Source organism: Equus asinus, chromosome 8, assembly GCF_041296235.1.
Source record: "Equus asinus isolate D_3611 breed Donkey chromosome 8, EquAss-T2T_v2, whole genome shotgun sequence".
In the NCBI taxonomy this organism is placed as follows: Eukaryota; Metazoa; Chordata; class Mammalia; order Perissodactyla; family Equidae; genus Equus; species Equus asinus.
Window position 1 is genome coordinate 84029908 of NC_091797.1, and position 279266 is coordinate 84309173.

Sequence of the window (279266 nt, forward strand, 5' to 3'; positions counted from 1 at the left end):
ATATTTGCACTTTAAATAAATGCAATGATTTTGAATGAGAAATGTTTTTCAAATGGGAGGCTATATCATAAAATTTTTAAAAATTGTATGGAGAGAGAAAAACATATATATTTATATTATAAAAATATATATGGAGAGGGAGAAAAGAAGGTGGACAGGACAAAGTGTCCAGACTTGTCCGAATATACCTTTTTGGAAGTTTTGACTTTAGAACTATGTAAATATTTTACGTAATTAAAAAATAAAGCTATATTAAAAAACAATCCCTAAAAACCAAAGTAAAAGTTAAAGAAATAAACTTCTATGTGATTCTATTACAATTGATTTTCATACACAGTAATTGGAATACACACCCAAGTGAGAGGTTAAAAAAAATTAAACTGATTTCAGTAATCACATTATAGGTGGTAGTATAAGAATGCTTGCTCTGAAAGGGGTGTGTGTGTATATTTTGGGATAAAGAGAATGAGTAATTATGTTAATGTCACTAAACTTGGATTTTTGATATGTCAGAAAGGACATATAAATGTAACATTTAGGATTTATGAGAAAAAAACCCTGCAGGCCTTATTTGAGTTAGAGGAACCAGTAGGAACTCATGATATATTTTTTGTCTTAAAATAAAATTTCTTGGGTCTGTATGCTAAAAAGTCCTAGAAACAATGTCTAACTAACACCGGAGGGATGAGCCACCTTGCACCCACTAAAAGGAACCAGTGTCGTTTGCAGAAATGGCTGATTCCAGGTCAGGGGCAAGAAATTTATAGGTTGAACTTGGAACATCTTGACCTATCAGAAAGCAAGAAAGCCGTCAAAGGCTTCTAGGATCAGATCAAAGGATTCAGGAAGCATTGAATGGGCTCTCCTGGCCAAAAGTGGGGCAATTTTTGTGGTATTAAGGATAATAACAGCAATTAATTGAAGTACATCAAATATATTTAAATCTATGAGTCTATCATAAAGATAAAAAAACCACACTCAATAGTACCTTATAAGGATGTTAGTATGCCAACTCATTATTTTTTCAACTAGTAAATGAAGGGAAAGGATGAAGTATTTATTTTGCCTTTTCTATACTAATGGTACCCTGAGTTACCCAAATAGTTGATGAGGGGATATTTCTCTAAAGAAGTATTCCAGCTGACACATGAAAAATAAATGATAGATTAGAACATCACCATTTTTCAACCTCTAATAAATGAATAAATTAGGCAAAGATCTTCAATGTCAGCTAGCATCACAAGGAAAGAAAAAATCATACATTATTAACCTCCTAGTGGAATTTCTTTTGAACTTAAATTTGATTAAACTTCTAGATCTTACCATCATTTAACAGGAAATAGAGGGCACAGAGAAGCACATTTTCAAGCCACAGGTATGCAATCAGGAAAATACAGATTATGGGAAACTCTACTAGCCAAACAACCAAGTTTCTTATCAAAAATAAAGAAGAAAGAGAGATGGAATGTGGCGGGGGGTGGGAGGGGGCAACCTCACAGATTAAAGGATATTTAAGGAGACACGTCAACAACCACATGAAGGAGCCTTATTTGAATCCCAGTTCAAGAAAACCAACCATCAACAAGAGACAAACACTTAAAAGACAATTGGGGAAAAGTGGACTGAATATCTGATGATATTAAGGAATTATTGTTAATTTTGCCCAGTGTGGTAATGATATTGCAGTTATGCTAAAAAACAAAAAGCAGTTCCCATCTTTTATAAATACATACTGCAGTATTTACAACTGGAATAATACAATGTCTTAAATTTGCTTCAAAATAATTTAGGAGTGTGAAAAGTGGGTCAGAGTAAGATTAAAAAAAAATCAACTATGTATTGACTATTGTTGAAATTAGAAGTGGATATAAAGGGGCTCATTATGCTAGTCTCTTTACTTTTGTGTATGTTTGAAATTTTCTACAACAAAAAGTATTTTAAAAAAATGACACACCTCTTAAAAAATTTACTTAGAGGGCATGTTAGAATTGAAAGATAGTGTTACATGCCAATAATGGCAGATCGCTATAAAAATAAATTCAATGAAGCAGAGCAATGTTATTAAACCCTAGTTCTCTAACCCTCTGAATCTGAAGTCACTTTCCCATTGTTGTAAGTGCTAAGAAATGTGTTTAAGACATTTCAAGAAAATCGAGGTGTGGAAATTTACTTCTAGAGGTAACCTAATGGCTAGGAAGACAATTGACGAAAGGAATACTTTCTCACCATATACAACCACGGGCTCCAATGTTATTTCGTGCTCTGTCTGCCTGGGTACCACCCAAAACCTTCTGGGGGAGTACTGCCAGGGTTCCAAGGAACCTCACTTTGAGAAATAGTGATATAATATCATTGGCTTTTGACACTGGGCAGGATAATGGCAGTTCTTTCATTGCATTGCGTGGAGCACATTCTTTCATCACCAACTCTTCCATTTCTCCATTTCCATCACTAACTATGTTCTCTGGTCTTCAGCCTCTTCCTTGAGTATACCCAACTCTTTTCCAATACACATGACACAGACTGAATCCTCTTACCGCTCTGAGACTCAGTTTCCAAATCTGCAAGATTCAGACAATGATAGCTCCTTTCTCATAGAGTTGTTGCAAGGATTAGAGGTGATAATTTTTATCAAGGTTTTAGCACAAGTGGTGACTAGAACATGGAACGTAGTAACAAATACTTGATACGTGTAGCTATTACTATTACCTGTGACAGCAATGAATCTATTTGTCTTGTAGACTCTTGGGAACCACACAACCAGGGAAGGAGGATTCCTCGCTTATCTTTGTTAGTCCAGGGCCATTTGAGGCAGTTTATATCTATATTCTAGGAGAGAAATGGACAATAAACAGCAAAAGTGGGATTCAGATTAGATACAAGGTAGTACTTTCAAGAAGTGAGGATTAGTAAACCCTGAATAGTACAATCATTGTTTTCTCCCCGAAAGTCTCTATGAAGAAATACAGAATCTTGTAATTTGAATAGTCTAGCATGATCCTGTTTAAAGGCACAAAGACAGATGAATTGGTCTCATTATCGTATTTCCCATTATCTCAGTAATTATTGGGATCATTCACTGTTCACTGGACTTTTGGAAATGGGTACGGACTGTCAAGTACCCTGATGTCCCTTGATGCTGGTGGATAATGATTAGCCATATTGCACTCAGAGAAGCCTTGGACACAGAGAGAGTAAGGGGTTTACCTAGGGTAACGCAGCAATGTCAGTGAGGTGGAATTTGAACTGCCTCAGGAAGAGGGGTAGCTGTTTTTCTGAGGAGGAGGTCCTGCCTCTTCGGATCATTAGGGAAAAGGATACATAAGAATCTCTTTAGCTCCTGCTCTTGAGTGCCTGCATTTGCAAATCCTAGAATCACTTCTCCCTCGTCTCCCATTTTACTAATGAAAGAACAATACCAGTCAAGTAAAGAAGCACCCTCTAGATGTGGATGGCAAATTGGTTTTATGTGGAATACCAACTGCCACCAATTAGTGGTGGCTATCTAAAGAATGTGTTGAGAAGGATTCTGAGGTCATGTCCCAGAAAGAGTGCTGTGATGGACTAGCGATGTCTGCCACTGGCATAGCACAGAGGACAAGCAGCAATTGTGCCACATGTTTGTATCACTAACCAGCATATTGATAGGTCTCAGTTTATGAGGTGGGCTGCTTGCACCTGAGAAGACAGAGAGCAATACCCAGAGGGAATTAGAACAAGATGGTTATATTCTGATAAACTGATGGAAGAACTGGAGTTTGGGTCATATTAGAGAAGCCAGACCTAAAGACTAAGTCACATGTGGTACAATTGCTGCCTACCTCTGTACTTTGCTGGTGGCAGACATCACTAATCCATCACAGCACTCTTTGTGGGAAAAGACCTCAGAATCCTCCTCAACACACGTTCTTTATTTTATTATTACTATTTTTTTTTTTTTTGAGGAAGATTAGCCCTGACCTAACATCTGCTGCTAATCCTCCTCTTTTTGCTGAGGAAGACTGGCGTTGAGCTAACATCCGTGCCCATCTTCCTCTGCTTTCTATGTGGGACGCCTACCACAGCATGGCTTGCCAAATGGTGCCATGTCCGCACCCGGGATCCAAACCGGCAAACCCGGTCTGCCGAAGCAGAACGTGTGAACTTAACCGCTGTGCCACTGGGCCGGCCCTCAACACACTATCTTTAGATAGCCGCTACTAATTGGTTGGAGTTGGCCTTCTAGACTTGATGAGGTGGAAAGAAGACAAATGTTAGGCAATGGGGATCCAGAAGGTGAATTAGAGTGACAATTCCAACAACATCAGCAATAATAGCTACCATTTAATGGGCGTTTGCTATGAACTGGACACTGTGCTGAGTCCTTTACAGGTAATATTTCATTTAATCCTCACAACCACCATATGAAGGGTGCACTAATATCTCCATTTTGCAGATGGGGAAACTGAGGCAGAGGTTAGTGACTAGCCCAAGGTCATCCAGCTAAAAAGTGGCAGAGCTGGGCTTCATACCCTAGTTCTGTCTGACTCCAGAGGCTGTGCTCTTAACCATGCAAATAATAACTATTTTTTAGCAAACTATGTTCCAAACACTGTCCTATGACCTGTACATGCATTAATTCCTCTCATCCTTACAGCTAGTCCATTTGAACACATGATGTTTAATCTTTATAGAATCTTCATATTACTGATGGAGAAACTGAGGCCCAGACAAGTGAAGCCATTCCTCCAGGATCACACAGTTAGGAAGTGGCAGAGCTGGAATTCGAACCCAGGCAGTCTGGCTTTGAGGCCCTGAATTTATCACCCAAGGCTCCTGATTTAGAAGTCTCAACACCTGTGCTTCTCAGTGGGCGACTCACGGGTATCGAACAGTTTTCACACAGCCCCGCCCTGGAATGCCGCGTGTCCCAAGGACCCCTTCCTCCAAGCTAAAACAGAAACTGTATTTTTCACAGACTTCTTTGCTCCCTACAGATCACCTTGGGGAGTCGCTTGACCATTCTACACCTCAACTTCCTCACCTTTAAAAGGGAGTAAGAGCTTCCCCTCCAGCCTCACCTGGCTGCTGGCTACCGTTCTGGGATCAAAAGAGGCAGTGCTATGCAAGTAGAAACTTTATCAACATTCTAGAAACTTAGAACAGGAACAGGCTGGGTGGGTAGGATTGCCTCTTGGGGGGGGGATAGGATCCCAGCTACCTCTCCCCTTCAGGTGACTCAGTTCAGACCCCAAATGTCATAACTAAGGGTGGTTTTAACTATCCCAGGCTCTGCTGGCCTGGTAGGGAAGTGGTTAAACTCACGTGCTGAGCTTCGGCAGCCCAGGTTCGTGTCCTGGGCGCGAACTTACACACCGCTCATGCTGAGATGTGTCCACAAAGAAAAACTAGAAGGGCCTACAACTATGCACTGGGGCTTTGGGGAGAAAAATAAATAAATAAATATTCCAGGCTACTTAAGGAGCCAGCTCTCAATGAATTTAAAATGACATTGATTTCAGGGTTGGAAATAGAGCCTAAGAGTGATAGCAGAGTGGTGCATTTCTGGCGGGCGGGAGGGAAGTGGGCAGAGAAGTCTAGTCTCCACTTTCCTCCACCTCCTGGCAGGGGCAACCGGCTTTAAGAAGCCCGCAAATGCATCTCTAGTTGTCGACCAGAAGGGGTCACTACAGAGCGAGCGGCATTCTCAGACACTCGCAGAAGCAAGCTCGCAGGTATCCAAACGCGTAGACACGTGTCCAAACGTACACAGGCTTCTGGACCCGATACTTGGTCACTCCATGGTTCTTCCTTCCTTCTCCTTCTCCTCCCCCATCTTGTTCTCTCTGCCTTCCTCCTCCCCTTTCGCTCTCATTCCCCTCCTGTTCCCTTTCAAAGAATTTCTTAAGTTCACATTGGTGCCCCGTCCCTTGGTCCCCATCGCTATCAGCATTAGCGAGAAGCATGGGTTTATTCCCGCTGTGGCCGAGGCCCGGTGCCAGGCGCTTGGAGGCCCTTAAGACTTGGCGAGGGCTCCTTCCGGGAATTTGCAGCTTGGGGAGTGGGAGTAGCAACTCTGCTGAGATTAAAGGGCTCCAAGGGAGCGACGGGCTGAGGGTCCTGCAACTAACTCTTTTTCTTAATGAAAACCCTGGGGATGAAACTAGAGAAATTGTGCCCAGACCCTCTGCGTCTAGGGCTTATTGGTGATTCTAAACTTTCACTTTCTGGGATTAGGGTTGAACTGGGAGGGCGTAGAAAATGGGAAGAGAGACCAAAAAGTATCTATCCTGTAATCCTCAGAATCCCCTGCAAATCCCTCCGGCGAAGCGCTTTTCTTTTCCAAAACGGACTCCTCTCCCGAGACGAGCTGCGTTAAGAAAAGTGGTTGCGGTCAAATTCCCCAGGAGTGGATGGGGTGGGGTGAGATGGGGGAGTGGGGGGTCTCTTTCCTTTGGACGGGTTTGGCAGCGAGGACCCGGGGCTGGCTGGCTGTGAGGCACAAAAGAAATACCTCTTACAGCGCCGCGTGCACAGATGTAGTGCTGCGCCCCTCTGCGGGCGAGGGCCCGGCTCGGCAGATGGCGAGAAGCCGAAATGGTGATGGATTGTCCATCAAATGGCACTTTCTGGGTGGTGGGGATCTCTCGGAGCCCAGGCACAAAGAGGAATGCAGGGGACCCCCTTTGCTGGTGTAGGCAGTCCCTCCCAGAAGTGGGGGGGTGCGGGGTGGGGGGGGGGCAGATTGGCGTGGGCGGATAGGTTAAGTTTTTTACTTTCCCCCCTCAGTAGAAGATCTGTTACAAGACTTGCATAGCGGCTGGGCGGGGGGAGTCGGCCGGGTCCAGAGGGCAAGCAGGGAGGGGTGGAAGAAGGCCGGCGATGGTGGGGGAGGAGAGCGGACTAAGAAGCAGGATCTCCTGCCTGGTTCCGTTCGGGGTGCGGGGATTGCTTCTCTAAGGGGTCAGCGCTGCAACTCCGTCGCCGCGGGGCCCTGGTGACAGGCGCACGCCCCGCCCTTTCTCCTCCCAAGACCTGCGGGCTTTTGTTATGCAGATGGCGGCAGGAGGCAGAGCCGGAGGAGGAGGGAGTTGGTGGCGAGGAGGAGAGACGGAGAGGGGGGAGGAAAGTGCAGCTCGCGCGACCAGCCTCCTCTTCCAACGTCACATTGTGCGAGAGACAAAACCCGGGCGCGCCTGAGCTCACACGCGCACGCACACACAGACGACCCCGTCGCCTCTTCTCTCCCGGCGCTGCCGTGAAAGCCAGCCCTGCCTTCCTTTCCTGGGGCGCGGAGGCTCAGCAAGCTCAGAGCGCAGACCAGAACCAACCCAGAGGGCGAAGAAAGCCGGCGGACAAGCCTTCTTTCTCCCCTGCCTGCCCCTGGCTGAGGCGCCCCATCCCCCGCCCTGAACCCCGATCTCTCGCACCGTACCCCTCTGGGTGTGACACGGACAGAGCCCGGAGCCGGGTGTGCCCCCGGTTGGAATCCGCGTTTCAGCACTTCGGACAGCGCCCAAGCGCCCTGGCCCCTTCGGGTTGGCTATGGCGAGCGTTCAGCAAGGCGAGAAGCAGCTTTTTGAGAAGTTCTGGCGAGGAACCTTTAAAGCTGTGGCCACCCCGCGTCCCGAGAGCATCATTGTCGCCAGCATCACGGCCCGCAAGCCGCTGCCAAGGTAATGACCTCCTTCTTAAGAGGGGACACCCTGATGGTTCCCCTTTCTGGCCTGTGCCCCAGAGCCCTCAGGATTGGATGCAGGCAGCTGGGCCAGGGCGCCTGTCTTTTCTCGTCACTACTCGGTATCTCCCGCTGGAACATGGGAACTAATTGCTTATAGGAGGTGGAAGCTGGTGAGAAGGGCCAGGGAGTCCTTAGGAGGAGCAACACTCAGTGGTCTGCTGACCTGGCAGCTTCCATTCAAGAGGTTTTTTACTTTCTTAGAGTGGGCGGTGTAGGTGGGATACAACTTGATGGAGAAACTTTTCTTGGTATCACAGAGCTCAGAGGACAGGGGCAAGAAGGAATGGTGGATTTGAGGTGGTTAGGAGTGTCATGAAAGAAGAGAAGAGATTTGAACCAGCTCAAGCAGTATTTAGAGATAGTGGCACATTCTATACTCAGCTCAGAAACTAGCGAGCTCTGAACATTTTCACAAAAGCCCATATGCTGTTCCCTCAAATACAGCCTAAACAGCACCCTCCTCCACGCCTTTCTGGCTGCTGCTGCCGCTGCTGCTGAATTCTCTCCTCTCCAGCCTCCAAAGCCTGGACTCCGAGCTCAAAAGTCAGGGAGGAGCCTTCCAAGATCTTGAAGATGGTCTTGGAAGAGTTTTATTTGGCTTTTCAAAAAGGACTTGATGGCTTTGAACTCAGGGATGACAACAGATCCTTAGATGGTGGAAATAGTGTGATAGGCGAGAATAAGGAAAGAAGTGAAAGAAAGGCAGAAAGAGGGAGAAGAGGATGTGGGCTGAGACAGAGAGGAGGTTGGGGAAAACAGAAGCATTCCAAGACAGAGAAAACCCAATTCTCTTTATAAATCATCCAATTTAGAGGAGTTTGAGAATGAAAAGAACAAGGCTGTGCCCTCTGTCAGGGAAAATCAAGGCAGTATGAAAACTCATCTTTTGCTGGTGTTGGATGAGTGGTTCCGTGAGAGAAAAAGAAAGAAGTGGACCAGGGGAGACGACGTGGAGGATTTATTAATCCTGGCAGGCTATGTTAGGGAGTAGATTGAAAACATGTCTGGGAAAGTGCTTCGGACAGGATGCCTGTTCTGGCACAACTGAATCTGAACTTTCCAGAGGGTGTGGGGTGGACGACAGGGCATCATATCTAAAGAATCCAACTCAGACTGGAGAACTTTTCGCAGTCTGATAGGGACTTCGCTCATACAGTTCTTTAGAAAAATGGGTGCCCCATGCTGGGAATGGGTGGACTAGAAACATGATGGGCACAAGCGTCAGCAGCAACCAGTATTTGTTGGGGGGGGGGGCAACCTTCTGACATAGGCTGGAGAAGAAGAACAATAACACCAAATGCTGTCAAAAGCTGAGGTTTCTGTGCTTTGTAGAGAGTTTTGACATCAGCAGTTTTATCTTCCTGGGTTTCTGCCATCCATTCCACCTCCGGAGTGCACCTACTGTTGGCAAAGCATGTGTTGGCCAAAGAATGTGCCCTTGTGGAAGAGACCAAAGGGAATTTCACTGGAAACCAGAAGTGTGGCATTTGGTCCAGAGTCTTCCATGTATTTCAGGGGTACAGGGAAAGGAGAGAAGATTCCTGGTAGTATTTTAATTCAGAAAATGCCTAATGGCCACCTAGCTTGGTATCTTCACCCTTTGCCTGTCACTCTGTTACTGCTGTGCCCTTTTCTTGGTCATATTCTCAATCATATGAATTGCCCACAGTGTCTCCCAACTCTCATGCTTTCTGTAGCATTATAAAAATCCTAATTTAATCCATCTGAGACCCATAATAACAAACCCTTCCTACCCAGGTGTCATTTCACTCTCGGTGCCTTTTAATGTCCTGGGTCTCCTTTGCCCTGGAAACCACTCCTGAGGTGAAAGTCTGAGCCATAAACCCCTAATTTATGTCATGCTGGAAGGATTCTCTTCAGTACTTCTCTACAGTGGCTTCTCTGTAGAACAGATTCCAGTTTTATAGCTGTTACTCCTGGTTTGGGGTGGAGAGTGAGCAGGGAGTATTTGTATTCAACTCTTCAGGAAAGGCTGGGATTGAGTTGTCTTTTAACAGGCTGTCTATAAAACTCAAATCATCCTCATTCTCATCCATGCCAGCCACATCCAGTAATGGTCAATTTCCACCTCCTTTTTAACGTTCAATACTTACTAAAGGGTGAAATTACCACGTTTCTAAAGCAGAGTTCTTAAGAAGGAAAGAGATAGAGACACTGGCATAGCATGAGCTGGGCCCCAGTGGCTTCCTCTGGAGGCAATCTGGGGACTTGGTCTCATCAGAAATGTTGTTTAGTTCCATGAGTCAAGCCCAGCTCCCAGATCTGCAGGGAAATGGGGGAGGGGGTGGAAAAACCACGAGCCAGTCCTATTGGTTACACACTTAATATTTGTTTATAGATGAGGGCTACCCCCTGAATGAACTTCTCTAGGATATTTTAAGTCTATCTTTGAAGATAATTTAGTGCCAGGATGGAAACTTACATTCAATTTGTTGATTTCACAGCAATACGCATACATCATCCATCTGCACTCCAAGCCAGACCTCCCCTGGTCCCCCCTTCCTCTCCCCCTCTGTGAGGCATACTTGATGAGGCAATAGCTTTATAATGTATCAAATTGCAGGCAGATGTCTGACTCAAATGTCAGAACACTATAGCAGAGTGGGAGGCAGTATATCATAGTGGTTAAGAGCTCAGACCTGAGTTTCAGACAAGCCTGTATTCCTGTCCTGGCTCTACCATTTAGCTGAGAGTCCTAGATGAGTGGCTTTACCTTGCTGAGCCTGTTTTGTCAGCTTGAAAATAGAAGTAATAATAGCAGCTGTCTCAGCGCGTTAGGAGGTTTGGATCAGGTAAAGCACTGCCCACAGTGTGTGGCGCATAGTGACTGTTTGATACACGTTGCCTGTAAAACAAACAGTTCAGAGCTTATAATGGCCAAAGGAAATCAACAATTCCTTCCGGTATTGTGTTTTTCATGCCTACCCACTTCTCTCCCAGATAATGCTGACAATAAAAACTGTGGGATTCAACTCCAGATGGACAACTACATTGAGATGGAATTAACACACAGGAGGTAGAGTGGGAGTGGTCCCATAATTGACTTCCCTGAGGGAAGGTTAGCTGCTTTCTATCTTTCAGTTAGGGGGTGGGAGGCTGGTGAAGAATTACCTGGATTCAGAATTGATTGGCACAGCATCTTTACAGAGCATTCTTTTGGTTTGTTTAGAGATGACCAGGTATTGCCAGTCTAGAGAAGGCTCAAACTCCTTGAAAAGGACAGTTTTAATCCCTAGTTCCATCAAATGTAGAGTGACTATGTAATTTATCATTCATTTCAAGCGTGAAAGGGGTTGCTGTGAATAGTTATTTCGGGATGAAAGATCTAACAGGGACCATCCCAGGCAAGCCAGGATGAGGATTGCCATAGTCAAACCTCGTCCTATACCAGCTGGAAGAGAGCCAGCACGAATCAATAAGATACTTGGAGGGTAAGAGACCCCCTCTTTTGTCCCCACCGAAGAAGTATAGTCATTTTGCGTGGCATTAATTAATTCTCTGTTAATTTCTTAGTCCACAAAAGTTTGTACCCAAGAAGTTTAGGCTCAAAGTGGAAAACCTAGTGTTTGAGGCCAGCTCAAATGGTAATAATCATATCGACGAGCAGTCGTTGACGACTTCATGAACATGTAGAAATCACTGGAAATTAGCCTATCAATTGTTTATGGGTCCATGAGTGTTTGTAAAGGGCTAGAAAGGCAGCCCTCTTAAATGAAAACAGCGTTCCCTTTAAAATACTTTTGGCAAGCTATTAATTTTCTTTGAGAATCTTTTCTATGCAGAATAGTCCAGAAGCAGACTTCAGCCTAGTCCCTGTCCAAAGGGTCATACATTCCAAACTATTGGAGATTTTACTGCATAAAGGGAAAGATGGCCAAATTGTGAGGCAGGAAAAATGCCTTTGAACCATTTAATTCAAGACTTCCCTTTGTGCCAAGGGATCAGTTAGCACATTGGTGCTGACTCTGTGCCCGGGAGCAGAGTGAGGGGCTGTTGGGAGGTGATTTCCTGACATCCTGTGGCTGAGAACCAGTGTCCTGAGGGTCATGGAGAATGCTTACTCGATGAATGAGTATGTTTCTCTGGGAAGCGAGTATTATTGTTCTGGTCAAACCTTTCTCCTTCTGAAAGGTGAAATTTGTTGAATGGTGTACAGGAGTCAGTGGAGGAGGAGGTGTCATTTCTGACACTGCTCTTTTCATTTGGCAACTGTCCTATCTTAGAGACCTGGGCTGCAGTAGATGTTGGATACATTCATCGAATGAGTACACATCGTGCAAATCCAGCATCAGACTAGTTCTCTCCCGGCCTCACCCCCAGTCCTGACATGGAGATTCTGATCAATGCAACCCAGGAGACACACATACTGCAAATAGATTTGACTCTCGCTGGTCTCACAGTAAAGCTCTCTAGATATAGACGTCTGTCTGGCTGGGTGAGTAGACATGTTGGCAGGAAGTGTGGGGCAGGAAGTCAGACTAAATGCCACCTGGAAGTGCTTTCAGGCCTATGTGAGTCTCCATTGACTCCACCCTGACTCTAGGCCACCAAAAAGGGGGAACCTCCCTAAAAGCCAACTCTTATAATGAGGAAAGAGGCCAGGGTCGTGTGCCTTCTGCTCCATGAGCACCTCAGGCATGCCGCCCGGCCGCAATCAATTTTAAAAACATCCTTTCTTCCAGAGTGGCTGGATTTGCCTTCCTGTGAGGTGGAGGAATGGGCAGGGGTTTCACAAAACCAGATTTCTTTGTTAGTTGTAAGACTTTCTCTGAGGTGTGAGAGAAGATTTCTGAGGTAGAGGAAGTAGAATGGTTAACAGCCTGGGCTCTGAAGTCAGATCTAGCCAGGCTGAAATCCTGCTGGGCGGCTTCCTAGCTTTGGAATCTTCCAGTCGCTTCACCTCTCGGTGCCTCAGTTTCCCCACCTGTGAAATACTCATCTCACAGGTCTGTAGTGAGGAATGAATGGGACAGTTCATATAAAGGACACAGCACAGCGCCTGGCACAGGCCAAGACTCCCTAAATGGTGCTCTTGTTGCCACGACAGGAGCTACCTGGTGAATGGAGTGGGAGGCGGTGCTGAGCCCCCCACCGCCTGGGCTGGGGTTGCTTGGTGATGATGGTGGGGGTTCCTTGGCCTTGCCACTTGACCTCCCCAGTGCTCTCTATTCATTTTTAGATATGGTTTTGGCATTCCCTAAAGAGCCACTGGAGATGTGCAGAGCTGTTTAAAAAAATTGGACAGGCCGGATAGCAAACTAATCAAAAGAAATGTTTCCTTTTACTGTTTGCAAACACTTCATGGCTACGTGACTTTTGGCAAGCAGCTTGACCTTCTCAGTCTTGGTTTCCTCATCCATAAAATGGGACTAATAATAGCAGCCACCTCCAAGTGCTGTTGAGAAGACCGAATGGGCTAATTTATGGAAAGTGCTGCTTGGCACACAGTAAGGGCTCCATTAACGTTAGCTCTTACTATTAATAATTATAATAAATTATAATTATTATAGTTTTTATTATGACTACATGCCAGGCTTATCGGGGAGGAAAAGATGAATGAAATGCAGTTTCTCTCTTTGAGGACCTCGGAGCTGAGCAGCAAAGGTAGACACCAACACGAGATATGAGACATGGGCAGACGGTGTTCAGTACTATAATGTAAGTAGGAACAATGGAAGGGACTGTGGAAAACCAGAGGACAGAGAGACCCTGAAGGAGGAATAGAGACTCTTGCTTATCGTCACAGAGTTACCCTTGGTTATCTGACCTGTAAAATGGGAATGATTCTTTTATTTCATCAATTTTACCTGTAAACGCAAGGGATGACCAGAATGAATAAAGCCTTTATGCACAATAGACTCTCAAGAAAGACCTTTCCTTTTCCCAGGAGGAAAAGCAGGTTCAACTCTCTGGAGGGGACGTTATCTGCTGGGAGAGTGTAGGTAGTGCTAATGAAAGGGGGCTGTGGACTGGAACTGCCTCTATAATATGTGTTCCAACTCCCCTGCCGTTGGCTCAAGGATGCAAATTCTGGTGTGGGCCATTAGGCTTCTTGTCCTTCATGGTCTAGCTCTGGCTAATATGAAAGCCGGTCTGCATTCCCTGAGCAACCAGTGATGGTGGGGGGATTGGAGTGAGCCCACACATGTTGAAGATAAAATAAACCACAGGGGAATGAATGTGCAAAGTGGAGGAAGCCGCCTGTGTGTGGCTGAAAAACAAAGTTGTACTTTCATTCATTCAACAGTTTTATTGAGCTCCTATTCGATGTAGCAATGAATAACATGAAGTCCTTGCTTTCATGGGGGAGAAAGACAACAAAGGAAGAAAGAAATAATATAAGACGAGGTGGCAATAGGGGTTTAAAGAAGCATAAAGCAGGGGAAAGGGACAGAGGGTGAGGGAAGGGGCTGCTTTGTTGGATGGAGTGGTTGGGGACCTGAATGAAGGGAGGGAGCAAACCATGAGGATAACTGGGGGAAGGTGTTTGAGACAGAGGGACCGGCAAGTGCAAAGGCCCTGGGGTGAAAGCATGCTTGGTGTATTTGAGGAGTAGCAAGGAAGTCAATGTGGCTGGAGAAGAGTGAGTGAGGGGGAGACAGACAGGAGATGACTCTCTAGATGCGGGCAGGAAGCAGATCAAGCAGTTAATCTTCTAAGCCAGTTAAGGACTTCCCAGTCCTCAGCTCCTAAGCTGGGGGCCAGGAGGGCACCCCGGAGGGGCTCCTGCCCTCTCAGTCAGGGTCCTGGGTCTGATCTACTTCTCTCGGCTCCTCTCTGCCAACTCTAACGCCACCAGCGATGACTTTGAATAGCAATGTCAGAAGCTTAGCTGGGCCCATTCATGTGTTATGGACAAGCATGAAATTTACAATCTCTCTGATTGTGATCAATCAGATTAGGAAATTGAAAAAGACACTCTATAGACTTCCAAACAGCAGTGGCAAATCTCGTTCCCATGACAGTGAGGGTTTGGTCTATCTGATCCGTGTGCGCAAATCTCGACCATCCCTTGCGCCCAGTGGCCCCCTTAACTGCACACCCTTGAAGCCACAGTCGGCTTGCTCTCTCTCTCGCTCTCTCTCTCTCCCCCTCCCCCACCCCCACTTGAGATTTCGCTGAGGGAGCTCCCATATGCCACAGCCTGTGTGCGGAGCTCCGTGAAATAAAACACGGAATTAAGATGTCATAGAGACAAAGCCAAACCAAATACAGGAACAATGGCGAACCCTAAAACAGTCATTAAGCGATTCATGTCTACATGTGTCTGTTCAAAACAAATATTAAGATCCTCTGGACGCAAATGTTTCTCATCAGGAGAGTCCCCAAGTTGCCGGATTCCCAGGGCTTCCATCCTGCCGACAGCTTTGCTGAGCAGAAACCCCTACAGATCACTGTTCTGTGGCTTCATTAAAAGTTAAGCTCAGGCGGGTGAGCTGGAATTTTACAAGATAGTCACCACTCCTACAGGAAGAGAGGTGCCATCTGGGCCTGATGTGTGTGTATTCATGGAGTGTGTGCACACGCTCACGCACGGCGGGAATGTGTGTGCCGAGCTTCTTATGCTCTTCTGTGCCCAGCCTGTGCTGAGCATGTTTCATCTGTTATCTATTCCATCCTCACAATAACTCCAGGAGAGAAGCATTTTTAAGACCCTATTGTACAGATGAGGAAACTGAGGCTCAGCGAGTGGCAGTGACCTGCTCAAGGACACAGGGCTGGTGAGAGTCAGAATTGGGACAAGAGCCCAGAACTCTTAACTGATGTGTTTACGGTCGAGTACACTTTGCAAAGGAAGAAAAACAGACCGGGGAGGTGAGGTGTGGCTTGTCCAAGGTCACATGGTTTGTAAGTGATGAAGCCAGGATGTGAATCAGGTCTGCCCGATTATAACTATGTTCTTCCCAACCTGCTGCACTTCCTGTCTCTGTGGCTTGGGCGTTAAGATTGTACGTGTTTTTGTTGTGTTTTGCTCATCGTGTTTTATGTCCAATCAGCTTAGGCATTTGTCATTGTTATAATCTCATCTCATTACAGTCCATCCTTACCCCCTTATCCATTCTCCACATTGGGCCAGAAGGACCGCTTTGAAAAGCAAGTCAGACCATATGCCCTCTCCCTCCCCCCATCTAAAGCCCTCCATCGCTATCACTTGGTTTGTAGAATACAGAGCTGACTCTCTGCCAAGGCCTGAAGTCTCTTTATGGTCCAGCTCCTGCCTGCCTCCCCAAGATCATTTCTAAAATGCTGCCCCTCACTTCATCTGCTCTGGCTGCACCCCACTCCTTTTAGTTACTCAAATTTTTTATGCCCTTCCTGCCGCAGGGCCTTTGCACATACTGCCAGGAAAGTTCTCCCTCTTCCCTCATGCCTATTTACACCTACTCTACTTTGAGATCTCAGCTCCAGTGCTTTTTCCTTAGGGAATCTTTCCACAATGTTCCAGACTAGGTCACACCCCACATTACAGACTTTCTTATCACTGTAGCACCTCTTTGGTTCTCAATGCTTTTGTAATTTTATGTTGATTTGTGGGATGATTGGTTAAAGTGTTAATACACTGAGAGCATCAGGAGGATGGAGATTGTGTCTATTTTCTCATTGGTGTATCTCTTTCACCTGATACATAGCAGGGATGCACACAAATATTGATTGAATGCATGAATTATAACACTTTCCCCTCATCAAATCATTTTCATGCCTAATAGTCTGAACCATATGGGATTGCCAATATTCAAAACCAGAAATGCTATTTCCTTTGATTCTCAGGAGAACTGTTTGAACTATTGAGGATGGGGACCATGTCTGTTTCCTTCCTTGCTGTATCTCAGCACCTAGGACAGTGGCACATGGTTGGGGATCTTTAAATGTTTGTTGAATGAATAATTAACGAGGGCATGCAGGTATAAGGTCGTGGTACAGATGCAGAAACTCAGAGACCTGCAGAGGTACAGCATCTGAATTTTAGAGCTAAAGGACCTTAGAGATCATCCAATCTCCTCATTTTACATGTGGAGCACAGAGGGTTAATGTTTTATAATATTCATAATGTATTGGAACAACAGCGTGCATGCATAATTTATAAATAAATACACATATATGGGGGTTTCATTCTCAAAATTTCTTACCGAGAGAGATATGAGATCAAAAGATCTTTAGGGGCCTTTGATCTGACTCAGCTCCTCATTTTGCAGATGGGGAGACTGATTCCCACAAAGGCGGAGGCTTTGCCCCAGGTCCGTAGCCTGAGTCAGCCTGGGTGAGCTCTGGGATCAGTGGAGTGTTTGCTCAACAGCAAGGTTTGTGTTTGAACTTCCCTGCTGAGATCAGGTGACCAGACACCGCTCTCTCTTGCCACCTGCCGTCCCCCCTGTGAGATCTGGCATCCTGCCCCATAAAGGCCTCCTGTGGCATATGCTGCTCAGAGCCTAGTCTGGGGACCCTGATGAGAGGTCCATCTGTACCCAGCCTGTGCCTAGCAGAGCAGGTGAGCAGCCCTGGCTGTTTCTGGGATCATATTTCAGAGCTTCCAGCTGATAAGGAGGCTTTTGTTTGCTCACGCTCCCTGCCCCAGCCTCCCTTTCATGGCCAGGTGGCAGGTGATTCTGGGGCCCAGCCCACTCCCGGAGCGGGTAGATATCTTGGCCCAGGACACCTATGTACCATGTGGACAGTTGTTTCTAGCAGGAAGTCATCATCAAAATAACACGTCCCGATGGTCAGCTCCTTATCAAGCAGGGTCCCCTCACTGTGGCATTTAGTCCACAGACAGGATGGGAGGAGGACCAGAGGGGGCATTTGAGAAACTCAGATACAGCCTCTTTATAGCTGGGGAGACTAAGGTACACGGCATTCCATGGAGCATCAGAAGGTTAACGCCAGAGCTGTAGCTGAAATATGGGCCACCTGACACTCAGTTCTAGGACAGCACACTGCTCAGAGTCTCTTGGAGAAGAAGGCAGGAAAATTAATTTATTCCCATTTTACAAAGAGGATGAGTGAGGCTCAGAGATACGAAGTGATTTGCCTAAAGTCACACCATGAAATAATGATATATTGTTATTATTGGTGCTGTCGTGGTTAAAAAAATGACTATTGATCTCATTTGATCCTCACAACAGTAAGGACCATTTTTATGTCCATTTTGCAGATGAAGAAACCGAGGCTCAAAGTCTTATAAAGACCCAGAATAAACCCTGGGTCTCTTGACTCCAAGTTCAGCGTCTCCATCCCACTGTGGGTCAGAATCTCTGATGCCAAGAGCATGGGGGGAATGACATGACCATCTGTGGTCATTGGCCAGCCTGCACTGCCAGTGTGGCCCCCATTAACCCCTCCCCCTTTACCTCCACCTTATCACTGAGAGTACTAGCCTCATCTCCTTTTCAACCGCCCCAGTATATCCTACAGCTTTTTCCAAAGTGAGGAATCTCTTAGAGTAGCAGGGATTGGAGTGGGACCCCAAAACTGCAAAAGGGGACCCAGTGCTCAGGAGCCTTAGGAAGAAGCATCATTGTACCCTATCACTGCAGGGCTTAAACGGAGTGGAAATGGTCCCCAAGCTGCAGTGGGAGAAGCGTGAGTCTGGGAGTCTTTCCATGGGGAAGGTTACGTACGACTCCAAAAGAAAGATCATCTTGGCAACTAAAAGAGTTATGGGTGGCCTGAAGAGTCTTCTAGTCCCGCCCTGCCTAACTCTTCATTTTATGGAAGGAATCCAACAACCCAGAGTAGTTAAGTAACTTGCCTAAGGTCTCACAGGCAACTAATGCCATAGACAGTGGGCTCATTTTAGAGCACCTGTGGGTTCCAGGAAAGAGAAAAAGAGCTAATATGATTGTCATCTGTTGCCTGCACCCATCTGCCCCAGAACAGTGGCTGTTCCACCCCAGACCTACAGCATTTATGGCCCTTTAGCAAATTAACTCTCAAACTGTCCCCACCGGTGGTTTGAATGCAGGAGCTAGAGACTGATCTAAGTGCTCCTAGATGCTTTTGATGTTTTCCATCAGAAAGACAAGGACTTCCGTCTTGTGGCTTGGGCAAGATGCCATCGAAGCCACCCTGATGTCTATTTGCTACCTCCAACTCTGGTCCAAAAGAGCCTCTTGCCTTCCCTCTCCCTGGGAAATTTTGGTGCCCTGCATCCCTGCTCTCAGCCTCTGCCCAACCATCCCGAAGGAAGGCATCACCTCCTCTTCACCCAGAAGACGTTACCTTGACACATGCCAACGGAAGGGGATGCATAGCTGCATGCGTTCAGGCTCTGTGGTTCATGAGCTTGGTTTGAATTCTACTCCACCATCGATTAGCTATGTGACCTTGGGCAAGTCACTTCACTACCCTCAGTGACCTCATCTAGAACATGGAGACAAAAATCTCTAACTTGGGTGATTGCGGACTCCTGGTATGACTATTTGGAATGGTTGCCTGTGGACATCAGGCTCATGTTCAAAAGAGAATCAGTTTGCTGGAGGGCGAGGGCAAAAAGACACTAAGATTATACACCTAGTCAAGAACCCTAAATATCAGAGCTCATGGGTTCCATTCCCTTTTAGATATATGGAAGAAGTAAGGCTCAGAGAGAGAGATGCACTTGCCCAAAGTCACACAGTGAATCAGAACCCAGGTCTCCTGCCTCCCAGGGTTCATTTCTCTGCCTCAGTGACCTCATGAATGTCAATTTTTCAACTTCTTCATCTGTCAAAGTTTTAATAATAGCTACTAATAATAGTTTCTGCTACTGTATGCCCATAGTTACTGTAATAGTTACTATACATAATTGTTACTATAGGCCCGTCACTGAGCAAAATGCTTTATCTGCAATATATCATTTAATCCACTCGACCATCCTTTGAGGTAGCTAGATACTATGACTATTCCATTTTGTAGATGAGGAAATTAAGCATCTGAGAGGTAAGTAACTTGCCTAAACTCACACAGCTAGGTAATGTCAGAGATGTGATTTGAATCTTGTGCTGGTAATTCTTATTAACTCCTGTTGGGAATACTTGCCCTGTCAACCTCCTGGCACAGGAAGGAAAGATCAGAAAAATTAGAAGCACCATATAGATATGAGGAAGTTCTTTTCTTTTTCTTTTTGTTCAGGAAGATTAGCCCTGAGCTAACATTTGCTGCCAATTCTCCTTTTTTGCTGAGGAAGATTGGCCCTGAGCTAACATCCAAACCCATCTTCCTCTATTTTATGTGTGGGATGCTTGCCACAGTATGGCTTGATGAGCAGTGCATAGGTCCACATCCGGGATCCGGGCCGGCAAACCCCAGGCCACAAAGCAGAATGTGCAAAGTTAACCACTGTGCCACTGGGTTGGTCTCTAGAAACAAGGAAGTTCTTGACAAGCTGTTCACATTTCTCAATATGTGACTCCATTCTGCTCCATCCCAGTGCCATAGAGATGCACAAGAGAACATGGCTCAGGATGTGTGTCCACTGGTACTGCACAGTCTTTATTTATTTATTTATTTATGCATTTATTTATTGAGGAAGATCAGCCCTGAGTTATCATCCACCACCAATCCTCCTCTTTTTGCTGAGGAAGACTGGCCCTGAGCTAACATCCATGCCCATCTTCCTCTACTTTATATGTGGGACGCCTGCCACAGCATGGCTTGATAAGCGGTGCATAGGTCTGCTCTCGGGATCTGAACCAGCAAACCCTGGGCCTCCGAAGTGGAACGTGCGAACTTAACCACTGCGCCACCAGGCTGGCCCTTCAGTTTTATTTTTGAGTGAGCAAACTCACTGAGGGAGTTTGATGCTACGTTAGTATAGCAGCCTTCCTAGAAGAAGGTTTTCCCAGGGAAGGGAGAGAGCAACCAGGAGAATAAGCTCTTTTTTTGAGTGGGAAATGTGAGGCTTCTAATTGCAATGCCTACCTCAGTCTGACCCATTTAGGCGCAACCATTATGCAATCATGGTCATTCTTCACAGGCACAATACTTTAAACTCGCTGAGAACTTGCATCATACATCCACCCACCCATCATCCATTCATCATATATTCCCTCATCATCTATTCCTCTATGCAGTTATTTCTCCATCCACCACCTAGGCTCCATCCATCCATCCATCCCTTCATCCATTGATCAAGAAACCATTCATTCATTCACTATTTCATCCATACATTAATCTATTCTCCAGCTATTTGTCCATTCATTCATTTCCCAATTCTTTTCTTCTCCCATCCACCCATCCATTTATTCATCCAACCAACCAACCAACCAACCAACCAAGCAACTAACCAACATTTATTGAGTATTTATTTCATGCCTTTCTTCACCATTTCTCTATATTTATGATAAAGTAAGGCTATTCATTTCCTTTAACAGATGATAAGGAATATCAGCTCAGAGAATTTATTTTTCAAGAACTTACAGGCATGAAGCCTGGTTGAACCTGGTCTCCCAGTCTTAGTTCTTTCCGTGACACGTAAAACTTCCGGTGGTTCATTGACGCCTTCATCCAGCGCTGAGCTCCTACTAGAGGCAGAGCATAATAATGAATAAAATTTTCTCTACTCTCAAGTTGCTTACCTTCTAGCAGGGGAGACATGTCTATAAATAACTAGCAATTAGCAGGCAGCGCAGGAGTTAATATTGTCAAAAAGACAGTTAAAGTCTGAACAGGTAAAGTGATTTGCCCAAGGTCATACATGTGAGTTGTAATGCCATGCAATTTTAGATAGCTCCTATTCATAAACTAAGCTCTATGCTAAGTAGTTTGTAGATAGTATTTCACTGTATCCTTACCCCAACTCTATGCGGTAGATGCCATTGTCCCCATTTTGTAGGTGGTGGAAGTGAGGCTCAGAGGGTTTAAGCAAGTGGGCCAAGGTTATCACCTTGTAAGGCTCAGAGTTAGGATTCTAGGCCAGATGTGCTTGCTGCTGCAGCCTTTTCTCTTACCCAACACTTTCTTCCCGAGAGGCAAGATATGGAGCGCAAAATTTCACTGGTGGGGCCTGGCTCTTGTCCTGCTTTCAAGTTTCTAGATGATCACTTGAGTGGAAGCTTACCCCAAGACTGGGCTCAGGCAGAGGGGGAAGGGACTGCCAAGCAGTGAAGCTGATGTCATGGGGCTGGGTGAGGTGTTGCCCAAGGTATTGATGGTCCCCTCCCACACTGGGAAATCACTCAGAAGGAGAATCGGCCAGCGGGAAGTGCCTTTCATGCTAGAAGTGCTCTTCCCAGCAAGACGATTATTGAACCATCCATGAAGAGGGATAAGCCTTCAAGACAAGGAGACGAGATATGGATAGTTAACCATGTGTTTTCGTGACCAGAGTTAAATTCAAAGATGGCAACGCAGAGGACCACAAGCTGAATCATTGGTGTTGAGGAGGGTGGGAGAATAGATACTTGTTGAGCACCAGGATTTCCCACTTCCTTGCACTGACTTGTAGGGCGATTCAAAATAGTTTTACATTGTCAGTGAGAACACAGGCCCTGAGAGGTTATTTTACTTGCCCAAGGTTGCCCAGCTCGGCAGAGCTCTGGCCACTGGCCATCAGTTCACACATGTTACCATGGAGACGTCCGTCATTCCTGACCACGTGGCACCTGTCTGGTCTTTGGGTCTCTCTCCTTCTCTCTCCTCTCCCCAGCCCAGAGGCAATCTCTTTCTACTCTAGAGAAATCTTTATTCTTTTGTGTTTCTTTAAAATTCTCTCCTAAGTCCATAAATCCCATTCTAAAGGCTTTAACTTTCCCAAAAAGCAAAGGCTAAAGGCACTCTCATATTCTTCCTGTTTTCAGCCCTGACACATCTTCCCATTAGGCAGTGAGGGTAGAAGCCACGATCAGCTTAAATGGTAAAAAAGAAAAGGGGAAATATGGGGAGGAAAAAACCCCCACATAGATCAGTATCTCAACATATTACCCCATTTCACATGCAATATCCCTTTTAAGCCCCTTAAGCTTCTGAGACAGGTACTATTATTCTCTCCACTTAACAGATGAGAAAGCTGAAGTTCAGGAAGGTCGTGTAATGTGACTTCTTCAAGGTAACACAGCTAGGAAGCGGATCCACGATTCAAACCCAAGCTTGTGAGGCTCCAATAGTCAAGATTTTAACCACCGTGTCCTTCTAACTTACTACCTGTGGGGGAAAAACATCAAAATTGCCCAGAGGGGAGAAGTGACTTGCCCCAGATCATTCAGCAAGTGAGCAGAATAGGAGCCAAGTTCGCTGATCAGAGGCACATCGATCGGTACCTACATTTAATGGGCACCACCTGCATGCGTCTGAGCCTATGCCATGCAGTTCGGTCTCTAAGGAGGTTATGCTCATCACCTAAGAAAAAAATTCAAGAGGTAAGAGAGATTCCTTAGAGTGTCAGCCAAACTACAGACCTATGCAAATGAGCGTGTAGAGAGAGAATGGCAAAAGTTCCATAAAAGTTCCATATCAGAGTGTCAATAGCTTCCATCAATTAGTAGTGGTTGCCTGGAGCACTGTGTTAAGATGGCTCCTGGGGCTGCATCTGAGAAGAGTAGTGAGGAGCCCTTAATGGATTTGATGGATTAGTGATTTCTGCCATCGGTGCAGGAAAGGGAGGTGGTAGTATGCGTGCGATTTATTTAGTCCTGGGAAGGGAATGCTACAGCTCTGGGAAGAATCAGATCAAGCACCAGCCATCGAACACTTACTATGCTGTTGGTGCCGTGCTCTTTGCGTTCATTATTTCAATTAATGTCCGTCACAGGACACCCTTCCCACATTTTACAGATGAGAAAACAGAACCTCGGAAAGGTGAAATCACTTGCCCAAGGCTAAAGAAGCTAGTCAGTGGCTAACCAGCTCAGATAATTACTGTTAAACATATAAACCATTAGGTTGATGAATAGAAATGTCAATAAATGAGCAATCTCAGAGCCTGTTAATTAGTGTGTGAATGTATATATTTGGCCAGAGGGCTTTATCTTGTTTATCTCCATACACCCAGCAACTAGCACAGGGCCCAGGACACAACTGATGCCCAAGACATACTTACTTAGAACCATGAACAGACATTGTGCTAGACACCCCAGGAGGGGTGGTCTAGAGCGTAGAGAGATTTGGCTATGCATACAGTGGTGTCTGGCTGCATATCTGGTTGTGTGAGCAGTGCGGAATAGGGTGCAGAGGCCAAAGAAAAGACCCCGAGACAGCGTACAGACATATAGGTTTATTAGGACTTACGTACAGGGAATGTCCAGGGACGGCTGGCTGGCTGCAGTTATGTGCCTGCTACTGCAAGCAGAGAAGGGGTTGCTACTATAGGCAGGGGAATAAAGACTCTATATGTGCCAAGGACTGTCCTTGGTACCACCGGCACTCCGGGAAACAGCAGCTCGCATGGAAGGGCTTTGTATTCTTTCAACATGTGATGTTCTTTGAGTGGGATAAGTTAAGATCCAGGTTGGCCTGGCTCTGGATCATTACACATCTCAGAGGGTTGGTGTCCTGCCCAGACGGGGGCCAGGAGGACACATGGTCACAATAGGGCACATAGGCTAGTGCCGCTACAAATGGGAACACGTCTGCTTCAGTGCTTGGCACATGATAAATATCTGTTGAATATTTGTTGGCTATTGGGTGGGCTTTGCACGACAAGGGAGACAGTCCTGGTAGAGACAGGGCTCAAGGACCAGCCTGCCCACCGCTGATCCCAAGATGGCAAGCCAGGCGGACGTTTCATGGTCTCCTCAGGCAAGTCAGGGAGCTGAAGCAGGACAGGAGGAAGAAGCGGGGATCCTGCACCAAGGGAGCTATTTCTGGCTTTGTGTTCCGCCAGCAGGATGGGGAGGCTGCAGGGGCCGGATCCGCTGCCAGGGCTCTGGAACTTGGAGTCAGGACAATGCCAGCTTCCTCTTGCCCAGAGCACCTGAATGCCATGCAAGAGGGAGGGCAGCGGCGAGGTGGTCTCAGGGAGCCCGGTCTTCCCCCACCATATCTTTTCCCAGCTGTGTCAAGCCTGTGTTAAATTTGGGGGTGATTTATCTTATCTGAGGAGTTGGCATATTGCATTTTTAAAGAGCTTTATATTATGAAAGCACTGTGAGATGGGTAGAATTATCTTTTTTTCCATTTCACAGATGAGAAAACTAAGACTAATAGAGTTATTTCTAATAATAACAATAACGGCTACAACAACAGTGTGAATCAGACGTTGTCCTAAGCCTTTCATATAAACTAACTTGTTAAAGCTTCACGATGCCCTGTAAGACAGGGAACATTCTTATCTCCATTTTGCAGATGAGGAAACTGAGGTTCAGAGAGGTCAAAACTTGCTCAAACCCAGTCCTATCTGACTCCAGAGCCCAAACACTTAACCTTCCTGCTATTCTGCCTCCTTGTCAATCAACTCATTAACTTCTTAATTAATAATTTGCATTTATGTGGTTTTATATTTTGCAAATACTTTATGCGTATTTGTGCCTCTGAGCTGTGCTCTAATACTGTAAGGTGAGTGGAACAGGTATTGTTTCTTTCTTCACACCCTTTGACACATCCAACGTGGTCCCTGAGTTGGGAAAACACTTTCTGCCCTGCTCTGTCCTACACATTGCAGAGTACGTGGGACATATAATACTTGGAACAGCAGCAAAGTCCCCCCTGCACTGTACCATATCGCACTTCCCCAAGCCTCAATTTTATCATCTCTAAAATGAGGAGATAACTTTCTTCCAAGGTTACTGTGAGCTTTGGAGATGATAAATTGGAAAAGCGCCTAACACACCTGGTACATGAAAGAAGGAGCCAGTTGCACCCCTCAGAGCCTGATGTTTTAGAGAAGTGAGCAAATACTTCTCCTGCTGGTTCACTTTAAGGATAGGAATGAACAACTCTGAGCTGACTGTCTGGAGTTAGCCTGGTCATCTGTCACTGAGGACTAGCACCAAGTTCATTCTTAGCATCCTCTTCTCACTCCTTGCGCAGCTCGTCACTGGAAAGGAAGGGACTTGGACCCGGGAGCCTGAAATCCCCAATATGTTTAACCCCAGTGGACCCTGGGTTTCCAGTGACCGGTCCTGTATTAAAGACCTTGGTCATATTGGTCTCCAATTGGGCAAAGCCAGACCAGAGCCTTAGCCAGGATCGTGTTAAAATGCAAGAGGCACCTCTAGGAAAATAGAGGCAAAAAGAAGAACACAGAAAATGTATAAATGTATTTACCATTGGAACATAGACTGACCTTGTGATTACGAGTCATCTAGCCATGCACAGCCCTATCCTTGGCCTGTAATTTTGCTTGTTCTGGGTTTTCTCAAGAAACAGCTAGAGATGGAGACATTTCCCCAGAGCCTAACCTAAGTGCAGGCTCAGCACTGTCCATGGTCACAGGGTTGCTTGACCAATAGGGGAACCTGGGAGGCAGGCCACTGGAGGAATGAGGACTTCCTTTCACCTCCCATCTTCTTTCTTATGATTCCATCAGAAACCACTGGAATTGATACCCAGCACTCTTTTTCTCCAAGGAACTCTGACCATGAGAGAGTGTGAGCCGGCTGCTTATACCATTTAGACTCAATATGCAGAATAGGTGTCACCTGGGACATCCCAAGAAGGTCATTAATGAGAATAGTGTAGTTAGGGTTAGGCAAGACTAGCGGCTATAACAGATAAACCCTGGGGTCTCAGTTGCTTAATATGATCCAATCATTTCTTGCTCCTATCTTACTCCTATGTGGGTTGAAGGAGGGCTTTGCTCCGTGGAGCCATACAGGGACCCACCTCCAGAACATAGCTTCAAGGTTACGGGGCGCGATTCAGCTGGGAGAGGAGGAAAGTGAACCAAGGTGGAGAGGTCCCACTTGCTATTAACTGCCTCAGCCTGGAAGTGACTTCTCTTTACATTCCATTGGCAGAAGCTAGTCACAAGGTCCCACCTAGGTGCTAAGAGAACTGGAAAGTGTAATCTGGTAGCAATGTCTGGGTGAAAAGGGAAGGAAGTCTGGTGCAGCCTCTCTCATATATAGGAATTGCCTTTCATCCCTGGAATCACAAACTAGGTGAGCATCTGAGGCCTCTCTGCTAAGTTCTTTCTCCGTATGAGTGGAAGAGGGCAGGAAAAGTAAGTTACTATTTATGAAGCATTTACAGTGGTCCAGGCACTGTGTTAAACTCTTCACACGCATGAGTGTGTTTAATATATTAACTCTGCCAAGCAGATACTGTAGACAAGCAAAACCCTGAAGAGAGGAAGTAATTGATCAAGATCACATGGCTAGAAACTGCTGGAACTGGGATATGACTATAGGTCTAATTCTAAAGCCTGCGCTCTTAACCATCAGACCACACTGCCTATGTGAAGTGCACCTTCCAAAATGTTGGGAGGATTAAACGTGATGATAGAGTGATTAGCCCAGTGCCTGGCCCGCCATTAATGCTTATTAAACATTGGTTACAAAAAAGAAAACAAGAACAAAACTTGACTGTCAGAAAGTTTCTCTTGGATCTTTGGGAAGTAATCTCTCCTGATTGGTTTTTCCTCTGCAAATGGGTATCTCATTTATTGACTTGCTCCTTCAGTGACGCATTTATTGGGCGTGTTTAACGTGCCAGAACTGATGCCGTGCACTTGGGATGTGACAATGAACTAGATACAGACTCTCCCCTCAAGGAGCAGAGTTGGGATGTGGGATGGATTCATCCTCCCAAAACTCTTGGAGATTCTAAAAAAGGACACTAGGTTCTCAGAAACTTGGGGTCTCATTGGCCAGTTGAGATGGGACGGAAACCCAATTGATTGGAAGGGTCTGTTTCCTGTTTATGGGGCAAACCAAGTCAGTAGGCGGGTATAAGGGACTGTAATATTTTTATTTAGGTCTTTCCCAAAAGTTTTTCCTTTTCCTTACAGTGACCGAGCCTTACTTCCATACCAGTTCAGCTGCAATAGACGTGATTATATTTCTCGATTACCCCAGACACTCTCAGTGGTGTGGGGCTAGCACATGATCCTAGGAGAGTCAGTCTCAGCCCTTCTCTGGGATCAAGTGTGAGGGAGGGGACTCTCTTTGGGCTCTGGGCGTGAGAAAGGCCAAGCTGGGCAGGATTAGTAATAGCAACACTCAGCACTCGTGGAGCGTTTCCCCCAATGCTGGGCACTGTGCTAAGCATTGTATATGATTATATGCGTAATCCTCACAACCACCCTATAAGCTGGGTACGTTTTCATCAGCCTCATTTTCCTGTTGAGAAACCTGGTGCTCAGAGAAGCGACAGCACTCGTTCAAGGTCACAGAACTAGTAAGGAATGAAGCAAAGATTTGAATCCCAGGCCCTGTGGTCAAGCCCAGCACACCACATTGCCACCCATCAGCTCTGTATAGCTATATCTGGGTCTCGGGAGGAAGGGTGTGTGGGAGAGCTTTGTTAGGCTTGGGCTACAGCCTGTGGGCAAGGCCCAGGGGTAAGTGGATTGGACCTGTCCACTTGGGCTGCCCTGCCCTGCCTCCCCTTTTCCGCTCAACAATAGTATCGCCCAATCAAAGTGCCCAAACGGCATAGCTATGTACCCTCATGGTCTCCAGCATGTCCCGAGCCTCCGTCCCCAGGGTTCTGTGGCGTCGTTGATTCTTGATTCTCTCAGGGACATGCTGCAAAAGATTGAAGTCAGCAATTGCGTAGATCGCTGACTATCAAAAATGAGGGCAATTTGATATCTATTTTTGGTTCCTATCTCCCATACTTGCTATCTCCCAAGGGTTTGAGATTGTTAAGGAGGTGAGCTGGTAGAGGTTAAGCTGCCAGCCCCACGAGCCTGGTTATGGCCCTGGTTCTAAGATTCTGAGACCGTAGAGTCTACGGTTTTTATATTCCACGGATCCAAGGTGCATCGTTAGCTGAGCCCTGTGGGGTCACTCCCGCTTCCTGGGGGACATTGTTCATTAGGACATTTGATTCCTAGACTTCACAATCCTAGAACGGCTCCCTTTGTGCCCAAGATATTTGTGGGCAGGACTGTGAGTTCTGAGGAGTTCAGCTAAGCCTTGAGGCTTCCGATGGCAGCTGCTCCTGATGGCGGTGGGGGAGGGGCGAGGGGCGCAGACTGTTCTGCTCGCAGGAGGCCTGGTTTTCTTTGGATTTCTACGTTCATTTGGGTTTCTCTATTTTCCATCCTGCAGCTGCAGATCTGATGAGAGAACTAGGTAGGTCAGGGTCAGGCGGGGCTCCAGCCTCCTTATTTACAGGCAAAGAGAGGAGCCAGAGTATGGCAGCCCGCACCCAACTGGTCCAAGCTCACCTAACAAGTCAGCCAACAGCCAGGATCAAACCCGGGGAAGAGACAACCTTTCCTCTACGTGGTGCTCCCCAAACTCAGAAAGGAGAGCCAGCACAGAAAAGGCCCCTTGCTTCCTGCTGAGGAAGAAGTGGGGGATGATTTCAAAGGCAGAAGTAGAGATGATTTCCAGAGCCTGAAAAATAAAAACGTCCCAGTTCCCACCAAGCCACAGCCTCTTCTTCTAGGATCTACTTTCCTTTGTTCCGTTGGCAGCACCCCAGCCTCCCCACTCCATTATGATTTCACTGTATTTCAGGGGCACCCAACTGGTTCACCCAGAGAAGATGAAAAACGCTGCCAGCAGCATCAGAGTCTCTGTGGCTGCAGATTCCAGTGTTTGCAGTCGCAAAAAAGCCTAATTTGAAATAAACATAATAAAAGTTTTACGACAGGCTTGGTCAGCAGTGGTGTGGGCTCCCCAAACTCCAGCTGACTCTGGGGGAGAGGGGAGGGGACAGCTGGGAGCAGACTGCCTTCTGGAGGCCTCAGCTCAAAGCTCTGGGGAGTTAACGCTTTCCTGTCCTGAGCCTGGAGAGGATGGATGCTAGTGTGTCAGAGCTGAAGGGGCTTCATTTGACAGAGGAGGAAACGGAGAGAAACCCAGCTGTCACAGCTCTTCTGAGATAAGTGGACTAGTTGCTGGGGAGGCTGTAGGGCAGTGGTTCCCAAACTTCGCTGCACAGTGGGATCACCTGGAGGTATTTTAGAAATACTGATGCTGGGCCAGCCCGGTGGCACAGTGGTTAAGTTTGCATGTTCCACTTCAGAGGCCCAGGGTTTGCCGGTTCAGATCCCAGGTGTGGACCTACATACCGCTTGGCAAGCCATGCTATGGCAGGCGTCCCACATATAAAGTAGAGGAAGATGGGCACGGATGTTAGCTCAGGACCAGTCTTCTTCAGCAAAAAGAGGAGGGTTGGTGGCGGATGCTGGCTCAGGGCTAATCTTCCTCAAAAAACAAAAATACTGATGCCTGGGCCTGATGTCCAGATCTTCTAATTTAATTGATTCGAGGTGATATGGGGCATCAGGACTTTTTTTTTTTAAAGATTGGCACCTGAGCTAACAACTGTTGCCCATCTTTTTCTTTTTTGCTTTTTCTCCCCAAATCCCCCCAGTGCATAGTTGTATATTTTAGTTGCGGGTCCTTCTAGTTGTGACCCATGGGATGCTGCCTCAAGATGGCCTGGCAAGCTGTACCATGTTGGTGCCCAGGATCCAAACCAGCGAAACCCTGGGCCCCGAGCAGAGCGCGGGAACTCAACCACTTGGCCACGGGGCCAGCCCCAGGATTTTTTAAATACTCCTTAGGTGACTCTAATGTCAGCAATGATTGGGAACTGCCGGTGTGGTGATGAAGAGGCAGACAGATCTATGTTTGAATCTTAGCTCCACTGTCTTATAACTGTGTCCTTGAGCAAGAGATTTCATACATGTGAGCCTGTCTCCTTCATTGGAGCTAACAGTAATATCTACTTCACGTAGAGTCAAAGTGGGGATTAAATGAGATAATATACATGAAGTGCTTAAAGCCGTGTCTATCATGTTATGTGATCAATACATGTTGGTTTTATTATTATTATTGCTATTTTATTACTAATATATCATCATTCCAAGCACCCATGTTGGGAAATGGAGGATCGAGTCACAAGTCCATTGGTGGATGAATTAGGATTCAGGAGATCTGATTCTCTTTTTGACTGTTCTGACAGCAAACGAGCTGTGTGACCTTGGGCAAACCTCTTAACCTCTCTGAGTTCAGTTGCCTCATCTTTGCCAGATGGGTCCAACAGCCCCTGGCCATCTACTGTCAAGAGAAGTTGTGAGATTCCAATAAGATAATGGATTTGAATGAGCTTTGAAAATGCGAATGCACCAGAGGAATTTGAGATATTGTGATTATGACGGCCATTTCATCCCCTCGTGCCCTGGCTGGCCCATCTGTTCTGGGAGCTTTTAGGTCTCTCTCTGCCTCCTTTGGCCGCCAGTCCTGAGCTGCTCCGTCTGACATTTGGGCAGGTTCCAGGCAGGATTCTGTTCCTCCTCCATCTGCCCCTCACGTTAACTCTTTACTCTCCCCTCTTCTGGTCCACAAGGACCAAGGTCTGGCGCCAGAGCGTGTGGTGATGGTGTGTGAGAAGGGATGCTCATCTTACTCTTTTCCTGGGGTCAGGAAGTAGCCCAAGATCTTGGATTTCCCACAATGGAAGAGCTGGAAGGTCCCTGCGACCTTCTAGATAGACCAACAGATGAGGCAGAGTAGCCGGGAACAGCCAGGATTCGAAGCCATCTTCCTGGACCCCCCTCTGGTGTTCTTCTGCCCCACCTCCATCCCCGCCCTCCTGCCTTGAGCGCTTGGTGATGGGTCTGGAATAGGGGCGTCATCTAGCCCCTCAGCTTCTCTTGGAGGGGTTATTGCCTGTGGGAGGATACAGAGCATGGGGGGTGGGCTGTTTCCCCCAGAGCCTGGGCTGTGTCCCAATGAGAGTTGGTGTCCTTGGCCCAGTCATTTAGCTCCTCTAAGACTCGATTTCTTCCGCTATACAGTAGGAAAACATCATCTCATCGTCTATTGATCATATGCGACCATAAGTGAGAAGGTCTGTAACCTGGGTGCCCACGCTGCTGCTGGGGATGCGGCAGGTGCGGCGCTTCCGCCAGGCCAGATCCCCTGGCTGCAGACACAGGCCAGGCGAGGCATCTGGGCCGCTCTGAGCTGTGTGGGCTGGGAGGAGCCTGGAGAAGGCAGGGCCTGCCTGGGATTGGCAGCTGCGGGCCTGCTGGCAGATGGTCCCCTAAGTGGGCCACCCCAGGGTCAGCTTTATGGATTTGCACATTAACCCTTCCCTCCCCAGCAGCCCTCAGATGCTGGTTCTTTATAGCTTTGACCTGACCCACAGAAGTTACTGGGTCTCCAACTGAGCTACAGGTTAGATCCTGGCCTGCATCTTATCACTCCCCTCCCCGCCCCAAGAGACATCATCCTTTGTGCCTGGGGGTCACTTTACAGCATGCACAGCCAGACTCTCTGGGTCCCCACAACACTCAGGGCTGGGCAAGCTGAAGATAGGACCCTTTTAACATTTGTCACTTGTGTTAATGCTGATTTTTGTGCACAAAAGGAAAGAAAATATCACCGCACAGGGTAACCACTGTGAACATTTTGGAGTTTATCTTCCTGGACTCACTAATTGATTTTCACTCTCTCTCTCTTTCTCTCTCATTTTCTCATCTCACTCTTTCTCTCTTAATCAACATGGGATATTGGGCTGGTTTTTTAATTTCAGACTTTTTTTTCCTAAACAATACAATGTTTTATCCTAAACATTTTTTTCTTAACAATACAGTCTGAGTATCTTCCCGTGTCAGTAAATATCCATCTACCTCATCATTTTTCTCTTTTTTTTTTTTTGAGGAAGATTAGCCCTGAGCTAACTACTGCCACTCCTCCTCTTTTTGCTGAGGAAGGCTGGCCCTGAGCTAAATTCCATGCCCGTCTTCCTCCACTTTATATGTGGGACGCCTGCCACAGTGTGGCTTGCCAAGTGGTGCCATGTCCACACCCAGGATTCGAACTGGTGAACCCCAGGCCGCCTAGAAGTGAAACGTACACACTTAACCGCTGCGCCACTAGGCCGGCCCCCTCTCTTTTTTTTTTTTAAGATTTTATTTTTTCTTTTTCTCCCCAAAGCCCCCCAGTACATAGTTGTGTATTTTTAGTTGTGGGTCCTTCTAGTTGTGGCATGTGGGACGCCGCCTCAGCATGGCCTGATGAGTGGTGCCATGTCTGCGCCAGGGATTCGAACCGGAGAAACCCTGGGCTGCTGAAGCAGTGAGCATGAACTTAACCACTCAGCCACTGGGACGGCCCCCACCTCATCATTTTTAATGCCTGCATACTATTTCATTTAGGTATAAAACAAAAGCAATTTACTCATCCCCCGTTGTTGGATGACATCATAGGCTAGAGGAGGAAACAAATTCAGAGAGGCTAAGTGACTTGCCCAAGGTCACACAGCTTATAAATAAGAGCTTGAACTCGAATTTTGGTCTTGGGACTTGAAATTCAGTTCTCTTTTTTAGAGTAAAAGAAGGGAGTAAAGGTTTAAGAGTCCTGCTGCTAGAAACCAATATGGACCAAACTTCACTCCAAGGGGGAGTCCAGACAAGCCTTGCTTGTTGATTGTTTGGTTGGCTCAGTCCTGGGTTAGAATCACACTCCCATCTTTATTGGCTGTGTGACTTTGGGCAGCCTCACTCCCCTCTCTGAGCCTCAATTTCTTCATCCACAAAACAAGGCTATTAAGATCTAGCTTATCAGGCCATTGGGGGCATTAGATTAGATAAGAAATTGTCCACCAAGTATGTGGCACATAGTGGGTGCTCAGCCCCGAGGCTCATACCATTCCATTCCTGCTAGAATTTTTCGTATTACTACTTACAGGAATATTATTAACAACATTATTATCGAATATCTATTAGCATTATCTAATATCTAGTATTATCTAACATCTGATAATGTTAGAGCTCTAATAGTAGTTTTAGCCCAGTCCAGGAGCTGTAAGACTGCCAGCCAGTTCCTTCTCCTCCTGGGTCCTCAGTTTACCCATCTGAAAGCAGGAGCCTGCCTTTGATGATTTCTGAGGTGATTCTCTTCCTCGCACCCAGCTCCCTGTGAGGATGCATGTTAACCCCTTGGGGGCTGCGGGCTGGTCTGGCCCCCTCCGTCAGTGCTCCCTCCCTTCTCCCCCCAGCCAGAGCCAACTGGCCGTCCCTCCCCACCCCCAGCTCCCTGGGCTTTTGACACTAATTGATACGGAGTTCCCCCCTCTAATCCTGCCTCTGCCTCGGGGCCCTTGTTCCGAGGGCATCTGCTTGGTGAGAGGAGGAGCAGGCAGGGCCCTCCGCCACCCGCCTGTCTGCCATCTGGTCCCATTCCCCTCCCTCCTCGCAGCGCCACCAAGAAAAATCTGTAATGAATCCGCCCAAGGAGGTGGGGTGAGACCAGACGCAGGCTGGCCTTGTACACGCGTGCGCACGAGCACACACACACACACACACGCAGCTTGTAGACACAATATTAGCCAAGCTTTTGTGCGGCTCTCCCAGACGCGCTCCAGCTGAACAGCTGCTGGGAGAGCTCAGGAGCGAGATGCGCACAGAGGGAACTTTAATTATCCCACCGAATGGCATCTTTGGCAGCCCCAGGGGACTGGACGAGATGAAGAAGAGGGAGGTGGGCCGGGGAGAGAAAGACAATTAAATAAGAGAATCTGGGGCAAGAAAGGGATGGGAGCACTAGCTAATGGAGGGGAATGACAGGAGATTCACGCACTTCCAGCGTCCAAGAGCCAGACCGTCTCAAGTCCAGAGGGTGAAGAAGAGATCTGGAAAAGTCGCAGTTTTCTTCTCCTTTCCTGAATCCGTCTGCCCTGCCTGACTTTCTCTCCCTAAGCCATCAGGGCTGCCTTCTAAAGCCTGGTGCCAAGAGCAGGACTTCAGACTCTGGACATCTGGCTTCTAATTTGCCTCTGCTGCTTGCTGGCTGTGTGACCTTGAGCCAAGTACTTCACTTCTCTGAGCCTTGAGCTTCTTCTACATAAAATGGAGGTAACAGTAATACCTCCTCACAGGGTTGTTGAATCATATAAGATCATTCATTCACAGAGCAAATGTTTATTGAGTGCTTGCTGTATACCAAGCACCATATTAGGAGTAAGAGATACAGATTGGGGTTGGCGGAGGTACAGACAATAAATAAGGAAACCAACTAATAAAAAAATAAGTTGTGAATAGGTCCCAAATACCAATTGTTTCATGTCCATCAGAACCACTTTTCCCTTTCTTTCTTACTTCCTGAGCTGGGGGGTGTCACTGCCATAACTCTATGCTCCACTGTTTCATGACTGTTTGCCAGGGGAGCATATTTTCTCTGTATCAGAACAGCGTCAGGCTCCGCGCCTGGCACACAGTAGGTGCTCAGAAAATGTCTCCTGAGACGGATCGCTCAGACACCCTGCGCGTATTAACTGGTTGGGGGTGAAAAGTACCAGCCCTTACGTGGGAGGCCAAAGAGGGGCTTATCCTCTTCAAAAAGGATAGGTGGAGGACACAAGGAGCACTGTGGGATGCTGAGCAGCACCCCTGGCCTCTACCCACCAGATGCCAGTAGAATCTCTCTGTCCTCCGCCCTCCCCATTGTGCCATTGTGACAACAAAAATGTCTCCAGAGATTGCCAAATGTCCCCTGGGGCGCAAAATCGCCACTGATTGAGGCCCACTGATCCAGCCAGAAAAATCCAAAATGGCTGGAAAATCAGGACTGTTAAGAGAACTTTTACAAATCAAGAGACGTCTGAAGGCTTTGGAGATTAAAAATAAAAAAGCCACATCAAGTCACCTCTCTTGCCCTCCCCTGGGATTGGGGAGGAGCAGAGTTGCACAGTGGAAGGAGCACGTGGCTGGAGTCTGAGTCCGAACTTCATCGCCGGGTCTCAGTCTTCTCATCTAGAAAATGGGGAGACTGGCTCCCCCTCCACGTGGGCTGTTGTCAGTCTTGGGCATCTTTGTGCAAATGGATCGGGCTTTGTATTGACAGATCTGGCTTCAAATCCCGACAGGGTGAACTCGGGCAGCCCACTTCCCCTTCCTAAGCTCTTTCTTCTCTGTAAAAGGGGATGATGACACCCAGCCCATAGGGTGGATTTGAGGATTACCTAAGATAATGTCCATAGGAACCTAGCTGTGTCCTGATAAAGTTAAGTGCTCAGTAAATGGTAGCTACGATGCTTTTGGTGGCAAAATTTGTAAATTGTACAGTAGCCAATGTCCTGATATAAGCCGATTGTATGTACCTGGGAAAAGAGGTCAGAGTTTTCCTTTTTCGCCTCCCTGGGAGGCCAGATGTCTGCCCTAAAGGGACTGAGCACCGTCATTTATTTGCGCAGCAAGCATTGACCATGTGCTCACCCTGGACCACCTCCTCTGGGTAGAGATGAATCAGAGGCCGCCCCTGGGGAGCTCCAACCCTCCATCATAAGCCGGCATCTGAGCCGGGACTCACCCGGGTGTCTCTCTAATCGAGGTTCCCATGACATAATTCCCAGGAGGATATCCCCTGACTTAGCAACACTCCTCGGAGACAAAGCTTTCCGTGAACTGTTCTCTACTACTCATCTTCTCAGCCTCCACATTCGGCCTTTTCCACCTGTCTTCCTTTTTCCACTTTGGAAAAGTAGGGCAAACTGATAACAGTCTTAAGAACACAGGTTTCTCGTATTCTTGTTCTCCGACTTGTCTGCCCTCTTTTATTTTATCCACCGGCAAACTCCTCCAAGATGATCTTTCTCTGTTCCGGTGGACTCCCTCTTTTTTCAACCGCACTCCTGGCTTGGCGACCAGCTTCTCCCTTCAGCCCCTCTGTGGCCGGCGTCTTGGCTCTTCAGCTGGCGGTTCTTGCTATTTCTCTGCAAAGACCCTACAAAGTTCCTTCCTTGCTTTCTGTCAGTTATCTCTCACCTAAGCATTTCTAGTTTTCTTGTCCCTGTTGACAATACCTCCCCTGCCTAGTGATGTCCTCTGCTGACATTTACTATGTCTTTATTTACTCAGACAGAGACTGACCGAGTTACCTCCTAAACTTGAGGAGAGGCACAATAGGAAAATCTCACCAAGTGTTTTCCATCAACCTGCGAGGTCATGCTATTTACCCCCAGCATGCACTAGGCCACAGGTGGAATTAACAGAAGGATGGGTGAAAACTGGATCACCGGCTAACTTCTCCAGATATGCCTTCACGGGAGGGAAGCATCATTATTATTTCTCTTTTTCTTTTTTTTTTTTTTTTGAGGAAGATTAGCCCTGAGCCAGCATCTGCCACCAACCCTCCTCTTTTTGCTGAGGAAGACTGGCCCTGAGCTAACATCCGTGCCCATCTTCCTCTACTTTATATGTGGGACGCCTACCACAGCCTGGCTTGCCAAGCGGTGCCATGTCTGCACCTGGGATCTGAATTGGCGAACCCTGGGCTGCTGAGAAGCAGAACATGTGAACTCAACCGCTGTGCCACTGGGCTGGCCCCTCATTATTATTTCTTTAAGTAAGTGACATGATCTCCAAAGATATCAGATCCACGTTTGCACATGAGTAACAAACAAAACAAACTTTGGAGTCAAACAATTAAGCAGCTTACTTGTCTGTAGCAGTTCTCCCCTCCAGCAGCATGAAGAACATCAACAACAATGTTCATAGCATCTCTAGTTCAGTGATGAGAAAGTCAGGCCCAGAGAGGTTGAGCAATTAACCCAATGTAACACAGGTGTAAATAGAACATGAACTGAGGTTAGGACACAAGTGTTCCGATTTCCAGATTTTAAATCCAGGACTGAATCATCTGCTTTCTGCTAAATATTCATTAAACAAGTTTCTATCATAAAGGTAACACAGGGTAATAGTTCATAAAAAGCACTGAAGAAGTACACAGAAGGGAAAGTCTCTTCATCTTAATTTTCTGCTTCTACCAACTAGAGGCAATGACTCTTGTGCTCTCTTAGACATCCTTCCAGTAACGTTTCATATGAACAGACATACACAAAGTGGGAAATTTGTCTTTCCTTCTTAACTTCGTATCCGGGGTTTTGAAATATATTGCTACATTTAGAGCTGCCCTGTTCTTTTTCAATAGCTGCAGAATTTTTGCTGTAACAGACAACACTACCATAAGCATTTTGGTATATCTCTGCCCACTTTGCAAGTGTGTGGGTATATATATACAGGTATGTATATAGATATATAATAAAGTCATAGAAATGGAATTGTTAGCAATTCCTAGAAGCTATTGCCCACTTTCCCTCCCCAAAGTTTGCACCCTCCCCTTCCAAGGATGGGAGAATCTTTTTCTCTGACCTTTGCAAGATAGGGGGTCCTCAAGCTCTTTGATCTATGTCATTCTGAGAGTTAGGAAGCAGCGTGTGCTTGTTTTAATTTCCCTTACTTTACTAATGAGTGAGGGCACATATCTTTGCATATTTGGTGGCTGTTTTGTGTTTTTCTGTGATTGCTTTACCTCTTCGTGTCCTTTGTTTAATAGAATAGGGTCGATCTTTTTTCATTTGTAAGAGCTCTTTGCATATTAAGGAAATTATTCTATCTGTCATGTGTGTTGTGTCTTAAATTTATTTTGTTTCTGATGAGGATAGAGATTCAGAGCAGAAAAAAAATCATAGATAGCGTTTGGAGAAGATGGAAAGTGAAGCTAGATTCTATCCCCCGCCTCAGTCCTCTCTCTCCATCAAGGATGATTTGCTGTAACAGATGGAGAGCTGTGAGTCAGAGCGGGTATGGGCATCTGATCTCCTCACCTCTTGCTGGACCTGGGTTCAAATGAGGGCATGCATTAGAAGAAAGAAAAACCGTTGGCAAGGAGGATCCGGCTATTTCCCAGATCCAAGCTATAGTTGGCAGCCAGGTCCCCATTCCCAAAATGCCACTCCATGTTGTTAAAGACCAGACATAAGGTAGCATATGGCCCATGGGAACCCTGCGATTTTTAAATTTAGGAAGGCACAGGAAGTGAGGAGGTGGCGGCTCTTCTGAGGCTGTTCAGCTTCAAAAGGTGGGGAAGGGATGGGCTTTCTCTGCTTGGTGAGGGACCAGCACGTTTGTGGACACTGAACCCACGGGAATATATTTTGGCAAAAAGCTACAATCTCATTAGAATGAGGGAAGCCTACAACCCAGCTACATCCATTCTAGCCTGGAGAAACCCTCAGACATGTGTCCAAATTCTGTTCAAGAAATTTGTTGAAGGAATGAGCAATTGGATTAATGTTTATTGCAGCATTGATGTAACTGTGAGAAATTAGAAACAACCTAAGTGTCCAACAATGGGGGAATTTATAAATAATAAATTGTGATCTCTCCAAAATGCAATGAAGCAGTTAGAAGGAATGAGGCTGAATTCATATGTTTGGGCATGGAAAGAGGCCCAAGGTGTTTGTTGAGTGAAAAATGCCAGCTGCCGGTGGATCTATGTGTAGTAAAATACTTAGGACTGCAGGATAATTCTTTGCTTCCCCGACGTATAATTGATCTATCAGCGGGTCCATCAGTTATAAATATAGCGTGAATCCCTTCTTCACCATTCCCCCAGCTACTGAACTCGTCACTGTCTCACACCTGGACTCACAGGGACCGTCTCCCAAGTCCCCCTCTGCTGTTTACACTATTTACCCTCCTCGAAGCCATGCTGCATGTGGCCGCCCGCGTGATTATTTAAAAACCAAACCAGTTCTTGTCACTCTTCTGCTCAAAACCTGCACTGCTCCACTCCGAACAAAATTCCAAGCTCCTGGCAATGGTCCCAGCCTCTTTCTACCCCTCCTCTCCCCCTACTTGCTCCCCACTCTCTCTCCCTCCCATGCCACTCCAGCCACAGGGGTCTTCTGGCTGGCCCTGCTCCACACCATGCTCATCCCAGACATAGGGCCTTCACACTTCACCCTGAGATTTGCTCATGGCCAGGTCCTCTGAATTCTTCAGACCTCAGCAAAAATGTCACCTCCTCAGAGAAGCCCTCTCTGACCACTTGTAGTGGGTTGAATAATGTCCCCCCCAAAAATTCATGCTCATCTGCAACCTCTGAACGTGACATTATTTGGAAATAGGGTCATTGCAGATGTAATTTAAGACGAGGTCACACTGGAGTAGGGAGTGCCTTTAATCCCATAGGACTGGTGTCCTTATAAGAAAAAAGAGACACAGACACGGAGGGAAGATATGCTATGATACTAGACAAGCCATTCTCCCTTTCTGGCCCTTGCTCTCCTCATCTTGAAACTGACATAACTTTAGGTTCTTCCGGTTCTAAATTTCCCTGAAATGCCCATTAGCACCCCATTTCCTTGGTGCCCATCTTCTGCATACTTTCTTCTGGAGCTTTTCCCTCCAGACTGTGGACTCCAGGGTCTGGGTTGAGGGCTCCGCTTATGCTCAGTGAGCAGGCAGCCGCTGCACCCCCTGAGCTGGGGGAGACCGGAGGGAGGCAGGAGGAGGTGGGGTGGCAGGGGTGGAAAGGTTCTGGGAAGCAGGGGCGGAGACCTGCGAGGATGGGTGTGGCCATGCAAATAAACCGGGGAGACCAGACTCTTGGGGACCTGGAGATTCTTAAAAGCAACAAAGAGTGGAGTCCACTGAAGGGGGAGAGAGAGTGAAGGATGGATTACTGTTTCTTGCAGCATTGATGTAACTGAGAGAAATTATTAACAACCTGAGTGTTCCGTTCCCACCCTCAATAAGTCAGTCAATTCACTAGAGACTCTTTAAGCTTTAGTCCTCCCAGCCCTTCTGCTCCCAACTACCAGCAGAACTGTAGCTCCGCTCCGTCCCATCTTCTAGACTCAGACTGACCTGGATTCAGATCTCAGCTCTGTCACTCAGTTATGTGACTTTAGGCCAAATTACTTAACCCATCTGAACTCCAATTTCCTCTGTCATTAATACGGGGGAGAATATTAAGCGATATAATATCAATAAAGGCTTAGCACAGCCTTAAGACATTGTATGAGCTCAAAACATGACAGCCATTGTAATTATCATGAGCAAAAGAGAGGCATAGAAAGAGGGAGGGAGGGAGGGAGGGAGGGAGGGAGAAATGCATGCGTTTGGGCACCTAAAGAATGAGAACTGGAATGAATGGGTTTAATTGAAAGTACTGGGTGGCCACAAGTATTGCAAAAGAATTCTGTGACCAATACTCTCAAGGAATGGACAGAATTCTTCTAATTTGCTTTGTTGTAAATTGGAATTTTCGACCTGGACTTATTTAAAGTGGGGCATCCCTGCGTTCGAGCGCCCCAGGAGTCGTGAGGATCCCCCTGAAGATTCCGGGGCATCTATCTTGCCATCACGCACCCCCAGCAGTGGCTGAAGTCTGTGTGTCTCCTTTAGGATGGTCTGACTGCAAGAATCTGAAACTTAATCTATGAAGCTCAGATAGAAAGGGGTTTATCACAGGGAAATCTCCCAGAACCCAACAGCTCCAAATTGCCAAATTCAGCCCCAAATTTCCCATAATCTTCCAGGTCAGCACCCCATAACTGCTGAACTGAATCTCCTTGCCCGGATTCCACATCCCCTCCAGAGGGGACCTGATGGGCAAAGGTGATGTGTAAATCAATTTGACATAAATCAAATTTGAATTTAAATGCTCTAGGAGCCAGCTCCTTAAATATTTAATGGAAGCTTAAAAAAAAAAAATGAGCACAAAATCCTTTGTGCAGTGGGATGGTCAAGCCCCATCAAAGACACATTGGCCACCCAGGGTGGAAATGATGGCCTTCTGCAGGTGGGGGCTGCCTGCAAATCCCAGCCTGCTGTCTCCTTTCCTCCATTCAGCGTGGGGAAAAGGGGATTCAAGTGACCCCTGACGTTTGTCAGGATTTGAATTCCCTCAAGTATTTCCCCACCGCCCACCCACCTCAGGGGGTTTATTTTCATTATTCACTCTCAACCCAAAACCCCAAACAACAGCGGCGTCCTGCCTTCTCCGGCAGCAGCTGCCTTGTCACCCCGTTACCTCTCCAAATAAGACGTTTTATTCATTTTTCACCCCACCCTTCATAAGAGCTTCTTCCTCTGCCCATGGACATTCGGCCTTGGTCTCCCTGGGGTCGAACTGCTTCACTGAGAAATGAAGCGATTGCCCCAGCCAGACATCCCTTCTCCAGCTGCTTTATTTGAGGAGGAGTCTGTGATTACGGATCGTTTCAGAGCTAGGAGGGAGGAATTTGAAGGTGAAAGGAAATCCCAGCAAAGTCACAGAATGGCAGGGAAGTGGGGGGCAGGAGAGACCACATGAATTAATGGTTTGAATCCTTCCGGGGGACGAGACGCTTTGAGAAGTTGGAAAGCCATGAACCACTTTTCCCAAAAAACTCATGCACATACAATAGCGTAAGGGCTGCTGCTTAACCGCGAGGCACCTTGAATTCAGGAAGGGAGCCCCTTTCTATGGGTGCACTTCAGCCCCCATTTGGCCCCTCAACAGGGTGCCCCTGTGCAGGTAGCAACTTAAACAATTGAGGGAGGTGGCTTTTCATGGACTCCCTGCCAGGTCACCCCTTCTCCAACTTCATGCACACTCCCTTTGTTTTACTGATGAAACATTGAGGCTCAGAGTGGGAAGTGACATTCTCAAGGTCACACAGTGAGTCAGTAACCTGGGATGAGAGTCTTGACTCTCAGTCTTTCTTATTCTATCCCCTGCACCCCACATACACAGACTCTCTCCCCTACCTCTTGATTAAATAGCCAATTGATTATCCTCACTCTACCCAGACACAAAGCGACCAGTGCGGCAGATAAAAATCTGTTGTCTAAATATCTACAGTAAATCCTTGAAGAAGATGCTTACATTGAAACGTTGGTAAAGCCAGTGGCCCCAGGCAGGAAAGAGCTCTTCCTCTTATCAGCACAGTCTGGGTTGAACGATCTGTTTCCAACAGTGCAAGGAATGAAATCATGAAAAGGATACGAGTCGGGATGCACAGGGCGTGAGTCCGGGCTAGTGGCATTGAAAAGGGGCGGCTCAGAGAGGGTAGGCTGTCCTGAAGAGGATCATTCAGGTGTGTTGAAGACAGGCCCGGTGTGAGAGCACAAATGAGTCGCCCAAAATAGATGAGCTTTCTCCCCTTGGTAATTGCAAGTGGAGCTGGTGAAAAGTTTTATTTCGAGAGCTCAGGAAGGAAAGAGCTGGGGAAATAGGATTTTATTTTGGAACCAAGAATGAGGAAGGGCTTTTGTTGTTAAGAGCGAAGGTAGTCTTTTCCAAAGAGAAAGTGGTCCCATTGGGTGGGCAGGAAGAGGGGATGCTGATGTCCCCAGCTAGGGGCACTGCTGTGACAGCAAGAAAGTGACTCGTGGGGACAATGGAGAGGGGCCGTGAGTTCCGTCGGTTGTCTGGGTGACCTTGCTTGTGGTTCCTCTTCCTCAGCCTCCGTGTCCTCATCTGTACAATGGGAATGAGCGGACTTGTCCTGTATGCCACACTCGTGATGGATCTTACAAACTTAGTGTTGAACCGAAGAAACGGGTACAGAGGAGCACCTGCTGCGTGCTTCCGTTTATGTTCAGCACAAGCGCAGGCAAAACTCATCCAGAAGTCAGAAAAGTCAGGGAAGGGACATGACTGGCTGGACGTGAGTGTGGGAGGGGCCCTTTTCCGGGTGTCAGGAATTGTCTGTCTCTTAATCTGGTGGAAATTCATTCAGCTCTACTTGATGATATGGGGACTCTTCTGTAAGTCTGTTAAATCTTACTTAAAAGTTTGCTAAGAAAAAGAACTGACCCTGTGCTCATAGTCTCTCAGAGAAGATGGACCCAGTAGAGAAATGACTACCCATAACGCAATGCAGGAAGAAGTTATGGAGGAGGCAGAATGACAGCCAGGAGCGGTCAGCCGATTTGTAGCTGGGGGAGGGGTACGCTTGTATTACCGTGTGGGTTCAGAGAATCAGGACTCCTGGACCCCTGGGGTCAGCTGGGCAGGCAGGAGCCTGGGCGGGCTAGAACCTCCCAAGGACCCCCAGACATGTGAGGAAGCGCGCACACCACTGCCCCCCAGTGGTCGTGATGCCAGAATCTGGCTCCTGCAGGACTGAGAATTCTGCCTTTTGTCCTATCCCACGAGGGTCCCTATACCTGAACTGAAGTTCGTAGACGGGGGTGTGTTTGTGACTCCATCAAAAAAAAGAGGATGCTTCCTTTCTTTCTCTTAGAGAGAAGCTTCCGCCTGACCCTCTGATGAAGACTTCATGTTTATTTGCTCATTCAAAAAGCCCCTTTCAGGATCCACTCTGTGCCAGGCACTGGGCTAGATGCTAGAGATCCAGCTACAACCAGGTTTTCGCTCCATGGGGCCAAGATTCTCGGTGGGTGTTTAAGGCACAGAAATGATCTCCACAGGACTTCCTTCAGAGGGAGAGAGTCTCTCAAGCAGCAGTAGAAATGTAAGGTAGATGTCAAGCAGAACTTCCTGACTGCAGCATTAGTTGAATGTCTACCCGATAGGAAGGAGGGAAGCTTTACTGGACACAGATTTCATATATCATGGAGCCAAGTTGCTAGCCATAGCCCATCTAGTACTGGCAGAGGGATTGTGAACTTTATAAAGCGTTGTTATATATATTTCAAACTGAGGCTCAGAGAACTCGGCCCAATTGAAGTGTTTCAGTGGCAGGTGGCAGGAAACTCAACAGAAAATGGCTTAAATAATAAGGGAAATATATTCTCCCACTTAACAGAAGTTCTGAGGGGAGAGTTGGTTAATTCAGCGACTCAACTGGACCTCAGGTTTGGCTCTGCCATTCTCAGAGCGTTAAAGACATTTCCCTTCACCACTACAAAAGGGCTGCAGCATATCCAGCCATTGCACACAGACACAATGAGCCAGAGCATCCTTTCTCGTGTCCTCTTTTAGGAAGAAAGAGAGCCTTCCCTCTGGCCTCCCAGGATTCTATCACATGCTTGTACCTGAGCCGGTCACTGGTGAGGAGAGTGGACATTCTATGATTGCCTGAAGAGAATCTGGATTCTGGTTAACAAGGGTGCATCCAGGGATCACAAAATGGAGGGCAACTGGATGCCTTGGCGAAGGGATGCGCACTGCGAACAGCTTAGCACTTGAGTGGTAGATTTACCTCCACTCCTCCTTCACTCTTCCTAGACTGTCGGTTCCCCTAGGTGCGGGGAAGTATGAGGGCTGAGATCCCAAAAGGCATAGCAACTCCTCTGGTCCTTGTTGAGAGCCAAATGATAAAGAAAGAGGTCACTGGTGTCAGGTCCCATGGCCAAGGGCCTCTTGCTGTGTCTTGAGGAGCAGAGCTAGATTGGTTCCTAGCATCATCCCAACAGCAGCCCACGGACACTGGGCCCTTGGCGCACACCAGGCTCTGGACTCCCGAGAGCAGCCAGTGTGATCTCAACACGCAAATCAGATCGTGTCACAGCAGCTTACAACCTTCCAACATCTTCCCATTGGTCCCAGAAGAGAACTCCACCTCCTCACCTTGCCCTCCAAGGTCCTGAATGATGCGGCCCCTGCCTCCCCCTTCCACATAAACTCATTCCAGTTTCTCTGTCTTCCCCTTCTTCCTACCTCACTCGACTTCTTTTCCTTTCTTCATTGCCTCAGACCTAACACATGAAAGGTAGTCGATAAATATTGGTTGTATGGATAAATGCCGCTCCCCAGCCAAAAATCTCACTTACCCCTTTTCCCCCACATTCTAGTGAACTCCCGCTTATGATCCCTCCTTAACGATTCTTTCTCTTCCTGCAGATGAAACCCTCCCTGTAATTCTCTCTCACAGAACTCGAGACTTTTTTCCATGTACTTATCATGGTTGTTTTGATGTATTTCTGTGACGGTTTCTTTAATGCCTGTTTTCTCCATCTCTTTGTGCATTTCAAGAGGACTGTTTGTCTTTCCATCTTTCCTCAGCTGTTTTCCCATCATGGGGCTCGAAAATAGTACCTGAACCCCTGAAAAGGAAGAGGTCTGCCTAGTGTCATCCAGCATGTTGGGGGCTGACAAGCGCCCGAAGCCACTCTGCTGGTTCCCAGCCCCGAGTTCCTTCCCCGTCTTTCTCCTCCTCGTTCAGGGCTGCTGCTGGCTCATGGCGCATCTCTGTGCGGTTACCAAAGGTGCCCTCTCTGGCTGGTTGAATTCTGGCTGGTGCAGCCTGACAGCAGGGCACTCAGGTTGGAGGAGGGAATGTGGGCTGGGTTTCAGCCCCTACAAGCCCCTTAGGCTGGGCGCCTCTGTGCAGTTCATCAATTGCACACACACACACAGGAGCCCTGCTCCTCACAAGCCCCTGCTTTGTGTAGATTCGCCTCCAAGCATCTCCTGTATGTCTTGGCTGGACCCTTCTCCAACAGGCAGCGTGTCAGCTTTGATCTTTTAATCCAGGATTTGCCGGGGCATGGTGGACATGCATTTAAACTGAGCCTCCCTGGGGCTGCTGTCAAAGCGCAGGGATGGACGGACTGGCCAGGTCTCTAAGCTGGATCTTGGGGCCATAGCATCTTTTCTGATCCCTCGACATCCAAACTAGGCTGATGTTGGGGGGTGTAACATGCATGCTTTTCAGGGCTTTATCAGAGACTCTCTGTGTCTCCCCAGCTGCGTATTGGGGCCATAGGAGGAGAAGGGGGCCATCAATTGATAAGCACTTTCTGTGTGTCAAGGCCTGTTGTGGGTACCAGACAAATTGGAAAATGAGACAACATGGTCCTGCCCCACACAGAGCTTGCATTCTATGTGGGGAGGCACCCAAGTGAAACATTACAACACAGACTGGGGAGTGCTTTGATGGGGGTCTGGGAAAAGTATTTGGGACGTCCAGAGCAAAGGCATGTTGTAACCCTGGTGTGTGTGTGTGTGTGTGTGTGTGTGTGTTTAAGAGGATAGAGGATAAAGATTTCCAGAAGAAGTGACACTCACACTGTGACTTCAGCCACACAGGCTGTGTAGGGATGGGGTGGCGTTGGGGCAGAGGGGCAGCGTGTGCAGAGACCAGAGAGAGGGTGCTGTGTGTATTTCATGGTGGTTGCAGTATCTAGTGCGAGGGGAAAGCAGTGAGAAATGAGGCTGGGCAGGTAGGCAGAGTCTAGATGGCAGAGGTGTTAACTCCGTGAGTCCAGGTTCTTCTAGAAGCAGATGCCAAGACAGGGTTCCATATATACGGATTTACCAGGGGAAGTGCCTGAGAGATAAATGGTGGGCCTGGGGCAGCCAGGGGAGGCTGGGAAAGCATCAGACCTTGAACAAAGGGGACAGGGGAGGAAGAAAGGTTGAGTGGAGGGATCCTAGCCCACCATGCAGTCTAAGGAAGGTTCAGCAAGGCTCTTGGGGAGCCCTCAAGCGAAAGTTGGCCATCAGAGGAGTTCTGTGTGTCCCTGCCCTTGTATCTCAGCCATTTACTGGAAGCAGCTCATGGGAGATATGACCTTCCACAAAGGTCAGAGCTTGGCATTGGTGGCCTTCGGTCAATTGTGCTCCCTGTGGTTGAAGATCCGGGAGGTACATTCTCATGACCACCACATCTGGGTTTGATTTTATTCTAGGGAGAATGGGAAGCCACAGAAGGTTTTAAGCAATTTATGTTATTAAAAAAGTCACTCTAGTGGAGAGAATGAGTAGGAAGAGATCGATAATATTATTTTTTTAAAAAAAAACAGTTGTGGAGCAGAGCTGTTGCAGAGGTTCAGGAAAGAGATGATGTTGACATGAACTTGATGGGTGATGGGCTGTATGGAGAAATGGACAAACTGAAGTTATATTAAAGAGGCAGAATGCTTAGGACTTGGTGGTTGTATGTGGGAGGTAAGAGAAAGGACTCAAAGAGGAAGAGGTGGGGGATGAGGGGAGCATCTATCAGGTGTCATTTGTGTGCTTGATGCAGAGTATGGTACAATGATCTCATTTCATTGCTTCATCAACTGTAAATTTGGTTCTAGGTAGTGGCATTGGTAAACCCCCAATCCAGCCACACCCAGGTGACAGGCCTAAGCCAGTCATGGTGATCCCGTCCTCTCAGCTGCAGTTGTTTTAGGAATGGGTGTGTGATCCCATCTATGCCACTAAGACATTAAGAGAAGTGTGCGCGGGGGCGTTTTGGAAAGATTTCTCCTTAAGAAAGAGTCACATCTAGAGAGGGTCTTATTCTTTCTCTGGACATTCTGGCATCTGGGTAGGATGTTTGGAACAGTCAGCCAAGTTGAAATCATGACAGGGCAGCCTGAGACCACGGCCCTCACATCAAAGATGGGAGAGCAAAAAGATGGAGAGAACCTGGGCTCTGAATGATGTCATCGAGTGGGAATAAACCCAACCCTGGAGCCCACCAGACCACTGAACTTCTTGGAATTAAGATCGTATATTTCCTTATGATTTGCACCAATTTGAGTCAGTATGTTCTGTTTCTAAACTCATATAAAGCATAATCCCTATTTTATAGATAAAGAAATGGGATCTTAAAGTCACGTGGCTGATAGATGGCAGAGAAAGGACACAATCCCAGGTGTCCGTACAAGATCACTTCCCTTTGTCAGTGACAATTTTCCTCTTTGATGTCACCTCAAATCCCCTGACAGTGGTAAACCTAGAGCTCTTACCCTGAGTGATATTAACATACAGGGCAATGAGAGTCAGATCTACAAGCATTCATTGTGCCCTTGCTGTATACTCTGCTTGGTGCAAATCTTTGTGGAGGACATAAATGACCTAGGTATTAGCCCTGCTTTTGAAGAGTTTCTGATATAACTGAGGATAATTGAACATAACTAGAGACTGAAATAATAGATCACTTTTAGGGGGCACTTATTACATGCCACACAGCGGGATAAGTATTCAACAGCTCTTATCACATTTATTCCTCACAACAGACAACAGAGTATTTATTATTACTATCATCACACCATATTACAGATATGGGGGCACAGAGAGGTTGCTGACTCACCCAAGATCACAAAGCTGGTAAACATGGAATTTAGGGCAGTCTGACCCCAGGGCCTATACTCCTAACCACTATGCTATACTGCCTCCTCTAACAGATACTGATTAATGCAAGACAGCATCAAGCCGAGTGGTATACGTACAGGATGACAATAGCTGAGATTTGTAAACACATATGTGCAGGTGCATCGCACGTGTTGTTGCTGATCATTAGTGGTCCTCAAGCTTGAGCATGCATTGGAATCACCTGGAGGGCTTGTTAAGGCACAGATGGCTGGGACCCACCCCCAGTTTCTGATTCAGCAGATTTGTAGGGACAGGTTTTAGGATTTGCGCTTTTAACAGGTTCCCAGGTGATACTGAATGTCTGGGGACCACACTGTGAATTCTGCCTTAGAATAACTCCGTAAAGGAGGGATTGTTATCCCCATTTTACAGATGATAGCACTGGCTTAGAGCTGGCAATGCGTCTGCCCCACCTTCCGGTGGGTGAGTGCCAGAGCCAGCAGTTGAACCTGCTTCCCCCTGGCTCCAAGGTCCATGTTCTGTCTATTGCAGGATGCTGTCTCGAGTAGAAATGCATGACAACTAGGAAAGAAGACGGTGGGAATGCTTAGGGAAGGATTCCTGGAGAGGGAGGAGACATTGAAGGAAAATGAATTTAAATCGGCTATCCCAGGTTACGGACACGACCAAAGGAACTCTGACTTGCCACACTATAGTTGTGCAAACACCCTTGCTTTAGCTTTCTACATAGCGGGAGGGCTTGTGGTGAGAACACAGTCAGGGTTGCTCCGTAACAGGGAGGTCTGGGCAGAGTACATTTCCTGGAGGAGGAAGACAGCAGGGATCTCAGAGGCAGGAAGGGACTGATTAAGGGGACCGCTCCTGGAAAAGGTAAACACAGGTGGGGAAATACTATGCCCCATGCCCCAAAGTGAAGGTCGACTTACAGTATCTCCTTTCATGAGAGGGGAGGGGTAGGCATTACACCATCCCCGTTCATTCCCTCAAGAGAGAGTGAAGAACGTGGCTTGGATATTCTTCTACCAGAACCTGCTCCCTTATTCCCATTCTAATTTCCTTAATCAAAGCAAAGGACAAGGACAGTGATTTCTCCTTTGTCACTGAGTGAAAAATGATAATATTCTAAGAGTGATTGAAGGCACTGGGATTGTTAAGCGTCAAGGAAACAGTCAATAAAAACGTGAAGATACAAGCGTTGTGAGCAAACACTTCAAAAACTGTATGCAAAAGAGAGAAGGTTTATTCCGCGTGGTTGCCAAGATTAGAAATTGGACCAATAGGTTAAAATCCAAACTGAGAAAGAATTCTTGATTTTGTCCATTAATCCAGTCATTGAGTCATTTGACAACCATCCATTAGGAGCGCCTTCTATGCTGGGGACGATCCTAAGAGCTTGGTGAATCAAACAGAAGTGGTTCTTGTCTGCATGGTGGGCCTAAATCCATCTTGTAACAATTTAGCCTTGGTTTTGAAGCTGAAGTATTTTAAGTCCTTTGTCAGTGAGAGAAAACGTGGATAGTCACCAACTAACCCTTCTCCTACAACCCCGTTTCTTCCTGCAGTGATAACATATGCTTTGATTGTAATGAAACTTGCCCAATATGCCAAAATCACATCACTCAGAGCCCCTCCTCCTCCAGGGAGTGGGGGCCTTGGATTAAATGCAGACACGACATGGTCAGGGACACAGTAAGCAGCTGTACCAGGTACACGTGGCAGGAACACATTCTGATGGAGGGGAACTGGTTTCTGTGAAAATGACCTCCCAGCTAATGGCCCATCCCTCAGGGACCCACACAGCTGTCCCAAGGCATTTCTGGGGTCTGAGAAAATCTATCAGACGTTCACAACAAAGCTGGGGAGCATTTCAGCTCTCTAATAGGGTCATTAGCTGGGTAACAGTTGAAACTCAACAGCAACAGAAGGGCAGAGGTAACTGAAACACGAAAGAAAAATACATAGTGAGTTTCCATGTTCTTTCAGAACACATTTTCCTCAACATTTCCTCTACTGCTCAGCATCATGAAATGTCAGAAACCAAAGGATTTGTAAAGAGCAACTCAAAGAACCTAGGGTATGCCACAGGATGGGAAAGAAACTATCCACAAGGGAGGAATGACAGATTTCCAGAAAACAGCAAGCTAATCCAGTAGAGCTGTTGATGGTATCACAGGGCACTTATAAATGCTCTCTCAGTAATTCTTTAAGCCCAGAAAATCAGGCAGAATGATTTGTAAGAAACATGGGACGGTGTTCTAAGCAGAAAGTTTAGTTCTGGCTTAGGAATTTATTCCATTGTTGACTTGTATTGATTAACCTTGCTTTCTGAGTATTAAAAATAATATATGTCTGTTGCAGAAAGTACAGAAAAAAGAAAATAAAAATCACTCCAAATCTCACAATTTAAAGATAAATACTAACTTTTTATTGATATCCTTCTCTTTTTTATGCATATGTGCACATCTCTTCTGCAAAATTAAAATCATATTTTCATCGTATTATAAACTGTCTCACTTAACAATGTATCAAGAAATTTTTGTGATTTTCCCCATATGGAAAACTGTTTTTCATGAATACGATTTTAAAGTCTATGTTGTACAAATACATTAGGTTGAAGCAGAAAATTAGTGATATTCCACCTTTTTTAGCCTACAAAAATGGCAATTTCATATGGTTCAGTGGTATAATTGATTACGCCAGCCTGATATTCATTGACATTTAGACTGTTCCCAAATGTTCTCAGTTATAAAAATTTTTCAGTGAACTTCTTTGTGTCCAGATCTTTGAACTCATTCATGATTATTGGCTCATGGGAAATCCTTATGCACTAGTTATGTATTGCTGTGTAACAAATTAACTCAGTGCAAACTTTGCAGCTTCAACAACACGCATTTTTAGCTCACAGTTTCTGTGAGTCAGTTTAGCTGGGTCTTCTGCTTCAGGATCTCTCACAAGGCTGCCATCTAGGTATAGGCCAGAAATGGGTCTCATCTGAAGGCTCGAGTCTGGCAGGATCTCCTTCCAAGTTCATTTCGGTGGTTGTGGGCAGGATTTAGTTCCTTGTTGGCTGTTGACTTGAGACCTCCCTCAGTTTCTTGCCAGGTGAGCTTCTCCACAGAACAGCTCACAACATGGCAGCTACCTTCATGAAAACCAGCAAGGAAAAGAGTCTCCAGCAAGATGGAAGTTGCAATCTTATGTAATTTAATCATAGCCATGACAGCCCCTATTCTCGCTGGGAGAATGTACTCTTCCTTGGTGAAGGTGAATCTGGACAGGACATCCCAGCCTCCACCAGTAGAGAATTCCTAAGTTTGAGGATTTATTATTTTTTTAATAAATGATCCACCTGTGTTCAAGAACCATGTTTATTCTTCAGAAGGCTAAATATCTAATACATATTTATTACTCAAACTTCCTAATTTTTACCTACTTAGTTTGTTGAGGAGTGTTAAAGCATTCCAACAAAATTATGATTTGGCCATTTCTCCTTGTATTTTTTATTTTTAGTTTTTGTAGTTTTTACTTCACGCCTTTTGAAGCTGTACCATTTAATACATAATTATCCACAATATTGTGTCTTCATTACAATATTGTGGATAATTCATTGTATCTTCATGACAATATTGTGGATAATTCATTACAATATTGCGGATAATTCATTACAATATTGAATCTCCTGCCCGTGCAAAACCCTCTTGAATCCTGTGTTCATTGGTATTCTCGCCCCTGGTTTCCTTTGGTTTGTCTGATCTATCTTTGGCCATACCTTTATTTTCAACCATTTTGTGTCGTTTTTCAAGCTGTGTCGCCTGTAAAGCGCATATCGTAAATTTGGATTTTAATTTTTGACCCACAACTGAGAATATTGGTGTTTCAGTAGTAGAATTTAACCCCTTTACAATTATAACCAATGTAACAACTGATTTTATGTCTTATTTTAATATTTACTTCATTTCCTATTTTTTACTGTATGAACTATATAACTTATTATTTTGATTAATTTCTTACTTGGCCATAGTATATTTTTGACTAATTTTTTCCAAGTATATAAATTATCAAATTTAACCCTTGCATTTTTAAAATGTGGACTTTTTTCTGTTCAGTTGGAATATTAGCTTCATTGAGTGTGTAATTCTTGGATCATGAGATTTTCTCCTCAAAATTGCGCAGTTCCTTCTATTTCATGTTGTAGAGGAGAAGTTTGAGGCACGCCTGGTTTTCCATTTCTTAGTATTAACCTTTCTCCCCTGTTTTGCTTGTGGAATTGCTTCATTATCACTGAAATTGAAAAAAATGTCACCAATATATCTAGGTATTTGTCTCTTCTCCTTTTTTCTTGGAAATTGCTAAGTCTGTTTGATTTGCAGATGGAAGTAATTATTCAGCTCAAAAAAGTTGTCTTCATTATTTTTTGGTGTCCTTGCTTCTCTTCTCATTCTACGATATTGTACGCTGAGGCTCCATTCTCTGTGTATTTTACTTTTCCCTTTTTTCTTTACGTGTTTCTGAATTAGGGGAGATTTCTTGAGCTTATCTTGACATTTTTCATTTGATCCTCCATCATATGCAATCTACTGTTTCAATGCCTCTATTGCGATTTTATTTTTAATTTGGCCAAAGTGTTTTTCATTTCCATGGCATTTTACAGACTTTATAGATCCCTCTCTGATCATCTCTTCTAGTTACATAGAGGCAATGTTCTCTTCCATCTTATCAAGAAAATTTCTAAACTTTTCTCCTTGTAGTAATAGTATTGTGTTGAGTCTTCGTTATCCCCTTCTTCAGAACTTTGAGTCTTTCTATGTGGCCAAACATCGTCCTCTGTTTGCTCGTGCTTGCAGAGTGAGGTCCGTGCTTATCATAAATTGGAAACCTGTCCGGGTTCTTTCTGAGAGGGATTTAGTAGATCTTTGATTGGATATTTCAAGCCAGATGAAGAGAAAAGAAAAACACTTAGATTTATTGTAATTTTCCTTTTCATACATTCAGCTGCTTGGAGAGATAAGAGAGGTAGCCACAGCCAAAGACATCTTTGGCGAGGAGCTCTGCATGTGTGAAAGATTTTCTTGTTTGCGAGGAAGCCAGAAGTGGCCCCAGTCTCTGGTCAGCAAGATCCCAGCCGTGCTCCGACTTTTTTCACGCTCCAAGTATGAATCAGTGCCACAATGGGGTCCACCTGGTGTGGCCGTTGGCTCCACTTCAATTTCCAAAGATACTGGTGGGTTCCAAAATTGTCCCTTGATGGCTTTGTGGCCCACCCTGGCTTCCAGCCAGGTGTTTGTAAGGTCCAGCCAGGGTGTCTTCCATTTGCCTCCGGGCCTGTTGTTCTGAGCACACCATGACTTGCAGCTGAACCTGGGCCATCTTCCATGCTCACCCTGGCAACTCCATATGTGGCTGGTATTCTTCAGTGTTCCTCAGCTTGTGAGCACTGCCCTTCCTGAGCTTCTATCATCAGCCAAGTGACTTGTGGTTGAATGAAGGAAAAACACAGTTTTCTCTCTGTTTTTGTAGTCTGTGGGTCATCTCAGTGGCAGTTTGGGGACCAGAGGGGGGGAGGTGGATGACACCCTTGGGAAGTTCTTGATTGTACCTTATATTGAGAGAAGTGCCCAAGGGAATAATAGTCCAAGTTTCAGGGACAAGGAAAGGGGAAAAGAAGCAGTCAAGGGCAGAAAGGCAAGGAAGAGAGGGGGAAAGAAAGAAAACACAGGACAGGAAGGAGAATGAGCCTACAAAATGGTCTGTGATGCCTACTTGTGCCTTACAGTACCTCCCACTGCTCTAGTCCAATGTGTCCAGGGTTGTGAGGATGGTACCAGATCCTCCAGTGGTGTTTGAGGAACATGATGCTAAGGGGGCCATTCTGAGTGAATTCCTTGCCAGTGCTCCTCACTTCTGCCACCTGCTCTTCTGGGGAGAGTGGGCACCCAAAGAATTTTTTTGGTCTCCTTCCTGAAAGGTCTTTAGAAATGGGTTGTGATGGCAGCAACAGGGGCTATCAAAGGCAAAGCAGATACCTATGCCCCCTGATGGTGAAAACTAGAAGTAACTCCACCTCTCTCCCCAGTTCTTGGGTGGGTCACTGGTTTGGCCTCTCTCGCCCAAAAGCGGGTGAGAGGATGGGGCGGAAAGGGACAGGGAGAGAGGGGAGGAGAGAGAGGGAGACAGAGAAAGATAGAGATCCCAGAATGAACGCCACCCTGACTGCAAAATGCCACGCCGGGTGGAGAGAAAAATACTCCGGGAGTTAAGGACCATTATCAGAAAATAGATTTTCCTGTCCAGAATGCAAAGCAGATAGTGGAGCCTTGTGAGTGGGGCCGGAGGGGAGACCGGAAGACAGGGAGAGAGACAGGGCACCACTAACCCTTCAGAATGAGGATTGGATTTCTGTTGAATTTTTTATAGATGTCTGTGTGCCTTCCCATCCCATTACAGTCTGGGTGAAAAATTATCCCGGGCCCACCAAGGAAAATAGATCTGCGTGAACCAAGATTTCATTGCCAAGGGCCTTGTTATCACATGGAATTTCTTTATGGGTCAACACGACTGATTTATTTACATGTGTACCCTGTGGGTGTCTATTAGACCTCCCACGCTGTGATCACCATGAGGACAGCTGGCTTATATATGTGTTGCTTAGGCACATGGTGAAACTCTGTAGCACATTCACTAAAGAAAGGAGAAGGAAGGCATAAAAAATCTGGGCTGCTTCTGAATACTCAAGACCTGAGTCCAGGGCTGGCAACTAAGACACCTGGGTTCTCATTCCAGCTCCATCGATTGCCAGATACATAAACTTGGGCAATAGCATTGACTGGCTGAGTCTCAGTTCCCTCAACCGTAAAACGAAGGTAGTCATTCCCTGCTGGTCCAGCAGGTCAATGAGGTATGACTGTGGCTGAAATACTTTAGGAGTAACTAATTTGGGCAGGAATTAATAATACTGTTCTATCTATTTGTTTACTCATTCAACAAACATTGATTGAGTAGGTACTGGGGGTCATGCACTTTTTCAGGTGCTAGGGACACAGCTGTAATCAAGGTGGGCACCATCACTGTCTTTGCTACGCTCAAAGTCCAGTGGCTGGACAGACAACTAAGCTTTCTCCCCTGTGTGGATTATAGACTTGCTTCTTTATCCTTGAAATTGAAAACACTTACCAAGATTTCAGATGTTTGTCTTTTCTCATTATTTGTTCCCAGAACTTGCTAAGTCTATTTGCTTTGCCAACAGATGTCTTCTTCAACTCAGTAAAGTCTTCTTCATTATTTCTGCCTGCTCTCTTATCTCCTTCTTGTTAGACAATATCAGTGTCCCGGATTCATTCTCCATGAATCCTCTTCTCTCATCCATTTCATTTTCCTGTCTTCGTGGAATGCTCCAAGGGGGTGGTGTCCCCAGGAATTTGCCGATGGGTACTCCCACTGCCCAGTTAGACCCCGTTTAATATCAGCTGTCCCTGGAAAGCTGTTGCAATTCTCCCTCACTGCCCCTCACCTCCCATGAAGACGGGAGCCAAGAGAGTGCAAACGAGGAGCTCCATTGACTTTTTGATGTCCAGCTGTTTTCTTGATAACTAGCACCATTGACTGTTGACTGAGAGCACATCTCATCCACTTCCGTCCATCCCCTTTCTAAACACGAGAGCACTGAACGGGAAGCCAAAGAAATGAAGGAAGTCAGGGATGGGACTTGGCTGAAACACAGCGGGCAGCATCTCAGCCTTTCCTTTTCAGAACGCTCTCACAGTTCAATCACATCTGTTCCCATCGCCAACCGGCACCATCAACACCCCCTGTTCTGCCACAGAGCTTTCCCCTGCTCCCCTCAGAGCACAGGAGAAAAGGCTGCTGAGCAAGATCAGTGATGCTGTGTCAACACACTGCATGGCGCCAAGACGGCACTGTTTATGTTGTAGTCTACGTGAAGGCCATGCCTTGAGCACACACAAGTGTCTGCTTGTGGGCCCGGCTGGGATAGTCCCTAAGTGATGGGATTATGGGTGACTTCAATTTTCTTCTCTGTTTTGTTTTGCGTGTTTCAAATGTCCTATAATTTTCATGTTTTCCCACTAGTATGGCTATTATTATTACTTGTTTAAGGAGTTTAGTGTATCCCTCATGAGTTCAAAGTTTGAACCGATATGCAGGGTGACCAGCTGCTTCCAGTTTGCTTGGGACTTTCCCAGTTTCCCAGCACTGAAAGTTCCGTGTTCCAGGAGCCCTTGGACAAGCCGAGATGCTTGGACATCCTACCAATGTGGCAGGTGAATAGTCAATATGGTAATACAATAAAAACTTTGCATGAATATGCAAAGCTATTCATGAAAATAGCTGGGAATGCTGCAACAAAAAATGTGACCTGGGTCTGAGGCTGACTGAGGACATTCACCTTTCATACCCAAAGTAAGTCCTGGAAGTTGAGATCCGTATTTTCAGATGTGGCTGGAGAGCAAGAGAGCTTCCCTCACCCACCCAGACATGGGGGGAGGAGACAGTGTGTAGAACACACACGTTGCCTTTGTACGCAGTGACCCCACGATCAATAAACTGTGACCTGGCTATTTCCATGCCCTGACTAATTGGACTGACAACTTTCATGGGACGGAGTGAACATGGAGGTGGAGAGGAGGCCAGAAAGTCTCCTTGTAACCTTCCCAGAATGGAAAGAGAGTAGATGGAAGTCACTTCTCCTAAGAGGCAAGGTATAAATGTGAGGAAAGGAGGGAAAAGGCCCCTGTCCTGATATCAATAACAGTATGAACAGTAGTAATAGCGGTCTCCCTTTACTGATTGCTTATTGTGATCCAGATGTCCTGTTCTGTTTCTTACATGTATTAGCTTATTTCATCTTCATAATAATCCTTACTCTGTGAGAGGCACTCATATTACCTCCATCATTCAAATGAGGAAACTGAGGCACAGAGAATTGAACCTGTTTGCCTGAGACATCCAGCTAATAATTGCATAGGTGGGATTCAAATCCAGTTCTGTCTGGGTCTAGTTAGGTGAGCTGGGTTCTGGTCACAAATCTAAATCTGTCCATATGACTTTGGTTGAGCCCCTTAACTTGTCTCTGCCTCAGTTTCCTCATCTGTCAAGTGAGGATGATATCCCCTGACTAGTCTTACAGAGATAATATGAAGATCCAGTGACATGGTAGATGGGAAAGTACTTAAATAAGCTAACTCATATAAATTATTTTTATATAATTTCTATAATATCAATGGCATTTCGATTCAAGAATAAAACAGTGAACCATACGGGTTCAAAAGACAGCCCTGTGACATGGAGCCAGTGGACATCTGCAGGTTGCACTCTTGGATAAGTAGAGTAAGGCGCTAGGGTGAGGCCCCCGCAGACTCAGATCTCTGTTTCCTTTGGCTTTTGTAGGATGCCTTCTGTTTATAGAGGGATCTAAGGTGCAATGTGCACAAATGGAGCCCGACCAATGCCTCATTTGGTTCTTGATTGAAAATCGTCTAATGTTGAGATTCCATCTGTAAAATGGGAATAATGGGACAGGGGCAGTTAGATGTTCTGGAGGGTGGTTGGAGGGTGAATGGCATTCTCTGTGAAAGGAAAAAGGGTGAATAACGTCTCCCCAAACAAGCTGAACTCTGTCTGCTCAGCATGGCTTGGCCTGACTGGGGGCCTTGCCTTAAAGCAGGGGAGGGGCCAATAGTCCCTCTAGGAATCTTTGATGTCGTCTGCCAGCACTGCTCATGAAACCATAGACTTCAGGAGCTGGCAATGACCTTGGAAAACACCTGGTCCAATGCCTTCCTTTGACAGGTAACAAGTCTTAGAAAGACTCCAGGCCTCTCCCAAGAACACAGAGCCAGTTAGTGGCAGAGCCAAAAACTAGACATCAGACCTCCTCATTCCCACTTCAGTGCTCGTTCCATCTGACCAACTGCCTATAGTGTAGTTTGAATCCCAGGTTGGGGAAGCAGGTTGTGCTGGGGCCGGGTGGGGGCAGTGGTGAAAGAGAGTCATAGGCTTGCGTTGTGCAAGAGGGAAGGAGAAAGCATCTGAAGGTGGAGCAGAAAGTGAGAGAGAAGAGTGAAAGGGGAGAGAAAGAGGATTGATGGGGGTGGGGAACAAGAGAAGGCAGCATGAGAGAGAAACAAGATTTGCAATAAATATGAGGGATGCTATGGAAATTACTTTTTGAATGGCATTTAATTGGTTTATTAGTGTAATTCAGTTGCAGTTTGATTTGATTCAAATCTCTGATGTGTGTGATCCACCGCCCACCAAGGACACTGCCAGCCTTTACAAACAGCCACAAATGGCAGACCTGAGAGGAAGAGGGGGTGGTGGGTGATAGAAGATGAGAGAGAGAGAGAAGGAATGGAGGGGAGATCAAGAGAGAAGATGGATGGAGGTGAGGGAAAGGGGGAGAGAGAGAGGAGAAAGGAGAAGAGAGAGAGAGGTAGAGAAGACAGAGATGGAGGAGAGAGATAAAAGCTGAAGAAAGAGAAGAGATGGAGAGAAAAGAGATAAAGAACAAGAAAGAAGGCTGGAGATGGAGGGGTTTGATGACGTGATTGTGAAAGGAGTGGGAGAGAAAGCAAGGGGCAGTGAGATACTGAACAGAGAAGAGAGAGAGATGAGGAAAAACATAAATACAGCAAATGGGAAGTTAGGAACACCTGGGACACCAAGGGAGTCAGAAGGCGACAAAGTATTGATGCTCAGAGACAAGGAGAGGCAAACGAGAGAGAGGACAGGACGAGAGAGAGAAGAAAAACAGGGAACAATGAGTTGCAAACATACCCATACACAGCTATGTTGCCAGCATCTCCCGATGCCTCTGAGAACCCATTGGCTGGACATTCTCTGGACTTGCTGACGCTAGGGACGGGACCGAGGCCTTCCACCCTCTAGGTTATTTTCCAGTTCCCTGAAAAGGAGGCCCTTCTAGGTCATTGGTGCTACCCCCATCCCTATCTGGATGCCAGGAGTCAGAGCGTAGATGAGCACAGTTCCTTGTGGTACCTTGGGAGACGAGGAGAGTGGGGCTGCAGAGGCACAGACAGGCAGCATCTCAGAGCTGCAAAGACCTGGAGTCTTTCACAGATGGAGAGATGGGGGCCCGGAGAGGAGAACAGGGTCAGAGGTGAAGCTTACAAAGCTGTTTGCCCTAACTCCCAGATCAAGACTGGAGCCCCAGCAGGCGGCTGTCAGAATAATGTCATGCAATGGTTGTGGACACAGGCTTTGGACCCAAATAGTCCCAGCTGTGAAACCTTGGCCAAGTCCATTCACCTTTCTGATCTGCACTTGCTGCAAAATGTAGATCAAGGTAGTCCCTGCCTCATAAGGTTGCTGTGAGACAACAAGGAGATAAAAATGGGAGGTATCCAGAAAAAGCCTGGGACATGAGAAATGCCTGATATGTTATGATTTTTATTATTAATAAAAGAGAGCGCTGAGACATCCAGCAGAATGGCGTGGAGGTTCTCCTTAGCTAGGATCTGAGAAGAGCAGTATGGCATTGTGGTTATGAATATGAACCCTAGAAACCGCAATGCCTGGGTTTAGAGCCCAGTTCTGCCATTGAATGGCTGGGCTCAGCTATATGGATGCGAGGACAGAGGACCAAAAGGTGGACACGCCCACAGTCACACGCAGTTTGCAGAGCCAGGATTTGAACACAGACCCCCCTGCTGGCTTAGGACGTCCTAAGACTCCAGAATCCCTGTTCAAGAATCTTCCCACGTTGCCACCCACACTTTCCAAAGGAGCAAATCCCCCATCCTATGCCTCCCCATTGCCAGCGCTGCCACAAGTGTGGCTTGTTCCTTCTGAGTTAACATTTAGCCACATCTTGGATGCAAATACCTCCTTCAGAGGAGAGACATCAGAGTGTGTTGCAACCCAGACTTTGGAACTCCTGGGCCTTTGTCACCGCTCTCACCCCACCCACCCATAGACATACACACCCAGGCACACACACAGACACACCCTCCGTCTCCATCTGTAATTACAGAAGCCAAGTCAACGTGGCTGATGGTAATCAGCTGGGATCACGGGCTGGATTTTTCTCTAATGCTGATTCCAGGGACCTGTAATTTTCATCAGTGCCACGTGACTTTATGGAACTGAAAAATGCACACACAGCTAATGAGCTGTAATTCTGAAGAGCTCCTGTCTTGATGGGGACTAATTATTTTCATAAAGAAAATAATGAACAATCCCGGTAACCCACTAATGGGGAAAAGAGGCCTGCGTGGGCACCATTAATTATCCTGGGGCTAGTTTTCAGGACCCCTTTAGCTCCTCTCAGCCTGACCCGGACAGAGTGAGAGGGAAGCAGGCTTTGTCTTTACTCTCATCAAAGAGCCTTTGCCACAGACCCCCGGGGGTAGAGAAGGGGAAGCAGAAGGTGAGCCCTTAGACAGGGAAACTCCAGCTCTCTTGGCTTCTGTCCACAGTGAAGGCCACTCAGGTAATCTTGGAGCTGGCAGGGACCCTGGAACCCTGAAATGAATCTGGAGGTCTGGGTTTGAATTCCAGCTGTGTGGCCTTCAGCAAGTTACTTAACTTCTCTGAGTCTCAGGTTGTCAGCAGGACCTGGAGGTCTCGTTGGTTGGATTAAATAAGACAACCTGTGAAACATCCTAGAGCTTAATGCCATCTTATCAATTATTTTCATAAATGATTCAGAGTTCAGGCTCATCATTGTGCAGTTAAGGCCCAGAGAAGAGAGAGAACTTGACCAAGGACACACAGTCGGTTTGTAGCAAAACTCGGATCAGAACCCAGGTCTCTTTTGGGGTCTGCCACTGTTTTCGTTTGTTTGTTTTTCATTTTGCCATGGTGCCTGAACTCTTTGTTACCCAGTCTCTCTTGAAATACCCAGAACACTGCCAATATGGCATTTCTTTAGCCTGAATAATCTGGATACAATTTGGCTTCTGTTTTCCAGGAGTAAGGAAGCAGCGTAGCTGGAGTATAAAATGTGGGGATTCGGTACTCACACAGTTGAGTGTTTTATGATTTGGCTATACCACTTCCTTGCTGGATGGCCTTGGGCAAACCTCTGAAACTGTCTGTTCTCAGTTTCCTTATCTTTAAAATGGAGATAATCATTGAATCTATCACATATTTCATGAGAGAATTTAAAAAAAAGCAACATTTAGCAAGTATGCGTATCTGTCGGCTATCGCCACAGTAGTGCTGTGTAACAAATCAGCCCAGAACTCAATGTCTTCCGACATTAATTATTTATTCTCGCTCATGCATCTGCAGGTTGACTGGGGTCAGCCTGTTTAGGTTGAGTCTAGCTGGGCTTGAGTTTGGACCTGCTTCACATGCATTCATTTCCTTGGACCAGGTGACTGCCCAGGACGAGTGCTCATGTGGTGGTAGAAGTGCAAGAAAAACAAGCAGAAATGCACGATGCCTCTTAATGCCTGAGCTTGGAACTGGCTCATGGTCCCTTCCACCCACACTCCATTGGCCAAAGCAGGTTAGATGACCAACACCAACACCAACGGCATGGAGAAATAAACCTACCCCTAGCAGGAGGCACTACAAAGACATATGACAAAGGGTGTGGTCACAAGGAAGCAGGAAGCACAGAGAACAATAATACACGCTGCCACAGTATACAATAACTGCTGACAGTTCTTAGAAGAGACAAATGTTTAAATGTTTGAACTCAATAGCTTCAGCACTAACACTGCTTTGTGTACGCATGGCACTTTACAGTTTTCAAAGGCTCCCTTTCTTGGGTGTTCTTATATGTCACCCTCACCACAATGCTGTGAAGCAAGAATTAGAATTCCCATTTTACAGCTGGGGAAACTGGAGTTCAGGGTAGTAACAGACGAAGCTTACCCCAGATCACACACCAAGGGTGTGTGGCAAAGCAGGACCCAAATCTGGGTTCCCCAACCCAGCCCCAGATCAGGGCTGGGCCCGTGACCTCGCATGGAAGGCGATCGTTCCCAGTGTCCCTTACTATTTTTCTTCCTAGAATCAAATCATCAAGCCATACTGAGCCAGCCCAGGGGATGGGGGTGAAGGAGCTCGAAAGGGCAGCAAGAATAAGCGTGAACTGTGAGCTGTGGGGTTATTCTCACTGTCTTCCCACAGGAGAGCGTTCCAAGTGCCTCCTAGTGTTTAAGAGCATGCGGCCTTCAAGCAGAGAGAGCTGGGCTCAGATCCCACCTCCAGCTCTCGTCTGTTGATCTTGGATGCATGAATTGACTTCTCTGAGCCTCAGTTTCCTTACCTGTAAAATGAGGATAATAATAGTAGCTATGGCATACAGAGGTTGTGAGGACCCATTCATCCATTCAAGACATCTTTATTCAGTACCTACTATGTGCCAGACATGTGGACGTTAGAGATGTAGCAGCAAATGTAAGAAAGTCTTTGCCCTCATAGACCCCGAATTTTAGTGAAAGAAGAAAGACCATAGACCAGGCAAGAAAATATACAATATGATAGATGGTGGTTAGAGATGAGGAGAAGAAAGAACCGGGGTAAGGAGGATATGGATCACCTAGCACTGGCCAGGGGTCCCTGCTTACCACATGCATCATGTTACATCTGGTCTCTAGATAAAGCTTCACTGATGAAGTGACATTTGTGCAAAGACTTGAAGGAAGTGTGGGAACAATCCAGGTGACACTGGGGGAAAAGCATCCCAGGCAGGGATGTGTAAATGCAAAGCCTTGAGCTGGGAGCGTACCTGGCCGGCATGGTTGGAGCAATTTGAGAGAAGAGGAGAATGATAAAGATGAGATTAGGGTCAACAGGGGGCCGATTTGTGCAATGATTTTTGGTGATTATAAGGACTTTGATTTATCCTTTGAGTGAGAGGGGAAGCCCGGATTTGAGAAGAGGTGTGACATCATCTGACTTCCACTGAAAAGGACCCCTCTGCCTGCAGGGTGAAGAACAGACTTAAGGGGACCAGGGCAAGGATTTAACGAGATAATGCATGTGGAGCACTTGACACAGAGCCTGACATGTTTTAAATGATCAGAGGTATGTTAGTCGGCTTGGGCTGTCATAACAAAACACAGCAGACCAGGTGGCCTTCAACTCCAAGATCAAGGTGTTGGCAGGTCTGGTTCCCTCTGAGTCCTCTCTTCTGGGCTTAGAGATGGCCATCTTCTCGCTGTGTTCTCAAATGGTCAATCCCTCAGTCTCTGTGTGTGTGTGCGCTAATCTCTTCTTATAAGGACACCAGTCATATTGGATCAGGGCCCACCTAGATGACCTCATTATACCTTAATTACCTCTTTTAAGGCCTTTTCTCCAAATACGGGCACATTCTGAGGTCCTGGGGGTTGGGACTTCGGCATATGAATTTTGGGGGAAAACAAATCAGCCCATAACAAATAGTAACAACAAAAATAATAAATTATTATTATTATTATCTTTATACTCTGCTTAAGATCTTTCTTGTCCGGGCCAATTACATGCTCGTCGTATCTGCGCATTACCTCCCAGGGACTGACACAGGCTTTGAGCTTTTCCCATCCCCGCTCCCCACACTCTTTGGTCAACAAATATTAAGCACATCCTCTGTGCCAGGTCCTGGGACACTGTGGTGAGCAAGAACAGTCAGATCATTCAGTTGTTCTTGACATGGCATGGTTTTCACCATTCTTAACACAATGTCCTGGATCTGTTCTGGATTTCCTTTCAAGAAGTATTCATGGGCCGGCCCGGTGGCGCAGTGGTTAAGTTCGCATGTTCTGCTTCTCGGCGGCCCGGGGTTCACCAGTTCGGATCCTGGGGGCGGACATGGCACCGCTTGGCAAAAGCCATGCTGTGATAGCGTCGCACATATAAAGTAGAGGAAGATGGGCATGGATGTTAGCTCAGGGCCAGTCTTCCTCAGCAAAAAGAGGAGGATTGGCAGCAGATGTTAGCTCAGGGCTAATCTTCCTCAAAAAAAAAAAAAGTATTCACTGACTTCTCACCTGTACCAGGCACTGTGCCAGGCTCTGGAGATGATAATGATGAGCAAGACAGCGCTCTGGTTTCTAGGAGCTCCTGGGGACTTGTTCAGTGTAGTCAACAAGCCCATCCTGACACATCAGTGGGGGTTAATACATTTTCCTCTTGAGATAGCATATGTGTCTTTTGGAGACCTTGCAATTGAACGGAGAGTGTGTGGTGGGGTTTCAGGCAGAGTGACAGGCCCGTAGGGGAGAGATCTTTTGGCATGCGAGCCCCAAGTACGTGTTGTCTTGTATGCTGGCTTCCTTCCTGTTGTCTACTAGCTTGGTGAGAACAGGCGTCATGCCTGTCATTTTTCACTAAATATCCAGTACGTGGCATCGTGGTTGGCACACTGTGGGTACCCAATGAATATCTGAAATAATAGATGGACCTTGAACTATATTATCTAGAATCACACTGTCCAATATGGTAGCCACTCGCCACCTGTGGCTATGTATATATAAATTAAAAATTAAATTTTATTATTACATGTCTTATTTATTATATATTAAATTTATTATTAAAATGAAAAATCCATTTCCTCAGTCACCCTGGCCACATTTCAAGTGTTCAGCAGCCACGTGTATTAGTGGCTGCCGTGTTGGACTGCACGGACGCAGGAGACAGAACATCTCCAGCCTCACAGAAAGCTTGCTCATCTAGAACTGTGGTTCTCAACTGGGAGCTGTTTTATCCCCCGAGGGGCATTTGGTAATGTTTGGAGGTGTTTCTGATTGTCACAACTGGGGGGGTGCTGCCGGTATGTGGTGGACAGAGGCCAGGGATGCTGCTAAGCATCCTACATGCACAGGACAGCCCCCAAACCAATAGTACCAAGGTTGAGAAACTCTGTTCTGAGTTGCGTCTCCATGAGGGCTGGCCCCAAGGGTTTCTAGCTGAAGCAATTTGTATTTACACGAGGTGGCGATGCTGCTTGATGGATGACAGCTCATGTCTCCACAACACTCGACAGTTGACCAAGTTGAGTTATCCGATGTAATTCTCCCAGCTCTGGGGGATAATTAGGGCCAACGTCACTCCCACTCTATGGGAAAAAAAGCAAGGCTCAGAGATGTTGTGTGTCTCAGAAGAGAGCAGAAATGGAACTCAAGGGTGCAAGTTACAGGGAGGCTGTTTTTGCTCAGTTAAGGAAGAATTTTCTAACCATCAGAGTCTTCTGAAAGTGGACGGAGTGAGTTTCCCCTCATTAAAGGTGTTCTGACTGAGATTACTGCATGAAACTGTGTTTCCCAAAGTACTCCGTGGAGTATTAGCCTACTAGGGCCACAAATTTTTGAGAAGGGCTGCATAACACAGTCCCTTCTTGGGCCTTCACATTGCACCTAACCCATTAAAGGCTCTGATAAGTCCTGCAGCAACAAAATCTGGTTCTTTTTGTTTCACCTCGTGTTTCTCAATCCCATTTGAGTACGCAGTCCCATCCCTGTGCCATGATAGAGGAGCAAGCAACTATTAACGTATTGTAGAACCAGTGTTCAGCGGAATACATTTGTGTAAATGCTACTTTACAGCATGGTCAGACATGGAAAGAAATATCAAATAATCCCTCTGTCCTTGGGTCTGTCTGTGCTTCTCTTACTGTCTATGTGAGCAGGGCAAGCCCTGGTGATTGGGGAGAGTCATTTGGAGTGTCTGGATCTGGGCTAAATGACCTACCCAAGGCCACACAGCTAGCGTATACATTTCAGAACTTGGCAGGCCTTTATTTATCATTTTCCTCTTTCAGACTTTGGGCATCTATTTGATCTGATTCAGAAGTCTTTCTCCCCAGGAGCCCGAATCAGATGCAGTGTGCCCCAATCATGTGTTCGATGCTACATTCCCAAGGAGAATTACATCACCTCCTTGTTTAGAATATATCACCGTGGCAACAGTGGCTCTTCTTGTTGAGTGGATGTAGATGGCTCCCATGTCACAGTGGGTGGGTGCTGGCTCATCCAGAGGAGAAGGACAGGGCAGTGAGTTTCAGCTGATAAGGACGGTGTGTGTGTGTCAGGTGGTAATTGGGTAGGTGGATATGTCAGCGTGCAATACAGTGTTTCCAAGATTCATTTGGGGAGAGAGCCATGTGAATTGAAGACCTTTTGCTTTTTGGGTTTTTTTTAGCTTAATTCCAACCAAGTACTACATAGAGATAATTTAGGATGCCCAGCTGATGAGAGAGAGGTCCATGGAGGAATATAGAAAAGGAGGGTCCTTAGAGAATAGATAAATTGGACTTTGGGATGCTGTGTTTCCAAAGTTTTGGACCCATATTGTCATTTGTCTGGGATGTTTTAGATGGTTCCGTGGACACAGCGTGAAACAACGTGCAATAACGTGGTGAGAAAGCGATTGCTCTTTCCATTCATTTCCTATCCTTCCCATCTTCAAAGAGCTGTCTCAGTTTGGGGCTCGTGTTTTTAACACCTCTCAACACTTGCTAATCTTCCTTTCTTAACAAAACAGGGAGCAGGTGTGAGGCTCAGGGCCCGGGGCAGGTGGCGTATGGCTAGGATTTAATGACGTTCCTTTGTTTTTCATCATATCTGTTCTTAAGGCTGTCTTCTGTTTCTGAACAGGACGCTCATTTTCCATTTCCAGTTGTGAGGTTTTCTTTTTAACTAAAGGTATTATGTCAAAAAGCAAGTCAATTTCAAGAATAATATTAAGCAAATATGCATGTAAGAAACACACACATAAACAAACAAAAACCATGACTGGTCTTGTGTGAGCAGCTGAGGTTGAGGAAACATGTTTTGAGGGAGACATGGCCTTGGAGAAAGCCAGGCTGGGTCAAGCAAGTCTTCTTGACTCTCTGAGTCTCAGTTTTGTAGCCAATTAAGTGAGATAATCATATAAAGCACACAGTAGGGACTCAAAAAGTGGCAACTCTCATTCTGCTTATTTTGTGTCCAACATTTCAATTTGTACCCATGACACCTCTAAGGGTCCCAGGTTTGAGGTAAAATAACTTCTTTCTGATCAACATCCCAATAGTAACATTTATTGAGTATTCGTTCTGTGCCAGGTGCTGTTCTAAGCCTTAGACATGTATTATCTCGTTTAACATTCCCAGTGATGCAGCAAGGTAGGGGTATTATTATCCCACTTTACAGATGAGGCACAGGGAGGTAAAGTAACTTACCTAAAGTCACACACTAGAAGTGACAGAGGCAGGCTTCAAACCCAGGCAGCCTGATTGTACTCTCATGGGTACCAGAAGCTCCTACATTTTGTAGACCTATAGTAAATGTTTTTGTTGATGATGGGACTGATTGCTTTACTTAGGAGTCCTTTGGTTACAGGGGACATAAACCACATCAAGGTGGCTCCAATAATAAAGAGGATGTATTGTTCTCATAACTGAAAAATTCTATAGCTTCAGGTCTAGCTGGATCCAGGAGCTTAAACAATGTTGTCCCCCTATTCATTTTTTAGGCAACCTCTCCTGTTGGGGTGACAAGAAGGCTGCTAGGAGCTCCAAGCTTTTGTCTTATCCTTTTTTAGCAACCTCTAGAAAAGGAAGGTCCCTTCCCAATGGTTTCAATAAAAGTCTCAGAATTGAATCTCACTGGCTTGATTGGCCTGGTTTGAAGAGGTGCCTATTTATGAACCGATCAGTGGGGCAGGGGCATGTGATGCTTTGATTGGCCAGGACTAGAACATGTACTCTTCCCTGGAGCTGGAGTAAAGCCACCTTTGCCTGAATCAGATGGACTGAGGGTAGAAAAGGGATGGTCCCTCACAGGAGAATCTGCTGCTCACATCATGGCAGCAGAGAGTGAACGCGCAGCAGGCAAAACTGCCCCCAACGAAATCTTCCCTACGGTCTTCATGGAGAAGATTCATGGGCTTGAGGCCTGCATCCGGAAGGAGCAGACTAGGGTTTCTTCACTTCTCTCCCACTGGTTTGCCCTGTGACCGTGGACAACCCCATAACCCCTAAGGGGTCTCAGTGTCTTCAGCTGTTACATGGGACAGTAACTTCTTGCCACAGCAGTTTGCAAGACTAGTTCAAAGAGCGTATGCAACAGTGTTATTTATAAATGTAATTAACATTGTGGCTTTTTTTCCTCTGCGGTTTCCATATAAAACGTTTTAGTCTAGGCTTTTTCCAAATGGCTAGTGCCCCTCTCAAAATCCCAATTTAGCCAGTCCCTGCTGGACTTTTAAGACCTGCCTTTATCTCCCAGAGGAATAAAGTGCCACACATTTGTCACGCACTCAATAAGCAGTTTCAAAGAGGGCAAGTGAAATCAAGTGAGTTCTTCCCGAGATGTCTACATGCCAAGACGCTACCTGGCAAAAGCCATGCTGAGTGTTTTGCAGGTAGCATCTCATTTAGTTGTCCTGACAGCTCTGTTCTGTCGTGGGTAATATGAGGCAGGGAGAATAACGTGGGGCACACAGTTTGGGATCTGGAGAGTTCAAATCCTGATTCTTGCTCTAATAGCAGCAGACCATGGCAAGTCACTTAACCTCTCTGAGCTTCGGTTTCCTCATCTGTAAAGTGGGAATAACACAGAGGCCACCTCGTAAGGTTGTTCATAAGGTTCATAATCATAAGGTTGTTGGGAGGATGCAATGAGCTAATGCATACAAGGGTTTGGCAACATGCCTGGCATCCGGTGGGCACCTGCCCAAGGTCACACAGCAGGCATCGATCCTCCCAGCCCTGTTTGTCTCCAGGACCTGTGCCGAACTGCCTTTCAAGAAAGGCACATCTCCTCTGGGGCCACCCGGGGACGTCCTTTAGCTTCCTGCAAGTCAGGGTCTCTGGCCCCTCCAGTCTGTCCAGATTTGCTCTGCACACTCAGGCTACAAATTGCCTGCTGCATGTCCTGAAATAGCTCTGCTCTTCCGGCCACCCCCCCTCCCAACCTTCCTCCCACCAGACCCAGAATAGCCACATGCATCACGGCTCCAAAACAGTCTGCAGGATGCTTCCTCCCCTTTGATCATAGCCCAGCCTTATCTGAGCGCTGGCATAACCAGGGCCACGGTGCCCAGTGCAGCCACAGCAAGGCTTGGGTGTGCCATGCTGCCATGTAGGGATGTCCTTGACTGCACTTGCAGGGAGATGTCATACCATCATTGTAGCGGGGAGTACAGGGGAGACAGATATTATCTCATTTTGCCAATGGGGAAACCAAAAGGCAGGTTACAGGTTCATAGCCACAGTCTTACGTGGCTTTACGTTTTATTAAGAGAGCCAACATCCCTCGTCTTATTTACGATCTCTTTGCTGTGTCCTGTAAGGCTTTGCCAGATCTGGTTCCTGCCCACATTTCTGACCTTATCTTTCTCCTCTTTTTCCCTGTCCCATTTTGCCCATGTCCTTCTCACCTCTTTCTGCTTCTTCAAAGCCACTAAGCTCTCTTTCCTGCCTCAGGGCCTTTGCACATGCAGCTCTCTTTGCCTGGGATGCTCTTACCCATCCCTCTTTTGAATGGTTATTTCCTTCTTGCCATTCAGATTTCAAGCAAGTCTCTCCTAGTCTTTCCCACCCCTCCTTTCCTTTGTTGCACATATCACAAGTTATAATTAGGTGTATTTCTCAGAACACTTATTTCTTTAATGTCTGTCTCCCATGCTAAATTGTGAGCTCCATTATAATAGAGACTTGCCCTATCTTGTTCCCTAAGGTTTCTTCAGAGCTTGGCGCAGTGCCTGACCCATAAGAGGAGTTCAATAAATTTGTTGAAGGGGAGACATGTTGACAACAAGGCTATATAGTAAGCGTCATCACCCCCATTCAATAGATGACAAGATAGAGAAGCAGAGTATCAAGGGCTTTTCCAAGGTCACTCTCAAGGCCAAGAACATACCAGAAATGAAAACCCATCTCCAGACTCTCGGTACAGGGCTCTTTCTACCCCTCCCAGCTACTTCTAGAACAAAGCTATGACCATGATTCCCCGCTGGCGTGATGTCAGGAAGGACTCCTCCTGCAAAACAGAAACTGAATTGTGACTTATGGGTACGTGATCACCAGGAAGAAAGATGGGGAAGGGTGTTCCAAGCAGAGGGAACAGAAGATACAAGGCCTGTAGCTACCTCATAGCAAGCACTGAGCATACGACAAATGTTTCCTTGATTTACTCTATCATCCATTCATTTATTTGTACCATATTTATTTGAGATCTACTTTGTGCCAGACATTTGTGGGGGCACTAGAAACGCATAGGTAAATAACACAAGACGCTAATAATATGAGTTAATCTTTACTGAGCCCATATTGTGTCCCAGACACTGTATGAAGTGCCTTATGTGGACTTCCTCATTTTTAATCCTCATCCTAATAAGATAGATACCCCTTGAGACTGGTACAGGAGTTGCCCCTATTGTGCGAAAGGGTAGGTGGAAGCTTAAAGAGATTAAGTAACTTTCTCAGGTCGCTCAGCGCATTGGTGGAAAAGCTGGAATTGGAATCTAGGCAGCCTGGGTCAGAAACCCAAGTTCATAACCCACTGGTCATCTTGCCCCTTCTATAGCTCTTCTGTGGAAGAGGATCCATCAGAGTAGAGATTTCCAGAAATAATGACATGAGCATTCCTCGGAAGTACGAGTTGCTGTCGGAAATCTCTCCTCTCTCCCCAGCTCTTCTCATGTCCCCTGGAGCTGGAGACCAGCCAGCCCCTCTCTGTCCTCCCTGGAGCACACCCTCCAGCCTGTTCCCCGGCATGTTCCTTCCCCCCCTCCCTCCTTTCTGCCGACATTTTTCTTCCAGTGACGTTGTCCTCTTAACACCCTTCACCTTCTCTCTAAGGTGGTCCCTGCCCGCGGCAGCCAAATCGGAACCGCCCACCCCACCTGCAGCTGTCTGAGATTCTCGGCAGGCCCTAAGTCGAGAGGTCTGTGATCACTTTTTCCCCTGAGTGGAACCAGACACGGAAAAAGTTGGCTTTGAGTCCTGCAATTACCTCTCCCTAGATTGCAGCTATTTAACTAGAGACACTCGCCCGGCCCATCTGCGTGCCCAGCAAGCACAAGGCCTGTGAACCCCACAGCGGCATTTCAGAGCCCTTGGGCAGCCCTCAGCCCTGAAAGCACTTCTATTTGGGTCTTGGTTGAAGAAACGTTGATTCTGCTAATTAAATGTCCCCTCTCTATCCGCTCCCCAGGACTTCTATTCAACGCTCAGTCCCTTGCCAGCTCTGTTGAAGAGACTCAAAAGGATGTTCATTCATTAGTCCATTCATTCATTCATTCCAACAGCACTGAGCTAGCTTTTGGGGCTATGGCACTGAGCCAACCAGATAGAGATGCCGGATAAAAACTTACCTATTTCTCTCTCCCTGGGTGATGGGGCAACAGAAGAGGGACACTTATCAAGGACTTGGTGAGCCAGAGAAAGCTTCCAGAGGAAGTAATGATTAGGACAAAACTTGAGGTATAAGCAGGAGTTGGCCAGGAAAGAGGAGATAGTGGAAGCTATCCACAATATGTGCATAGACTGAGGTGGGAAAGGGCCTGGCCCACTGAGGGAAATGCCACCCTGGCCACAGCATGGAGTGGAAGTTGGGAGTTGTAAGAGAGGCTGCTGAGGAGATAGGAAGGGATCAGATCCTACTGGGCATCATAGGGGTGTGATCTTACCTTAAAGGCAATGGGGAGCCACAGAAGATTTTAGGCAGTTGTATCTTTTCTGTGTCTCCTGTCAATGCCAACCTGGTTCCTGACCTCTCTTCTGTACCTTTCTCCCAGGAGATCTTTGTCCACTACTAGGTCAGATCCTGGTAGCTCAGGGCCATCTTTCCCCAGAGCAGGCCAGATTCCAAAGACTGAAATGTCCAACATCTCTGGGGAAAGGAGAGAGAGTGTAAGGTTTCTTCATGTTGCGGGGCAGATGGAAATTTGAACTGACTGGCTCATAAGTCAGCTCTCTGCTTCAGGCTAATCCCGTCCCCTAGTGCTGAGGAACCATGACTAGGAGAGTGGAAATAGCCTGAGGGTGGGCTGGGCCCAGGCACTGCCCCCTGACAGCTATGCGACTTTGTGTGGATTTAACTCCCTTTTCTGGACCTCAGTTTCTCCATCTATAAGATGAAGTGATACAAAGCCCTTTTGGCTTTGACATTCCATGAGTATAATGGGTATCAAAGGAGAAAAGAATGGAATTTGAAATGACTGGGACCTGAAAACACCTCACATATCAGTCCATGATGCAAAACTCCTTCCTCTTCAAATTAAACTACTTCAGTGGACAGATGGACAAAACAGAAACAATTTAAAAACTTCCCAGGAGAACCATGGATCCAAAGAAGTGGCTATTGGTATGACACTTCTATCCCACACTGTTGAATACTCATGGGCATTTTCACATGTGTCCATGCAATCATTCCCACTTATCTACATGACATGGGTAACTGCATATGTGTGCATTCATGTGCACGTGCATACATGCACCTTATACACAATCTCATCCCTTTACCCAAACTCCCTGAGGATCTTTCTGTACCTCACATGTTATTTACAGGGGTCAGATCTCTGTGAATGTTCTGCAGTTGTATCTTGGTTTGGTACTCACACACACACACACACAAATGGCAGAATCAGTCCTTGTGTTTTTTTGGAGCCTACACAAGACAGACTATCCCAGGTCCTATGTGTTCAACCAAGTTTCAGTGGAGACTAAGGAAGTGAGGTCTGAATTAGCTGATTGGGAATTCGTTGACTTCCTCCATGCATTGTCTATAACTTCTTTGACAAGAATCCCTCCCAAGTATGGTCCAAAGTGGCATGAGAGTGGGGACAGGGACTTCAGCTCCATAACATTCAACTTACCGGCCCATCCGAAGCCTTGGATAACTACTCCCATGTGCTGGGTCCTCCACATTTCACATTCCAGGTCTTCCAGCTTCCTGAAGGACACAATGACTTTCAAAGACAGGCTTCTGGGATGAGATCATCTCACTCCTACTCTTATCAAACATCTTATCAACCTTAGCTCATAGTCTAAGATAGGAGAGGAACATAATCTTTACCTGCCAACCAAATCTTAGTCACTGGCTAGATTGCTTTAATAGAGAAGCCCTACACTCCATCACTTCACACCCCCACCTACTCCTTTAGGACACTCTACTTCCTGGTCTCATTTGAGCATGCCCTGCTCCCTCCCTGCACCTCTTAATGTGGAGTCTGTGTGTGTGTGTGTGTGTGCGCGTGCGCGTGTGTACGTGCATCGGCGTGTGTGGCAGGGCTGTGTACTCAGTAGCAGAAAAGTCCTTGAAGGTTGAAGGAACGAATAACGGAAGGAAAACAATCGCCACCTTGTCAAGCCCCAGAACGAAAATTCTTCAAGATGGACTCAAAAATAGCAAAGTTTCCCGCATGTTAATTAACTTGTTCCAAAGGTGGGGGCAGTGCCCTTGAGATGTGGTGGCTGGAAAAGAAAAAAGGTGTGGCCCTCCGTGTGTACTTGGGCGCGTGGGCAGAACTTCCGCTCAAACCCAGGGGCTTTGCTGATTCACGTCCCTGAGAGCCTGAGGGTGGTTCAGCACCGAGGACAGCGGCCGCTGGCTTAACACAAGGCTGCGATGGATCCTCCTGCAACCACGAACCACGAAACACTACCTGGCTGCAATTCCAGCCGTCCTTACCTACTGAACCTACCAGTTACATCACCTTTCAGATGTCTCTCACATTATGGGAAATGTGTGCTCCTGAAAAGTTATATGTAAGTCTGTATTTTACGATGTGATCAATTCAGAAACACATTTATTTATTTCCAATAAATCTTCCTGGGGTGGGAATCTTGAAGCTTTGGTCTCCGTGATTTCTGAAAAGATAGATGTGTCCAGAGATACTGTGACTTAGTGGTTAAGAGCGTCATAGAAATATATCAAGATTTCTTGGCACTATTGGCATTTTGGGCCCAATAATTCTTTTTGGGGGAACTGCCCTGTGCATTGTAGGATATTTGCAGCATCCCTGGCTTGTACCCACTGGATGCCTATTGTGACAGCCAAAAGTGTCTCTAGACATTATCAAATTCCCCCGAGAGCAAAATCTCCCACCTTCATTGAAAATCCATGGAATAGTTATATCTGGATTTGAATCCTGATTCTACCACTTATTAATGGCCCTGGTCATTTGGCTTACCCGCTTCATGACTCAGCTTTCTCATATGCAAAATAAGACAACATTGATATTTGTGTTATGATATTTATATTTGTGATATGAGGTTTCTGTAAGGACTGAATAAGATATTTCTTGTCAACTTATTTGGCATAGTGCTAGGCACATAGCAAGCCTTCAGTGGATGTTAGTATCATCAATAAGGTGGTTGCCATTGTCATCATCTCAGCCATCTAAGTCCAGAGATTATATTGTCATATTTCTTTTTTCTTCTCCTTTTTTTTGGTGAGGAAGATTGGCCCTGAGCTAACATCTGTGCCAATCTACCTCTATTTTTATACGTGGGATGCTGCCATAGCCTGGCCTGATGAGCAGTGTGTAGGTTCGTGCCCAGGATCCAAAGCCATGAACCCCAGGCTGCCGAAGTGGAGCATGCAAATTTAACCACTATGCCACCGGGATGGCCCTACATTTTCATATTTCTAAATCATTCATTCAGAAAGCATTACTGGTATGCACTAAATAGTTGGCACTCTACTAGGCAATGGCTGTTTAAAGATGAACAAGCCATAGTCTCTTTCCCTAAAGAACCAGAAGTCCTGGCTTCAGTCTCATGGTCATAAATGCATGTGATTCCCCTGGTAATGTTTGCATGATATTTACCCCACATCTATCAGTAAGGATAGCCTTGGTTGTGCTGCAGTAGCAACCAACCCCCAAATGTCAGAGACTTAAAACAACAAAGGTTTCTTGTCATGCTCATACTACATGCTCATCATGGGTTGGCAGGAATCTCTGCTCCATGTTGTCCTCTCTCAAGGGCCCTGATTGAATGAACCTCTACCATCTGGGGTGTCTGTAGTTACTAGGGCAGGGGAAAAGGGAAAATGGTGAAGTGCACAACTGCCTTTAAAGTCTTCCACCCAGGAGTTACACATATGAATTCCTCTCACACGTCATTAGTCAAAGCAAGTCGTGGCATCATATCTAAATTCAAGGGGGAGGGCAAGTGCAATCCAGCTATGTGCCTGGAAGAAGAACTGGGATATTAATTAACAGCCCTACTAACTGCCACACAACCATTTCACAAGTGCTAGTCACTGGTCTTAGGGGAATATTGTGAGTGAGAGTACAAGGTTCTTTCTAAAACCTTTCCCACTAAAAGAAACCACTCAATAGTTCATCCTTCTGGTGATGAGTAAAGAGCATCATCACACACAAAATATGGCATCATGTTCTCTTGAGCATGAGGAAGAGAGAGCAGAGTGGAGAGAAAAGAGAGAGGGAGAGAGATTAATGGAAGCCATGGGTCTGGCCTCCCTTCTCCATTCCTAAGCCACACCAGATACCCAGGATTTAACAGGTGATGATATTGGGCGACACGCTTAAAACATCACAAGAAGAGCTCACGCTTTTCAAAAGAAAACAAGAAGCAAAAGAATAGCCCCAAATCTGGTTGTTCTTATTATCTTCCAAAAATAATTAACAAGGGAATTTTAATGGGAACAGACTGAGACCAATTCCATTGATTGACAGCTCAAATAGGGATAACCCACATCAAGGCTCCATTGGCCATTTCATTTGGGCTTCCAAAGGCTCCATTATTAATTCATTTCCAAAGTGATCTCCATCACTCCCAAGGGGTGTATCCCAGTAACTACGTGCTTACAATACTCTATTTGATTAAAATTTAACAAGCTATGTTATTGGCAAATAAACTATTTCACTGCTATTGCCAATGCCAAAAGGAATTTTTCAAGCGAAGGAATGCAATTGACACACTAAAGAGATTGTCATTAATAATTTACAGTAGCCAAAAATGCACACATATACATATTTTTTTTCAGTGATGGCATTAGAGTATAAAAAACCACAAGAGTCAGCCAAAGTTCTCTAGTTTTCTATTTATTAAAAGGAGAAAAATCAGGAAGTTGAACTTAGGTTGCCATGTGGTGTACTGGAAAGAACACTAAAAAATTAGCCATAGCCTTGCTTTTAACTTGCTGTGTGACCTTCAGCAAGTCACATAACCTTCCTGGGCTGGTTTCCTTCTTTTCAAAATGAAACTAAGAGAACTTTGCTTATTTAAAGCTTAGGGTTTTGTCAGAATAAAATGAGAGAAAATATTGTGGAAATGCGGAAAGTGCTTTATAAATATCAGAATTATATTGATATGTCTCTCTTCCTTGCTTCTCAAACCAGACACTGATTTATCTGGCAGAAATTGTGGAAAAATTCCATTTTCTTGTCTCTTTTTTGAGTTTATTTTCTCGGGGACAACCCCAAGCGAAGTTTGGCTTGAGCTTATAATGAAGACATTGATCTGAGCAAATTGCCCTATCGACCCTTATGTGCCTGCTTCACTGCTAACAATAATAGTTATGATTTGTTCAGCATTTAATTAATATAGACCAGGAATCATGCCAACCTCTATTTATATTATGTGTTATCTCCCAACAACCCCCTTGAGATGGGTACTATTAACACTCCCATTTTTCTAGAGAAGAAATCTGAGGCTCATGAAGTAGGTTACTTTCCAAGGCCACTCGACTGAGAAGTGGCAGGGCTGGCATTCAGGAATCTACCTTGGATCTGTCTTCTCCGGAGCCTCCATTCTTAACCACCTCTCTCCTTTGGTTTCATGTTGGCTGAGGACACGCTGTGCTCTTTGTTGCCCCCTGCCCGCCTCTGCCAGGTTGTAGACTGCTCTGGGGGAGTCAGATCCCCTGGATGAAACATGGAAACCTGAGCCAGTTGGAAGGCCAGAAGGGCACAAATGCTAGACCCACTGGCTGATGGTCTTCTCAGTTGAACTTTATAGTACCTAGGACAGTTTTCTCCCAAAGTAGGGATTTAGAAAAATCTATGGGTAGGTGGTTGGATAGATGGATGATGAATGGATGGATGATGGATGATGGATGGAAAAATCATGGATGAGTGAATTAATTAAAGGATTTCCCACTTAACAGATGGAGAAAGAGACAAGCTGATTTAGCAGCCATGAAGAAATAGCCTCCAATTCCTGTCTGCCTTTGAGGTCTTGCTTGACAAAGAGTAACCATTCACTTATGTGTTACCAAATTTTTGTTGTTATTTACCCGTATTGGCCACCTGTCACCTTAGCAGCCCCAGGCTTTGGGTGCTCATTGAAAATACCATCTTTTAGTCTTAGTCCTAACGTGCCATTGGCTAAGTGCTGGTTTAATTTTTTTCTCTGGGTAACAACAGTAGCAATGGCTAATATTTTTTGAGCCTCATTTCTGTGCCAAGTACTGTAACAAGTCTTTCACCTGATTGACTATAAATACACAAGAAACTCACATGTTAATATTACTGGACCATTTTACAGATAAAAAAACTGAATGTTGGAGAGGTAATCCAGGTTAAATAGGGGCAGAAACTGGGTTCAACTCCAATTGAATGTAGCTGCAAATTGGGTCCTTGTTACTCTACATTACTGGTTCTTAAGGTGTGGTCCCTGTATCAGCAGAAGTAGCATCACCTGGGAGCTTGTGAGAAATGCAAACCCTTGGTTCCCAGCCCAGACCTACCACCTACCAGAACCTCCGGGAGTGGGGCCTGGTAGCGGGGCTCTGACAAGCCCTCCAGGTGTTTCTGATGCACAGCCCGTCTGAGAACCGCTGCTCTAATGTAGAAATGTTGCGTCCTTAGATTGTAGGGATGCGTTTATATGAAGTCATCCACATCCCTTCACCTGACATTGCTTGTGACCAGCAGCCTTGGCTAAAGTTGGGGAAGGAACTTGTCCTGGGGAACGAGTTACATATTCCCTTCCTCTTTCCTCAACACGGCATCATCTCTTGTCAGAAGCCCTGTGAGGTCCTCCTACCTGCCTTTCTAGCATTGGCTGTGGGCACCACTCCACACTCTTCATGCATGCACACACATTCATACTATCATACATATCCGGAAGCTGGAGGGGTCTTTCCAAAGAGTAGACCTGACCATGTCACTCTCCTGCCTAGTAACCATCAACAGCTCCCCACCGCTCTCAGAATAAAGTCCAAACACTTACCCATAGCCTATCAGGCTGCACGAAGTTAGCTCCTGCCTGCCCTTCCAGTTTCCTCTTACCCTTCTGTCATCACTTCTTCTGCCTCAGCCACCCCTATTGCATGTCCCCCGGTACTCTCCACTCTCCTTCATAGTTCTTCTGCCTAATTACGTACCTTTTGCATCTTCACTGGACTGTAATCTCCATGAGGGCAGAAACTGTATCTGTTTTTCTCAGCATCCTATCCCCGGTGCCTAGTACCAGGCCAGACACACAGTAGGTGCTCAATAAACATTTGAACAAATAAGACCTGGGAGCCCAGGACTCTTTCTCAAGGCGTACCTTAGTGCCACTACCCTAGTGTGCTTTGTTACCTCTTTATGAATCTCTTGGGTCAGAGCTTGGGTTTTAGAAGCCAACAGGCCCGCGTTTGAATCCCAGCTCCTCCATCCATACCCTCTGTGACCTCGGGTGTGTGATTTAATCGCTCTGAACCTTGGTTTCCCCATCTGTAAAACTGGGTAATAGAGTAGCTGGGGAGATGAAATGAGGAAGTGTTCATAAAAGTCTTAGCACAGTGCCTGGCACATGAGGGCGAACAACCCCTTTTTATTAAACCCGGCCTCCCTAGCTGCATTGCAAGTTCTTCAACTGGCTGGTGGCACACACTCAGCCTAGCAGATGTTCACAAGATGCAAGTCCCCTGGGGACGTGCAAGTGGGGACAGAGCCTTGGACTGTAGCAGCATAACCAGGCGTTTAAGTGCCAGGCGCCAGATTCAGACTGGGAAGGGCCTGTGTCCTCCACCTCCCAGCTGTGTGAGCTTGGGCAAATTTCCAGGCTCCCCCGTGCCTCAGTTTTCTCATCTGTAATCCAGCAGTGGCAGCACAGGACCAATGTCAGAGGCGTTGAGCATGTGGAACAGTGCCCAGCTTGAGCCAGCTTGTGGCAAACACTGAATACCTGTTAGCTGTCATTGTCGTCATAACCACCATCCTCACTATTGTGACCCAGCCTGGGAGCCGGAGGACAAAAAGGGAGAAAAAACAGGCTTTGTGCAGACTGCTCACCCCACAGCCAGATCCTCTGTTCTGCCTCTCTCGCCTCCCCTCCCCTGTCTAAACTGGCCCCTTTCACAAGCATAGAGAAAGGCTGGGTAGCCGCAGTGGGGGTAGCGGCCTCATCTGGACTCCACTTTCTTTTCCTTTTGTGTATGTGCAAAATCACCTTGAAAAGCTGCTGTTTCCATGGCTTTGGGAGTTTTAGATATTTATCTCCCATCCACGCTGGACCCTTGGGCGCGGTAATCCACACTCGGCATGCCACGCAGCTTCTATCGCTCTTGCTCAGGCCTGACTCCTTCCAGGCACCCGCCATGGAGGTGGCGGGAACAGCTGATGGATTTCCAAAGCCAAGAGATAAAATGGCACTTGTTCCCCTTAATTGATCCTAAAAGGAAACCGAGGCTTAGAAATAGAGAGGAGGGGATGGAGGGGAGAAGGCCGAGAAAGTCTGGAGTCGGACAAATCCTCATGTAAGACTTGGGGTGGGGAAAGACAGTGCCTCTCCCCAAAAATACCATTCTGGTGTCTTTTTTACCTGAGTGGCACTGTGGAACTGGGAATTTGGGGATCCGAGCTAAGCCCAAACAGTGTAATTCAATTGGCCAAGGGAGAAAATAAGGGAAAGAGCCATGAGGCTTAGGGAGATATCCTTGGGGAAAGTTCAAGGTGAGGCAAAAATAGAAACAGGAAAGCCCCAAATAGTGGAGTCAACATTTAAAGAGACGGAAGGCAGAGCAGATGGAACAAAGTGAGTGGTTTAGCCTGTTACCTACGGTTCCCACCCTTGGCTGGGCACTAGAATCGCCCGCCTGGAGAATTTTCTAAAAATACAGACAGTGGAGTCCACCCCTCCTCCACCACGACCCACGACATCAGAAGCCCCAAGGGCGAGGCCCAGGAATCTGTTTCTACAGAAAGTGCCCTCCGTGATTCTGCAGTCGCCCGATCAGCGTGAGCTGTGGACGCACATTTAGGAACCACGGGTTTAGAGGATTGAAATATAATCCCAACAGGAGACTACAGCCTTAGCTTCATGGCACTCCCAAACCTGATCCAGGCTGAGGCTGCATTTTGGAACCTGGGAACAAAGAGTCTTGTGTGAGAAAGGAGGAAGTGAGTGGCTAGTTGTATCTTTCCTACAGGGAAACTGAGGTTGTGGGTACAGACCTACGTGGGCAGTTCCTGGAGCATCCCTAGCCAATGGGAAGTAAATCCACACCTGCTCCCCAGCTGGAGGAGGAAAAGATTGACCTCAGTTTTCTGGGCCAGCCTTAGAGAGACCAGTGCATTTCTTAGAAGGTGCCTGGAATCAGAAAGCCATCACCAGATTAATTACCAGCTATCGCATAAGTGGTGGCTGCCTGGCAGGGCTGGACCCAGAGTGGCTAGCTCTGTGCAGTTCCAACCCTTTAGAAGATAGTAAGTGGAGACTAAGATAAGTTAGGAGCTCCCTAGATCTGACGGCCTTGGGAGGGCAAGGCAGATCTCTTGTCTCCAATCTGTCTTTCTTAAAACTGAAATTGGTACGTGCACTGCCTGATTTTGAAATGCCGGCAGTGAATTTGAGTGTTTGAAAAGTACTGTGCAGCACAAGCAAATCATGTCTGGCAGGCCGCTTCCCTCATGGGGCTTCTTTGCACAGGAGAGAAAAAAAAAAAACCCTGGCCACTTTCTACCCGTCCACTAAGTGAACAGACTTTCCAGTCGCCTGCCCGCTCAGCATCCGTTATTGGGCCAGGCACTGTTCTAGGCACGGAGGGCTCAGTGGTGAAAAAGACAGACCAGCGCCCTCTGAGTCATGGCTTCCTCATGTCTTAGAGCTAGCAGTCCTAGGCTCCACCCACGTCTGTCGTTTCTAAACTCCCTCCCATGGCGTTATCTCAGGACTTGCCTTGAAGAACAAGGAGAAGGTTGGGTGGTCCAGGATCTGAATTACCGTCCCTGCTTCAAACCGAAGAGCTCGCATTTTCTCTCTTTCATGTGGGGAGATTTTAGGTGGCCACCGAGTCTACAAATGGGAAAACTAGGGACCAAGAAGATGAGGCGATTTGTCCTGGATCAGAAGTAGTTGGTCACCAACCCAGCAAGAGAAGCCTCATTTCCTGGCTTCATAAGAGCCAGAATGGACTGAGAAATTGTCGCTCGAATTGCTATTCAGACCATCCTTTCTGGTCCAAAGCCCACACTCCACTCTCCCGCTATCCCCCTGCGCTTCCACTGTGCGATGTCTCCCCCACAGCTGGGAATGAGAGCCGGATGACAAAGATCGAGTGGTGGAGGTCTTGGGACTCATGCCTCCTAAACTCGATTTCAGAGATGCCAGACTCACCCCCTCTCCACTCCATCTGCCTCTCAGAGATGCTCAGAGATTAAATGGAGGGAGAGATACTGGAATGGGCTGTGAGCTGATAAAGCAGGATGCTTAGACATCACCTCTCCCGGGGGGGCTCTGGTGTTGCTCCCCAGAGCTCCATTCGCCCACGACAGAACATATCACACCGTGATATGAGCAAATGCTCCCATGTCTTCTCCCTCACAAGTCTAGCAGCTCCTTTAGCTCAAAGCCTGGGGTGTGTTTTAATCACGGGGTTCCAGACCTAGCCCTGGTGCGGGGCTCATCAAACATCTACTGGTTGAGTGAATGAATAAATAAATATATATGAATCTCAGAGTGAGACCTATGACAAAGGGAGGCAAGATAGCATAGTGGTTGGAAGCAGAGATTTTTTTTCATCAGAAACAGATCTGGGTTGGAATTCTGGCTCTGGCTTCTAGCTGTGTAATCTTGGGCAAGTTCCTTACCCTCTCTGAGCCTCAATAATGCTGTTATGAGAATTAAATCTATCAGTGCTTGTAAAGGCTCAGCACATACTAAGCACACAACAAGTGGCTGTGACTGTCATTATTTTCATTTATTTTTCCATATTTTCACAGTATTTTTAGGGAGAATTTACATACAATGAAATGCACAAATCTAAGTGTATAATTGAGTGAGTTTTCACAAATGCAAATGCTCACAGCCCTGGATCCCACAATCCATCAAGAAAATTCCCTCAGGGGGCCGGCCCCGTGGCCTAGCGGTTAAGTTCGGCTCTGCTTTGGCAGACTGCGTTCTGTTCCCAGGCGTGGACCTTCACCACTCGTCAGCAGCCGTGCTGTGGCAGCAACCCACATACAAAATAGAGAAAGATGGACACAGATGTTAGCTCAGGGAGAATCTTCCTCAGCAAAAAAGAAAATTCCCTCAGATCTCTCCTTAGTCAGTTTCCAACTCCCAGAGGTAATGACTGTCCTGATGCCTTTTCAGGATAGCTTAGAATTGCCTGTCCTAGAACTTCATAAAAATGGAATCACACTCCATGCCATCTCTGTCTTTTGTGTCTGGCTTCTTTTGCACAGCACGGAGTCTGTGAGATTCGTCCATGCTGTCACCACAACTATCACTTCTCAGTGAAGGTCTCGGCTCATATTCCCCTGTCAGACTGAGATCTCCTCGAGGGTGGGCTCCAAGGGTACAGATCTTTGCTGTCCTGCCTCCCAGCCAGCACCTGGCACATCAGAGATGCTTGTAAGTTATTTGGTGAGCGGACGGCTGAGTCTTAGGTGAGAAATAAGGGGAGGAGGGTGGCCGAGGTATGCTATCGGTGAGATGGGTGAGGAGCTCTTCTACTGGGAAGGGGAGCAGAGTCGGAGAGCTCTGCTTTCGGAGTTACACTCAGCAGCCTTGATCCCTGGCTCTGCCGCTTACCAGCTGGGACATCTTCAGCTTCTCCAAACCTCAGTTTCTCCATCTGCTTAACGGGGTCCTAATAATAGCACCTTCCTCCTAAGGTTGTCGTGAGACAAAAGGAGAAAATGCCTTTGCAGGCATAACAGTAAGAATTCAATACAAGATGACTACGAGTAGTTGCCAGTGCTGTTCTGTCCAGCTGTCTATGAAAAGAAGTAGGGTTCCTTCTCCCCTACTTATTCACTCCAAACTCAAGTAGCAACCAGACCACAAGGTGGGGGTGCAGTGGCAGCTGTCGCAGCACCTGAGAGGTAACTGACCTAAAAGTCGGCGCCCCCTCTCACCTTCCTTCCCTGCCCGCTCCCCGGGCACCCTTTCGCCCAGGCCTTCTTTGTGGTGATCTCCATCTAGCCTTTGAGGGAAGGATCAGCAAGGCAGAGAGAAGACATGTTTTTTTCCCCCAGGCTGAATCGGGAGGGCGGGTGAAGCTGCCCTCTCCAAGTTGATGGATGTTGCGCTTGGGGATCTGAATTCTCTGATGTAATTACACTGTGTGCTCCGTGCGATAAGGAGATTAATCAGTCCATTACGCAGGGGCTGTTTTACCCACAGATGGAGGTAATTGAACGGAGACGTCGGACCTCGCCAGGTCCCAGCCAGCCAGCTGGTCTGCTCCAGTTACAGGCAGGTGGCTGGCCTCTGGGCAGCCAGAGCATCTTCTCCAAAGAGGAGCAACAACTGCCACTTACTGGGTTGTTTTGAGGCCCCTTTAGGTTCAAAGCTTTTTGCCTGCATTATCTCATTTAGTCCTCACACCGCCCTGGGAGTTGGCCGCTATTCCTAACCCCATTGTACAGGAGGGATAACTGACGCTCAGCTCCTTAAAGACACTCGCCCAGACGTCCAAGAGCTGGTCAAAGTTCAGATCTGAGTCTAGCTCAGGGGGATTCAAAAGTGCCCATGATCATTACTGCCTCGGAAAGAGAACAAAGAAATGAGGCCAACAGCTAAGAGCCACCTTGTCCATGGTCTGGTGACCCAAGTGAACAGGTGAGACGAGAGACATGTGTCATCTCAGCTGGACACACAAAGAAGGAAAGAATCTGACCCTCCGAGGAAAGAATTGAGTCCGGGAGCTAGTTTACAGAATGGATTGCCTGTCCCTGGAAAATAGAGATGTGTAGTGATGACTATGAGGGAGGTGGTTAAAGACATCGCGTCTGAACTGGGCTCGCTGTGGTCATGATTTTGGAATAAATACAAATACTGAATCATTAATAATGTTATGTCAACTATACCTCAATAAAGGAACACACCACTGGATTTGACGCCTGTGTTACTCTTAACTGCTATGTGACTTGGAGAAGTCATGTCACCTCTTGGAGCCTCCATTTTCTCATCTGAAAACCAGCATCGTAATACCTTATAGAGTTGTCATCAGCTTAAAGAAAAGAAGATATGTAAAGTGCTTGTAAAAAAAAAAAATGGGCTGGCCCAGTGGCGCAGCGGTTAAGTTCCCACGTTCCACTTCTTGGTGGCCCAGGGTTCGCCGGTTCGCATCTCGGGTGCGGGCATGGCGTCGCTTGGCAAAAAGCCATGCTGTGGCAGGCATCCCACATATAAAGTAGAGGAAGATGGGCATGGATGTTAGCTCAGGGCCACTCTTCCTCAGCAAAAAGAGGAGGATTGACAGCAGTTAGCTCTGGGCTAATCTTCCTCAAAAAAAGAGAAAAAAACCAGGCTGCACAAAGTTTGGGCTCGTTACTAATAAAGCTGCTGCTTATGGCGATGCTGTTGGTGGCAAGCCGTGGCAGTTTCAGTTTTGCATCCATTTCCCGCTTAGATTAAGCACTGCCTCTTACCTGCCTGTCCTCTGACTGCTTGCCATGGGGCTTAGTAAAGGGAAAAGAAAAAAAAATCACGTTTTGTGGGCATTTCTTATATTCCTGGCTCCATCTAGGTCCCTTCACCACATTATCTCCTTCAATGCTTACCATAAATCACTCTAAGAAGTAGACATTGTTCTCACCCCCAATGCAGAGATGGAGAAACTGGGACGCGGAGATTAAATCGATCAGAAGCACCATCTTCATGTACCAACAAGGGTCATGGTGTTTAGTACAAAAGGTCATTGCCACTCAACTCAATAAACATTAAGTGCCTATTAATTCCTATGTTAAGGCTGCAGATGAAAAGATGAATAAGACCTGCTCCCAATGGGCTCCCGGTCAGGCGGGCTAGAAAACCGTATATATAAATTACTTAGATGATCCAAAGCATTAGTTAGCACCTCTGACTCTATATTAGAAGAAATTTCTGGGAGCAGGGAGGTGCCCCATATCAGTGCCTGGGGCCCCTGGCCTAGAGATTCTCTTTAATTGGTCTGAGATGGGCCTAGACAAAGGCATTTTTAAAAGGCTGCCCTGGTGCTTCTGATGTGGAGCCACTGGTCGAGAGGGGACATACTGGCATGGGCTCTGAGCTGACTGCAAATAAGCCAACGAATTCACCCCATCCACTGTATAGGACGCACCAACTACAAGGAAAGTTGAGTCCTTGCCCTCGTGATAACTTAGACACAGGGAGAGAGAGAATATGAACTCCCATGTGGGATGGAAGAGAAAATTTTCTCTAAGGCCAAGCCATGTGGGACTGAGGAAGACTCCTGGGGGGGGGGGGGGGACATTTGAGTGAGTCTTGAAGGAGGAGCAGTGAAGGAGGCCATTGTCCCTTCCACAGGGGCTGATGGGTTGTGTGAAGGTTAAGGAGTGGTCATCGTCCCTCATCTACAACTGAAATAAGTGTTAAGTTGGTCAAAACCTCAGTTGGTAACTTGGTATCTTTCTTATTCATTCATACAACGTCCAACCGATATTTATTGAACACTTACTAGGTTTCTTGCCAGGTACTATTTCTTCTTCTTAAAAAAAAAGTGAGCAGGATAAAAAAAAAAATGACCAAAATTTTCTTATATCAGTAACCACTCATTGTGTCGGCATGTGTCCTGGACCACCTGATGATGAGGATGATGATGAGAGCTGCCATTTAGTGACGGTTTACCAGCCACTTTGCTTAGCACCTTGCGTGGATTCACTCACTTAATTCTCACAATACCTCTTTGAGGTAAATAGTATTATTATCCCCATTTTACAGAAGAGAAAACCGAGGCTCAGAGAGGTTTAGTAACCTCCATTAAAGTCACAGGATAGGCAGTGGTAGGGATCAGAATTCCAGGAGAAGCAGCCCAGTATAATCAGAGGAACCCTAGGCTCAGAGGCGGGATGCCTGGTTCTGGACCAGCCCTGCCACTCCCATGTGCTGCCACTTCAGGCAAGTCACTCCCCTTGTCTCTGTGCCTCAGTTTCCTCTTCCGTGCATTGAGTCTTTGAATGTCTCAGGGCTTAAAGTGATATGATTCAAAGATGGAAAGCACAAAAACATCATAATAGAGAGAGTGGAGAAGGAAGTGGGGGCTGGTCCCACCGGCTGGAAGATTTATTTGGGGAAGCTGTCGAGGTCTAGCATTCAACCAGCCCAAGGAAGTCGAAGAGTACAGCTGGCGCTTTGCTGACTCAGGAATGGCTGGCAGGGAGACAGGAGCCAAAGACACTGAGAACCTGTGTAATCAGAGGGAATGTCTCCGTGATTTGCCATTATAATTCTCGATAACAAACTCTGGGACTCCAGCATCAATCGTAATAACTAGTTGAAGGAGGTGGGGGTTAGGAATGAATTCAATTTTTTTGAAAACTGCTTTTTGGTAAAGCACTGGGAAATGTTCTGAGCTCCTAAATTTAAAGGGGGTATTTTTAGCACCTGTAATCAAACCGACTTGAGTAAACACATCTGCTGGAGTGTTGGCATCGAAATGTCTTTGCCGTCTTCATTTTATATCTCGTGCAGCCCTCCTGGGACCAAGAGAAAGTTTCACTGATTTTCCTCTTTTTCATTATGTTTTTTCCAAGTCAACTGAGTGAGAAAGTCAAATGGAATATTTTCTTTTCTGTTGAAAGCCGCCGGGTCCCTGCCTGAAGAGCGGCAACAGAATTCTCAGGCTGTCGTGAGTGTAAGAATCAGCCAATTCCTGGGTTTTGCACTCAGATTCTGGAGGCTGGTGTGGGACCAGGATTCTGCGTTTTCCACACATGTCCCCGGTTATTCTGATGTAGGGTGATCCATCAACCACATGACAAGTACTGGACTGGGGCGTCAAGCAGACCTACGGTGAAATTCTGGCTCCGTCATGTACCAGCTATTGACTCTGGGCAGGTCACTTCCCCTTTTTTAAATATCAATCATCTCATCTGTAAAATGGGATATTAATGGGACCCACCCCATAACTTTGTTGTGAGGGTTAAATTTGATCTGTTGGCTTAGCACAGTTCCAGGCATGTAACAAACGATCCACCAATGTTAACTATTATCATCATGATTAATTATAACTACCCGGGCAGGTTGTTTTTCTTCCTGACTCCAAGTTCCACATATGCAAAGTACAAATAATTATCACAGTACTTTGAAATCAGCTTTAATTCAAGGGTTGTGTATTAAATGAGAAAATGTCTGCAAATCGCTTATGAACTGCCTGGTTCATAGTTGATATCCTATAAGCATTCGTTCAATGAATGAATGAATTCAATAAGTGGTTCAACACTTGCCTTCCACGAAGTACAGACAATAAGAATGATTTTAAGAGAACTTCTCCTCTCCAGCACCATAACGTGGACCTGTAGCAGACGCCCACTCTATAGGATTCCTGGTCTCTAGACCCTCCCTTCTTGGAGTCATTGTGCCTCTCACTAAATCTAATTCTAATGTTACGCTAAACCTCACCGGCTCCCAAAAGCACTCGGGCATGTCCATTGGAGGGCAGACCCCACTGGACCCGGCTCATTCGGTGGCTCTAAGGATTTGCCCCGACCTAAAGATGACATGAGCATCTGGAGGGGAGGCAGGTGGGATGTATGTTTTTCACACGTCTGCTGGGAATCATATCTGTGACTTAGGTCTCTCTGTGCTTTGGTGCCCTGCTCTGTAAGAGGAGCCGTTGTGGGAATCCATTCGTCCCCATGTCCTGGTGTGGTAAGCATCCATTTGCACATCTGCCGTGCCCTGAGCTGTGAGCTACTATAGGACACAAATCACCTTAGTCTGCATCCTGAAGCTCAGGTGCCCGGCTCAACGCTGGGCAACTGCAGATGTACAATCAGTGGGGGCCGGTTGACCGAATGACTGAATGACTGAATCAGTGATGTTCTCAAGAGCTCTGGTCCCCGCTGCCCACATCCTCAAAGGCCGAAGAACAAGCAAACAGTGAGCTTTACCATGCTCACACATAGTCAGAAAGGCGAGAAGGTGTCCCAGATGAGAGAGGGAGTTTTTGAAGCCTTATCCTGCAAGAAGGCGGCTACGTACCACCCAGATTATCACAGCCATCGCTGGCACGTCTACACTCACTCATTCAACCAAGTCTTTAAGCAGAGCTGGACACTGTGCTGGGTTCTGGGACAAAACAAATCAACAGACCTAAGCCCCTGCCCTCATTGAGCTCACAGACAATTATTACTCCAGGTAACGCTTGCCATGAGAGAAGAAAGCACGGCTACTCTAAAAGCATAGAAGAGAGGCTGCGAACCCAGCCAGGTGAGGGAGTCGTTCAGGAGGAGGTGATGGAGGAGCTAGTCAGGTGGGGAAGAGAGGGAAGGGTGTTCCAGGTAGACGGAACAGCATATGCGAAGACCTGAAGTCACGAGCTCATAAAAGGTTTGGGGGAACTCCATTGGGTTGGTATGCTTGGAACAAAGGATGCGGGGGGGGAAGCGAGGCTGGAGACATGATGATCTGGAATCAGATCATGTCTGGCCTCCTGAGCCACGGTAGGGAGCCTGGACTGCTGTAATCTCAACAAGAATCCAATGAAGGGTTTTAATCAAGGAAGAGACTCAATGAGATGATGAGCTTGATAAAGATGCCCCTAGCCGCAGTGGAGAAGGAAGACCGGAAGGGAGAGATGGGAGACAGACCAATTAGAAGGCTATAATCCAGGATCCGAATGGCAGGGATACTTGTCAGAGTAATTTCTTTGAGGCATTTGGTCGCTGATTGCTGGCGATCTTCACCGGCCCAGTGTGTTTGCGATGACTCCGAACTGTGCAGAGAAAAGCCATTTAATCACGCTCGCCGGCTGCACTGCACACTCAGCCCTGGCGGTGGTCACATTCTTTGTCGGGAGAATTGTGCGTTGCACTACAAGGAAAGGGTACCTTGGAGTCAGCTGCCCGTCAATAAACCCCCAAAGTGTCCTGCGTTGTCGCATCCTTAAAAAGCTCTGGCTATTATGCCGGATCATTGCCACCCTTGAAACTGTCGGGCTCGCCTCGTCAATTACTAGTCAAGTGGGGTAATGTGCATTTCATTAGGAGCCTCTCCTTGCAGATAGACAGGGCCGTATGTGAAATGAAATGTTCTGGAGTTATTTTTTTTCAGCCAGTGATTAGGTGCTGTAATTAAGAAGGCATTGTGCCTGATTTCCAATCTTTTTTCTTTATTTAAATTTAATTGATTTTCTCCTTGATTTAATCAACTCGAATTCAGCTACCTGGCGCCCCTCTCCACTCAGATGCTCAAGAGAACTCTGGTGCTTAAAGATGTGGGGCCAGGCCTAGAAAATACAGGGTGTCGTCTGGTCCTGAGCCCCAGCCTTTGTTAGCAGATGTGAGAGGCATCAGGATGCTAAGGAGCCACGTGGTTCTATTTAGGGCTAGACAGGGAGGTGGGAGGAAGGGCTATTTTAGCCTTTTGAAACCTGGCTCCGCTGTGTGACCTTGGGTGAATTATTTAACCACTCTGTGCCTTAGTTTCCTCATCTTTAAAACAGGAGGAATAATAATGTTGTCCTGCTAGCATTGTGATGAGCATTAAATTCTTGGGATTGAGTCACTCCCATTGAAGGAAAAGAAACCGAAGCTCACAGCTGGTGAGTGTCTGAGCCAAGACTCAAGTCCCAATCTCGATTCCAGAGCTCACACTCGTGTATGCTGCCCCTCCCACCCGGTGGCTTCTTTCCCCATGTTGGACATGAGGAAACGGAGGTTTCTGAAACCAAGTTCTTTAGTCAAGGTCATTCACTCCGTGGCGGCAGAACAGGGACCTGAGCCAAAGTGCTCCGGATGCAAAGACGGTCCCATTGTTCCTCAGCTATCTCTCAGAGAGGGCAAGCAAGTTCTTCAAAGCCACACAGCAAGTAAGAGCTATGCAATACCCTGAATCTGCTCATTAGTCCTATTGCTGTCCATCTTTTTTTTTACAACAGTCCAGACATATACCAAATGATGTTCACATGCATGACACACCCCCCCACATAAACCCAAGATCACACAGTGGTAACAGTCTCAGCACACAAACTTAACTGCATACCTTTCTTTCCTGCTCAGGAAAGCATAACAGAATACAGCTCAGGGTAAAGGGCTCTCTTATAAAGGGAATCTTGAATCCATTCAGTTATTCATCTAACAGATATTAATTAGGCCTTTACAGTGTGCCAGGCACTATTCAAGAGTCTGGGAAAACAGCTGTGAAAAAAAGAGACAAGAAAATCCCTGCTGTCGTGAAACTTGGATTCCAGTGGGGGGTGGGGAACTCATACAATAAACAAAATAGACACGTAAATGGTTATACTACAAAGTATATGGTACCATAGAGGGAAATAAAGCAGGAAGAGATAAGTGTACAATCGTGAGGGGTTATTTTAAACAGGGTCTATCTAGGGTTGTCAGGGAAGAAATGTCACTGAGAAGGTGACATTTGAGCAAAGACTTGAGGAAGTCATGTGGATATCTGGAGGAAGTGTTTCAGGCAGCAGGAAGAGCATGTGCAAAGGTCCTGAGGCAGGACTGTAATTGGTATGTCAGAAGAACAGCAAGAAGGCCCGTGGGGCAGGAGTGGAAAGAGTGCAAGACAAGGGTAGGAAGTGAGGGCAGAGCGGTAACAGGGGACAGATCGTGTCGGCCTTGTCATTAGTTTGGCTTTAGGGAAGCCAGCGGAGGGTTTTGAGGAGAAGAGTACCATGATCTGGCTTGAGTTTCAGCAGGATCCCTGTGGCTGGCTTCTGGGCAGGAGATTGCAGGAGGGCAACGGTGGAGGCAGGGGCACCTTTTAGAAGGCTCCTGCACTGATGCGGTGAGGGATGCTACAGGCTTGGACCAGGGTAGTAGACTCGTAGGAGGAGGCAAGTGATTGGCTTCTGCATATACTTTGAAGGTAGCATCCAGATTTGCTGCTAAGTCAGAGCAGGGGGTTGAGAGAGAGAAGTCAAGGACAACGCCGAGGTTACCACCGGAAAGAAGCTGCCTCTGACTAAGATGATGGAGATTCGTGTACTGATGCCTTTATTTTCCTTGGAAACCATTCCCAAATTTTCATCTTTAATAATCATTCGTAACAAACCCACGACAGAGATTCCAGCTGATCATGACGGATCCACGCGTCACACTGTGGCTGACACTGCCGAGGTGTCCTGCAGGGAGACGTGCCTCCCGCGAGCTGGTGGCATTCCTAGCTATGGTACGTGGGTCTCAGCATCAGCTTCATTATTCCACAGAGGTTACTGAGAGCGGGCTGAATTCCCAGTGAGGGTCTCTGAGGGGCTCTGCAGCTCCTCTGAACACGAGCCAAGACCCTCCCCCAAGAGAAGAAGCCCCACCCTGCCCAGCCCCTGTCCCTCCACTCTTCCTCCGTCAGATGTGACGCCAGTGGTGCCCCCTCCCCCACTCCATCCACCAGCACCCCCTGGCCCCATCGCCCCTTAGTCCATCTCGCCCATCTTCCTTTCATCTGAGGTAATTTGGGAAAATGTGGACCCGAACCGGCTTTGGCTGCAAACATTTGATTGATCTTCTCAAATGGGCTGCTCTCTGGCAAGTGGCAGAATGTGTTTGTGATTTCTCCCCTTCTCTTAAATTGCAACAAAAGGCAAAATCCTATTTTCTTCCTGAGACTGTTCCAGTGCCTAAGGATGCATTTGAAATGCTGAGCCAAGCCGGCCTGGCCGGGGATTCAGCCCGAGGCGGTGGTGGGAGGAAGGCTTCAGTCGCTGCCAGCCCCGCACCCAGCAGCCCAGCTGGACCTCCTCATCCTCGCGGCAGCCCCTCTGGAGGAAGTGGCTCTGGTGGCAGGGACACGGGTGGAGTTTGCAGGAAGAACCCTCATTGGGGGAGCTTGAAGCACACGATGTCAGGGGACCAGAGTTCAGATTGCTATTCTGCCACTCAGTGGCTGCATGACCTGGAGCAGGTCACGTCCCCTCTCCGAGCTTTATAGGAAGAAGAGTTTGTACCAGAGGACCTTAGCATCCTGCCCAATCTTTATGCCCTAAGAATGCTTAGCAGAGCAGAAGCTCAAGAGATGTCTGGGGAAGAAGAGAAAGAAAGTGGGAAGGAAGGGAGGATCTGACAAGGGGAGAGAAGTCTGGTGTTTCTCAGAATCAGGACCCCGCCTTGTGAAAGTTCCAGGGAAGTCAGGCATGGCCTGGTGGGTGGCCTTTGTCTGGGGCTCGGGCGAGGGCTGCAGCCCGCCATCCTCCGCTTCAGCCTTGGTGTGGCCAAAGAGCCTGATGCTGCCCTGCCCATACCCACTCGGTGCCCACCAGACCTGAGCACGCCAGCCTGACTTCCAACTGACAGGACCTGCAGCTCTTCACCTGAGGGCTCTCTGGCCACCAAGCCCGCTCTGCCCAGACCCACAGCAGGAATTAATCCCCTTGAGAGCAGCCTGCAATCACGAGTGACGGGAGTGATGGATAAATACTCCAGCTCCCTTGAGCCTCAGGTGGAAGAACTCGGAGTTGTGTGGTCTACATTGGCTCCCAGGGTTCCCCAGCAGGATTAAGCTCCAGGTGCCCCCAGTGGTAACTGGCCCGATGACACACCGTTCAGTGGCTCCTTCCTTCCGTGTCTCCCCTCCCCACTCCCCTACCAGAGCATCCTGGGATCACGTCGCACATAAAGGACTTGCTCCTGGATCTTCTCTCTAAGGCTGGATGTGAGGGAATGGTCCCCTTCCCAGGACGACAGGGACATTGGCGGGTCAGCTGATGCCTCAGAAAAGGGCTGAAACCTCCTGTGTTCAGACAGAGCTGAGCTGACAGTGCAGCTGCCCAGAACTTCGCCGGGTGTCACAGTGGCCTTGGACCCACGCCAGAGGAGATAAGAGCAGCTGAGGCATCTAGCTGCACGGAGGAGATCCACCCAGCAGGACGTGACCAGGCAGGGACACTGGGAGAAGGCATCAGAAGTGGCGAGAAAAGCATGAACGAGACATGGAATTTGGAATCATTATTTTTAAAAAGTCTTGAAAAGCATTCTTCTGCTCTTGCCATGGACCACGCACATTGCAAAATGCATGACGTCACTGAATCCTCACTACAGCCCTGTGAGGTTGGCACCATCACATGGGCCATTTTACAGATGGGGAAACCGAGGCACAGAGCAGTGTATTCGTCTGCCCAGACCACATAACTAGTATGTGGCAAAGCTGGGATTGGACCCGAGGCGTCCGGGCTCAGAGTCTGAGTGGTGGGGGAGGGGAACACCAGAGGAGAGGAGAGCGAGGTCGGGGGGTGGGGCTTCTGAAGGCCAAGCAGAGGGATTCCGTTTGTCCTCCGCACCCTGGAGCTGAGGAGCTCGCTGTCTGGAAGGTGGGAGGAGGGAGGGGAGCGGCCGGGCATCGGCAGCAGGAACCCGGGGGAGAGCCACGTGCCATTTCCACCTGCAGCATCCTCAGAGGAAACTCTGCCCTTCAGTACCAGACATGTCTGGTCCAAATGCCAGTGTCCTGGGGCTCGGGGACTGTCCCAGCAGCCATCTGCAGCCACACTGGCAGCAGACCACTGCCATTTGCTGCCTGCCCCTCAGTTAGCCTCTCCCTTGCTGGCTCGATTGGGTGATTTATCCAGTCAGTTCTCCCATCCAACCAATATTTACTGAAAACACACTAAGGACCTGGCACCTTCTAGGTGCTAAGGATGCTGGCAGAAGTTTCAGTCTCTGCCTCAAAGGACTCACAGACAATTGCAAACAGCCAATTATCAAGCAGACAATTGCAATGGAAGGATATTGTGAGAGAAGGAACCCAACAGGTCTAGTAGTCCTGGAAGGCTTCCTGGAGGAGGTGACAGTCTAAGTTGCAATCTGAAAAATGGACAGGAGATGCTCAAGTTGAAGGCAGCAAGCAAGTGATGCCATTTGTTAATTAGCAAGAAGTGAGCACTGTTCCAAGAGCTTTCCATATATTCACCATTAATCCCCGAAATAATCCTCTGAGGTAGGTACTATTATTATCTACATCTTACAGATATCGAACTGAGGCCCAGAGAGATGAAGTCATTTGCCCAAGGTCACAGAGTGGCAGGGCCAGAGTGTGAACTGGGCAGTCTGGCTCCAGGCTGTGCCCTTAGGTTCCAGGCTCTGTGGCATCTGTCACAGCGAGCACAGCAAGCCAGGAGGAGGGGCCTGTTCAAGGCCCTGCAAGCGCTTCAGACGGTTCGAGCACAGGGAGTGAGAAGCAGCAGCGATGACCCACCTGGAGAGGTCAGCCGGGACCGTGAACCTTGAAGGCTGCGAGAGCCACGTCGAGGAGTCTGGGTCTGCTTCTCAGGGCTCTGCAGAGGCAGGGACATGATTGAATCTGTGTTTGGGAAAATAACCCTGCCTGCTGTGTGGACAGTGGGCTGGGCGGGGCCAGAGGGAAAGAGGAGGCTGTGGCAGGTGTCTGGGCCACAGGCGACAGCGGCTTGGACCAGTGGAGATGGGGAGCAGGAGATGGATGCTGAAATGCTCTGAAGTGAGAACGGTTGAGATTTGCTGATGGGCTGGATGTGAGTGAGAGAAAGAAGGGGTCCGGGGCGATGGCCAGGTTGCCACTTGGATAAGGAGATAGAAGCTGGGGCTGGGCGACAGGCGGTGGGGCGGTGACATGTTGAGGGCTGGACAGGTTAGGTTTAAGGTGACTGGGGGACTTCCAAAGGGAGAGGCGGAGGAGACAGCTAGACACAAGTCTCAGGGTCAGAAATGGGAGATAACCAGGATGACCATACACCCCTGGGTACTTGTCCTCAGCACCCCTTTTGACCCCCAAAGTGTCCCAGTTTGGACAATGAATTATATGGTCACCCCAGATATGATTGAGCTGCCATGTGATACATCTTGATATTGAGAACATCTGGGTCCAGGGTCCATCCCGCCTTATACACACACATCTGGACACATCCTATATAGTCACGCGGCCAGTCTTAGCTGGACGCGAGTAAAGATGTGACCATGAATACGCGCTTCCTAGGGAGGGAGTTTCCTTACAGTCAAGCAATGTTGGACTCGTCTAGACGCCTTTGCTTCAACCCTGCCAGGCCCACGACCCTCGTTTCAGGCCTCGGTCCCCCAGCCAGGAAGAGATTTGTACAGGGAACCAAGGCTCCTCCTACACCCACCAGCCAAATGAGTAATGGGTGGAACCAAGCCATTTCAATGAATTTTTTGAATGGTATGGGCTTTCTTTTCCACTCAGACTACATTGCAGAGCAACCTGAGTGGCCAATGTTTCCCTCCATGAAAAGGAGGATGCTCTGCTGCAGATCCACAAAGGCAAGTCCGCTCTGGGCTTATGCAAAAGGATGCCACAGGGCCCTTGCACAGGAAAGAGGTGAGTGGGACAGTGCGTGCTTTTCTGGTTGTATGTTTCTCATCTTTACCATCAACATATGGCAAAATACCTGTAGGAAGAAGCCAGAGGTTTGGTTAGATGGTTGGTCCCTAAGGGTAAGCAGCACTTTCAAACAGGATTTTGAACCTAGGAAAGATCCTTCTCCAATTCCTTGCACCAGGTTCTTTTGAAGGTTCCGTGCCTCTTGCTCAGTGGTGTTCATGGTGATGGACGTCAGAGGTAGCTTTCCCACGCCTCTCAAGCCCCGACCCTACGCAGCAATCACGAAGGACACACAGCTTCCTCATCCCATTACGTGATGCCCTCAGAGGCCCAAAGTGAGAGGCACTACTGGGGTTCAGAGGGTCTGCAAGCGACCCCCATGGTGTTAGCCCAAGAGGCACTACGGTGTAGGAGTGAAGACCATGGATTCTGGAGGCAGTTGCCTGGGTTCGAATTCCATCTCTACCATCTATTAGCATCATCTCCTCTTGCCTCAGTTTCTTCATCGGTAAAATGGGCTTGATAATGATCCCAACTGTGGTGAATTATCAGAGTAAAAAAAGGCAAAGCATCTAGAACACTGCCCGGCACGTAGCTGGTGCCCATGAACATCCACGTTATTCTTAGCAGTATTAGCATTTATAATGGCGCTGTCAGTTATCATCCAGCATAGAAATGGATGCAGGTGGAAGAAACCAGGAGAAGGAGCAAAGAGGAGAGGAGTGGAAACAGGGCCTTTGGACTGCCTGGGCCTGGCTCAGAGACCCCCAGGGGTTCCTGCGATGCCATTTCATTCAGACTTTTTTTTTTTTTTTTTTTTTACCAGAATGAGAAATGCAGCTTCTATGTCAGAAATCATTACAAATTCCAAATTAGTGAGGTTTCATGGTCCGCGGAAAGGCGCTGGAGGGAAGATTGGTCGACGGGGTGTTTTTTAGCTGTCGGAGCAAGCTGGCTGATTGATTGAGTGTCTCGGTCAATAGACTGTGCAGACGGCAGCCGGGGAACGGGCCGCAGGCGAGGAAATAGGAGGAAGACAGAACACGATCAGTGTGGGGGTGGCAGAGACATGGCCAGCGGTGGAGACACTGTTATACCGAAAGCTGGGTAGGCACAATCTGGAGGTCAGGGACACCCAGCCACAGTTCCTTGAGAACTCTGGGCTCCCTCCCTTGCTCACTGTGTGTCTTTAGGCAAGTCACTACACCTCTCTGAGCCTCTGTTTTCTTATCTAAAAACAACCCTTATAATACCCACCTCAAGGGCTTATTATGGTGATTAAATGAAATAATGGATTTTAGATGTCTGATGAGTTGTTTGGCACTTACAGGTGCTCAGTAAGTGTGAGGCCCCTCTACTCTAATACAGTGAGTGGGGAAAGTCGGTCTGCTCATGCTCAGAGGCTGTGTTTGGAGGTGACAACTCTCATCCTTAAATTGGGGGCTAATAGGCCATGTTGGTAGGTTCTGGGCCCTGCTATGCCAGCCCTAGTGTGTTCAGAAAGAGGTAAAAAGATGGACATGATTTAGACCCAGAGAAGACTCTGATTTACAAAAATCTTGGAATTGGACAGGCTCTTCAGAAGTCCTTGGGGCCAGTCCCCTGTCTTCAGGGTCCCTAGCTATTCCAGGCAGACTGGAAGCCATGCACCCCTCAGAGATGACTGTGAAAGGACAATCGTAAGGCTCCTCACCAAGCAGAAATTCCTTCTCATATGGGAGCTACCAAGCCTCTTTCGATAATAATGGCAATTATAATTACAATTATAAGACATTGCCCTTAGCTTAATAAACATATATTTCCCACAACTATCTCAATACATAGATATTATCCCCATTTTAAAAGTAAGAAAACTGAGGCTTAAATAGATGAGGGACCTTGCTCAAGGTTATGCTGCAACATCTTGGAGGCATTTGGAACAAGATGCAGAAGGATCTGGGATGGTGGAGTAAAGAATTTATTCCTATGCGGAGTGGGCTGTGGGGACCAGAAGAGACGGGTGTGATAGCGGAGCTGGACCTTGAAGGATGAATGAGGCTTCTCCTGGCAGTGAAGGGAAGAGAGGCCACTGTGGGCAGAGGGATCAGCTTGGCAAAGCCAGTGAAGTTGAGAGACCCTGTCCCAAAGGCTATTTACAATGAATAATTACAATTCCAATGACAGCTAACATCGATTAAGTGCTTGCTCTGCACCAGGAATGGTGTTAAGCACTTTACGTGCTGGACACTATCATTAACCCCATTTTGCAGAAGAGGGATTGCAGAAGTGACTCGTCCAAGATCACAGCTTGAAAACGGCAGAATCAGCTTTGGAGCTCCGGTCTGCCTGATTGCAAAGCTCCCGGTGACTCCTGGTTGTTCAGTCGCTGCCCATTGTCAAAGACAGACCCAGAGCTTGAAGTGACCCCTGCCCACGTGCGAGGAAGGGGCTGTCCTGAGACCTCTTAGTCAGTTCCTGCCACACCCCCACCCCCCAAGTCCTCCTGGAGCCGAGGGGAACCCATCAGGTTGGTGGGAGAGAATCAGGAATGAGTGCCTAATAAAGATAAAGCTCTCTAATAAACCCGCAATCCTGCGGTAATGGGTTTGACTTTTAAAAGGCAGATAAAAGTCCCAGCGGAGGGACAGACCTTTCCCAACTCCTTAATCAGAATCAGTGTGGAGGAGCCATTTCCTACAAGTGGGGCAGCTGGAAGCCCAGGCTGGCATTGAGAAATGGCCACTTTCGTGTAAAGCCAGCCTTCTGCTCTCTCCAGAGTTCCCCCTCTCCCACAGGGAATCCCTTCGTTGGAGAAAAATGATGATGGCAAAAGATGGGGCCCCTGGGCCAAGCCTAAAGGAGAGTGAATGGAAAGGGTGGGATTTGAGAACTTGCCGATGATTGGTGCCGGAGCTGCAGGGGCGGAGCCTTCTGAGAGCTTTCTGCTGATTGGTCGAGTTGCGATGGCCCAGCATCCCCATTTGGTCTGCCGCCATCATCATCATCATCATCATCATCGTCGTCATCGTCGTCATCGTCGTCATTATCGTCATCATCATCGCCATCAAATAACATACATTGAGCATTTATTATGAATCTGGGAAATGTGCAAAGCATTTTACAACCACCTCGTGATGGTAGTAAACCATCTCCATTGCCATTTTCCATCCTCAGATGGAAAATGAAGCCTTGCCGATATTGAAACACTTCCTGTGGGTCACACAGCCCGGAAGTAGCAAAGCTGAGATTCAAACCCATGTCTGTCTGACTCCAGACAATACAATACTTCACGATTGTTTTGCGTTTAGTAATTTGATAGAGGAAAACTCGGTTTGGGTCTGTGTCTTTGCTGGAATTCACAAGGAATAAAGCCTGAGACAGAGCTGTGGGTGCACACGAGTTACTGAGGGTGTGCTCTCAGGGAAAAGGGAGTGAGGAAGCAGGCTTGGGGGGGCGGGGCAGGAAGCTAAGGAAAGGTGCAGTGTCCGCTGGACTGTGGCCTCAGCCTGATCCCACCGGGAGCTGGGGAGTGTGAACTGTGGCGTAGAGTTGGTCCTGCCTCGAGGCACGGGGGCAGGTCTTTTGTATTCCTATGTCAGCTAGTGGTTGGCTATGGACTGCCTCCATGCCCCACCCAGGAGTGGACGCAGCCTTCCAGAAAGGGGCACCTGTGAAACATTTGCAGCCAGCACTCACAGCAACCTAGGATCTGACCACGGCACCCACTACAGCCGCAGAAGAACTGAATGGTGGCCCCTGCTCAGACCCTAACTCGCCGAGTGCCCTTGAGTGTAGCACTCGGGCCCTCTGGACCTCAGCTTCTCCAGGGTTGGGTTCAGTGCTCCAAGGACTGGCTAGTTCTGACGGGTTCCGACTCTGTGAGCTGGCAACACAGCCACTGCCCCGGGCAGCAGTCTCTGTTTCTGTAATCCGGGAGGAGGGATGGGGCCTTCTGGTGGTTGCCACAGTGGGAGGTGAGGTGTCTGACAGCTTCCCCGCGAAAGCCCTTTATCTCACTTCTCTGCTGTGTTGTTTTAAAACTAACGAGCCAGGACCTCAGGAGCTCGCCGCCTGCTCACCGCCTGCCATCGAGATTTGTGGCTTGTCTGTTCTGTCCTCTCTGCAAACGTCAGCTGCAGCTTACTCTCTGCTCGTTAGGAATTTTCTTTCAGACCTTAGCCTCGGGAAGGAGGGGCGTGTGTGTGTGTGTGTGTGTGTGTACACAAAGTCCTAACTGTGCCACCTTCTAGGACGCTTTCTGTCTAGGTCTAGTTCCAGCTGACAAGAGTCCAGTGGGTGACTGTGGGAGGACAGAGAGAGACAAATTCATCCTTGGGCTATTGAGAGAGAGAGAAGCCAGTCACTGCAGTGACTGTGAAAGGGCCAGTGAAGTAGCCACTCAGGGTGGTGGGGGGAGCCAAGGCCCCAGGGTAGGGAGGGGCTCCCGGGATACTCAAGGGCGCTCCAACCTCCCTGCCCTTCCCCTTCCCAGAATCCCTTGCCTCTGGCTGTCTGAGGGAAGAGGCTCAGAACCAGCAGTGCGTGAGTCCCCAGAGGCGAGCTTCAGCAAGGAAGGCTGGAGAACAATGTGACCTGTCCCCGGAAAGTGTGGCTGATCTTTAAAGTGCCACCATGTGCCAGAAACTGTCTAAGCGCTGGGCACACCTCATGTCGTTTCATCCTCACAGCAGCCCTGTGAGGGGCATACACTTGTGATTTCACTAGGTGGGGCAGGGCGAAGAGACTTGCCCAAGGTCGCCTGGCTGGCAAGTGGCCAGGCAGAGTCCATGTGATGAATTCAATCCCCATGCTCCACCAGCCCTCCCTGGACCAGGAACTCCGTCCCTCCGGGCAGCCTGTCTTGTTTCCTCCAGACACATGCACCCTCTCTCTACTCAGGTCATCTTTCTCGGGTCACTGTCACTCCTGTAGGAGAGTTTCTTATGTACGTGCCCCAGCTCTTCCTCTGGACTGTGAGCTCCTTGGGGGAAGGACTCACATCTGGATCATCTTGAAATGACCGTCCGTAGATGCTTAGCAGATGAGTGAATGAATGAGTAATGAATGAGTGATCACATGAACCGCTGAGGAATGGGTGGATGAATGAATGGGAGCAGTCAGACCCTAGGAGTATTTTAAGGCTGGGACACTTCTATTGGGCCACCTGGTTATGCCAAAATCCCACTGGGACAATGCCATCAGAGCTTACCTCCCTCTCCAGCTTCCCACCTCACTCTAGCCAGGTGCTCCGTCTTACTCCCCAGCAGATCCCATCTCCTGGCTTTAAATACCATCCAAATGCTAATGTCTCTCGAATGCATTTCCCCAGCGCCAATGTCTTCTCTGAATCTTGGTGTCATGGACCCAACTGCCTACCTGCCATCTCCACATGGAGGTCTAACGGGCATCTCAAAACTAACACGTCCAAAACTGAGCTCCAGGGCACCCTTCCAAAACCCCCTTCTCCACCTGCAGCCGTCCCTGGCTTGGTAATTGGCAGCTCCATCCTCTCGGTGGCTCAGACCAAAACCCTCGGAGTCACCCTTGACCCCTCCCTCCACACTCCATATCCAATCGATGAGCAAACCCTGTTGATTCCAACTTCACTATTTGTCCAGAATCCGAGTAGGGCAGTGATAACACGGATCCCGGCCACCATCTTCTCTCGTGTGGGTTGTTGCAATAATCTCCTCTCTGGTCTTCCTGCATTTATTCCAGCTCCCTTGCTATCTACACTCAGCAAGCTGCCAGAGAGATCCTTTAAAACCTGTTAGATTACCTCACTCCTCTGCTTAGAACCTTCCAATGGCTTCTCATCTCACTCAGAGAAAAAGTCAAGTTCTTGCAATAGCCACTAGACCACCCACGATCTTGTCCCTCATTACCTGTCTGACATCACCCCCTACTCTTTTCCCCCTTGCTCACACAGTTCTAGCCTCAGTGCATCTAGGATGTTCCCACCTCAGGGCCTTTGCACTGGCTGTGCCCTCTACCTGTTGTGTCCTTCTCCCAGGCATGCTCGAGGCTTACTCCTGCATCACCTTCGAGTCTTGCTCAAATGTTCCCTTCCCAGTGGGGCCTTCTCTGATCACCACATTTTAAATTGCAGCCCCCTTCCAGTAGCATTCCCAGGCTCCCTTATCCTACTCTATCTATTTTCTTTATGGCACTCATCGCCTTCCAAATCTGCATCTTCTCCACTTCATTATGGGTATTTTCTGCTCTCCTCCCAACTCTGCCCATCCCATGGTGGCGGGGATCTGTGTTATCCACTGGGTAGGGATTTTTTTTTGTCTTGTTCTCTGTTGTGTCTCCAGAGCCTAGAACATGGCTTATGCAAAGTAGGTGCCCAACAAACATTTGTTGAGTCAGTGACTGAATGAAGAAGTGAACGGTGCCTGGCAGCACTGCGGGGGACCACTCTTTGCTCCCTGAGCTCTTGAACCAAGGTTTCCTGTTAGGCTGAGGGCCTCTTCCCTGTTCTCAGCAGATCTTGCTTGGTGCCTCCTCCATCAGTGGCTGTTATGATGCCCCAAAGGGACTCACCAGCACAGTCCCTCCCATGGCAAGAAAATGGAGCCAGCAACTCACCCTCCCTGGAGAAATGTAAAGTGTGCCTGCAATTCTGGCCAAAGGTGCCCTGTGCTGGTGTGAGGGATGTTGTTCTTGCCCCTCCTCACACAGCTTGGGGGGATCAGGGCTTGTACCCAGGTCTGCAGGACTCCAGGACCTGTGCACTCTTCCAGCATCACCTAATTACCTTTCACAATCTGTTCAAGTGGAAAACCACGAAGTTTTATTTCAGGCAGTCCCAAGAATCAAATCCAGTCTGTTCTCAGCAGTTTGGCCCCTCATTAGGCCAATAGGCGATCAACAGGCCAGCCTGTGGAGGGAGAAATGTCTGGGTGGGTTTGGGGTTCATTGGAGGGCAGCCATGGATGTGTTTGCGATGAGAGTTCAAAACCCAGACAGGCTGGGGGGCCTGACCTGCGTGGCTGAGTTGGGTAAGAAATGCTGAGCTGATCTTTTCTCCGTATGGTTCTTTTGTCCTTTGACCTGAACTTGGGAACTGGACAATTTCGGATATCCAAGAGTGTTTACCCCACACACATCATGTTGACACACACACGCACCCTCAGCCCTGACAACTGAACTGAATCACTCTCCTCAGTGGCCTGAGCAGAGAGCATGCCAGAGGACTATGCCCGTCTGTGTGGGCCAGCCCTCCGGACTATAAAATCCACAATCTGGCTACTCAAAGTATGGTCCACGGAGCAGCAGCCTCACCCGGAAATGGTTAGAGACGCAGCAGCTCAGGCGCTAATCCAGACCTTCTGAACCAGCATCTGCATTCTAACAAGATCCCCAGGGGCTTCCCGGCACAGGAAGGTGTGAGAAGCACCCATCCACGTGGTCCTGAAGGATCCAGCCTCTGTCTACCTCCCCAGTCTCAGCTCCTGTTTTTTCCTGCTCCCAAACATTCATTGCAGCATTATTTACGATAGCCAAGACGTGGAAGCAATCTAAGTGTCCATCAATGGATGAATGGATAGACAAAATGTGAGATAGATATAGAAAGATGGATAGATAGATAGATAGATAGATAGAAAGGTAGGTAGATATGTGTGTGTGTCTGTAATGGAATACTATTCAGCCATAAGAAAGAAGGAAACCTTGCCATTTGCAACAGCATGGATGGACCTTGACGGCATTATGCTCAGGGAAATAAACTAGTCTCAACTCTTACCTCCCACCCTCCACCCCAACTATATCTTCCAACTTGCTGCCTCCTCTGCATTTACATGAAGTCCACTGCCGTGTCTCAGGGTCAGGCCTTTGTACATGCTACTCCACTCTCCTGACCAATTTCCATACATCTTTTAGGAATCTTTCCATGGCCACCTGCCCAGATAACCCAGGCTGGATTAGGGGCTCTCCCTATTGTTCCGTGGTCCTCTGAGCTTCTCTCCACCAGAGAAGTTACTCGACCGTATTGGGAGTCCCCTGTGGACGGATCAGTCTTCCCCTTCCAGGCTGGGGATGCTCTGAGGGCAGAGATGAGTCTTGGCTGCTTTTGGGTCCTTGAAATCTGATACTAAGTAGATGTTCAGTAAACAACTATTGAGTAAATGAATTAAATAATGTGGGAGATGCTAACCGCATAAGACTTCCTCTGATTTCTCGTTCCCTTCCGACTAAGACGAGCATTACTGCCCCCGCGTCCAAATGTTGTCTCTCACGGTGGCTCTCCGGAATCCCCAATCTTTCCCCGAAGCCGCTGTGCTTTTTCCAGCTGTGATCGCAAAGCTCAGAGAGCCGCAGCTCCCGCAGATTATCACCAACTGAGCTTAATTAACCTTGAAAAGGACGTGGTACTAAGACCTCAGGCCAGGATATTAACAGGGCCCAGATTGAAGTCCCTGGAGCCAAGGCACAAATTAGCCGAATCCATCTTGTCGATGGGCTGGGTCAGCCCATGATGAGCCTGGGGCTTTTTTGGACTCAGGAGCTCAGGATCTGGGCCTTAATTCTCTATTGAAACAGGCAGATTGTAGTTTTCTGGCCAGTGCAGGGACAAGGATGGATCATTCACTGCCCTGGGTGCAAGTGGAGAACAGAAAACTGAGGCACGAGCGCCTGGGGTGTAAAGCAAGTCCCTTTGCCTCTCCAGGTCTCAGTGTCTTCATCTGTGTAATGGGGTTAAGTTCACCAAACTGAGCACCTTACAGAGGGTTGTCAGCATCACTTGAGACCCTGGATTAGAAAGTGCTACACACACAGGAGGAGCAGTTAGTAGGATGGAGGCAGTAAGTGTCAGGGATGTCGTGAATCTAAGGACCAAGTGCCATTCCTCTTTGTGGAATATGAGATTCAGGCCAAACCTTGAGCTATGGCCCCTTCTCCAGACACATAAGGCAAGTCTCTGTCTTACAGAGAAATTACCAAGAGTCACCCTTTGCCCCCCATTTATTACTTCTTATATTTTCAAAGTGTTTTCCAGATTGCTTTCCTTTTTTCTCAGTTGATTCTTATAAACAGGCAGGGCAGCTGGTGTTCTTGCCACTTACTATCCCAGGCCTCAGTTTCTCCATCTGTACAGTGGGCTGACCATGCCTGCTCCTGAGTTTCTTTGGATGCTTAAATGAGACGATGCTTGAGAAGTGCCTAGCCAGGTGTCTGGCACAGAGTAGCTGCTTGATACACACCAGCTGTTGCTATGATCAAGTGATGTGGAAACAGCATCGGACTGGGGGTTGAGAGGCCACAGTTAAAGCCGTAGCTCTGTCACCACGTGGTCTTGGGCAAGTCCCCTTGCCTCTTGGGTGCCTGGGTTTCCCCATTCTGCATGGGTGGGCTGAGGCTGGGGTCCTTTTCACTCCCCTCCAACACTGTTTGTCTCTGATCCTCCAAACAGTGTTTAACTCAATCTAGGGCTTGGGACACCAGGATCTGCACCCAACCCCAGGGCCGAATGAGCACTTTGTTGGGAGTGGGGTGCTTTGATGTGGGAATCGGGGAAGCGGCCAGGGAGCCAGGCATCTTGGAGAGTTTTGCAGAAAGTTCAGCCCTGACTCTTATCAGAGGCTGGGAATCTGCTGGTTGCCATGACTACGGAGAGCAGCATCTAAGCTCCAGGTCTCTGATTAGCAGGAACGAGTGGGGAGGCCTTGAGGAATTCAGTACTCACGGCTCCCTCCCTCCCTCTGTGAAGTGGAGTGTGCCGGGCCCTTGACTTCACTGTTTTAGCCGTCCCCTGAAGATCTTGCCTTCTTTTAAGTATTTTTGTATGCAACACGGAAGGGCGGTGTGGTAAAAATGAGGCAGCTGCCGGTACCCTCAGCAAAGATGGAGCAGAGAATTTTTCTCAAATCCTTGCAGAGATGCAGAGCTGGAAGCAGGGAGGAAAGATGGGCGGGGCTGTGGAGGAGGGAGCGTGGCTGAAGTGCTGTGTGACCTCAGACTGGTCTTTCTCTCTGGACCTCTGCCCCTTTATGCGTAAAGAGAGGGTAAATCTGATCTGTGGTTCCTACATGAGATTGGTCATCCGAATTCATTTGTATATCCATCTACCCATTCATTCATTCATTCAACAAATATTTATTGGGCAAAAAGTTACACTATGCCAGGCACCATACCCCTGGGGATTCAGTGGTGAGAAAAGAGACTAGTGCCCACTCTCATGAAGCTTACGTTCTAGTCCAGAAGACAAACAGTTAGCAAATAAGCATAGAAAATGGTCATTTCGCATAGTAACAAGTGCTCTGCAGGAAGGCACAGGGGGCTCCTGTGATGGAGGCAGGTCAAGACAGGGGAAGGATTACATAAAGGGTCAGGGAGGGCTTTGCCGAGAAGGTGACATCTGAAAGAAAGGAAGGAGTTGGCCATGCAAAGAGCTGGAGGAACAGCATGCTGGGTGGAGGGAACAGAAGGAGCAAAGGTGCTGTTCCTTGTGGAAGAGCAAGGAGGCCATGTGGCTTGAGCAGAGTAAGGGACAGATAGAGGTAGGAGATGGGGTCTGGAGCAGGCAGAGGCCAGATCATACAGAGCCTTTTAGTCCTGGTAATCAGCTTGGGTTTTAGTCTTGATCCCATAGGACGTGGAATTGCCTAGAATGTGTCTTTAAGATTCAGATTCTCCCATTCCACCCCTTTGAGACTCCAACTTATTACAGGTAGGATGGGACCTAGGAATCTGTATTTTTAAAAACTTCTTGGAGTCCTCTGATAGTGTGCCAGGTTTGTGACACCCGGGATTATGTGCTTTCTGAGTCTTTTTCAGTTTTGAGAAAGCTGAGAAGCAAAGTGTTAGAACATATTGAAAAAAAAGATCTTAAATGTCATATTGGAGAGGATTCCTTTCTTCCTTCCCTCACCACTCTCTGTCTGCCTGGTAGAATTAATTATGTCTTTGTTTGTTTTATGATCACGGGTGGGGTACCCAACACCTGGAAAGTGAAGCCAGTGTCACTGGAGAAAAGAACAGCCTACCTCATCAGAGAGCGCCAAGTTAGAAGTTGGAGCAGCTCCATTACACCTCTCCTCATCCAGCCACTGTCAGGATCCCCCATCCCTGATTCTGAACCCGGCTGCTGGCAGTGATGGCTCAGGCACTGTCCTCACCTTGTCCCCAGTGCCTGGCAGTAGCACCCACCAGCTTTCCCTGCAGTGCAGACTAACCCATGCCTCTTCTCTCTCCACTGGCACGAGTCACTGAGACCTTCCACCCAGTGCCAGCACTATCTGTCACGTATTTATTTGCTGCCAGATTCCTCACATCAGCTCTCCGTTTTTTCCTATCATGGAGGTGCCTCAGGTACAGATTTGTCTTGATTCCCTATAATGCCCAGAGAGCCCCAAATTCCATTCTTATGTGAGTCCAACTCAAGGCTCTGCTGGGCAATACGCATACGTTGATAAGCGCACTGATCACTTTTCTAAGAGAAATACTGAGTAGGATAGAAAAGCACTGACCGAGCCATCTGAGTAGACTGAGGCATTGGCTGGGTTATTTCCACCAAGCGTAACCGGAAGGGATTAGTTCAAAGCATCTCAGACGCCCTTTCTGACTGTTTGAAATAAATGAATGTTCTCTTTATCCAACGCATGTGCTCTTTCATTTATTCGTTGGACAAATGTTCTAAGTGTTTAGCAAGCAGCAGGCTCTGGAACAGTAAGACATGGCGCTAGACTGGAGCCCATAGTCTCGTGTGAGAGCAGACAACGGAAAGGCAGCAACAACCCATATCAGTGAGAGCTGCAGTGAGGTCAGCAAAGGGACTAACATATCCTAGAAAAGGGGTTAGAGCTCCCCGAAGCCTGCTCCCTACAACACAGTTTCCACCTCCTCCATGGTGACTCCATCCTGCCCACTGCTCAGGCTCAAAACCTTGCAGTTGACCTTGACCCCTCCCCTTCTCTTATTCTCTTGCTTCCCACATTTCACCAGCAGCAAAGGATGCTAGTTCTTCTCTCATAATATATCAGAATCTGGCCTCATCTCATCACCTCCACAGCTGCCATCCTGATAGGAGCGTGGACTATTTCAATCACCTCCCAGTCTCTGTCATTCCCTCCCGTCCTTCTAGTGTCCTCAGCCAGTGGAGTGGCCCCTCTAAATGTAAGCCAGACCATATCCCTCCTCTGTTCCAAAGGCTTCCTGTCTCAGCCACAGAGGACCAAAGGTCTTCTCATGACCTACAAAGACAGGATCTCTGATCTCCTCTCTTATCACCCCAGCTCTTGCTGGCTGCTCCTTGTATGTGCCAAGATCTTTGAACTTGCTGTTCCCTCCACCTGGAGCACATTTCCTATTCCCCACAGATACTTGTGTAGAAGTTATACATTACTAGGCAAAAAGTTACCCAAAATCTTTTTGGTTTAAAACAACAATAAATAGTTATCATTGTCTTGCAGTTTCCGTGAGTCAGGAATTCGATTGGGTTTGAGATTGTGGTTAGATGTCAGCCAAGGCTGCAGTCTCAGTTGCAGGCTTGACTGGGGCTGGAGGATCCACTCCCAAGGTGGTGCTCTCACATGGCTGGTTGGTGCTGGCTGTTGGCGGGAGGCCTTGGTTCTTCTTCACATGGGCCTCTCCATAGGGCTGCTGGAGGGTCCTCACGATGTGATGGCCAACTTCCCTCAGAGTCATCAGCCCAAGAGGGAGAGGGAGAAGCTGCCTTCATGACCTCGTCTTGGAAGTCACACATGATCTCTTCTACTACATTCTATTTATTAAAAAGTGAGTCACTAAGCCCATCCAATATTCAACGGGAGGGAAATTAGGCCCCTTCTGTTGATGGCAGGAGTGTTAAAGAGTCTGTGAGCACATTTTAAAACCACCACAAACTGCAAGGTTAGTCCCTGGTCCTTCAAGTCTCTACTCCCCTGTTACTTCCTGAGAAAGGCCTTCACGGGTTCTCTGTACAAAATAGCAGTCATCCCCTCCCATCTCCTAGCCCCATTACACTGATCTAGTCTCTCCGTAATTTATTACCATCCGAGAAGCCGTGTTATTACCTGCTTATGTGTTTATTGCCTGCTCCCCCGTCTAGCATGTAAAGTCTATGATCACAGGGGACACCAGTCTTGTTCACTGCATCCCCACACTTAGAACCGGCCTGGAGACACTGCAGGCCCTCAGGGAATTGGAGTTAGTGAATGCGGGTTAGCCCAGGCCAGGATAAGTATGGGAAGAGGCAAGCTTTGCTGGAAACTGGGCTTAAACTGAGCTTCTTTGAGTTTTCTAAGAAGAGCCAGGACAGCATTCTGTATGGATGGATGGAGCAACGACGTGGAAATGGAGCCTTCACAATAGGAGAAGTGGAGCAGGGGGGTGTCAGGAAAACTGAAGCTGAATAGGATGGTGGCGGGGGGTAGTTCTGGAAGCATGGAGCCAGTGGTGAGGGGGGCTGGGCAGCCCTGACTAGAATCTCCGTCCCTCCTGGGCTTGCAGTATCTCCCAGCTCTGCTTCTAAAGATGCACCGATAAGCTGCTGACAAAGACGGATGTGTTTTGCTGCCCTTCCCTCAATATTGACTGGGCTGGGCCTGCTCTGCTGACAGCCCTAAGGAGCAGAGGGCTTATCAGATGCATTCATCCCGAGTCATAAAACCAATCTTGATGCACTGGCTGCAGGAGCTTGGTGATGAGAAACGCTGATGCCTTTGATCAATGCTTGACCTGGGATCTGCAGGCAGGGTGAGTGGGGAGGGGAATTTGCTGGTTGGTGCCAGATTCACCTGTATCTCTCAAATTCCTGACTCCTCCGGGTTAGGAGCCAGGAGATTTGAGTGACAGTCTCTTCAAAGACTGAGTAACTAGGCACCTTCCGTTCCCTCTCTGGGACTCAGAGAAGGAGGTGAGACTCAGGTAATTTCCTGGAGGTGTCTGGAGCTCATCTCAGAGGCAGAGAAGGGAACTTCAGGCCTTCATGGGAACTGCTGTCCCAAGTAGGTGGCCTCATACCTGCTAAGGACACCACATTGGAGGTTCGGGTCACAAGGACGTAAAGGGAAAGAGAACTGACACTTTTTAGACTGTTCTCTTTGCTTATATTATCTCGTTTTATCTTCACAACTCAGCAATATATGGACTGATATTACTCCCTATTTTATCACTGAAGAAACTATAACTCAGAGAGGTTGAGTGACTGGCCCAGGTCCTCTAGCTACTAAATGGTGCAGATAGTGTTTGAATTCAGGGGTCTCTCTTTCATATACAGATAAGGCAGAGAAATGGGATAGAGATGGCGAAGGGGGGTTGGAACTAATCCTGTCATGCCTTGGCCTCCAATTACATCTTGAGGAAGGAAGTGAAATGCTGGTTTCCAGCCTCTCCCTGTGTTTCGTCAGGTTAGGCTAGGCTATGCTGCAGTAACAAACACACCCCTCGATCTCAGCAGCTTGACCTAACTAAGGTTTATTTCTATCATGCAAAGTCTCATGTGGTTCAGGCATCTCTTCTCCATCACTGAGCTCCACCTTTCAGAATATGTGGCCTCCAAAGTCACTGCCACAGAGGAAGAGAGAGCTGGAGAAGGCACACAGATCTTATTGCCTTGAACTGGAAATGACATATGTTACTCCCACTCAGAGACTAGTGGCCAAAGATAAGTTCATGTCACCAACCTAACTGCAAGCAAAGTTGGGAAATATTAGGACCTCTATTAATATTTGATGAACATTAACAGTCTCTCAGATCCTAACACTTTTGCCTCCTTATTTCTTCCCCTGTAGGACAGAACCTCAGAGCAGCCCCATGGTCCCTGCTCAGGATGGACCCTCGGAAAAGCTGAGCCAGCAACTGGCCACTGAGGCCTTGGGCACCAACAGCTGGGAGAGAGACAAGGCCTGCCGGGAGCTCAGTCCTGCCAGAGCACGCAGGTGAGATGCTCCCCGACTCCTCCTCAGTCCAATGGGGAAGGTCAAGTGGAGGATGCAGAAATGAAGTTCATCTCTCTGGCCACTCCTCCCCTCTCTCTTTTGCAGGTTCCTCTTTCAAACCCTAAAATTAAATCAAAAGTCAGCAAATTTTTCTGTGGAGGACCAGACAGCAAATATTTTAGGCTGTGGGCCAGATGGTCTCTACCTCGACTACTAGCTCTGCCGTTGTAGCGCAAAAGCAGCCATAGGCAATGTGGAAACAGACAGGCACAGCTGTGTGCCAATAAAACTTTATTTATAAAAACAGGAGACAGGCTAGATTTTGCCTGTGGGCCACAGTTTGTTGGCCCTGCCTTAAATGGTAGAGTTAGTTCTTCTCCATTTTAATGACTCTATGAGCCGTGACTCCCAAATTGTGATTTCAGCCCAGATCTGCCTCCTGAGTTTCAGATCTTTGTGTTTCCTGCTTAATTCAGTTATTCAAACAGGATTCCTTGAGCACCTACCACATGACAGGCATTGTGCTGGCGTCTGAGGATACAGCACTTTACTGAGGCTCAGAGAGGTAAAGTGGTTTCCCGAAATATGGCAACCAGTAAGCGGCAGAGTGAGGGTTGGAACTCTGGTCTCTCTGATCTTAAATCCTAGACTTACACCCATCACATCATACTGTTGATGCTAATGAAAAGGCCAATCCAGCCCCTGCCTCCTATTTATAAATTTTGTGCTATATACAGCCAGCCAGTTGAAAGCCTTAGTTCTATTTCTCAAATTAACCCGCACTCTCTCACTGCCCTGGGCCTGTATCTACCCCCCCAATGACAGATGGAAAATGGATCAAGTGTTTTTGTCAGCAAGACTCCCCAGATACAAGCCCTGCCTCCTTATGTTGAATCGGAGTGTCAAAGCCGTTTTACAGATGCAGAAACTGAGGTCCACTGGTGGTAGGGCAGAGATTAGCCTGAGGCCCCTGCTCTGGTCCAGACTCTCTCCTTATGGCCTAGAGTCCTTGGTTTACTGAGGTAGACTTTCTAAGCCCTACTGGGCGCTCATCTGAGAATTAGACAGAAGCTATGAGTAGTTGGGAAGCCAGAGTAGCTTTCATGGATGAAGTCCGCCCTTCCCTCCAGGCCGCCCTCTCAACTATGGGTTTTAGTTAGGCTATGATTCCAGTGACGGAGAAACAGTTAAATCCTGTCTGCTTGGAGAAGCGAACTTCAACATCAGATCTGCAGAATCATCTTCAGGAAACAGGAAAAAATTGTTTCCATAAGATGCTGAGGGAGATGGAGAGAGAATGAGGAGGAGGAGAATTTCCTTATTCTCAAAACATCGTCTCCCCGATGGCCGAAGGGGAGTAAATGTGTCATGGAGACTTGTGTTCAAACCTGGACACTACCACTTGCTAACCGGGCGACTATGGGCAAGTTCGTTTTCCTCCCTGGGCCTCAGTTTTCACATCTCTAAAATGGGAATATTGAGATCTAATTCCCGAGGTCGGATGAGGATTAAATCAGATCAGGCGTGTACAGATCCCGACAGTGAGTGTGGAATACAAGAGGTGCTTAAAATGTTAGTTAGAGTCTCATGGAGCCTGAAGAGAAGGTTCTCTTCAGAGAAGGGCAGGACAATCTGGAAAGTGATGCCGTGTTATCAACTCGATTGTGAGTGTGTGGGCCTCTCACTCCCTTCTCCTATCTGTGACCCACTCTCTGACATGATAACAACCACAATAGTGAGGATGATGCTAATTATAAAGTCATAACAATTTTAATACTAGAAGTTCATTTACTGTGAACTCACTCTGTGCCGGACCAGGACACATTACCTGAGCGAGCTCCTTTATTCCTCACAGCGATCTTACGAGACAGGCATCATGTTTTATTCCCATCTTACAGAGGATGAAAATGATACTCAGGGAGGTCGCTGAGCTAGGAATAGAGCAGGAAGTTAAACCCAGGTGTGTCCATTTCTCGAGCCAGCATTCTTTATGGCTGCGTAATTCCCCCCTGTGCGTTTGACTGCCGTGTTCTGAAGCATCGTAAATATAACCACTGCATTCTTACCCACCGCGTATCTCACTGCTGCTTATGTAACTGGGGTGTCCTTAACCACTATTCTGGCCCTTCCAGCCCCGGTGAGGGCACACCTAGGAGAACGGGGGCAGGGGAAAGAAAGGGCTAGAAGAAATGCAGACCTACCTTGGTAAAAACATTTAGGATTTGTGGAGGGGGTTGATTATCCTCCTCTCACAGTCCTCAGTCCTATCCAAATTCAAGTGCTGTCTTGATTTGACCCCACCGCTTAAATCTGAATCTAGGACAGTGGTTCTCAAACCTTGCTCCCCTGGCACCCTGGGGTTCCAGAAGTTAGAGTAATTGACCGAAATAATGACATCTTTCTCTGTTTTATAAGACACACTTTTAAAGATTTTATTTTTTCCTTTTTCTCCCCAAAGCCCCCCGGGACATAGTTGTGTATTCTTCGTTGTGGGTTCCTCTAGTTGTGGCATGTGGGATGCTGCCTCAGCGTGGTCTGACGAGCAGTGCCATGTCCGCGCCCAGGATTTGAACCAACGAAACACTGGGCCGCCTGCAGCGGAGCGCGTGAACTTAACCACTCGGCCACGGGGCCAGCCCCTATAAGACACACTTTTAAAAGGGTTTTTTTTTTTTCCCCTTAAGTATTTCTCCCTTAAATATTTTTGGGGTTTTTTTTTTTTCCCTCAAATTCCTGGCAGCTGTTACACTGAGAAGTGTTTATAGGAACCAAGATGATTTAACAAGCGACTAAATTCTTTCATCCATTCATCCCTCGTTTGGTCCCTTGACAAATATTTATTAGGCTCTTACTGTGTGTCAAGCACTTGTTAAAGGAAAAATTTGGAAGTGACCCACCATGTTTAAACAAGCAGGCCGTTTGTATCCCGGCTATGTGTGCCAGGCTTTATGCTTTATAACGTGTATGCATAGTTAAGTAGCTGGATACTCAACCCCTATGATATTTATTTTTAACCTATTAAAAGTGGCGCTTGAAAGTGTTATAGATGTAGCTGTAAGATTTTATGTATTGGAGATGCAGAGCGATTAACATATATTCTAATCACTTTATCATTTTTTCTACTGAGCCGTCCAGAATCTTAGAATGGGAGGAAACAGAGCAGCATTTTACGATGTTCTGTAAAGAGTTGAGTAATTTCCAAAAGATCAGCCACACAGATGAGTTTGAGAAGGTATCTGGTTTTGTGCAAAAGCTTTTACGGTAGGATTCACACAAGCCTTGATTCAAATCCCAGACCGGATGCTTTCCTAGGCTGTGCGGAACAGGCAAGCCAATTTGACCCGCTGAGCCTGATTTTCTTCACCTGTAAAATGAGACCATAAAAATCATACCACTCTCAAAGTGGTTTTGTGAGCATCAAAGTATATAAAACACTCGGCACATAATAAGTGAATAAATGGTATCATGTTGTTACTAATAATGACAATAATACCATTATTAATACTATATTTTCCCAGTGAGGATCAACTGGGTTGGCATGTTTCAATTCACAAGCAGTTTTGCATCCCAAACCGTCTCCTTTTGCCATGGGATACTGTTTTAAAAACATCCCTGGAGCCTGCCCCAATTATAAAAGGAGATAACTTGGTTTCATTTAACTCTACCCCGAGCGTTTGAATTTAATTGAACAGGAAATAATTATTCCTGAAGAGCCAAGGTTTTGGAGGTTCTGTGAGGCAATATAAGATATGTGTCTCATTGCATTAGATCTCGGCAAATATGCTTTTAATAATCAGCTGCTCCTTATCATCTCTTCTGCCTCCTATTCAATTTCCAGCAGGAACTATAGACACGATGCGTTGTGGAGGGAGGGGGCTGACCTGCCGATTAATTATTTAAAAAGTGATGTATTTACCAAGGTGAGCCATTTGCAAATTCAATAATAAATCTATTAAGGAGCAGTTAACCTCTATAACTCTGTTTTAAATAATCAATTGGTGTTTGGATAACGTGCAGCGTCTGTCTCATTAGGTTGGCATTAACTCCTTATTTGAGGCACTTAATCTGAAGTGTGACCGAATCAGCCAGGAGGTGATAATTAGGTATTTGCTTCGGGCCCTTCATCCTCCAAGGAACTGGGTCCTCCTTCCCCAGCTGCAACGGCCCTGGGTGGGGGCTTGGGGAACCCTGGGTCCCCTAATGCTGACTCTGTGCTTCCCAACAGTGCCTCCCGAGTCAAAGACTTGACACCACTGCCTTCCTCCAGGGGAAAGAAGAAAAAGAAGAAATCCACCCGGAAGAAGAGAAGGAGGTGAGGGCCCTAAAGGGAGATGAAACCTTGAAGACGGGGGAAGGGACAAAATAGTCAATAGACAAAAATAGGAGTAATATTACAAAATAGGAGTAATACGGGTTTCAGAGTCAAACAGCAACTCCTCTTGGCTTCCGATCCCCTCTCTGCCTCTTAACTCGCTGTGTGATCTTGGGCAAGTCACTTCACCTCTCTGTGTCTGTTTCCACTTATATAAAACGGTGATAAAACCTACCTCTTGGGGTTTCGTGAGAATTAGATGAGAAAATGGATGTGCCAGCAGCTGTCACAGTGTCTGGCATGTAGTAAATGACCGATTAATCAGAAGCATAGTCATGACCATGAATACTGATTTTTTTTTTGAGAACTTACTCTGTGTGGTTGGCTGTGCTAAGTACTGTGAGCGCCATGACCTTTTTTACCCTTGACCACAATCTACCAGACGAGCATTATTATCTCCATTTTATTTTTATTTTTAAAAAATTTTCTCCAATTTTATTGAGATACAATTAACATGTAACTGCATTCATTTAAGGTATACAAACAATGGTTTGTTATATGTATACTGTACTTAACACCCATCACCTCACATAGTTACCATTTTTATTTCTTGTGATGAGAACTTTTAAGATTTAATCTCTTAGCAACTTTCAAACGTATACTACAGTATTGTTAATTATAGTCACCTTGCTGTATATTATGTGCCCAGGACTTATAACTATTATCCCCATTTTAAAGATGAGAAAAGACAAGGCAAAGAGAAGGGGTGACAGAACCTACAGGGACTTGATCCCAGGCTCCCCAGCTGGTTCCACCACTCCCACCTCGCAAGTTGAACGCCAAGAATAATGACCTTTATATTTTTTGCTAGCTATTGGCTCTTTTGTACCCTACAATTTTTTTTCTATGTACAATCCCTTTAAATTTTTTTTTATTTAAAAAGATTTCCAGATTTTCTTCTTGCTGCCACTTACTAGATTAAAAGCATGTCCAGTGGTCCAGACCCAGAGGGATGGGCAGAGACCTCAGGGGCGGGTTGAAAATCATACGGAACCTCGGAGGCAGTGTTCGAAGGAGCCTGCAGGGGGCAGCAGAGAGCAGCGTCTGGCTGACTCGGGCCCCAGCTGCCTGATTTCCTCTGCACCCCGTTAGCCCTTCGCCGAGTCCTAAGGGGAGGGGCCCAAAGTGGACCCAGGGGGGAATGTGAATGAAGACCCTCAGTGTAGGGGGAGGAGTGGAAGGGGACAAGTGGCTTGAGCTTCCTGATTTTAGGGCTGGGCAGGAGAACACTTCAAATAAGGAAAAAGCAGACATCAGTCTTCACTATTTCCTTCATTCAATAAATGTCCACTGAGCACGTGCTTGGGGACAGCACTGTGATTTCCTAAGAGTCAACCCTTATCTTCCCCTGCAGACATGTTTTATTTGACCTGTAAAGTGTTTTTTGTCTTTTTAATCGGTGACCGACATTTAAAAACCAGGAGATTTCGTATGAAAAGATGTTTTTCTGGCAATCTCTATTGAAAAGGCAGGTGTCCTGGAAGCCTGGGTTTGCATTCCCACGCAGGACCCTAGGCTGATCTGAGGAGGAGCCGTGCTGTCTGTCAGGCGCTCTCTGGTTCACCACAGTCCCCACCACTCCCTATTGTCCCACACCCAGTCTGCTTCGTGCATTCGTGCTATCTGAGAGGCCCCTGTTGGTACCGAGTTTGCAACTCCTAGTCTGTTTCAACCTTGGTATGTTGTCAGTGGGGGAATAAGAAACGTAGAATGAGCAGGACATGCCCAAGGCGCCCTCCTCAGTTGGTGGGTGAGTCAAGATTAGAACTCAGGTCACCTGAGCCTCGGTTACAGTCATGGTCCTAGGGTGGCTCTGTTTCTCAGGTCACCCCTGACAGCACCAGCCATGCTGACCACAGCCTGGCGAGATCTCCTCCAGGGGCTCCATCTTATCAGGGAGACAACAGGGTGGGGCAGAAGAGAGGCCTAAAGTATATGAGAGGAGGGGCCCAGCTTGGAGGAGAACAGCAGAAAAAAGGAAATGTTTATGGCCTGACTGTGAGGGGACAGAGTGATTGACAGCAAGGCCTTTGGGGTCAGAGAGGCTTCAGTTTTAATCAGCTCCTCCATCTCCTAGCTGTGTGTCTTTGGGCAAGCCACTTGACCTCTCTGAACCTCACTTTCTTTGTCTGAAAAAGGAAGATAGCAATTGTACTTCCCTAAGAAGTGTGTGGAAGGACTAAGCGAGATAACGTATGTAAAACACACGATAACGTTGAAAACACATGCAAGCTAATAGTAATGCTGACATTATCCTTGATGTGTGTTACGGGAAGAGCTGGGACTGTGTATGAGGCTGGGGAAGGGTCTGTGAAACCAGCCGTGGCCTTTAAGAGCCTCCCTCTGAGGGTGTCTCCCTCCCCTGGCAGGTCCGCATCATACAGCCCATCGCCTGTCAAGAAAAAGAAGAAGAAAAGTTCCAAGAAACATAAGCGACACAGGTATGGTCCTTCCTCCCCTGTGAGCAGGGACGCCCAGGTGGGGTGGGGTTGGGGTGAGAGTGGATGGCACCTAAAAGTCATTGGAAGCTTATCATTTCATTTATGTTAAATAATCATCTATGTATTGTTATTTATTTGTCTCTTTATAACTTGGGACCCCGGTCGCAAGGACCAGCGCCCCCTAAAGCTGACTCAGGCCAGAAGGGGGATTTGCTTACAAGGAGACAGGCATGTCTTAGAGCCCAGGCAGGCCTCAGAAAGGAGCTGGCACCAGGGAGTAGAGAGCTGGGAGCACCCACGCGGGACACACAGTCCCCGAGTCCACGTGGCGAGATGGGTGCACCCTGTCCCCATGTCTCCACTTTGCGGGTTCAGCCACAAAAAGTCACTGACTCTTTCTGCCTTGTTCCTTATCCCAGTTCCCAAGGAAAGGGCTCTCTGGTTGGTCCAACTGTGTCCTGGCGGGGGGTGGGATCATGGAAAACACAGCCGCTGGGATTGTCCACCCTTGTGGACAGTCATTAAGGGGCATTATGAACTGTTGACATGTTCCAAAAGATGTCCACTATGCACACACGCACACACTCTCACACTGCTACTCACACACATGTGTATGTTTATGGGGAAAAAAAAGACCGGAAGGATATCCACCTGAAGACGCAAATCTGTGGCTCATGGGCCAAGCCATTATTTCATAAGCGGAAGATTTTGCAATACAAAAATCCAGTTTTCCAGGTCCTCTATAACATCAGAAGCTCCATCTTCATTGGACCAGTTTCCCACAGGTGACCCTCAGCTGAAGCTGAGGAGTGGCTGTGCATTTAGACAGAGCAGGGATGCTCCAGTTTGCCGCAGGCCTCAGTTAACCTGCTCCCCGCATTTGTACACGTTTGCAAAGCCTGCCTGGCCCTGGGGCCCGGAGTTAGAAGCCCCCTGTGTAAGTTATTTGCTGTGGTGGGCTGTGGATGACAGGGACAGAGCGGTTTATATTTTATTCTTGCTTATCTGTATCTTCCATTTTCCTACGTCAATGGTGGATTACTTGTGCAATTAACTACATCAGCACAGAAGGTAAGAGGTCATTTGGGTTTTCCCCTGCATCTCAGCCCTGCTTCAAAGTTGCCTCAACGTGGACGTTTCCCAATCCAGGGGTGCGATCAAATCTCAGCTCTTGTTGCCAGAATGGTCTCAACTCAGTGTGGTGTCACCAATCACGTCCGCCATCTTCCCAAACATTCCAGTTGATGTTGAGTTCATGCTGAAAGCAAGACGTGGGCAAACCAATTAGTGCCATGTTGATTTGGTGTCAGAAACTTTCCCCAGCATGGCGTTCTTTGTGGGAACTCCATGACCTGCCCATGACTATAGACTACCATCTTGTCACCTTCCGACGCTGAACAATTTGTCCCAGTTTAGGGGTTGGCTGGGGAAGGGGGAAGCATTTTTCTAAATCTGGATCTTGGAAGCGAAGTCGCTTCTCACTCAGGGGTTTCTTCTCATGAGAAAGAGACTGCGCCCGAAGGTTAGAAACAGGCTTTTTCCGCTGGCTACCGTTGGCCCAAGGGTTAGAGGGAGGGAGGATCATAAAGAAGTTGATCAGGAGGGGAAATAATATTGCTGATCCTTCCCGAACCCTCCCCACTGAGCACCACCCCACTTCTGGTCCAGCTTCTTGAAATGTCTGGTTAATGGTGGTTGACTTTTTAAGATGTAGGAGCTAGGGCTAAGGGATGCTTTGAGATTATTATTTTTTTTTTCTCCTCTCAAATAAACCTTCAGAGTTAAAAAAGAAAAAAATTCCCATTTTTCACATCTGTTTATTGAATATCCATTTTGTGCCATGAATGAGGATTCTGGGCCCCGGGAACAGAACAGTGACCAAAACCCAGCTCCTGCCCTCAAGTTGCTCCCATTCTAGTGGGGAAAATGGATAATCGTATTATGCAGAGCTCTGTCCTATAATCAGGCTAAGCTCAGAAGCTCACCAGGGCTTGTGGGAGCAGAGGGAAGGCACCCAGCCCACCTGAGGGGACCGGAAAATGCTACGAGGAGCAGATGACATCTGAGTCGAGCTCTGAAGAATGAGTAGGAGTAGGTGAAGCTGTGTGACCCTGGGCAACTTAACTGACTTCTCTGAGCATCAGTGTCTTGGTAAAATGGTTGTTAGTAGTATTCCACATGGTTTGGGGGAAGATTGAATGAGATTGTGTGAGATGCTTAGCACAGAGACTGGCACACAGTAGGAGGTCCACTTATGGAAGCTGGTTTTCCCTTGTGATGAAAATGATGACAGTGATGATGATGATGATGATGATGAATCCACAACTAGGGAGAGGAAAGATGAGAGGAGACTTAGAGGAGGGAAGGAGGTGGAGGACTCTTTCTTATCTCCCCCTCCACCTGGGACACACTTACTGACAACTCTGAGTGAGGGTTGAAGCATTGGTTACCTTTGACCTGGAAGTTCAAAATACATCTCCCGTATGATCTTCACAGTCTTTGAAATCTAAGAGAGGAGGAGGATTGCCTGTGTGTCCCAGCCCCCGTGTAGCATGCTCACAGATGCACTGACACATTCATCCCAGGAAAGAAAACCTCAAACTCACCCATATTTATTTTCTTCCCTCCCTCCCTTGGTTTCTTTCTTCCTTCCTCCCTTCTCTCCTTCCCTCCCGCCCTCTTTTCTTCCCTTCCTCCCTGTCTCTCTTCCTTTTATTTCCTTGAATCAGGTCATTCTCCAAGAAGAGAAGGCACAGGTAAGAACCTTGTTGCCTCTGGCCGCTCGCTTCAGCTTTCTGCTTTTAAGCAGCTTCTAGAGTCAGCGCTCTGTCTCCATCTCTGTGTTCTTGGGCACATCCCCTTCATTTCCCTGGGCCTCCGTTTCCTCCAAAATGATGGCCTTGAGCTGGTTTCCCTGAAAGTTCCAAGCCAGCTTTCTACTGCCATCAGGCCGGATGGTTGCTCCTGGACCAGCCCCTACCGATGCCCCTCCCTGGAAAGTCTCCCCACTCTTACCAGGGTCTGTTTTAGCGTGGGTTGAAATCTTGGGTGGGGGGCATGTAGAGAAACATCAGCCCCAGCCACCCCACCAAAGCCTCCCCAGACCCTAGCCAAGGGATGGAGGCCAAGTCCTACTGTACACTGGGTGAGCTGTCATCTACGGGGTACTCACTATAAACTGGGATCCTGCCCTGAGCTCTTTCCATGTGTGTGAGTTTAATCTCCATTAATGCCCATCACACCCCTTTGCAGTGGGTATGTTTATTATTCCCATTTTACAGGGGAAGAAACTGAGGCTCAGACAGGCATGTCCTCAGACACACAGTCAGAAGGTGGCAGAGCCAAAACTCAAACCCATATCCACCAGACAGAGGATCAGGACACCCTGCGGTGGCCTCTTAAATAACAATAACAGTAGAGTAGCTGGCAGAGTGCAAGGCCCTTTCACTCACTCAGTTAACAAGCGGACATTGATTACCGACATCATCTGTCTTCTCAGCCCAACAGCCTGAACAATGGCCCCGTTTCACAGCCGAGGAACCCGGGTCTTGGAGAGACAGGTTACTTACCAGATGTCACACAGCAGCTAAGCCGCAGAGCCAGACATAAACTGGGATCTTTCAGTGACGTTCTGGGCTCTTCCACAGCCCAGGCTGAGTCTCAAACATGGGGATAGATCCCGCAGCTGGATGAAATTGGATGAAATCAATTTCCCCTTCCCACCACCTAGGCCAGCGATGGGTTCTTGGTGACCCTCTGAAGCCAGTCGGGCTTGAACTGCCAAATAGCATTCGCCCTCTGAGGCCTCTATTTCATTCCATAGGACCCCAAGTCATCGTTGTCCATTTGACCCACACCCCAGCCCTCTGACTTAAAAAAAAAAAAAAAACAAACAGAGACTTGAATATTCATGAGCAGAACATTTCAGAATCTGCCAAGCTTTGTGAGGCTTCAGAACATCTCCCTGGATATTCCATTCTCTTCTCTCAGAAATGGATGGAACAGCAGCCAAGAGCATGGGCTCTGGGACGCAGGGTCTGGGGCCACGTCCCACCTCATCTGTGTGATCCCGGGCAAGTTTTTAGCTCCTCTGAGGCTCAGTTTCCACATCCACAAGTGTACTTCTAGGCTGCAGGAAGAATCAAATGAGATTGCCGACAAAAAACATTTAACAGAGTGCACACCCTATAACAGAGCCTTGAGCAATGGTGGATATTATTATCGTTACCTTTATAACGACTGTTATTATTACCTATAAAGCTGCCCTTGGCATGCTGCACACCCCGTGCTCAGTCTCCGTGTGGGGTCGCTGTCTCTCGCTGAGCCTGCTGGGTGGAAAAGGTGGCAGCGACTGCTCTGGTGTTGGAAATGATCAGTGTCTGTTCCAAAGTTGCCTGCATCTAGTGGCCACTGTGTGTTAAGCATTTTAACTCCTTTATTTTTATCTTTAACTGGAATTCTGCATCTTTCAATTAATTGGCCATTTCTCGTTTAGCTCCTCTAGCCCAAAAAGCAAAAGACGGGAAGAGAAGAGGCACAAAAAACAGTAAGTGGATTCCACCTGGACCATTCTCTCCAGGTTGGGGAGGTGGAAGAGCTGGCCTTGTAATAGTCAGCATCAGAGATGCCAATAATCAGGGGAAGGGAGAGGGGGGGTGGGTGCAGGGAGAGGGACGAAGGAAGGGAAAGACAGAACTGAGTGTGGACTTGCACCTGTGGTCTTGGGTACACATGAGTGTGCAAGGTTGTGTATACGCTGTGCATATGTGTGTGTTTGTGTGTGCGTGAAAGTGAGTGGTGTGCACCTGTGTGCCTGGTGTGCCCAGTGCGTGCGAGTTCTGTGTGCCTGCACGTGCACTGAGTATATATGTTTTCAGTGTGTATATGTGTAGGGTGTATTGTTTTTAAATGTCTGTACATTTTTCAGCATGCAAACATTTGTGTGCGCTGTGCATACAAATGTATGCAATGTGGGTAAATAGTGTGTATGGTGTATATTTGCGTTCACACGAATGCATTATGTATGCCTGTGCTTATGTGAGCATGAACGTGAACAGTGTCATGTTGGTGCACTGTCTGCTGTTGTGTGTGAATTCTACGCCCTCTGCGTGTGCACTGCTTATTAATCTGTGTGCATTATACAGATGGAGGCTGTGGGGTGGTTTTAGCTGTGCACATGCGTGTGCTGTGTGTGCATGAGTGGTTAAGGGGGCATGATCACGTGCGTGCACACGCACGATTGTGCGTTTGCATCCGAGCCCTGGCTGCTGGGGCTTACGGCCTGGAGATACCCATGAAACTCCACCCGCTGTCTCAGGGCCCCGGCTGGTTCCCAGTTTATGGCTGGTAGTAGAAATTCAAATCAGCCAGCGCTGCCAGCGAGTTCAGTTCCCAGCCAAACAAAAGTAAATTTGGTTACAACTCATCTACTTTATACACTGCAAATGCTAGTGCGTGTGTTTTCCAATCAACTAATATTTTATCTCCCACCAAGAAGCTTCTAAAGGGAGGATCAAAGGCAATGAGATGAAAGGCAGTCGGCTACCGGGAGGGAAAAGAGGAGGCAAGGGCGCAGAGGGAGGGCGCCAGCTTTGCTGTCCCAAGGGTCCTGTCACCCAAGGTCAGTGCGAAGGAGGGTATTTCAGCCACCACCACGGGAGCCTGGGGCATGCACTAGAAGGAAGCAGTAGAGCTCTGAGTTAGCTCAGGGGAGAACTTCTCGATCATTAAGCTTATTCAAGTCAAGAGGGAATTAGTGGTCTTATGTATTGCGTGTGCCTTCATGCTAAGCACAGACAGAGCACATGTTCTCGGACACCTCCGCATCACTTGTCCAAGGGGGCTGCAGTATAGACGGCCACAGAGCCAGGGCCAGGGCCCAGACCCTAAGAACTCAGGGAGACAGGAGAGAGGTTGTGTGAGCCAAAAGACAGAGTCGGGAGAGGGAAATGCAAGGCAAACAAGGCGCCCTGAGATGAGGGATCGTTATTCTTGCCGAGTCCTATGGTCAGGGCTGCTTCCAACCAAGGACCACGGGGCTGACGGGGCTTCCTTTATTCAACATCCCTTCTTGAGGGCCTCATACGTGGCAGCCCAGTGCTGGCCCAAGGACAGAGGTTAGCCAGACGCTCTCCCAGCTCGAGGAGCTCACAGGGCAGCAGGCACAGGAGACGAACATGGGACAGGTCACGGCACGGCGGTGGCACACGGAAGCCCAGGGTGCGGTGGGAGCCCTGGTGTGGAAGGAGGGCTGGGTGGTGACGGAGGCTGCCGGCAGGAGGGGTGTCCAGGCTGGGGCTGAGGAGGGAGGAAACCATTCTAGCTTTAAGCTCTGTGCCTCAGTTTCTTCATCTGTGAAATGGGAATAAGAGGAGAAGGGTTGTGAGGAGTAGATGAGTCCATTTAAGGAAAATGCTTAGGACACGGTGCCTGGGCACTAAATGTGTTGGATACGGGTTACCTCTCCTCATCATCACCATCATCATCATCATCATCAGAAGGACAGCGTGAACCAGGAAATGGATCCAGGCAGTTCAGGGTTGCTTAAGCCTCCAGGCCAGGGCAGAAGATGTCACGCAAGGAGCCTGGAGAGCTAGGCAGGGGCTGGCTTCTGAAGGTGCTTGGGGATCAAGCTCAGAGTTTGGACTTGACATTAGGGCAGTGGGAAGGTTTTAAGCAGGGAAGGGAAATAGTCTGATCATTACAAGAATCCCTGAGTCCTCTCCTGGACAACAAGGCTGCCTCCCACTAGAGTCGTCTCTAACTCCCACTGGCTTGGCCCAAACCATTGCCATTCCTCGTACATCCTCAGTGACCACTGCCGCTGCTGCTGCTACTTCTGAGTTGTTGTCATCGTTTAGAGGGAGCTGGAGTAAGCTGTAATCATACCAGTTTTAGTAGCAGTGGTATTAATTATTGTTATTGTAATTTCTGTTGTCAATGACGTTTGTAACTCACTCTGAAAATGGGCTTTCGACTCCATGTTAAGAACTGAGACTTAATTTTCCAGGCCTGAGGTGACAAATTGACAGCCCAAAGGCCTAATTTACTCTGCAAATGTGTTTTGTTTGCCCCAAACAGTGTCTCTTTTTAAAATGAGCTTCCACTTCAGATAGGAATATTTCACATAAAAATCTGTGTTTCTACATTCACTTGAAAAATCAGAAGACCCAGCAGCCTGCCACTGTCCTGGGGACAAAGCCACTCCTTTCTATAGCCCATGCCTTTCGGGTGACATTTTTTACTGCCTGACTGAGTCATCGTTGTGGTCCTGACTGGCTCATGCCGCTGTCTGAAATTGGGACTCTTGCCTTAGGTGAGGGAGAGGTGACGTGTGGAGGTGACGTTCACATCCAGGGTGTGGTCTGCATCAGGCCTTCGGGCTGAGGGCCCCGCATCACCCAGGCCATCCCCTGCAGGGCACCCATTTCTGCTCACTGGTGTTCTGCTTGGCGGGTAGAGACCCAAGTCCCCAGGCGGGAAGCCAGGGGGTGGAGGGGAGGGTGGGGGGGCCCCGCCTAGCTCTGGGAGGGGCAGTGACTCGGGTGCAAGAGGAAAACGGATGTCGCAAGATCAAAAACCCTCTTTCTCCCGCTGCTCTTCTGACTTGCTCCTTCTCACCCCCCAGATCGCGAAGCCGGCCCCGAAAATCTCACCGCCACCGCCACCATCGCGGCCCCTCGCGGTCCCCGAGCTCGGCGTCCCGCTCCTCCAGCTGTGAGAGCAGGTAAGCCCTCACCGCAGCCACTGCCCCAGCCTGGTCTGAGCGGCCGCCCGTGTCATCAGCTCTGCCTCCTGCTGTCGCTGTCGCGTTGGGGCCCCCCTGCCAGCAGAGGGACAGCCCGTTGCCGGGCACTCGGCAGCTGTGGCCACTTCCCTGAAGAAAAGGCTGCCAACACTTGCTGCCTCCACTTAGAGGAGCAGCAGTAACCGTGCCTGCTACCATGTGTGCTTCCTACGTGCAGGTGACACCACGCTGAGGTGCTGACCCCTCCTCCTGTGTCAACTCATGTGAGCCCCTCTACAGCCCTAGGAAGCAGGTACCACTGTTACCCCATTTTAAAGATGAGGAAACTGAGGCACAGAGAAGTTAAGGAGCTTGCTCGTCACTTAGCTACTAAGTGACAGAGCTCATATTGAACTGGGCAGTCTGGTTCTGGACTTTGCACTCTGACTCAGAGTTGCTCTAAGCACAGAGAAGCTAAGCAACCTATGAAAGGCCACACAGCACAAAGAACCTAGTCTGGAAGCCATTCCAAGTCAGGTTTCTCCTGACCTGGACCCGTTCTGCACTGATATGTTGGCTGTCCCGGCCTGAGAAGGGCGACGAGGGTTCTCTTTTGGATGAGAAGGAGATCAAGAAGAAGGAGAAGCAACGAGGACTTTGCGGATGTTCATGATTGAAACTGCTGACGTCCAGCAGGAGCACACAGGCCTCCTTGATCGTACCGGCCAGCTTGCGGATGTCAGAGGCTGCTTTTTTCTTCCTTAAGTGCTTCTCGCACCTGGCTATATATTCACATCACCTGGGAAGATTTAAAAATCTCATCCCAGTTAAATCAAAATGTCCAGAGGGAGGACGAGGAGGAGAAATATTTATCTAAATCCTACTGCGTGCCGGGCACTGTGCTACAGTTAGAAATACGTTTTCTCTCTTAATCATCCCAGTAACAGCACGAGCCAGACCGGGGCTTCTCTGCTCCGGCTGCCCTTTCCCATCCCCTGGGAAGTTTTTACAGACACCAACGCCTGGGTCCCACCCTCTAGACTTTCTGATTTAATTCGGATGAGGTGGGGCCAGGGCAGCGAGATCTGTAAAGCTCCCCAGGTGGTGTGAACATGGAGCAGAGGGTGAGAAGCATTTGAGAAAGAAATGCAGCCCCCGACATCTCGTACTATCGCTGGTGGTCCTTGGTGTTCACGCCAAATGTCAACGATTGCAAAGAACATCGACATCAGACAAGGCCGTTCGCTCTGGGACCCTGAGTGATCACGACAGAAACAAGACCCCTCTGTAATCGGGTCTGAGCCCAGAGGAAACAGGAACTCTGTCCAAAACGCAAAGGCGCCCCAGCGTCTCTCCGTCCTGGCTGACAGGAGTGACCGGGGCTTCTTTACCACTCAGAGCCTTGGCCTCAGTCTGGTCTGCCCTCCTTCTAGAGAAGATTTGTGAAGATACTCAGTCAGAGGATGGGCTCTGCTTTCTGATGGCATCTAACCCAGAACAAAGCCCCCGTTCCTGAGACACTCCCCAAAGCCAGCCACCATACGCCCAGAGCAGGTTCTCTGTACCACCCTGGCACAGAGCCATCCTCCCCTCCCCCGTGCGCGTCGTCCCTCACGGCCAGGAGCGCTCAGTGCCTGGGCAGCCGCAGGTGGGCTCCTGGTGGCTTTTGTCTGGAGGGCATTGATGCGCTGGGCTGAAGTGCATTCCTGACGCGTCACAGCTGAGAAAAATGTCTTAGTGGGCAAAGTTGGGGGGGGTCTGAGCAAGGTCACGTGACTGGCAGAGCTGGGACAGGGACCTGGGTCTATGTGACGCAGCCTGAGCCCTTCGCTTCCAGCCCAGGCTGAATCAGCTCTCGGCAGCTAAGCCCTGCAGGTCTGGGCCAGAGGATGGCGCCGGGCCTGCCTCACACACTCGGGGCGCTCCACCTTCCCTGTCACTCACCTCTTAGGGAAATGGCTCACATGGCAGACCGCAGCCCCAGCCCTCCTGCTGTCACCTCCCCTGGTGGTGCTGCCGTCTGAGCTCCCCAGTGTCTATTGGACTAAGGGACACTCCAGCATGCATGGGAGCAACCTGAGAGCTGGCCCTCGGACCACACCCCCAATAGAAGAATGATCTGGAGGCCCCAGAGCAGGGAAAGACACTCCAGAGCAAGAACCAGAGGCATCGGTTCTGATGGGAGCAGAAAAGTCTGCCCTGCTCCTGGTTCTGCCAGTTACAAGCTGTGTGACCTCAGGCAGGTCAAACATCTCTGAGCCTCAGCTCCCTCATCAGTAAAATGGGAAAGTAATACCTGCCCTGTCTGTGTCTTCAAGCTGTAGAGAGGACTGTGAAAGCACCTTCAGAGGGGTTTACAAGTGCCATTCAAATCAATAAAGTGTTATTTTTATTCCTACTGTGGCTCAGAGCTGACGGACTACGCAGAATCCAAATATACTCGTTCTACGGAGTCAGAGATTCCTTTGGTTTCCACTGCAGACAGGGCAGCGAGATCTAAATCTGACAAGCATGCAGAAGGCATCTTTGTCATTTTTGTCAGCTTTTGCTTTTTCCCAAAAGTTTTGGGTGACAGTCAATAGGATGCCTCTATTTCACAGATGGCGAAGTCACATACACAAAGACACACAGATAAACGCAGTTATATTTATAGGCAAACACATGAAAACACAGATGGACACACCCAGACATACACACAGTCACAGACAGACGGACAGACACACAGGTGCACAAAGGACATTAAACTGCATCAGAATAGGGACCTTTTCCATCTTCACACCTGCAACCCCAGCTGAATCAATGTTTGTTGAATGAATAAATGAGAATGAGTGACTGAATGGGCAGGTGGGTGGGTAGATGGGTGGACGCCACATAGTTCATACAAGCACAGCCAAACACACTCTGTCACCCACAGATCCTGCTGGTCCCTAACCACCTCTCTGCCACGCTCCCCTTCAAAAGATCCTCAGATCTCTCCCTCCTGCCTGCAGGCACCGTGGCCGGTCCCCTGAAGAAGGGCGGAAGTCCCGCCGCAGACACTCCCGCCGCTGCTCCAAGACCCTCTGCAAGGCCAGCCCCGAGGCCCGGTCCAGCCGCCCGCCCAGCCAGCCCCTCCAGATGCTCAGCCTCCTGTCGGCCAGGGCTGTAGTAAGTATTCCGCACGGCCTCCTCTGCCAGTCTTGGCCCCGACGCCTGGGGGAGGTGGAGGCACGAGTTCAGGGCAGTGTACGACACATGGTCATTCAGTTTCGGGCAAATATCCCACTGGTTTCAGACCTCATTATTGACTCACCAGACCATCATTCGCCAGCTTTGGGCAGCACTCGGCTTGGGAATTTGGGATGGGGGGGAAAGGAGGGGAGAAAAATGAAAACTAAAATACCCAGTCTTTTTATCAAGGGAACATTGAAAACTATGTATTGGTCTCCAGAGTGCCATGTGCAGGAATGCATGTGTGAGACACCGTAGGTTTCTTTAAGGAGGAGGGAAAAGGGGGTATTTGATGTCACAGAGGCACTCCAGCTTTCCAGTGAAGTCACATCTTTGATGGCAGCTAGCCTGAAGCATTGCTTACCAGCTGGGGTTTGGTTTCACCTGTATAAACACGGCCTTGAATTTCGATGACCTTTGTCCTCTCACGTGTCCACACAAGGTTTCAGGGAGTTGAGGGCACAGCAGCCCTCACTAGTCCCTTCCACAGATGGGACAGAAAAACCAAGGCTCAGAGAGGTTAAGGTCTGGGGAGAAGACACAGAGCAAAGCAAGAGCAAATCCAATGTAGCGGCCCAGCATTGAATGGAATCATGCCACGCTCCCTCAGGTGGACAAGGAGGAGCTGGAATGTGACTTCAGACAGTTTGACACTAAGAGGTTTCCTCAGCAAGAGATTTGGGAGCTGGATCTCAACACAAGTCCCAGCTTTGCCACTTCCTAGCTGGGTGGCTTCGGGAAAGTCACTTGACCTCTCTGAAACTCAGTTTTCTCATTGGTAAACTTGAAATAATACCCCCTCCACATGGGACTGTTGGGGTTATCCAATAAGATAAAGTATGTGAAGGCCTTGTGTGGCCTCTAAAGGGACAGACAGACAAATAGGAGACTCAGTGTTGACGTAGCCTACACTCATGGCTGACAGCTGGGAAGAGAGCTGTCTCCTCTAGCTACGAGAGAACCTGAAAATCTCAGAGAGCTGCTCCTTTAGAAAAGACGAGGTGGAAGTAAGGAAAAGGTTGGGGTGCCTGCTGGGAGGTCAAGGAAGAGAAGGTGACCATAAATACTAATTGGGCCTGGTTGACACAATAGTTATTACCTGCAGTGCATTCTGGGAAACTTCTTTACCCATCAAGGCACCCTCTATCACCAACATCTGATTTTGCCCAAATCCTCTGCCCAGCTGGACTGTCCCCAACTCTCCCAGGCCCCTCCTTTGCAGAGATGCCTGTGGTTGCCGAGTATTTTGCAGATGGAAAATGCCCACCTGCCTTCTCCCCTCCATGAATGTCCTATAAAGGTCTTCCCAGTATGGCAAAGAGTCGCGAGGCCTGGGTTCAAGTTCCGGCTTGACTGGAGAATTCCTCTTAGCCTAACCTCAGCTTCCTTATCTGGAAAATGGGCATGATTATCCCACTGGTCTTCCAGGGGAATTGTTGCAAAGATAGATATAAATTCAAAATATGAGCAATAGAGGGTGGAAGAATGTTTTTAAGTTAGTAAATGCCATCCATTCTCCCTGGTCATGGATTTGTGGCAGCCCATTTGGTGGCCCCAACTGCCCCTCACTAAAAAGTGCCACTGGGGGCAACTGGCTTATGTCTTCTCACCTGCCTGGGGTGGTTTCCTAGCAGGTCAGGTCTGTCAAAATGTTGCAAAGAGGTGAATGTTGCAAAAAAAAAAAAAAGGTATGGTCCTCCCAATACCAGCTGGTGAGGTTCCAGATTGGCTGTTGGTTCTGCAAGCCTCCATGTCTCCCCATGGGCCCAGCCCCTATCAGAAGAGCTGGAAGCTCATCCATACCTAGAGGGGAGAGGCCTTAAGAGCTCACCAAATCAATGCCCTGATTCCAAGAAGAGGAACTGAGACTCACAGAAGAGTAATGGCTTCCGTGGTCAATGGAATGTAAGAGTTGTGAAAAACAGGGGGTTATGACAATGCAGTCAAATCTGGCTCTGAACTAAGGGTAGTTACTTAAACCTTTTGGAACCACAGTTTCCTCATCTGTTAAAAAAAAAATACAGATAATAAGTCTCTTCTTCAAAAGCCTTGTTAGGACCAGAGCAAAATAATGTTGTAAACTGTCGAACCCAGTGCTTGGCATGGGACAAAATCCGGCAAGTATTAGTGGGCGTTATGATGACAACATTCCAGATGCTGGCTCTGTACTTAGCAACTGTGGAAGCTTGAGCAAGTTATGCAAACTCTCTGTGCCTCAGTTTCCTCCAAATCTGCAAAACAAGAATGATAATAGGACCTGCCTGCTAAGAGGTATGTTAGGAGGATTCAATGACCTAATGGAAGTAAACATTTTAGACTGCAGCAGGCAAGTGGTAAAGGGTCTGTCATGGTTGCTGTTAACGATGGCAGCAGGAGTATTCACAGCGGACGTGGTCATAGCAGCAGCAACAATAGCAGCAGCCCTGGTCATAGCCGTGGTCGTAGCCATAACAGTGGTCTGGTTCCAGGTCCAGGCTAGTCAGTGGATGATTTGGGATTAGAGCCAGGCCACCTGCTCCCCTTACTTTTAGTTTCCTTCCATCCTAGATAGCGGCTGCAGCCCGAATGGCTGTACCCGTTCATGGTTGCCTGACTCCTGGGGGCCTCAGCTGCCCCCCAAGTCTGGTCCTCTGAGTGCACTCCATGCTAATCCCTTTCTCATCTTCTCTCCTGCAAAGGCAGAGATGGAAGAAAGTGGCAGGCTGGACCAAATGTTTCTGAGAGTCCTGGCCTCAGGAGTTTTCCGAGCTCTTTGTCTAAGAGAACAGCAAAGTCGCTGTCATTGAATTCCCTGTTCAGTCACTCATTCAAATGACCAGCGATCTATCGAGCATCTGCAGAGTCAGCCCTGATGTGGCTCTCAGGATCCACTGAAGAAGAAACAATCTGTGCCTCTTTAGAGGGACACAGACAAGGTCAAAACCGTAAAAGACAATACACAACGATTGATGGGGAGATGCTGAGATGGGGTGGAAGGTAAGCAGGCAGGGAAGGGAATTAGGGTTAGGATTAGGTTAGGGCAGAGAAGGCGACAACTGCCTGAGAAACTAGTAGCCAAAGGAAGCAGGAAATGAAGACTGGAGATGGGGGTGGAGACAGGATTCCAGGGCAAGAGCTGGGGCTCTGGAGCATGGAGGGCCTTCTATGCCATGGTTCCTGCCACATGCCACTGCAGGCATTTCATATGCACAGCTCTTTAAAAGATCAGGGACAGCACATTACACCCAGGGGGCATATTTGCATATATGAATATGCAAATGTGGGTTGTGTCTTATGGAAATGCTAGTTGGTGAGCTAAAGATAACGTGAAGCCCTCTTGCTCTGTCAGAGCCCAAATCCAAGTGGAGGGTCCTAAGGAGATGATTTAGGGACCCCTCCCAGCCTCACTCATGTTCCTTATCTCCACTCGACCATCTCTGTTCAAGACATTTGGGAGACACAGATATGAATAGAACACCCTTCCTGACTCCAGGGCTCACAGTGTAGGAGTCAACAGCAGCTGCAGTTGAGTGAGATAAGTGTTGTAATGAGGGCTGAGACCAAGTCGGTGAGCACCAGCATCTCCTCAGTTGCAAAAATATTCAAATACTTGCACACCAGTTGGTAAACAGACTCTGTCACTAGCCCATCCCCCAGTCAAGGCAGCCATCCCTTCCCTGCCCTGGTACCTTCTGGACCTTCTCACAGTCCAGCAACTAAAGAGTGACACCTGACAGCCCTTCAGTGCCAAGGCCAGCTACCTTCGGGTGGGGCAGTACCCACACTCAACCAGTTGTTGAATATTTTGAATATCACCCCCAGCAGTGATGGAAGCAAGTACAATGTGTAGTAGGACCACAGAGGAAGGACCCAAACAATGTTGTCTTGGTGTCTGAGAGGGCTCTACAAATAAAGGAACATTTGACCTGGGCTTTGAAGGATGGGTAAGAGTTCACCAAATTGAGATGGCCAATGAATAGAGGGAGGATGAAATACCACTATGTGCCAGGCACTGTCACATACTTTATTTTTTTTCTCGTTTGATCCCCAAAATAGTTCTTTGAAGTAGATGAAATTATTATCACCATTTTTCGGATGGGAAAACTGAGGCTCAGAGAGGTGAAGTGACTTAGGTTGGTAACCCAATTGGGAGGAAGGGGAGCTGCCTGGTATGAATGGTGGCTGGTGCCTTAGAAGCTTCCTCTGAGAGCCAGAGGACCGACTGGGTGACAGAGAGGCTGGTGGCCCCAAGGTTTGGCCAAGTCCTTTCCCTGTTGCCTGAAGTTCTCTGTTAAGTCTGTCTTAACTGGAAAGGGAATCTGGAGGGGGGCAGATGAAGACCGAAGCTAGACCAAGGAGAAGGGCAGGGTCCTTTTCTCCTCCTCCCATCTCCAGCTTGGGCCAACAGTTGCCACGTACTCCTTGTCGCAACCTGCACAGATGCCATGATAAAAAAAAAAAAAGCAGAATTGGGGGGCCACCAGAGGGGGCCTCGTGAAATCTGGAAGCAATAGAGGGAAGTGACAAAGACAAGGGCTTCGGAGCAAATCTGGATTCTCTGGAATTCTTGATCTCATCTCCCTCTGAGACCCTGCGTGACAGCAGCGACTAATGCTTCCGGAGTACTTACTGTGTTCCAGGCTGAATTCTCTACTTGTCATCTCATGTATTTCTAATAATAGCCCTTCTAGTATCTAGGAGCTCCCACTAGTATCCTCAATTTACAATGAAACTACAGCCTAGAAAAATTAAGTAAAAGGCAGCTATGAAATGGAGAAGTCAGGATTTGAACCCAGAAATTCTGACCTCAGAGTCCATGTGCTTAAATTACATGACCTCCCTCGTGTCATTTCACTTTGCCGGGCCTCAGTGTTCTCATCTGTCCCTTGGGCTATTAGTCATATCTACCTCATAGGATGGTTGTGGGGATGGAGTGATATAAGGGATCCATTCATTTAAAAAATATGCATTAAGCACCTACTGTGTGCCAGACACTCTTCCAGGCACTGGGTGAACAGCAGTGAGCAAGGCAGACCAGGCTCCTGCCCTCATGCAGCTTCTGTTCCATGAAGACTTAGCCCAGTACTGGGGACATGACATTCAAGACGCAATAGCTGCTAGTGTTATCATTTGTCATCACAGTGGCTTTATTGAACTTACTCCAAATGAAGGACATGACATTTTTGGAGTATCTCTGGCCTCAAAGAGCTTAATGACATCCAAGATCTCAGGTGAACTTCAGAGCAACTCTAGGAGAAAGGCAGCACCGCGATGTGCTTCCCATTTTGTAGACGGGGAAAATGGGGCTGAGGGGGAATACATGGATGGCCCGGGCCTTCGGACCCCTGACCCAGGCTCTCGCACATTCTGCAAAAGCCTTCAAGCTCTTGCTCAACTGAGAGCCTCAGCATCCAACGCCATTGATTGCAGCTTAGAGAAGAGAGGGACCAGAACGCAGAAGAAGGGCGGTGGGAGCTTTAGGGAGTGGTCGGACCAGTTGTGTTTGAAATGGAAAGTGGCATAGCATTGTCGATTTTTACTTTTGCCAAAGATAGACAAAAAAAGAAAATCGCCATTGTCTATCCTGAAAAGGCCATTTTGCCATCAGAAGAGGTAGGACGTCCATGACCTCAGAAGAAAGGATGAGCCTTTAAATCGAATGCATTGAGCTGGAGGAAAAACTCATGACATTGAACTTATTTTCTCTCCTTTCCATTTGGGCTGAAAAATTGATCTAACTGGATCCATGTAGAGATTTTCAAGAACCTGTGGACTGTGGGCTGGGGGCTGTCAAGAGGGGCTTCAGAGAAATGGGGAGGCCGAAGGGGAGAGGAAGGCAAATCACCTCCCTGGGCCCACGGTCAGCAGCAGTGCACAGCCCTGTGGGGTCCTCCCAGCCCCAGAAGGTCTCCCTATCTTTTTCCACCCCCGCCGCCTCCCCACTGAACTCCCAACAGGTCAATGAATCCATTCTTTTGTTGTCTTCCTAATTAGTGTGCAAAGGAAGATAACAACAGCAAGAAAAATAAACTTAATGTCTTTGTGAAACAAGAGGATTTTTTTTTTAAAGGAATAACCAGAACCCTCTAGCTAAAAGCTCTGCCATGCAGTTCTATATTCACAAGAGAATTTCCAGTCCCCCATATGGCAGGGAGGGAAAAAAATTTATAGCCATCTCTCTCCATGGGGCCGTTTGAAGCTCAGTAAATGGACTTGTTCAGTTTAATTGGAATTCTCTTCTTGATTGTATTTCTGTAACCTATTAGGCCGCGCTGCCTCTTGATCTCCGAATTCAGCTGAAATTAAATTTTGAAGTGTAAGTGAGAGGTTGCCTTTTTTCCCGTTCTTGATTAAATAATGATTTGAAACAAAAACAATAAATAACAGTGCCGGCTCCCCTGGAGGGAAGACAGAGACTCCCAGTGAAACACCAGGGAGCCGGAGTTCGTGAGGGGGGGTTAATTACTTATTAGAAAAACCCAAGTGTTAACACCAAGTATATTAAGGAACAAGTTGATGAGGCAAGCTTGAGATCAAAAGAAGAAAAATTAGAGCTTCGTATGGGAGGGGGCTAAGAGAGTAAAGGGGAAATACTTGTTTGCTCTCCTCCAATGGCCATGAGTTTGTAAAAAGCAGTTTGTCCAAAAAAAACTATCTGAGATTGGCCATCCCGACCCAGAAGGGAGGAGTTTGTAATAGCTCTGGGGTCTGGATATAGTTTAACGGCTCTGGTCTCCTGGCTCCTTTCGTTGACAAAGGCCGAGAGGGATTGAAAGGGTGGAGATGGGAAGATGAAGCAACCCGTTTCAGAGTTCCAGAAGGGACAGATGAAACATCCAGGACGCACTGTGTTTGTGCTGCTTTCAGAGCAATCAGGGTAGCAACGCACACCTGGAACAGAAGGTCACAGACCCAGCTGTCTCAGGGGCCAGGCAGCTGGTAGATGTAAGCAACAGTGACCCCATGGGGCCTGGGACCAGAAGAGCTCATGCCAATTATTGCCAAGCAGGAATGTGGACCCAACGTTGCCAGATCTTATTTTTCAACACAAACTAGATACAGGGTTGTTATGTGAAACCACCCTATTCTACGATGTTGGCAGTTCATTCAAATTTATTTTCAAACATACTAAGAGAGCTGAAGAAGGCACATCTGACACAAAGCACAACTTGGCCCCTCAGCTTCCCAGTGAGGATTTGGGGTGTTGAAGCAGACACTATTCATTTATATCCCCTCACCCTTACCCCCCACTTCAGGGCACATGGCCAACTTCCATCTTCCAATGTTCGCTGGCCTCCAAAGGCCACTTTGCTTGGCTGTGAAGCAGCCTGGACATGCTAGAGAATGGACACCCCCAGGTGCAGCCTTCAACCCATGAGTGGTGGGGAATGGGTGTATAAATACTCCAGCTCCCTCCCAGGTCTTCATTGGCTCCCAGAGCATCCTCCAGCCACTCACCGGGGCAGCTGGTTTGATAACACATCTTTTATTGGCTCCTTCTCTCTCCTGTCTCATTTCTGTACTCCCTCCAAAGGTTCCTTGCCCTCTCAAATAAACTACTAGAATTCAAATTCCTGTGAGAATCCATTTAAGACAGGTGTTATTTCCCTTGGTGATGAAGCAGATCTTACAGGGGCTGAATTTTCTTGCCATTCCACAAAAGGAGGCTTTTGTGAAGACATGAAAGGAAGGGCAAGGCTGAGATGGAGGAAGGGGTCAGAGTGGACCAAAGAAGAGAGCCCGGTATGAAGGTCCCAGGTCTTAAACAGAGGTCCTGGCTTCCCTGAGGGCATTGTTCCTGGACAACAGTGGGCCGAGGATGACTCCTCTTAGCAAGTATCCTGAGCACCATCTTGCAGCCACGCTGGGAGTACACACAGTGAGCAGTTGCAGGCACAGAAGAGAAGTTCCCAGTGGATGAAGAAGAGCTCTTCAAAGAGAAATTTTGAGAGGCCTATTATCTAAATGAGGAGACACGGCGGAGCAAGGGGGAGCGGACCTGTCATGTCAATGTCGAGTGGGCAACCGTTTGCATCTCCCATGCCGGAGTGAGTGTCTGGCTAGGAAGGAGACACTCAGAGATGAGGGGGCAGAGGCAAGATCACAGGGGTCTCTGTCCTCTGCCTATCAGGATGTCCATGACTTGAAGGTCTCCTTTGCATGATCATGGCTATCATCACCTCCCGGACACACACACACACACACACACTCATCCTGCCTGTGGCTCCCCTCAACTGTATCTTTCTTCCTCTTTGTGTGCGTGAATGGAGAGCTCTGGAGAAGGTGGAGTCTGAGTCTAAGAGGCTGTGAAATTCTCCATGCTTCTCTAAGGAGTTTATTAAAATGTTCCTGTCACCTGGCAAAAGAGACAGAGCCCATCAAGACTTGTAAAGACAAATCCAAATAGAGTTCAGGTGAAAGAAGCAGGAATGAATGTCTTCAGGCCGTCACCTCTTCCCCCCAACCCCAAAGTAGTCCTTTAAGCAGGTCCGTAGTGAGAAGATTTGTATGCTCGGCGCCTGCGAGGGCTGCCATGTCATGCTGGTTGTGCCGTACAAGAGTGACTGGCCCTGGAGTGAAACCCCACCCACCCTCCACTTGCCAAAATAGTCACGAATGCTGACCTGGAGATACATCAGCCCAGAGAACGGTGTATCTATGTTTTTTCTGATTTGTCTGGCCAGAGAGGGTGCCTTTTTCTAATTCCCGACCCAAGAGGAGCACCTTTTTGTAACCCACACAAAGTCACTTACAGGCTGGCAGCCCTGTTGTGTGCGAATGGCCAGACACAGTCCATCTTTTAATCTGACCTCCCAGAATAGCAGAGGGTGGAAAAGGAGTCAGGAGACCCGGCACGGCTTGTTTGATCTGGAAGCTTCTCGGGCCTGGAATTCTCACCAGAGCCTGGAGCTTACGCTGTTCAGAATCTGCCGATTGAGCCCTGGTGTGCTTTCCCTAAGGGTTCCAGGTCCGAGGAGGAAGAGCGGAGGGTGTTCCTTCTCTGCCACAGCCTGGACCTGAAACTTGATTCTAGAGGTTCTCTCTAGGTCACAAACCCAGCCCTGAGCTGGTCTCAAGACCCCAACCTTGAGCCAAGGGTCCACCTGGTTTCCTAGAACTATTTTGAGTACAATGGAAGCCAGTCTCTCCTTAAAAATCCATCAAATTCCCAAAGCTGGCAGTCACCCATTTGGACCCCACCAGGTCCTGATCACCCAACCATCTCCACCAATGAACTGAGTTAGGATGGGCCCAGGCTTCCAAGGGACTGTGGAGCAGCTTTGTTCATTCAGCAAGATTTACTGAGCACCTACTCTGTACCAGGCACTGGTGGGTACTTAGGCACCACACTAAGCCAGTCATACGTGGCCTCTACCTTCAACAAGTCCCCACCCAGATGGAGAGACAGGCAATAGGACACAGAATTACCCCACTGAGTAACAGTAGTGTGGCACACAGAATCCAGTTTTTTGAATGAGTGAGTGAATGAAAGATTGAATGAATGAATAAATGAATGAAATAGAGAGTTTTCTGCTATCCTGGCCTGAGAATCCGAGATGGCTTTCTAGAGGAGATGATATGTAACTTGGAGGATGAATAAATTTCACCATGTGAAGTGAGGAGGAGGGGAAGAGTGTTCTAGGAAGAAGAAATGGCATGTGCAAATGGCCTGGGGTTGGGAGAGCAACATACGGTGGCAGAATCAAGAAAACTCTCTCATCAATTGACTTAAGGTTGCGGGAGCCAGAGTGGGGGTGTGTGGCAGAGATGAGGTTTGTGAAGTACAGAGGGCTGAGTTGTAAAGGACATTGTCATCCATGTCAAAGAATTCAGATTCATCCAAAGAAACGGGACTTTTAAGCAAGTAGAGAGGTTGGTATTTTCAGGCACCAGAGCAAATGCTTTGAAACTAGGAGTCAAGGCTGGGAACAAGTACCTGGGGAAAGAAAAGCCCAGCCTGGATGCCCCAGGTAGCAAGCCATGAGATAGTGGAAACCGTTGTACACAGGCCCCTTCATGTTGTCTTCCAGCCTGGGTCCCTCCAAGGAGGGTTTCCTGGTTCACTTGTGGCACACTGGCCACCAAGCATTGACCATCTCTAAGGCAAGGATTCCACGAGTCCATCCTTGGACCAAGCCCCAGTCTGAGACACAGGGTCCCAAGATCTAGCTGCCCGGTGTGATGCTTTCCCATTCCCGACAGAGGTGGCGGAAACGCACCTGTCACCACTGCCCTCCCAGAGGCGGGAAGGATATGGCCTCCAGATTGCAATGGGAAGACAAAACGGAGGAGCTGAATGGGAATGTGGCCCTTCCGTTATTTTTAAAGAAGTCTCACTCTAGAAAACTCCACCTGGGCAACCTTATTTTGAGGTCCCTCCTCCCAAAGCAAAGCTGGCCAGCCCACCAAGCAGGTGAGGCAGCAGCAGCAGCGCTGGGTGCAACGCGGTAAAGCCGAACCATCACCTTGTCTGTGCGCAAAGCCTCCTGGGAGAATCCACAAAGGAAGTCCAGCCTCCCCGGCGCTGGGAGCTGACACCCTGAGACGTGGAGTTCTCTCTGTTATTCTCGCAGTTCCCGTCTCTCTGTCTCCCCCTCATAACCAGTTGCTGCGAAGGCAAAAATGGCTCCTTAAGAAAGCCCCAAAGTCCCCCTCCTTTAGGCCCGAGGTTTATGTGATCAAGTGCGGGGGAAGCAGGCTCCTGATGGTGAAGCCTGTCTTAATATTTCTGGGGCCTGGGGCAAGAATATAGCAGGAGGCCCATAGACTGTCTAAATGTTTATAAATCAAGCCAGCAAGCTTAAGTGAAATATGTTCTATCTTGGCATATATAAAATACCCTCAAAATGATCTGGAAAGTCAGATTTGAATTTAGAATCTCGGACCCCTCAGCGTACCAAGCCATAAGCTGGCAGTGTGGGAAGAACCTGCCTGGAGGCCCCCGCCCCTCCCTCTCTCCTCCCACCTCTTGCACCAGCCAACCCCGTGATGGACCTCCCGCACATGCGTGTGGACACCTCAGCCCGAACATCCACGTTCTGTCCAAGGAGCCACCCTTGGACCTAGGGGTGTGCACACCTGAAGAATGGTCTGTCCCGGGCGGATAGATCCATGGATGAGCCTGCCCAGACCCTGGAAGGGGGCTCGGGTCATTTAAACAGAGAATTCTGGGATCTCAGGTACCCAAAGAGTGGACTTGGGGGAAGTGGTTTCCAGGTAGTGCCTACTTGAACTCACACATTTCTTGCCCCATGAGGATGGTTATTGCTGGAAGATGGCCAGGTCAGGGTCCCTCTTTGCCACAGCTCAACACAGTACTGTTGGTGGGGGCCAGAACCGAACCCACTGTGTCATCCCAGCCATGAGACTGGTCTGAACATTTAAAGAAAACCATCCATTATGCTTCTCAACGCGCCACTGCCTTCCCGAGGACTGGCTCTCCATCACCTCCTTTACTCCTTCATCCCTCCTAGATTAGCCCCACACAGGATTCTGGGGACCTCCCCTCCTTCCCAGTCACCCCAAAGCCCCATCTCCAAGGCCCTCCCAAAGCTTTGTTGCAGGCACCCCCTCCCCGTGTCGCCTTGACGCTGCCACCTTAGAGAGACGCCAACTCTGGCCGCCATTTGCATTTTCCGCAAGGATTTCTTGATCCAGCTTGGGCATCTGGGGACTGACGAGGTTAGTGTTGATGGCTTGAGGTCCCCAGGCAGAAGCGATGCGTCATCTGTCAAGGACGCTGGAAAACCAAAAGCTCAAAGGTCAGGGCCAAGTGTGAGGATGCGCAGAGAGGTGTGTGTTTTTTCTTGTCATTTGCGACTCTAACGATCGACTCACGTTGCCCACTCTTCCCTTTCTCTTACACCTTACCTACCTACTAAAGGAGGAGTTCTTGCTTGGTAAGTGGATACAATCCGCAGACATGAGAGAATTTATTAGAAGCCACGCGAGACCTTAGCTACCTTCTCCAGGGGGAAAAGGACACACACAAATATCCGTAGAGAGCTTTTTTTTCGTTTGTTTTCAGTCAGACTATTTGACTTCCTTTTTTTTTTTTTTTGTCCTCCCTTTCTTTTCCCCTTTAGTTGAAAACTACCAAAATGTCATTTTGTGACCTTGACTTTATATATTTATATTTAAAAAAAAAACCTCTCCTCTTTATTTCATTTCTTTTCCCCATGTGATATTTGTTTAGGGTTCTATTCAGTCAACTTTTTCTTTAAAAAAGAAAAAAAGTCAAATTTATTGAGGATTTGGTTGAAGTTTAAAAATTTTGGCTTTATCTCCTTTTTTTAAGTTCCGAGACATATTTTTTTCAGGCCTATAGCCCCATTTCTTTTTCCCCTCCCCTTATTTTTATTATGGTTTTAGGTTAACGGTATTTACACCCCCGTTTCTATTACGTTGTCTCTTTTGTTTGAGTTCATCCATTAGAAATTAAATTTCGTATAATTTCCTTTTTCTTTTGTTTAATCTGGACCGCATGCTTTTTCTCTGCATGAAACTTAAATCTTCCAGTTATCCTAGCAGGGGGTAAAAAAATATCTCCTTTCTGTGGTATTCTTTCAGGAATTTGTGCTTTTGTTTTTTGGCGTCTCTGCTTTCCTCTCCTCTCTCTTTCCTTTCGTTACAGTGCATCATGACGGTAAACATTTCTTGGTTATTTAAACCCAGCCCGCAGGCTCAGGGCTCAGCAGTGTCCAATGGGTGTTTTTGCTTTCAGATCACTGGGTCGGGCTCTGCTGCTGACCTCTTTACCAAAACAGCCAGCCCGCTCACCACCTCCCGAGGACGCTCCCAGGAGTATGACTCAGGCAATGACACCTCCTCGCCACCCTCCACGCAAATCAGCTCAGCCAGGTCGCGGGGTCAGGAGAAAGGGAGCCCCAGTGGGGGCCTAAGCAAGAGCCAGGACCTCAACGGCGGCGACACCTCTGATTCAGGGAACTCCTTCACCACCTCCTCACCCCAGAACAAGGGGGCCACTCTGGAGAATCTCTCCCCCACCAGCAGGGGCAGAGAGTCAAGGTCAGTGTACCTGGGCAGGAGGAGGGGGTCCCACCTTAGCTCAACCATCTCAGTCTCTCACCTGAGCCCCGAAGCACCCCCCCACCCCAACCTAGGAGTCTTTTCTTTGCAAGAGGGGGAAAACTCAACTCAAACTGGCATAATTTTTTTAAAAACCCAAAGATATTCAGCTTCAGGTACAGCTGGATCCAGGGGCTAAAAAATGTCATTGGTAATCTGTCTTTCCCATTACATCTCTCAGCTCTGGTGCCCCCTCTGTTGGCTTCATTCTCAAGTAGACTTTCCCAAAGCATTGGCAGATATGCCATCCAGCTAACATTCTATCTGCTTAGCCAGCCAATGGAAGGAGAATGTCTCTTTCCCCCAAATTTCAGCAAAATAGCAGGGCAAGTGCTCGTTGGCTCTGCTTGGTGCAGCTTGGGCCATTTTCTAGCCCTGGACCAACCACTCTGACCCAGAGGAGCCTGTGCTTTTGACTAGAATGTGTCACATGCCACCACTGGAGCAAATGAGAGGGTTCTTCCTACATACGTTAAATGTGGGAGAAGTCTGGTTCTCTGAAGGAAAAGCCAGGGTACTGATATCAGGAGGAGGAATGGAGGCTGGGCAGGCCAAAAAAGATGTCAATTTTACCAATAATCTCAGGAGAAAGTCTGCCATTAAGTTCATTTTAAGCTGCCGTCACTTAAAAATATACCACAGTGTTTACCCAAATGCATTAAAAATTTATGTCCACACAAAAACTTGCACGTGGATGTTTAGAGCAGCTTTATTCATAATGGCCAAAACTTGGAAGCAACCAAGATGTCCTTCAATAGGAGAATGGATAGATAAACTGTGATCCATCCAGACAACGGAATGTTATCCAGTGCTAAAAAGAAACGAGGTATCAAGCCATGAAAAGACACAGAGGAAACTTACATGCATATTACAAAGTGAAAGGAGCCAGTCTGAAAAGGCTGCATACTGTATGATTCCAGGTATATGACACTCTGGAAAAGGGAACACTATGCAGACAGTTAAAAGATCAGTGGTGAGGCTGGTCTGATGGCGGAGCGGTTGGGTTTGCTCATTCCACTTCCGTGGCCCGGGGTTCACTGGTTTGGATCCCAGGCACAGACCTATGCACTGCTTGGCAAGCCATGCTGTGGCAGTGTCCCACATATAAAATGGAGGAAGATGGGCACGGATGTTAGCTCAGGGCCAGGCTTCCTCAGCAAAAAGAGGAGGACTGGTAGCAGATTTCAGCTCAGGGCTAATCTTCCTCAAAAAAAAAAAAAATATATATATATATATCAGTGGTTCACCTGGGGTTGTAGTGTTGGGGGGGTGGATGAACAGGTGGGGCACAGATGTTTAGGGCAGTGAAACTATTCCATATACTACAGTGGTGGATACATACTATACATTTTTTGTCAAAACACATTGGGTTCACAAGAGTGAACCCTAATGTAAACTATGGACTTTGGATGATAACGATGTGTCAGTGTAGGTTCATCGATGGTAACAAATGTCCCACTCTGGTGCAGGACGCTGATAGTTGAGGACGCTGGGTGTGTGTCAGGATGGGGGGTATATGGGAAATCTCTGTACCTTCCACTCAGTTTTTCTGTAAACCTAAAACTACTCTAAAAAATAAAGTTTACTAACTTAAGTATATATGTCAATTATATATTTATAATTTTATACATATATATATGTTATATATATCTATCTCCCACAGACAATGTCAGGTAAAGGGAGATCAAGCTATCCCAGAATGTCCAGACTTCTCGACTTTTTAGCCCGTCTTAACACACTTGCTCGATGCAGTTTTCCTGTAGAAAACCTTCCAGGCAGTTGTTTATGAGCCAGTTGTAATTTCACTACTTCATCACTCCCTTACTGTCTCTCACTCAAGAAATCACAGCAAAATGCTAATCACTGAGGATAATGGCACAGTAACAGCTAGTAAAACATGCTGATCACTTACTTTGGACCATTCACTCAGTTACTCCTCCCTCAGCTGGTTATCAGGCAGCCCCTAGATGCCAGCCACTCAGCTTGGTGCTAAAGATATGATCCTTTTCCTCAGGAGCATATAATTAAGATGCAGATGCAGAGATGCAGGAAGGATGGGAAAGATTTGCTGGTGCACGCTGCCATGCTAACAGTGGGGTCCTTCCTTCTTCTGGGGGTGGAGCTCTGCTCTTGTTCACGGGGCCCCAGGTTTCAGAGAGCCAGAGCCTTAGCAGTGAAGCAGTTAAAAGCTGCCTCAAGGACAGAGTACCCTTTGTCCCAGACACTTCGGTCCTGGACAAACAGTTTGGCATTCACACGTAGGCCTGGCCTCTGCTTTGCCTGCCCCAGACATCCCTGGCCTCAGTTCACACCCAAGCTTGGCTGGGAGCCAGGGCTGGGTCAGAGCAAATGTTAGTATCTCCAAGAACAGGCAGCGATGTTCCCAGATGAGAGAGGGGGGACATGTGTCTACTGATAGACTGCAGTGCTATTATGCAGGAAACAACCGAGTATAGTAGTAACAGTAACAACAGCAATCATCATAATGGCAGCGAATATTTGTCAAGCCCTGACTATATGATAGGTTCTCTGCCAAGTACTTTCTCTGGATAGTCCTCCTGATATATCAAGGTTTCCTCACAAATCCTTTATGGGATAGGTACTGTTGCAACCCCTTCTTAGCTGATGGGGAAACTGAGGCTCAGAGTGGTTCAGAAACTCGGTTAATAAGGGCCAGCACCAGGAATGAAACACAGATCTGTCTCCAGAACTGGAGCTGAGCAGCGCCTACCAGTTACCTGCTTAAATTAATTTCCTTGGACAGCCAAATTAAATAATTTAGACCCAGCCTTTCATGTTGAAATAGAAATGATCTTTAAATCCACGGCTCTTTGTCATGGCAGCCACAAGCAGAGGGCCGAGTGGAAGAGACGTGAGCTCTCAATCAGGGGAAGCACAGACAGTGAGGTGGGGGCTGGCGAGTGGCAGGGCAGTGGGCTTCAGAGCTGGACAGGTCAGGGTTTGAGACTCTGGGTGGCCTCGAGCAAGTAACTAACCCTTCTGAACCTTCTCCAGAAATCAGAGACAGTAATAGCGCCAGCCTCATAAGGTTGTCGAGAGGACTAAATGAGTGATGCTTCTGATCACCCGGGACACTAAGAGGCTGAAAATGTTTATCCCACAGATATTTGTTGATGACCTAGGATATGTATCAGACTGTCCTAAGTGCTGGGATACAGCGTCCAGAGACACATGAGTCCTGTCCCCAAGCTCAGAGTCTGGGGGAGACAACAACTATAGGACCAAGTGAGCCATCTAGGAATGGGGGAAGCCTAGGGGCTGGGGGCTGTGGTAACACACTGGAGGTCACCCGATCACATTTAGGGGGTGTCAAGGAAGGTTTTCCAGAAAAGGTGAGGTCAAACTAAAGCCTGAACCATGAGTAGGAGTCTTCAGGTGAAGAGGGGAGGGAAGAGGGTGCCAGCAGTGAGAATGTTCTAAGGCCTGGAGACAAGGGAGGGAGCAGGGCTAGTCCAGGAGGAACAAGTAGTCCGTGATGGCTGGCGTCAAGAGAGGACAGTGCCAAGAGCTGAGGCTGGAGGGGTGAGCAGAGGCTGGGTCATGATGAGCCTTGACATCCATGTTAACAAGATTTGAACTTGACCCTTGGCCCAATCCAAAGGAACGTGTCCTGACCGAGAACCCAACAGGAGCCCAGCGTGGCTCCAGGCAGGGTGGGAATGCAGAAGACAGGATGCTGTCCTTTGGGTGATTTTGAACACGGCTCTGCCCTTCTTTGGGTCTCAGTTCCCCCATCTGCGAAATGGGCTTCACCAAAGTTTCCCAAATTTACACGTTTCCCCTTCTTGATTTTTACCATATCCATGTACAACTGGTACTCCTATTTACTTTAATAAACTTATTTTTTTATACAAGGAAACTTATAGTACTATCTTGAATAGAACATTTGTATCACTTACCCTAAACAGAAGGCACCTGTAAAAATACAAGATTAACACGGTGTATTTAATTCTAGTTACAGTTGCCTGCCCAAGGCTCGCAGCCCCAGGCCTGCTCTCTCTCTTTGGGAGATTGCAAGTGTCAAAGAGCCGGTATAAACCCACTAGCACCCACCCTGGGCTTTCTCCTTAACATAATCAGAGGACTGAAAAAGCCTCGAAAGGGAATAAATCTGTCACCAAGTGATTTGATGGCATTTACCATCATGCCTAGGCCCAACGACCTAAAATACTCTCCAGGCCCCATGTGGTAAGCATCTCACTCTATCTCTGCTCCTCTTTGTGGCCTGGGAAGTCTTTCTGGAGGTAGTACGATGGGCAAAGGAGGAAAGGGGGTTCTAAGAGCACGCCAGCCTGGTCTAAGGTAGGGCAGTGATGCACCCAGACCAGCCAGCAGGCCACTAACAGGCATTCTCCCCTCCGCAGAGGATCTCAGTCGCCATGCCTGGAGTGCACCAAGGTGAAGAAGTCCAGCCTGGTCCCGGCCACGGCCCGGAGCTCCCCCATGAGAGGGTGCTCCCGCAGCTCCTCCTATGCCAGCACCCGCTCCTCCAGCCACTCCTCCCGATCGCCAAACCCCAGGGCCTCCCCCAGGTACACCCGGAGCCGATCCGCCTCCTCTGGGAAAAGGTGAGTGCAGTTTTGACCTTTGCTCTGTAGCGCTTTCCTCCACTTTCCTCTGTAGGCAGCTAGTTAAGGTAACTGGAGATGTCCTTTGACCCATGCGGGAGAGGAGTCAGACAGACTTGAGTTCGAATGCCTGTCCTATCCATTACTAGCTGGTGGCCTTGGGCCTCAGTTAACCTCTCTGAGCTTCAGTTTCTTCACCTGCAAAATGAAAACAATAATACTTAGCCTAAAGGATTGCACAGAGGACTCTGTGGTGCTTAGACCAGTACTTGGAACAAAGTGAGTATCAGTTAGGATTGTTGCTATTGGAGTGAGGATGAGCTCCTGTGGCTCAGTTATCTTCTGCTGCATAAAAAATTACCTGCAAACTTAGCATCCTTAAACAAGTACTTACTTAGTTCCTGATTCTGTGGATCAGCAGCTTGGGCTGGGCTCAGCTGGGTGGTTCTTCTGTTCTCTCTTGGGTGCATGCATGTGTCTTCTGTCAGCTGGAGGGTTGGCTGGGGGCTAGCTGGTTTGGATGACCCCAGCTGACTCATCTCTGCTCCATGTGGTCTCTCGTCTTGCAGCAGGCTTATCTGGGCTTGTTGAAGTGGTGATGGCAGGGTTCTAAGAGAGAGCAGTAGTGTGCAAGGCCTCTTGAAGCCTAGGCTTGGAACGGGCATGACATCCCTTCTGCCATTCTATTAGCCATAGCGAGTTCCAAGACCAATCCAGTGCAAGGGGTGCTCCTCTTAGTGGGGGGAGCTGCAAAGTCACATGGCAAGGGGCGTGGATACAGGAAAAAGAATCATGCCCCTTTTGGCATTCTACCACTCAATTCCAATAATCACTGGCAATTGCTCGATTTTCTCATGTGGAATAATGATGCAGCAGAACCTACAGACATGAGATCTCAAGGAACTGGAAGACACCATCCAGTCTAATCAACCCATGGCTCCTTGGAGCCCAGCTTCCCTCTACAAACGGGAATTTCCAACAGCACTCTGACTGTTGCTCTTTTGCAACCATATAATCAAAAAACAGCTGCTTGCTTGCTTGGTTACTTCAACACCAGTTCATTCAAAAGAAAGAGACAAGGCAGCTGACAGAAATATTTGATGTGATAGAGTGACAAAAACAGAAGAGCAAATCAGGCTAAAAGGGAAATTAAGGGGAGAAATAAAATTAAGTCAAGAGAAAGTGTTAAGTCCTGAAGGCATGTCCTACCATTCTGTATAGCTGCTATGGAGGTGGGCTGCAAATGTGACTCTGAGCTCCCTGGAAGAAAAAGCAAAAAGGGAAATTGTTCCATTAATTTATACATTATTAACAAAAAAGATAAGAATTGGACGATTTGCTCAGAGAGCAGTTATTTCTGATTTTTAAGTCTATGAAAAATGACTCATGTGGCTCCACAGAAAAAGGACACTATGTGATGTAGCAGATGGAAATGACTGACATCCTCTCAAGGTGCCCAAAAACATGTTTTTTCTTGACTGTTTCTTATACTGGCTCTCAATGCATAGCCAAAAAGCAAGTTGGCAAGAGCACATTTTCCAGGGGCCATAACTCCCAGGGCACTGAGAGTGAAGGAGCTATTCCTTACCCACACTCCTTACCTCACCCTTGGCAGCATGTAAGAACAGAGTCCCACAGCAACATTTAAGGGGCATGGTTATTAGATCACCCAGAAAGCAGGAAGGGATTAAGGAACATTTAGGTGAGGGCAGGTCATAGCAAGCCTGTTTTTTTAAGTTAAAAAGAACAGATGGGAAAACTTTAGTGTTTCTGTGAGGGAAAGCTGGCAAAAGCAAAACATGAGAGTGTCCCTACTACCCATTCTTGTGCTGATAGCAGACATTGCTAATCCATCACAGTGCTCTTTCCCACTAGGCCCATGGCAGACATTGCTAATCCATCATGGTGCTCTTTCCCACTGTACACAAACATGACCGTAGAATCCCTCTCAACCTTGGCAGTCACTACGAGGAGATCATAGTCGGCATATGTGAGATGAAAATTATTTGAAAGCCTGACTTTAGGGAGATAAGAATGAAAGGCAGATGTTCCTGGGAAACTGGAAAAACCAAGGCCATAGTTCCCTAAAAGTGGGAGGCCTTAGCAGAGACAGAAGAAGCCTGGAAGTAGCATAGGGTGAGTAATTTGGATGCACAACAAAGTAGTCTAGAAGTCAAGGGCACATTGTAGCCAAACAGACCTGGGTTCAAATCCCTCACCAGCTGAGTGACCTTGAGCAAATTACAGCACCTCTCTGTGCCTCTGTTTCCCCATCTATCGAATGGGACTGATAATGGTACCTAACCCTGTGATGTGCGGAGCATTAAATGAGAGAATGCACATAAAGCATTAGTTCCACGTCTAGCACATAGTAAAACACACAATAATCACAGCAAAGGTTTCCTCTGTGCTGGCTATGTGCCAATATGCTAGGTGATTTACCCTAATTTACTCATTTAATTTACGACTGCATAGGGTAAGTACTATAACTACCCCCATTTTACAGATGAGAAAACACAGGCCCAGAGAAGGGAAATCACCTGCCCGAGGTCACACAGCTAATAAGCGGCCAGGAGAGTAAGAATTCAGTAAGAGGAAGTTGTCGACATCATTATGAACCACCTAAAAGGGAGGGGATGTCATCCAGGACAACCCTGGCGAGCTCTGCATGCTCCTTAGGGGCGGTCTTCTTTCCTCTCCTCCAGGTCCTACTCGCGCTCTCCCAGCTATTCCTCCAAGTCTGGAAAGAGGAGCCCGCCTAGCAGAAGCTCTCGATCCCGCCGCAGCCCCAGCTACTCCCGCTACAGCCCCAGCAGGTACCGGCCCCGCCCCCAGGCGCTGGCCCCGCCCCTCGGGCCAGGCCCCGCTTCCCAGGCCTCTCTTTCGCGGAGGGGACTCTCTGGCCCCACCCCTCAGACCAGGCCCCGCCTCCCAGGCACCCTCCCTCGCTGAGATCTGCCTCTCTGGCCCCGCCCCCTCGGGCCAGGCCCCGCCTCCCAGGCCCCTCTTTCGCGGAGGGGACTCTCTGGCCCCACCCCTCAGACCAGGCCCCGCCTCCCAGGCCCCCTCCCTCGCTGAGCTCTGCCTCTCTGGCCCCGCCTCTCCGCCTCAGCCCTGTCAGCGTCTCCCAAGCCCTGCCCCTATTCTCTTAGGGCAAGCCCTGCCGGGGTAAGGATGGGGAGGAGACTCAGCATTCTTGGAATTCCCTTGTCTTAGCTGGAGTTGCAAGGAGGCCCCAAATCTTGGTGTCCTCAGATACCGCCCCAAACATTCCTACAGCCACACCCCAGAATTCACATTCCCGGCCCTCAGCCTCTTCAGACACCTAATACTACCCCTCATCCTTATGTTCAGAGCCCCCAGTTCTTACTCCTGCACCAGGGCCCGCCTAAATCATATGACCTCCGCAGCAACCGCACCCCATAATGCCCACCCTCAAAGGCTGACACCCCTGCACACGCTGGCCCCGCCCCACAGAACTCACCCCCGCAGACTCTCCCCACAGCCCTGTCCTCCTCCCTCCCGCCTCCCCTGGGGCCCGTGCAGACCCCATCGCTTGCCCCAGAGGGAAACGGGCACAGGTAAGGAGAGGAAGTGAGTGCTCCTCTCCCTCACGTTCGCACAGTAAGGCCAGGTCGGCCCCAGCTCCCCAGTAACCCCCCGCACCCCTTCAGGGAGCGGGACCCCAAGTACAGTGAGAAGGACTCGCAGCAGCGGGAGCGCGAGCGGGCGCGGCGGAGACGTCGGTCCTACTCGCCCATGCGGAAGCGCCGGAGAGACTCCCCGAGCCACCTGGAGGCGCGGAGGATAACCAGGTCAGGCCAGGAGGCTGGGGGCCCACTTTCACCCTCACTCCGCCCCGCTTCCCACCTGTTCAGGCCTCAGGCTCTCCCCGTGCCTCCTGGGAGCTGGATTTCAGGATTATGGGAGGCAGGGCCCCCTTTACTCCCAACCATTGATATTTCGTTCTGCTCAAAACTTCAGGGACAAAACAGCCTCCTCGCGGATCCCGCGGGGTCTGCAAGAAGGGGGCGGGGCCGGGGCGGGGCCTAAGCCGGGGTGGGGCGGGGTAGAGTGGGGTGACTGGTGGGGCCAGCCTGAGGAATCTGGTGTGGCCGAGGGGATGTGGCCGGGGTCTGAGGTTAGGTCTGGGACCGCGTAGGCAAGAGTAAGGTTGGGCCAGGGAATGGGGGCAAAGCCATGGGACAAGGCCTTTGCCTAGGAGTGGAGCCGGGCAGTGGTGACAGACCTCCACTCTCAGAGCTGCAGGGTCAGAAGCTAGGTGGATAGATCCATATGTAGTCATACCCTGAACCAAGTGTGGAGAGGGCAGACAGGATTGTTCAGGTGCCGAAGGGCCTTAGAGGGAGCCCTGGTGAGTGAGGGGAGAGCACTGGATTTCAGTGGAATCCTGGCTGTACCACTTTCCAGGTTACCTGGGAAAGTTTCTTCATCTCCAAGAGCTCAGTTCTCACCCATGAAATATTGGAGGAAATAACTCCTAGGAGCATCATGAGGATGAAATGAAACGGGGCAACGAGATGTGAACGCACTTTGTAAACTCAAATGCACAACACTAGAACCCGCTGTGTATCATTGTTATGGATTGAATGGTCAGACTAGGTGGATAAGGTTTCCTGTAACTGGTAAGGTCTTAGAAGAGAAGCCTGAGGTCCGAGTGGACACAGATTTCTCAGGCCTTGAAAGCTGCGAGAATGGTTGAGTGCTGGCCTAAAATTGGCTCTTGACAATAGGTTGGGCTCTTCCTCCTGTCCCTTTGAGGGCCAGCCACTCAGTCCAGAGACCCACAGGGGAGGGAGAATCCTGGCTGCCCAGTACCTCCTCCCTGGAGATGACCTGGAGGAGGAAAAAGAACTTGTGCCCCAGACAGTAAGACAGAGTGATGGCATCTTCTCAAATGTGCCACAGAACACCCTGCCCCAGGCTGGCACAGAGGAAGGGAGTCCTACACCCACTGCCTGGACCAAAGGTGTCCTTGGGGTGGACTTGGAGGAAGGCTGAGGTAGAGTGGCATTTTCAGAAGACTCTCTGGCTTCCTTAGTCAATCCCAAACAGTCCATCATGATGAACCCATTCAGTGTTTCCCAGACTTCAGTCACCCGCGCTTTTGCCTTGTCTCCTTACTAAGTGTACTATTATTTATTTAATTTTCTTTAAATAGATATGCCCTTTTTTAGAGGACCATACATTTATTTCAAAAGGAAACTTGACACACTACAGTAAATGGAAAATCAGCCTCTCGCCACAAATAGAAGGTTCTAGTAAAAGTAAAAATAGCAATCTACGATTAAAGTTTAGATGTAGATTCTGTTGTCAGCTGGAGGCTCTGAGCCCCGGGCTTGCTGTGTTAAAAAGTGAGATTATCACTTTCAAGACGTATCAGCACGAGGCCTCGACCTCCCTGATGTTCTCAGAGCTTCGAGAGAAGTGTAAAGGGAGGGTTTTTTCCTAAGGGGCTGGGGAATGGAAGGATACGGCTTTCCCTTGGGACCAGGCCCGGTGCTCCCTGGGTTGAGGCTGGGAGGAGTCTGACCCTCACGCAAGCTCCCTCTGGTCCCTGCAGTGCCCGGAAACGCCCCATCCCCTACTACCGGCCCAGCCCCTCCTCGTCCAGCAGCCTCAGCAGCACGTCCTCCTGGTACAGCAGCAGCAGCAGCCGCTCGGGCAGCCACAGCTACTCCCGGAGCCGGAGCCACGGCCGCAGCCGCAGCCGGAGCAGGACCCGCCTGAGCAGCAGCTCCAGCTCCCGCAGTCCCAGCCCGGGTTCCCGGAGCAGGAGCCACAGCCACAGCCGGAGTTACAGCTCCGCAGACAGCTATTCCAGCATGAGGCGCTGAGCACGGGCCCTCCCCTGAGCCAGCTGTCCGCGGGGGCCCCTTTCACTCTGCCAGCCGCCCCCACTCCATGCCCACCCTGCCTTCTCCTTGGTGACAGACATTGAGGGCTCCTGGACCTGTCCTTCCTGCTCTCCTGGGGAGGAGGAAAAGGGGGTACGGGGGCTTTAGCCTCTAGGTCAAGCTGCCAGGAGCCTCCACCAGCATCACCCTGGGGCTCAATTCAGGCCTGGGCATATGGAGAGAAGCACCCTCTGTTGGCACAAGAAGCCTCAAGGTTTTGTAGGAAGCAATGGGTTCATGACTCAAAAGTTTGGGCCTGGCCAGGAAAACGTGGAGAGAGTTCTGGTAACGCCCTGCTCCCTAAAGGACGCATACGGAAGGCCAGTGGTAATTCATCCCACCTGCCCTCCTGCCCGCCTTCTCCCCTCATTCAATCTCATGGCTGCACGTGTGTGGAGCCCCACAGGGGTCGGGGGAGATGAGAGGAGACTGGGCAGTTCAGGCCCAGGAGAGGGGTCAGCCTCTCCCCTCCCCTGACAGGCCAAAGCAAAGGCTCGACGGCTATTGGGTCCTAGAAAAGGGACATACATGAGCAGGGGATGGGGACATTTCAGTCGGTAGTAGGTGTCGGGAGGTAGGAGATAGACTCTGTGGTCATGAGATAGAAGCAAAAAGGACAGGGTCGGTCCGCTGCTCCCAGTATCTCAGCGTGGTCAGGAAAAGGAGCCAGTAGGTCCTAGCCATGGAGGGGCCACTACGTGCTTTACACAAAATGCCCCTTAGCTGTTCACGGGGACCCTGCAACCTCACTGAGAAAGGACGCAGTGGACACTTAGGACAGTTTGGTCTAGAGTCCCACTTCCCAAATTTGCCTCAGCCCCACTAGCTGGCACCAACTTAATTCCACGGGACCATCTGCTGAACATTCCCCAGTGCCATGGCCAGCTGCCAGTCCCCAGCGCCAGCCAGTCTGGCCTTCCCCTCCGGTTGGCGCCTGCCTGCCCCCTCCCCACTGCCCAGACTGCCACACCCTGGATCCTACCCAATGCAGCCGAGCCCCCACCCACCCACCCTCAGCCTAAGCCACCCCCTTTGCCTCTCAGGAATTTTGCCAGGATGGGGCACAGCAGCTCAGGTTTTGGGGGCAAGACCCAAATCCAGAGAGTCTCGGGGGAGAGGCACTTGGATGCTCCATGGCTTGGGCTCCCACTGGTTTCTTGTCAGCTTGGGAAAGCCCCGCCTTCATCTCTGCCCTCACCCCACCTTCCCCCTGCCCGGGGCTGGGCTACCGGGGTAAGTTGATCTCCAAAACAAATACCACCAGCTGCTTCACCCACAGAAGGCACTGCGAACAGGGGGCATTAGGGAGAAGATCCTTAAAATAAACTCCTGGGCATCCCCCTCACCAGCTGACTGGCCTTCCGGAGCCTTGTGGGTGAGTTTCAAGTTTGTGGTGGCAACAGCAGCACGACAGGGCATGGAAGGAGAAAGCCAGAGGGGGCAGTTGTCAGCTCTGGATACTGGGGCTGTGGGGAAGCAGGGACCAAACATTCTTTATCCCTCACACCCCAAGGAAAACATCCTTTTTCTTGGAATTAGTGACCCCCCCCCCCCCGCAATCTTTCCCATTACATCGCCCCTGGGGCCAGAAACTGCCCTGCACCCACCCAGAAAGTCCTTCTTCCACCAGAAGAGCAGAGCGAGGTGGCCCCAGGCAGCAGTCGAGCAGCTGGCCTTCCCATGATGCCCTCTGGCTCAGGCCTAGGCCCCGCCCACCAAGACTGATGGATGCCAACGCTGTCACCGCAGAAGGCCTGATGGCAGGTGCCTGGGACAGGGGCAGGTGCCCTGGGGGGGCATGTACAGCAACTGTAAATAACCCTCTTCCCCACCCAGGAACCCAGACTGGACTCCAGTCTCCGTTCGTGGAGACAAGGCCTCCCGGAGCCACAGGACCTCCTTAGCAGAACAGCAGTGGGAGGCCGAAGAGCCTTCCGTTTGGACTGCCTTCCTTCAAGCAACGCTAGGGGACCATTTTGCCTGGGGCTTCTAGCAAACCTTTTATTTATTTTATTTATTTACATTTATTTATTTATTTATATGACCTCTCTCAACCGCATGCGGTTGCCATTAGCAGTATTCAACTATTTATTTATTTGTATAGAGAGGTTGTGTGTGTGTTTGTGTGTGCGTATGGGAAATGGGGGGACTTCTAAATTATTTCTGCGCATCTCTCTTTTTTGTCGTCATGTCTCTATGGATGGGATTTGAGAGGCCCGGATGTGGGTAGGGATGTTGGCCTTTCCCTGAAGGTCAGACTCACAGAGCTCTAAGTCTGGAACATTCTGGAGTTGGCCTGGGAGCACGTTCACCCCGACGTCAGTGAGGTTCAGGCCTGCACCCCAGCCCCCTGCCCACCAGCTGCCTCACTGAGGTATCGGAAAGATGAAAACAGCCAAGAAGCTTGTGAGCTGAGGCGCTGAATTGACTCTCAGAGTCACAGGTTGTGTAGGGTTGCAGCCTAAAGTTGGCATGTTAGACAAAACCTGTACAAGCTGAAATTGCCCATGAAAAGGCATTAGGGAGACACCTGATGGGAGACCGATGTGCTGTCTCATGGCCAACTGACGTGGGGCTTCTGTTAGTACTTATCGAAGTAGGTGCCTTGTGTTTGGGAGGCCATGGTGGTTGACAGTAACATCTGGCTTAACACTGGGATGGCACTTGGAGCTGATGAGGTGCTCACACCATGAGAGTCAGGCAGGAGAGGAGCTGACAGAGGGACAAGAATAGGCAGCTCTTGATCTCACCCTTGCTCCAGGGCATGGATTAGCGTCTGGGGTCACTCACGGGCTAATGGAGCATACTGAGTTGGTTTCATGTAAATTACTATGCTTCTGACTCCACTGTAGCTAATTTCTCCCCATCCCCTGAGGTTTCCAGGCTGCTCTCTTCCTTCTGCAGTGGGCACACACTGCCTTGTGAGGAAGTATCAGCTATGCTGGGAGAAACACACAAACCCAAAGCAAAGCCTTTTTCTGTGATCTCTTGCTGTTCTATCAGGAGAGAGCACAAAGCTATTTCTAAAATTGGAAAAAAGAAACAAGATGAAAGGAGCAGCCAGAGGTCCCCTCAGGAAGGTCATTTCTGAGCCCATCTTGGGAACCAGGATCTGGCTCTCTGACCAATGAGCAGTGTCTTCTGGCTGCTGGCCAGAGAGTCCTCCCACCCTTTCTAAAGTTGCTATTGAAATGGCCAGCTTGCCTGGTCCAGCTTTGAGTTTGGTGCGACTTTTGCAACATTTCTGGTTGTTTCCCTGGCAATATGACTTTGCCCCAACCCAAGCAAGGGAGTACCCCTAGCCTGGGGAAAGTTTGCAAGAAGGCTGCTTAAATTGTTTCCTTGGGGGAAATCTCTGTCTCCCCCTCTCACTTGGTGTGTTTCTTTAATTTCCTTTTTTTCCGGTCCAAAAATAAAACTCTCGTTGGGGCACTGGTAACCTTGCGAACCAGAACCTCGCAGTCTCTGGCATGGCTGTTTTTCTGCCTCCTTCACCCTCATGACCTTCTGCTTCCAGGGAATGAGGCAGATCACCCGAACCCTGCTCGTGGTGAGGACTTACCTTAAAAACAAGCATCCAAAATGGGAGGAGGATATGGCTTGACGTCAAGCAATAAGCAGCACAAGCCCTTCCACTTTCCTGCTGTGGATATTCACCAGATGAGTGAACCTGCGCAAATTGCCCCCTTTCTCTGGGCCAAAGTTTGCACCTTTGAGAAGTGGAGGCGTTTTTGAGACACAATCCAAAATGTTGACTTGAGACCTGGGCAATTCTTCAAACACTGAGTTCACCGAGACGTAGAGAAAAAAGGAAAACATCCTCGAAGGTTTTTAGGAGCAATATGTGAACTCCCTCCAGTTAATTAAGCAAAGCTCATTCAAAGCCCTCACCCAGGAACATTCTAGGTCATCCAGGTGTAACTGCATCCCTATGTCTATTTCTTCCCTTCTTTGAAGGAAAGGCAGTCTTTCAGAAGCAAAACAAAATGAAGATGTTTGAAAGACGCAAGGGTCTCAGTCTCAGAGAGCTGCCATCACTTCATTTACTCAGACCCATCCTCTTTCCCAAAAGGCTTTGCTTAAAGAGGCCAAAATCCGGGGTGCTCCCAAAGGTTTGAAAGTACATTTTGGTTCTCAAGTCCCGCTTCCGCCTTGCGCTGTATTCTTCTCCACGAATATCCAAAGTAGTCTCACGTGCATGTGTCTTGCTTTCCTTTCCTCTCCAGCTGAATAGAACATTTTGTCTGACTTAAAAAAGCCAAAAACCAGGATTCCTCCAAACACGTCCCCTCCTCCGCTGGCCGTGAAGTCCAGCTGCGGAACTCATGCCACAGACGGTGTCATCGAGCAATGCTCCTTCGCACCCTCTTCCTCTCGCTTTTGCACCCATGAGCCAATGACACTGATAGAGTTGTCTCCCCTCTGTCTGTGGCCGTTGTTTGTTTTTTTTTGTTTTCAGAGGATTTTTTGTTGTTCATTTCTTTGGTGGTTGTTGATTTGCATTGTAAATACTGTGATGAGGGCCCCTCATCAGAACATGACTTATTTAATAATTTATTTCCTATTTATTAAGTGGTATTGGGAGACGAGAGGGACCACCTCTTCCCCTGAACTGCTGTTGGAAATCGCTCCATCTCCCAGCTCGAGTGCGGCTGTCTGCAGCGGGGGCATTATCGCCCAGGTAATGAGCGCTGGAATCACCGAGCAAATTGGAATTGGCAGAAACGGAGGCTTCAGTCATACAAATTAAGCTCAAATGGAACTAAAACACTGGTTATCTCCGGGAAAAGCTCATTTAGATGGAAATTAATTGAGGAATAAAATGCCTGTGCACGAACCAACTTCTATTAAAAAGTCACAACTCCTTGGGAAAAAAAAAAAAGAGAGAGAGAGAGAAGGAAAGAAAATTGTCATTCCTTTTCTCTGGCCAAGAAGAGCTGGGCCTCATCTTCTAATGAGCTGAGCCAAAGAGACTGGAACAGCATGCATTTATGGTTCTCTTGCCTCTGTGTGTGTGTGTGTGTCTGGAAGAAATGGAGTGGGTCTCAGTTTTATCATCTGTAAAATGGGATTTGGCCTAAGTGTTCTTGGCAGGAGGGAGGGAGGGAGTTCTGACTCGGATGCTGTGAGCTCCACACTGTCAGCTGTATGGTCCCCGTGTGTCTTCTGCTGCCTGTACGTTGAAGGGTATCTCCTAAGGAAGGAAATAGAGAACAAGGCATGGGTTCCATTTGCAGGGTGAGGTCGCAGTAGCTGAGTCCTGCAGTCAGATATGGGAGACCTCTAGGTGCTGCCGCCAGTTAATTCTCGTGGCCTGGGTAGAGCCCTCCATATTTACCTTGAACTTCTCACTAAGCCCAGCCGTCCAGGGTCATCAAAGGAGAGCCCAGGAGGGCTTTGTCATGCTCTGCATTTGACCACTGTTTGTTGTGTCAGGCCATTATTTTGTGCAATTGTCCAAACAAGCCAGTGACATAGTCATACTGCCATTTTTCAGATGAGAATACTGAGGCCCCAGGAAGGGGGAACTGATGTGCCCAAGCTCCCTTGAGGTCAGATCTGCCTGACTCCAGGCCCCACGCTCTCTCGGTAGCTCTTTCTTGCCGGGCCTATGCTGTGAGGACTTCTCTTTGTGCTGTATCTTTTCTCTCCCGATTCTCGGCTGTTGCCTCAAGCAGTCATTGGCCAAGGACCTAGGAGAATCCACCACATCAGCCCAGGGGTCTTGGTGCACCTCCAGGTCATTTCTCCATGTCGGGGGCTGCAACTCCCATCTGGAAAGCCCCAAACCAGGGGACCCACCACCAGCCCAGCTCAGCCTGAGTAGCCAGCCTCTGCTGGGAACGCCCACATCAGAGAGGAGGAGCGCCTGTGTCCTCCAGCGTCCTAGGACTTTGTCCTCTGCCCAGTGACACAGTGGCCATGGCTTGTTTGATATCTGGTGTCCACAGCTAAGCATAACCTTCCCGGGGTTTCCAATTTTTCAGCCTGTACGAAACATGTCTCTGTTCTAATAAAAGGTCCCATGGTATGGTGTTCTCGTACGTGGCCCAGCGTCCTCTGTCTACGTTGGGTGGGAGGGAGACAGAGCGGCTAAGGAGCACCTGGTGTATGCCACACATCTTCACAGCGCTCATCTCATTTCTTTAATCTGCAGAACAGACCTGTATGTATATGGGTTTCATATATACATTAATAGCGTCCATGGAGTGCCTTAGGAAACCCTTTCCTAAGCATTTTACATGCGCTCTCTTACTCTGTCTTCACTGCAAACCCTGTGAGGCAGGTTTTAGGATCTCCTTCCTCTGAGGATGGCAACTGAGGCCCAGAAGCACAGAGTCACTTGCCCAAGGCCGTGGAGTGGATGACAGGAGCCAGGCAGGCTGACCCCAGACCCCAGGCCGCTCACTGCTCTGCTCCACAGCACCTCAGCTTATGCAATGAGTAACCAGTTTTTTAGGTGGCATTGTTTTCCTCTGAGGCCTTGATAGCCAGGAGGAAGTTCACTGCAGAGCAGAGATTTGGGAGCTCAGAGATGTGGATTCAAATCTAGACCCTGCCATTGTTAGCCGTGTGGCATGGAGCGAGGATGGCACCCTGTTGGGGCTTGGTTTGCTCACCTGTAAAATGGGGACAGCAACAGCTACCTCCCTGGGCTGCTGTGGGAACTAAATGGAATGGTGGCTTTAAAAAAAAATTGGTGGGGCCAGCCTGGTGGCATGATGGTTAAGTTCGTGTGCTCTGCTTTGGCGGCCCGGGGTTCGAGGTTCTGATCCCAGGCACGGACCTAGCCACTGCTAATCAAGCCATGCTTGTGGTGGCATCCCATATACAAAATAGAGGAAGATGGTCACTGATGTTAGCTCAGGGCTCATCCTCTTCAGCAAAAAGAAGAAAGTTGGCAACAGATGTTAGCTGAAGGCCAATCCTCCTCACCGAAAAAAAAAATTGATGCATGGAAAGCACTCAATGAACGTTAGTGAGCATGATTGCTATCAGCAAGGGGAGAAAGATCAAACACAAAACAGGTTACCATGGACACCTCCCCTGGAATCTCCCTTGAGAATCATTTGGATGGGCTCCCCTCCCTGGGGTGACTCCAGTGCTCTCGGTCATCACCACCCACACACACACACCCCAATTTCTTTCTTCCCAAATAGCCTTGGGTAAGGCAACAACCAGTGTCCTCTTCTGAGGCTTCATCAATAAATAATAGTAATAATAATTGCCTTTTATGGATCAATTATCACGTGCCAAGCCCTTTGCATGCATTAACTTATTCCATGGTCGTTAACAACCTCATTTAGCCCCATTAGACAGAGGAGAAAACTGAGGCTCCTAGAGAGAAGACCACATGGCTAGTGGGTATTTGAACCTCGGTCTGTGGGCTCCGGGGCTGTTTCTGTTGCTCCTCTCTACCTCTGAAGGTGTGAGCCCCATCAACTCAGAGCTAGCCCTCCATAAGGGCCCCTGATGACCTTTTCTGGAAAACGTGGCTGCCAGGAGGTTGTCCCTGTGACGCCAGCCACCCCTCAGTGACTCACAGAGGAGGGCTTCGCCCTTCTATCTCCTGCTCTGGCTCCCGGTCACAGGAATCGTTTGTTCTTCCGGCCATTGGTCTGAACAGGGGCCCCACCGCTCCCAGCCTCTGCTGTCCTGGCTTCCGGAAAGAGACCTGCTTCCGGAGATGTCTCTCTTTCAGGCCAGATTGGCAGCTGCCCAGGGATGGAGCGGAGGCAGCGTGCAGCCTCAGGGACACACACAGCCCTTGCACTGGGTGAAGGGAATCAGCCAAGCAGGCAGTGGGGGAACATTGGAAAATAAAACTTCCCCAGAGGCGGGCGGCCCAGACCCCAGCCCTGAGCTTGCTCCCTGGCCTAAGCAAATCAAGCTCTCCCTGAGCTCCAGTTCCTCCACCTGTTAAAAGAGGCTGGCTCAGCCCAGTGGTTCTCGATCCTGGCTACACATTAGAGTCACCTGTGAACTTTACATACCCACCAAGCCCGAGTCCCATCCCACCCCAAATACAAAAATTGCCGCGAGTGGGTGCCAGATAGCAGTGTTTTTAAAGACTTCCTAGGTCATACCAACATGAAAACAGGACTGAGAACCACTGAATTAGATGGCACCTAAAACGCCGTCTGCTGTCCAGGCCCGATATCCTATGGTGTGCCACAAGCTGCCACCATGGTAATAGTAACACCAGCAACAACACCAGCACTTGCATAGGGCCTACTGTGTGCTGGGTGTGGTTCCAAGAGCCTCACGTATATTAATAGAAATCACATACATTATTTCAGCCTCACAACATCATGAGGTGGGTACTATTTTTTTTTTAACTTTTTTTGTTTTTTAAAGATTTTATGTTTCCTTTTTCTCCCCAAAGCCCCCCAGTTCATAGTTGTATATTTTAGTTGTGGGTCCCTCTAGTTGTGGCACGTGGGACGCCGCCTCAACGTAGCCTGATGAGCAGTGCCATGTCTGCGCCCAGGATCCGAACCAGCGAAACCCTGGGCCGCCAAAGCGGAGCGCGCGAACTTAACCACTCGGCCATGGGGCCAGTCCGGGCGGGTACTATTTTTATGCTTGTTTTACAGATGCAGAAACGGAGGCGCAGACAGGTGGCCTCAGGTCATTAGTGGCACAGCTGGATGCTTAGATGGGGACGAGTCCAAGGGGTCACCTAAAACAGCCTTGGAGTTTCAAGGAGGGCGTCACAGAAGAACTGGTGTCTAGGCCGGTGCCTGGGAAATGAGTAGAGTTGGGAGGGCGGGAAAGGGGGCTCAGGAAGGAGGAGGGAGGGGAGGGCATCCCCGGCAGGAGCGACAGTGTGGGTACAGGACCAGAGGAGTGGCTTCCACCGCCTGCAGGAGGCTCTCCGTCCCGCCTGCCAGCGCGTTCCTTCCACGGTGCTTATTACTGTCCGTAATTAGTCTGTTGACTTGTTTATCGCCCATCTCCAAGAGGACAGACTCGTCTGCCTCATTCATCCCCCATCCCCGAATGCCCAGCAGGGACTGCCACGCCTGGCCCTGGCCGGCTGTCAAGTGATTGAATCTGCCCGGAGTTGCCAGCTCTGCTCCCTTCCAGTTCCCATGCATTTTCGAGCTGGTTAAGTTTTACTTTATGTGGTGGGGTGGGGAGTGTGGCTAGGAGGACGGTGGCAAAGCAGTGACGTGTCCCGCACAGGGACTCTATGGATCTCTCATGCACACACACTCTGCCTACTAGGGGCCGTGTCCCTCCCTGGGAGTGAGAGACACAGCACGGGGCGTGACGCAGGTGGACGTGAGCACCTACCATTTCACCAGCACCATGCGAGGCTCCGGGGGCGTATTCCCTGGGATTAGACAATGGCAGGATCTTTTAAGGGCAGTGGGGACTTGGGAGTCAGAAAGACCTGAGTTTAAGCTTGACTCTACTACTCTCTAGCTGTGTGTCTATGTGTAAGGCGTCAACCTCTCTGAGCCTCAGGTTCCTCGTCTTTCCAATGGCGATAATAAAAGTGTCAATCTATAAGGGTGCCATGAAGGTCAGTAGAGGGGATGCGTGTAAAGCTCTTAGCCTAGTGCCTGATTGAGTTAGGATCACCGTTACTGATACTGAAAACTTGGGGGGTGGGCTCAGTTGTCTAGGTAAGCTCATGACAAGTTTCTGGGAGGGTTCCAGGTCACCTTGGCAGAAGGTCAAGCAGCCTCTCTGCTGGCCTTTCATCACCTCTAACACCAGATTCTCAAGAGAGGCACTCCCCATGGCCACCCTCCGTGAGTATCTCCTCCACACAGAAGAATCTAGAGTCTCTGAAGAACTGGGCCTTCTGCCCACGTATGTCCCCACCCCGACATTTCATCGACACTTTCTACCGAGTAGTTCTAACATCAATTCACTCTTGGAAAGAGGGGATGCCGTGCAGGCGTTTCCACCCAGAGCAACAGCCGTGTCCACTCCCTCTGAATCCTGGCTCCAAGCCATCCTAGGGCTGTGGCCAACCCGTGGCCAGGTGACTCACGGCAGGTTTTCGTTTTTGTCATTTTTTTCCCTTTGCCAATGAAACTCGTCAGATGCTTTCTCCAGGTGGAACACTGGATCCCTTTGACGATCCAACTCTTGCATCCAAAACCAAAATCAACACTACCAACCACATCAAATATACTCATATTGCCAAAGGGGAGAGGGCTGTGTTAGGTACACACACATACGCAGAGATTGTTTTTTCCCCAAGCACTATTTCTAGATTAATTAATCTTAAGGGAATCCGTGACCTCCCGTGCGTGGGCGTCATAGGGTCTGTGAATCATCTGAAATCCCACGCAGTTTTTTTGTCTGAAAATATCAGGATTTTGGTGCAGAGAATTATATATTTCCCACCAGTTTTCCAAAGGAATCCACTGGAAAGCTTTAGGAATCTTCAGCAGACTCCGTCTTTACTCTGTCAGGAGATGGCGGAGTCTGTAACCGCCTCCCCATAAGCCACTTGCCCTTTCATCCATAATAATAAAACTCCCCAATTTTAACTGGGTTCAGAGCCACTCAGAATAAAGACTGCATTTCACAGCCTGCCCTGCAGCTGGGTGTGGCCATGTGACTAATTTTAGCCAATGAGATATAGGCAGGATTTTTGCATGACAGCTTCCAGAAATTTCTATGAAAGAGATTTGTCATGAGCTTTTCCTTCTTCTTCATCTCTTTCTCCTTCTTGCTGGCTGGAATGTAGACATGAAGGCTGGAACTCAAATGGCTCCCTTGACGTGGCTTTGGAAATGGAGCCCATGCAGATGGAGCAATGAGATGGAAGGGTCCCAGTCTGTGAGGACTTGGAGCAGGGGCGCCATGCCACCAATGGACAGAGTGTCTCTGGACGTTAATATGAGGAGGAAATAAACTTCTCTCTTCTTTCAGCCAGTTATTTTGACTCTCTGTTGTTCACAGCTAAAGTGAATCTGAACTCACATTCAGGGTGAAACTAAGACTGTCCCCAGATGGACATATCCCTCCTTGTCCCTCTCTACTCATCCTCCCCAGCTCCTCCGACACCCTCCCCCTCCCAGCACAAACCGTGGGAACCCTCCCAGCCGAACCCTCCTAAGAGCTGTCATTCCCAGACCTAAAAAAAACCTGTTTCCAAAGCAGTTGCCTGGTGTCATGGTCACCAACTGGTCAAACCAGCTCCCGCTCTGACCTCAGAGATCTCTGAGAAAGGGGCCCTCAATGTCACACACTTTCCAGCGCTCCCTCCCCTAAGGATCTCAGAGCCACCCTCTGCATAAGTGCCTCAGAAGGGCACTCTAATAGATGTCCCAAACTGAGAGGACTAGGTACCACGTTCCCAGCCGGTTCTCTTGGCAGAGAAGGCGATAGTTTACCCCTCAGAATGATATTAGCACTGAGAAAGTTCATTTGAAGCCATACTGACAACCACAAAAGGAAAGAATTAGGAAGACTCCATCTGAATAATCTAGGTTGTGCTTTGGTGACAAATAAATCCAAAATGTCAGAGCCTTCAAAGAACAAAGGTTTATTTCTCCTCCGTATTCATTGTGGGCCGGCAAGGGTACCCTGCTCCTTAGCGATGCTGGTGGCTAGCCTGCAGAAAGAAATAGAAGTCGCCGGAGGGTCCTGCGCTCACGGAGCCGGCGTCTCCCATGGTCTATGATATTAAATGCTTTGAGCTGGAACTGACAGACATCACTTCTGCTCACAACTCATTGGCCACAACCAGGTACATGGCTCTTCCCAACCACGGTGGCATCAGGAAGTGCGTGGTTACCTACCATGTGCCCAGAATTCTACTGAATCCCAACTGTGTGCCAGGTACGGGTCCAGGCGTCAACGACTCAGACCTAACCAATCAGACAAAAGTCCTTACCCTCAGCCCTCGTGGAGATTACGTTCTAATGGAAGAAGCAGATAAAAAACAAATAATAGAGGTGTGAAGTATAATTATCAGGCAGGGGCAAGTGCTGTGAAGAAAAAGAAACCAGCTGAAGTGAGAGAGGGTGGCTTTTAGACCAAGGGGTCAGAGAAGGTTTCTCTGAGTGGGTGACATTGAGGTGGAGACACAAATGAAGTGAGAGACCAGCCGTGAGGAGATGTGGGGAAGTGTCACCGGCGGTGGGAACAGCAGGGGGAAGGCCCTCACTCAGGACACACGTGTGGCTCCTCTGTCTGAGGGACGGAGAGGAGGCCTCCGGGACTCAAACACAGTGAGCAAGAGCGGATGGCAGCAGGGAACCGGATCAGAGAGGGAGCCAGGAGACTTTGTTTTCTTAAAACTCTTCACGATCTAAAATTGTTCTACTTGTTGACTTTATTTGTTTATAGATGGACGTGAGAGCAGAGAAGTTGCCTCCTTCGCTGCTTTACCTCCAGCCCCTAGGCTGGTGCTTTGTACATAGAGCTTAACAAATATGTAATGAATGAATGAATCAATCAATCAATCAATGAGCCGTCTCCCGCTCCCCCACGTCTGCTCCTCCTCACGGGTTCACTGAGTGGCGCCCCACCCACCGGGCTGCCCACGTCTGAAAACCGGGTGGTGCATTTCATGCAACCGCACTCTTCCCTCCCATCTGATTGCATGGGCAAAATGCTTCTGCTTCTTTAATACATCAAGGATCATGTCCACCCTTTTCTTCTCCTTGGCCCACAACCTAGCCCAGGCCGCCATCTTCCCTGGATCCTATGAGAGCCGTGTTCACAGGTATCCCTGGAGCTTTGTCCCGGAATACACTCTCCACAAGCAGCCGGTGGTTTTCCCGGAACTCAGATCTCATCACACACCCTCCTCCAAACAGTTCAAGGCGTCTTCAGCGCGCTCGGGACAGAGTCTGGCTCCTTAGTGGGGTCTCCAAGGCCCTGTGTCATCTGGCCCGCACCCACCTCTCCAGTCACTTCCCCCTCGCAGTCCATGCTGACAATTGCCCTGTGAGATGGGTACTATCATCATCCCTATTTCACAGATGACAGGACAGAGGTTCAGCGAGGTTAGGCCACTTGCCCAGAGCAGCAGAACTGACTGAATTCAAATCTGGGTCTGTTTAAACCCACCGGTTTTGACTGTCTTTCTTAAGGACTAAGTGCCAGCACTGTCACGTCTTCCAAACTCTGGTTAGCTGAGATATGAGTTCCCAGGCTGCAGAATAACTCTGAGCTATGAAAGGGGGTCTCCGAAGCCCTGATAAAGGCTCAGGAATAAGCAGGGGGCCCCCGAGAGCCCTGGGCTGAGAGCATCCATCTTTGAAGGTGGGTGGAGAGAGCTGGGACGAAACTGTCTGCCCCACCGCTGACTCCTGACTCCCTTCTCCTGGGGAACGTGCAGCTAAGAGGAGCTCCCACTGAGCCCACTGAGCCTCTGTCCCCCGTCCCAGGCCTGAGCAGCTTCCATATTAAAACACGTAAGGATCCCACTGGCTGACACAGTGATGGCTTGTCCCAGGCAGCCTCCAGGCTCCCAAGTGTCAGTGTGTTCCTGGTGTCATTTGTTCAACTGGAAAAGTCCAGAAGGGCTGGAAGAAGGTTCCAGAGAAGGAGGACCAGTGAGAAGGTGGAGGCACAGTAGCTGGCAACCCCCCGTGGTCAGCTGTGGTCTCTGGGGTCGGCCTGGGTTCGGATCAGGCATACAGTGGGGCCAGGCGGCACAGCTCACTGGGCAGCACAGATCTGATGCTGTGCCTTTACTTTTCAACATAAAATGGTGCTAACAATACACTACTGCCTCATGCGGTTGTCCTCAGGATTAAAAGACGTAAGGCGTAGAGGGCACTTAGCGGAGCTTGGCACAGAGTAGGTCTCAAACAATGGTGGGGATCACGACTGTTTTGTTTGTTTCTGTTGTTGTTATTTGCAGAATCACACAGCGGTTAAGAATGCAGACTCTGGAGGCAGATGGCTGGATTTGAATATCAGCTCTGCCACTTAGTAGCTGTGTGACCTCAAGCAAGTTCTTTAACCTCTCTGTGCCTCAATATCGTCATCTGTGAATGGAGAGAATAGTACCTGTTTTAGAGCAATTTGGGTGACGATTAAATAAGTTGATACCTGCAAAACATAACTGGTACAAAATGTGAAATCTTTGCTATTTTTATGGTTATCATGATTATTAGAATGATTTATAGAGGTAGTGAGGGGACACAATCCCTGGAGAGAGTTTTGGAGACAATACTAGGAGGAAGCTAGAGCTCAATAAATAAGATTACCTGCGTGAGATTATGAGGGAATTAACCTGTTTAGGGTGGCACCTTGTGGCTTGTTTATTTTATTTATTAATCATCTGTTTTTGTACAGGTGTGTGGCAGAGGAAAGAGCACTGGGCCTGACATTCAGACACACCTGGGTTCAGAATGCAGATGGGGCAAGTCACATCATGCCTGAGCCTCAGTTTCCTCATCTGCAAAATGGGGATGGTGATGGCCCGAACCTTTGGGGGGCTGTTGTGAAGATTAAATATAAACATGTCTGGAAGGCATTTAGCTAGGTGTCCAGCACATTCTAGGTACCCTGGAAATCTCAGTGAATATTCTAAGGCTGTTGCTGTGCATGGAGTCTGTCGCATGTGAGCAAGCAGTTCAGACACAGGGTTGCTAACACGACGTCGTCTACTCGGTCAGCATCTGCTGAGCCCCTGTAACGCACCAGGCACCCTTCTAGGCACCTGGGCTGCTACTATGAACAAAACTCCCGGGGCTCCTGCCCTCATGAAGAGAGTGTGCTGGAATTCCATGAGCATCATCCATAGGGGGTCTGAGAAGCAGAAGGAAAGACACAGGAGCATGCTCACCTTCTGCTTGCTGGAGGATGCGCTGGGCTCTGGGGTGTACGAGAGAGGGAACTCTGAGATGGGGCTCCCTGGACCTGGAGCCTGCAGAAGGCCGAGTGACTGTGGGAGGCCCCGGGATCTGCCCCCAGGAGCAGAGCAAGAGTTCCAAACCCCTATAACTATAGGTAAAACGTCAGGAAAAATAGCATCCGGAGAGCCCGTGCCTTCGAGGGAGTCGCAGAGCCCCTCCCTGCAGCCCTGCAGACCCTTCCCCCCCAGAGTTAGGGAGGGTAAGACCTGCAGGGGAAGGGGTATGAGGCTGGGGAGGAGGGAGCTGGGGGTCTCACAGGGTGGAAAGAAAAAGCACAGAGTTGGGCAGCTGACAAGCCCGTGTCTTTGTCCTGGCACTACCTGTGTGCCTTTAGGCTGCTGCTCCTCCCCCCTCGGGCCCAGTTTCCGGAATGCAGGGTGACGTCACCCTCCCTCTGGGCTGTCGGTTTGAGGATTAATAATTAATTGTGTACTTCCCGTGTGAAAGCTCCAAGAGAACATCAGCGGAGAGAACCCTTGATCTGGGGCCTGGGACCTAACATTCCCCCTGCTCCCGCCCCCGACACACACACCCAGGGTCCTTCCTTCCCTGAGAGAGCCAGCCTGGAGGAGGCCCTCCCCTCTCTGGCATCTCCCAGGCCTGCCCCATATTTTCACCTGCTGATGACAGCAGTGGGGGTTATTGACCACTTTCCACATGTGTCTTAGCTGTCTCCTCTCCAGATGGCTGGGTCAGCAGGACGAGCAGCTGCCTCTCTCCTCACCTCCCCAAAACGGAAGGCCGGCCTGACCCAGAAACAGTGGGACAGCAGGCGTGTGGGAGGATCACTGGACAAGCCCTGGACAATATAGTCCCATAACCCTGGGCTCCCAAGTCCTACTGGCTTGGGTTTGAATCCTCAGCCAGCTGTGTGGCCCGAGGCAGGTGACTTCACCTCTCTGAACCATGAGGATTCACTAGGGTCATGAATAAAAGTGCTGGGCACAGGACCTGGTATACAGTCGGTGCTTGATAAATGTGACTATGATTATAAAAGGCAGTGCAGCAGAGGAGTCTGGCAGCTCTGCCACTTAACTGGGTCTGTAGACATGGGCAATCTCTCTGTGCCTTGGTTTCCTCATCTATAAAATGGGGATAATAAAAGCCTCGTCCTCATAGTGTTGTAGGGACGATTAGATGCTTTAATATACATAAATTTAAAGTGCTTAGAACAGAGCCTGGCACATGGAAAGTGCCAGATAAATGCTAATGATTGCTATTTTTGTTTTCAAGCTGCATACCCCGCTTTCCTCTCGCAGGCCTCAATGCAAGCATCTTGAAATGAGAAGCTGATGAGGTCATGGAAATGGGGTTCCCCACTCCCTCCCCAGGCTCTGTGGGGTGTGGAAGGGAGGCTGGAGAGGAAGCAGGAGGGTCTTCCAGAACACACCCCGGCAGACGCCCCTCAGTAAACAGCCCCATCTCCACATAAACACACACTGCCCGCTCCGACCACTCCAATCCAAACACAGGCTCACTGGGGACCAAGCCACGGCCACGCCAGCCCACCCACTCAGAAACCTCACCCCGCCAGCCCAGGTCCCAGGCAGGGCCGGCTGTCTCCTCTGTGTCAGGCAGTCCTCATGCTCCTCAAGCTGGCTCCTAACCCAGCAGCCCCGCCCCAGCTGTAATTACAGAGAGCTGAGGCTTCTGTGTGGCCGTGACGTCAGCCCGAAGCTTCTAGCCTGATGATCTCACCCCGAGTCAGTGGGGGCTAGTCACTCGGGATGTGAGGGTGGGGGATGCTCAGCTGGAGGGGGAGGGGGCGGGGGTCTCGGGCAGTCAGCTCCGCAAGGATGTGAGATTCAGAACAACTCGGGTTCCCACCCATGTCCTGCCACCCAGGAACGGCGTGCACAGGCCACTGCTCTGAGCCTGTCTCTTCACCTGCAAAGTGGGGGTGGTGACAACTCCCTCCTTCTTGCTGAGAAGATTTAATGCCATGAAGTCTGCACCGTGCTCACCTGCTACCACCGAGACAGGTACACAGCAGGCAGTGAAGGATGGTGACTTGTTGTTTTCCAGATTCTTATTTTTAGAAAACTTTCTCATGCATGCACTGCTTAACATCAAAACAATTTCTCAACCAATGACTCACTGAATTCCTTAACACCCCCAACCCACTCCACCCCACGAGGAAGCCGGCTGAGACCCTGAAGCCCACAGAGGGAGGATGGCGTGCCCCCAGAGGCCCACCTGTTGGGGACAGATCAAAGATTGGAACCCCAGCTCAAGGGGCCTTTCGTTCAAAGTCTGCTTTATAGATTAGCTCTCCAAGTGACAGGGGAATCTAGAAAATAGGTCATCTCTGGGCTTCGAGGTCCAGACTAGACACTCTGCCTGGGTACAGCACGTTGTGATAATCATCATTATTTACAGTCATAATAATAATAGAAGCTCCCATTGGGTGCCACTTCCTATGGCAGTTCCCCCGTCTGTAAAATGCAGATGATAGTGGTAAGTTCACCTTGTGGGATTGTTGGTGAGGAGGGGTTAATATTTGTAAAGCCTTTAGAACAGGGCTCGGCATACAGCAAACATTACGTCATTGAGAACATTGAAAATACAGAAGTGGCGTCTGCTAAAGGCTTAAGATTGCCTCACGTTCTCCTCAGGACACGCCCACAGGAGGCTACCATTACGTCCATTTTGCAGGTGGGGAAACTGAGAGCTCAGAGATGCATGGCGAGGGCAGGCATGTTACTCTCCCGAGGACGGGGAGGGCGAGCTCTGAGCGCATGCAAGTGGGGAGTGCAACCCAGGGCCATCTGCCTCCAGATCTATGGGGCTCCCATCTGTCCCTCCTCCACTTCTGCAGGTCCCCAGGGGGGAGGCAGGATGCAGCACGCTCTGGGGAAGGTATTTCCAGAGGGTGACCTGAGCCCTGGGCCAGGCAGAGGGTTATTAATAGTGCCCTGCCTGGGGAGGATGGCTCCGGGGAAGGCAGTGGGAGGGCGGAGCTGAGCCAGCGTGGGGAGGAGAGACTGCCCAGAGAGGCTGGCTGAACTTGGCTGCCAGGGCCCCTCCCAGCCCCCTGGAGCACAGCTGTTCCCTCAGCGGATTCTCTGGGGCTGGTTCATCACCTCGGAATACTCCTGTGACAGGAGCCACTTGCAAAACCCGCCTCCAGCCCCCAGCAGCAATAAATAGAAAGCTCCCAGCCCAGGAGAAGCGAGAAGTTTCTAGGCCTGCCTCCCTGGGTTTATTAAGCTCCTGGCTCCTCTTTAGACCTCAGCGGCTCTGGCTGCCAGCCTGTGTGGCCTGCGAGGACAGAGACTGGCTGATCCCTGGTGAGGCAGTACGGATAAGGGCCCTCTGGGATTCTGCTGGATCAGCGGGGGGTCGCCTTTGGTGGCTGGAGTGTCTCTGGGGCCCAGGACCCCAGCCTGGTGTGTGCCTCCGTCCCTGGCAGTGGATGGTTCAGCATTTTCTGAAGCTGAAGAATAAGTTTGGAAGACCAGCCCACCCACATCAGCTTACTGTGTGACCTTGGGCAGGTGGCTGTGGTTCTCTGAGCCTCCACTTCCCCTCCAGCTCAGCGGCCACCATGGCTGATGGTCAGATGCCCTTCCCCTACACGGGCCGACTGCGCCGGGACCCCTTCCGAGACTCGCCCCTCTCCTCCCGCCTGCTGGATGATGGCTTTGGCATGGACCCCTTCCACGACAATTTGACTGCCTCTTGGCATGACTGGGGTCTGCCTCCATTCTCCTCGGCCTGGCCGGGGACCCTGAGGTCGGGCATGGTGCCCCGGGGGCCCACCGCCACGGCCAGGTTTGGGGTACCTGCTGAGGGCAGGACCCCCCCACCATTCCCTGGGGAGCCCTGGAAGGTGTGTGTCAATGTGCACAGCTTCAAGCCGGAGGAGCTGATGGTGAAGACCAAGGACGGATACGTGGAGGTGTCTGGTGAGTAGTGGCCGACAAAAAGGAGAGAGAACCCGGGGAGGGAGGCATAGACATCAGCCCTGGAAACAGCCAAGAGGACAGTTCCTTACGGGGAAGCTGTGACAGTATGACACAGGTGACTTCAGGGCTCAGGAATGCAGCCCACAGGAGTTATCTTTATGGAAAAGCACTCCTCTCCTGGCTTCCAGGGGAAATCTTAACCTGACCCAGCTGCTGGGGCCTTCGGGTGCTGTATCAATCAGAGTCCAGGCAGGAAAAGGTAAACCAGGTCAGATATTTTGACAGAGGGCGTTGAATGTAAAGAATGAGTTAAACAGAGAAGGAATCAAAGACAAGGAAGAAATGGGCTCCCTTGCACCCCGGCATCACAACAGTCTCGAAGGGCGTGTTTCACGCTGGACCATCATAGTGTTGATAACCAGCGCAGCTTTCAAGAGAAACGCCTCCCTTTGTCAGGGGAGGAAACTGAGGCATAGTGGTCATTATAATGATACTAATTGATAACCTTGATTGAGCGCCTACTGTCTGCTAGAGACCACGCTAGGTGCCTTCCCCGCAGCATCTCAGTCAATACAACCAGAGGAGATGAGTCCTGTCTGTCTCTTCTTTTTACAGTTGAGGAAACTGAGGCACAGAGATGTTAAAGTAACTCCCTCAAGGCCACCACAGATTCAAACCCAGGCTGTCTGGGAATCGGGAGGCCAGAGGCAAATGGATAATGTATTGAGCCCCCGGACTAGGTGCCAAGGGCTGGGCTAAAAGTCTTATTTCTTCTCTCAAGCAATCCTCACTCCAGCCCCGAGAAGCAGAGGTGTCTAGTGTCCCATTTTGCAGTTGAGGAGGCTGAGGTCCAGGTGGGACTCCTCCAAGGTCACGGTGTGAGTCAGCAGCAGCAAGAGTCTGGGCCTACCCATGACTCCGGGCCCACGGCTCCTGCCACCACATCCCAGCCTGGGAGAGGGAATGCTCCGGGAAAGAAAAAACAGGAGCTGGGGGCTCCGTCCCTCCCTCTAAGCAGGGCGGCAGAGGAAAAGCTTTCTCTCCCCTTCCCTCCCAATTAACACTCCATTAGAGAGAGCATGTTCCTGGCAGGCTCCGCCAGCCAGAAAATCAATAAAGGCCACGCAGACACAGGCTGGCAGGACAAGCCCCGGCAGGCAGCGGGCAGGGGTAGGTTCAAAGCCTCGCAGGGCAGAATTGTAAACATCAGAGGCTCCGGAGGGTGTGGTGGGCCAGGAGACACGCTGGGACCACGTGCTGACGGAGGAGGTCAGCCAGGGCTCCCCGAGCCAGGCAGGAGTTCTGCAACCAGATCCGCCACTCACCAGCAGGCTGTGCACATTGCATAACTTCTCTGTGCTTTGTTTCCTTATCTGAAAATGGGATTCAAAGAGCGACACCACATAAGGATTCTTGTATTAAATGAGGTGATGTGTGTAAAGTGTATACATAGTGCCCAGAACACAGGGGATAAGGACTGTAATTGTGGGGGATGTTGTTGTTGTTGTTAAAATGCCAGGCACATGGTAGAGGACCAATCAATCATAAATGGTAGATGCTCTTTGAGACCTGGGTTCGAATCCCGGCACCGCTGTTCATGCTCTAGATGGATATGGACAAGAAAGTCTTCCCACGGCTCCCAGCCTCAGTTTCCTCATCTGTGTCATGGGGATCATAATAATCTCTCTCCTGCAAAGCTGTAGGGAAGGTTAAATACACTCAGACAATATATGATAATAAAAGCAGAGTGTCTGTAATGGCTCCTAACAGGGCCTGCCTGGCGCTCAGTAAACAAGGTGATTATTATCCCCAGTCCTGCTGTCTTTGTTTTAATTAGGGTTCCAGAATCTTCCACCCCAGATTGGAGGATTGCTCATGCCCCATGGCCCCCTCCAGAAGAGCTCTGTTCAACCTGGAAGGTTTTTCTCCATCCTCCTTTCTAGGTGCTTCTTCACAGGTGAGGCCTGGCAGCTCCAGGCTGAGATCCTGGCGAAGCACCTTACCAATCCAGGGGCTTTGAGTGAGCGATGGAGCCTCAGTCCCCACGTCTGTAAAATGGGCTGGTCGGGGCTTAAATAAGACGAAGACAGACGAAGCCTTTTTAGGCTGTAAAACCCTCACAGGGTGCACTTAGCAGCCGCAGCGTGACAGGATCCCAATCCCCTGAGATTGCACATGGAAACTATCATAACAGAGGTTTCAGAAGTCAGATTGATATCAGGCTCTATTTAAAAAGCCACTTTCAAGGGGCCGGCAGAAGTCAGATCGGGTCTCCCAGCCTCCATCCCATGATGACAGACCTATTCCTCCTCAAGCACTTTGTGTGGGGCACTGTGCTAAATGCTGCCATGTGTTGGCCCCCTGGTCCTTCCCATGGACTTCCCAGGAAAGACGGATAGGTTTGTTCCATGCATACTACAGAAGAGGAAATGGAAGGCCAGACAGAGTAACTCACCTGAGACCACCGGCTTCTCCACAGTAATGTCTGAAACTCAAAGCCGGGCCTGCTTAGACAGTTCCAAGTCAGGATGGCTCAATCTGCTTCTGATTGCGTGGCCTTGGGCAAGTCCTACCACCTCTTGTTGTTCTTATGAGGAGGTGGACTAGATCAGTATTTGCCAAACGGTGTGCTTTAAGATGCCACTAGGCATCTGAGAAACAGAGGGAGGGGCATCCAGAATTTTAGAAAGTTCCAGATGCAACTAAATTATAAACAGGTCTCCTCACTGCAGGACTTATCAGAGCCTTGAATCCACCAATGGAGTTGATGGATCTCTGAGAGATGGTCCTCTCTTATCTGACCACATATGAGTGTCTAGTTCCAGGGAAGTGTTTGGAAAATGCTGGACTAGAAGAGTTCCATCATGCCTCACACACCCCACCCCCAACATGCAGACACTAGCCAAGAAATGTTCCCTTCATGGGCCACTGGGCCAGGCCCTGGCCAAGGAAGGGACTGGAAAGCCCCAAGGCCTTATTCCCGCCCCTTCGTCTTAATCCCAGGGCCTGTGCCTCCCCTGGAAACAGCACTGTCTTTCTTTAGCTGGGCCAATGGACTTCCCCCAACTCCTGCTTCCTGCCTCTTGGCGCCGACATTTCTCTGAGGCACGTGGAGAACATGGTGGTTGCAAGGGGCCTCTGACTTCCTCCAGCCTCCAGATGAGTTCTTGAATACAAAAATTATAATAATTACTTTTTTCTGTTTACAAAAATAAAGTATTTCCACAGTAGAAAATGTAGATAGGAAACCAAAATAAGAAGCGAAAAAGCACTCATAATCCTTAAACTGGCCCAATAAATAGATATTCAAATAATATGCAAATTAAATTCAAGACGGGCCTCCTAGCAACATCCTCTTACAACCAGGTTAACCCCCTCCCCTCCCTGACCCCAAAACCCTGTTTCCAGAGCCCGGACAGGGAGAGCTAGCTTGTGAAGAGCACTCCTTTCTCCAAACATCAAAATAAACCACAAGCATTCACCTTCACATAGTTTTTTGACCATTTACACAGCAATTCTGTGACTCATTCTCATTTGCTCCTCACAATAACCCAAGCCTTGTCACCCCCACCTTAGAGAAGAATAGACTGAAGCTCCGAGAACAGAGATGCTGGGAAATGTCAGAGCACAGACTCAAACCCATCTACCTCCTTTTGAATCTGCGCTCCATCACTTCCGAGCTGTGTGACCTTCAGCACATCACCTCACCTCTCTGAACTTTCATTCCCCATCCACAAAACGGTGATGGTAAAAGTACCTGCCTTCTAAGGCTGTTGGGAAAATTAAAGGCGCTGAGAACAGTGGCTGACACCAAGTAAGAGCTATATAAGAGTTTGCTATTATTATTCTTATCATCATCATCCTTTATTATTCCCAGGATACCAAGGGTGCAAAAGGGCTGAGTCAGAGGCACTGGCCTGTCCCCAGGGGAAGCAGGCCTCCGGAGGCCCTGGCTTGGGGAGGATACCAGGGAACACACAGCGCCCTTCTGGCCACAGGCCTGGGTTGGAGCTGGGCAGTTGGTGGTCACGGACTTGGCAGGTCGCAATAAGCTTTCCCCGGGGCAGCACATCACAGAATAGCATGTTCTGGAGAGCCAGACACTCCAGCTTAAAAACCCAAACTCCTACACGTGTATCCCTTTCTGCCCAGCTGATGGGAGAATAAATTGATGCAGCCTTTCCTAAGGGCAATTTAACAATACAGACCAAGCCTTAGAAATTCTAGAACTTGGAATTTATCCTCAGGGAGTCATCAGGCCGCATGCAGATCTAGCTAGGATGACATTCAGGGCACTGAGGTTCTTCCCAAATGTCGGGAACCTCAGTGCCCAGAAGCTGGGGACTGTCCAAATGAATTTTTATATCTCTGCAGTGAAACGCTGTGCAGCCGCTAGTAATCCCGCTGTTAAAGAATATTTGCTGTAATAGGGAAAAATAATTATAATATGTTAGCAAAAGATAAAAACAGGTTTCAAGTGTAACATACAATATGAGCCCATCTGACAAAATATGCTATCTACGTCTATAACATCTATACTATGTAACATTTATGCACTTCTAAGTAACATGGAAAGAAAAGTCTGGAACATATAAAAAATATTATTAATTTCCTCCGGGTGATGGGATTATGAGTGTTCTGATTGTTTCTTCTTCATTTTCTACCTTTTTGAACAGACACTTGCATTATCTGGTGATCAGAAAAAAGTTATTAATAAAGGAATAATGTTCATAAAGAATAATTAATGTAATCACCTGTAGATTCAGTTTAAAAAAATCTGGACTGTAAAAAGACACTAATCCCACTAGGTTATTTACGGTCTAGATTGTACAGTCCCTCGGAAGGGTGCCCCTGGGGAAATGAAGGTTCTTAGGCCTGGAATGTGGCCCCAAAATGAGGAGTGAGGAATGAGTAACGATAGGATAGGAGGTGAGCGGCTCTGCTGGGCACTAATCCGGTTTGTTTAAAGGGAAATTAGAGACACTCTCTTCAATAAAAGAAAAAAAAAAGAGTTGGGAGGAGCCAGGAGGCTCGGAATTTGTTATATAAATTGCAAGATAAAAGCCAGTGTGGGCCCAAGCCTTCTTGTAATTTCATCTTTTTCCTTCCTAAGGGAAGAAAAAAGCTCTCTCCTGCTGCCCTGGGAGGGTGTGGGGCGGGGGAAATTCCACCTCTCCCTACTGTGTCGTTTCTTAAGAAAAGCCCCCTTTGGAGAATCTGGGTGGGTTTTTTAGCAGACGAAGCATTATTTCCAGGTGTACACATAATGTGGCTCAAAGAGCTACTCAGAAGCTGGAACAGCAGAGAGGCAGCAGACCCCAGCTCCTGGCCTAGGTTCAGAGAGAGCTGGTTCAGAGCCCACGGCTGCCACACATCTGCTGGGCAACACTGGACCCATCACTGGGCCTCAGTTTCCACATCTCTAACCAAGGGAGAAAGAAGCCCACCCTCAGAGCTAGGAAAGGCCTCTGTTAGTTGTAAGGTCAGCTGAGTGGCAAACTAGCCCCACTCCCTTCCCAACACCCGTTCTGGGGTGTTAGCCTCAGGGTTCTACCGTCTGGTTAGGAGTGAGGGGTCAGATTCAAGACCTTAGAGGATACAGTGCAACGTGTGGCCCAGGTTCTGTGATTTCCTAAGACTAGTAAGTAATTGTCCACAAACCACGGTCAAGGCCTCCTGTCCGTTATTTACTTCATCTTCACAACAGCCTGGGAGGAGGCTCAGGTGGGTCCACTTAGCAGATGAGGGACCAGAAGCTCAGACAACTGGAGCCACTAGACCAAGCCCCAAGCCACACAGCGAGGCAGGCGCAGGATTCGAATCCAAGTCCGAGTCCTGACGGATGCCCAGGGCACGTAGATGCTGACCCGTGGCATTTCTTTCCCTTCCAGGCAAACACGAGGAGAAGCAGCAAGAAGGCGGCATTGTTTCCAAGAACTTCACAAAGAAAATCCAGTAAGTGACCTGGCAGTGTGGATTTCAGGGTGGGAGTGGAGGAGACGGGGGTGCCTGGGACCCGAGATCTGGGGTCTCTCCCTCCTGGGGATCTCTCCTGTGAGACACGGCCCAGGGCAGGGACTTGAACCCTCATACCTGAAGGGGAGAAAGTGTCACAGCAAACCTGCAGCAGGGTCCCAGAAAGGGGGGCCGCATAGATTCTCCTGTCTCGCCTGCTCAGTGCCCTGTGAGGTCGGTATCAACAATCCCGTTTTGTAGATGAAGAACCCGAGAATAAGAGAGGTGAAATGACTTGTCCACAATTCCACGAAAATTGGGGCACTCCCCTACCCACGTGGTATGGCTGAGGGAGGATCTCCATCACGGTCAAGAAGGACCCTCCCCCGATGCCCTAAAGGCCCAGTAGAATCTTCCTTGGGGAGGCTGCTCGCCCTAACTCTCCCACGGCCAGCAGAGTGCGCCTTCGCTGGAGCATCCACAGGAATTAAACTGGAAGGTGTCCTGCCGGCTCCGCTTACCACCTGGAGGGGTCCTGAGGCTGAGATTGGGATGAAGGAAGGGCAGGTTTTGCTGAGGGGAGTGAGAAGGGCTGAGCCTGGGAAAACCACATGAGCAGCCAGAAGACCGCCAGGCTGAGCCACTGAATCAAAGCCACCAGAGGCCCTGATGGCAATGCCTGTGGGGAGAAGAGACTCACAGCGGGGTACTGATGGCTAGATGCTTCAGTGACATCTTCTCCCTAATCAGCGTCACTCCATCACGTGCTCTTCTGGCTCCACAGCCTTTTCGCCAGTCATCATTGCATTTAGTCTTGGCAGCGAAGCTGTTCAGGGGAGGAGAGATTGTACCCTCCTGCTGTTATGTGGAAACGAAGTCTTCCAGAGGTGAATGGACATACTCGAGGTCCTTACATCTGGAATTTAGAACAGCCCCAAACGGATCCTTCAACTCTGAGTTTAATGCTCCTTCCTCAAGCAAGGAATGCCCTTTCCTCGTCTCTATGAGATGTGTGCTGATTCTGGCCTTGCAGAGTTACCAAGTGAAAATGAGATGAGATCATGGCACAATGATCCGCACGCAGCAGGTCCTCATACGTGGCCGTTTGTTATTACTATTATTGTTGCGGTTCTTGAATCTTTGCTCCACTCCTAGCCCTGGCAAAAAATGTCCTGTGTCTGGAGAGACTGGGCTAGCTGAATTCTGAGGCTTCTTTCAGCTTTGGGATTCTGCAGTCCTGTCTCTCCCACCACGTGCCTGCTCCTGACCCGCCTGGTGCCTCTGGAGTTCTTGGAAGCCCCAGGACACTTCCTGATAAGGGAAAGGCCAACAGCTTCTCTTCACGCTCGCTGGCTCACGCGCCGTCCCCAAGACCCACACCTCTCCCTGGTCCAGCAGCCAGATCAAACATCGCTGAGAGCAGAGAGAAAGGGAAAAGGGAGGAGGAGGGAGCCAATGTTTCTTTCAAGAGACTCATAGAAGGTCTCAGGTTGGAGTCACAGGCAGGGCAAAGCTGTGGAGGCGACTGAGCTGAAAAAGAAGTCAGCGAATTAATCATCTTAAGAAGACGGCCATTTTGTGGATTTCGCTGTCTCTGAGACCTCTGGGAAAACAGCTTGCTGGAAGTTGCTTGACCAGATAGAAATGCCTACAGCTGCTCAAGGCAGGGCTGCAGTTGAGCTGGGGCCCAGCAGCTGAGCTGGGCTGGTCGCTACAATACGGGACTCACCATTGTCCTGAGCTCCCCAGGTGCCCTCCCTAGTTGACCTAGCCATCCTGACCCTGTCCCCAGGACCCTCCAAACCGCCCCACATTCCAGCTATTAAAGGGTCCCCAGAACCCTCCTCCATAACTAGATCAGGTATCTATCCATTCTGGCTGGCCAATGTCCAGTTGTGCCAGTTGCTAAATATTTTGAATTTCACCCCTGGGTGTAGGGAGTCCGGGCTCCATGATAGAGAGAGTGGGTAACTCAGAGCAATTTGCTGAACTGCTCTGAGCTTCTGTTCCCGCATTCCCTCACAGATGGATCTGTGATGGGGAATGAGAGGACGTGTGTAAAGCGTTTAGCACGGGGTACAGACTCAGCGCTCAGTCCATGGGAACTAATATTATTAAAAGATTGCAAGGCTGGGATCACACAAGAGCAGGTGGGACCTCCTGGCCCCTCCTGGCTCTGCCCAGCCTCCAGACACCGAGGAGCAGGACGGGAGTTTGGGATGGCCCTGGCCCAATCTTAGGAGGCCTCATCGCCTCTCCCAGGAAAAGCTCAGGTCATCAGAGGACAGGGAAGCTCCTTCAACCAGCTGAGATCCTTGGAGATTTCCAGCCAGGCAGGATGCTACAGCTGTTGGCCTTAGCCCAACACACCCATCCCCGTGTGAAAGGCCCCATCTTGCCTGGATGAGGGGACGGGGAGAGGTCTTGGAATTTGCCTATCAGACTGGGGGCAGGGCGAGGACTGCAGATGAGATCTTTCCCACATCCAAGCTGGATGAGAGGACAGGAAGCAGGGGACACAGGAAGTCATCCATGGAGGATGCTCAGAGCCAAAGCAAACTTCAGTCTCTTTGCTCCACATTTTCCCACGTATCTGTTCTGCCTCTTATCGTTATCTACGATGTGTCAAGAGCCATGTGGAGAGGTTTGTAGGTTTAATTGTATTTCATCTTTAGAAGAATCCTATGGAGTGGGTATGATTACGCCCATCTAGTGGGTGAGGAAACTGAAGCTCAGTGGGATGGTGGGACTCAACTAAGGTCACACAGGAAGGAGCAGATCTGAGATTGGAGCACAGGTGTCCCTAACTTGAACTTCCCCTATTCGGTTAGGGCAGACTGAAGGACAGTTATTGGCATACGTCTTCACTATTTTTTGCCACATATGCTAATGTTCCCATACTGTTATTTGCTTATGCCTTGTTTTTTTCCGATCAATTCACTTTTGATACAGTGAAATTCTCATCGCTAACATGTTCACCGAAGAAGGCAATCATAACAAAATCCAATGAAAGCAAAATGTGGTGAAATAACTAGATAATGTTGCCTGCGGAAGGGTCTAAGACTTACATCTGCTGTCTCTTTGTTAAAAAGAGAAAATAGCAAGAGACAGAGGCTGCAGGTGCTCAAGGCTTGTTAACCCTTCGCTGAGACCTTTGTTTAGATGTAAACAGAAGGACTGAAAGAGAATTGGGGAGGAATAACTTTCCCACCACGTCGATTCAACATACAGGTTACCTGGTGAGGGACCTTGAACAAGTCTATTCCCAACTCCGGGCCTCAGTTTCCCCATGTGTAATATGAGAGCATTGTCCTGGACAATCGAGAAGATCCTTTTGGGCTCTGATGTCCTATGGTTCAATGATGGCACAGCTTGTGCTAAAATATCCCCAGCTGTCAAGGTGCCCACTTGGCGAGCCAATGCCTGCAATGACAATGCAGAAGCTGACACTTATTGAGCGCTTACTGTGTGCCAGGCACCATTCTAAGTCCTTTTCTTTCATTATCTCACATAATTCTCACACCACCCTAAGAGGTAGATGCTATTATTACCTCTTTTCTTACAAGGAAATAGATTCAGAGAGGTGAAATCACTAGCCCAAGGTCACACAGTCGGGAAGAGCCGGAATCTGGATCCAGGTCTCCCTGCCTGCCAAGTCCAGGCTGTGGACCATGCCTACCCTGTCACATTGTACCGGGTCCCCACTGGGTTGGCGTGCGAATGGTTCAACAGAGTCAGCCCATCCCCCAGCAGAGGGAGGGGGGTCCAAAATCTTGCCCTTGTCTCTGCTCCAGGAGCTTGACTTGGCAGGTGTTCAAATTCTCTCTTTCTTCCGTCCTTGCCCGCAGCCCCTTTGTTATCCTCTGTGGCTCCAATTTGGCAGGAGTCCCTTGGGTAGATGGGGCTCATGCGCCTACGAGCACAGGAGCAAAAGCCTCCCAGCCCCTCCAGGAAGGGTCCTGCCCATGACGAGGAACGGGCTGACCTCATTTCTTGCTTCTTTCATCAAGACCCCTGCATTTACAACAGGCAGAGCCAGCCTGGCCCAGGAAAGATAGTGGTGACAGAACCGCCTGGCTTCCCCTCATGGTCCTGTGTTCAACAGTCTGGTGCCGGGGGAGGCCGCAGAGCATCACAATCAGCTGAGTTTGGAGACCCCGAGTCCAATTCCACTCCCATCTGCCCCTTACCAGCTGGGGGGCCTTGGGCGAATCAGTTCACTCCTCTGACCTCAATTTCCTCATCTGTAAATTGGGGATAGGCATAGCACTTGCCTGGTGGGATTACTGTTAACAACTGTACGAGAGGATTCAGGCGAAGTCCCTGGTACATAGAAAGTTCTCGGCAGGTCATATTTTTCATAATTTTTTATTAATAATGGCACCCAATGAGGCCATTAGCATGCTCTCACAATTCCAATAATTTGTTGCAGAAACCATGTCCCAGATAGTCTTGTTTTCTCAAAACAATCCAAAAGTCATAAAAATAGCTTCAGAACCGGAACCAGATTTGGGTTCAGAAGTCCTGTCTTTGGTGCTCTCTCTCTCACTGAGTCTGTCATTGGATCTCCCAAGGCTCTGTCAGATGTCCTATGCAATGGGCATATTAATTTCTACCTACTAACCATTCTAGGGTCTCTATAAAGTTCTAACCAGGTAATGCCTATAAACGTATTTGGGGAACAAAACAATTATGACCTGCTAAGACCTACTTACGATGTGGCCCAAATCAAGTATCATTCTAAGCACCGTAGAGTATGCTGCCATCTGACGTCTAGCCATGTGGCCAGCCTGACCCCCTTTATCTGCCAAGTTGTCTATTCCACCATTAACTCTACCAGCAATGCTTTTTGTAGCAAAGCCCTCCCAGCAGGCACATGGTCAATGAAAATGTGTCACCTGTTGTGAGTGACACCTGATTTGTGCTCTATAAAGGAGTGGTCGTGGCGGTCATTTCCGCCAGCAGCTAGCCAGTTGTGGGCGCTAAAGTGGAGACCTCAACCATTGACCAAATATCTGGACCACAGCTCCCTTTTAAGTTACCATTGGAGCAGCGTTTTACCATTCATAAAGTGTGTTCAGAGTCTTTGTCTCACTCTGAGCTTCAAAAACTGTGCAAATTTAATGTTATGCTCACCATTTTGCAGATGAGGAAACAAGCTCAGAGCAACTGAGTGGCCTTCCCAACATCACACAACTAGAAAGCGGCAGGGCCAGAATTCACAAACCCAGCATTGTTTGCCCCGAAAGACGAAGCTCTTCTCAACAACATTTTCTTTCGAATGAATAAAAGAATGTTTAAGCTCTATTAAAATAATAAATGAATAAAATCTTGTGCTTCCTCTAGGCTTCCTGCAGAGGTGGATCCTGTGACAGTATTTGCCTCGCTTTCCCCAGAGGGCCTGCTGATCATCGAAGCTCCCCAGGTCCCCCCTTACTCACCATTTGGAGAAAGCAGTTTCAACAACGAGCTTCCCCAAGACAGCCAGGAAGTCACCTGTACCTGAGACCCCAGTCATGGCCCATCCTTGTTCCCTCCCCAACCCCAGGGCTTCTCTGATTCCAGGGTACATTACTGTAGCTGAACTCATAGATTTAGCGCAACTAAGATGTTGGGGGTGGGAGTGGATGGACCACAGAGTCCCTGGATAGTGTAGTAGTAGGTTTTTCCACAAGAGGGCGCAATTGGCGAGTCATGCTCAGTTGCGCAAAATGCTGGGAGTTTTTTTTTTTTTTTCTTTACCTTTTCTGTCTTGATGAAAATGTTGCACATTCTAAAGTTGCCAAACCAATATCATGGGACATAACATTTCACATTGCATCTTACCTTGCAGCTGATGCAAGGGTTGCTTTTCTCTGGGGACCTCCCCATCACCCAGATTCCTATTCTGGGCTCTCAATTTCCCTGCCTGCCCCGGGGTTTGGGTGAAGGAGCCCATTAGCTCACTCCATTGTGTTTCTGCAGCCCTGGCCTAAGAAGGGTTATAGAGAGGTCTTACATCCCCATATGGGATTTATCCAACAGCCACATGAAAATAAACAGTGCCTTCTGCCCTCCACCCAGGCATTTACAGCATGTTCCCAAGCTGGCACTCCCCGGGGACTCTGGAAGCCCCTCAGTTTATTCTCTGGCTAAAGCCCCCCCTTTCTTGTGTCTCCTATGCCCAAGTTGGGATTTTTAGAGAGGGCTGTCTCCAGACAGCTCCAGCTGGAACCAAGCAAAGGCCAGACAGCCTGGCAGGCAGGCTAGTGGTATTGTCTATATGGGTGGGACGTGTGTGTCATTGTTATTTGAATTGTGCTGTTGTTTAGGGGAAAATAACAGTAAATGATAATAATAATAAAGGAGCTGATGTTCTTAGCCTGGTGTGCTTCTTTTGATGAGGGGCTAAATGCTATACCACTTAGATATGCAATGTCAGTTAGGAATGCTTGTGGCTACAAATTATAATGCCCAATGAGTAGTGGCTTAAATGACACAAACATCTAACTTTATAAGAAGTTCAGGTATGAGTGATTTCAGAGTTACTTTTTCAGAAGGTACGTCACCAAGAATCCAGAGTATTTCCATCTTTTTCCTCTGCCATCTCTAAAAAGTCCACTAGGTCTATCCTCGCATTTGTAAGACGGCTGCAGCAGCCCCAGGCATCTCATCCTCGGGTGACAAGGTACAGGAAGAGAAGGCAAGGATAAAAAAAAAGCCTTCTCATCTGGCCTCCTCTTTTATCAGCACGCAAGATCTTTTCCAGAAGCTCTCTCTCAGCAGATTTCTTCTTTTATTTCATTGACCCAACTTGGGTCACACGCCTAGCCTGAAGCCAGTCCCTGGCAAAGTGAAAGTGATGGCCATAATGGACTTAGATCCAGATTGATTTGTCCTCTGAGGCCAGGAACATTGCTGTGTGAAAAAGCAAGGTTCTGTTAAGAAGGACAGGGATGTAGCAGCTGTGAGCGCCATCAACAGTGTAATGGCGGCTGCAGGCTGACGCTGCCAGGAGCGCAGAACCTGGAACACAGGGTGGCAGGGAGCAAGGCTGCTGGCATAGTGCACCAGTTGGGACTGTTTCTGGGGTAAGTGTGAAGAAACTCAACTCAAACTGATGGACGCGAGAAGGGGTATTTATTGGTACACATAGCTGAGAATTCCAGGATAAAACCCGCTTTCAGGGCTCCAGTGATGTCAACAGAACTCAGTTTCTCTCTCTCTCTTGGTCCTGCAGAGTCGGCTTCACTCCCAGTCTCCCTGTTGCCTCCCGGCCCTCCCCGTCCCCAGCCCTCCATGCCCCTGTGTCCTCCCTCTGTGGTCGTGAGATGGCTACGGTCACTATTCCCTCTCACATTCCACTCCCCAGGGAGAAAAGCCATCTTTTCCTATAGTTTCTGCCCTATCCCTGAGAGTCATTCTTATTGGATCGGCTTCCGTCACATGACCATCCGGAGCTAAGCAGGGACCACGAAATCAGAGCTTTGATTGGCCAGGCCTGGGTCACATGCTCTATCCCTGGAGCCAATCCCAATGAATCCCCACAATACCCGGAAGTAGATGTTCGTTTTATAAGGAAGAAGCTGAAGCTAAGTGGTTTGGGTAGGTCACGTGGTGACAGCAGAACTCAAACCCGGATGTTTGCTTTTGGAAGGGTTAATGAGGAGCTGCTGGGCTGGTTTTCAAGAGCACCTCCAAACTCCAGATGACTGAAGAAATCACTATTTCCTGAGCACCTACTCGGTCCATCCTGTGCTAGGTACCAAGGATACAGAGACCAATGAACCACAATTCCTGCCCCACGGAGCTCACAGACCAGTGACAGAGACAGGCAGATAAAAGAATGCCTGGCTCCCTTTAAATCCTCACTGTGTGACAGACACCATGCTAAGTGCTTTATTATAGTAGATTTACTGACACTACAATCCTATGAGATAGGTCCAGCTGTTACCTCCGTTTTACAGGTAGGGAAACTGAGGCATGGAAAGGTTACGTGCATTGCCCCCAAATCACACATCTGGTAAGCCCCAGGCCCAGGCAGTGTGACTCCAGGACCTTCACTAGTACTCTTACCCTGTTCTGCCCTTCTCCCAACAAAATAAAATGTAAGCGTGCCCTAAGTGAGTCGTCCAGCTTGTAGGAAGAGCAGAGAGGTGATATTTCAAGTTGGGGCTTTGCAGGGAGGGTGGGAGTCAGAGGTGGCTTACAGAGTCACTCCTGTCGGACTTGAAGATGGGCAGGTTGTAGGATTTGAGCAAGCAGGGGTGGGGATGGGGAGGTGCCTCACAGGCTGAAGAAAACACCTGAGCCAAGGAGAAAGGTATGTTCCTTTGAAAATGCTTTGATGGTTCCCCATTGTTCAAAGGATCAAGTCCAAGCTTCTCTGCAAGACTTAGAAGGCGTTATGGGATCCATCTGGTTACCTCTCTGCACCCCAGCCCCAAGCCCCTCCCCTCCCCTCCAGCCCCACCTAACTTCCATCTCTTCTTCCAGCCAGCTCTCTCTTGCTACCAGAACCTTGAATACACTGCTCTCTCTCTCCAAGGTTTACTGACCCACCCTCTGCACGGGCTAATTTTTTTCTCCCAGTGGCTTAAGCAACAAGTTTCTTTCTTTCTTTCTTCTTTCTTAAAATTATTTTATTGAGGTTGTGTTGGCTCATAACATTGTGTGAATTTCAGGTGTACCTTATTATATTTTGGCTTCTGTGTAGACTGAATCATGTTCACCACCAAAAATCCAGCTTCTGTCTGTCATACATATGTGCCCCTTTACCCCTTTCACCCTCCCTCCCACCCCTTCCTCTCTGATAACCATCAATCTATTCTCCTTATCTATGTGTTTGTTTACCTTCCACATATGAGTGAAATCATACAGTATTTGTCTTTTTCCATCTGAGTTATTTCACTTAGCATAATACCCTCAAGGTCCATCCATGTTGTTGCAAATGGCATGATTTTGTCTATTTTATGGCTGAGTAGTATTCCATTGTGTATATATACCACATCTTTTTTCTCCATTCATTCGTTGATGGGCACTTGGGTTGCTTCCATGTCTAGGCTATTGTGAATAATGCTGCAATGAACATAGGGGTGCGTATATCTTTTTGAATTATTGGTTTCATATTCTTTGGATAAATACCCAGTAGTAGAATAGCTGGATCATATGGTATTTCTATTTTGAATTTTTTGTGAAATCTCCATGCTGTTTTCCATAATAGCTACACCAGTTTGCGTTCCCACCAGCAGTATAGGAGGGCTCCCTCTTCTCTGCATCCTCGCCAACATTTATTTCTTGTCTTGTTAATTATAGTCTTCACCGGCTAATTCTTTAGACTGCCCCTGGCCAGAGCCACTTCTTGCTTACCCCTGTCCCAACAAACACACCATATAACAGCTTTGGTGTTTGTGTAGCAGAATAAATAGTAATAGCAATCATAAAAACCCAAACTACCCTAGCTGCTCTGCTTTCAAGGACAGGAGGGGGAATCATTCAAATAAAGGAGAAAATCCCTGCTCATTGGATATTTGTTCAACAAATATTTACCGGGCACTGACCATGTTCAAGGCACTGTGCTGGGTGGCAGGTTACCATTTCTCTCCACTTTGAGAACCTGGAGAGAAAAGGAGGGAAGCGAGGCTATTTCCATGTTCTCCAGTTCTGGCTGATGAATGGTGAGACCCCGAGTGGGTAGAGTGGAAAGCCCACCCATGAGGCGGTACCCAGGCCAAGGGCATGAAGGACCACACAGATTTGCCCAAGCAAGTGAGCAGGGTCTCTCGGGCAAGGGGGCCTGGTAATGTGGTGGGGGCCTGGACTGTAGCGAGAGGTGACCAGTGAGGAATGCCAGGTGGTGGCTGGACCTGGAACTTAAAAATGCTGCACAACATTCAGTTTTTAATTCTTTGCCTTGTGATATAAAATGTGCCAATCCAACCTTTAGGGAAGTCTTACACACCCACAGATGCTTTGTGTGGGTGGTCTTGGGGGCGGTGGTGGATCAAGGTTGGGGACAAGCCAGAGCGAAGTGAATGGAGAGGAGAATTCTCCACAGGCAGCACCTGAAGTGAGAAGGGACTATGGGAATGGACCTCCTGAAACATCACTGATCTCTTGGGCAGGGCACTGGAGAGGTGTGACTCAGTTTTATTGAAATATCTCAAGAGCACGGCTTCACCAGATACCTAGACTGTCCTCCTGGTGGACTATAGGTCTCCTGAAAGCAGAGACCGCATCCTGTTGGTTTCCGCTGTGTCTCTAACTCCTAACACAGTGCCTGCTGTATAGGAGGTATTTCATATTCGCCAGATGCATGGGTGAATGCCTTGAATAAATAAAATCCAAACTCTTTTACACCGCCTTCCAAGTCCTGCATGATCTGGCCCCTGTCACCTCCCAAATTCATGTCTCACAGCTCCCTCTCATGTTCACTACACACAGGCCTCCTTCTGTCGCTCAAACACACTGTGCCCATGCTTACCCCAGGGCCTTTGCACATTCCATTCTTTTGGTCATGAACACTCTGCCCCAGCTCATTGCCTGGCTGCCTCCTTTTTATCACAATTTCCCCAGATGTCCCCTCCATCTCCACCTTTCCAGAGAGGCCTTACAATAGCTGCCATCCAATCACTGACTATTACACACATCACTGCTTTATTTCCTCCAAAGCGATTGCGTTTGCTTGGTTGCAAACACACCTCCACATTAAAATCTAAGCTGCCCTCCACACACCACATACTTAGACACACCCTAGAATGTCAACTCCAAAAGAGAAGGGATGCTTTTGTGTCTTGTCCACTACTGCATCTTTAATGCTAAGTGCAATAAGAATGTATTGAATGATTGGATGAATGAATGAACGGTGAGTGGGGGTCACCCTGGGGAATTAGGCCCTTTGGCCTTTGCATGATCTTAAGCCCCAGAGACCCGGCTCATTTCAGTCCTGAGCATTTCCAGCTTAAAGATGCAAGACTTGTCATCAGAATAGATGACTTGGCCCCTCCCTAGAGATCTCAGAATGACAACAGAATATTGTTCCTGAGCCTTCGCTTGGATGATGATGCTGGGACAAGAGATGCCCAGAACCTCCTTCTCCACCCCACTCCCTTGACCCAGCCCCCCAGAAAGTCTGATCCCCAGCCCCCCTCCACCCACTTCCAACAGCCTGCCGGCCAGCGGCTGCTGATGGTGATCTACGGAGATGACTTGATATGACCTTGAGGGAAGAAACAAATTAATGTGTCTTGAAATAAATTCCAGGAACCAGTGGCTGGCTTCTCCACCCCTTCCTCTTGGCGCCTCATGCGTCGTGCATCATAATGTGAAAATCAATACTGTCTCCTAAATGAGCCAACACCTGGAGCGGGCAGGGGGTGGGGCTGCTCAGAGGTCCCCTCCCACCCGATGTCCTGGGCCTGGGAGTTGTTGGCAGGAGCGGGAGACTCTGCGCCTGCTGTGGGTTCTGCTGTCTGGTGGCTGAGGGCTGGCTGAGTGCCCCTGTCTGCTGTGAGGTCAACCCACCTGACCCCCAGCTGCAAGGCTGTGCAGGGACAAGCAGATGTGGGCTCCCTAGTGGCTCCTGAGGGAAAGGACAGGGCAGCCACATGGAAGGGCATTGCCGTGGCCATTGTCCAAGGATAACTGAGATATGGGGAGGGGAGGAGACTCCAAGCCCAGACCCCCACTCCAGAAGTTCAGTGTATATTTGTCAGTGCATTTCTTCGGATTGGGCACCTATTCAACTGCGTGTCCAGGTACGGCAGTGCCAGGTGTCTAAATGTTGAAATACTTCAGTGCCCCTGGATAAATTGCACTACAGAGACTCTGAGGTGCCCCCAGTGTCCTAGCCCATATTAAGCATGTCTTTATTCTGATGCTTTGACCACTTGGGGCCTTGCTAACCCTGGAGGGACTGCCCCTCCCAAGCTTGGCTAATTCCTAGAGATAGCAAAGGACTCACCTGTGAGCACACCTTTCATATGAAAAGCCACCCATCCAGAACCCACAGCCCAACCACCTCCTTTATCAACGCTTATACTCGGAGACACTATCCACTTGCCCTAATCATCCAAGGACGGGTACCAGACACCTCGAGACAGCCCCTGGGCCACAGAGCCAGCTGAAACTATGCAAACTAGCCTGTCCTAAGCCTGCTCACCCAGCCCCACCTGTTCCTTCCTGCAGAAACCACAATAAAGGCTCTCACCCACGTTTTCTCCACCCCACCCCACCCTACCCGAGTTCCCTCTGCCTCCAACCGACCCTGGTGCTTCCCCATGTGGCCCCCATGACATGGTGAACCACCTCCTCTTGGGATCACTGAGTATTACAAGCTGTCTTTTCCATGGCAGTCATCCCTGATCTTTTGGCCTTGCCATACTGAACAACAATAAAACTCACATTTTAAACCATAGATAGTCCCTGCCTCCTAGTGCCTCTAGGAACCAACAGCTGCCTTTGGATGAGTGGCCATTCTGAAGAGTCACTGTCCCGGTCCCACCAGTTGTTAAAGATTCTGAATATCGCCCCCTCCCCCCAGGCTGCTATGTGTCAGGTACTGCGCTGGGCCCTGGAGAGCAAGACAGACATGGGTCTCTGCCCTCGTGGGTGTAACGCGGGGCAATAACTGAGTAATCAAAAAAATAGCAGAGTCCAGGGTGGGACTACAAGTGGGTTCTGAGGTCAAGGATTAGTGGGGCCGTTAGGGATCTGAGTTCTGATTTCAGCTCTGCTGTGTGTGACCTTGTCACGTGACCTCTACGAGCATTCGTTCCTCATCCACAAAAGTGGATGATCACAATGCAGGGCTAGTATGAAGACAGAATGTGTGAAGTGCTCACGCAGAGTAAGTCCCCAGGAAACAGGGAGCAGTGGGTGGCCTCAGCCTGGTCCCCGCCTGAGAGGCTGAGCCCATCGTCTTCCAGCGTCTCATGATAGGTCACTGAGCCGGAGGCCCCCGGGGTCTGTACCTGGAGCTGATGCTCTCCCAGCACCTGCCTCCATTTGGGAGAAGAAGAACGGAAATGAGGGGCATTGAGGGCATTTCAGTCTCCACTGTCAGAGTCTGGGTGGTCTACACACTACAGCTCCATAATCATAGCTGCCCACCCTCAACCCTTGCCCAAGAATAACTCATTTTTATAAATCAAGAGAGACCTGCAACTACTACTTTGGGATCTGCGTGATGTATTTTTATGAAGGAGGAGGGTGCCTGCAGCCCGTCAGCAGTCAGCACGGTTCCTAGGACGTAGCAAGTGTCCAGAATATCGGCTATTATCAATACCGTTGTTTTTGCTGGTCATCCTTTTTTCTTTGAAAAGAGGATATGGTGGAAAGAAGAGGGCCAGGAGACAGGCTGGCGGTAGCCGGCAGCATTTGCTCCCTGGGGGACTTGGAAACTGAGGAGAGACGTGGCGGACAGTGCTGCTTGGCTAGACTCACGACTTCTACCATCAGGGTTCGAATGGAGGTGTCCGGGCGCTCTCCCAGGCTGGAGCCTAGACAGCCAGTCTCGGGGACCCCTCACGGGCCCAGGGGAAAGGTAAGGGTGCAGAACTACCTAGCTCATGCTCTAGAAATACTTCCAGAGATTCTGCTGTAATTGGTCTGAGGTGGGGCCTGGGCATGGATATTTTTTGAAAGCTCCCCAGTGGATTCTGACTTGCAGCCAGGGCTAGGAACCACTAGAGAATTGGGTGCTGGGAGGGAGGTTGCACAGGAGGATCCTGGAGGAGGCTTGGTCCCAGCCCAGGTAGGGTGGGAATAGTTATCAGAGGCTTTAGGATGTTGAAGTTGAAACCCGAAGGATGAGTATTAGTAAGAACAACATTATTAAATGTTTATTAGCTGCAAGGCATTGTCTCTGCTCTTCACATCCATTTTTCCATTTAATCTGCATTGACCTAGAAATGTGCCCAAGGTCCCACAGCCAGGAAGTGGCAGAGCAGCTGAGCCAGTCCCAAACTCGGGCAGACAGGTTCCAGACCAGTGGTAGCTAGACCAGGGAGCAGGTGGGGTGGGAAGAAGGATGAAGAGTTTGTGGCAGAGAGAATAATGCGTGGGTTCAGTAGATGTGTCTTCAAAACAACGAAACCCCCTCAGGCTGGCCCCGTGGTATAGCAGTCAAGTTTGGTACACTCTACTTCAGCAGCCGAGGTTCACAGGTTCATCCTGGGTGCAGACCTACACTACTCTTCAGCCATGCCGTGGCAGTGACCCATATATAGAAAAAGAGGAGGACTGGCATGGATGTTAGCTCAGGGCTAATCTTCCTCAAACAAAAAAAAAAGGAAGATTGGCAACAGATGTTAGCTCAGAGCTAATCTTCCTCAGCAAAAAAGAAAAGAAAAGAAACAGAAACAGAAACCCTTAATCCTCACTCACAGCCTCAGTTTCTTCACCTGTAAAATGGGAATAATTCATCGCCACCCTGAATATCCCCCAAAGGGGGGCTGGGAAGATGAGCAAAAGAGTTTGTAGACTAAACAGAACTATTGCTTTGTTATTATCACCATCCCAGTAGGGAGGGCAGAGGAAAGGCAAGGACCAGCTGTCTTGGAAACGTTGCCTAGTGATCTGATATCATGGGACAGTTTCATTTTTCCGATGCCTGTTTGTGCTCCATCAGAGCTGCGTGACAGCCAGGCTTGTTCTGCTTCTGACAGTGACAGCTTATAAAATCCTGAGTAGACAGGCTGACAGAGCTCACTATCAAGAGCTGCACGCGCATACACACACACGCCCGCACGACCCTCAGGTCTAAGCCAGCACAGATGTGGTTGTCGGAGGACAAAGGAGGTCTCTGCACAAGTGACAGAAATTGAGACTCTCCAGGTGTCCCAGATTCCACGCTAGACCAGCAGTTCCCAAAGTGAGTTCCATAAAAAGAAAAAGGGAATATGATGTGTTCTGCAGTTAAAAAGTTGGGGGAAGTGCTGGGTTAGACAAACTCAGACCTTCTTTATTCTGATGATGCTCATTGTGAACTTCCAAGAGGAAGCTACAGCCGGTAGCTCTTGCTGCATAAAAGATTAGCCTAAAATCGAGTGATTTAAAACAATAAACACTTATTATTGCAGAGTTTCTAAGGTTCAAGAGTTCCACTGAGGCTTAGTTGGGTGGTTCTGGCTCAGAGTGCCTCATTAAATTGATTGAAGATGTCAGCGGGGGCTGTGCTCATCTGAAGGTTTGACAGGGGCCGGAAGGTCAGCTTCTAAGCTCAATCTGTTGGCTGTTGGCTGGAGGCCTTAGTCCCTCACTGTGTGGGCCTCTCCAGAGGGTTGCCTGAGTGTCCTCACGACGTGGCAGCTGGCTTCCCTCAGAGTGAGTGATCCAAGAGAGAGCATGAGGCAGAGGCCAACGTATCTTTTGTGAGCCATCCTTGAAAATGGCATGGCATCACTTCTGCTCTGTGCTAGCAGACAGCATCGCTGTAAAGAACCTCAAGTGGATCAGAATTTGTTCTGACCTAAGCCAGGGGAGCTGGGCTTAAATACTCCCACACCAACTCTCATTGGCTAAAGTCTGCCATAGGGATGGACGTGGAGGATGCGAGCTTCCCCATGGGAAGTAAACATCAGACTCTTTGACCCTGAGAGCAAAGTAGCTTAAGGAGTCCCAGGGTGGTCCTGCAGACAAGACTCACAGGTACAAACCTGTGGAAACAAGAGTACCCAGAAGCCAGCGAGGCAGGCACAGAAACTGTACAAGGCATCTGAGGTGATCTGAGCAGACCCCTGGCAGTGTCTGCTGCATTTATACTCGTGGATAATTGGAAATGACCAAGTGCCTCAACTGCAGGGGATTGGCTAGACAAATGATGGGGTACAGCCAGACAATGGGAAAAAGTAGGCAGCCCTTAACTATCGTGCTCCTGAAGAGGGCTTGTTGTCACAGAAATAGGACACAGAAAAGCCAGCCTCAAGTCATCAGTGTGTATGACACCTCATTTAGAATAAATATAAATCTGCATTTATATGTTAGTCGTTTAAGGTGCCATGATGGTTTTTTAAAAGTAGGTGGGTGTTCTAGTTATTTTTTGTCTTTGTGCATTTCTGAGTTTTTCAAATGTTCTGCATAGAGAATGTGTTGCCTTTAAGATGAGGAAGGTAAACTGAGTTGTTGAACCTAAGATTAGATTCTCCTAAAGGACTTTCGGGTGTCACATATGACCTGATGCAAATTGCAGCTCCCCTCCCAGAACACGGCATTTGCGTCTCTGTACACGTAATGGTTATACACACACACCCCAGAGCAGGACCGCCCCGGTTTGAATTCTCCTCCGTCATTTATTAGCTGGGTGACCCTGAGCAAATTTCGTAACTTCTCCCTTCCTCAGGCTCCTTGACAATAATCCAGGGGTGATGCTAAGAGTGCCTTGTAGAGTTGTGGTGAGGGATAAATGAGTTAAGATACGTAAAATACTTAGAGCAAGTCTCGGCATATAAAAAAAACAGTTTGGCAGCGTGGACCTGGCTTTTCCTGCCCCACCCTCAGCCTTAATCAGTCTGAATGCCTAGATCTTGTTTTGTTCTTCCTCCTCTCGTTGAAGCTATCCTGTTCCGCCTCCTGCTGCATCCCTTTGGGATCCTGCCAGGTATAAGTGGGTGGTGATGAATTCATCAGGTTGCCCCATCACGTTTATCCACGCTCAAGTCTTGCCTCCTCTGAGGAATGCCCTTTACCCCACTTTCAGAAGCTCCAGAAAGCCCTGTGCAAGCCTGGGGCGTGCACACCAGTGGCTTCTGCCTGGAAGCATACTTGTCCCTTTTCTCTGGTCACAGCGTCTCAACATCTCTTTGGGGTGTCCTCGCCCTGACGTGCAGTTTCACTGGGAATTTCCGTCAGAAGGTCCTGTCCTTCCACAGTGGGCACATGGCCCAAACTAAGCCCATCAAGGCCTCTCCTGTGGGAACGTGAATCTTGTGCAGACAGACTTGAAGACAGGAAGTAGCTGAAGCTGGTTTCTCCCTGGGACAGTGCCCTGAAGAGATGTCCATTTCTCTTGCTCCCTAGATCTCTGGAGCGGCTCCATTCCTGCCCTTCTTGGGTCCAGTGCTTAGCTTTCCTTTCAATTATATGAGCTATCCCACATCCTTTTCCCCTTAAATTAGGTAGAGTCCATTCCTTTCCCTTGAAAACAAAAGACACAAGTTGTTATAGTGAGAGAGGGAGAAAGAGAGAGAGAGAGGTGGTGGGCTGAGCAGCATCTCCCATACCATGTATAAAACGACACCTGAATTCTGATCCAGCTCAGCACGAGGTCCTCCTGTGACCCTGGGCAAGGCCTCCCACCTCTCCTCTGTTTCTCTGTCTCCTTCGCAGGATCCTCTTTCCGGAACCATCCCATAAAGGCTGTGGTGCTCGGATCCCATCCTAAGCCCCTTATGCTTCTCTCAGAGGTCTTCGCACACATTCTGTGGCTTCAACAGCCATCTCTAAGCTAACACACCCACTCTCTCTTTACAGTCCAGATCAGCTCTACTGGAGCTCCAAATACCGGCTGGACACTTCCACCCAAGGACTTCCCAAAATCCACACGTGCGAAACAGAATTCACTATCTCTCCCCACAAACTGTTTCCCTTCCTCCCTTCCCCCGCTTTAGTACATGGCATCAACACACACCCAGCAAACCCAGAACTCTCCTAGATTTCCCTCTCCTTCTCAGCCTGTCGCCAGGCGTTGTCCATACTCTGATGTCCTCTGTCTTATAAGTCCTATTTGTCTAGCAATTGTCACTCTACAACATCCACTCATCAGTTTATCACTTAACCCTTACAAGTCCAGGAGAGGGGTGGCGTCATCCCAACTGGAGGAACTGGGGAAAGTAGAGAAGGGAAGTCATCTGCTCAAGGTCACACAGGACGTAGAAGGCAGAGCTGGGACTTGAACGCAGGACTGTCTGAGCCCATAGCCCATGCCTGGTCCTCCAGGACTCCCTCTGTCCATGGTGCCCAAATTCAAGAGGAGCAAGATTTGGGCCAGTCTTTCTCTGGCCGGTTACTAAGGTCCACGGTGCAAACAGCAACAGTGTTGTCCATGAGCTCATCTGCTCCACCTTGCTCCACCCAGTTCCTAATCTGGGCTCATGACCCGGGAACTCATCTCCCAGACAACAGGAGTGATGCGACAAACAGAGGAGGGCCTGCCAACTTGGAGCTGAGCTGCCCCGACACGATTGGTGGTGCAAGCCCAGGAGGTGTGTGTATATGTGGGGTGGGGGTGGGGGGGCCGTTGCTGACGTCCACAAGGGCTCCAGTCTAGAACCACCCCTCTACGTGGTTAGCACTATGTGCCCCTGACGAGCCAGAGGAGTCCAACGCTCAGTGCCGGCAGGGCCACTGGAGCTGGAAGCAGTGGGAGGCCAGGAGGGTGGTGACCAGTGAGCACAATTGCGGTGTCCTGGGGTCCTGGCGGAGGTTCAAGAGACCCAGGTTCCACACCTGGTCCTATGAATTACCAGCTCTGCCTGCAGTTCATCAGGAAATCCTAACTCCCAATTGTATCCAGCATCTGAGCCCCTCCCACCTCCTCTCCTGCCTCCACCTTGATCTGAGCCTTCCCACAGCATTGGCTATTTCCACCCTTGTCCCTACAGTCAAAGTTTGAAAAATATTTTCATTGTGATAAATAAAATAGATAACAAAATTTGCCATTTTAACCATTTTTTAACAAGTGCACAATTTGAGGGCGTTAATTATATTCACAGTTTGGGCAACCACCACTACTATCTATTGCCAAGACATTTTCATCACCTCAAACAGAAACTCTGTCCTCACTAAGCAATGACTCCCCCACTCCTCCTCCTCTTCTCCTCTACCTCCTGTGTCGATGAATTTGCCTACTCGAGCGATTTCACAGACGTAGAATCACACACTACTTGTCCCTTTGGGCCTGGCTTCTTTTATTTAGCGCAATGTCTCCAGGGTTCATCCAGGTTGTAGCATGTATCAAAACTTCATTCGTTTTTATGGCTGAATAATATGTCATTGTATGAAGAGACCACATTGTGTTTATACATTCCTCTGCTGATGGATACTCCCCAGGCAATTCGTCCACAACAGCTGGAGTGATCTTGAGAAAATATTACTCAGACCATGGCACAACTTTATCCAAACCCTCTTATGGCTCCTCAATTCATTCAGAGTAAAAGCCATAGTCCTTATTATGGCTACAAAGCCCTAAAGGATTCTCTCTCCCCACACACTCTCCATTCCTCTGTGCACCTCTAACCTCATCCCTTCCCACTCTCTCCACTCTGCCCATTGCTGTTCCGTGAACACCTCAGGCACCCTGCTACCTCAGGGCCTTTGCACATGCTGTTCCTTCTGCCTGGAATGCTCTTCCCCTCAGACATCTGCATGGCTGACCCCCTCATCTCCTTCCAGTGTTTGCTCAACTGTCACCTTCTCAGTGAGGCTCATCCTGAACACTCTCTTTAAAAGTGCAACCTCCCCTTCATCCATTATTCCTGATCTCCCTAGTCAGGATCCATTGTTTCCATAGCACTTGCCACTTTCTAACATATTATATAATAAGTGTCCTGATTGTTTCTGCATCCACCCCTGGGATGTAGTCTCTACGAGGACAGGGATTTCTTTTGCTTGTTTCGTTCATCAATATATCTGAAACACCTAAAACAGTGAGGGTGTGCAGTAGGCAGTCAGGACAGATGGTTCAACAAATGAATATGAGTTGGGACAAGTTGCTGCCCCTCTTTGGACCTCTGTTTCCTTATCCAGGAATCAGGATTATGATCCATCCCCAGGTGGGCAGGTATCACGGTGAGAATCAGATAATGACTATCCCCCCTTTGTAAATTGTAAAGCGTCCTGCAAGTAAGAGGGGGTGGAAGACAACTGATCTTCCCGGGTGCCCTTGAGGTCAGATACTTTGCAAGACATATCACATTTTATCATCCCCATTTTACAGATGAGACGCTGAGGCTCAGAAAGGTGAAGTCACCTGCCTCAGGATCACTCCGTGTGAAAGTACTGGGGAGTCGGAGCTCCATCCAGCCGTCTGGCTGTTTCTCTAAGTTGCTCCCAGGTTTGGCATTTCATAAGCCTAAGAGAAAACCCCCTCGTCTCCAGGGACCAGCTCTGAGCCCAGGGGAATAATAATGAGGGTGAAGATATGAATAATAGCAGCCTTTTATTAAGAACTCCCTATATATGTCAGACTCACTTTGCTACGTGCCGGATGCCTGAAATAGGCTGTCCTCACAGGATAGCAGGAAAAGGGTGTTATTATTCCCTCATAACCAATAAGGAGTTCCAGGATCAGAGAGGTCACGCCTTTTGCTTGAGGCCACACAACTCATAGATAGTAGAGACAGCATTTGCACCCAGAGCAGTCTGAAAATCCCATGGCATCTTGAAAAGTCCATGATCACCGAGATGCAGTCCCTATAAGGCCACATATGCCCTCCGCCTCCAGGAATATCCCCAGGGACCTCCCCACCGGAAGCAGACCCAAGAGGGTGCTGCTGTAGGTGGGAAGGCAAGCACACCACCAACCCTCCAAGCTCGCTCCCTCCGTGCAAGCAGCGGATACAGAAGGAATACGGCGTCGGTGGGATCTTGGCTGGGGATCTCATGTACCTGCATTGCCAACAAAGACAAATGAAAGAACCACTCAGCAAACCAGGGCACTTCCACCCCAGAGCAGAACTGTCAATGGTGAATAAATGATGGAAGCTCCTCGCTGGACGTGCCAATTTCAGCGGGAGAAGATGAGCGCATTCATCTGCCTGGTGACACCCTGGCTGTCTTCAGGCCATGAGGGGGTAGGAAAATATTCCCTGGCATGCACTTTGCCCACGGCTGATTCCGGGCTATGGTGGGGGGTGGGGGGGGAGGTCGGTGGCAAGATCGGGGAAGGGTCTCAGACTTCCCACAGCTGCCCGGATGCAGGGTCCTAATGATTTCTATGCCTTTTAAAATAATCATAACCAAACTACTAGTATGTATTGACATCTTACTATGTGCCAGGCGTTGTGATGAGTTTGTTTTCTTTTGAATACATATTATCTCACTAACTAGCTAAAAATAAAATTATTGTTGAGGAGTCTCTGTTGCGGGAGGAAATGACTCCCTTGAGGGTGTCTGTTCTTTCCAATTATTCATAACATTAAATTACGTCTAAGAAAGATAGTCCAGCCCCAGGTCACCTCCCAAGGGCTTCACCAACTTCCGGCCACCACCAGCACTACTCTTCATCACACCAGACCTCTCCTCCCCGTAGCTGCGATTCTGTAGCTGGGGATAGTGAAGGGAGACCATGCGGGAGGGAGAGAAGGAGTACCTGGGAAAGCCAGCCCATGGGGAGGGAAAGGACGCTGAGGCCCAGGGCACTGAGACCTCAGAGCCAAGTTCCCACCACCCAGAGGAGCCCGGTGGCACCATCCTGCCAAGCTCGGCTGTGCCAAAACATTAGTGTCTTGGTGGAATGAAAGCTACCAAAATCCATTGTCTTTGGGCGGGGTTGACAGAACCCTTCTGCGTCTATGGAGGTGTCTGTTAGATAAATGGAGTAGAGAAGGAGGAGGTGCTTTGTGGGCCCTTAGCAGGCTTATTTCACACAATTCTCAAAACAACCCCATTTGACAGAGGAGCCTAAGAAGCGGAGGGCACTTGCCCACAGCCTCACGCCTCCAGTGGAATATTATCGTAAAGTCTCTGGGAAAGCTTGCCATCAGAAGTCTCCTCGGCCCTGACTGGCTGGGAGAGATGGCGAGCGGCCCCTTCTCAGAGCCTCATCCAGCACAGTCCTCCTAAAACCCACCCAAGGACCCCTCGCCCTGCAGCCAACAGCCCGGGAAGCCTCAAAGTGCTTCTCCAACTCTCACCTCTTTGGGCACAGGGAATAAATCATCAATAATCAGAAATCTGCAATAATAACCATGACGTGAATTGGTCTTGATTAATAGGATTGCAAGAAATTAAAAGAATCAGGTTACAAAATAGCAGGTGCAATATGATCTCATTGAAAAATGGCATAAAAACAAAAGCCCTGGGGGGGCTGGCCCCGTGGCCGAGTGGTTAAGTTCGCGCGCTCCGCTGCAGCCGGCCCAGTGTTTCCTTAGTTCGAATCCTGGGCGCGGACATGGCACTGCTCATCAGACCACGCTGAGGCAGCGTCCCACATGCCACAACTAGAAGAACCCACAATGAAGAATACACAACTATGTACCGGGGGGCTTTGGGGAGAAAAAGGAAAAAATAAAATCTTTAAAAAAAAAAAAAAAAACAAAAGCCCTGGGAAAACATAGCCCCACTATTAACAATGATGTTTTGGAGTAGAGAAGGAAGATTTATTGGTGATTTTTATCTTATTATTTTAGCTTATGTGTATTTTCTAATTTGTCGGCAATGTACATGCAGTGTCTGTCTTACTTGGAAAATAAAGAGCAAAATAAAAAGGGATTTTTTCCCCTCTCTAAAGAAAGAATGAAGTGAATCCTTTGGAAAACTCCTATGAAGTTGCTGCTGGGAAACAGCGCAGGCATCTGCATCCGTGGCTAGCATTGTTCTCCCATGGTTCTTTGTACCTAGTTTTTTTAGTTTTTACAGAACATAATAGAGCCAGACCTGAGGTCTAAGCAATCATGTGACTAGGGAACAAATAAATACACAGGTAGGTCATCAGAATTTCCATTATTTTCGTTTCTACACGGCATAGAAAAAGGCAAAGGGGCCTGTCCTTGTGACTCACCATTTCCTTCTCCTGCTTTGCCTGGTGCCTCTAATATCCAAGTGGATGCACCATCAAATCCCCTTACAGCCCCCAATCCCTCAGGCCAAAGCCCCAGCCTCTTGGTCCCCACGAGCAGGCCCCCACCTCAGTGTTCATTTCTCTGTTCATGGATTCAGTGAAGCTCATAGAAGTTTTTGTGGGGAGAATGTACAGTTCAGAGGGCAAGACTGTGGGCTCTGAAATCCAACTGCCTGAGTTCTAATCTCCCTCTGCTGGAGTTCAGATCCCACACTGCCTGAGTTCGAATCCCCACTCTGCCTGAGTTCAAATCCCCACTCCGCCTGAGTTCATATCCCCACTCTGCCTGAGTTCAAATCCTTACTCTGCCTGAGTTCAAATCCCCCTCTGCCTGAGTTCAAATCCCCACTCTGCCTGAGTTCTGATCCCCGCTCTGCCTGAGTTCAAATCCCCACTCTGCCTGAGTTCAAATCCCCCTTCACCTGAGTTCAAATCCCCCTCTGCCTGAGTTCAAATCCCCCTTCGCCTGACTTCAAATCCCCACTCCGCCTGAGTTCTAATCCCCCCTCTGCCCTTTAATAACTGGGTGATCTCGGGTAAATCACTCAATCTGAGTCTCAGCGTCCTCCTCAGTAAAACGGGATAACTGTCATAGCTAGCCCCTTGGACTGATTAAGGGAAACGACACTTCTCATGTCCTCTGCAGTGTGTCACAGCCAACACGATCCCCCTCCCTTTTTCTCTCCTGATGTTTTCCTCTCATGAAGGTGACCCCAGGGTCAAGGTGTGCTTGGGGACACAACATTGCCATCTTATCCTCTGAGGGTCCAGATGCAACTCGCAGCCTTCAATAGGACTTGTCAATCCCACGGTCCCGCTGAATTGGGGGGTGCATGGCCCCAGACTGGCACAGGCCTCAGACCAATACCTGGCTGGAAGCTAGACCCCAACTCACCACTTGGCTAAATTTGCCCAAAAGGTCTCGAAGACTAGCTTTCTTGAATATTTTCAATGAATATGAATATGGTCTTCTTAACAAATTAGTCTCGAACATATTCAATGAATATATTCTTCTCGGCAGCATGTTAAGCTCAATTTGTCTGAAGCTAAATACCATCGGAGCTGCTCAGCCTTCTTATGACTGTCTTCTAATGAGTATATTCTTGAATATCTTAGAGTCTTGAATATAATTAAAATATCTTGAATAAATTTTTGGATAAGAGTATTCAAGAAGTATAAATTCAGTGCATGTTATCATTGAACATATTAAAATGGCATATGTATGAGAATGGAGTCATTGTCATTGACTACATTCAGGAGGAGTATATTCATATGCATTAACCAGATTTGATAAGAATTTTCCTTAAATAAGCTTTGGAAAATTGGCGAATTTGACTAATTTGAGCAATTGGTCATCAGCAACTTGACTTTTCATGTCAATTCCACGGTGAAATTGATTTGTGGTGGTTTGAGTTAAGTCCCTCAAAGACGGCTGGGGAAGACGCCCAGAGCATCTCCTATGAGGTCTGAGGGAGGTCCACCAAGGTTCACCTCCAACTTTGGGCAGATCCCTGACCCTCCAGCTCTGCCCTTGACCCTCTGGGGCATCCCCATCATCTCTGGGCTCTGTGGGCATCCCACGTTTCAAAAGGAGCTTATCCTCTTCGTTCTTTTCAACTCCCAAGCATTTAGTTATGCTCCAGGAATGTGGGTAATGGACTAGGAGCCAAAACTCAAACACATAACTCCGGTTTTGAACCCCAGTTCTCCCGCTGGCCAGCTGTGTGACCTTGGGAGACTGACATAACATCTCTGACCTTTAGTTTCCTCTTCTGTAAACAAGGGTCAAAAAAGGTCTGAAAAATTCGCTTCTTGTTTTGTGCAAGTTCCTGCATGTCTCTGGCCTTAGCTTCCTCACCTGTAAACTATAAAATGGTAGACGTGGACTAGATCCACGCTTCTCAGAGTAAGATCCAGGGATGCCAGGGGACCCCCGCGACACTTTCCAGGGGTCCATGAGATCAAAGCTATTTTTTATACTACTACTAAGATCTCATTTGTTCTTTTCACTCTCATGCTCTCATATGTGTACAGAGGAATTTTCCAAAGTCTACACGACCTATAACATCACAGCAGACTCAGAAGCAGCCATGAGAATCCAGCTTTCTTCTATCGTCAGACACTCAAGAGCTTTGAAAAAAATGTAAAGCAATGCCTCTCTTCTCGCTTAATTTTTGGGGATAATATAGTTATTCTCATAAAAATATGTTATTTTTGTTAACATTTCATGGGCCTCTTATTTTTGTTTTTAAGTGGATTTATAGACAAAAATATCTTTAAAGTTTGTCAGTTTTAATTTCTAATTAAATTAAATAGCTATAACCACACAAGCACGCTCTTTGGGGTCCTCAGTAATTTTTAAGAGTATAAGGGGGTCCAGAGACCAATAAGTTTGGGAACTGCTGGATTATTTCAAAAGGCCCAAGAATCTGGGGTTGTTATGTGTCAGTCTTTCGATATGTTGCTCATTCATTTTCATTCATTCATTCATTCATTCTACAACAGATATTTAATGAGTGCTTCCAAGTGCTGGGAATATAAGGAGGAAAAAGACACAGTTTCTGGTAGGGAATACACCGACAGAGTGCCCATTGAGTGACACAGACACACAGACCTTATCATGATCCTTATGAAGCAAGAGGAGGAGGAGACTTGCGTGGGCTGGGGCAGGGGGCCAGGAAGGGGATGGCTCCCCCAGCAAAGCCAGGCTGAGGGAATGCTTAGTTTCGTTTTCCAGAACACATTTGTCACAAAGAGGGAGACTCAAGCCAAGAATCAAGGTGAAGGTAGGGGGTGCACCAGGGATGAGGGTACAAACACCCCGGGTAGTGACTCAGGAATCGTGATCCCTGCCTTTGGGCCAGCTGAGATCGGTGCCTCAGAGGGAGACAGCCAGCACAGACGTGGGGTTACCTAGAATACCACAGAACGGGAGGTTGAAACGACAGAAGCTTATTTTCTGAAGTTCTGGAGGCTGGAAGGCCAAGATCCAGGTGCTGCCGATGGATTTGGTTTCTGGTGAGATATCTCTTCCTGACTTGCAGACGGCTATCTTCTCACTATGTCCTCACCTGGCCTTTCCTCGCACATGCACACACACACACACACACACACACACACACACACGTGGTGGGGGGCGGGGAGGAGGGCGAGAGGAAGGGGGAGAGACACGGAGAGAGAGGGTGAGCTTATAAGGACGCCAGTCCTATCAGATCAGGGCCCTCTCTTATGACCTCATTTAACTGTATTTACTTCCTTAGAGGCCCCATCTCCAAATATGGCCACACTGGGGGTTAGGGCTTCAAAATATGAATTTGGGGAGGACACAAACCTTCAGTCCTTACCAGCCATTTCCAATTATCACCACCTCCCTGCTCTGAATTCTACCATCCACGTCCCACGGAGAAAGAAACTGCTGGTGGTGAAAACAAAAGCTTCGTCACTCCTACAGGGGAGAGAGAGTAAAGACAAAAGAAAAAAATATCCACCCGAGCAGCAAATATTTGCAAACTTGGCAAAGCGCTCCCTGACTTCCCACACAAAGGCAAACAGACACCGGAGGCGTCCACGACCGCCGCCTTAGTTTATTGAACTGAAAATATTTGCCACCGAAATGGTTTTATTAGTGGTATGATTAGGATTTTTTTTTCAACAGACAAAGTCATTAGTGGAGCAGGAGCCTGCGGACATCTAAAGACACACCATCGGGGAAGCCTGCGCTGGTGGCCTTTCCTCATTGCTCTCACAGTATCTACATCAGTTCCCTTTCACCCCTCTTTAATCTTATTTTTTAATGACGTAAAAATGTTTTCTTGAAGGAGAATCAGAAAACCTGGAAGAAAACAAAAATCACCCCCATCCCCCCTACTCAGAAAAGGAGATTAACTACTGTTATATTTCATTTGCTTCTTTCCCTTCAACATTCATATGTTGACTATACAGACACATCATTGGGGCTGGCCCGGCGGTGAAGTGGTTAAGTTTACATGCTCCGCTTCGGTGGTCCAGGGTTTGCAGGTTCAGATCCCGGGTGTGGACCTACACATCACTTACCAAGACATGCTGTGGCAGGCGTCCCACATATAAAATAGAGGAAGATGGGCACAGATGTTAGCTCAGGGCTAATCTTCCTCAAAAAAAAAAGAGGTATCATGCTTGGCTCGTATCTTCCTATTTATTATTCTGTATCTTAAGTATCTTTCCATGCCAATAAACATTGCCTTTGTTTTTATTGTCTGCCTACTCCACTATTCCATTACAAGGATGTCTTATAATTTATTTAAGCACACTCCTATTGATGCACACTTGAATTGTTTCTAATTTTCCATTCTTATAAACAAAGCTGAGATAAGCATCTGGTAACCAAATATTTGCACTCCGAGCGCTTTCTTTCTTAGGATAAATTCCTAGAACCAGTATTTCTGAGTTAATGGATATACACAATTTTGCTGGTATTGTTGTATGTCCGTGAAATGTATGCATGTATATTTCACTATCAAAAGGCAGGGATTTCTGGGGCTGGCCCCATGGCCAAGTAGTTAAGTTCGCGCGCTCCGCTGCAGGCGGCCCAGTGTTTCGTTAGTTCGAATCCTGGGCGCGGACATGGCACTGCTCATCAGACCACGCTGAGGCAGCGTCCCACATGCCACAACTAGAAGAACCCACAACGAAGAATACACAACTATGTACCGGGGGGCTTTGGGGAGAAAAAGGAAAAAATAAAATCTTTAAAAAAAAAAAAAAAAGGCAGGGATTTCTTTTCCCCTTTTCTTTACTTCTTGTTGGGAGAGAGCTTTGGAAAGACAGAGGGAACAGTCAGAGGTGTTTTAAATATAATAACACATCAGGGTTATACTATGAGAGTTAATTGATCTTTAAATTAGAATTGCACCATGTATATATATATATTTTTTTAAAGATTGGCACCTGAGCTAACAACTGTTGCCAATCTTTTGGGTTTTTTTTTCTGCTTTACCTTCCCAACCACCCCCCGTACATAGTTGTATATCTTAGCTGCAGGGCCTTCTAGTTGTGGGATGTGGGACGCCGCCTCAATGTAGCCTGACAAGCGGTGCCATGTCCATGCCCAGGATGCGAACCCTGGGCCGCTGCAGCGGAGCGCACGAACTTATCCACTTGGCCACGGAGCCAGCCCTTGTATCATATGTATTTAACTAACTTGAATTCAACTGTCTTTCGTTAAATGTAAAACGTCACGGATTTTGATACATCATTATTTTATGTAAAATCAAGAAATTTTTGAAAAGCTCTTCCAATTAGGTTACTATCTAATGCAAATGCCTTCATAGTCCTTTCCAACACCTTCATTGGTCACACCCATTCCCCGTTTGAAATTTCCTTCGACTATTCAGAGGGATTTGACAATTTCTCTCGCCTCTTGTTGCCTGCCTTGGTGGATGACAAGGAATCCTTCTGTACATATCTCAGTGGCAAAATGCAATACTGCTTCATCTACTTGTGGTTTTTTCCTTTTTAAGGGTTCAGTAAAGATTTGGTTGTTGCTCTGCAAGAAAATATGATTCTGGAGTCATTCCTCCAAAGACAAGAATTTGCTTCACCAGTATCAAATCTCCACCCCACTGCTCTGTTTGGGGGCCTTGCTGTGCACACAGAAACTTTCCATTTCAATGCCAAATTATGTCATAGTGTAATCTTTTGGAAGACATTTAAAGTGGCAATTAAAATCAACATGTGGAGGACCAGCAGTGTGCATAACTCAGTTGAAGTGTTGACAATACGAACAGCTATGACCAAGTTTGCTCGGGCCCAGGGAATGAAATTATGTCATGCCTGCTGGCGGGCCGACAGCAAACTGAAAAATGCATCTCAATTTCAGAGATGTTAAAATTAGAAAAACTGTGTACCTTAGAATTGATGAAATATGATTACTAGGAGGCTCAAAAAGTTAAGATAATAAAGGAGAGAAATGTTAACACAAGTATGCCGGTAATTACGCTCCTTTATTGCACTCAGTAAGTGTGTGCCCAAGAGGAGGCAGGAACATGTGGATCTATCAAATTCCCAGTTGGTTCATTGCCCACTTGTCTCTCATGGTGAGGACATCTTTGTCACACTGAGGGTGGTTCTAGAGTTTAAAGATACACAGATACATATAATACATCTATTTAGATAGATCGACAATAGATAGGTGATAGATAGAAATAGATATAGATATAGCTCAACACAATTCCTAAACAGAAACCCAAGAAGCAGCCATCTACTCCAACTTTGGAGCAAGACTTGGTGAGAGACAGTGTGTGGTTCTCCAATATGGTACCTCCTAAGAGGTATTCAAGGGTAATTTGAATTTTGAAGTTGTCACCTTTTGTGCTGGTCTAGGACAGACCTGAGACATAGGAGGAGAGGAGAGGGTGGAAGAGAGATAAGGAATGTGAACAAGGGGAGAGAAGAGGGAGACAAATCAAGGAGAAAAGACCACACCCCATCAGACGACATCCGAGTGGAATCCTAGAGGGACTGAAAGGAATTCCATGGGAAAAGTAGTTTTTGCCTCAATCTCCAGACTCCCCACTTGTTCAAGACCAGCCATGTGAGTGATTGCTTTCTTTTGATACCTACATGTCCTTCCAGATGCTATGAGATTCAGTAGCAGGATAACTTTTATTGAATGGCCACATGCCTTACCCAGATCCAGGCAGCACCATGCTAAGAGCTTCCTCTGATTTTCTCATTCATTCCCCATAGCAACCTTATGAATTAGGAGTTAGCATTATTTCAATTTTATAGATGAAGAAACTAAGACTTTGGGAGACCAAGTTACGTGCCCAAGGCCACGTGGCTGGGAAATAGACAGGCAGCCAGGCGAGGAGGCGAAGTGACTAAGATTTGGAACCAGGATGTCTGGTTTATATCCTTTATTAGTTATCTATCGCTCCATAAAAAAACTACCACAAGCTTAGAAGCTTCAAACAACACAGACTTATCATAGGACAGAGGGTCAGGAGTCTGGGAATGGTTTACCAGGTCATCTGCTTCAGGATCTCTCATAAGGCTGCGATCAAGATGTTGGCCATGGCTGGGGTCTCATCTGAAAGCTCAGCTAAGGGAGGAGCTGCTTTCAAGCCCATGTGATTGTTGGCAAGACTCAGTTCCCCAAGGGTCGTCAGACTGACGGCCTCAGTTTCTCGCTGTTCTTTGTCATGTGAGCCTCTACAACACGCCAACTTGCTTCTTCAAAGCCACCACGGGAGAAGGTGTGCTAGCAAGATGGAAATTACAATCTTGTGTAACAGAATCACCTTTATCATATTCTATTGGTTAGAAGCTAGTCATAGATCCTACTCAAACTCAACAGGAGGGAATTACTCAAGGGTGTGAACACCAAGAAGATGGATCATTGGTCAAGGGAGGCCATCTTAACGTCTGTCTGCCACACATCCTGACTACGTCACTCCCTTGCAAATCAACCTTTCTGTGCCTCAGTTTCCTTACTTGGAAAGTGGAGACCCTACTTCCATAAGTCAGCTTCATGAAGTTGCAACAGGAATTAGATGTGTTAGTATTTGGAAAGTGCCTCAAACAACGCCTGGCACATGCTTAACATCACAAAAAACACCCATTAAATTAATAAATGCTGGAACATTAAATTAATAAATGCTAGAATCCAAACCTAGATTTGATGGCTCCAAAGGCCATGCTCTAGATCATCATACTTTTGAAGAAATATTAGAAAATATAGATAAGCAAAAGAAGGAAAAATGATCCCCGATCAAAATCCCAGCAAGTTACTTTGTGGTTATTGAGAAACTGATTCTAAAGTGTATACGGAGAAGCAAGATACCCAGAATAGTCAACGCAATACTGAAGGAGAAGATCAAAGTTGGAGGATGAAATTACCTGACACCAAGACTTACTATAAAGCTTCTGTAATGAAGACAGTGTGGTACTGGTGAAAGGATAGAAAAATAGATCAATGCAACAGAAGAGAGAGCCCAAAAATAGACTCACACAAATATAGTCGACTGATCTTTGATAAAGAAGGAAAGGCAATTGAATGGAGAAAGGCTGGTCTTTTCAACAAATAGTGCTGGAACAACTGGACATCCACATACAAAAAGGAAAAAGATTCTAAACATAGATCATATACTTTTCACAAAAATTAACTCAAAATGGATCACAGGCCTAAATGTAAAATGCAGGATTATAAAACTCCTAGTATAATAGGAGAAAATCTAGGTGACCTTGGGTCTGGCGATGACATTTTAGAATCATTGTCCAAAGCATGATCCATGGAAGAAACAAATTGGTAAGTTGGACTTCATTAAAATTAAAAACTTCTGCTCTGTGAAAGACACTATTAAGAGAATGAAAAGAAAAACCACTGATGGGATAAAATCTTTGCAAGGCACATGTCTGATAAAGGACTGGTGTCCAAAATATACAAAGAACTTTTAAAACTCAACAATAAGAAAATAAATGACCCAAATAAAAAAATGGGCAAAAGATCTGAACAGTTACCTCACTAAAGAAAATATACAGATGACAAATAAACATATGAAAAGATGCTCAACATCATAGATTATTAGAGAATTGCAAATTAAAACAACAATTAGATACCACTGCACAACTATTAGAAAGGCTAAAACCCCAAACACAGACAACAACAAATGCTGGTGAGGATTTAGAGCAACAGGAATTCTCATTCATTGCTGGTGGGAATTCAAAACGGCACAGCCACATTGGAAGACAGTTTGGCAGTTTCTTACAAAACTAAACATACTCTCACCATATAATCCAGCAATTTGTGCTCCTTGATATTTACCCAAACGAGCTAAAAAGTCATCTGCACAGAAAAAACCTACATTTAAATGTTTATAGCTGCTTTATTCACAATTGCCAAAACTTGGAAGTCACCAAGATGCCCTTTAATGGGTGAACGAATAAACAAACCCTGGTACATCCACACAAGGGAATATTATTCCATGCTAAAAAGTAATGAACTACTAAGACACAAAAGACAGGGAGGAAACTTAAGGGTATACTGCAAAGTGAAAGAAGCTAATCTGAAAAGACTACGTACTATATGATTTCAATTATCCAACATTCTGGAAAAGGCAAAACTACAGAGACGGTAAAAAAAATCAGTGGTTGCCAGGGGTTTGTGGGGAGGGAGGAAGAGAGGAACAAGTAGGTGGAGAATAGGGGGCTTTTAGGCAATGAAGCTGTCCTGTATGATACTGCAGTGGTAGATACATGTCATTGTACTTTGTCAAACACAGAATGTACAACACAAGGAGGGAACCCGAATGTAAACTATGGACCTCAGTTATTAACAATGTATCAATGTTGGCTCATCAACTGTAACAGAGGTACCGCACCAATGCAAAATGTTAAATGGGGAAACTGTGTGGGGAGGTGGCACTGCAGGGGGCCAGGGGCGGGACAGGGAACTCTCTGTACTTTCCACTCAATTTTTCAGCAAATCTAAAACTGCTCAAAAAATTGTCTATTCACTTAAAAACATATATTCTTAAAAGCCCACCATGCAGAAATGACCACTGTTCACTGTTCAGTGGCTAAACTTCCAGTCTTATTTCCAAGCAAATATATTTACATATTTAATGAGAGCATCCTCAACGAGGGTTTGGCCATTTTTAAGAGTTTCAACACAAGTGGCTGAATTTTCCTCCTGAAAGTTATCGATTTCCACCCCCAACGGAAAGCAGGAGCACCTTTCTGCAGCCTGAGCGACAAGCAGCGTCAGAGGCAACCACAGGCCTTCTTCTGTGTGTTAATTCCCTGTGGCGGGTGGCGGGTGCTCAGCGATGCCCTGCCCGCTGCCTGCTGGACCGAGCTGTGGGAGGAGGGAGCAGGAGATGGCGCTCACCTTGGCTGCAGCGTCTGGGCCAGGCCTGGTTGTCCCCGCATCCCTCAGCTGCAGAGACTCTAAGGAGGCCCAGGGGACCTTGAGGCAGGACGAGATCTGGCTTTTGACCAGGATATGATTTGTCAATAAAGCTGGCGAATAGTCTCGTCAGGTTCGAGCCCTTGCACTCCCGCATCTGCCCCACACTCTGGCCCTGTTGGGATGACACCAGTCAAAGTCAGTTCTACAGAGTCCCACACACGGTTCCAGGCGAGAGCAAGACAGCCCGGAGTTAGGAGAGCCAGCTGCGCATCAGACTGACGTTTTGGAATTGCAGACCTGACGATATGGGACCCTGGATACATAATCTTCCCCCAAACCGAAAGTTAGAAATAGTTGAAACCCTCGAGTGTGGTTAAGAAACCTAAACCAGAGTGACTGAGACAGTAAGCTCCATTGCTGGCATTCAGATCCCGACCCAACACTTAGTAGCTGTGGCACTTGGAACAAGTCACTTAACCTCGCTGAGCCTCAGTTTCCTCATTTGTAGAATGAACATAATAATGCTCACCTCATAGGATTCTTGTGGCGATGAAATGCAATAATCCATGTAAAGTGCTTAGCACATTATAAGCCCTCCTTAAAAAAAAGATGTTGTGAATATTCAAGAGCCATTAGGGGCCAGTGAATGTCCCCTCTCCACTGGTTTGCCTATGGGGTGACAGGGGTCCAGAGAAGGAAATGTCTTGCCTAAAGTCACGCAGCAAGTTGCCCGGAAGTTTGGTTTTTGAAGCCCCAATCCCGTGCTGTTTTTGCTGAACCCCAGAGCCCCTTCCTGCAGGATGCCAAGTGCTCAGACCACAACCCCTGCCCGCTTCCTTGGCTCTGTTTCACTTCTGGGGGCAGGTGCAGTCAGCTTCTCAGATGGTAGCATCAACAGAAATGTTATTTAGGACTTGCGTCTGTTCAACGTGAAATTTAATCACTAGATCAACATTGTGACCCAGCTTGATGGAAAGCTGGGGGCTGGCTGGGAGGCACCTGGTGACCAAGAATGCTCTCGTTTGTTTGGTTCTTCTTTGGATCTTAAAGAGCTAGTCCTGACATGTGGGGACCAGGGAGGTGTCCACTCCCTGGGTGGGGAGCCAACCAACAGTAAAACCCCCAAGCCTTCATTCGCACTCATCTCGCATCATCCCCAAAAGGAAGCCTAGCTCTTCATGCTCTCTGATGATCCCTGTGTGGTCCCATCTCTGCACCTTTGGTCACTAGAGTCCCCCCACCTAGAGAGTCATCCCCTACCAGGTCTCTCTAGCTTGTCTCTCGGCTTCCACTCTGACTCCCTCCTCTCCTGATCCACAGAATGACCCCAGAGGGGGAGGCCACACTGCACTGACCAGATTCCCCTTCAAGCATGAAAGGCTCATTTCCCGAGCTTTGGAGTAGAGCTGGCTCGCCCAAGTCACGTTCCCTTTTCAAGACAGCTGGTATAGAGACTGGGCATCGTAAGAGGATAAAAGTCCAGGCTTCTCGTCCCAACTGGAACAACTCTGAAGGCCTATCCTGGTTCAGACTCCCCGTGGGGTCAGCTGAGCCCTTCTCTGGAACGCATCACAGTCTGTCTTCTCTGGCCGCCCAATCCTGCCTACTTCACGCCCCTGCTCCAGACGCGGATTCCAAAAGCACCCCTGGTAAATTTCCTGCGCTCTGCTCTGTGTCTCAGAGTCTGCTCCTCGGGAAACCAACGGCCAGAGTGATCCATTTAAACATCGATCCAACTGTGTTCCTTCTCCATTTGAAATCGTCCTACGGCTTCCCCCTGAGCTGAGAATAAAATTCAAACCTCTCACAGCTTGTAAGGCTCCAGATCGGCACGGTCCAATAGAAAAACGATACAAGCTGCATATGTATGTAGTGCATTAAAACTATTAAAAAAAGCAAGGGAAATTAATTTCAGTAATGTATTTTATATAACCTAATACCCAAAATAGCACCATTTCAACATATAGTCAATATAAAACCTGAATGTTTTGCATTCTTTTTATTGATACTAGCTCTTTGATGTCTGGTGCGTATTTTGCAATGATGGCACATCTCAATTTGGGCTTGACACGTTTCAAACGCTCAACAGCCACACACGGTTAATGGCTATAGAAGTGGATGGCAGCACTGTGAGCGATCTGGTCCCTGCCTCCCTCCCACCCTCATCTCTTCTCCGGTCCCTGCTGCTACCTGTGCTCAATCCTTCCTGCTTATCTTTTCATTCCTTGAATACACCAACCCCATTCATGCCTCAGGGACTTTGCACCTGCTGTTTCCTCTACCTAAAATACTATGTTCCCAGCACTTTGCACCGCTGGCTCCTTCTTGTCCCTCAGGTCTCAACTCAAATGTCACCTCCTCACTCATCAACCGCTCATCCCAGGTTTTTCCACATAGCAATTATCACCTTGTGAAATTATCATATTTAATATTTGTTCATGCATTTCATTGTCTGTCTTCCTCTGCCGAAATGTAAGCTCCAGGAGGCAAGAGATTTGGGGCTGTTTTATTCATTTTTGCCTCTCTGCCTGGGCCTAGGACAGCCTGTCATGAGTAGGAAGGAGGGTAACAGTTTTGGCAGATGAGCATATGTATCACACACATATGAACACCCACGCATGGATCCAACAAAAATCCCTGCCCTCTGGAGCTTACGTTCTAATGGGTGAGAAGGACAATAAACTCAACCACACACATAAGCACGTGCATACACATCATATATATACATATATGTATATATATATATATATGATTATAAGTACCATAGGGAAAAATTGGGGGAAGAGAGTTCAAGAGCGTCAGGGGGTGAAGTTGACATTTTAAATGGGGTGGGGTCAGGGAAAGCCTGGATGAGAAGGTGGCATCTGAATAAAGACTAGCAGAGGTGAGGGGATGAGTCACATGGATATCCAGGGAAAGAGAGTTTCAGGCAGAGGATTCAGCAAGTGCAAAGGTCCTGAGGTAGGAGTGCCTGAAGTGTTTGAAGAAGGCAGAGGCCAGTGTGTCTGGAGGGAGTGAGCAAGAAGAGTGATAGGAGATGAGGTTAGAAGTGGTTAGGAGTTGGGAATCATAGAGGGCTTGGTAAGCAATTCCAAGGACTTTTGCTGTTACTCAAAGCATATGGGAGGCCACTGGAGAATTTTGAGCAGACGATAACATGTTTGTGCAGGACTTCTGGTGGTTGTTTTTAAAATAGACTGAAGGAAACAATGGTGCACTTGGGAGAATAATACAATAACCCAGGTAAGAAACCATGTGGCTCAACCAGGTCCAAGACTGCAATAGATACTGCCAGTTTTCTAACAATTTCCACTCTCCTTTTCTTCCGTAGAAATAGCTGAACACATGGCTGCTCAGCTGGGGACTACATTTCCCAGTCTCCCTGGGGCAATATGAGACCATGTGACTAAGTTTTAACCAATGGAATGTGAGCAAAAGTGATATGTTTATATTGCTACATTTGCTTGAAAGAAAATTGTGTGAGGTGTTCTTTTCCTTTCTTCCCCTTTATACAAAGGCACAGGGACGTGCCTAGAGGCAGCTGAACCATGCAGATGAGGACAACGCTGGGGAAGGAACCTGGATCCCTGAATGAGGGTGTGGACCAAAGCCTGGCACATTCTGGACCATTCACCTCCGGACTATTTCATGAATAAGAAATAAACTTCTTCTTTAATCCATTGTATTTTAGGGTTTCTTTGTTACAGCAGCTTAACCTTTACCTCAACTAACACACAGACGTTTATAGAAGATTTAGTGATATCAGGAGTGAATGACAGCACAGTGTGGAATAAGAAACAACCTGAAATATAATCCTCTCCGTCTCCATTCTTAAAGCTCCTTAACTTCTCACACACTGTCCTTCCCCTTAGGTCCCTGCCTGATACTTTTTCGATTTATGCATTCTCACTCTCCAGATCTCAATACTTCACCAACTTCCCCATGCCAGGGGACATCTGCAAAGTTTTATTTTACTTTGTTAAGCAAATGAATATTTTCCCGACCTCCATTGCAGACAAGCTCCAGGACCTTCCTTGGCTTGACTCAAAATTCTCGGTAGTGCATCCTCAGAAAAGAAAGCTGCATCTAGCCCAGGTATCTATCTTCACACTAAGAATTAGCAGAAATTTTGAAATCACAGTTTTCATTTCGATTGTCTCACAGTAAATTCGTCGGTAGTTCTCTTTTCCCTAAAAATACCCTCGATAAGTAGAGGGGAGGGGAGCTGGTGGTTCAGGAGAAAAAATGATTTATTCTAGCCTGAGAAAAGCTTACAGTTTGCTGCTGGGGTTTCAGATTCCCTCTTCCGTTTATTCGGACACAAATATTTGTACAATGGGCGCCCCTAAGTGTGCTTCCACCTGGTTCTTTCTCACATGCACACACTCGGCATCACAGATGCGCAGACAGCTGAGTTGTGCAGCAAGACCCTGAGTTGTCCATTCTAGTCTTTTCTTTTCTTTTCTTTTTTTAAGATTGGCATCTGAGATAACAGCTGTTGCCAATCTTCTTTTTTTTTCTGCTTTTTTCTCCCCAAATCCCTCCAGCACATAGTTGTATATTTTTAGTGGTGGGTCCTTTTAGTTGTGACATATGGGACACCCCCTCAACATGACCTGACAAGCGGTGCCATGTCCGCGCCCAGGATGCAAACCAGCAAAACCCCGGGCCGCGGAAGCGGAGCACGCAAACTCAACCACTCGGCCATGGGGCCAGCCCCAAGTCTTTTCTGCTTTAAAACCCCAGGTGCCAACAACACTTCCCTGGTCACCGGTTCTGTCCTTCCTGCTCACTGATTCTTTGGGTGTCTCATCAACATTCACAGTGGGGACATTATGCTGCCTCATTTCCTCCCTGCTTTTACCGCCTGTTATATTCACTAATAACACCGTGAAGCGAGTTGTAAAATGCATCAGAACCGAGACTCATCTAGAGGACCCTGGAAGCCAAGCCCAAGTTTGGCACCGTCGGGTTTTGCTGTCATATCAGAAAGGGCCATGTCTTTCCCCTGAACAAGACGAGATGTCTAACAGGGCTCCCCGCCCGTGGGAGGGCTGCGGTCTGCTGAGTGTCCACACCAGCCCACTACTGGCGAAGCAAACAAAGGAAACACCACAAGCGGCATCTTGGAGAACATCCTCCAAGACCTCGCTCAGGATCTGGCCAGAATTAGCCCCTGCTGCCTCCTGGGGTGTGAAGGAATGGAGGGGAATTAGTGGGGCATTACGTGTATCTTTTCGCGTCTCTGTATGGACAGGTGTGGATGCATATTGTGTGTTGACTGGGCGAGTCGTTATGTGCATACAGTACAGATTGTATATACGTGTCGATCTCTCCCTCTCTCTCTTCGCAGGTGTGTGAATATTTATATGTTATTGGTCGCTGCTTACTTCTCCAGTCCATCTCACACCATTCTTTTTCCAAGTCTATGTTCTAAATATGTGCTGTCCTGGAATTCCTTAATTCTCTCTGACCTCTCTGTCCTTCTCTCTGACATTCTCTTTGCTCCTTTCTTTTGTTGTCTCAGTTACTCTGTCCCTTTCTCTCAAACTCTGCTTCTTTTTCCCTCTCACCTCCCCCTCCTCTGCTCCTCTTTCTTCGTCTTTTCCTTTTCTTCTCCTTCTCTCTCTCACCTCCACACATCAATTTTTTTTCTTCCACCACACCGTCTCACCGGCTAACTCCCACTCCCTCCTCGCTCCTCAGCTTAGCCATCCTTCTTTTTGCCTGAGCTCCAAGACAACACCAGCTCCCTGTCGGGGAGCACCCACAGGCCCCCTCCCCTTCCCTTCCGTAACTCTCATCCGCTGTATTGCCACTCCCTATTTCACTCTGTCTTCCCATCCCATGGTCACTTTGCATTGTGTTGTCTCAGTTCAGTTGAAACATTTTCCCCAAATTACCTTCCCTCTAGGGTTCCATGTAAGAGTTGGCCACAAGAAATTTGGCTTCGGAAGGTGGACGTGAAGCAGCAGCCAGCCATGTTTACACTCAGAGGGTCAATGTAAGTTGCAACTCACACTTGTTGTCACGGATCTGGTGGCTCACATTTTCGGGGACTTGGGAACAGCAGGCAGGCCCGTGGCTCCTCCATCTCCTGCCAGATCTCCTCTTTTACCTTCTCCAACTCCCGGGCCAGATTGGGGTGCAGCCCTGTGGTCCTCCTGCAGATCACAGCATCATTGAAGTCTGGAGACAATGAGAGACTGACACGGCTCCTGGGGAAAGACAGATGGAGTCCCAGGTTGTCCTGGTGGTTTCCAGCTCATCCTCACAGGCTTTACTTCATTCTTGCTCTCTCCCAGTTCATGCCCATAATCACTTTCGGACTGTCAGCCCTGCTGACCTCAGGTTCAGCATCCAATGCAGGGGCAACAGTTACACATGGGCGGCCCCACCAACTCCCATGATTACATAAGGTCTAACCCCCAAATCAAGCCCTTACATCGCATGACTCATAATGCTTCTGCTTCTCCGACCTGATACACAGCCTAAAACCTCTCTGAGGACAAGACTTCAACTCTCAACTCTCAGGTTAGCTCAATTGTTCATTGCTGAATTCCTGGGGCTCAGAGCCCCCCTGCCATTTAGAAATAGCTCAGTAAGAATGCTCCACACTCAATCACAATATTGATGTCCTTACACAGCAGTAGATGCACGTGTCTGTGCACACACAAGAATTTCTCTATCGTTCCTGCTAGATCAGCAAGCACAAACTGGCCACCCTGAATAAAATATGTCCCACTTACGGATTTTACTCAGTGCACAGTGCTCTCAAAATTTTGAATTAGTTGTCAATATTTAAAAGTCAGATTTCACATAAAACTCCAGGTTCTAAGCTTCTCTTAAAAGAATCAAAAGATCAAGCAACATTGAGCCTACAAGATTCTCCGTGTCAACAATTGGGTGAAGCAGGGTAACAGCTGCCCCCTTTACGTGGGGCTCATGCCCCTCACTGCTTCCCTCGTTTAACATTACTTTCTGGCCCCTGCAGAACTTTGGGTTTGGACTGTTCTTCCTCTGGGCTTCTCTTTTGTGAAAGAGAATAAACGTCTATCTTGTGCTAGCCAATATTTTTGTGTCTCTGTTACTTGCAGCTGAATCTAATCCTAAGAGGTAGCATCGTATCGCACTATCAAGAGCGGAGGGGAGGGATCCACACTACGGGATCAAAACGTCTTCCCATGGGCTAGTCACACGCCTACGCTGAGTCCAAACTAATGGACATAATGGTCCTTTTCCTTATGTTTCAGCCATGCTCTTCCATCTGTCGGGAGTCCCTCAAGGCTGGGGAGATGGCAGTGGCTACTCCCCCTACTTAGTTCATTCCCCAGCTCTCTAATGGGCGTGGGATCTTCCGTCTAGACTCACAGAGCTCTCCATCACCCCCTTGGAGCCTTCTCTCTCCTTCCTGTAGCAGATGACACTGGTACCCTGTCCATCCCCTCATCACATGCCCGCAGGCCCCTCTGCCGTCCAGCACAGGCACCTGTGACTCACCAGGAAGACACCTTCGCTGTAGCTCGGCTTCAGGACGGAGCAGGTACAAGGTAATTGAGCCCACGGTGCAGCCACGTTGAGTCCCCCTCAGCGTAATCATCGAGAGAAGCCCCGTCTCTTTTTCTGCTTTGAGTTACATTATTAAGCACCCCCTTTGTTAGCACAGCTTTATTATGTATTCCATATTGTTTCTATACGCATATGTAGATTTATATTCATTTCTATACGCATGCTTACCTCTGCAAACACGCATGGGTTGGTGTTTCTCATAGTGTCTGTGCTACATAATTTTTAAATACATTGAGTCCACATACCACCCATGACGCTGAGTGTGTGGATATATTCATGAGTGAATATCTGTACATTAAAGTGTTTTCTATAGGCCTGGAGCTATTCAAGTCTCCTTCTGATCTGATTTAATTTGCACAAGCGCTTTACAATATAGGCAACACTATCCGCATTTTATAAAGAGGAAATTGAGGCTTCGAGGGGGAAGTCTTTTAGTCACAGCGACGTAACTACAAATTGTCAATCATTTGTCATTGATGCCATCGGTGCAGCCTTCGTTCCCACGCACATTGCTTTACCAGGGCACCCATCCCCGGCTGCTGCAAATGTTGGCTGCTAACAGCTCACGCCCGCACGCCCTGCTCAAAGATGGCTGGAAGGTTCCATCCCTTCCCGGGGGAGATTCTGGGGGCAATGGCAGACTGATGTGAGATGTAACAGCCCACCAGTTACCTTCAGGAGAAGCAGATTAGGGCCGAGGAAGGAGCTGGGCAAACGTGATGTCAGGAGAAAATTAGCCTGAATCCTCATCTTTGGCTCTGCTTTTTGGGATCCTGATCCAGACGTTGTTGAACAGAATTGGAATGTAGGTTCTGTCCAACTACAAAGCCTGGGGACCTTCCTCCACACCACACTGCGTCCTCCCTTGGCCTTTGTGCTAAAATTCGTGTGCATCTGGGTTGATTCTCCCGCTCCTTTTCCCAGAGGGAGCGATGCATAGGAATTGTTTGTTTGTCTAAAAGCAGAGTGGAAGCTAACTGTTCTAGACTATGAAGCGGCGTAATGGACACTGCGCCTGTTACATTACATTTTACGGTTTTATAACAATTACACTGCAGTTTATAGTGTCATAACATATTATATTTTATGGCTTAATATCAGCTTTAATACAAGACACCGTGGCCCAGAATTTTAACAAGGGGAGGCTTCCCCTGGTGGGATGGTAATGGGCTTTCCGCATGACCACATGCCTTCCAGCAGGAGGCTGGGGAAGGTGAAGCAGAGACCAGCTCTCCCTCCAGCCTTGACGGCCACCACATCCTGTGCCCTCTCAGTCAAGCCTGGCTTTCTCACTGGAGTTCTTTGCGCAGACTGGTTGAACAGATGCTGCTCTGGGCTTCCAGCCCTACCCCCCGTCTCTCCCTCACCCCCACTTACTTGTCGTCGCAACAGACAGGATGATCTTTCTGAAGCACAAAGCTGATCATGTCACCGCCCTGCTTCAAACCCATCGATATCTTCCCATTGCCTTCTGGGTCAAGTTCGTACTCAGGTTCAAATTCAGCCTATGGGTTCATGGACCTTGTTGTTCTGATCCTCTGCCTTGCTTCAACCATTCCCCACCCCATGCACCCTATGCCAAAGCCACAGTGAGCTTCCTGCCATTCCCAAATGTGTTGGGTCCTTTTACACCCCCATGCCTTTGCACATGATGTTCCTTCTGCCTGGAATCCCTTCCTGGATCTTGATTTTTCTATGCATTCATTTGACAAATATTTATTGAGCACCTACAGTGCTGGGCATTGTTCCGAGTGCTGGGGATGCAGCAGAAGTGAAAGAGTCTCTTCTCTCATGAGGCTCATCTTCTAGTCAGAAGAGGTGACATTGTAGCAGTCCTTCAAAACTCAACTCACGCCACCTCCTCCAGGAAGCCTGCCCTGATGAACACAGGCAAAGAGGTATGCATTCCATGCCAATGCTGTAACACTTCCCATCACAATTGTGGTCATCTGTTCCCTTCTCTGCCTTCTGCAAAGGCAGGAACAATGCCTTCCCCATCTTTTCTTCTGTATTGCTAAGTGCAAACTAACTCCCTGGCCCTTGTAAGTGCCCGTAAGTTGACCAAATAAGTGAATGAATAAAGCAAGAGAGAATAAATAATTAGTGTGATGATGGGTGCCAGTGCGATTTCACCCCCACCATGAAGACCTCTAGCACAGATGTCCCAAATCCTGCCGTCAGGAATTTGTGGCTTTGGGTTAAGCAGTGTCCACTCCCAGCAGCTCTTTTGAATGTAAGTGGCCTTGAAAGTAAGATGTTTGCATGAATTATTCCATCACGGCTCTTGGGAGCTGGTGAAGACAAAACTTAAGTGAGCTGCTCACCTGCACTGGCAGATAAAGAGAGGAGAAAAGCGAAGAGGCTTTGCCCAGGGCCCAGGTCTGTCTGAGCTCAGGAAATTTGTTGCAAATGTGTACAAATACATTGACTAAAAAGCCTTGAAAATCTTAGTGCTCTTAGAGAGGGGCCATGGGGGAATGAAAACAGCTCTGGGCTGGGCATCACTTTCTAGCCCTGACTCAGCCGCTGACTTGCTGTGCAACCTCTGGCAAGACTCTTGGCCGTTCTGGCCTCAGTTTCATGAACTACCAAACAAGGAGGCTGGGCAAGATATGATCAGAGCCTCTCAGGAATTATCCGAATTCAGTGCTCCAATCCGAGCACTATCTTCCCCAGCTGGGGCGTTAGGCAAGATACGTAACCCTTTGTGCCTCAGTTTTCTCATCTATAAACTGGGGAGGGGTGTAAAAAATATATATTCTTCAGAGATTGGGGTTAATAAGTTAAATAAAATAAAACAATTAGCACAGAACCTGGGATATCATAAGCATCCAATAAATGTTAGTTAGGATTAAATGAACCAAAGGGTCAACATTGTAATCTCTGCAAACCACAGAAGCCCAGAGCTGGAAAGACTCTGATAAAGATAACAGCAGACCCACCCTATGGGCTCGCCATGTGCCAGGCACTGTGCCAAGGGCTTTACAAACAGCATCTCCTGTGAGCCTCTCAGTCACCCTGAGAGGTAGGTTACTTGGTGAATCTGGATTCAGTGTAAAGCTCAGAGCAGGTGAGTAATGTGCCCAGGTTCACACAGATGGAAGGTGGCACAGCCAGGGCTCGAACTAGGATCGACCTGATGCCAAGCTTTTCATCCAGTTGGAAAAAGCTCCAGCTTCTTCCACCCTGCTGTCTTCCCCAGGACGCTGGCCACAGGAATCTTCCAACATGCTCTGCTGTCCTTTGGCAGCATTCTTCAGCCATTCTTTCTTCAAATATTTTTCAATCCCACCTTTCTCTCCTCTCCCTCGGGGACTCCTAGTAAACATGTATTAGGCTGTTTGAAGTTCTCCCAAGACTCATTGATGCTCTGTTTATTTATTTTTAATTCTTTTCCCTCTGTGTGTTAGACTTTGGATAGCTTCTATTGCCATGTCTTCAACTTCACTAATCTTTTCTTCTGCAATATCTAATCTGCAGCTAATCCCATTCAGTGTATTTTCCATCTCACACATTGTAGTTTTCACCTCCAGAAGTTCAATGTGGGTCTTTTTTGTGTCTTCCATATCTCTACCTGACAGTTTATACTTAGGGAGTGTAGTTAGAGTAACTGTTTTAATATCCTTGTCAGCTAATTCTAACAACTGTGTCCGTTCTGGGTCGGTTTCAATGGGTTGGTCTTTCTCTTCATTATGAGCTGTGTTTTCCTGCTTCTTTGCATGCTTGGTAACCTTTGACTAGATGCCAATCAAGAGTGGTCATGTGACCTAATTCTGGCCAATGAACCACGGGTCTAGGCCAATAATAGAAGTTCTATTTCCCTAGCAAGTGACTGGTTTAGGAGTGTGTGTGTGACCTGGGTTCTGGTCAATGAACCATGAAGGACTTTTTGGGAAGGTTTCCTCACTCTTAGGAAAGAGGCCAATTCCTTGGGATGTGACCATATCTGGAGGGGACACCAGGAACTGCTACATATATTGAACACTTATGGTGTGCCAGGCCCTGTGCTAAATGCACCTGAAGTCGTGTGATCCTAACAGCACACCTTTGAAGTGTTTATTATCATGATGCCTATTTTACAGATAAGGAAACTGAGGTTCAGGTGGTAAATGCCCTTTCTTTCCCAAGGTCACATGGGTAGCAAAGGGCAGAGATGGGATTGAAAGCCAGGTCTCTCTGACTGCAAAACCAGTGACCTTAAAATCCTACTCTATACCGTCTCTGTGTTAAAGAAAAATAACCAAACCTCATCCAGATGAGCCCCCTTCCTCTCATTGATCCATATTTGTGTTGCTCTAAGCCAAGTAATTGGGGCACCAAGGGTGCCCGGAAGCCGTCCTAACGAGCTTGCTCAGCTCCTCTTCTGAAACCATCCCTGCTGGGCCATGGGGCCTCTTCTGTCAATATTGACGCCTGTCTGAGACACCCAGAACCTTCCATGGATGGGGGAGCAGCTGCTGCTGAGACTTAAAGAGAGAAAAGAGAAAAAAAAATGCAAGTCCCCTCAACCAAGCAACCACTTGGCACTGCAGACCCGGCAAATCCCTGTGCATCTGAGGGAAACTGGAAAGAAAAGACAAGATCAGATGCCAGGCGACCTGCAAGGTGCATGGCAGGGCTCCCGCACCCAGGGTCTGCTCATCTGCCTGTTCGTCAGTGCCGCGGAGAGCTGGGAAAGCTGTTCTGGCAAGGGGATGAGGCCTCTTTGCCAGGCATGCGGCTGGGGTAGCTGAGACACTAAGTTCCTGGACCTGCTCACAGGCGCTGCCCAGTCTTCGGCCCCCTGGAGGGCCAAAGTCACCCTCCAGGAGCGCGTGTTTCTGGGAAGTAGGACATCGAGCCCTCCTTTTCAAGAAGGATGGTGCAAGGTAAGGAGCACAGTCCTGGGTTGGAATCCCACAATAAGTGATTTCTCCTCTCTGGCAAATGGGATTAATTCATTCAACAAGTATCTGGGCATCTGGAGACAATGACAGTCCAAGGTCATGGGGATATAAGTAGAAGGCCATGCTTAGAGCCTGGTACCTAGTATGTCCTCAAGAAATGCAGGAACCCCAGATGGATCATGCAGGTGTCACCACCCCATGGCTGTCTTGTCCATAGGGACAGCAACATGTTAAAAAAGTCTTGGAGGCAGAGTTGGTACTCCAGCTCTGTCACAGTCACTGTCATGCAACCTTGGGCAATTACTGCATGTGGTGGTTAATTTTAGGTGTCAACCTGACTGGGCCACAGGCTGCCTAGACATTTCACCAAACAGAGTTCCAGGTGTGTCTGTGAGGGTGTTTCTGGATGAGGTTGACATCTGAAGCGGCAGACCCAGTTAGCAGATGGCCATCCCTCACGTGGGGAGGCCTCGTCCAATCGACTGAAGACCTGCGTAAAATAAAAGGTTGAGTGAGAGGGAACTTCTCCTAACTCTCCGTTTGAGCTGGGATACTGGTCTTTCCCAGCCTTCAAACTTGGACTGAAATATCAGCTCTTCTTGAGTCTCAAGTACAACAGCTTTGGGGCTGTTGTGTCTCCTGGTTCTCAGCCCTTAGACTCAGACTGGAACTACACATTGGCCCTCTTGGGTCTCCAGCTTGCCAACTGCAGATCTCGGGACTTCTCAGCCTCAATAATTGGATGAGCCAGTTCCTTATGTAATATAGATAGGTAGATAGATAGATGATAGATGGATAATGGATAGATAGATGATAGATGGATAGATAGATGATAGATAGATAGATAGACAGACAGACAGATAGAGAATATTGATTCCGTTTCTCTGGAGAGCCCTGACTAATACACGCCACTTTCCTGATTCTGACTCTTCATCGGTGAACTGATGACAATCATTCCTGCTTAGTGGAGCTGTGAGGACAAGCAATACTAGTATAAATTACAATAGACTTTTCAATGTGCTATGAAGTGGATAAGTACAGGGAGCTGGGAGGCCCAAAGGAACACGTGACCCAGTCTTAAAGAATAGCTTCTTATTGGAAGAGAGTGGAAGGATGAGCAGTTGATACCAGAATAGGGTATGGAAAGGATGTTTCAGGGAACAGCATATGCAAAGGCCAGGAGGTGTTATTGGAACACTGAATACAGCTCAGTATGTCTAGTAACAGATCATAGGGCCCTTTTGCATCAAATTAATAGGTTGGTCTTTATCTTGAAGGCAATGAGGAGCCACTGAAAATTTTTTAGGCACAGCAGTGACATGAATCTATGGGACTTTAAACAATTCATTTTAACCTCACTGAATATCAGTCTCCTTATGACCAACATTAAAGACCTCCACCCGCCTCACTGCATTTTCGTGAAGATCAGATGACGTCGTGTACCTTAAAGGGCTTTGTGAATCACTGAGTGCTTGGCAAATAGGAGGCAGGTTTATCAACCGATAAGTCAATATTGTTATGTCAACTTCAAGGCTTTTGTGTCTCTCTAACCAATGCCACCAGTCAAACACGATATGGCATGAGCACTTATTTGGCAAACCCTAGAACTTTTGATTAAAGGTAGAGATTTGTGAGTTTCCTCCCTGGCATCTGTGTTTATCTGAGTCTTCCAAGAAGCAGATGCTAAAATTGGGTTAAACACGCAAGAGACGTTTTATGAGAAATGCCTGTGAGAGACGGAGAGGGAGCCGGGAGAGGCTGGGAGAGCCGCCACCTTGATGCAGGTCTGGTCCCCAGTGGAGGATAGAGAGAAGGAAAGAAAGAAGGGTGGATGGAAGCATCTTAGACTGCAATGCAAAGCCATTCAGCAGGGCCACTAGAGAGTCCTTGAGCCAAAGTCACTTGTCAGGGGAGTCCTGTGTCTCCCCGGAATGGGCCTGCCTTAGTACCCCTTAAGAGCTTAGCCACTGGCTGGGGGCAGCCCAAGGGAAGCATGACCTCTGCATAAACACTGCGATTGATTTCGGAGCATGGCACCATCCATCACGCTTCCTGCATCTGAGAGATCTGAGAGGTGCGTTCTCATGGTGGCCACACTATCCATTACTCATTTGGTGACTATGGTCCTGATTTTTTTAGAAATCTGTTCCTTTCCTGCTCTCAGTCCAGGTGACCCAGGACTGAGATATTCAGAGCATCACTGGGGACTGTCCCCTGGATGCAGTGATTGGTGCATTCACGGACATGTGACCTAGGCTGGTCCAATTAGAGTGATTTCAGATTTGGTGAGCAACATTAGGGAAAAGATGCTGATTTCTTTTCTCTGGATCTAATTACGGAAGGATGGAATCCAGGAGTCACGACAGCCCCACTGACCACACGAGGAGAGCCCCTCTGGGACAGGCCACACGGTCAGAGAAAGAGGAGTTGCTCAAAGAAGAGACCATTTAAGCTCTTTTTTTCAGACATGTTTGCAGCCAGAATTGCTCCCTAACTGTTCAATTTTTTACAGTCTGTGTATTCAAACTTTTTCACTTTTTTTTAACAGTTTTATTGAGGTATAATATGCAATAAACAGCACAGATTTAAGAAGTACAGTTTGATGTTTTGACATATTTTTACACCTGTGAAATCATTACCACAATTGGGCTAAGAGCATATCCATCACCCCTCAAGTTTCTCCCTGCCTCTCGTCAGCCTTCCCTCCCACGCCATGCCTCGGGCAATCACTCATCTGCTTCCTGTCACTAAAAATAAACAATCCTTTTCTAGAATTTTATATAAATTGACTCACACAGTATACACCTTTTTTTTGTCTTGCTTCTCTCACTCAGCATAATTATTTCGAGATTGATCTCTGTTATGCTTATCCACAGTTCATTCGTTTCTACTGTTAAGTAGTATTCCATCATATGGATATCCCAATTTGTGCATCCACTCACCTTTGATGTACATTTTGGGTTATTTCCAGTTTGGGGCTATTCCAAATAAGGCTGCTTTGAGCATTGTGTGCAAATCTTTATATGGACATATGCTTTCATTGCTCTCAGACAATACTATCTAAAAGTGGAATAGTTTAATTGTATGCTACATGTTTACTTTTTTAAGAAATGCCAAACTGGTTTCCAAAATAATTGTACAATATTCCATTCCCACCAGCAGCACATAAGAGTTGCAATTCCTCCACTCTTTGCCAACCCTTGGTAAGGTCAGTCTTCTGAATTTTAGCCATTCTGGTAGGTGTGTAGTGATATAGTCTCTTCTGGAAATTTGGACTAAAGGTGTACCCAGAGACTGCCGTAGTCGGATGTTGGCATTGAAGTAGCAAGGTCATGAGCTTGACTTCTGCCCAGGGAGGTTCCGATGAGCCAGGAGTAGGAAAACGTTTTGAGGAAGCAGAACCGTGAGTAAGCACAAGTCACAGTGAGTGGAGACAGCACAGAGTGGACGTACAGAGGAAAGAAGCCATGCCAGGAGAGAATCGAGATGGTTCCTAAACCTGCTTTAACTCCCAAATTAAATAATTCCATTTGGGGCAACAATTCACAGGTATCCCTTTTGGAAATGACTTTTTCTTTTCTGAACAGAAAAAGTAATATATTATCACCGGGGGAAAAATTGGAACAGAAAAAGCTCAGAGAAAACTACAAAAATAACCCCAGTTCTCATCTTCTCAAAGTAGCACATTTCCTTCCAGTCTTTTTTCCCTGCAGTCATAGCCATACTTTTTTTTTTGTAAAACTGAGGTCATACTATTTGATATTCTTTTGAGCTGTTTCCCTTAACGATGTATCATGGACTTTTCGCAATACGTATTCTTCTCTAACACTCTTTTAAATGATTTCGTAGTATTCCATTCTAAGGATATGCCATCATTAATTTATGCAATTCCTTGTCTGTGGAAAATTAGGTTTTTCAAGGGTTCTTTTTCCCATCGCTTTTATAGATAATGTTGCAAAGAATACAGCTGTAGCTAAATCATTACACACATAAGTGATTGTCCCCTTATAATAAATTATTAGAAGGCTGATTGCTGGGTGAAGGGGCATGCATGTCTCTTAAATCTTTTGATAACATATTGTTAAATGACACTGCAGGAAGGTTGCAAAAATTTATATTCCCACCAGTAGTGATGAATGTGTCTGATCCAAGGAGTTTTTTGACTGGTTCTACTGGATCTTGGAGACTATATCTCCACCGTTTGGCATGGTGTCTTGGTATACAACAGCTACTCGATACACGTTTGTTGACCCCAAGTGCAGTCACAAGGAGTGACTGAGAAGCCTTTTTTCTGTTGAGCTAAGTCGAGAGGTCTTGTGTTCTTTGCAGCCACTATAGCACCTAACAGACTTCCTGCCATGGTCGGGAAAACCATTTCTAATTTCATCAGAGAACGCAGAGCCCCCGGGCAGCGGATCCAAGCCAGAGACCCTGCCATCTTTGAGGTCATGACCTCCCGAGAGTAGAGTCTGTCTTCTCCTCTCTCTGGAACCCACTACTGAGTAGACAAAGATGGAAGAAAATGAGACAGATGGAGAGCTCCTTAAAACAATCAATTATTTCGATGCATTTGGACATGACAAAAGTACACCGGGGCCTGCGAGTTTTTAATAAGGCCTGTGCTGGGAGAGCAGCCTCGGGACCCACTGGCAGAGAATGAGACATTGCTTTCTGGAAGGCACCTACCGTGATAATGTTACCTGCCGTTTATGCCGTGGCAGAAAATAGACACGGAATCAGAGAACGTTAAATCTGAGATAATGGGTTTTTTAATTGTTTTCAAATTTTGGATGAGCATTTTAATTGAAGTGGTTGGGAGGTTAATGTAACTTTTGTATTTGATTATCTGGCAAGGAGAGGGGGAAATGAAGAAAAGTGGGGGAAATTGAGGTAGTCTTAAAAAAAAGATCTCATAACACATAGCATGATAAATTCCACTTCTGTACAATTGTTTTCATTATACGTAGTAGAAGCAAAATGATTTCTGTACATAATTAGTGCCAAGATCAGAGAAATGCTGACAGCCTGAGGTTCTGTGTTAACCCTCTGTGTGCTGAGAAGGAGGGAAAATCTTCCTTCTTTCAATAAATTTGTATTAAGCATTGGGAAAGATCTTGAAATTTAAAGTGGCCACTCTTGGCAGACACAATGCCAGGCACTTTCCATATTTCCTTTTTCCATCTCACAACAATTCTACGAGAAGTTTTGTTGTCCATATTCTACAGATGAGGGACTAAGGCTCAGGAGGTTTAGGTGACCTGCTCAAGGTCATACAGCTGGTAAGAGAAGGGTGGAGCTCTAACCCAAACCTAACTGACTCCAAGGTCAGCATAATGTCAGAACAGCAGAATGGAGTCCCACATACCTGGGTTCAAATCCTCCTGTCTCATTGGCTCGATTTTGTCTTCTATAATACGGTAATAGTGGCTGGCCCCATCACCTAGTGGTTAAGTTTGGCACACTCTGTTCCAGCAGCCGGGGTTCTGTTCCCGGGCACGGACCTATACAACTTGTCAGCCATGCTGTGGTGGCAACTCACATACAAATAGAGGAAAATTGGCAGCAGATGTTAGCTCAGGGCAAATCTTCCTCAGCCAAAAGAAAAAAAAAAGTAGTAATAATTAAAAAATAATAATGTCACTTACCATCTGGGCTTTGGTTCTTTGTTTCGAGGATTTACTAAGAGGATGATTATCAAGCGCATTCTCGTTCCCAGAATGTGGCAAACGCTCAGTAGAACATTAGCTGTTAATATCAACAGGAATCTGTCTGTCTCTGCATAAAGCTTCTGACTATTTTCAAGTCCCATGGGGAAAAGAAGTTTTCGAAGGTGTGGTTCCCAACCTCGGGGAGTTTACTGTGTGTTGAGACAATGGGTCGGGATCCCCAAACTTCCAGGCAGCTCCAGTCTGGTGAGTGGAGATGAGGCTGGTGACAAAATGCCCTTCCCTCAGTTTTCTAGGATTTCAGATATTCTATCTTACCAAGAAGACATGGCCCTCTGCCCCTCCCCCCCACCACCATGGATCTCCATTCTTTATTTTGGAAAACATGATCCCTTTCATCACCTGGAAAAGTATCTACAGTATTAGACTTCACCGTCTGTAGACACCGACGTTGGAAGGGGGAAATGGAAAGTCTTTAACAATCACGGAAGGTTTCACACGTCTGCATTTGGAGAAACTTTCTCTGGCAGAGATTACAGGAGCAGGCAGTTGAGGAGCTGTCAACTCTTTGGGGACTGAGGACCACTCCACAGATACTTATGAACTTTCTCCCCCAAGACCGATGCTGCAGGCGAAGGGGGCTTGGGCAGAGCTCTGTAGTTTGTTTCCGTGCTCACGCTCCATTGCCCGCTCGGCAGTAGCGGCTGTCGTCTATGGAGTATTGACCCTCCGCCCAACACTGGCCCCATCTGTCCAGTGCTAAAGGGACTTGAGGGAAAATGGGTCACCCGGCTGGTCACTGATGAATGTGGGATTTGAACCTTCGTTTGCCTGACACGGCAACTGTGACTTTCTGCTGTTGCTTCCTCCACTCACATCAGCGAGACGAGGATTAAGTCCCAGTTCTGGCTCTTTCCCTTCCTCTTAAAGAATAGCCCAGAATTCTCTTGGAATACCCGACATGAAATAGAACTGATCCCTTTACTTATCCGTCTCCCACAATAGACAGCTTCTTGGCCTGATATATATTAGGTGCTCAGTAACTGTTTGCTGAGTGACTGAATGAATGGCTACCACAGATACAGCCACCGTATGTCAAAGGTTTTAAATACAAATTTTTAATATTCTTCCCCCTTATGAATCATTTCGTTTATTTTGGATCTGGTAAAAATGGGCGCTGTGGGGCTGGGGTCTTCATGTTGCAGAGGAAAAGGGAGTACTTTGGGATTTTAACGCAAAAGAGATGGTCTTGGGAAAATCACTTAACCGTTCTGAGCATCCATTGATTCACCCGGCAAACGGGGATAACACGTCAATAAGGAGCGGGCACATTCTTGCTTCCTTCATCTCCCCACACACATACCCCTCTCTCTGTCTCTCTCTCTTTCTCTCTCTCAGGGCTGTCCTCTGCAATCGGTTTTGTTTGCAGCCAGGGAAGCGGGATGAGGTTACCTAAGAAGGAAGAGAGATGGGATGGCCAAGGGTCTGGACCCCACTGAACCTGAGGTCTGGAACGGGCTCCTATGGCAAGTGCTGGCCCGAAGCTGACAGCGACACTCAGGACGGCCTGTGCTACGTGGGGCGCAAGCAGAACAGCTGTGAGGCCCAGTGGCGTGTCTCCTCACCATTGCCTCCTGGTGCCACGGCACTGTCCTGGCATCCCCAAAACCAGAAGCTTTGGGAGCACCGGAAGGTGACTCCCTGGCATAGACTTTGGTGTCCTCATCACGAGCACAGTGGTGACCGTGTCACCACTCCAAGGGGCTTCAGTGGCTGTGGCCCTGTGGAGCCAGAACCAGCTGCTGCCACGTGGTGAGTGAATCCACACTCAGCTTGAGGGCATAGGCGAGAGCGGAGGACACAAGCGTGGGGCAGGGGCTTGCTGTCCTACGTAAGTAGGGATGGGACTCCAGCCAATCAAGCTGAATGTAGAGTCGCATCACTGCTCACAAGCCCCACTGTTACCACTCGTTCTGGGCTGCCATCATCTCTCACCTAGATCCTTGCAGGAGCCTCCTGACTGGTCCCACGGCTTCCTCCCCTGCCCCCCACCGACTGTTCTCAACACTGCAGCCAGAGGAGTTGTTAAAACCTAAGTCAGGACTGAATGACTTCCCTGCTCGGGATTCTGCAATGGATCGCCATTTCATTCAGAATACAAGCCAGGCTCCTTAGGACGGCCAGGAGGCCCACGAGACCCAACACCTGTGCCTTTCCTGCCCCCGCCTCCATGACTCTGTCCTCATTCACTCTGCTCCTGGACACTGGCTTCCTTTCTGGTCCCCAAAAACACCAGACCTGCTCTTGCCTCAGGGCCTTTGCATATGCTGTTCTCTCTACCTGTTATATTCTTCTCCAAAATAGGCATATGGCTCACTTTTCACCGTTTTTCGGCAAATGCCACCTTTTCAGAGAGGCTTTTCCTGACCACATTTCTTAAAATTGTCACCTCCCCCTAACCCATGCTCACCACCCCCATCCCACGCATTATGTGTCTTGCACTCCTCGCTGTTCTGACATACTAGATACACTTGTGTATTTGTTATTGTGAGTTAACCCTCAGCCCACGAGAATGTCAGCTCCATGAGGGTGGGGAGTACGGTTTGATGGTCTGTCTGCTTTTCTGCTGTATCCCCAGTGCCTAGAACAGTGCCTGCCATAAGCTGGGTGTTCAGTCAATATTTGTTCAATGAATACATGAATGAATGAATGAACATATGAATGAATACAGAATATGTGGCTCTTTTTATCACCCACAGGTGTGCGCTGACACACATGGGTTACGCTGCCTCATAGGGCCATCATGAGCATTAAATGAGCTCAGGTATATAAAGTGCCTGGCACACAGTAGGCACTCAATTAGTGGTAGTTATTATTATTGTTGCCATTGTTGTTGTTGCTATCTGTCTTCTTGGCTCTAAACCTCTGGGATCCTCTCTGATCCTTTGCACTGTATTCCCAGCCGCCCCGCCCCCCGACTTGGTTCTCACTGGTCTGTCTCCTCGTTGATCAGTTCTTGTCAGCCCGTGATTGTCCTCTCTTCCTGTGCTCAGGGGAGGAGTCTATTCTGGCAGGCCTCTGGGACCCCATTCTGTGTCTCCACCGGGTCTGCCTCGCTCCCTGGAAAAGGGAATTACTGTGAATCACTTCCTCCCTGAACCAAAGACCAAAAGCATCATTGACAACATGCACCAGTTCCAGCGACCAGCAGACCTGTTCAGACGGGACAAGCTGCAAATCAATTCTCATTTCTTCCAGGTGAGAGGGAACGGCTGCGTGGTGACCCAGGGGGCCCCGAAAATCTCCCACAAGAAATCACTTCGGCTTCTACTTTTCTGCTTAGATGAGCTGCCGGCTTCTCTGCAAACTCGGATCTTTCTCCAAATGATTCACAGAAACAAGTGCTCCCCAAGGGCAGAGGCAGGTCCACCCCCATGTGCTGGCATCCCGTGACAGAGCAGCAGCCACTAATCACATTAAAAATAATAACAAAGTCATGATGGCAATAATAATAGTTAACCTTTATAAGCACTAATCAGACGCCAGACCCTAGACATATATAGCAAGCTAATTAATCCTCACCGCACCCTTTAGAGAGGAGGAAAACAAGGCACAGAAAGGTTAAATAACTTGCCCGAGGTCACACAGCTAGCGAGTGGAGAAGCCAGGATTTCAACTCAGGCAGTCTGGCTCCAGTCATGGAACAGATGCCATCTGGCCCAACACTGCTGGGTGCTGGGAATAGAGAAAGGAGCAACAGATGACACACCCTGCGCTGATAGAGTTTATGGCCCACTGGGGGCGGGGGCACTAAACCATTAAATGGACACACTGGTGGATCGCTATAGGTTGCCGTGATGCCACGAAGGGAACCCTTTGGGCTTCCTCTCGGAATAAATGATACCTTTGGAATTTACCTTCACCGGGACTCTCTGCTAGCTTGTAGACCAGAGAAGCCTGGGCTTAGAGAAGCCAAGTGGCTACTGTTTCTGGGGCATCCCCTTTGTGCCAGGTACTAACCAGCATGATTTATGCCCAAACTCCCCTCACTCCTCATAGGAGGAACTATTTTTGTCCCCTGTGACAGATGGAAAACTGAGACTCAAAGAGTTTGAGGGACTTGCTCGAGGTCTTCTGACAGCCGCAGGCAGAGCCAAGACTGAAGGCGGGGGTGTCAAGTCTTCTTATCATATTATAGCTCACATTTCTCAACCTCAGCACCATCGACATTTCAGGCCAGATAATTCCTCACTGTGGGATTGTCCTGTGCATGGGAGGATGCTGAGCAGCTTCCCTGGCCTCCACCCACCAGACGCCAGCAGTGCCCCCTCCCTCCAAAATGCCTCCAGACATTTCCCAGTGTCCCCTGTCGGAGAGGGGGGCTCAGTCCTGTCTGAAAGCCACGGCTACAGACGCCCACCCATCCCCACCCCAGACTGCATCCTACTCATCTCTGACTTCCGAACACCCAGCACAGTATCCGGCCCAAAATAGATGCTTAACTAAAGTTTCCTACATGAAAGGATGGAAGAAAGGAGGGGACGAAGGAGGTGGGACAGAAAGAGAGGAAGAGAGGGAAGGAAGAAGAAAAGAAGGCCGAAGTTCCCCCGATGTGTGTATCACTGAAAGCCTGTAGGTAAATCAAGCCAAATTGATTTTGTAACCCAAATCCTATTTGAAGTCCCCTGGGGGACAGTCAGGGTTTCAGGGAATCTTGTGAGAAATTCTTACATGAAACAAGCAGTCTTTCCTGAGGAGTGATATGATTTGGTGTACACATACAAACATACAAACACATGCACACACGCATGCGCACGCACAGGTGAAAATGCACCCCTTGCTCCCTCCCAGTGGAATTCAGTTACCCATTTGGCAAAACACCCCAGGGGCTCCTCCAGGCTTCTTCACGGGACAATATTTATCAGTGACTGATGGTTATTATGACCAAGAGGGTCCCAGCCAGCCTGGGATACACTTCTCGCTACCTCATTGCTCCTGCTTCCAGCTCCGCAGGATGTGGCTGATAAACCAGAAACTCCCCAGCTCCGCGTTTCCCTGGACTCAAGGCCTGCTTTTCCGTTTGTCGGTTTCCATCAACAGAAGCACCAGCTTTTCTGGGACAGATGTTTCCTGCTGGTACTTTCTGCATCCTGAGCAGGTGGCCCCGTTCAAGCTGTATTGTCGGACAAGCCTTTCAATCAAGGCTTTTCTTCCTGGGTCTGAGTGATGGACAGCACGGAAGGGAGCGCTGACGTGGAATCCAGGCAGGAGAGAATCGTGGGGTCTGCCGTCTTCCACGTGCTTCCAGAGGAAACCAAGATGCGTCCTTGTATTGGGCGCCTGGGGAAGGGCATAGCAATGAGTGACACACTGGGACTCAAATCCTGCCTTCCACACTTACTAGCTGAGTGACTTTGGAGGAGTTACTATAGGTCTCTGGGGCGCAGTGTCCTCCTGTTAGAGGAGTTACTCTAAATAGAGTTACCAGTGCGACTGACCTCAGAGATAGCTAGACGTATGGTTGGCCAGTTCCAAGCACGGTCGCAGTAGGCAATACTTATTAAAGTAAATGGGAATTCTAGACAAAGCAGTGTGATGGGGAGGTGACAGTCACAGTGATTTGATTTGCCACGTGAGGAATTGCCTTGCCGACCTTAAGCGTTGTCAACTTGATTTAGAAAGGGGTGGGGCTGTGAAAAAAGTAACTGAAACTTGCTTCCCTCCGGCTACTTCCTGTGACCACGTCGAAGGGAATTCCTACGAACGCAGGACAATGCCAGGGGCGGCCTCGCTTCCTTTATCATCTGGAGTTTGGGCTTGTGTTTTGAAGGGGCATGGACGGGAAGTTCCTGGCTCAGAATGATTGTCTCGAGTTTTCTGAGAAAGAGCTGGTATATAACTCTGCAGGGCAGTGGGGAAATTCTTCGGGTGTCGAGAAGCCTGATGTTTATGGTACAAGATGTGAGACAAAACCCCTCACTTTGTGTCTTGGTCCCATGAGTCAGAGTCTGTGTGACTTTGGAGGTGCCTCTTAACCTCTCAGGACCACCTTGTAATGGATGCTTTGGGGTGTTTCTCCAGATCACTTCCCCCTTTCTCACCAAGAGCACCCACTCACATTTTCCTGGGGATAACCCTACCCCTGACCCCTATCTTCAGCTCTGTTTCCAGTGGGGTTGATCCTGCCCTCAGCTCTCGAGTGAGCCCTAATTGGCTTAACCCAGTCAGTGCATATATCCATCATCTGCTGTGATTGGTGGAGGGATGGGCACCTGACCCTGTTCACCCCCATGAGACATGAGGAGAGGTTTTCTGAGGTTTCTAGGACAGACGAGTGCTCTGTCCTCCATAAGACCTGTCAGAAGAGCTCGTCTGTCTCCCTTTTGGGCACTGTGATGTGAAGATATGAGAATAGGAGGCCACTATGAGTCAACCTGAGGAGAAAGCCAATAAGGCAGCGGAAAGAATCATCCAGAAATGAATCCAGAGCCATAATGACAGCATGAACCCCTGGATCAAACCCTTCCTGAACTAGAATATCCCACAATTCAGTAATGTGAGCCAACAATCTTCCTATCCCTCCTCCCCTATTTTTTTTTTCCTTAAGCCAGCTCAGGTTGGATTTTCTATTGTTTGTAACCAAAATATTCCTAAGTAGTATGCTCCGTTTTCTTTGCCATACTCCCTCTCCAAATTTTTGGATGAACGAAACAGAATAATAAGGAGTGTGAAAATGATACATAAACTGTAAAGCACTGTGCCAATTAGACGTGATGCAAATCAGAACAATCACTATGGCTGCCTTGAGGACTTCCCAGCCCAGAATAATCCAACTTGCAGCAGATGAGGAATATTTCCTTACATTCCACTGAAATATATTAGTTTCATTATGTTGAAATTATTAGCTCACGCATTGATAATGGCGGTTAATGGAGCTAACAGTATTATTCTCCTGTAAACAGAAGTGTATGTAATTAACAACTCTGTTAAGGCTCCTTGTATTCACTGGTATGAATTACACCCCAGTCCTCATCAGTGTGGTCTGGTCTGAGTAATCTAAGTGAAAACAGACTTCCGATCTCCAAGGAGAGAACTCTGAGCCCTCAGCATCTTCACTGACTGCCGGTTGGCAGCCCTCATTGGCAGAAGAAAGAATGGGGTTGTGTTCTAAGTCAGCCACTGAATCTTTACGTGATCATGGATACGTCACTTAACCTCTCTGGGCCTCAGTTTCCCCACGTATAAAATAAGGTTGACTTACCAGAGATTCTTAGCTTTTGGTGAACACCTGTGAGAAGCTGCTGAAAATTCTGGCTCTTCTCTAGAGAAGCGTGTTTCTACCTTTTCTGTATAGAATCATTTATATATTATTGCAAGAGGCCCATGGAAACCCCCATTTGCTTTTCCTTGTTCATCAAGCCAAACCAACAAGTCAGAAATCCAGATCAAACGACCTCTAAGGGCCCTTCAAGCTCCATATTTTAAGGGTCCATGATTCCATGGTTGCACAGAAGTGACACGGTCATTTTGAGTTTCAGAAAGACTACTTAACTGAAAGCTGGAAATTCTCTGGGCATGGGTGTCATTGGGGAGAGGCTAGAACAGGCAGTCAGTGAGGAAACTGTTGAGTCATTTGGTAAGAGCCGATGTGGCTCAGATAAGAATAAGAAAAGGGGATGGACTGGAAAAATAGCCAGAAGGCAGGACTTGGAATACGATTAGATGTAGAGGAGGAGTCGCAGGATTCTAGCTATCATTTAGGATTAGGTTCAGCTTGGAGGAAACTCAAAATTACAGTGGCTTACACAAGAAAGAAGAATCTTTCTTCTGAGGTGAAAGACATCTAGAAGTAGACAATCCGAGGTTGTTTGGCAGCTCTTCAATATTTAGAGAACCTGGTTCTTTCTATCTGTTCCACCCCCCTATCATATTCATTATACCCTCAGGGTCCAAAATAGTTGCAGGAGTTCCAGCCATCACTCCTGTGTTTCAGGGCATACGAAGGAAAACAAGTGAGAGTACAAAATGAAGCCCCCTTAAAGAGCTTCCCTGGAAGCTGTGGGGGAGGCTGGGAAGTGTAGCAATGTAGTGATTTGCTAGGGAGACTGCTCAAGACTCTTTACTAAGGAAGAAGGGAGAATGGGGATTGGGAGGCAACTGGCCGTTTCTGCCGCAGCTTCCCTTTACAGAGACACAGGGAGGGGGAGGGGGATGGAGGCGAGTCAGATCTGGCGAGGAAGATAAAGAGTTCAGCTTGGGACATGCTGGGTTTGAGTGCCTGGGGACTAACCGTGAGAGTTGTCTGGGAGACAGCTGAATACACAAGTGTGAAACTCAGGAAAAAGGCTTGGGCCAGAGCTAAAGCTTGGAGAGCCACTGAGATGCAAGGGACGTGTAGAACGAATCTTCTCAAAACCTAACTCTGATGAGCTCAAACTTCCCTGCCATCCTTGAAGGAGTTCAAGGTCTTCTCACAGCTCTCAAGATAAAGATGAAAATCCATAATGTCATCAACACTGATTTTCATATTCCAGCCCCTGACCACCACCTTCCTCCCACACCATGTGCCCCTTTGCTCTCTGAGCCCCGGACACGCCCCTCCCTCCCAAAGGCCCTTGGGGATGCTGGCCAGTATCCCGTCTCCATCTCTACCTCCGCCTCTGACATTCTTACTACACTACCTCTGTTGACCTTTACAAGCCTTGTAATACTAGAAAATTCGAATACTCACCCCATTTCACAGATGAGCATAACACCAGTTCAAAGAACGAGGTCACACACCTAGTAAGTGGCAGAGCCAGAAATCAGAGCTGAGGTCTGCCAGCAGCTGGTACCCGCTTCTCTCCATGCCGCGCACCAGATGCTACCATTGGGTGGCTGCATTCTCCAACAAGAAAAGATGGACAAAGAGAGAGAGAAAGAGATCCCCAGACACTCACAGAGCTGACTCCAGTGAAGGGCTTGTTAGATCAGCCCGGACAAAAGCCGGCCCCATTCCTCCCTTCTCCCTCCCTCCTTCTCTTCCCACATCCCAGAGGAACTTGATTAATCCATTAGGTTTAACCTCTTTTAACTTCCTGATTAGTTACATTTATAAACTCCATTTGTTTTTGCTTTCTCATCAAGCCCAACCAACACCCCCAGAAAAAAAACTAGGCCAATTTTCGGAGCCACTGATTTACTGCAATTTCTGAAAATCAGACCGAACTGAGGAGAGACAGGCCTGGAATTTCAATTCCTCCTGTTCACGTTGCAGGCACCTTTGCTGGACGGGAGAGAAGGGAAACAGAGAAGGGAAAAAGAAGGGCAAGGTCCCAGATCTGAGCAGGGTGGCAAGACACCACACCTGCTAATAAAGCAGATTGATACATTCTGTAATTTCCATTTCCTGGCTGAGGAACAAAGCTACAAAGTACAGTAACAACAACAACAAAAACTAAAGATGAGAGACGATGCATTTTTATTGGCGAAGTGAAATCTCACAGTGAGAGTATGGGTTCCCTCCTCCATTTCCCTCCCTACAGTCTGTGGTCCACACAGCGGCTGGAGAGGATATTTAAAAATTAATTTTTATTGTGACAAAAATAATGCATGTACACAGTTAAAAGCTAAATTTTAGCATAAAATTTAAAACAAAATTTCAACCGTCCCCTCTCCTGCCCGAGCCCTGCTCCACCAAGGCAACTGCATTTACCACTTCGGGCTCTTTTCTGGCATTTATCTCCATATTTTAAGTAACATACTAATACTGCTATTTATTGGGTTATCAATTATAAGCATTATCTATTATATGTCTATCATGGAAGATAAGAATTTAATTTTCTTACATCGTGACCCTCCAGTCGCTCTTTTTCTCTTTATACGTATGTATATATAAAGAGACAGAGAGACCCCACTCTTCCACAGAACGTCTCAATTTTTGTTTAAACCAGTATTTAGTGTTAACGTTATTAGAACCATGTAAATAATTTTCATTCCTTAGCTAAATATTGTACGATGATTACACGTCCTTTCTCTTCTAACCCTTTATTTTTCCTGGAGATAATAATTGCCTCTTGTTTTTATTTCCTGTGTACCTCCCATTAGCCAGCCCTGGTGGTCTAGTGGTTAAGATTCGTCGCTCTCACCTCTGTGGCCCAGGTCGGGGAACCACATCACCCATCTGGCGGTTGGCATATGGTGGCGGCTGTGTGTTGCTGTGATGCTGAAAGCCGTGCCAACAGTCTGTCAAATACCAGCAGGGTCGCTCATGGCAGACGTGTCTGATACAGTGTTGGAAGGTGAGAGGATGGCACAAAACACCAGGCAGGGTTCTGCTCTGCTGTCCACAAGGTTGCTAGGAGTTGGAATCAACTCTATGGCACTAACAAAAAGCTTTCCATTAGTTTTTCCTAAAACCTACAAGTATAATACAAAAATCTTAGTACCGTTTTTCCACATGGGAGATTTCTGCAACTTTATGTTATTGCCTTTGTATTGACTTTTTCAGCAGTATAATTTATTTTCTTCTATTTTTAATCGTTTTAAGTTATAAAATATAATATACATATTGAAAAGCGCACAAAAGGAAGATGTACCCTCAGTGATTTATCATAAAATAAACCCCCAAGTTCTTTTAAATTGTTTCAATAATTCATTCTTAACGCTCATTGGCCCTTTTGACAGTATCCTTTTCTTGTTTCATGGATGTAATATCTTTTCAATTCAAAAAGGGGATTAAGTGTTTATTTTGGTTTTGTTTTACTTTGTTTTCTTTTCCTATGTCATCTCTGTTTTCTCAAAGTTTCTTGTTTCTGTTTGTTAACTTAGGTGTCTGTATTTTCATGTTAGAGAGTTTTCTTAGATGTTGGCCAATCATTATATGTCCTGACATACTTATAAGTTAAAAAAAACCCAGAAAGCTAGCTGAAATTTCTGCTTATGAGCAGAATTTTTCCACCAGTGGACTGGGAGGTGGGGTGGGGGGTCACCCAAAGGTCAGCCCCAAAGGGCCCCGTGCATAGTTGATTCTCAGCAATTATTTATTGAGAGACTCATCTTAATTCCTTTATTACTTATACTAGTGAAAAATTGGAATTTTGAAGCCTCTTTTCTAACTTTTTATTATGAAAGTTTCAAAAATACACAACAGAAGAACATAATGAGTCCCGTGTCCCCACCATATTTGGTTAAGCTTGTTTCATCTGTGCCCCTCGAGGATTTCACAGTAAATCCCTGACATCAGATCACTTCATCTGGAAATAGGAAGCCTGCTGATAACTTGCCTTTGCGCACGGGCGGAATCTCTCCGGTTGGAACTCAGCATTGTGGTAACTGTCATTCCCCAGGTGCCCCTGGCTCCTGGAGTAACTCTCGGTCTCCCTCTATAACGCTAGGCCAACTCCTCCAATGGCTTTGGGCTCAACCCATAGAATATTCTTTGGAATGTTAGCCCCAAGGGAATAATATTTACCTTTAGCAGAACCAAGCCCTATCTTCACCAGGTCTTGTCCCTTGAGGAATGAGGACAAAGGCAATCCTGCTGGCGGAACTTCAAGAGACTATCCTGTCCTCAGGAAGGCCTCTCGGATCATGGCAGCAGGCGATGAGATGTTGAAGGTTAAACTCCCAGGAGGAAACCTAAGCCGAGTTTTGTAAAGCCTAATCTGCAATGCCACCTCGCACAATCCCCTTTCCCTCTCCTGTCACTATAGCAATCCACATCCCAGAATAAGTCATAAAGACATTCTCAGAAGAGACAAAAGGAGCAAGCCTGAAAATGCAGACTTCACTCCCCATCATTCTCAATTCCGTGATGCTTTCTTCTTGTAGGTTCTTGGCATCTTGTGATCCACAACACCTACCTATTGGTGTCCAGAAACAGCTCCAGATGAATCAGGATGCTCATAACATCTTGGCATCAGGCCAAGTCACACACAAATTTCCCAGCGTCCTGCACCCAGCAGTATTGCATGAATCTTACGAATTTCAGCTCAGACTTTCCAACCTGCTAACAGTGGCCAACCCACAAGGCAGAGCTTCTAAACCAGTACTTCTCAAATTATTTATCATGAAAGACTAATTCTTTTTCCCAATTCTTTATAAGCCAATACTTGTGGTCTATAGTCTGTTCAACAAGATGCATCTACTTATCACACACTCGGATGCTGTAGACATGTTAAATTGCTCTCTAAGTTTCTAAATGCTTATACTTGATTTCTATTCTTATCTCATCGTGGCAAATAACAAACAGTTCATGAACCAGTGTAGCCTCTATCAATGTTTTCTGCCATTCAGGCATAGAATGGGCATCCATCATGGGTCTATGCTGTCTCAGCATCTATTTCCTCCCCTCACTCCTTCCTATCAGCTCTCAATTCTCATCTGAGAACCCACCTTCCTCTGAAGAAGACGACATCATCCCTGGCTGCAGGCATGGGACATGTGACCTAGGAAAAGCCAATCGGTGCATTCCATCCCGTTGACCTTGGTGATTGATTCCGGGGTTGGTATGTGACCCACAATAGTCCAACTGGCCAGGTGGAGTGAATCTCAAAACATTTCCCTGGAATATTGGGGAAAAGATATTCCCTTCCCTGAATTTGTGGTGTGTGGGTGTGAGACCTGGTTCTGCGGCAGCTAATTTTGCTACCATGAGGCAAGCCTTCCTAAGGACGAGGACATAAAGGATGGCAGATCTGAGAAAACTGTAGAGAAATAAAATCATAACCCAGATCACATCATGAACCTCTGGACCAAAATACACCACAGCCCACCTTACTTCCGAATGCTTCTCTTTTTGTTAATCCAGTTTGAGGTGGATTTTCTGTTCCTGGTAACTGACCTTTTCGATTCCTTGGTTTCATGCATTTTTTCAATAAGCACCTATTAAGCATCTACTGTGTGCCAAACACCGTGTTAGACCCAGGAAGAGTGCTTCTCGTAAAGAGATTGTGAAATGAGTCCACTGACGGGTGGCTAATATAGCTGCAAGCATTCACAGATAGCATCTGGCTCATTTCAAGAGTCTTATGTAATTTTATGATAATATTTAAAAAGCACAGATGCTTACAATTTATGTGCAAAGTATTAACTTCGCAGTTAAAAATACAGCGATTCTCAGGTCATCTATCCCTAGAAGGACAGCCTGACTTCCTTGTATTACAATATCTACTAATTTCATACTCTTTGCCATTTTTGCATACGATCTATCCATTTTTTTTTTTTTTGAGGAAGATTAGCCCTGAGCTAACATCTGCTGCCAATCCTCCTCTTTTTACTGAGGAAGACATCCGTGCCCATCTTCCTCTACTTTCTATGTGGGACTCCTACCACAGCATGGCTTGCCAAGCAGTGCCATGTCCGCACCCGGGATCTGAACTGGTGAACCCCAGGCCACTGAAGCGGAAAGTGCAAATTTAACCACTGCGCCACCGGGCTGGCCCCCACCATCTATTCATTTTTATTTTAGTATTTTTAAATTGATTCACTTACAGAACTTAAATAGATGCGTTTCAAGAAGAAACTCCTGTAAGACCACTATAAAAGGAAACTAGTACCACTACACGTGAATAGAAAGTAATAAAATAAATCCAATGAAATTATAAAACCTTATTAAATTCTGAGGATTGTGACTTGATCAAGGCCCTAACACCACGGACAACTCTGTCTTTCATGAAAGGGGAAATTAGCAAGTGTTCAAAAGTTGTTAAAGACACGTTGGCACCAAAACTGAGACTTTTCTCCTTGTTCAGATTAAAGGGATTGAAAGGAAATTGAAAAAAAGGATCAGTTTCTCACCAAGCAATTCATGTTGTTTAATGCTGCCTCTGTGTGTAACCGCAAATTATCCCCTTTGCACAAAATCTGTTGCCCTGACCACTCTTTGAGAAACACTCTTCTGGCTAAATTCCATTTTACAGCTGAGCAAACTGAAGCCCAGACAGACGATGGCACCCTCCCCAGGCTTCCTGACTCCCAGCCTGCTCAGCTCCCCAGTATTCAATACTATTTGATTATTTTCATTGAGTTCATATTGCGATAGCTTCTAATAACGGCAGGTGACTCTGGTTTTTTATTTTGGCAATGATATCAAATTTCCTTTTGTAATAAGCTTTGATTCTGGTTAAAAATTCCTACTGTTGAGACCAACTTGAGACAAGACCCTGACCACTGCTGATGGCTCTATTTGCCCTCCCCTTTGCCCAACGATCTTACCTCCTGAAGTGAAGGCAGACACAGGGAGTTTCTGCCATCCTCTCCACTGCCCTGTGCTGGAATCCAGAAATGCCCCACAATTTGAGTCCTTCCCTCCCAAGGCCTGGAGGGAAAAATAGGAGCTGGGATGCAAAGATTCTTCCAAAGGAGAGTCTCCTACTATTGACATTTGGGACTAGATAATCCTTTGTGGTGGGGACTGTCCTGTGCATTGTAGGACGTTGAATAGCATCCCTGGCCTCTACTCATCAGATGTCAGTAGTGCCCCCTCTAGTTGTGACACCAAAAATACCTCTAGACATTGCCCCATGTCCCCTGGGTGCAAAGTCACCCCTGGTTGAGAACCACAGGGTTACTCTGGATGGCTGACATGTTCCTCTCCCAGCCCTCCGAATTTTCCCCATGAGCTTGAAATATACAACAGTCCTTTGCTGCTGAAGTTGGGGTAATTGAAGGTCACTTGTTTTTTAGGAACAGGATATTGTGTAAGGAAAAAAAGGAAATAATATCAACTCCCCATAAGCCACAAAGTTCACTTCCTTTAGACAATTCCCCTGCACTCTCCCAGGCAAAAGAAGCTTAAATGGTGGCACCTTCATGGGTCCTCGTCGCCGTCCACCGCCATGTCCTGCCCCAACACCGCTGATCAGGGCTGATACACGGGGGCCCGCTGGAGTGAGTGTTTCATTTTCTCAGAGCCCTTTCCATCTTGACTCTGGAAATTTACAACCAGGGGCATTTTGGCATTTGGGGATCTGTTCATGGCAATAGTGTGAACAACTAAATGCTGCACCTGAGAAAGGTTGAGTAGGACTTAGGGCCCCAGAGAGCTATCTGCCCTCCTTAAAGGAATCATTGATGTTTAAAACATAGGTAACAAGGTACAGCATGAGTGAATGAGCATATGTGCAAATTTACCCATTCACTCAATAGGAAATTATCAGAAAATGCTACTGGCTTAGTTTTAATTCTTCTCAAAACAGACCTTGAGACAATGATTCGGGTACCAGGAGTTTATCTGGGAATGATCCCCGGAAGCTCAGCGAGGGAGTGGGGGAAATGAGACAGGGAGGGAACACAGCAATACAGGACGCCTTAATGAGCTCTTTACTGTCGTGGGCTGCTGGGGCTCAGTCCTGCTGGAGACTTCTGGGAGACAATGTAGAATATGCTTCAAAATCGTCCCACCAAAGGGCAAGGAAGCTGGGGTATTTGTCCACCTATTCCTGTTCTCATTGGTTAAGGGACACTCCTGAGACGTCACTCCTCTGGCGCCTCCTGCCTCCTCTGAGGGGTACTGAGCACACTGCTATAGCCAGGGGACATCATCAGGCTGAGAGACACCGGAAGTCATCAGAGCACACAGGAAGTCATCAGAGCATACAGGAACTGTCTGCAGGCAATCTAAGGTATAGGCCTAGGGGATATGGGCGAGGTACTTACAGCCTCTTCCAAGAGCATCTGCCTAGAGTATGCACAGGAGGCTGCAAAAGCCCGGAGGAGGCTAAGGAAAGCTCCCGCCACGCTAGTCCAGGCCACAGCCTCCTAACTGTCTTCCTGTCCCCATTCATCCACTCTCCACCTGGCAGCCGGAGCCATCTTCCTAAAACACAAATCTGGTTACTTCACTCCTCCCACCTAACACCCCTCAGGGCCTAAGACGAAGCCCAAATCTTTCAACAATCCAGTCTCCCTTGTTTCTCACCTCTCCCACACGTTCTCGACTGAAATACTTGAAGTCCCCAAACATGATTCCCAGAGGTGTACCAAGCGTTAGAGATGGAGATGGCGAAGACAATAAGATACACTCCCTGCCCTCTGGGGTCTGTGGTGCCATCTATGAGGGTGGAAGGGTGCCAGGGCGACCAAGATGGAAACCAGGCATTCCCATACTGGGTACGCCCAGCGAGCTAGCATGGAAGGAACACTTCACCTAGATGTAATCCACACGCAGAGATCCGCTTATTTTAGGATTAACCTTTTCTCCTCTGGAGTTAACTAACAGAAAGTCAGCAATGGGACACAGGACCGCTAAGTCTGAGAAGAGAGTCTCTCCTGATGGGTGCAACAGGTACCATGTGGTCACTGGGAGCAATGAGGTGGTGGCTACACTGGAGGGATCCAAGAGGGAAAAACAGAAGGTGCCGAGTTTTGCCTCTTTCTCGGCAGCCTCCATGGCCCCAGATGACAGCCTCTCCAGTGTCAGCCACCCCAGCCCAGCCCTCTTGGGATCCTGGGACACACAGACCTTCAGCTGATCAGCCTCAGAGGGGGCTGGGCAGCTCCAGGCGGCTAGAAGCAGAGGAAGAGCAGGAAGAGGGAGGGTGGATGGGTGTCATTTTGCAGGAGCCATTTACTGTTTACATAAAAATATCTTGAGCAATCAGCAGTGATGAGCAGGAGGAGGAAAGAGGCTGCCTGAGAGTCTGAGGATGTTATGATCAATTAAATACCATCTTTCCAAGCGTTTGCAGAGGGGAATTTTAAGGTGGAACTGACTTTAATTTGGCAAAGAAGACCCAAAGTGCTTTTCCTTGGGGCTCCAAAATGCATGGATATCTGCCAAGCCCACGTCATTAGCTTCACAAAGGGTGTATATTCTGAGTGTTAGCCCCCTGTACTTCTAGAATGAACAAAAAAAGTCTATAAATTATGAGCATCTATTCTGGGCCAGGTGCTTTACAAATATTCTTTCTAACCTCATGAAAACCCCATAAAGATGGGCATTATTAACTCCGCTTTACAGGTAAGGAAACTGAGACTTCAAGAGGTGATGCAATTTGCCTAAGAGACCCAGCAAGACGGAAGTGCAGAGTCAGTTTATACAGCTGTGCAAAGTTGGCGTTACTGCCACATCTCTATTTCCAAAGTCGGGGACAGGGTTAGGGAGCTGCCCCAGAGGACGGAAGCTGGGCTTGAAATGACGATACTAGGGACCCAGCCAGACGCTTCCTCCAGCTTCACTGTAAGGTAGGGCTGGACTCAGTGACAGACAGGCCCTTCCAAACTCCCGCGACCTCTGCTTGTCAGTGGGCTTGGCCATGGCCTTGTTGCTAAGGAGAAGTAGACATTCCGAGCAATAGAACAAGGTGGAAAGTATGTGCATTTTGGAGCCAGACAGGCTCCACTTGCAAGCTGGGTGACCCTGAGCAAGTTATTCAACCTCTCTGAGCTTCCATTTTCACATATGTGAGTTGGAGGTAAAATTTTCTCTGAGTAATCAGTGCAAGATTCAATGTGATAATGGGTACTAAGTGCCTGGCACAGAGTGGATGCTTGTCAAAGTTAGGCACCTCCCTGTCCCTTCTCTATCACCCTTCCCAGGTCAGCCCCATGCTTGGGGACCTCACCCCCTTCATGCAGTAACACCTGCCTCACGGGCCGTGCTGTGTTCAGAACGGGTCAGGTCTGTGAGCCCCACACACACAGCTCATAGTGGGAGCACGATGATAAGAGTTCTTAGCGTATCACGAGCACCTGTAAGAAGAATTGTTCTAATTATTATTGTTTAAAAGCACATCTCTATTATCCAAAGATAACCCTTTTTCCTGTGTATCCTTCCAGATACATAGAGTAAGAGAGAGGTCATGTTCCATCTATCTTTCCCCTACATCATCCATTTAACTTCCATACATATCCATCTGCATCGTTACCTGAAAAAACAGTAGAGTATTCTGGTGCACTTACAAATGCAAACCCTTGTTGTTGGGCATTTATGTCTGCATTCTTTTTGCTTTTATAAAAAGGCTGCAATAAACGCCGCCATAGCTAAGCCGCTGCGCACACTCTTACTTTGATTCCTCAAACACACTGTTTTCAAGCCCAGAATACAGGCATGTCTCAATTTATTTATTTATCTGTTCATTTATTTAAACCAATGTCCTACTGTGGGATATTTAGGCTATATGCAATTTTTTGGCTCTTATCACTAATACTGATATAAATGTCTGGATGTCACATTTTCACAACTTCTCTGATTATTTCCTTAGGATAAATTCTTAAGGAGGGGAATGAATGGGGCCAGAGAGAATTTCTATTTTTAAGGTTTTTGACACACTCGGCAAGATTGTGCCTGGAAAGGGTTATGGGAGTTTATTCGCCCACCGTCTTACTCAGTCACTTGCATTTATTCGACAAACATTTACATCGTTAGGAGGGGCCCCTAACCTACGCTTTCCTTCCTGGCACAATAACGCAGTGATGCGCCTGGGACCCAGCCAGGTGTGCGCAGAGACTGCTTCTGCCCCTCTTTAGCCTGTGTGACCTTGGGCAAATCGCTCCACTTCCCTGAGCCTCCGTTTCCACCATCTCAGCAACCTGCAGGTTTCTTGGGATGATCACCAGAGAAGCAAGATTCGAAAGAGCTCTGAGGACTGCACAAATCGATGGGGCTTCTTGCTCACACAAAGGGACTCTCTCAGGCAGCCTTCTCATTATTTTGCTTTTGCACAGAACTTTCAGTTTGCCATGAGACTCCTTATTAGGTTTTCTAAACTCCCCGCTGCTGTGGTTACCAAGATACAGATGCAATATCATTTCTCACGGGGAAGACAGGCCCAGAGAGAGTCGGTGGCTTTCTCTCGACCACGTCAGCCTCAGGCCTGCTACCAAACCTGTCGTCAGCCTGCTCTCTGAGCTGTGTTTCTTTTTTTTCTAGATTAACAGCATTAAAATGGCTATTACCCCAAAAAACATACACTTGTATTCATAGCGAATCTGAGTTTGAGATGTAAAGGCAATTTACCAATTAGTGCTTTGCGGCCAAATACAATGCAGTGACCCTTTCCCTCTCTGTCCAGATTTGCAGTTCTCTCTAGGGGTTGGAGGGGAGGAGAGAGAAGGAGTCGGACTGCAGATGCCTTGAGTATTAAGATTGCTAGTTATTTCTATGTCCACCATGGCATCCAGCACAGCTCTAGGCCCTCATGAGAAGCGTCTACTCTACCAAGGAATAAACATTAGTCTCAAAGCCCAAAACCTACAGCCTAAATGGCTTTGCCGCTTACCAGCTGATCAATCAACATCTCAGTTGCCTGCTAGTTGTCAGACAGCGCACTAGATGCTGTGCAGCTGTGCGCAAGTTAGTTCACCTCCCTGAACCACTGTTTCCTCTTCTAGACAATGGGAACAGTAATTCCTACCCAACAGGAGAATGAAAGGAAAAGGTCTAGAGAAAGGCTTGTCCCATGGTGAAGGTTCAATGACAAATCTGCGTCTCAGTAAGACTCATAAAGCGACCGTTCAAACGACACAGCAACATGTCTTTGTGCAAATATGCAATTGTCCATCGTGTGTGGAGGCACCCATGAGGTCCACCCCAAAGACTTCTACAAAGGAGGTGTGACTGCCCTCCTAGGGTACCACTTCAAAGCATGCAAATAATTCAAGTCAGTGGCACAAGGCATGTATGTCTGTATCCTTCTTCTCTTGCCCGTTGCTAATCAAACATTGATCTTCGCTGAAACTCTTCTCAATAAGGATTTCCAGCCAGATACAACCAACAGAACAGAGTCAACCAGTGTGATGAAATCTAACCGAGCCCAGATTTCGTCAATCAGAGCACAATTATTTTCAGCAATCTTTCTTGGTGAACTTTTCTTGCTGCAGTTGCTAAAACACGATGTCCCTTTAAAGACGAGGTTGGAGAAGCGCCATTTCCTCTGCGCCGAAGAGCATCCATGCAGCCCTTTCAACAGTGACCTTGTGACCAGTGGGCCACAAGAGCAGATGCCAGGGAACGCCAGAAACTCCTCAAGCCAGAAGCCCCCCAAGCTCAGGCTTACGAAAGACTGGGGTTTGTCCCAGCTCAACCAAAGCGGCCTTGTGTCCTGCCCACCCCCCCCCTCCTCCAGCGAAGTGTCCAGTCCAAAGATAAACTGGCCTTTCTACCAGATGCTTAACCTTGGGCAAGTTACTTAACCTCTCTGTCCCTCAGTTTCCTCAACTGTAAAATGGGACAAATATCAGTATCTGCCTCAAGGAGTTGATGAGAACGTTAAATGAGATGATGCCTGTAAATCCTGGTACACGGTACACGCTCAGCAAGCTTCACTGATTATTAGCCATCATTACTAAGCACTTCTTACATGCTAGGCATCATGGAGCACTATCTTAATTGTATCTTGAAGACAATCGTATGAGGCAGGTTTCGTGTTGTTACATTTTTTTCAACTAATTGTTGTTGATTGATTTGCACAAGCATATGGTGTTGGTTGATGCAAAGCATTTAATGACGAGTTTGTTTGGTTCCTGTGCCCATGCTTTCTTCCCTGGGAGTCCTAGCCCAGCGCTGCAAGAACACTGTGGGGGAGGGACGATGACCTGAGTCTTACGCGGCTTTAACCAAGTGATACGCAATTATGTGGTGGAGTCAAGATTTGAACTCAGGTTGTTTCGGTTCCGTGGTGCCCCCAGGCCTCCTCTGGTTCTCCGCCACCCTCCTTTTCACATGCACTTTAACAGGAAACAAAGACACAAATGAAAACAGAACAAACGCCACCACCACCAGACACCTAACATTTGTGCCCTTATAATGTACCAGGTGTTTCCCATGTGTTTATCCTCTCTGCTTTATGGAATTGTCACAACAGCAACCCTTGAAAATAACATTCCTGGCCTAAGTCCCTCCCACCACTCACCAGCTATAAGAACTTGGGTCAGTTATGGGCCCGCCATTTCTTTGTCTTAAAGATGGGAATACTTACCTCTACCCCACGAGATTGTCATTCATTCATTTGTTCACTTAATGTTTATTGAACATCTAATGCCGAGAATTGTGCTATGCGCTTGATATGTACCAGAAAATAAAATGGGCATCATTGTTGACCTCAAGGAGCTTCCTGTCCAGGATTAAATGAAATTACTTACATAAAATTCTTAGCACAGAGTCTGGCAAAATAAAACATGCTCAGTAAAAGTTAACATCATTGTTACTATTGCTATTGTGGCCCAGCCAGGATTTGAACAAAAATGTTTTTGACTCCAAAATCCTTTCCATAACATAGGGTTTTGCAGGGGGCCAGCATGAGGTAAGAACAGACAGGGATTGGGGCTGTCTGGAGAAGACTTCAAATGCTAGATTTTTAATATGTGCGGTAGCGAATATGTGAATAGCAACCTGCATGATTTCTTACACTTTCAAAGCATTTTTAGGTCTTTTCATTCTCTTTTTCATCATCCACCCAAGCCAGATGTATACGTCTTTAAGTTTCCATAAACATACCCCTCTCTGTGGAAATAAATGTATTTTCCCTTGAATGTGGACCCCGTGTGTTTGATTTGCCTGGAAAGGTGTGGAAACCACCCAGACATGGTGCTAATGGGATGTGACAGAACTTGCAGTTTCCCCGGGCCTGGAAGGAAGAATGTTGACGAAGGCGAGCCTAATGAGCTTCCACCCACATTTCAATTATCCTAACAAGCTGCCAAAGGAAGCCCTGTTTGCCGCGCTGTATTCTGGAAAGTTTTGACAAGCCCAGGAGGAATCTATCCGGGCCAAAGCTGAGAATGCAGAAGGAAGGAGAAGAGTCCCCCTCTGAGAGGGATGCGTATGGATGACAAGGCCAAGCAAGCAGTCAGCTTTGTCACCTGGCATTTGAGAGGTCCCCCTGCTCAAAAAAAACTCCCTCATTAGCTATCCCAGTACAATAGTATCAGCTATTTATTGCCACCAAACGCTGCTTAAGAAACAGCTACACAGCTTCAGTGGCATACAGTAACAAACAACAATTTGTAATTTAGGTCCGTGGGTCAGTTGGGCATTTCTGATCATGGGAGTTGAGCTCAGCGGAGTTCACACATGTCTCTGTGGTCAGCTAGGTGACTGCTGATCTTGGTTGGGCTGCCTCACACATCTGGGAAACTGGGCTGACTCAGCCCTTCGCTGCATGGTCTCTCACCCTACCCGCAGGTTTGTTCACAGTGCAGCAGGAGGGTTCCGACAGAAAGACCAAAATCATGCAGGGTCTCTTGATCTCAGGCTCAGAAACAGTGTAATTTTATTTCTGCTGCTTTCTATTGGTCAAAGCAATCACAAGCTTGGCTGAAATTCAACGTTTGGGAAATGGACTTCATCCCTTGATGGAAGGAGCTCCAGAGTCACATGGCAAAGAGTGTGGCTACAGGAAGACCATTGACTGGGTCCATCCGTACAGTCAATCTCCCATAACAATGTAAAGATAACGATCACCATTAGTGAACAGCAACTATAGGCCTGTTTTGTGCATATAAGAGGACGTTTAAATGGAATGCTTTGGGTCTTGGTTCCAGCTGAGGCCCCACAGGCCAGGAGTAAAATGAGATGTTCAAACACCTGACATTTCACAGCAAGATGCTGGCCTTGCAAGGGTTCTGGGCGAAAATAGTTTTGTAACCCTTGGTTCAACAAAAGTTTGAAGTTGGAAACTGGGGAGAGGATTTCTCGGAGGAAGTAGTCCAGAGTGAAGTGAGCCTCAGTCCCTCTTGGGAAGAGGGGAGGCGACTGCTCCTGACCGCAGCCTTGTGAGAGGAAATTCAAAGAGACAGCTCTAGTTTTCTATGTGTTCCCTGGAGGCTGGGGAGACCGGTGTCAGCCTCAGACCTGAAAAATGTACAGATTAGTAGCCTGTGGTGGGAGCCTGTCAAGATCACAGGATGAGGAGAGAGGGTAGCAGTGGAAGCAGTTGCCTAGAATGCATGAGTTTCCCATGAGCCAAGCAGATGTGTAGAAACTGGGATGGAGGCATCTTACAAGTTTCCTGCCCAAAAGGAGCAGAAAGAGGCACTGACGTCTACCATCGGGCATGAGATCTGGGAAGGAGGCATCATAAAGGGGGAACTGAAGAATCCCCACCATGTCAGTGACCACGCCATGTGGAAGCCACCAGAGGGGACCCATAATGCACCTCGAGGTATAAACGCTGCCCAAGCAGAGAGTGTCAACACCAAATCATGACGGTATTAGTCAAGGAAGCCCTTTCCTGCCCTCACCAATCCTCCTTCTGCTCCCTCAGGCCTTTGGCCAGCAAGCAGGGAGAAGGCGGGGGACATGGGGAAGCCAGTCACCACTCCTTTCCCAATGCCTGAACTGAGAGAGGGGCAAAGCAGATCGACTACTAAACCACACTAATACTACACCTTTGTTTGAACTAGGAAAAGGTGCCCCCTGCAAGAAGCTTTATTTCTATCTATCCGAAGTTTGTCCTAATATACTGTAATAGTTATCTATCACTGTATAACAAATTTCCCCAAAACTTAGTGGTTTAAAATAACATTCATTACGTCACAGCCTCTATGGGTCAGGAACCTAGGCACAGCTTGGCTAGGTCCTCTGGCTCAGGGCCCCTCATCAGTTTGCAATCAAGGTGTCAGCTGGGCTGTGATCTCATCGGAAGGCTTGACTGGGGAAGGATCCACTTCCGAGCTCACTCACATGGTTGTTGGAGGGCTGTTGACCAGAGTTCAAACTCTTAATTCCTTGCCATGTAGGCCTCTCCATAGAGTACTTCACCGTGGCAGCTTTCTTCATCAGAGCGAGCAGGAAAGAAGAGCGGAGAAGAGAGTGCCAGCTAGATGGAAGCCTGTCTTTTATAATCTAATCTCAGAAGTGACATCCTATCGCTTTAACTGTATTCTATTAGTTAGAAGCAAGTCACCAGGTCCAGCCCCAAGGATAGGGGATCACACAAGGTGTATACCAGGAGGATGAGACAACTGGGGGAGGAGGAGTGTCATCATAGAAGTTTGCCTACCACATGTACCAAATTGTTTCTTTTTAGTGAGGGATATCGGCCCTGAGCTAACACCTGTTGCCAATCTTCCTCTTTTTGCTTTAGGAAGATTGTCCCTGAGCTAACATCTGTGCCAATATTCCTCTATTTTGTGTGTGGGACGTCAGCATAGCACAGTTTAATAAGCGGTGTGTAGGTCCGTGCCTGGGATCTGAACCCACAAACCCCAGGCTGCTGAAGTAGAGTGTGCAAACTTAACCACGACACCACCGGGCTGGCCCCCCACATAGACTGATATTATTAGAGCAACACACCCCTGCCATTGGCCGAAGACCTGTTATAATAAATACACAGATCTACAGTGTCTACAAGATGGACCATATCCACTCGTGTTATGTGCTACCCAACCTGTCAATCATATGCGGTTGCCTGGAGGAGATGCTTTTACACCTTTTTCAAACTTTATTGCGGAAGTTTCCAACCCTTTAGAAAAGTAGGAAATAATAACATGAAATAATAAAATAAACGTGGCCATTCTTGTTTCACTTATGCCCCAACTCTTTCCGCCCAAGCGATCAGTTATGGAGAAGCAAACCTCAGACATCACTTTATTTCATCTTTAGTAACTCAGCATGAATCCCCACCAGCCGTATCTACCATGACACAATTAATAAGAATTCCTTAATTTCAGCTACTATTCAGTCAGTGTTCAAATTTCTCCAATTATTCAGAAATTGCCTTTTTTACAGTTGGTTTGTTTGAAAGCAGGTTTAACTTAAAATGAGACCCAGAGTGTTAACCATTACTTAAGAGTGGGCATTTTAATTACTGAGATGGAACTATTCTGTGAGTCCAATGACTGCAGGACATTTTATTATCCAGGAACGACCAGTAAAATGACGGAGGTGGCTCAAGATTTTACCCAGGGGCGGAGAAAGCTTCAGCTCACCACGGCCGTGTCAACAGACAGTGGAGAAAAGAATGAGGCTTCTTTCTTACACCCTACCACGTCCTGCTTGTTCATCAGGACGGTGACACACAGGTGATCTCTAACCCTCACTACAGTCCTTTGAGGTGGCTGTTATAATCCTCATTTTCACAGACGAGAAAATGAAGATTCGGGAGAATTAACTTGCCTGAAGTCACACAGCTATTACTTGATATGATACAGTCAATACTCCAACTCGAGTCTGCTTGACCTCCCCAAGGGGCTCTGGGAGCAAACTATAAACTACCATGGTCATAGCTCCTAGGACACGAAGATACTGTGAAGGCCTCCTTACTCGGCCATATCTCCTCCTTGTGAAAATGTTTTTACCTCATGTTGGCAAGAACTGAACCACATCTGCTATTCGCTTTTATTTCCTTTTAGCTGGCACAAACTGGGTATATAGCAGGTGCCTAATAAATGTAGCCTCTGCACAGCCTGGCTGGCCTGCTTCAGCCCTGGAGCCCCCATTGCACCAAACTCCGTACAGTTCTGACAGCCAGACAACCAGTCTGAAGGGCAATTTTTCTCCACTGCCGCAGCCACCATCCGCTTGATCTCCACTCTTATCTCCTTGACAACGGTGGCAGCCGTGGAGGGAACAGCAGAGGCGGGTGGGCAAGATGGAGTCACGCCCACACTATAGAAACTCACCTGAGAACATTCGATTTTGTTTGCTTCTGGAAACTAGAGCTTGAGAAGAGTGTGGTGGAGGAATTCCCAGTGTTATTTCTTTTGATGGGGCAGTTCCAGCTAAGTGACCCACCTTCTTTCATTCCATGAAGCTTTCTCAAAAGCTATTAACTCCTGCATGAAACTAACCATACGGCCCCACCCTCTTCTTCTTTGCCTGACAAATGCCTAATCCTTCAGGGCTCAGCATAAATCTCATTTGCTCAGTGAAGCCTGCTCTGTCTTCCCAAAGGAAAGTTCATTCCTCTTGTATGTATCTATCATGTGCTGGGTCTATCTTTCCCTCAGAACTATGAGCCCAATGAGGCAAAGACTGCCTTTATCTTGTACCTGGAACACAGTAGGCACTCAAAAATATTTGTTGATTGACTGATTCTTTTTTCAAAAAAAAATTTCACTGCATTTACTGAAGTCTCAAAAAATAGCACTGAGCACAGAGACATTCCATTCGTAAAATGGAGCAAAACTGGAAATTCATTTTCTTCTCCCCAATGCTGTTGCCGCAGTCCACTCCACCAAATTCCTTTCCTCTATTTTGTAAGCTCCCTGAAATCTCCAAACCTAACCATGTCAGCTGTTTTGCATTCCCCATCCGTCTTTTCTGACGCACATCTTTCTCCTATAATTAACTTGGACCTTCTGTCTCCTTTTGCATTCACCCTTTATCCAGGTTCTAGAAAGCACAGAGAGCCTTGAGACCGACCCCATAATCCTACCTCCTTAGAAGATGGGGTGGGATTGTAAACTCCCAAAGCCGTGGATTTCTGCCCATTTCATTCCCTGCTGTGTTTTCAGTGATTAGGGTAGTACCTAGCACATAGTTCGTGCTCCGTCAAGATCTATTGGTTGAATAATATTTTCTTTTAAACTGATTACGTATTTTTGTTGTTAAATGAATGGATGAATGGGTAATAAGAGATACTTCAGGAGAGAAAGAAAGCAAGGAAAAGATTAACAAAAAAGTATTTTCTCTATTTGGAGGTCTAAAATGGGAAGTCTGGCTGAAGAACCAAGTAGCCACATCAAGGAGAACACAGCCCCTGGTGATTTTCAGACTAGAAGGGCCGTCTGCTGCTGAATCAGCAGGAAACAGCACCGCGGACATGGGCTGGGTGCAGCTTGGCAGCGTGGCAGCAAGTTGGCTGACAATTTCCTTCTCTGTTTCAGCGTAATTGAATTAGCATCCATGGAGACCTTGAAGCCCAGACATCGGCAAATGCAATACCGTGGAGCGGGCACTGCCATTCATCTGGCATTACGAGGCTTTGAATTGCCATCCAATCCCGCACCTCTCCTTCTTGTTCTGTGTGTGCTCATTGGAGGAAATTAGGTGGCTGCATGAGCCTGGGAACAATTAAAATCTTCCCAGTTAGTCAATTCCCAGCAGCAGTGCCCAAGTTCTCCTGATAACCACTCAGGTCTGCTCAGCTAGTATGCACGACTTTCTGGATGTGCTTTCAAATTTTGAGCCATGGATAGCAATTCATTTTGCTCCAGCTAAGGATATGGACTGTTAGGGCATAGGAGAAAGAGGACTGACAGGGACAGCCGTGATATGAACCAACCAGAACATCTTCCATAACGGATAGTGGTGTGCCCAGGAGTCCTGGGGCTCAGTCCAAGTGGGAAGGGTATTTCTCAAGACAAGTCTAAGCAATGGGGTTAGATGGTGAGCTTGAGTCAAGGACCATGAAGACAGCATCCAGTGTTGAGTCCAAAGGGCAAGTTAGGGTTAGAAGTGGGGAAGATTAAGAGCAGGATGGAGTAGGGAGTGAAGAATGACATTGGGCAAATGATTCAGAGCTGAAGTTGTGAACATCAAGAGAGTGCTAGGTTGAACATACTTTGAGGCAACGGGTGGCCACTTAAAGGATTTTGTTTTACTGGCTGGAGGGAATGGCTGACAGTGGCTGGGGAGCAGGGTGGTACGGGAAAAGGGGGAATTTTTGAAGTTATATGGATCTGAAGTTGAATCCTAGTCCTACCATGTTTGATGGCTAAACCACTTCACCCCTGGGATCTTCTGCTTCCTCAATGGAGAAAAGAAGACAGTTATATTGCAAGATTTGGAGAGGGTCCAGGTTGTGCTAAGAATTAGAAGTATTATATGTGTAACAGGACTCTGTCTTGGTTTGGGTTCCTTAAGAAAAGGACTCAGAAAAGGATTTGAGCACAAGTAGTTTATTTGGGAGATGATGGCAGGGGACTTGAGGAATGAGGCAGAGAAGAGAAAGAAGCCAGTGAAGGGTTTGTTATCAAGCCAGTGACCGCTGTGGGCACCGGAAATCATCCCATGAGGAACCCCAGGAAACTATGCAGAACACAGGCCTGAGAACACATAGCCCAGCTCGGGAGCGAGGGATCTGGGAATTTTACACACCAACTCCCACCAGTCATTGGCTGAGGGCTCCTCCTGGGGTTTTCACTGCCTGGCACTTCTGGTATGCCTTGGAAGTGGACAGACTGGTCCTCCTCATCTTCAGAGAGAGCCCCCAGGCGCATAGATGCCGATCCCAGCAAATGGAAATTGGCCTTTCAGCTCTGATGTGGGGAGTCCTGATGGAGCACTGACAACTTCTACTGCTGGGGTTAAAATGGGACATGTTGTCCCAGTTTGGACTGGGGTCTGCTAAGCATGCCAAGAAGGAAACAGAAGTGCCAATTCTTCCCATGTTCCAAAGTGAGGTACAAGATCCTGAACGGGACTGGCAAAGGAGAGGGTCAAAACCTGTTTCATAGGCCAGCCCTGATGGCCTAGCGGCTAAAATTCTGAGCTCATTGCTTCGGCGGCCGAGGTTCACTTTCAACAGCTCACAGAGAAGAACTAGAATGACTTACCACTAGGCTATATAGCCATGCCCTGGAGCTTTGGGGAGAAAAGAACAAAGAGGAAGATTGTAACAGATGCTAGCTCAGGGTGAATCTTTCCCCACAAAAAAACCCCGCTTCTTTCATGGCCCTTAGCCTCTCTCCTAATTCGAGGGTCCAAGAGGGTTCAAGTTGAAGTGTGGGGAGAGTGGGGAACTAGAAGGAGGTTTTCTTTAGAGAGAGTTGATAGAGTGCTGTGACTTTTTTTTTCTTCCCAACCCCATGGGAGAGAGAAGGGATGTGCCCGCCCTACCTGAAGCCTAGTGGGAGGGGCTAAAGGGCCCGCCTGATACTCGTTCAGAGACAGAGGACCAGCCTTGGGATTGCACGACAATTGGAGGGGAAACAAAAGTAGCTTGATGAATGCACCCTACGAGTCCTGCTCTTCTATTACACGGGGTTTTGAGAGGAAGCATCCAGTAGGCATTGTATATGGAAAGCATCTAAAAAGTGTTAACAAACGGCAGCTCTTGTCATCATGAGCTGGTTGTACAGGTGAAAGTTAAACCAGAATTTCCAGACTCTCAGAGCTGTATCCCAGGGTGTTCGTACTTGCTGATCAGCCCTGGACTGGACCAGCCCCTGGGCCAGGCGGAGGAGTGAGAACAGGGTCTGTGTCACCAAGCAGAGCAGAAGGGCCCTCTCCGCCCCACCCCTGCTGTGGGTCACCAGGCCCCAGGAGGGCTACTTCTGCTGCGTTCATGATGCCGGCTCCTGGGAGGGCATCTTGCTGCTCCCACTGGACAGCAATTGGAGAAGGCTTGCACATGATTCTTCCTGAAGCAAAACCTCAGGGTGAATTGGGGATGGCAGTGGAGGTGGGAGCCAGGACTGTCTGCTACCTGCACCAGCATCAGAGCACAGCAAACTGCTCACCTTGAGCTCAGATCCCAGGCAGGTGTTGACAAAGTAAATCAGAACCAAGACGAAGGGATTTCTACACACAGTCTGTGCACTCACTGCCTTCTTTCCTTACCAGAGAGCAATGGAGGTGTGCCATTTTATCTACGCATGATTTGGTTTAATGGGGAACCCTTTAACTGAATATCTCCTTTTTCTGCAAGACGTGGAGCTCTTTGAGGACAGAGACTGTCGCCACTCATCTCTGAGTCCCCAGGACCTAACCCAGCACCTAGGATAATATGATAGAAGGAGAGTAGGCTTTAAATTCACACTAATCAGGGTTTAAATCCTAGCTCTGCTGCTTACTAGCTGTGCAACCTCATGCAGTTCACTTCACCTCTCTGAGGTTCAGTTTCCTCGTCTGAAACATGCAGATAAAAACATCTACCTCCCAGTTTGGGGGAAGAATAACACTATTTAATATGCTGATTACATGACTGGCCCCCAGCAAAACAGAACTATCATCACCACCATCATCCTCATTATGTTCCTTCGACATCCTCTCCTTTCCTGACAGTTATGTTCAGACAGTTCTGGTTGTTTTACAGAATTTAGCACAAAAATGGCCAGATCATTCATCTATTGGAGACATTTCCCATTTTGGGTACAAATCCTTAGTTACACAGTCTGTAGACACTGTCAGAGCTGAAAATACTTTTTCATTATCAGGTAAGAAGATCCCTTCTTGTCCCTTCTGCAGCCTTCTCACGCTCTAATTCTGCCTCCAGTTGGTTCTGAGGGAAAGTAATCTTGCATGACACTTCAGCTTTACAACTAAAATCAAATTTAGCATCCCAGTTCCCAATGGGCAAACCCAACATTCCACACTCTTCCCAAATGCCAAAGAGAATAGCGGCATCTTTTGTTTCAAGCCAATTTCCTCCGAGTCAATTTTCTCCTGAGTTATTTAGCTGAGCCTCGGTTGCTCCATCTATAAAATGGAGCTCATGATACCATCCTCTCTCATAGGGTTCCTCTGAGGAAGGATGAGACCAGAGCACTCAGGTTATTCACATTGCTGCTTCCATCAACCCTGCTGTGCCAGTGGACGGAATCAGGGCGTCTAGTCCATTACAGATGTTGGCCAACATTATGTCCAGGCTGAATGTGATCAGATTTTCTCTGTTGAGCAAAATTGACCAACTATGACAAATTCTGATAAATTTTTTGTCTGTGTGTGAATTCTCATCAAATACTCTATCTGATATGGCTGCTGGGTCCTATTTTTATTTTTATTTTATTTTTTCATTTATTTATTTTGCTGTTTAACCATTTCAGAACTCTGTAAGCTACAGAAAGAGCATGGATGGGAGGCAGAGTGTTTTAGGCGAGTGGAGGGGCCAGGTCACAGGGTTTGTGGGCAAGTAGTTAGGGACAAAGCTAAAAAGAAGCAGGACGGGACCATGAAGGTGAAGAGCTGGCTGCCGAGTGGAGGCATGTGAATATTCCCTGCCAAGCATCACGGAACGGGGAGAGGAATCAGAACAGAAAAGAGTACCTTTCGAATCCAGATCTAGCTAACTCCAAAGGCTGTGTTCTGAACCCCCACGCTACACCATCCCCCTCACAGCCCGGCAATCACAAGCCCACCCCTCTTTTCTGGGAACAAGTGTGGACCCACTCCTTGGAGGGCTGTGGCAGGTGAAGGCTGAGTGCTTGGGAGAGCAACACAGTAGCTTATGACCATTTATGACCTGCCACTTACGGGCTATGTGACCTTGGGCAAGCGCCTTCACCTCCCAGACCCTCAGTCTTCTCATCTGTAAAATGGGAACACTATCGAAGAGTGATTGCGTCTTCACACAAGACCTCAGACAGGAAATATGCACACTGTCAACACTCCATCCAACTCCTTAGGGTCTCCCACACCATCCTCACTGCTCCGTAGGAAAAACAAAGACCAGAGGCCCCGGAATGGTGAGGGAAAGGCTGCGACTCCTCACTACCACCAGACTGCGGGACCTGGAGGCCAGGGCTGGGTCTCATTCATCTCTTTTTCCCACAGGACTGGTCACATGATAGGCATTCAATAAATGTTTCTTCTGAAAACACACCTACACACACACACCACACACACACATGCACATGCACGAAGGCACGACAGGAAGGAAATACATCAACTGGTCTCTGTGTTATCTCTGAGTTGTGACATTTTATCTTCCTTTTGTTTATCTGCATTTTCTGACTTTCCTAGAATGCATATGTATTATTTGTGGCATTATCGAAGATCTTGAAAGACACACACCCCGCTGGGACTATAACTCACCTCTGGGAAATGGTGATGGGTGGGACTAGTTCATTATGGAGGCTTTTTTTAACTTTATGTATGTCTTTACTTTCTGTGTTACTTTTGCAACTTTTTATAAAGAAAAATATAAGCCATGTGGCTCGTGATGGCGGAAATAGCATGAACGTCAGCATGAGAAAGACTTGCCATCGAATCCTGGCTCATCCATTCAATAACCTCTCTGCATCTCAGTTTCTTCAACTGTAAAATGGGGGTAAAAATGTTGCCTTGTATGGTTTGGTATAACAATTAAAGATAATGTGTGTAAAAAGAACTCTCAGCATATAATAAGTGAGCAATCATTTCCAGTAGTTATTAAAGGCTTATTTGGGGTTATTTTGTCTGTGGGTTTATTCTGCTTTAGGAAGCGATATGGTGAAAAAATAAACCTTTGCTAAACACCCAATCAAAATTCTACATCTCACTCTGGTGAAACTCATTAGAAACCTTAAGGTGCATTTAAAATAAAATATCTATTTACATTCTCTAGTATCGAACTTAACCCTTTTGGCTTCCTTAGACTCAGCAGTCAGTGACAGATCTTGGACTTTTCCAAGCTGGGCAGAAAAATCTGGAGTTTTCTGTTTTGTTCAAATTTATTTTCTTCTTTTTCTATTCTACCTCAAAGCCTTCCTCTGGCTGGAAAATTCACCAAGACGCCCTCCTCCATCCCCAATAGGTCACAAGCACGCGAGCTTTACCCCAGATGCAATGACGGAGCTGACCTCATCTTTTCTTTGTCTTTGGGAATTTGCTTCCTGTTGACCCAGATGCCCTACACATGCTCACGAAAACCTTCTGCCAAACTTCATTAGCCATCTAGGCTTCTGCGGTGCTATTCTGAATCCCTTATTTTCTGGCGTTAATTTAAAGCAACATTTTCTCACCTCTGTCAGCGTGCTTCCATGAGTGAGCAACTTAAAAAGTGAACTGCAATGGATTTTGTCACAAATTGCCGAAAGTCAAAATGTTTGCTTTCATCTTCTATTTCATTTCCAAATGATTAGCAGGAGCTGCCTGTAGCACGTGTTAGGAAGAACTGTGAGACCATTCCCAGGGAAAACAAGCAAAAAACACCATAGCCTTTATCAATTAATGTTTTCTACTAATGAGTTACTGACATCTCTCAGGAGCATGAGATCAAGAGCTAGTGGCATAACTGACATCCCAAATCTAATAGAGCACTTTGTCCTTTTACTCCAAAGAAGCGAATGGGTGGGAATTCCATGTGGTTCAGTGTACTAATGATAAGAGCTATTATTGATGGCGTGTCACTATGAGCTAGGGGTTTTTCCATACATAATACATTATAAACAGCTCCTCCATTATCAGGACAGTTTTGGTTGCAATGTCAGACAACCAACTCACACTAGCTTAAGCAAAAAGGGAATCATGCAAAGGAATTATTTGGGCTCGCATAACTAAGAGGAGCACTGAATAAGTATTTAGAATCACAGGAAAAGTTTCAGGAAGCAACCTCCACAACTGGCCCCAGAAACTTCCTCTTTCTGTCTCTCATTTTTACTTATCTCTGTCTTTGCCTGTTGATCACATTTCCTCCTACTACAAACAGGCCTATTCCATATAAAGAGGAATGCGGCTGCCATTTTCCCAATGGACATCAAGTGCTACTGTCTCCCAATATGTGTATATCAGTCCCAGGGAAAACTCTGATTGGACTGTTTGGGTCACATGACCCTTTCTTGGACCAATCACTGTTGTCAGACGATTTGACAAGAATTGGCTTATACTCCCATCCTTTGGGATGGAATAGAAGAAAGGTTAATAGAAGAAGCGTTTAAAAAGCTTGAGGGGCAGGTGAAAACAAGGTCACTATGAATAGCTGTGCAGGTTGCATGCTGCACAAGGGCACCAGCTGAGGGGCTAAGTAGAGGATAAAATCTTACCTGTGCTCTGCTCAGCGAGCCATGCACCCTGGCCGCAGATACACTTGGTAGGAGAAAGGATGCCTCTTTCCAACTCATACAAAGGAGTCATATGGACCAGCAGCAGCTCTGAGCAAAAACAGCTACTGCAGGCCACTACAAACTCTAAGAAGGAAATAGCAATTATCCCATTTCTCAGATGAGAAAACAGAAGTCCATAGAGGCAAGGTGACTTGCCCAAGGCTCTATAGAGCCAGGATTCAAACCCATGTCTGCCTGGCTCCAAAGCCCAGGCATTTCCCCATAATAACCCACCGAGCCACCTGCAGGAAGAGTGGGGCTCATCAGGCTCCCAATCTCATGAGCAAGAAGGGAGAAATGTGGGCTCTTCATGCCTCCTGTCTCTAAACGTTCAGGTGACCTCACAGAGACAGATGATCTAACCAAGAAAGCCAAGCCCAGCCGAAGACAAGACACTTCACAAACACTGTGTCTGCAAATAGCCTGAAAGTCATGGTGTTTCCCTTAAAAAGGTAATTTCTTGCTTGGAACATTGAGAAATTAGATGCAATCTGTTTTGATTTCTTCCCAATTTAGGACACGCTTTAGTGACCAATCTGAAGACGTGCCAACATCTTTCTATCTCGAAGTTATGTTAGCTTGGGTTATGTCTATGTTCATAAAGGATGTCTAAATCATCCCACAGGAAAGCAGCCAGGATTTATACAGCAGCCATGGCGACACGCTGAGCTGCGTCTTCCTGGATATTATTATTAATAGGAATAATAATAATTACCCTTCCCTGTGCATTCACTGTGTGTCACGCTTGGTGCTAAAGATAGCCATCACCACACAGCTCTCCTACGAAGTCGGGGCGGAGGGGTATTTCGGCTACTCAGCATCTGAGTTGGAAGAAAATCCCCCACTGGGAGATTCTTGATGGAAGCTGGACCCATTCCCTCCACAGAACCAGAAGATACCAGAACCTCATGAGCTCCCCAATACCCTTCCAGAACATTCCATTTTTGCCTAAATTAACCAATGTCTGTTTCTGTTGTTTGATTCTAAGCACCCCGCTACATAAAAGCATTGTTGTCCCCATTTTACAGATAAGACTCTGAGATTTGGAGGGAGAAGAAGACTTGGTCAGAGAATAAAAAAAGCTATCAAGGGCAGAGCAGAGCTCCATGAAGGCATGAGGGAGGTACAAGGCAGTCGAGATACACATAGCTTTGTAGTCAGGTTGATTGGCTATGAACGCCAGCTTCATCACTTCCTGCTGGGGGCCTCTGGCCATTTACTTAATCTCTCTCTGAATCTCCATTTCTTCAACCACAAAACGCAGACACTTGTGCCAATAACATGAGATTCTTGAGAGCATGAAAAGAAATCACATGTGTATTGCTCTCAACACAGTGTCTGGCACATACAAGGCGCTCAACACATCTTAGCTGTCGTATCTGTTATTATTATTTGTGTTCATTAACCTCTTTCCATCACATCATGTTAGAAGTGGGGGTTATCTGACCACCACGTAGGATTTCGTTTGCTTTATTTTGTCATCCCTCCCACCGCAGAGACATGATTGAAGGAAAGTATACGGAAAATAATAATTCCGCCAGGGAATCCTTGATGTGGGGGTGACTTCTGAAACCAGACATTCACTCTGCTTCTCTCCGTGTCTCAGGAGGAGCCTGGCACAGCCCAACAGACGTTCAGCCTGCACTCACTGATCACACTAATGACGATGGATTTCCACCCCTTCGCCACTTGATCACCAGCTGCCCAGGGATTTATTGCCATTTCCCAGGGCAGAGCGGGCCACCCCCAACTCCTGCCCATGAGGGGCCTTTTCTCCTTACTCCGCGTCACCCAGAACACGGCCAATTAAAGAACTCATTCATTTCTCCACCCTCCACCCCTTTAATTACAAACAGCGCTAAGAGTTGAATAACACAGAACAAAAGACAGATTTATTTACCCCGGGATATAAACAAGATTATTAAAAACAAGCATTCAGAAGCCCTGAGCTCCTGGGAGAATTTTAATTTGCTGACCCCTGCCTTACAAAAACCTCAGGTCTTTTCACATAATTATAAAACCCCAAGAGTGTTGCTTGCTTGAGTTATTTGTTGGCACACATTCACCACCCTGGCTCCTTGCTCTCATTGGCCAATTATAAGCTTCTCCACTGGGACTTTAAACCAGGCTTTTTCGAAACAATGCAGGAAGCCTGAAAGAAATTCTCCTTTCCTGGTGAAATTTTCCTACTGCAGGCTACCTAGAATGACTGAGGTGCATAAAGAAAGAGAGGGGAGGAGGTGAAATTACATTGGTTAGCACGCTTTTGGTTACAAATCATTAAACCTGACATCAAAAGGGCAGTAAGCCAACAACAGAATCTATTGGCTCTTGAAACTGAAAAGTCAACCATTAAAACTACCTTCAGGCACGGCTCAATTCAGGGGTTTTCAGCATGGCATGGGACTCAGTCTCTCTCTACACCTCTTACCTGTTTTTCTCTGTGTTGGCTTCTCTCTAATGGGAAAGATGGTCCCCAGTACTCCCAAGCTTCCAACCTACCAGCTCCTAGAATTGAATCTCATTGGATCTGCTCTGGTCATATGTCTACACTCGAACCAATCACTGAGACTGGAGGATGAAATACACCAATTGGCTAGACCTGGGTCACATGTGGAGTCCTGCGTCTGGAGTATGAGGCCCATCCTATCTGAACTGCAGGGACTGAGAGTTCAGAGAGGTGAGGTCCCAAAGAAAAATCAGGATGCTGGACCCAGAAGAGGAGCGATGAGTGCTGGGCAGATGAAAACAATGGATGTCCATCAGGGTGTTCCTCTAGGATAGAGGTCTTCCTGGGACAACTTGCAAGTGATCACTTTAGCATCTGTTGTGGGTTGTTACGGGTTGAATTGTGTCTAGGAAAAAGGGTACAATAACAGTATAAAAAGATGCAGATTCTGAGCACCCACAGTATAAGAAGCTCCCCACTATGTACTTCTATATCCTTGCCATTCCTGCCCTCAGCCCAACAACACAGGAATTATCATTACCCTCACTTTACAGATGTGAAAACAGAGGCTTTGGAGGTGTTAATCACCTGGTCAAGGCCACGTGGTTAATGAGTCAAAGCCGTGATTCAAACCCACGTTGTCTGTCAGAACCCAAAGCCCAGGCTTCTTCCCTAAAACCCACCAGCTCGGGAAACAGAGAGAGGACAAAAGGCTGCTGGGGCAGGCGTCAAAATATTCCCGATTCGACTCTAAACTTCATCACTGGATGGGTGACCCCTCCCCCAGTGACTTCCATCAGGGAAGTTGCCTCTGCTGCCCATTGATCTCCAGGCATCCAAAGCTCAGCTTCGAAGAACAAGAGTAATATTAAAAACGGCATTAATGGTAACGGCAGAAGCAGCAGCCATGGTTCGCATGTGCCAGGCACCTCTTCAGATATTTGTATGTAAATTTTCACAACCACCCTATAGGGTGGGTTCTATATTATCCCCATCCCACAGTTGAGGAAGCTGCCCCTGTGGGTGGCAACTCTTGGATCTGAATCCATGTTCAACGAATTCCAATCCTCAATTTCTTTCAATGGGAGTTAAATTAATCTCTCTCCCTGGCAACTTGTTCCTTCTTTCTATGGATTGAGACATTCTACGCCTTTAAACTAGCACAGGTTCTCAGGAAGTTTAGGTGAGCTCTTTTGGGAGCAGCTATTTGTAGGCGATGAGGTGTAAAGATACGCACAGAAGATGGGAGATGCTCAGACATGTGTGTGGAGAGGAGAGAGGGCAGAGGAACCGGCCTGGCCCAGGGATGGCCCACAAATCCAGAATGTGCCCATGGTGGGCAACTGGGCCCAGCTGGGAAAGGGTGTGTGATGGTTAATTACATGTGTCGATTTGACTGAGCCATGGAGTGCCCAGATATTTAGGTAAACACTATTTCTGGGTGTGTCTGGGGGCGTGTTTCTGGCTGAGATCAGCATTTGGATTGGTGAATAGAGGTCCAACGTGGATGGGCCTCATCCATCTGCTGAGATCCTAAGTAGAATGGAAGCCTAAGTAGAAGGAAAGAATTCTCCCTCTCTCCCTTGCTCTCTTTCTCGCTCTCCCTGACTGTCTTCAAGCTGAGACATCCGCCCTCTTTTGCCTTCAGACTCAGACTCTGACTAGAACTTATACCATCAGCTCTCTTGGTCCTATAGGCCTTCAAATTGTGACTAGAACTATGCCATTGGCTCTTGTAGGTCTGGACTGCTCAGCCTCCATAGTCGTGTGAGCCAAGTCCTTACAATAAATCTCTTTACATATATACATGTATGCCCCCTATTGGTTCTGTTTCTCTGGAGGACCCTGACTAAGACTAATATGTTGCCACAGGGCAACATCACCTCCCTGCTGATGGGGCCAGATTTTCCCTGAAGGGAGTGGAAATTCCCATTGACAGACATCCTAGAACAAGGTCAGACAATAAGGATGCAGCGAGGCAGGCTTTAGGCTAGGTCATCAGTGGGTGTGAACTCCAAGGCAGGCAATGCCTGGAGCACTGCAGTTGCTGGCAGGGAAGAGGGAGCTCTGGAAATGTCCGCAGAGCTGAGTGCGTGGCCTCTGAGCACGTTGCCTCCAGTCACAGTCAGAAGCAACACTTTACAGCGGCTTCCCTTCCACCATCCAGTCAACTCGGCATAAAAGCTGCAGCCTGTTCTTTGCTGTCACCGTGGGTGGCAAGGTCTGTCCGGTGCTCCAGGGGACATGTGCAGGGCTGAGCGGCAGCTGCTGGAGGCAGAAGGAGAGGAGCTGAAGCAGAGCGAGCGGCTCCTCATGGGAAATGGGAGGCAGTGGTCCAGAGAACCACAGCTGGCTGAAGTGACAAGCAAGATGAATTTGTGAAACACACACGGGTTCCCCCGTGGGGGAAACCTGATTTTACAAAGGAAAATAAAAAGAAAAGAGAGCGGAAAAACCAGACAGGGAGAAAGGGAAAGGGGGAGGGAGAGAAGCTTCTAGAAAATGAGTGGGATAGGAACTTGAACACCACAATTAAAGCCTTAAAAGGAAGAGCAGCACCACAGACTAGTCAAATCTGGGGCCTATTGGTAAATGGATGAATGAATAAATAAATAAATAAGTAAATAAAACCGTGTGCCTCGGTGCCGGGTGAGCCCTTTCCATGGCTCATTTAATTTACTCTTCACAACAGCGCTTAGGCTGGTATGATTACCTCACTTTATAGATGAGGATATTGAGGCCCAGAGAGGTTAAATAAATTACTCGAGGTCACCCAGCTAGGAACTGGAATCGTCAAGGATTGAACCTGATTCTGACTCCAGATCAGGGGCTCTCAGCTGCTACACTCAAGCTTCTGCAGGACACCATACGCAAAGGTCTCTGTTTAAAAATGGGAGGAGAGTGAAGGAGGGTGGAAAGTTTGGCCAAGTAAAATTGGAAAATGCGGCATTTTATCACCCACTTGGAAAGTCACAAAATACAGCAGGGGGCTGTGAGAGGCTGCTCTGGTTATCGACCGCTGCGTAACAAATCAGTCTGTGATGGTTAATTTGTGTGTCAACTTGGCTAGACCATGGTACTCAGATGTGTGGTCAGACACTAGTCTAGATGCTGCTGTGAAGGTATTTTTTAGCAGAGATTAACATTTAAATTGGTAGACTTTCAGGAAAGCAGATTGCCCTCCACAATGTGTGTGGGCCTCATCAAATCAGCTGAAGGCCACAAGAGAAAAAAGACTGATGTACCCTAATGAAGAGGGAATTCTGCCCGCAGCTGCCTTTGGGCTCAAGCTGCAACATCAGCTCTCGCCTGGGCCTCCAGTCTCCAGTCCGTCAGCCTACCCTGCAGATTTTGAACTTGCCAGCCTCCACAGTCACATGATCCAATCCCTATATATCTTATTGATTCTGTGTCTCTGAAAGACCCAGACAAATACACAGACTAAACTTAGTGAGTTCAAACAACAATCATTCTGTTACGAATTCTGTGGCTCAGGATTCAGACAGGACACAGCGGGGACCAATCGTCCCTGCTCCACAACGGCTGGGATTTCAACTCAGAAGCCCCTAACAGCTGGGACTAGAACAGCTGGAGCTGGAGGATGCAATTCCCAGGGAGCTTTTTCACTCACCTGTCTGGCACCTCAGGAGAATAACCGGAGAGCTGGGCTCAGCTGGGTCTGTGGCCGGAGAGTACACACATGCTCCTCAGAGCGGTGGCCTCAGTGGTACTCAGACTTCTTACATGGCGGCTCAATGTTCCAGCAAACGAGACAGAAGTGGCATGGCCTTTTATGACCCAGCCTTGAAAGTCACATAGCATCATTTCTGCCATACTCTGTTGGTCTCGGATTCCAGGAGAGGGCACAGAGGCCCCACCCCTCAAAGGAAGGAGTATAAGAGATTTTTCAGTGAGGTTGTAGACCCACCACAGAGGTCCAAAAGTAATTAAATCTGTTCAATCTTGCTGAACCCAGCGTTTCTCAAGATTCCACTTAGCTATTGTTATGGGTTAAATTGTTTCCCCCACAATTCCTATCCTGACGTCTTAGCCCCCAGTATCTCAGAATGTGACCTTATTTGGAAACTGGGTCATAGTGGGTGTAATTGATTAAGTTAAGATGGGGTCATAATGGAGTAGGATGGGCCCCTAATGTAATATGATCATGTCCTTATAAAAGGGGGAAATTTGGACACAGACACAGACATGCACCTGGGGAGAATGTCACGAGAAGACACAGGCAGAGATTGGGGTTCCTCATTTATAAGCCAAAGAACATCAAGGGTTGACCACAAACCATGGGATGCTAAGAGAGAGTCGTGGAACAGATTCTCAGAGCCCCCAGAAGGAATTAACCCTGCCGACACCTTGATCTTGGACTTCCAGCCTCCAGAACTGTAAAACAATACATTTCTGTTGTTTAAGTCACTCAGTTCATGGTACTTCGTTACAGCAGTCCAGGCAAAGTAATGCAAGTGTAAACTCCATTCATTCACTCATTCATTCACTCATTAAACCAAATTCAAGGCCCTTCCCAGCATGGCCCCTGCCTCATCTCCACCCTCATCTCCAACTCCTTTCTCTCCCTCTCACTTTTTGTTCCCTTGAAACTAAAATTTTCGTGAATTTTAAATAAAATAATATACACAAAATACTTGGTAAGTAGGAAGTGCTCAATAAATATCAATCCCCTTTCTTTAGCTGCTTGTCCTCTCTCAGTCGTTCCTGCTTGTTGCACTGACCCTGCCCGGTGCGTTTGCTTCTCTTGTTAGGGCCTGCATCTTGAGCCTCTCTTCCAGAAACCCAAGCTTCCAGTCTCCTGAAGAGGCTGGAGCCTGGCTCCTCCATCCCCATGCAAGTTCCTCCTTCTTCCTCCACGCAGCCCCAAAGACTGGGTGAAGGGCTCCCAGGGCAAGGGCTGCCAGGGGAACGAGTCTTTGGGTTGTTGATGGAGACAGCAGAAAAGAGGGAATGCTACACGAGCCACGTGGAGGAAACATTGCTGAATCATGGCAGGACACTGTGCTCAGTCCAAGCTCTAATAAAAATTAGCTGTGTGACTTTGGGCAGCTCTCTGAACCTCTCAGGGCCTCAGTTTCCCCATCTATGCAACCCAAATGTATAGGAACCCTCAGGAACCCTCTTTCCTTTAAGATCTAGACATGATTGATACAGATACAAACTGTAGAAAATCCGGTGCCCTCCCCAAGACTTCTGTGAACTCCCAGGTGTGCTTTCCTTCTGTTCTTGGTTCTGTTTAGGGATCATCTTGACGTGCCACTCATGGGGTCCCTTTCTACACTGGGGCAGGCAGATGAGGAATTCACTAGGCTCCTCACTCTCCATCAAGCTAACGGCTCACACGAGGCATTTGTGTCAAGGGGCATGAACACTGTGTTTGCTTCCTGCTGTTGACTCTCCCTATGGGTCCCTAATTTTCTGGAAACCACTCCTTGCTCACCTCAATCCAAGTGGATGTGAATGTGACGCCATCTTTGGTTCCAAGAGTGACCATGTGATCCAGTCCTGGCCAATCGGAGTATTCCATCCTCCTGGCCACAATGATTGGCTCAAGGATGGTCTACGATCCTGGTCAATCAAATGAGAATTAGTCCTGGGTTACTTTGGAAAACTATTGAGAATCAACAGCTGAGAATGAGCCCCCCCAAAAAAGAAAAGAGACGTAAAAAGACCCCAAGTATCAATGACATGATTTCAGGCCCTGGACCCAGCCATACCTGGTATATTCAATTTTGTAAGCAAATAAACACTCCTAGCTTATTTTTCCTTAATCCAATTTGAGTTTTATTTCTATAACTTGCTCCCCAAAGAGACCTGATATTAAACCTTCTTGAAAACTTGAGAGGGTAGATGAATTTACATCACAGAAATGCAAATCATATAAATTTAATATTAGATTTTCTTGTTTCTGAAAGTCCTTTGTTTGTTTTGTGAACTCAGGTTTCGCCCCCTCTGCCTTGTGGCTCAATGCTTTCCATTCCACATTCCTGTTTATTCCTTGCGGAAAGCAATTCAATGACTCCCACCATGGCACCCTGCCCCCTACCAGCAGTTACAAAGATATTTCCTTAAACAAAGAAAATTCCCTCCCTGCGGGGACTTCTTGTACCAGCTATTGAGAAAATAAAATTTTCACTCCTCTGCATAGAAAATGAAGAGGCTGGACAAGTCCTCCCCTATGATTTCATGCAACTTAAAAACTCTGGTGTTCAAAATACAAGAAAGCCCTTAAAATTGTGGCATAGGAGAATGTTTTTCAAAATGCAAGTCACAACCCATTAGTGGGTCCTGAAATCAATTTACTGGATCATAACCAGTAATTTTAAAAAATGAAAGAGAATAAAATAGAAAATAACAGAGTACATCCTCCATAAAAGAGGGGAGCAAAGGCTCATGAAACTTTTATTTCAATTATAAATATATGTATAGTGTGCATACACTGTACTGGATCATAGTTTAGAATGTGTTTCTTGTTGAGGTACCAAAAGTGTGCAAGTTAATGGTGTAAATTAGTACTCGCTGACAGGGAGGTATGTCAGTAAGTTAAAGAATTAGCGTACTTAATGTGACCTAATTTTTGTCAAAAAAACAATCAGAAAGGGTAAGGTATAGATGTAAATATGGTTGGAAAAAATATGGAATTGCGTATACCAAAAGGCTAAAATTATTATCCCTGGGTGGGGACATCACGGCGTTTTTCATTTTCGTATGTATACTTTTTAAATCTACTTTTCAAAAAATAGACGTGTTACTTCTACAGTCAAAAAATTTGTAAAGCCTATGTCTATTCTGAAAGGTAAGTACAGTCACACATCACTAAACACGGATACTTTCTGAGAAAGGCATCGTTAGGCGATTTCGTCGTTGTGCGAACATCACAGAGTGCACTTACACAAACCTGGATGGTGTAGCCTACTACACACCTAGGCTACATGGTGCTAATCTTGTGGGATCACCGTGGTATATGTGGTCCATCATGGACCAAAACATCCTTATGTGGCTCATAAATGTACACTGCTAAAATCTTTCAAAAAAAGAATATCTGGAAGAAATACACCCAAATATTAACAGTGCTAATTGTGTGTGTGTGTATGTGTTTTATCATTTTCCCACAACAAACAAGTTTTAAAGTTGAATGTAAGAGGAAAAGTTTGTTTTAATTCCGTGATTCTTCAGTGGGAGAAAGAAGTTTGCAAACGAAACTTGGAAAATCAGAAAACTTTGTCAGGGGTGGGGCAGGGTTGTGGGGAGACAGAGGAGGAGATGCAAGTCTTCTGAATGAATTTTCCACATCGGTGAGTTCCTTTTCTTCTTTTGGCTACTGTCTGATGAACGTATAGGTTAGAACGCAACTGTTACATATTCCAAATGTCATATTCCTCAACCCCTGTTTGAAAGCGCATATTTTATTGAGAAAGAAGTGTCACAGAAGCTAAGAGAAAGAAAGACAGTTTCTACCAAAGTGCCAGAAGTCGGGCAACCGCTCAACAAGAAACAGTTGTGTACTTCTGAGGCTGTCCTTGAACAGAAGGCAGACAGCGGCAGAGGACAAAACCAAAGAAAAGAGGCAGAGAGAGTCTCTTCAAGGACAATATTGTCAGGAAATTGAAAAATTGGGCCACCTCATCCAGACTGTCTAAACAATGACGCCTGAAAGAAGGTAAGAGCAGGAAAATTGCCTCCCAAATAGTTAGCTGAATTGTGAGTTCAAAATTATAAGCTATAAAAAGAAATTACAGGGAAAAATGGTGGAAGCGGGTAGGAGAGAAAGGAGGGAGAGAGATAGAGGAAACAATAGTGGTGCACTAAATTCTTACCTGCCACTTTTCAGAAGATCAGGGGGAAATGTAGCATGGGGAAGAGATACATTTGGGGTCAGATAAACACAAATACCGGCACTTCAACCTTCTCTTGGTAATGATGAATCTTGCCGCCTCATCTAGAATGCTCAGCCCTGTGTGGAAGAAAGTGTTGTGCCCAAACTTTGTGCCTGGAATAGGAAGCCGTTTGTTCTTCCCTCTTCTTTTCAGAGGATAACACGTTTCCCTTTGCTTCTGCATGCCTAATGGGGAAAGGAACTGACATTTAATTTTATTTGCATGTTTTTAAAGAAATGCGCGCACATAGGGAAAAAATTCAAACAGTACAAAAGGCTACTTGCATGTAAAGTAAGTTATGCTTTATGCTAGACATCTTGCTCTTGCCCCTCAGATCCACTTTCGACCTCTATGGCACCAGTTGGCACCAACCCTGCCCTCTGACTTCTGGGTGCGTTGAGCCAATGGGAGGCACTGACAGAAGATCAGAGGAAAGGAGCAGGGTGTTTTTAGGGCATCCTTCCTGCAAGGTTGCCTCAGACTGTCTGTATCCCCCAACCACAGATCGCCGGTCTTCTCAAGGATGCCTTCTCAAGGTGATCTCTCTCCTTCAAGGGCTGGTAACCACTCCCTTCCCTTGTCCCATTGAAACGGTCACAGCCTCATTGATTCTAGCCATTGGTTACTGCACTTTCTCCTATGTTCCACTATACCCACACCAGTGGCCCCTTTGTAAATAAACCCTCCTCCCATTACCTTAATTTGAATCTGCCATCTGTGTCCTGCTGGGCCATGGTTCATACACCCTCCCACGCCTAAGCCCTCCCCAGTGCTATTGTCTCCCACTTCAGGGTGACCGCTAGTATAATTTCTTGTGCATCCTTCTAAGTTCTCTCTCTCTCGCCTTTTTCTCTAAGAAAAAGTTAGCATATCATATACTATGTTTTCATCTCTTTTGTTTTTTAAACTTAACGTATCTTGAAGATTGTGCTGGATGTTTTTTATTTGCACAACTTCTTCCCAATGCACTCCCCACTCTCTTCCACTGTGCTCTGTGCTTCTGGAAGCTGCCCTGTATGGACTGCATCAATGGGCTCCCTTGCCCTATGGCATTTAGTTGGGTCTTGCCGATGGCAGGCCATTGTAGATTGGGGGCACTGTAAATAGATAAAAAGGCAGGAGGAAAGTGAGCCTTGGGTATCTATCCCTTCTGCTCCCTCCATGCCAGGCCGCTGTGGTTGATTGCTTCCCTCTTCAGAAGGTTGCAGCTCTTGTTGTTGGACTGCCCTCTTCTACAGGTTCTTCTCATTCCGCTAACTGCTCACTCCCTTTGTCCCTTCAGATCTAGAGTTGGTAACAGCTCCCCATTGTTGCCAGCCTCCAAGTACTACACAATCCATTGTTGGTTTCTACTAACTTCACCCTTGTAAGTAACCCCTTAATGAAACTCTCCTCAATTATCCGCCTTTGACTGTGTCACCTCCTTCTTCCTGGGATCATCTCACAGCAGTACATATAGCATGACCTCATTCTTTTTCCGCAACTGGGTAGTATTCTGTTGTAAGAATGTTACATAATTTATTTAACCAATTCCCTATTAATAGATGTTTGAGTTGAAACTAAGACTTATTTACTACCTATTATATGCCTGACATATTTATATGTAAAATATCTCATGTGGTCCTCCCATCCACCCTGTGGGATAAGTGTTACCATTATATACATTTTTAGGAAGAGGAAATTGGGGGTATAGAGGTGATGAGAGGTCTCAATGTTACATATGTAGTAAATATAGACACAGGATTTGAACCCAGCTCTGATTCCAAAGCCAATAGCATATTGGATCCTGGTGTGAATCTTAAGATTCTGCCTTTAATAATGAAGGTTGAAAATTTGTTCTATTTATGTAGTTTTATTATATTTTTAAATAAACTTATTTATTGAAGTGTAATATACATACAGAAAAATACACATATCATAATGTATAGCATTTCATGTTCACAAAGTGAACAGACCCGTAGAATCACCACCCTGATCAAGAGGTAGCTTATCAGCAGCACTGAACCTCCTCGAGTCCCCCACCAATCACTATTCCCCTCTCTTCTCCAAAGGTAATCTCTATTCTGTTTTCTTCTTTGTCTAATATGATGTCATATCCATCTCTAGAGTACTTAGCTTCAGCTATTGCTCTATACGGTTATAGACTTTCTGGCCAAGATGGAGTGACAGGAATTGAATGCACTCTTCTGCCTGAAAACAAGAAAAATCAAACGATACATATGAAACGAGAGTTTTTAAGCCATTAGACATCAGGCAATGAAGGACAGCAATCTCTGAGACAGGAAACAAACAAACTAGGTGAGTCCTGTGATTGTCTCAGTTTTCTGAGGGAGAGTTTCCAGACTGCAACAAAGAGAAAAGGAGTGGCTGTCAGCACATGGAGGAGATAAAGCTGAGGGTCCAGTGAGGCCAAGGCAGCTAGAATTCACAGGGAAGAGCAATAAAGAGGATAGAGATGCACAGAAAAAGAACTCAGAAGATCTGAAGAAGCTTCCCCTGGAGTCTCCAGCTTAGTACTGACCAGTGCTTGCATATGAGGAAACGAACTGAGTCTCTGAAAGAGTCAATCAAAAGAACTAAAGGAGGGAACATTAGTACACTGCTGGTGGGAGTGCAAACTGGTGCAGCCACTATGGAAAGCAGTATGGAGTATCCTCAGAAAATTAAGAATAGATCTACCATAGAATCCAGCTATCCCACTGCTGGGTATTTATCCAAAGAACTTGAAAACACAAAGGCATAAAGATACATGCACTCCTACGTTCATTGCAGCATTATACACAATAGCCAAGACTTGGAAGCAACCTAGGTGCCCATCAAGGGACAAATGGATAAAGAAGATGTGGTATTTATACGCAATGGAATACTACTCAGCCATAAGAAATGATGAAATCCGGCCATTTGTGACAATGTGGATGGTCCTTGAAGGAATTATGCTCGTGAAATTAGTTGGAGGGAGAAAGTCAAATACCATATGATCTCACTCATAAATAGAAGATAAAAACAACAAGCAAACACATAGCAATGGAGATTGGATTGGTGGTTACCATGGGGGAGGGGGGAAAGGCAAAAGGGGTGATTAGGCTCACATGTGAGGGGATGGACTATAATTAGTTTTTGGGTGGTGAACATGATGTAACCTACACAGAATTCGAAATATATTACAATGTACATCCAAAAGCTATATAATGTTATAATCCAATGTTACTGCAATTAAAAAAAAATTTTAAAAAGGACTAAAGGAAGCAATATCCAGATCTCACATAGGGCTGGGAATAGTGCCTACTCCCACTAGCCAGACTGGAAAAGCTCATAATTTATGGACCATCAACTAGAATACTTAGAGAGGTTTGCTTCAGTAACAGAGCAAGGCTGGCCCCAGAGTAGATCTGTCTAACAAGGCTTAAGCGAGTCCTGAAAGGATCAAACTCAACTCCAGAACAAAGTTTATGAACATGTATAGGAATACAAAAATACCAGCACCCAACAAGGTAAAACTTACAATGTCCAGCATCTAATCAAAAATTATCAGGTTTACAAAACAGTAGGAAAATATGACCCATAACAATATGAAAATCAACCAATTGAAACTGACTCAGATATGCCAGTTATTACGTAGCTAGAGAAAAGACTGAGCAGACACATGGAAGATAAAAAAGATCCAAATTGAATCTCTAGAGATGAAATCTACAATGTCTAAGATGAAAGATACCCTGGATGGGATTAATAAACACTGAAGAGAGAAAGATTAGTGAAATTGATGTAGTAATATCTATTTTCTTGAACACGTTAGTCCCAGTTATTTTAAAGTTTGTGTCTGATAACTCTAATATCTGGTTCGCCTTTGGATTTGCTTCTATTGTTTCCTGTTTCTGTTGATATTTTGTTATCTGGGTCTGTCTCCTAACTATGGCAATTTTTTATTGATTTCCAGACAATGTGTATGAAAAAAATTGTACAGATATTTTGAAGCTCTGAATAATATTATCACACTTCAGGGAGGAATACTTCTGATTTCTGGCAACTAGAGGAGGGAGATCCCTAGTCGGAGATTGAGTTGATTTGAAGCAGGTTTTTGGTCTTTCTGAAGGCTGGTCTATTTCCTGTTTGCCACCATTCTTAAGGTATAGACCATCCGTGGATTCTAACCAGAAGGAAGGAAGTAGAGAGGGAAGGAGAAAAGAAGGAAGGAAAAAAGACAGGAGAGAAGGAAGGGAGACCTCCTAGGAAGACAAAGAACTTGGGAGCTAATAATGATAGCTAAAATTTCTTTTGTACCTAACATGTTATGTTTCTTATCTAGCATATGTATTAACATATGTTTTGTTTCTAACATATGTAGATGATACAGATATATAGACAAAGAGATAGATAATTATGTCATTTAACCCCCTAATGGCCCTAGAAGTTTGGTGATTTGATTTTTATTCTTTGTCATGAGGAAACTGAAGCTAATATAAGTTAAGAAAGTTGCCCAGGGTCACAGAGCTAACACACAGAATTAAACATCAGAACTTAAACACAGTTCTGTTTGGCTTAAATTCCAGGCTTTTTCCCCTATACTACACGGCCTCTCAGTTGAATTTACCCCCAAGTCTAGCTCTTATGACCCCACAGTCAAGATGGCCTGCCTCATGTGTGAGAGGATAATTTTAAATCCCAAATAGGATTTGGGGAAGCTGGGACAGGAAGGATTAAACTAGTCAGTAAAGAAGATTAAACTAGTCGACTCTTTCCAATGCAGGTGACAAAAATCTCAACTCAAATCACCTTAAGGAAGACAGTACCAACAGCCTCAGCCACAACAACAAAATGCTGTTCATGGACTCACATAAATAGAATGTTTTGGACGGTCCTAGCTTCAAGCCCACCTGGATCCAGGCACACAAACAAATTTTGTCGGAATTCAATCTTCTTCTCTGTGAGTTGGTCTCATTTTCTTCTCTTACATAAAGGCTTTTCCTTATGGCATGAAAAAATGCCCTCCGACAGAGCCCAATTCACATCCCTCTAGCTCCATCATCTGAAAGGAAGTCCCCTTTCCTTGAGTGTCTTATTAAAAGAAAACAAAACAACTCTGGTAAATAATTCTAATTGGCCCGACTTAGATGACATCCTTACCTCTGGTCCAGTCACTGTGGTCGGGGGAAATGAGGTTCTCTGTTAGCCAGGCATCCATGATGAGCTCGCTCCTGTGACCCTTGCAAGAATCCCACCATCAGAGTAGGGCAGGACCAGTTCCCAAATGGAAGTGTGGATTCTGGACGGGCAAAAGCAGCAAATGTCCACTACATGAAGTCTTGGCTATGACACCAGGCCCCCACAATGAGGGGCGGATGACCAGCTAAAGTTGATCTCGGGTCTCTGTGACCAACAGAACTTCACCCCGCTTGACTGCAACTACCCAACTGGAGATCCAGGATGAGAATAGACTGGTTCCTATACAGTACTAAGAAACTGGTTCAACAAATTGTTGAACAGCCACAAATAGGAACTCCATTTTAGCAAGCACTCATTTAAAAACCATGCTTACAAATGCATCTGCAAAAATGAGAGGATGTTTGTGTCTTATGTGAAAAGCAGCTTACAAACAGGATGTGTGACAGGGGTTCCTACCCCTACCTGTGTGTTCAAATCACCGGGAACTTTATTTTTATCTAATTGAAAATTCAGTGATGCCTAATATTTCATTTTAAGTCACTGACTCTGCAGAGCTGTGTTACAGTCTTTTTCTGTTATCCCCAAACTTCAGTAAAATCCTACTATACACAGGCCTGGGAAAGTAGTATTTTGAGGGCATAAATAAATTGAGGTGGAGAGGGAAATGGAGCTGGGGCCAGGATGAGTGGTGTATTTGTTTCCTGGGGCTGCTGTTACAAATTACCACAAGTAGGATGGATTAAAACAACAGAAATTTATTCTCTCCAAGTTCTGGAGCTGGAAGTCCAAGATCAAGGCATGGGAAGGACATGTTCTCTCTGAAGGTTCTAGTGGAGGACCCTTCCTTGCCTCTCTCCTAGCTTCTCTTGTTGCTGGCAATCTGTGGCACTCCTTGGCCTGTAGTTACATCATTCCAATGTCTGCCTCCATTGTCATGTGGCATTCTTCTTGCGTGTCTTCTATCTCTCTGTTCAAATTTCCCTCTTCTTGTGTGGACAGTACTCATGGAATTAGGGCCCACCCTAATCCAGTACGACCTCATCGTAACTTGATTATATCTGCAGACTCTTGTTCCAAAGAAGGTCGCATTCACAGGTAGTGGGGTTTAGGATTTGAACACAATCTTTTGGGGGGGACACAATTCTACCCACTACAGGTAGGAAGCAGGCTAGGATGTGTACTGAATGGGAAATTGCGAGCTACCGGGAAACCTGTGGGAATGCCTCAGGGCATGTTTTCCTACATGGGATGGGGTTTGAGATGTCTTTTGTGGATGTTAAAGCAAAGACTTCCCCAGAAGGCTGGAGAAGTTCAAGTCTTCCAGGTGGCCTGGAAATCCCAAGTGTCTTGGCAGAGTTTGCAGAGATAATCCCAGGTTGTTCTGCTGAACTGAACACACACACACACATACACACGTTTAAGTGAAAGAGCATCAAGACAGTGTGAAGAGTGCTGAAATAAATCACTGAATTTGGAACCATAAAATCTGGGTTCTCAGACAACCTCTACTGCTAACAGAGCACTGAATCCAAGAGCTCCATTTGCTACCTTTGTAAAATGAGATTGACAATTCCATAATTCCACACTGTTCCGCGGCCCAGGATGCTGGGAGATGAAGTGTGTAAAAGTAAAAAGCATCATCCATAGAGGTAACTTAGACCATACCCTATGCCTCCAGTGGGGGAAATTCACTAAGAATATTCCTGGAGGTCACACTCCTTCCTCGGCTACCAGGCCTGGTGGACCAAAGTAAAGAGAGAAAGGAGAGAGAGAGGTTCACATTGCATTTTCTTCTCCTCATTTACAAACACCCAAGTTCCCCTCCCCTTCTTGGGGTGCAGTTTGGAGGATGTGGTAGGAATTGCATATAGGGCCACGGAGCCCCCAAGGGGCAATGTGGCAAGCACTCATCCTTCTTCAGTGAAGCGCAGGGGTCCATAGAGGTGGTGCAAATACACATTATCCAGTGGTATTTCATCCTGGCAGCAATTCGTCAATAGATTGCCAGCTACCAGGCATCAAGGGAGCCCCAAATTTTACTCTTGCCCTGGGCCCCATAATTTGTAAATCCAGTGCTGACATTTCAGTAAAAATGCCCAAAGGAATTCTCTGGGTGCTAGATGCAACACGGAAAAGTATATTAAAGATACTCCGAAAATGATGACTTTTCCAATAAGTTTTTTAATGCCAAACATATGTGTGACTGACCGAAATTCGAGCGTTTATCAGATTTTGAGATTTCACTTCAGCTGCCCCAGCTGGCGTCCGACACATTCCCAAATTTTTCTTCTACTTGATACCTCTATCTTTAATCCCTTCACATAACTTTCTTTTTGGCAAATTGGGAG

General features: G+C 47.6%; 2 protein-coding genes and 2 long non-coding RNA genes across 5 annotated transcripts; 2 read left to right on the forward strand and 2 right to left on the reverse strand.

Annotated features, from left to right (window-relative positions):
* The first annotated feature begins 6828 nt into the window (after positions 1–6828).
* Positions 6829–154505, forward strand: SRRM4 (serine/arginine repetitive matrix 4). The gene is made up of 13 exons (XM_014854568.3): positions 6829–7655; positions 110857–111003; positions 115229–115315; positions 117745–117816; positions 120546–120572; positions 122312–122362; positions 125444–125542; positions 128533–128689; positions 141456–141760; positions 146206–146409; positions 149115–149225; positions 150084–150224; positions 151994–154505. The coding sequence occupies exons 1-13, from the start codon at positions 7525–7527 to the stop codon at positions 152265–152267; spliced, it is 1806 nt and encodes a 601-aa protein (XP_014710054.3). The 5' UTR covers positions 6829–7524; the 3' UTR covers positions 152268–154505.
* Positions 146403–150431, reverse strand: LOC123288048 (uncharacterized). Of its 2 annotated transcripts, XR_006531544.2 has the most exons (4): positions 150280–150416; positions 147619–147669; positions 146804–147018; positions 146403–146607 (listed from the first exon to the last, which is right to left on the reverse strand). It is a non-coding gene; the product is annotated as an uncharacterized lncRNA (long non-coding RNA). The 2 variants fall into 2 exon arrangements; XR_011505375.1 differs by lacking the exon at positions 147619–147669 and having other exon boundaries at positions 150280–150431.
* Positions 154506–168874: 14369 nt separating the features above from the next.
* Positions 168875–183396, forward strand: HSPB8 (heat shock protein family B (small) member 8). The gene is made up of 3 exons (XM_014854587.3): positions 168875–171081; positions 176973–177036; positions 182383–183396. Exons 1-3 carry the CDS (start codon positions 170721–170723, stop codon positions 182540–182542), a joined length of 585 nt encoding a protein of 194 aa, XP_014710073.1. The 5' UTR covers positions 168875–170720; the 3' UTR covers positions 182543–183396.
* On the reverse strand, positions 183009–197845 carry LOC123287641 (uncharacterized). The gene is made up of 2 exons (XR_006530983.2): positions 194796–197845; positions 183009–194148 (listed from the first exon to the last, which is right to left on the reverse strand). It is a non-coding gene; the product is annotated as an uncharacterized lncRNA (long non-coding RNA).
* Positions 197846–279266: the final 81421 nt, after the last annotated feature.

Coding starts and splice junctions, on each gene's coding strand:
- SRRM4 (XM_014854568.3), top strand. CDS start 7,525: ATGGCGAGCGTTCAGCAAGGCGAGAAGCAGCTTTTTGAGAAGTTCTGG. Junction 117,817..120,545: donor AAGAAACATAAGCGACACAG/GTATGGTCCTTC, acceptor TCCTTGAATCAG/GTCATTCTCCAAGAAGAGAA. Junction 141,761..146,205: donor AGCAGGGGCAGAGAGTCAAG/GTCAGTGTACCT, acceptor TCCCCTCCGCAG/AGGATCTCAGTCGCCATGCC.
- HSPB8 (XM_014854587.3), top strand. CDS start 170,721: ATGGCTGATGGTCAGATGCCCTTCCCCTACACGGGCCGACTGCGCCGG. Junction 171,082..176,972: donor CGGATACGTGGAGGTGTCTG/GTGAGTAGTGGC, acceptor TTTCCCTTCCAG/GCAAACACGAGGAGAAGCAG. Junction 177,037..182,382: donor AACTTCACAAAGAAAATCCA/GTAAGTGACCTG, acceptor TGCTTCCTCTAG/GCTTCCTGCAGAGGTGGATC.